General features: G+C 38.4%; 2 protein-coding genes across 4 annotated transcripts; one reads left to right on the top strand and one right to left on the bottom strand.

The window, feature by feature from the left end:
• Window positions 1–62,984: 62,984 nt before the first annotated feature.
• MCFD2 (multiple coagulation factor deficiency 2, ER cargo receptor complex subunit) lies at window positions 62,985–70,800 on the bottom strand. Of its 3 annotated transcripts, none has more exons than XM_087932184.1 (4): window positions 70,655–70,800; window positions 68,685–68,839; window positions 65,824–65,983; window positions 62,985–64,146 (listed from the first exon to the last, which is right to left on the bottom strand). In XM_087932184.1, exons 2-4 carry the CDS (start codon window positions 68,834–68,836, stop codon window positions 64,015–64,017), a joined length of 444 nt encoding a protein of 147 aa, XP_087788310.1. In that variant the 5' UTR covers window positions 68,837–68,839; window positions 70,655–70,800; the 3' UTR covers window positions 62,985–64,014. The 3 variants fall into 3 exon arrangements, with proteins under 3 accessions (XP_087788310.1, XP_026551656.1, XP_026551654.1); XM_026695871.2 differs by having other exon boundaries at window positions 70,552–70,707; XM_026695869.2 differs by lacking the exon at window positions 70,655–70,800 and adding an exon at window positions 70,208–70,530.
• A 5,179-nt stretch (window positions 70,801–75,979) lies between these two features.
• Window positions 75,980–235,706, top strand: TTC7A (tetratricopeptide repeat domain 7A). The gene is made up of 20 exons (XM_026695868.2): window positions 75,980–76,186; window positions 79,536–79,699; window positions 81,829–81,997; window positions 90,505–90,635; window positions 93,257–93,378; window positions 96,544–96,622; window positions 101,365–101,525; window positions 102,358–102,421; window positions 112,649–112,786; window positions 113,833–113,916; window positions 130,741–130,845; window positions 138,116–138,233; window positions 143,680–143,737; window positions 149,421–149,493; window positions 149,975–150,135; window positions 176,883–176,999; window positions 182,885–182,982; window positions 187,265–187,399; window positions 200,168–200,370; window positions 235,363–235,706. The coding sequence occupies exons 1-20, from the start codon at window positions 76,021–76,023 to the stop codon at window positions 235,582–235,584; spliced, it is 2,568 nt and encodes an 855-aa protein (XP_026551653.1). The 5' UTR covers window positions 75,980–76,020; the 3' UTR covers window positions 235,585–235,706.
• Window positions 235,707–274,912: the final 39,206 nt, after the last annotated feature.

Genomic DNA, 274,912 nt, shown 5'->3' with positions numbered 1-274,912 from the left:
TTGTAATTGGGTGTCACAGTTCAAAGTTACAACAGCACTGAAAAAAGTGACCTACGACCATTTTTCACACTTAACGACTATTGCTGCATCCTCGTGGTCGTGTGATCAAAATCCGTATGCTAGACAACTGACTCATATTTGCAATGCCTTGGGATCATGTGATCAGCTTCTGGGACCTTCTGACAAGCAAAATCAATGGATTCACTTAATAACTGTTACTAACAAACAGCTTCGGTTATTCACTTAAATGTGGCAAGAAAGGTTATAATATGGGGCAAAATTCATTTAACAAGTGTTTCACTTAGCAACAGAAATTGTGGACTCAATTGTACTAAAAAAATACACTGAAATTTGTTCTGGGATAATTATTACACTTGGGTAGTCTATGTTACTTATCTCAAGCTGTTTATTATTTTCAATATTTTGTTGATCATTGTGTTCAAATAAAATTATATAGTGTGGCATTCCTCCAGAATAGATTTTGAAACCTCTCAAGAGGTCTGGTAGGGGCGTGAGACATTTTTTCTCTCCAGTTCTTTCAAGCAAAATCTTGTAAAAATTCATCTGATTTCACTGTGCTCTGTTCCAGTTAAGAAGTCAATTTTTATTCTCTGCTTTGCCCTGTCAGTGATAATAATAGTCCTTCTTGATCCACCATCTTATTATTTTCCTAATATGCTTGTGTTTATCTGTTTTTTTTTTAATGATCATACTTTTGTCATTTTTGCCTTAAAGTCTCCTTTTGGCAATAGCTTGCTTTTTTTCCCTTGTAAGTTGCTGCCTGGGTAAAGAACATAGGTTTTTTTTTAGGTCAAGACTAGGTTGTAATCAGTGGGTGACTTGGCTTCAGTGATAGCAAACATATATTCCAGAATAATGTGTTTAGCTGCACTTTCTCTTTGGCCCATTTTCTCCCCCTCTCCCCTTTTGTTGTCTGGGTAAATTAAGAAAGTGAAGATATACAGAACTGACCCATATTGCAGAAGGTGTCTTTGAATCCTTTCAACTTTTATCATATATACACATTTAAAGAGATTGAGACTGCTGGGTCAAGCTGGGCGTTTCACTAAGGAGAACAAATAAAACAAGTGAATGGAATCTTTGGGACAGAAATAAACTTAATGCAGAAAGCCAAAGCAACACAATGCTTTAGAGAGGCATCTAATGTTTGAAGCATCAGGGTTGGGTTTAATGCATCACTGCCATAACAATGCCAATGGGCTTCAGTTCCAAAATGACAAATTTCTGTTCCAAACACAGACAATAAATCAACCCTTTAATGTCACATATGGTACTTGGCTTGTGGCAGTACTATTGGCATGGTTCTGCTGGAACCCTGAAAATTTTGCATTTACTTTAAAAAACACCTTTCGAATATAGCAAAATATTGGAACGTTCAATTGCAACAATCCTAACATATGAGATGCATCTGTATCAGGTGCCACATTCAATTACTTCAGCTACATTACATGCTTTCAATTCTAGATAAATTTATTGATTTAAAGAAGAATTTGGGCATAGTGCTTGGAAGTCCACTGAAACATTGTACCATTATGGTGCTACTAAATTATTTGTTCCTTCCAACTTCATTGAGAAAAGTCTTAACAGCACTGAGAACAGCAATATTTCCAAGATCGCAAAAAGTCTGAGGATTCACGTTAGCAGTAGTCAGTACAGTCTCTCTCCAGCACTATGAACTGGAAATTACAGCATTACAATAATGATGTGTTCATACTGTAGAAGGTTCTACTGTATCTAGCTTGATTTTTTCATCAATATATTCCATTTAAAAAATTCATTTACATTCTCCTCCCTTTTTGCCTTAGACAAAGATTTCAGTGTTCCTTTAAAGTCTGAATGTAAACTCACATATGGAAACACTTAACTTTTTTTTTTCATAAGGAGAGAGCTTCTACGGAGTTAACACTGAAATGTGTTTGGAGCTTAAAATTCAAATTATTAAACTGAATTTTTTAGTTATTCTTTCAACCACTATGAATTTAAACTGAAAGCCAAACCTCTCTAAACTATTTCCTTGGAAACTTAGTAACTATTGATTAAAACTGACCATTCTTTTAAGAAAAAAATTGTTCCTTTCTTTACAAGAAGGTTTTATTTTTAAGCAAGCTAAACTAATTTAATTTGATTTATGTAATTAATTTAATTTTTATTTATTTAAACAAAGCTGTATTATTTTAAGCTGAAAGATGTTTAGATTATCAGCAAAACGCCTCCGTTTTATATTAATGACTTTCCCTGCTCCCAGTCTACCTCTATCCATATCAAAGTGGCATTGTCTGCAATTCCATCTAGATTTAGAACTTTGAGCTAATTAAACTGTATAGGAATCCCTGCTACATGAGGCCAATTTTATTTATATAGTTGAATTATAGTTTCATATCCAAAAGGCCTGGACTGAAATTGTCATTAATTTCATCATCAAATACTCAAGAAACTTCCTGCCAACTGCTAAATCCAACATGTTTTCTACACCACCACATAGAAACCCTAATCTGTATGGATTTGTACCCCTGCACATCTGGAAGGTAGCAAGTTGGTTAGTGCAAAGCTCATTGTAAGCCTAGTGTGGTTATGTGGAAGGCCATCTTTCTAGTCTGTTGAAAACATCAGATATTGAAAAAACTCTTGAGTTTATATAACAAGTTACCACCAATCTAAATACAAGGATGCCTAGAAATGAAAGTTTCAAAAAGTTCCCTCTTGAACTATTGGTCTTGTCAGGTGAACCAATACAGTTTGTAATATCTGAGGCATGTCAATCAATCGGGGTGACATTTGAATAGCTGATTGCTTCCAAGAGTAATAAAAACTACAATGAAATCCAGGAGGACACAGATCAAATGGAGACAAGGTCACATTAGCAATGATAAAAGAATCAGAAAGGAACAGAGATTCTTTAGAGAACCTTTATTTTTCACATAATTACTTCAATATTATGTAGAGATGCCTTATAAAACTACTTCAAAGCTTCAAATGTAATAGCATGTGTTTTATGCAAAGAGAGGATGCTAAAGTAGGTGATAACCTACTCATATACATGATGAATCGCATTGATTTCCATTTTCCAGTGGAAAGTGTTAAATAGATGAGCCATTCTCTCATTGAAATAAATGATGCTTAAAATGTTATCTGCAGCTTGTTCTGTGAAATTTTAATGGTTCAGTGTTAATTTTACTTACCTAGGTCTATTTCTTAACTACAAAAATAAATGTGTAATCTGCTCTTTATGCATTTGAATGGAAGAAGGATTATCAGTCTGAACACAAACTAGGTATCTACCGTGGCCCAGAAAAAGTGGTACTGCCAAAAAGGGTTTAAGATAATGTCCACTCCCTTTTGCAACTTTAATAACCCATGAATAAATCTTTTTTCATCATGTCCAAAATTTAGTTTTTTCTCCATACTGCGGAATGTGATAGCAAGAAGTGTAGTGAACATCAAGTCAAGTGGGTAGAAATGAAGTCAAGGAAGAAAATAGTGCAAAAGTTTTTGATGGTATAACACAGCCTGCCAATTGGGCCTTTACTTGTTTTGCAAGTATAAAAACTCCTGCAATAGATCTTTGGATTAGGGTATAACAAGTGTAGATATATCCTTTGCTTAAACAGCATAACTGATTATCATGGCAGGTGATTTGGCTTCCTTTTTTCTTGTTCATTTTGTAAACAGGCTTCTATTTTGATATAAATATTTTGCAGACATAAGTCATTAAGTCTACCCTTCTGATCATGTATGTTCAAACAAGATAGTCTTTTAGAACTGGCTTGTTTATACTATAAGAGCAAATCTGATCACATATCCATTAAAATGTCCACTTCTTCTCATAGATTGAATGACTTTCTGCTCATGCTTCATGCATCAGGAAAGATTGCATAACAAGTTGACATGTAGTGTAGGGCACAAAATTCTTATTTATGAAGCTCATAAGAATGGATCTGTGGAAAGAGAAACACAGTTACCAAACTAGCATCATTAAGATATGCAGGACAAGAATTCCCAGTCAACATGGGCGCTGCCTCTCCTGGCTAGGAATTCTAAGAGCATCTCTCCTGGACAAAGTGAGGTTGTGAGGGTTGATCTCAGAAAGGTTTATCTATTTATTTGTAAAACTTGTGTGCCTGAATCTAGCTATTTGGTGTGAAGTTTACCAAGTTCATCAACATGGGCAAAATCTAAGAAAATTAAAATAACTAAAATATTAATTAAAAATTACAGCATTTTAAAAGTGGTGTCACAATATAACAAACCCAAAGTCTCCGTAAGAGCCCTCTTTTGTTTCTTGGGAGCCATGACGGTGGAGGTTATATATGGCTTCAGGCGGCAAGCTGGTCCTAAGGAGAAAGGCTGCTACTGAAGCCATTCTCCCTCAACAAAGATGCATGTGACACAGGAATGTCTGTGCATATGTTTATATTATTGCTCCCAACAAAAGGCAGAGCCAGGGCAAAGCAAGTCAGTTAATTAAATTAAAAACTATTAATTGAAATTAAATGCTTATAAAATAAGGCACCTTATTTATAAAATGATTTGATCTCTGCATAAGCCAACTGTTGTCTCATACAGAAAACACCCGCGGAAAGAATTATATACACACATGCCCACACACTCCCATTTCTTCTTCCAGGAGAAACAGCCAAAAAGAACAAAAGATCAGAGCAGGGCAAGGATGAGGAATAGCTGTATTTGGAAGGGAAGGGAAGAGAAAGGGAGGAGAAAGACTGGATGGACATAAGCTAAGAAGAACAGCAGAGAGAAGGCAACAAAAGGGAGCCAAAGCCCTGTTTGAGAATTCCAAAAAGGGGAATTCACCAAACAGCCGATCCCAGCCAGCAATTAAGCTCAGGCTAATCTGCAAGCACAGCCATTCTTTGCAATGGTGATGTTTCCAAGCCTTTGTTAATTCCTTTGTTTCTTTAAAGTTTCCAGCTTTACCTATGGATATAAGATGGCTTCTCGATTTACAGGTAATTATTTTTTTGGAGAGGGGGGAACACTCCTTCCTATCCAATGAATATGGAATTTTGTTTTTTTCAAAAAGCCATGCCACAAAGAGTTTGAGAACTGCCTGGAGGCTAAGGGGGTTTCTCAGGATTGATCTAGGGATTTATGATCTTGGTTTCCCGAGAAAGAGGTAAGGACAGAAAATCTATCATCTGGAGTACAGGAGGCAGTTTCTTTCTTCTTTTTTTTTGAGATATGTAACTTGCTTTTTCATTTTTGCTTCAACTCTCATAAAGGATATGATAATAAATTAGTTCAGGGATATCCTAAGTGCCTTATGCCACCAGACTTGAAATTCTAGACCTAGAAAACCTAGAACTATGCCACCTTCGGTCCAATCTAAGTATAGTACCTAAAATTATATATTGCAATGTCCTACCTGTCAATGAATACTTCAGCTTCAACCATAATAGTACAAGAGCACACAATAGATGCAAACTCATGGTTAACCGCACCAAACTTGATTGCAGGAAATACAACTTCAGCAACAGAGTGTTCAATGTCTGAAATACTCTACCTGACTCTGTGGTTTCTTCCCCAAACCCCAAAAATCAAATCACACTAGGAAAAAGTCAAGTGGGAGGGGATGGGTGATAAGGAGCGGTGAGAAGATTAACAGTAACAGTAATGTACACTTTGTAAATAGTTGAACAGTGTTGAGGGAATTATTTGTTTAGCAGAGTGATGGCTTTCGGGGGAAAACTGTTCTTGTGTCTAGTTGTTCTGGTGTGCAGTGCTCTATAGCATCGTTTTGAGGGAAGGAGCTGAAACAGTTTACGTCCGAGATGTGAGGCGTCTGTAAATATTTTCACAGCCCTCTTTTTGACTCGTGCAGTATACAGGTCCTCGATGGAAGGCAGGTGGATAGTAACTGTTTTTTCTGCAGTGCTAATTATCCTCTGAAGTCTGTGTCTGTCCTCTTGGGTTGCAGAACCAAACCAGACAGTTATAGAGGTGCAGATGATAGACTCAATAATTCCTCTGTAGAACTGTATCAGCAGCTCCTTGGGCAGTTTGAGCTTTCTGAGTTGGCGCAGAAAGAACATTCTTTGTTGTGCTTTTTTGATGATGTTTTTGATGTTAGGTGTCTATTTTAGGTCATGTGATATAGTAGAACCTAGAAATGTGAAGGTCTCTACTGCTGATACTGTGTTGTCTAGTGTTGTAAGGTGGTAGTATAGGAAGGTTTCTTCTAAAGTCTACCACCATTTCTAATTCTCACCACTCCTTATCACCCATCCCTTCCCACTTGACTGTTTCCAAGTATGATTTGATTGTTGATTGTACCCTATGACTATCATTAAATGTTGTACGTTATGATTCTTGATTCTTAATGAATGTACCTTTTCTTTATGTATACTGAGAGTATTTCCACCAAGACAAATTCCTTGCATGTCCAATCACACTTGGCCAATAAAGAATTCTATTCTATTCTATTCTATTCTATTCTATTCTATTCTATTCTATTCTATTCTATTCTATTCTATTCTATTCTATTCTTATATTGTATTAACCTTAGACTGTCTACTATTGACCTCACCCCTTTCCTAAGGGGTCTGTAGGGGGCGTGCATAAGTGCCCCAATGTGCCTGCTGTCCCTCTCCAATTGTTTCTTTTATTTTTCTTATATGTATCCATGTATTCATAACTATGTTTATACTTATACCTATGATCTTGTAAGCAATTTACAAATCAAATCAAATCAAATAAATAAATAAAGTATGATTTAAAAAGTCAAAGCAGTGGCAGAATAGTACAATCAGATTCCGACCAAAGGTGTGACACACATAATAAACAGGTAGAACTTCAGGTTTTTCAGAAGTGGCTTGCTATTGCCTGCTCCCTACGGATGAGAGTGAGTGACTGGTCCAGGATTACCTGGCTGGCTCCTGGTTCCTGGCCTGATGTCTTAACCACTCTACCAAACTGGCTCTCTTTTAGTTATTAATAGGTTTTTACTCACCAGATGCTTCAGATAATTCTTCTCAAATTGGGCTAAAAGCAGCAATGCTGCTCTCATCCAAAACTTCGCATGGCCAGTTCACCAATGGTAATCAGTATTCAAAAGCATTCTTAAGCTCAGCCTTGTTTCACAGGGTGTCCTATGAACAGATTGAACTGCAGCTTCCAGACTGGCCAGCTGACTGATCTGGAGAAGGTGACCAAAAGCACATGGTTGGAGAGGGTTGCTTTTCCCTGAAGGACTGCCTGATTTAAATCTCCCTTTAGATAATGAAGGCTGATAGGAAAGGAGGGTGGAGCTTTACAGTTGATGAGCAGATAGAAATGTCCCCGTCCCAGAAATGGCAAATTTGATGCATATTCAAAATGGATCAACTTTTTTGGCTGCCACTTGATTTCAACAAGAGTTCTAGTATTAAAAAAAAAAAACCCTATCCTGTTATCTGAACTAAGAGTGATTTTTATAAGCCTTTCACCAGATTATCCCTTAGTTGTCATTTTCTTTCTTCTAAATTAGAATACCCCAAAATACTTCAGCTCACAGAAGGCATTGAACCCCTTAACCGTCAACTCAGAAAGCTCAAACTGCCCAAGGAGCTGCTGATACAGTTCGACAGAGGAATCATTTATCATCTGCACCTCTATAACTGTCTAGTTTGGCTCTGCAACCTAACAAGACAGACACAGACTTCAACGGATAATTAGAACTGCAGAAAAAACAATTACTACCAACCTGCCTTCAATCGAGGACCTGTATACTACACGAGTCAAAAAGAGGGCTGTGAAAATATTTACAGACCCCTCACATCCTGGACATAAACTGTTTCAACTCCTTCCCTCAAAATGATGCTCTCCAGAACAACTAGACACAAGGACAGTTTTTTCCCAAACGCCATCACTCTGCTAAACAAATTGTTCCCTCAACAGTGTTCAACTATTTACTAAGACTGCATTACTATTACTATTAATCCTCCCATCCTTTTACCCATCTCCTCCCACTTATGACTGTATGACTGTAACTTGTAACTTGTTGCTTGTATCCTAACTATTTTTATTAACTGTTTCCTAATATGATTTGATTGCTTATTGTACTCTATGACAATTATTAAGTGTTGCACTTTAACATTCTTGACTCTTGATGAATGTATGTTTTCTTTTATGTACATTGAGAGCATATGCACCAAGACAAATTCCTTATGTGTCCAATCACACTTGGCCAATAAAGAATTCTATTCTATTCTATTCTATTCTATTCTATTCTATTCTATTCTATTCTATTCTATTCGATGCTATGCTATGCTATGCTATGCTATGCTACGCTACTCTATTCTATTCTATTCTATTCTATTCCATTCTATTCTATTCTATTCTATTATTATTATTCTATTCTATTAAAGGTGAAGATCTCTATATCTCTATAAATGCACCACCCACCCACCAAAAGGACATTGTTTTATATATATTATATATATCATGTTTCATATATATTTATTTATTTAATTCAGAAAATTATCCAACTTCATGAAAACTCTGGGTGGTGAATAACATTAAAACGGTAAAAACCAAAAAAAGAATGATATGTATCTAGAGAAATACCTTCAATTTAGCATACAAAATCCTTGTCTTTCCACCCTCACCCAGGGCCATAGGAAATTTTCAAGGACCTTCTAAACATTGTTGGCATGGGGGCAATAAACTTGCATTTCAAAAATTACATTTCTATTTGAACCTTGATCATATTCCTAACTTTATTAGAGTAGGCAATGGCCAGGGGGCATGTGTGACTGCTGAGAGAGGCAATACCATTCTTTCTCATATTCTAAATGTACCACCCCAGAAGACCCATTGCTTAATGCAGTGTCTCAGTTCAAGAGCTTACAGAATAATTTAGCATTTGGCTGCCCTCCTGATAAACCTGGGAGCCGAGCCATTTTCTATTTTCTGAAATGAAGAGCTATAGAGGGTTGTCATTTAACAAGAATGTATATAATCTGAGCGATCTTTAAACAAGGTCTGCTTTGGGGTGATTTTCAGCAGAAGTCTGGCTATAATTTGAAGGCTTTAAAAAAAAAGTATTTTGGAAGAATGAAAAAGACCAAGCAGGAGGGGTGAAACTGTTGAAGGCCTTGGCACAAAAACCCTGCTGCTTATTTATGAGAAAGAGTGAGTTATCTTCCTGAAACTGTTATTCTGGGAAATAAACCCACAAATCTTGGAGGGACACAGATTTAATGGAATACCCACATGACTGACTCCCCTCAGTAATGGCTAATTTCTTGTTGCTGTATAATGGACAGTATAAACTGCCCCTGAATGCCCCTTTTAGGTGTCTTTCTTTACTCTTGACCAACAAATGTCCATTGCTAACTTGTTTGCTAAAATTATATCCTTCCTTTCTACCTTTCAAGCTAGCAGTGCTCCCTCCTACCTTTTGTCTTCCTAGACCTGTGAGTTAGGTTGAGTGATTGGGCCAAAGTTACCAAGTGACCTGCCATGGGTGAGGATGGATTAAATCCTTGGCCAGTTTGATCATGGGTTTCAGTAAAAGACTGGTTGGATCCTTAATATTTTCACCTCATGCTAAGCTTATCAGGCAGTTCAAAGGTACCTTCACTTCTGGGTATAGCGTTAGGGAGGAGGACAGAAAAAAAGAGTGAAATAACTCTTTCCCAAACCTTTTGGGGAATTCCAGACTTGATCAAGTTTTTCTCATTGATTTCTGATCTGTCTTCTCCAAATGCAATCCTTTTCACCAGCCAGGCTGCTCTACACTGCTCCTTTTCTGATACTGCTGGCTGCTGAGATTTCACCTTCTTCCAAGGTCTGTCTCCTGATACACAGTATCTTTGATGTGCAACACAACCACAATACCAGCCTCTCCACTGTCTAGCAAACCTTCCTGATATATTTTCTCCAAAAAGCAGATGTGCCTGCTTACAAATGCCTTAATTATATAAGCTTCTGTGTCTAACATTTTGCATGGAATTGGCACCCAAACAAAACTTCCTTAACCTCAAGACCAATTTGTGAAACCTGTATGCATCACAGCATCTCACCCTGCCCATAGGAATAGAATAGAACAGAATAGGATAGAATAGAATAGAGTAGAATAGAATAGAATAGAATAGGATAGGATAGGATAGGATAGGATAGGATAGGATAGGATAGGATAGGATAGGATAGGATAGGATAGGAGTAGAGTGGAGTGGAGTGGAGTGGAGTGGAATGGAATGGAATGGAATGGAATAGAATAGAATAGAATAGAATAGAATAGAATAACAGAGTTGGAAGGGACCTTGGAGATCTTCTAGTCCAACCCCTGGTTAGGCAGGAAACCCTCTACCAAGGGTAGGGAAATATGGCTCTTTTATCACTTATGGACTTCAACTCCCAGAATTCCTGAGTGAGCCATAAATGGTTCCCCATCCCTGGCCTAGTGGTTTTTCAGTTGTGGAGAAAATCAATTTTTGACTTGAATGGGACTGTTTAATATTATCCTATATTTGTATATTAATCAGTCCCATTCAAGTCAAAAAATGATTTCCTCCACAACTGAAAACCACTAGGCCAGGGATGGGAAACCTTTTATGGCTCACTCAGGAATTCTGGGAGTTGAAGTCCATAAGTGATAAAAGAGCCAAGTGTCCCTACCCCTGCCCTATACCATTTCAGAAAAATGGTTATCCAATCTCTTCTTTAAAATCTCCAGTGTTGGAGCACTTCTGCTGCATACAGGTCTGCAAAAATAACATGATGGTGCTGAAGATATGACCCATCAAAATCAAAATGTTAAGCCATACATAAATGCGCAAGGTGGGTATGGGAAGCAGTTCAGGGAGAGAAATGGCTTGGTAGTGGGAGGCTCACAATACACCTTAGCCAAACCTGGTGAATCTTCTGACAACAGCAGGGCTTACCTGCCTGGGTCATCCAGCCAGCACTTGAAGAACCTTCCCACTCTCAAGGAAGCCCCACTCACTCTTGAATCCCAGGCTGGAGTCTGCTTCCAAGATGAAACCAAGCTCTCCAAGGAAACGCAGTGGGGAGAGGAGTCTTGGCCAGGGAAGACAGGCCAGGAGGGTGAGGCTGCCCAAGGAAAGATAGGAGACGTCTGTATGGAGGAGGGCTTGGTCTGGCTGCATTCTGGAAGGGTCTGTCAGCCAAGTGAGGAGTGGTAAAGACAGCGTTACAACCAGAGCAGGCGGGCAAGCAGGTAGACAAGCTCTCTTTGCTAAGCAAAACTAATGAAGAAGGAAGGCCTCTGCCAGACAAGGAGAACAAAAATGGGAAACTGGAACAAAATACCAAAGGAAAGAAAGTTCTCTCACAAGAAGAAACAACGCATTTGAATCGGAGATCCTTGCACTAAACGAACTAAATAAAACATGTGGAAAAATTCATGAGTATAACAGGAACAACGCCCCCCCTCAGCCCCCCATGTTTTTAAAGGTTGTGTTTGCGTGGATTTGTTGTGTGAGAAAAGAAGACAGAAGATGTCAGCATTTCATAAACAACTGACCAAGTAGAATTTAAATCCAAATGGCAATTTTGAACGTTGCACTGACAGTTGAACAGACTCTAAGTCCTGCAGTAAAACAAACTTTTCAGCCATCGGTAGCTTTAACCGTCAAAAGACCTCCAAATATTTGTCTTTTCTCCCTTTTCCCTCTGACTTAATTTCCTCTCTAGATTATTGGCAAACTCAGTAAAAAGGAAAATCATTTCCTTTCCTGTCACTTATGGCTATATTTTTTTTTCATTACTGAAAGCAGACTTGTAAGAGAAAGTGTCAAATTATCCCATAGTTGGTTTTTTCCATCTCTGATCCAAAATCCCTTTGAGTCGAGACAGGTGCTGTGTTAGTGACCTCCTTGTATCACAAACAACTGCAGGAATCAGGTGGAAACCACCACCCCCTTTTTTTTTGTGCAGGACAGCCTTCCACAACCTTGTCAGAGCATATTCATGAACTGGAATAGATCTTAAACTTAAAGAGAGAATCTGGTCGTGGTTTATCTCTGTTCTGTGCTCAGCTCTAAAGTGAAAGAGAAACTAACTTGCTTGCTTGTCTGCTGAAGTCGAGTTGCTGATCTGCTCTGAACTTGTAACACGTCTCCTTCGGTTTGAGTTTGCTCCATGTTGAAGAAATCTACAACTGGTATTGTAAAATTTACTTAACATGTTTATAAAGATGTTAAATGAAGCATCAGCCATCTGTGTTTACTTTTCTGGCCGTGAATTTATGCTGCAAAACTCTGAGCAAACCTGGTGCCTCAAATGTATTGAATTCCTGTATGTATCATCCCCAGTCAGTCAGTATAGTTCAGCATTTTTCAGTCTTGGTGCTTTTAAGATGTGTGGACTTCAACCAGCTGGGGACTTGGGAATTGAAGTCTACATATTTTAAAGTTGCCAGGTGAAAAAACACGGGCTCGGCTGATGACCCCATGATGGGTGAGGACAGGGGTGGGCTTCAAAAATTTTAGCAAAGGATTCTCTGCCTAGTTGCTGGGAAGGCATGGCCATGGTGGGTGTGGACTAGTTGGCCTCCTGCACCATGGTGGTGGGGTGTGTTTTTGCCCTCCCAGGCTCTGGAGGCTTTCTTCGAGCCTCTGGGAGGGCAAAAATGGCCTTCCTGGGTTCTGGAGGTTCTCTGGAAGCTGGAAATGGCCCCATTTCCAGCCTTTCCAAACTTCCAGGAACCCCATTTTTCACCCTCCCCAAGCCTCTGCACATGCCTTGCACTTACCTGCATCCAAAATGGGCTGGGTGGGACTCCTGGGAGGGGTGGGGCAGGGTGGTCAGGGCCAGCCAAGAGTGAGATTTGGGGGTTCTCCGAATTGCACACAATCAGCTTCAAAGAGAGCTTATCTTCCTTTGTTCTATGAAACACTGCACAGTGGATATCTTAAACACATTAGAGCAGGGGTCCCCAACCACCGGTTCCCAGACTGGTACCGGTCTGTGGAACAATTTCTACTGGGCCGCCAATTTGCTGGGCGCCACCATCTTGTTTTGATGAAAAAGTGCTTCCAGTGTGCTTTTCCGGGTAGAAAGTGGCGTTTGGGTGCTGAAAGAATCCTTGCGTCTTAGTTTCATTGGGGGGGGGGTGGCTTCGAAAAAAACTAAGGCGCGAGGATTCTTTCAGCACCCATGGCAAGGCGAGCCGAGCGACCATCCTGAAGCTGTTGCGAAGCCCATCGACACAGGTACAAAGGAGGAGTTGAAGGTGGTGGGTAGAAGCGGGGGACGGCTGGCTGGCCGGTCGCTTGGCTCGCCTTGCCATGCGTGCTGATGCTGGGACCGGGCTGCGGATGATTTTGTGATGCTGGTACCAGGCCGCGGATGATTTTGTGATGCCGGTACCGGGCCGCGGCACAAAAAAGGTTGGGGGCCACTGCATTAGAGGAACTAATTTCCTCTAGATTTATTGGACCTGTGATGAAAAATGAAAATTTTGCACTAAATTTCTTCTAATCCACACACATTTTACCTAGCCCTATAAATATATCTATACAAGAACACAGAATTCAAAATAGCCTTCCACACAGAGACCTACTGTACACTAGAAATATAACAATCCTTGACTTATGACTACAAATGAGTCCAAACTTTCTGTTGCTAAGCAAGACAGCTTTGAAGTAAGTTTTGCCCCATTTTATGATCTTTTTGCCAACATTGCTAAGTGAATCACTAGTTATTAAGTTAGTAACACGGTTAAGTGAATCCCATTGACTTACCTTGTCGGAAGGTTGCAAAAGATGATCACATGACCCCAGGACACTGCAACTGTCAGTTGCCGAGCATCTGATCACATGACCATGAGGATGTTGCAACAATCGTGTGAAAAACAGTCATGCCATTTTTTTTCAGTGCCATTGTAACTTCGAACAATCACTAAATGAATCATTTTAAGTCAAGCACTGCCTGTAATGTCATGATGTATGAAGAACAAAATCTGAATAACTTCACATTGAAATTCTACAGTAGATTCCATTTTTCAGCTACAGCTGAGCATCCTGCAGCAAAGACCTAAGTATATGTTGTATTACTAATGTGATGTCCATGAAGTCATATTTTTATTAAATAATAAATTGTTAACAGCTCTATAAATATTAACACCCAACAGATTAAGCCAATAATTTTATTGTCTTACAAAGCAAGGACATTACACCAATATATCGCATTCTCAAGATTTGTATTTTCCACAGTATCTTATATGATTTAGATGGTTGTGGTTTTTTTCAGTATGGTAATGACTTTATAAAAGAATTATGGGAACAACCATTTGTCTCTTTTCATTTTAGTGATTTCAAGTGATGCATTAATTTTTCCATTGAAGCGTTATCAAGTCCATTCCCAGATGCTTTTGCTACAGGTTTCCAATATGTTTTGGTTTCTAATCTGCCAATGATTAATAAATAAATGAATATATTAGTGGTGCCTTACTTTTCAGATTTCTATTCTTACCAGAAAATATTAACAAAACTTACCATAGATACGTTTCTTTTTTATTTTTGATACGTAATAGTACAATTTCCTAAAACACTATATTCAAATATTTAATAACATTTAAAGAAACCTAGAACATATAGAAAGTATTTTTTGCCTTGGCAATCCTTCCAACATGTATTTGTATTGGTTTTCATAGCTTTAAATGTTTAATTGGAGTGATGTGTCAACAGTGTAAAATCTAAATGCCATTTGGATTACATGTTGAAGAGAGCAAAGCTTGGGGGTTTTGTTTTCATATTTGTCTCAATCCTACTATTTCTGTCTCAAAATCTAGTATCTTTTTCAAAGATTTTGTATTTCTAATTTTTGAAAGTTAAAGATTGGCCCACAGGATGAATTATGATTGGTATGGTAGCACATGGGGGAACTGGATTAAACTGCTATTGCTACTCCATAATCTAAATGAAACAATTGCCATAATTTTTGATTCTACAATGAAACAATATTCCCTGAAGGATATTTAATTTCAAATCCCTTTGTGACTGTTAATCACATGGCTAACATACATTTATAAAAAAAAGAACAGATTTTTTTAGAACACAGACACTTTATCTGGACTATCTGAAAATAAAAGTTAAGCATTGTTCCTACAGTATTGTAAACTATTTTATTCTCTACTTTATTTAAGAATCAACCAACCAAGTAATGAGCAATAAAAACCCACTATAACACAACTGTGCTTTTTGAACCACTGAAATAAGAGGGTTTCTGTGTACCTAAGACCTCATCAACCACCGTGCTTGCCTGGATTAAGATTATGGTAAATCTGAAAAATGTATCTCAAAGTTGTAAATTCAGTCAGAAATTCCATACAGTTACAAGCAGAATGACAAACCTGGAAGCAGCTAAAGTAACCAAAATATAGAGAATTTAAGGACATCATTCAAACCCCAAGGAAGCCCTTTGAATCTAAGAATTCTAAAATAGGAATCCCTAGAAAGCTTCACAAGTAGGATGATTCTTAAATACCCTTGGTCTCTGACTCTAACTGTGCACAGCTGATGTTTCTGATCAGTCCTGCTTCATTTCAATAGATTACTCCCAAATAGTCCTGCCAGGATTAGCTGTCTTTTAACAGAATAACAGAGTTGGAAGGAACCCTGGAGGTCTTTTAGTCTAACTGCCTGCTCAAGCAAGAAACCCCATAACACTTCAGACAAATGGTTGTCCAATCTCTTCTGTAAAACCTCCAGGGTTCAAGCATGCACAACAAAGTTGTTCCACTGATGAATTGTTCTGTCGGAAATTTTCTTTAGCTTTAAGTTGGTTCTATCCTTGATTAGTTTCCATTCATTGCCTTCAGGTGCTTTGGAGAATGATACAGGTGAGCACTATTGTGTCTTTTGACTGTGCTTTTGACAACTGGGTTTAGCAGCCTTTTGAATGAGACAGGAGGCTCATCCTTTTAAATCCCTAATCATGGCATGAACCTGCCCCAGGATCTTTTTTTTTTTTACAATGTCTTCATGATGTTACCAAAAACAGAAGGCAATTGGTATCACTCCATCCTTGTTCTTCATCACAGCATTAATTTTTACACGAAGTTTAAACATTAGTTAAATTATATTTAGCTTTTTAAGCAAGGTGATCATTGTAATAGAGTGTCAACTCTATAGTGGAATGGTTGGGCTGTGGGGTTGAAGGCTGAAGATCTCAAATGTTCTTTGCAGAAGCCCTTCAGGGGTGTACATGTTGATCCTGTCTCACACTTTGGGTTAGGTAGGTTTGTCTTAGGGACATCCTCAACTAGGATAGGCCCACCTGTTATATACTATTTGAAGCTAATGGCCTTTTCACAGACCCCTCTCCTTGCTCTGCCACTTATATATGCCAATGAAAGGGATCCCACAAATTGTCTTCCTGCTAACCTGCTCCCTGCTTCTTGCTGACCTCATCATGTGATAGAGATAGGGCTCTCACCACTTATTCAACCTTGCTAATTAAAAGGTTAATAAGTAAAGAATGGAATAATATCAATAATGCTACCTCCTCGTCACATGGCACAGAGGTAATATGACAAAAGTTTCAGCCCTGCCTTCCTTAATTGGAGAAAAGACAAGTTACACCAGAGAAATTAAAGCTAAAGTCCCCAAGGTGCTTTTTTCCCCAAGAGGCAACTGTACTTTCTTTTTTTTTCTTTGAAGACATTTCACTTCTCATCCAAGAAGCTTCTTCAGCTCTTCATCCCTGACCTGGATGACTGAGAATCTCCATAGACATAAAGCTACAGTCATTTTAATCACACCAGAGATATTAAAACTCTTCTTTATTTAAAAAGAAGAGATAAGGTATAACCAACCTCCTTTAATCTTACTTTCTCAATATTTGAAGCAAGATTTCAAGCCCCTTGAAGCAGCTTACAAGCAAGAAAGCAAGATTCTTAGAGATCTGAATAAAAAGGTTTATTAGAAAGGAAAACAGTGTTAAGTTGCAGAATATTGGAAACCGGATATGTGTATTTTGGCCTTCATTTATCACTGAGTGTTGTGTATTTCCAGACACTGTTTTCCTTTACAGAGAAATCCAATTAGGAGAAGAGGAAGTAGTTGAATGCTATAAAGACTGTTTTTCATGCCCTGCTGAGCTTGTGCTAAGAGAGTAGAAAGTGAGTGATGATTCACCATTCTTCCCATCTCCATTTTTTCATTGTTTTACTTTTTCCTCCATTGGAGCCAACGGGAAGAAAAATAAATGTAGGATTCCCCAAGGATAACTACTGCTCTTTCCATTTCTGAAAGCATGTTGAAAATAGTTGTATCATAGACAAGTTCAAAGGTTCTGTTCATGGCATCTCCAGCTAGGGCTTTTAAACTCCTTCGTAAAGCTGCTGCTTATAGCTGCTGACAATAATGAATGGGTAGATCAGATTATCTGATGATATATAAGACAACTTCCTAGATTCCTATCTTTTTCTTAATGCAAAGTCTTCAATACTTCCTCTTCCTTTCCCCCTTTTGCTCTTTCTGCCATCAGGGCACCACCATCAGTCAGCAAAGGAGTGAAAGGCAGCAGATCTTCCTACCAATGTAAGGAGCAAGCAAGAAGGCAGAACTTTTTGGTGAAATGAACCCACCTCCTCAGATTCTCCCATTTCCGAGGGGCAATTGAGTTAATAACTCATTTCTGGCTGAGAGGAATTTGAGAGCAACAAGGACTCCCCATCCTCCTGTTCTCCAAGCTTTTTTGCGGGGAAGGGGCATTGTGTTGGTGTGTCCTCGTGTGATATTTCTCATAGCTAATGTGCTTTTTTTGAAAAATTCATATCACTTCCTTCCTTCCCACCATATTATCCAGGGAGTTCCTCTGACTAAACAGTGAATAAGAATTTGTTGGAGTCTCACACTAGCCAACAGTGCAATGGCTGTATTCTCAATTCGGAGTCAAATATCACCATGACTCATCTCTCTCTTTTTAATTGTCTGTGCTTGCCAAGGAATTAAGCACTTCTTCTGTCTCTCCCATATCCTCAATTAAGGATGTTGCAGAAATAAAAGTCATCGTGTATGTCCAAATCATTTACATATGCTGAGATCCCTGAGATTTATTTAGATGTTACTCTTGGCAAGATAAATTGCCCTAGTTCAAAGATTTTTAAAAATGCCTGCCTATCAAGTCTTAAGCAACTCTCGACAAAACTAGTTATGGATGCCTAATGGCATTAAGAAATGCAGCTCTTACATAGATATTCTTCTCTAAACTAGCTGTTATCATAGTTTCCTTGATGTCTTTTCAGAAGTTCCTGTATTCTTGTTGATTAACAAATAGCTGCTAGGGAAAAGGAATTATAGTGCTTTGAAATATGGTGTTATTTATATACAGCAGCCCACCCTATATCAAATGGGAGGCCTTGCAGAGTTCAAGATTTTGCTCATAAGCCTTACAGTTGGGAGGATGAATCTAGATAGATTGTAGTAAGTGCTATAGGGGCTGCAAAAATCTAGACTACACTAGTTGAAAGCAAGGATATTTTTTCAGACTTCTAATGGTTGTGTGGGCTTTTGCAACCCAGATATGGTAGCTCTTATTTTGGAAAAACTAATATTTCCAAGTCTCAGAATAATCATTGTGAAATTTGGCCAGGGCCAAAACATAGAAATTGCCTTGCTTTTTTCTTATTCCCCCCCCCCCCGCCGCCCCCCATCATGCTTGCAAGATCTTGTGCGTGGCAAATTAATGACTAAACTAATCACCTTAGAATATTTCATGTAAGAGCAGGAAAGGACTTATAGAGGATCTTAATAGATGAGGCAGGGAATAGTGCATTTAATTTTGGAGCAGTGTAATTTTAATGTTTTGTAATTTTGAAAAGATTGTTATCTTCTGACCAGAGGGAAATAACGTAGATTAGGGCTAGAGCACATCAATTTTCTAGTACATTTAAAAGACCATTTTAGAAAACAGTCATGGCACAGTTGTTTAAAACAGTACATTTATTCACTGTCTATAGATGTTTATGGATCTACTAAGTAGGAAGACATTGAGTTAATATACCATGGAAGCACATGATTGAAGTGCAAGACCATGGCAAGTAGGTACTCAAGCTTCTGCTATCATTGCTGTTGCAGTTAGCTAATGAAACATTGTAGGAAAAGTATCAAGTGGTCTTCAGAACAGCAGGATGAGGCAAGATATATGTGGTCACCCCCACCCAATCAGACATCTGAGCCCTATATTCTCTGGTAATTCATAGGAGCCCTTAGTGCTCTGATTAGAGCACATCAACAAGAGCTTTGGGTCTCAGGTTGAACGAAAGCTGTCTGTCTTGGTAAGAGGATCTGCACCAAAGTCTTCACTTCCTTAATTGGGAGAGTTAATACCTAGCACACAGCAAGACTCAGATTATTTTCATTAAGTCTCTGTCATGCTACATTCTTTCCCTGTAGTTGAGTCTGCATTCCTCTGCCCCAGTCACACAGCCTCCTTGACCCAGTGAACAATACCCTAAGTTTGTCAAGTACCTATTCTGAGCCATGGTGGTACAGTGGTTAGAATGCAGTACTGCAAACTCTTTCTGCTGACTGCTGGCTACCTCCAGTTGGCAATTCAATTCTCACCAGCTCAAGGTTGACTCAGCCTTTCATCCTTCCAAGGTTGGTAAAATGAGGACCCAGATTGTTGGGGGCATTATGCTGACTCTGTAAATTGCTTAGAGAAGGCTGTGAAGTGGTATATAAGTCTAAGTGCTATTACTATTGCTATTCTTGCAGTGTCACCTTTCTCTTATCAGCATGCTGCTAAGCTACCTCAAAGATGCCTTTAGCTATTACAGTATGGAAGTTGCATTTTCCATATGATACTGGTACAAGGCATTCCATGTGGACAATATACTAAGGTAGTGTTTCTCAATTTTGACAACTTTAAAACAGATGAACTTCAATTCCCAGAATTCCCCAACCAGGTGCCAAGACTGAGAAACAATGATCTATTGGGGTGGAGAACAAGCTCGAGATGATAAATTTGGAGTCAGAAGATCTGATCAACTTCTAACATATTTCTCCCTGATCACTGGACTTTGCTCCTGTTCTATAATGCTGTTTTTACTGTTCAAGAGACCTGGACTTCAACTTCCATAGTTACTTGATTTATTTTTACTGGGTAGATCAACTAAGTGAGTTAATAGTAGTTCCTGCCTTGATTGCAACACTGGGCAACCCAAATCACATTGGAATCCCACTTGCTGAAATCCTGCTGTCGAATATTTTGTGCTGCATGAAAAGGGAGTCATCCAGAAGCCTTTTTTTGTTCACAGTGGGGGAGGAGGAGGATGCATAGTGGACCCTCCTCTGTACTGTACCATTATTATGGCTATGAGGGACCAGAATTTTGGCTTCCAAAGCTGCTTTGTTTAGTCTATGGTAGATCAATCTATACATTGACAAACTATGTTTTCAAACCTCAACTCTTCAGCAACACGTACCCAGTAACTGCCTCTCATCTGCACAAATGCAAACAACTATAAAGTAGTTGATCAAATTGTCACTAACTTGGTGAAAAAAATGTGGATGAACCCAGAACATCCCACAAGTTACCAAATCCCAAGAATATTTATGCTGACTTCTGGTGACTGCCAGGACAATCTCTGCAATTTTCTTTGCAATTTTCAGAGCTGCTTTATTAATGTCTTCATCCTAGGACGTGAGAGTGGAGAGTCCTTGGAGAATAACTGGCCCAAGTCATCCAGCTGGCTTCTGTAACTAAGTCAACTCAAGTTTTCCACTCTTAGTCCAGCGTCTTAACTACTACAAGTTGTTCTGAACTTTGACCATAGGTGAGATGAGAATTTATGTTGCAAAGCAAGGTGGTTAAGTGAGTTGTGCCTGATTTTGGTTGTTAAGCAAAACATTGCAGTTGTTAGTAAATCACATGGCTGTTAAATGGAAGCAGATTCTCCCATAGACTTTTCTTGTCAGAAGCTGGTTGTGATGTTGCAAATAGCAATCACATGATGCAGGATGCACTAACTCAAGGGTCTTCAAACTTGGTAAGTTTAAGACTTGTGGACTTCAGCTCCCAGATTTCCTGAGCAAAAGTGACTGGAGGAGGAATTCTGGGAGTTGAAGTCCACAAGTCTTAAAGCTGTCAAGTTTGAAGACCCCTGCACTAACTTATATATGGGAGGACCAGTCATAAGTCACTTTTTTTTTAGTGTTCTTGTAACTTTGAAAGATCACTAAACAAAGATCAAAGATCACTAAACAAGGACTACCTGTAGATCAAATGGATTGTTTCACTATGCCTTTTTCATCTTTGAAAAAAATAATTAGAAACCACACCTGGGCTGTAAAAATCCTGACCTCGCACAAATTATGTTTAGTGAATGCTACAGGCTTTCCCCACAGTTAGTGCCAATCAAATGTCAGCCATGGGAAGCCACCAGTCTTTGCCTTCCACTGTTGACACGATGTTACTGTAATTTGTTCATTTTCTGAAAAATTCACATTACAGGAGAAGGTTAAGTGCTGGTTCTGGTGTTTTGAGACTGAGTGGCTTTGGCCTGCAGCATTATGTCAAAGGACACTGGCTCAGAACGCCCTTTGCATACCATGAAAGTCTTCATGGCTGGGCAGTTCTTTGGTGTGCTAGCCCAATATTATGACAAAGTTGTGCTACTTGCCTCCTCCTGTGGGAGAGCTGCAGAGAAGGCATTGCCATCCATTCCAGGGTGTTCACTAAAAGTTTGGAAGGTGAGGGCATGTCCTTTTCAGCCTTCTGCAAAGAGGAAAGCAGCAATCCAGAGACAACCAGCAGCGCGTCTTCTGCAGTGCTTGCCCAAACTCACCTCCTTGCCACTTGCCAAAAGCTTTGCAAACAGATGGGTTACTTGGTGTTCATTGCAGGCAAACCTGAAGCTGCTCAGCCTGGAAGCACTTCAACCAGCCCCGGGGGAGAAATCTGAAAGGAGCCCAGCTCTCTTCTCTCACAGCTCACTTGAAGTGGTTGAAGAGCAGCCCCTTGCTCTTTGACAAGGTGAATTATTTTGTCAAAGGTCACTTCTTTACTTTGGCCAAGTGTATTAGGTTGCCTTCAGAATCCCAAAAGTGCTTTTTCAAGAGGCACTTTTCGTTTCGCTTCTCATCCAAGAAGCTTCTTCAGAGCCGAAGAAGCTTCTTGGATGAGAAGCAAAATGTCTTCAAAGAAAAACCAGAAAGCTCAGTTACCTCTTGAAAAAGCACCTTTGGGACAACCATGACCTGGACAACTGAGAATCTCCAGAGACATGCCTTCACAATATGAAGGAAGTCTTACGTTAGCCGGGATTTTAGCCACAAAGGAAAGAGTTCAAGGACTGTCAGTAGGAAGCCATCAGTATGAGCTCATGGTTGAGAGAAAAATTTCCTGGCATTATACATTATGAAGGTATTGCTGGTAAACTCTAGGACACCTTTCAAATGTGTTTTGGGAAGAGCCATTTTGGCAGTTGTATTTACAATCAACAGAGTCAACTTCCCAGCGTTGTTTAGGAAAGGTTTAAGGCAGCCATTCTATCCACACTCAGAGACTATGACCTACTTGTTTACGAAGCTAACTGGAGCATACCAGATTGGAGAAATCTATATAAGATTAATTTTAGGATTTTTTGTTTCATGCATAAACTAGCACACCAATCAATTTTGTGGACATAATTGTCTTAAGAACGATTCTGCTGAGAATGTAATGCTATAAAGTCAAAACGGAATTTGGCACTCTGAGTGGGTGTGCATGCACATGCACACATGAGCCGAAGCAATGGTGGGATTAAAAGAAAAATTACTACCAGTTCGGTGGGCATGACTTGGTGGGCATGGCAGAGGAAGAATACTGTAAAAACCCCATTCCCTCCCCACTCCTGGGGGAAGGTTCCTACAAAATCCCCTTCCCTCCCCTCCCCACTAACCTGCTTTCCAGCTCTGTTCTCCCGTGCAGGGCAACAAAGGAAGATACAGCCAATCAGCTGGGACTCGGGAGGCAGAGAATAGATGGGGGCGGGACCAGTCAGAAGTGGTATTTGCCGGTTTCCGGTTCTCCAGAACTGGTCAGAACCTGCTGCATACAACCTCTGAGCTGAAGACTATGAAATATAGGGAGAGATGGGGAAACTTTTGCAAATCTGACAAAACCAGATGGCTCCTTCAGAATGCAACTGCATATGCTATTTTTGGGCACAGAAAAAGTGTGCATTTCTCTTGATCTGTTTCTTGATTTACTTTTTCCTATGGCCACATATGAATTTATTCAAATAATTTAAGTAATTATTTAATTAATTAATAACAATTTATTGTGAATTTTGCATACAGGTAGTCCTCGACTTATGACTAATGACACATTTGAGCCCCAAATTTTTGCCGCTACAATGAGAGTTTTGTCGCATTTTATGACCTCCCTTGCCACAGTTGTTTAGTGAATCTCTGCAGTTGTTACATTACTAACCCGATGGTTAAGTGAATCTGGTTTCCCCATTGACCTTGTGTGTGAGAAGGTTACAAAAGATGTTCACATAACCCTGGGACACGGCCATTGTCATAAATATGAGTCAATTACCAAGCCTCTGAATTTTAATCATGTGACCATGGGGATGCTGCCATGGTTGTAAGTGTAAAAAATGACCATAACTCACTTTTTTCTGTGCCGTTTGTAACTTTGAACGGTCACTAAACAAACTCTTGTACATCGAGGGCTCCCTGTACTGTTAAAACTGAACTAATTCACACTTTCTGTTAAACTCAGCTGAATAGAATTGAAGTGCGTGTGGACTCTTGTTCAATAGTCATGTTAATGTCCTTGAATCATCAGAAAAGTATGCTGGGATCAACTGCAGTGTCTTAGCAGCCTAGCCTCAATCTGGCTTAGGAAGGCTCATGAGTGGTTTTGTCTTTGCAGCTTTTAATTTAATTTATTTATTTTTGTCAAGCAAGTATTAGATAACAGGTATAAGTATAAACATGGTTCTGAATACATGAAATGGATAAGAATAAAAAAGAAACAATAGGACAGGGACAGTAGGCATGTTGGTGCGCTTATGCACACCCCCTACAGACTTCTTAGGAAAGGTGTGAGGTCAATAGTAGACAGTCTAAGGTTAAAGTTTTTGGGATTTGGGGAAGAAACCACAGAGTCAGGTAGAGTATTCCAGACATTGACCACTCTGTTGCTGAAGTCATATTTCCTGCAGTCAAGTTTGGTGTGGTTAACCATGAGTTTGTATCTATTATGTGCTCTTGTATTGTTGTGGTTGAAGCTGAAGTATTCATTGACAGGTAGGGCATTGCAATATATAATTTTATGTACTAAGATCGGACCAAAGGCCAAGTTAAGAAGATAATTTGTAGGTTCCTCAGCTGGTGGGGAAGTAGACACCAATTTTTAGAATAGAATGAATAGAATTATTTATTGGCCAAGTGTGATTGGGCACACAAAGAATTTGTCTAGGTGCAAATGTTCTCAGTGTACATAAAGGAAAAGATACATTCGTCAAGAGTCAAGAATCATAAGATACAATACTTAATAATAGTCAAAGGGTACAATAAGCAACCAAATCATACTAGGAAACAGTCAATATAAATCGTAAGGATACAAGCAACAAAGTTACAGTCATACAATCACAAGTGGGAGGGGATGGGTGATAAGGAGTGATGAGAAGATTAATAGTAATAGTTGTTAGTGCTTGGGGGTTCTGATTCTGGGTTACCTGATTCTTTGTGGGGGGAGGCCACAATGTGTGCTAATAATTTATTAAATAATGTTGTTAACTCAACCACTGGTGAAATACCATTCACCATGTGGCATGGCAGGAAGCCTGATTTGAGTTACCTGCACACATTTGGTGCACCAGCGTGGGTGCATATCCCTACACAACTCAGGCGTAAAGGGCAACACAGAGCTAAACAATTATTCTTCGTTGGTTACCAAGCTAACCATAGGGCATATAGATTTTGGGAGAAAGGCACATCTAAGGTGTTATGTAGTGCTAATGCCCAATTTCTAGAGCACGTAGGATGGGATAAGTTAGAACAGGATAACAATAACGAGGTGATTATTGAATCATACAGAAATCCCATTAAGTATCCCTGTAACTTTAAAAATAATGTAAAGGAAGAAGTACAGGAAGAAGTACAGCCCCTAGAGGAAGAAATAGCTGAGGATGAGGAACAGGTAGTAAATCAACCAAGCCCAGTAATACCCAGAAGGACTACACGTATTTCTAGACCGCCTGATAGATACCAGGCTAATACAGTGTGCCAGGAAAATAGAATCCCAAATACTGTGGATGAGATTAAAAGATATCCTTCTAAAGAGAAAGAAAAGTGGTATGCAGCAATAAATAAAGAATTGAAGTCTCTGAAGGATATGAAGGTGTATGAAAACGTGAGATTACCTAGTAATGAAAAACCCATTGGATGCAAATGGATTTTTAAAATAAAAACAGATAAGGATGGAAACACAATCCATAAGGCAAGGCTAGTAGCCCAAGGCTTTAGACAAAGTGCAAATGATTATGATGAAGTATTTGCACCTAGTCTGAAAGCAGCAACTTTAAGGGCAGCATTAGTGTGGGCAGCAAGCAAGCAATATATAGTTAACCATTTAGATGTGGAAACTGCTTACTTGCACGCTCCACTAAGACATACTGTTTATATGAAAAGGCCTAATGGATTTAAAGGAGACAATGATAATGATTGTTGGTTATTAAAGAAGAGCCTTTATGGTCTTAAACAATCGGGCTATGAATGGAACCAGTATATTGTGAAGGAACTGACCAATATAGGGTTTAAAGCTGGTTTAGCCGACCCATGTCTATTTAAGAGAGAAAAGAATGGGAAAATATCATTATTATTGTTGTTTACTGATGATATTGCTCTGATTACTAAAACTAATGATGAAGCAAATGAAATAATAACATCATTAGCCAAGAAGGTAAAAATCAAGCAATTAGGGGAGATAAAGAGATATCTAGGATTGAATATACTGAGAACACAGAAAGGTTTTAAGATATCTCAGGAAGATAAGATATCTAAATTGCTAATAGATTATAAGATGGAACTTTGTAAGCCTGCAAAGACTCCAATGAGTCAGGATATTTGCAAAATGGATACTCAAAGTCCCAAATGTGATAAGGAACTGTATCAATCTTTGATTGGTAGCTTATCATATATTAGCAATTGGTCAAGGCCAGATATTGCTTTTAGTATTAATCAGCTGGCACGACACAATAATGATCCGCTGCAATGTCACTGGATAGCATTGAAAAGAATCTTAAGATATCTTAAAGGTACATTACACCATGCACTGTATTTAGAACCAAAAGGTGATCTCATATTGAGTGCTTATGCAGATGCTAGTTTTGCAGCAGAAAGAGATACTAGAAAGTCGACTTCAGGAACAGCCATAATGCTGGGTAAGACATTAATAGGCTGGAAGTCAATAAGGCAACAGCATATAAGTTTGTCTACTATGGAAGCAGAATTCTCCTGTTTATCTTTATTGTGTACTGAGTTGATTATGTACAAACAAATGTTGAAGGATATGGGTATAACTGTAAATTACCCTATAGTTGTACATGAAGATAATCAGGCAGCAATTCAAATGGCCACTAATATTGCAGTTAAAACGAGAAGTAAACATACAGATTTGAGGTATCTTAATGTAAGACAATCTGTACAGAGTAAATTGATACAGCTGGAGTACTGCATGTCGGAGGACAATGTAGCTGATCATTTTACTAAAGCCCAAGGTGCCATTAAGCATCTAGAGAGTTGTGAAAAATATGGGTTTAGAATGTAAAGGCATTACATATTTATATCACCCAAAAGGGGAGAATGTTGGGTATATGGATACACCAACCAGGTTTGGGTTGAATAAATATGTAAACCTAGGATTAAGTGTCTTGTAGCTTTAAGCACAAGAAACTGCAATGTCATTGTGGGTGCGGTTGCAGGCAGTAATATAGGTAGGAAGGGAAACGTAATAGACGCCTGCTTCTGGATGCACCTGGTTCTGTTCCTGGTCTGCTGCCTGCTGGAACGTCTGTCTGCTTACTTCTGGAGGCTACTGTGCCAGATACCATTTCAACTGAACACAAAGACTGTTTGTTTGGTGAGCTGAGGATTCAGCGTTGTCTTTGAGAGAAAGGTATCAGGAGGAGAAGATTTACAATCAGATAAGGACATTGTATTTACTGTTAATGGACTTGATAACTGGATGGATATACTGGATAATGATATATGGACTGAATGACACTTCTTAATCTCTGTGTGAATTAAATAACTATTTTAAAACCACAAACAGTGTTTTTGTCTCCAGTGTGTGTATACTCTTGGGCCCACTCTCTCTCTCTTTTGCCAGCCTGGCTTGACTGCTGCTGCATACTCTGCTTGGGGGTTTATCCCCAAACACTAACAATAGTAGTGCAGACTTTGTAAATAGTTGGACAGTGTTGAGGGAATTATTTGTTTAGCAGAGTGATGGCGTTCAGGAAAAAACTGTCCTTGTGTCTAGTTGTTCTGGTGTGCAGTGCTCTATAGCGTCATTTTGAGGGAAGGAGTTGAAACAGTTTATGTCCAGGATGTGAAAGGTCTGTAAATATTTTAACAGCCTTCTTTTTGACTCATGCAGTATACAGGTCCTCAATTGAAGGCAGGTTGATAGCAATTGTTTTTTCTGCAGTCCTAATTATCCTCTGAAGTCTGTATCTGTCCTGTTGGGTTGCAGAACCAAACCAACAAGACAGACACAGGCTTCAGAGAGTTTTTCTCAGTAACACGGGACAGAGTTGGGGATACGGTGGTTGTGACTTGTGATATCTAAACAGGCAGATTTAGTCATCCCTCTCTCTCTGCTTTCTCATTGTGATTGTGGGTGAGTGGGTGGGTGTTCCTGGGAGGGGCAAATGAAGAACTCCAGATGTGGAATGCAAGAAATATGAACATAAGAAGCTGAATAGTGTAAAATATCAAATGAATAAATTATACATTGACATTTTAGGCATCAGCTAATTGAGTTGGACTACAATTGGATACTTTCAGCTACAGATCATAGATCACACAGTTTATTACTCAGGACAAAGAAACCGTGTGCCTTCACAGACAGAAAATATATGGGAAAGGGAATATTTGAGACCAACACAGATGAAAACAGATGTGGAAAAACAAGGAAAAACTTTCAAAAGATTTCTGACCTCCAAATGAGTTTTCAACCTTGAATTGGTATACCAAAGGAAGCCAATGGACAGACAGTGCTCCAGTTATTGCCAACTTGGAAGGCTGAATAGGGATGAATATTTTGTAGACTGAATATCTATAAAAACAAAGCAAGAAAATCTGGAGAATAACAAAGTAGATAACACTTTAAAAAATTACACTAGGTTTTTTTCTTTCCAACTAAATTTATTAACTGTTCTTTGCCAATCTTGCAAAAATATGGGATTGGAATTGATGCCATTTGAATTGTATTTTTAAAAAAATCTTAGGCAATGCTCGTGCATTCATTTTAACATTTGGAATCATCCTGATAAGCATTTTTAATTTTTCCACCTTTCATAATTGTTTTAATTTCTCTCAAAAATTTGCTGTAATTATTTTGAAATGTATCTTTGGTACGGCTTGTCAAATACATCTCAAATATTTCATTGTGTCTTCTGATGACTGGCAACTTTGTTATTATCTTTGTTCTTATTACAGATTTTTATTACAGATTTTTACATATTATATTTACATCCAAAGAACGAATTAAACAGAATAACGTACATCCAACACAAATAACAAAAATTTTGAGTACAAAAAAAGAAAACTGATATCTTATTTTTTTAAAAAAAATCAAATAATTGGTTTGTCTGTAGGCTTGACATAATTTTCACTTAAAATGAACGATTAACTTATGTCAAAAATCTGCATAATCATTTTCCTTCTCTCATTATATAGACTACCTCCTCCTGAAGGAACCTTAAATGAAAAAGCAAAATTCATTGGCAACCAGTCCATGCCTTACCAAGACTAATAAAACCTTTTAAGATTGAAATAAGGAAATGAAAACATGCTTTGCAAGTGAAGTGCAGCCAGAACAATGGATAAGCCAGATGACAAGAGCTTATGGTTGACTGCATTTTACATTTATAGCTCTCTTGAAAGCTAAATGTGATAGCTGCACGTCTGTTGATTTAAATCCAGATGTTCCTAATTATAAATAAGAGGAAGTGAAAAATAAAACTAGCCAGCTATAAAGGTATGAATGTTACTTCCAGTTACTTCCTCATAATTTTATCCTCTCCTTCTTTTTCCCAGTCCAATGCAGAAATAAGAGCTTCTTAAATATACAGGGTTGAGGTAAACATGTCCTCAGCAATTCTTATTGGCAACCATTTGCCAATCTTTGGCAATAAAATATAACTTTCTGAAAATTTTGTTTGATAAAGACTTTCCTTTAGACTACATATTTAAGGCCCTTGAAATAATATCCAAGGGTTAAAGGACAGTAGATCATTCTTCTTGCTGCATCACAGATTCCATCTTCCATCACCCTCTCTGGACTCAACATTGTCTACTTAGTATTCCCTCCAATTTTATCTGGACAACAGCAATCCTGTGAGATACACTGCCTGCCCAAAGCTCAATCTTGATAAATAGCAACTGCTCAAAACATTAGTAGCCTTTTGAAGCCCAAATCAATCAGCCCAGTTTAAATATCAGGATTGGTCATGATATATATGGATGTATGTCAGAAAATTAATATGCCAATCACAATTGTGTGACCAAAGCTGTGCGTTTTTAATTAGTTGTTTAAAACTAAAATGCCAGAACTTGCAGTTTAGCTGAACTTGCTTAATATTAAGTGACCTTCCCAATGGTTTAAGTATTTATTAGGGAAGGGCCTTTGTACCAGATGATGGTCTTATACCATTGCCTGATTGTTTACAGCTCTTGTAAATTCTGATTCCTGTTATCCTGAAGAAAAAACTACAATACTCTTGTTTCAGTGTCAGTTCAAACTGTGACATATGATGATATAAAAGATTTAATACAAATGAAACACTATAAATAAAGAGAGAACCAGGCTGAATAACTTCCAATGTGAGATCTAGGAGCCATTCTTCATCTAATACAGGGATGCCCAAACTCAAGGCCTGTGGGCCAGATCTGGCCTGTGGGGTGCTTAGATCTGGCCTGTGGGGCGGCCTGGAAATAACAAATGACCGGCCTGTGGTGCCTCTGCTAGTGAAAATGAGGTGCAGGGACCACAGGCAGTCTCTCCATACCCCGTTTTTGGCCTGGACGGCCTCCTACAACACCCCACCATCCAAAACAGGCCACAGGGCAGGGTGCTGCAGGAGGCCATCCATCCTGTTTCATCCCCCCACCCCCAGCCAGCCCACAAAGGACAACTATAATGCTGATCCAGCCCTCCAAGAAATCCAGTTTGACACCCCTGATCTAATAATTACTTTTGAGGAAGGGGAGAAGTCTTCCTTCTCCACTAGAACAACTTCCAAGAATGTGATGGACAGTTGGTAATCTTCTCCATGATGAACAAACCTGATGCTTACAACAAATGGTCATAATTACATTCTAGATTTTCCATTTGGCAATCTTTGCAATTCTGCTGAATGTTGAACAGTTTTATGTAGAGTCATAAATATAAACAAAGGGATTAACTTGTCTGGAGAGGTATGTGTGTTTGTGTGTGTGCTTTACTGAGCTTTATAACTGAACATTGTATTTGGCAGTAAAAAACTGTCATGAAAAACTGAAGATAAAATTTGTGCTTGGTGTAAAGTGGTTTCAGTGCTCCTCTAAAAACACAGTTTAATTAAATCTATAGGCAAGAAGAGGTGGAGTGTATTTTTATTTGAAGATTTATAAACTTTACATCAAAAAACTCAATACAATGTGTAGTATAACAAAAGAATAAAAGCAAAAGCCATCAGCACAATTAGAATAAATAAAGTAATCATAAATAGTCATACTAAGGGCAGTCGGGATCCATCAAAATTTTTATGCAAACCAGGTTGCATAGAATGGTTTTTTACTGTTATTTATTTGACAATATTTGGTGCCAAAATAGCAATAACGTATTACAACAATATTGAACAAATGTCAAAACTTAAAATGCTTCCCTTTGTCCAATCCCATAATATCTGTGCATACAATTGTATATGGGTTTTTCACATCACCAAGATTTCAATTCAAAGTTCTTTCGACTCTATCCACCAAATCTATTCCCTATTTTCAGCACATACAGCTCAAATCATATGAAATATTGCACAGGCCATAGCTTGTTTGTCTGATGGTTTAATTTGTTCCCTTAGTTTAAATTGCATTTTACAAGAGAAGTTAATGGTCTGAGCCATAGATTGCATTGAGTCTTGGAATTTTCCCATCTTTGCTTACGGAAAAATCAGTTTGAATTTGGGGTTGTGCATGAGTTCTATCTTACAAATGACTCTTATGAAAGTGTGTACTCCTGGTGATGCACAATGTTGGGATTTGCAAGCCCTTTCACTACTACAAGGTAATGAACCGCGAAGGGGACCTCCCTGCTTAGGATAAGGCAAAACACAAAAACCTTTATCTTCAATCAATAGCTGATCAGGGAGAAAATATTTTTCCTAGCAAGGTTTAAATTAATTTTAATTTGTGGAAAGGGAATTTCACGAAAGCAGTAGTGTCACAAAAAAACAGGAAAAGCCCAAGAGGAACATCAGGTCAGCCAGAAAACAAACTTACATTGGAAAAGGAATTAAAAAAAAGGATTAAAGAATCCCTATAGACAAAAGCCTAAGTAATTAAGAAAACTAGACAAATAGGAAAAGGAAACAAAAGATAATTTAGAAAACCCTTACAAACACAGGACATACCAAATAAGCAAAACAAACAGACAAAAGACACAAAATATAAATTACAAAAGGGAGAGACAGGAGATTGCCACAGAACAAATATGAAAAACTATCTTAAAGCTAAAAGAGATTACAGAAAACCAATAATACAACCTGGCCACCCCACGGAGTTTGCCTTCCACACCTTGCGGAGTTTGCCCTCCGATGGAAATAAAGACAAACTCAAACAGGATTTGAAACATTAGGCACAAATACAAACACTCACACAAAATCAACTTACAAAGGGAGAAAGGGTATAAAAAAACCAGGGGCTTACCATAAGAAGCTAACTAGCCCAGGAACGCAGACTTCTCGTTGTTCTCCACCTTCCTGAAAAATAAAAAGATCCAGCTTTCAAGCAGTTGTCCGTATCCTTGTGCCAGAGCTCTCCCAGCGGGAAAATCGAATTCTCGAAAGAAAGGCATTTTGACACCTTTCAACAAATGGGAGTGAGGTTTGTTTTTTTTAATAAAGTCACAATGTAGAGGCAAGTAGAAGGCATTTTTTAGAAATATAGTTCTTCTGGGAAAAGAAAAATTTAGCTTTTGATTCTCCATGTTGCAATTTTCTCTCTAAATATCAGCAGCCTTCCCCTATTGCAGTTAGGTTTCTGAAACTATTATGTCACCCAGTTCTTATAATGTATTTAAAAGATGGGTGACTATCAAGGAAAGTATGTTGTCTCTCAGATGCAAAGATCTCCATATTTTATTTGATGGAGAATTCCAGGGCTAACAGTGGAGCTGAACCTGATCTCTTTGGCGCCAGTCCAACACCTTAACTAAATCCCAACAATGTGCATCACCAGGAGTATCTCTCATGCCTATACTCTGGAGATTCAAGCAGCCACTTAGATTTAGTTAATATATATAGATATTTGCTATTTTAGATTGCATCAGAGAATATTTTGCCCTGAATTTCCCAGAGAATGTTTTCTATCAAATAGTAAACTTGTGAAGCCTTTTTCCTCTACTCCTTCCACAGCAGAATAAATTAAGGGAGGGAGAGAGGGGGAGAGAGGGGGGAGGGGGAGAGAGAGGGAGTGAGGGAGTTGTGCAGAGCCTATAGAAAGAAACATAAACAGGGGTGAAATTCTACCAGTTCGGACCAGTTCAGGTGAACCGGTAGTTCTGGTGATCATTTGGCCCTGCCCAACAACCCCTGCCCTTTTCTTGTGCTTTATTTCCTTGTTTTTTAGCACAGCTGATTCATGCGGCAGAGCGGTTTGCCATGTATCAGCTGTTTTACTCACAGGACTGCAGCAGAAGGTAAGTATTATAGCTAAAAGTGGTCTTTTCTAAATGCTGGGCGCACCACTGAACATAAACCATGTGAACTTCCAGGCCATGTGAAAAAGAGCTTGATCACATTCTACTTGTTTCCTTTTCTTGCTTTTCAAAAAGTTAAAAATAGAGCCGTTCAAGCTTAGATAATTAATTGAAGTGTGTAGGAATTCGATACGGCTAAATTAGTCACTGTCAACTCACAGTATTCTACAATTCAGAAGACAGAATAACACTCACAAAATCATAAAGACTTCAAATATGGTTTGCATTATTGAAAAATTTAATAAGGTAGAACATATCCTCTGCTCCCCAAACAATTACACTTCTCAGTGCCTTGCCATTATTGCAGCTGATACAGATTGACTCCAAAATCTCTGTAGGGTAATTGGTTATCTATCCCTGAGAGTCATATCCTCTTTGATATGATCAACAAATAAGACTATTATATCATCTGATTTGATGTTCCACAGTGAACACAAGTATGCTGAATTATTATTTATTTGTTCTTTAACTCTTAAAAAGTCCTATCAGATACCACAAAATAGTTTACCTACCATGGCTAAAGTACATAAGGAATGATCTGCATAACACATAATTAAGACAAATTAATTCCAGAATGTCAGATCAAATCATTACAGGCAACTCAGATTCAACATCTTTTGGGGGTGGGTGAGTGGTGGGAGATTAAAAGGTAGCAACTATTTCCTTGTCTTCTGTTGACTTAAAAGTATGGAGTTTATAACCCAAGAATCCCTGGATATGATTCAGTAAGATCATCTTTGCTGTTGTCTGTTCTTTCCACTTAACTTTTTTAAAAAGGTGCGGGTGGGGGAGAGAGGAGAAGAAACAAGCCCTTTGGTGAAGAAAAAGAGGGAGATGACTTGAGGTCCTTTCAGAAGTGGGCCAGCAACGAAGTCAAAATGTTCATTGTTATGTCCCTGGAACTTGCAAGAGTTCCCACCCAGGTCCGCTCACGCTGCGGGGGCGTTTGCTGTCCCTCATTGGCTGGTTTCCCCCAGCAGCCGGCTATAAAAGCAGGCTGCGGGGTTCAACCAGTCGCTGATCGCTGCGAGCCAGTTCCAGGCTTGGCAAGCACGTTCAGTCCTTTATTATTCTAATAAAGTATTGTTGCATCCATGCCCTGGTTCAGCCTCTCATTGCTCAACTACAACACTGGCGACGAAGGTGGGATGGCTACCAGAGGCAAACCGCAACAGCTGAATCACTAACCCGCTGATCCGCAGCCGCGCAGTCAGAGAGCTCGGTCGGCAGACAAGCGAAAGTGAGAAGCGTCTGTAGCCGCTTTTGGTAGAAAGCTACAGGGAAAGTGTAGCGCTGCGAGCCGCAGCCGCTCAAAACAAAGGGCGCGAAATTCAAACGGCTGTCGTTTGAATTTCTTTACAGAACACAGCGCGGTGCTGTGTTTCTTTTGAAATCACTGACGCCTACGCAGGCGCCAAATTCAAAGCGCTGCCAAACAGCCGTTGCCGCTTACCGCGTGTAAACCCAGAGAGAGAACGGGAGGCGCGGAGCCTCCCCAGAGCTGTAATCACTTGCCTGCCTAGGCACAAGAGTTTTTTTCTTTCCTCCATTGTTGTCCCAGAGAGATTCCATAGCAGTTAGCCACTAGATTCTCAACATGAACTCCAACCCAGCCTTCCCATCGTTCAAGCCGGATGAGGAGAAATGGGAGTCATACAAGAATCGCTTTAACCACTACATCGACGCCATTGGGCTGGCTGATGCAGGGGAGCACCGAAAAAAAATCATATTTCCTGATCTACTGCGGAGCCATCGTCTTTGATACTGCCACAGCACTCGTGGCTCCACGTGAGTTAAAAAACGTCCCCTGGACAGAACTGTTAGAAATCCTTACTAACCACTATTCTCCTAGACCCTCACAGATTGCCAGGCGGTTCACCTTCCGAATGAGGAAGCAAACAGACAAAGAGACTATCAACCAGTACATGGCTGCCCTCAGGACTGCAGCACTCCATTGTGGGTTTGGGAGCTACCTGGATGACATGCTCCTCGATCAGCTAGTCTGCGGGGTCAAGGATCTTCACCTCCAAAGGCGCCTACTCGCTAGGAAGGACCTCAACCTCGCTCAAGCCTTCGAGGAAGCCCTGGCAGCGGAGCTGGCAGCACACTCAGCCACCGAGATCCAAGGTCCTGTTTCCAAACAAATTGCAGTTTCCGTCCACTCTGAAGAGGTGGTCATCGAGGAGGACCCCAGTGATGCGGCCGACATCCACCGCCTCGCCCACACCAGACACCCGCAGATAGGAGCCAAGCAAGAAAGCATCAGTCCACCCAAGCACATCACCCTGTGCCTATCCTGTGGTGGATCTCACCTGAGGGCCACCTGCAAATTCAAGGGAGCCACCTGCAACAATTGCCACAAAAAGGGGCACATCGCCAGAGTCTGTCAAGCCGCTCACAACTCGGCACAAAGGGTCCCTTCCTTTTCACATTCTGGACCCCAAAGGCAAGTATTGAACTGTCGCACTCGCCACCATGCTAAGCACGCTTGCCATGCCATTAGTAAAATCTCACTCTCCGTTTTATTAGAAGGTAAACCTTGTCGCATGGAGGTTGACACGGGGTCAGCGCTCTCAATTATCTCTTGGAGCACCCTCAAGAAACTGCAGCCCAGTCTATCCAGAAACCGGCTCCAGAAGTGCCAGCTTAGCCTGAAGGACTACCAGGGGAAGGACATTCCTGTAATCGGCAGAGGCAAGTTTCTTGTTAATTTTAAAACTTTCAAAGGCCACCTACCTCTAGTGGTAGTTAACGGCAACCTCCCTACACTCTTGGGGCTTGATTGGTTCCCCCACCTCGGCCTAGGGTTAACAGAAGTCCATGCTGTCTCAACCTCTGACACTGACTCCTTATTCGCTGACTACTCAGACGTATTCAGCAATGAGCTGGGGTGTTATAACGGTACCCCTATCTCATTCTCAGTCGACCCCCAAGCAGTCCCAATCCGGTTGAAACCTCGTAGAGTTCCATTCGCTATTCGGCCTAAATTGGATGCGGAACTGGATAAATTATTAAAACAAGGGGTCATTGAGCCAACAGATTTCGCCAAATGGGAGACGCCCATTGTCACACCCCTCAAAAAAGACGGTAGCCTGAGAATTTGTTCAGACTACAAAACCACAATTAACCGTTTTTACAAGTTAGCGCTTACCCAGTACCCGTCATTCAACATTTATTGCACACTTTTGAACCTGGCAACATTTTTGCCAAATTGGACATGTCACAAGCATATCAACAGTTCCCTGTTGACAATCAAACAGCCGAACTTCAAACCATTGTCACCCACAGGGGTGCTTTCCGGTGCAAGCGTCTCCAATTTGGCGTAAGTGTTGCTCCAGGCATTTTCCAATCCCTCATGGAGCGGATATTGCAGGGCCTCCCTGGTGTAGTACCCTACTTCGACGACATTTTGGTCTCGGCCAGGGACAGACCCCAACTCTTCCAGAGAGTTCGAGCAGTGCTAGAGAGGTTCAGACAGCATGGCCTCAAGTTAAAAAGGGAAAAATGTGCCATTGCCACTAGACAGGTGGACTTTCTGGGTTATAAAATTGACGCCTCAGGCATTCACCCCCTGGAGTCCAAGGTTAAGGCAATTCACGAGGCACCCACACCAACCTCCAAAGCAGAACTGCAGGCCTTTTTGGGATTATTGAATTTTTACGCATCATTCCTGCCCCACAAAGCATCAGTGGCAGAACCCCTGCACAGACTTTTGGATAAAAAATCATCTTGGCACTGGGGACACAAGGAAGACACCGCTTTTCGCGCAGTCAAGTCACTACTCACTTCAGATGCAGTCCTTATTCAATTTGACCCTAACCTTCCATTAGTACTGGCAGCTGACGCATCCCCTTTTGGAATTGGAGCAGTGTTAAGCCACAGGCTCCCCAATGGCTCCGAGGCCCCCATCGCCTTCTTTTCCAGGACGCTCTCTGCAACAGAGCGCAATTACAGTCAAATCGATAAGGAAGCTTTAGCAGCTGTCGCAGCAGTGAAGAAATTTCATGAATTTCTTTTTGGCCACTTTTTCGAGCTAGTCACGGATCACAAGCCTCTCCTGGGTCTCCTAGCAGGAGACAAACAGACTCCCCAAGTGCTGTCTCCCAGGATGATGAGGTGGACCCTTTTCCTAGCAGCGTACTCGTATAAACTCATACACCGTCCAGGAAAAACATTATCCCACGCAGACGCCCTCAGCCGCTGCCCCCTGCCTGCTCCAGCTGAAGACCCTGCCCCGGTCCACGCTATCTTCGAGGTCACCCAGCTTGACCTTCCCATCACTGCCCTTGACATCGCCTCCAAATCCAAGGCAGACAAAACGATCGCCCAGGTACTGGACTGGGTGGGGAGGGGGTGGCCGGGAAATAACATCGAAACCAAATTCACGCCTTTTAAGACCCGTCAACAGGAGTTATCGAGCTTGCAGGGCTGTTTGCTGTGGGGCACCCGAGTGGTCATCCCAACCTCACTTCGCACCCGAGTCTTGGAGGCATTACACGAGGGTAACCCTGGCATCGTCAGGATGAAGGCGTTGGCATGCAGCTACGTCTGGTAGCCAGGCTTCGACGATGACATCATCAGATGGGTAAGCTCTTGCCATCCCTGCCAAGAATCCCGACCATCCCCTCCAATCGCCTCCCCCACAAAGTGGGAAAGCGCCAGCGCACCTTGGTCCAGGATTCACATTGACTTGGCGGGCCCGATTCACGGCAAAATGTTCTTGGTGGTCGTGGATTCTTACTCAAAGTGGATTGATGTGGCCCAACTATCCACGACCACCACACAAGCAGTTACTAAGGTGTTGACCCGCCTGTTCGTAACACACGGGTTACCAGACTCTATTGTTTCCGACAATGGCCCCCAGTTTGCCTCAGCCGAGTTCAGTCGTTTCGCCGCTAACCTGGGCATCCGCCACATCTTCACGGCTCCCTTTCATCCTGCCAGCAACGGTTTGGCAGAGAGAGCCGTTAAGACCACTAAAGAAGCATTAGCAAGGTTCAGCAAGGAAGACTGGCACCACAGACTCTCCCGTTTCTTGCTGAGCCAGCACTCAACCCCGTGCACAGTCACCAATAAATCACCGGCTGAACTCCTGATGGGTAGATGCCTGCGAACAGTGCTGGACAGGCTTCACCCTAATTACTGCCCTGACTCTCCCCTCGCTTCAACGTCGGGGGTTAGACATTTTGTCTTACAGGAACCTGTGTTCGCAAGGAACTACGCTGGAGACCCCTTGTGGATCCCAGGAGAGGTCGTGGCCATCACTGGCCCCAGGTCGTACTGAGTCAGACTGGAGGATGGCCGCATTTGGAAAAGGCACCTGGACCAGCTACGGAGGCGCCACGGTACCTACGCCAACGTTGACGCTTGGGCGCAGATCAGTCCAAGGCCAATGCATCAACCATACATCAACACCAGCACCGGTGACCCGTCACCACCTCCAGCCGAGCCGGGGAGTCTGGACATGGACCGTGACCGTCTGATGACCGACCATCCCGAATCAGCAGACGAAGACGCATCTCCATCGACCAGCTCTACGACTCCCGAACCAACGCAGACCGATGAGCAAGTTCGCGATTCCCCACCGGTCCAACCTTCCGCTACAGACTCTGAGTTACTTGACAACCCACCTGAATTGCGCCGTTCAGGGCGCCAGCACAGACCACCCGCTTATTTAAATGACTATGCGTGTTCGCATCTGGGGGGAAGGGGTGTTATGTCCCTGGAACTTGCAAGAGTTCCCACCCAGGTCTGCTCACGCTGCGGGGGCGTTTGCTGTCCCTCATTGGCTGGTTTCCCCCAGCAGCCAGCTATAAAAGCAGGCTGCGGGGTTCAACCAGTCGCTGATCGCTGCGAGCAGTTCCAGGCTTGGCAAGCACGTTCAGTCCTTTATTATTCTAATAAAGTATTGTTGCATCCATGCCCTGGTTCAGCCTCTCATTGCTCAACTACAACATTCATAAAGGGCAATAATAACCAGTGATCAGAAGGAAGGGGGCATTCTTCCCAGAGCACCCTGTAGTTAATTTATTTATTTAAAAGATTTGAATTAGGGTTGCTTCAGTAGCAGTCATATACACTGGAAGCAGATTCCCTCAGAAACACGGCTTCCCCTGTGATTGCTGCAGGCTGATCTCTTCTCCTTCTTCTTTGCCCTCCTGCTTACGAAAGAATGAGGACAGAGAGAATCTATACCCAGGCTGCAAAAATAAAGGCGACCTCTATGATAGTCAAAGAATATTTCAAAGTCATCTAGTGGTCCTCTGACCTGTTGCAGCCCAGGTATAGTACACAGAAATGAGGAGATGAGTGCAGACTTTCAGTGGCAGAGAAATTTTTACTCATTGGCTTCAGTCTGGGGTCTCTCACCTGGCCAAACCCATCTTAGGGACTTGCCTTGGAGTCACCTTATGTCCTGACCCACAGACACACGCAGAGGCAAACTATGCCTAAAAGAAAAATATTGCCTGATTTTTTTCTTGAAACTGAGGGCTACATAGTTGTCATTTCTTTCTGTCTGATTATTTTCCCCCCTCAAAAATACTTGGCTTCTGTAATTGGAACTATATAGAATCCAAATGAGCAGAAAGGGTTTTTTTTTTAAATGCTGTGTCATCATTTCCTGTGACCCACAGCATAGATTTTTTCTCCCACAATTTTCCATCTTAGTTGAAGCACAAATGATGGCATGAAATATACTGCATACAACATTGACTATAGTCCATGCTCATATTCTCCTTTAATTATTTATTTTTTGTGTACATTTCTTAAATAGTTTCTGCAATTTTTCACACAAATATCCCCACGCATATATTTCTCCCCCACATTAAATCAGAGATGATAAACTAACCAGTCTCAACATTTGTACATGTTAACTGTTTATCATTCACACATTCATAAAAGAATTTCCTCCTACACACACAGAGCATGTTCATATTTTCTCAGCATTGTCACTTGCGTGAGGCTTAAATTGCCTGTTTTAGATCATTCTAATGCAAATGGAAAAACAATTTTGGCAGCACTGCTAGTGAACTTTCCAAAAAATTATTCATATGGGAAACAAATAAAAAAAATCCTAAAATATGACTCATTTATCATTACAATTTTTTTCTTGTATAGTCACAAAAGAGGCTATCTTTCTCAGCAGGTAGAAAGACTCTGAGCAAGCTTAATATAGAAGTAGAACACCTGATCTATTTTTAAATGTCATCAACCTGAATGAAAATTGATAGGAAAAACTATTGATAGGGATTAAATAAATAAATACATATATAAGCAAAAGGGGAGTTCAAACTACCAAGCGTTTAGTCAAGGCTGAAAGGAAAAGTGGGCCAGTGGTTCATTTTTTCGATGATCCATTTCAATATGACAAAAAAGATCCCAAAGTAAATCATATGGTTTTCAATAGTAGATAGCAGCAGTCTTAGAATTGCTCTGATGATAATCAGGATTGCTGAAGCTGTGTCCTTATGTTGAGTTACTTCTAAGTCAAAGTGTAATAGAGTTCTATGTTTTCCTTTAGACCAAAATATCTATGGTAGTAGAATGCTGCCATTTACTTCAGCTACTGGGTTGGAGGTGGCTCTAAAGATTATTTTTTTTAAAAAAAAAAGTTGTTCTGGGAAGTTGATCACAGCCCTGAGTCCTCAGGGCACTCAGTTATGCATTAAGCTGTAATCAGATTCCTATTCCCAGTAAGAAAATATCAAATTTGCCTTTTAACAACAAAGCAAACACTTCGTTTTTGCAAAGCAAACACTTCCTTTTTGAGCAGCTTTCTTCCATGGAATAGTATCCAGGTATAATTCAACACGTTGGCTAATTCTGTAAGAGAGGGGTAAGCAACCTTAGGCCCCAGGCCTGCATGTGGCTCCCTAGAATATTTAGGTTGATCCCAGAAATGCTAAAAGCTGTTGTTAAAATGTAAGCTTTTTGCCCCTGAAATCTTTTTTATTTTTAAATCAGTGGTATGACTTGCCTCCAGAAGTTGTGGATGCTCCAGTGTTGGAGGTTTTAAGAAGGCATTGGACAACCATTTGTCTGAAGGGTTTCCTGCCTGAGGAGGGGATTGGACTAGAAGATCTCCACAGTCCCTTCCAATGCTGTTATTCTGTTGTAGATCTTAAAAGTATCTTAAAGGCCTACCTTATACCAAACAAAAGGCAAAATCATTTTGAGTTTCTTATATTTTAATCTTTCCATTTTCCCAGGGCTGAACTCTGTTTTTTATCTTAACAGTTTTTATCCTTAAGAATGCTGCTTTAGATAAATTTATATATTTTGGTGAAGAATATCTAGCTCACAAGTCATCATCTTAACACATGATGTCAGTCCCCTCTGCTGAAACAAATTGACACAAATATAACCACATCACCAGAACTATGAACTACAACACCTCTCCATGGTTAATTTAGATAAGTGTGTAACATTAAAATAAATACTTTTTCAAGACAATTGTGCTTAATCTTGACTTTGTAAGAAAACAAATCTTTTCATTAAAGATTTTCATAAGAAGCTTTACAAAATTTTAAAGCAATTAGATTTTATTTTTGATTTGATTTGATTTATGAATCGCTTACAAGATAATAGGTATAAGTATAAACATGAGTAAGAATACAGGAAACAGGTACAAATAAATGGGGACAATAGGACAGGGATAGTAGGCACGATTGTGCACTTAGGCACTCCCCTTACAGTGAAAAGGAAAATAAAAAACAATACAAACTAATATAAAGTAAAAAAAAAGACCTATGGAGAAAACTAAAAATGCAAAAAAGTAAAAGAAGTAAAAGAAGACAAGAAAAGAAAGAAAAAAGATACAGCTCCCAATCTTCTTTATAGCAGTTATGAGTATAATTAAATTACTTTATGGTTACAACGTAACTATCTTTCCTTTTCCTTGTTTATGCAAAATGTTCATAAGGGGTTTCCAATTTCAATAAACATGGCTAACTGTCTCTTCTCTGACAAGAGTCGATTTAGCCCTTTAAGGTAGTTCCACCATCATTATGAACCATTCTTCCTTTTGAGTGTAGTGCTGAATCTTTCCACCTTTGTACATTCAACAATCCTGCTACAATTATCTTGTAAAAAAAAATCCATGAATTACAATTATTTTTTAATATAGCAAAGGCAGGAAATTCAGAGAGTCATTAAAATTTTAGAATTGGATCACAGGATGTAGCCGAACTCCTACGATTCAGGGTGGCTGTTCAGACTCTTCTTGAAAATTTCTATAGAAGGAGAAGCCATACCCTCTATAATTTGCAAAATTATTATTATAAAATACCTTAACGGAATCTCATTGAACTCACATTTATTTATTAAAGTATTTTTAAATTTCACTTTTTCTTTTGAAGGATCTTAAGCTGTTTTTTTAAATAGCAACCTGTACTTGGAAACAATTTTAGTTCATTAAAAAACAGTGTTTTAAAAACAGATGGCAGTTCTGCAGAACAGCCTTTTATCTCATGCCCATGTATAATCAGACAGTGGATCCTAGAGTCTGGTAGGAATATAGAGAAAATTTTATCCTAAGAACTCTTCAATCATTTCTATCACAGGCTGCATGGTAAGACTGTTTTACTGTACTGTATAGGCATGGCTGACTAGCAGAAATCTGAGTGGTTTATTTCAGAAAAACTTATTGCAGGAAGACACCACACTTCCCTGGAGATTCCCTTTGTTCTAGAAACGTTATATTTTGCTTTATCTCAGAGCCTGATGCCTTCATGTTGAAAGAAGAGGGGTGGGAATCCTTTCATTCTGTGCACGCTGCTTATACCATGGCCTATGTAGCATATGCTTCTTAGATTTCATTATTATGTAATAGCCATAGGCCATTCTTTGCTATGGGCAATGCTGTAGAACAGGGGTGTCCAACCTTGGCAACTTTAAGACTTGTGGACTTCAACTCCCAGAGTTCCTCAGCCAGCTTTGCTGGCTGAGGAACTCTGGGAGTTGAAGTCCACAAGTCTTAAAATTGCCAAGGTTGGACTCCCCTGCTGTAGAAGAAGAGAGCATTTATGCAGTAGTTGGGCACACAAATCCTGTTATTCATTAACAGGATTAGCACAAGGAAAAGCCAGGCCACCACACTGACTATTATTCTGCAAACCATAATTCCAGACAAATACTGTATTGTTAATCATCAGCAACAAATCTTTTGTTTTTTCTTTCTGAAATATTTCCTTGGCTACATCTTGATTTACATCAAAATCTACTTCTTGTCTTTTTTTTCCCTACAAAAAGGGGGAAGGATCAAAATAGAGACCTTTAAAATGCAATCCTGTGTATTAATTCCAGAGCTTTGCATATATGTGTCTCACACAGAACCTTATACAGGTGAAACTCGAAAAATTAGAATATCGTGCAAAAGTTCGTTTATTTCAGTATAATGCAACTCAAAAGGTGAACCTAATATATGAGATAGACTCATTACATGCAAAGCAAGATAGTTCAAGCTGTGATGTGTCATAACTGAGATGATTATGGTTTACAGCTCATGAAAAGCCCAAATCCACAATCTCAGAAAATTAGAATATTGTGAAAAGGTTCAATATTCTAGGCTCAAAGTGTCCCACTCTAATCAGCTAATTAACCATACCACCTGCAAAGGGTTCCTGAGCCTTTAAATGGTCTCTCAATCTGGTTCAGTAGGAATCACAATCATGGGAAAGACTGCTGACCTGACAGTTGTGCAGAAAACCATCACTGACACCCTCCATAAGGAGGGAAAGCCTCAAAAGGTAATTTCAAAAGAAATTGGATGTTCCCAAAGTGTTGTATCAAAGCACATTAATAGAAAGTTATGAGGAAGGGAAAAGTGTGGAAGAAAATGGTGCACAAGCAGCAGGGATGACCGCAGCCTGGAGAGGATTGTCAGGAAAAGGCCATTCAAAAGTCTTGGGGACTTTCACAAGGAGTGGACTGAGGCTGGAGTCAGTGCATCAAGAGCCATCACACAAGATCCTGGACATGGGCTTCAAATGTCGTATTCCTCTTGTCAAGCCACTCCTGAACAACAAACAACATCAGAAGCATCTTATCTGGGCTAAAGAAAAACAGAACTGGTCTGTTGCTCAGTGGTCCAAAGTCCTCTTTTCTGATGAGAGCAACTTTTGCATCTCATTTGGAAACCAAGGACCCAGAGTCTGAAGGAAGAATGGAGAGGCACACACTGCAAGATGCTTGAAGTCCAATGTGAAAGTTGCCACAGTCTGTGTTGATTTGGGGAGCCATGTCATATGCTGCTGTTGGTCCACTGTGCTTCATTAAGTCCAGGGTCAATGCAGCCGTGTACCAGGAGATTTTCCAGCAGGACTTGGCACCTGCCCACACTGCCAAAAGCACCAAACCTGGTTCAATGACTGTGGGATTACTGTGCTTGATTGGCCAGCAAACTCGCCTGACCTGTACCCCATAGAGAATCTATGGGGCATTGGCAAGAGAAAGATGAGAGACATGAGACCGAACAATGCAGAAGAGCTGAAGGCTGCTATTGAAGCATCCTGGTCTTACATAACACCTCAGCAGTGTCACAGGCTGATAGCTTCCATGCCACGCCACATTGAGGCAGTAATTTCTGCAAAAGGGGCCCAACCTAAGTACTGAGTACATATGCATACTTATACTTTTCAGAAGTCCGACTTTGTTCTATGTACAATCCTTGTTTTATGGATTGCATGTAATATTCTAATTTTCCGAGATTGTGGATTTGGGGTTTTCATGAGCTGTAAGCCATAATCATCACAATTATGACAAATCACGGCTTGAACCATCTTGCTTTGCATGTAATGAGTCTATCTCATATATTAGTTTCACCTTTTAAGTTGCATTACTGAAATAAATGAACTTTTGCACGATATTCTAATTTTTCGAGTTCCACCTGTCTTGGATCAATTCCTCTTACTAAATATTTCTGAATTGAAGTTAGATTTCAACAGCAAGTCTTCCACCTGTTTAGGTCACCATAGTGCCAACTGGTAGAAAATTGACCTTACCATAGATAGTTCTTCAATATTAGGTTTGCTTATTCTACAAAAGCATTTTATGCAGAAATGAATAGATTATAGTGTCTTATTTCCATGTTGGCCAAAGATTTATTTGGATTTTTAATCAGGCTTGATTTTTGTTATTGTTGTTAGCTGGTAAATAAAATAAAATTAGTGGATCTGAGTTTATCACAATGCCACGTACATACAACATACTCAATTGCATTAAGCAGGAAGTGGGAATATTTAACAATATTGGGGGAATACCAAAAAACGGTTTGCTCACCCAGCCAACTAACCCTGGCAAGGGTTATACTTAATCTAAAACAAATTCATTCATGCACAGAGTTATAATAATTCCACCCAGTTATGTCCTTGGCAGCCCAAACTAAATCAATTAAACTATTTTGCAAACCTGGTCCTTCATAAAAGAGAGCTGAACAGAAAGAAGAACTAAAGAAGCCTCAATAAGCATTTTGCAAAGCAGTGGTGAAGTCCTGACAACTACAGAACGCTCCTCCTGAGTGCTTGCTGACTTCATGATTGCTTAAAAATGATTGCTTATCTTACACTTCTCCTGCAAGCACAATATCCAGCAATGAAATCAAATCAGTAAAGTTCCTCATGTCTAAGTGACTATACCAATTCCACATGCTCTTCACAACTTCACCTCATCCCACATGCTATCAAAGGTGAATAGAACTTTGCATGACTTTGCACAGCCCTACTGATAGAGACTGGGCTAGCTCAACTTTGACTTGATCAAGGGTAATCTAAATGGAGTGAGTCATGGGATGGCACAGTGATTCTTAGCAAGGATGTACTGCTTGAAATTCGTACTCTCAGCTTCCCAGAGTCCTGATTTTTACCTGCAACTGTCTCATTGCTTTGCAGTTTGGCACCCCAAAGCATTTGATGTTAGGAATCTTTGTAGAATTATCATGCAGTTTTTGGTCAAACAAACAAGGATTCCCAGTTCCTTTTTTAACAACAACAATAATTAAGAAATAATTATTCTTCACTTTGATTTTATTGCTACATGAAATGTGGGAGATAAGCTATTTGGAAAGATGCATTTACTATGGAAAGACAGAGGCCGAAGTGAATTTTCCTAAACTCTAAGACTTTTTGCAGTTGGGTCTTGTGAATAAGTTTTGGATCCTGATAAAATAAAAATAAAAAATAAAATAGGGAGCAGAATAAAACAAGTATGAAGTCCACCTACACTACTTTTCTTTAAAATATTGATTTCATCCTTTATTTTATAATGTAAAAATGAAAAATTATGAAAGGAGATGATGGCAAACTACTTTTGCATTGGATCAAGAAGACTATAGTCATGTTTGTGTAGTCACCCGTAGTTGACTTTTAATACAAGAGATCTTTCACTTTTTATACATGATTCCTCATAGGCATTCTTCATTTTTTTTTAAAAAGTACACTCCATCCTGCAATTTTCTGTAGTCCAATCTACTTCTTTAGTGCTAGCAAGTTCAGAGCAAATCAAAACCACAAAAGGCAAGAATCTGCCAAGAACATATCTCTTCTCTGTGTCATAGAAAGTCTTGACTGTACACAGACGAAGTCCAATGGGACGTGGGTGTGACAGATAATTGGATTGTCATTTCCTAACATCAGGCATTGCTTTTTCTGAAGCAGTTGAGCTGTTTACCAGCAGTCATTCCCCAACTACACATTTGGAGGACTGAAACTGATTTGCTTTCAATGTCCTGGGTTTGGATTTTGAAGAAAAATTTATTAGATTATAGGTGTCTTAACTTTATTACAAAAAAATTACAACATAATGATCAGAACAGCTATGCTAAATGAAACCAAAAAAATCAAGATGAACCTTATTAAATAAATAAATCATAAACAAATTATAAAAATAACTTCCTCACTGCATCAAGGAAAAGCAGCATCTATTTCTATAAGCAATTGCTGTGGCAACCTCACAGTGTGTTAGTTTTAGGATTAGAGCCATAAAGTAATATATACAGGAGACTTCGCTGGATGATCAACTGTACCACAAATAGTGGTGCTTTAGTAATCATAGAAGATGAACATGGTGTGAGGGTTCCAAGAAACATACCCACAGCAAACAAAAGGCTGGCAAATTCCTCAAATAATAGGTTTATTGGATATGTCATATTGGCACAACCTGGTGAAAATTAACTCTGAATATTCCTGCAGTTTTCACCTGATTCAAAGTGAAAGTTTGTCACTTTCTCAAAACAATCAGTCACATGGTCCAATCAGAATGCTGTCTGGTTGCTAGGTGATTCCAGTGCCCTCCTTCTGAGTACCTATAGGAATGCCCTTGGTTCCCACAAGAAAGTATTTTGTTTTGGCTACAACACCCCAACTATCTCTATTCCCCACCTCCCTATCCCTCTTCCCTGGTGTGTCAGCTCTGAAGACTCAAAACGGCCACAGACAGGCCAGCTTCAAGGTTGACACATGGGGAAAATGGTGATTTTGTTTTCCTCATAAATGCTGGTTTCTGCAGATTGTTTTTACAAAAATGACACCTGCCCAACATTCTATCAGCCTATCAGACTAGCTCACATAGAAAAAGAAATCTTTGAAGTGCACTTGATTCCTGACAACTTTAGTAATGATACTGACTATTACTAAGAACTACTAAATTCCATCATCAATGCCTTTGTCTAATCTCTATTTTAATTTTCAGTGGCTACATTGCATCATTGTACTGAATTCCAAGAGGTTTAATTAGGTGCTAGTAAAAGAAAATTAACTTATCCAAACTGTGTGATAAAAATTTGACTCTTCACTAAGCCTGAAAGTACTCAAAATTGAGTTGAGCAAAATGAGCAAAATACACAATTGTTTCTTTGAGAATATGTCATTGAAATAAAGAAAACAAGTGCGACTTTTACTGTGCTATAAACGCAGGAAATCTCAAGATTACACAGTTCAACTGGCAGAGTGAACGGATTTTTACAACAGAAGGTAAATGTCTGAAGATTAAATTTTATGATAGGTTGGTTTCATTTCAGGTTTTATAAATAGCATGTAGATTTTTTCAAATTAATCCTATTTCCTTACCAAGGTGGTCTTAGTTTCTGAATCATTTCTTTATAGGCAGCAGGTGAAATATTTTATAGTGTCAATTCCATAAATGAGGATAATCCAGAATGGTTATAATTTCTCTTTAAACAGTCTTTCCCAATGTAAGTGCCAGCTGTGTGGGCTTCAGCTTCCAGAGTTTCCTAACACATTAGTGAAGTGTAGACATTTGCAAAGTACCTACAATGGGAAATGCCCTTCTAAAATCCTGTAAATGCAAACAACCTTGAAATGTAAGTGCTTTATGTTCTAACCTTGTACTTTATTACTAGAAGAGCGTGTCCTGGACTAAACAGCTGTTTCCCATCAGGTTCTGAAGAACTATATTTAAGCTAGGCTTATTATACACACCTGGATCTGCCAAAATGACATAAGAAAATATTTGATCAAGCATAAGAATCAATATGTTCTTTCCACATGAATTTGCAGAGTGAGACAGGGACAGAAACAAAGAGATTTCTTACATTTTGAAATATTATTAATTACACTCAGTGTTTTAATAGTGCCGACATATTGAATAGCAAGTCACCAGCCTTCCTAGGCATGTCCTTAGACTCTACATAGGTTTTTCTGGAAAGTAAAATTGACTGCAGTCATGTACTTTTTCTGTAAATGTGCCCAGAAAAGGACAAAGATAAATTGGAATTCTATTTTTTATTATTATTATTTCTTAACCTCCCCTCTCCCTCAGAGAGAGAGCCTGGGTGGTGTAGGATATTATCTATATCTATATCTATACACTACATATAAAATTAACATTAAAATATTAAAACTAAAATGATTTTTTAAAATTCTAAAATATAATATAAAATTTCAAAAAGGTAAACAAAATTCCAAGATGGGCATTTAGCAATTGTTAATACATGTAGAGGGTTTCTCATGGGGTCAGTCAGCCCCAGGGTTGCATAGTCCTCTGTGTCCCTCATGCAAGGCTGCACAGCTGGAGTTTTGACCCCTTTGCAGAAGGCCAGAAAACCAGGGGTGGGGGTTGCCTCACCTCTCAGGGCACTTAAAATGGAGTGGCATAGATCAGGGGTCTCCAACCTTGGCAACTTGAAGACTTGTGGACCTCAACTCCCAGAGTTGAACTCTGGGAGTTGAGGTCCACAAGTCTTCAAGTTGCCAAGGTTGGAGACCCCTGGCATAGATCAAGCATGCCATTTTATCCTTTGGTGAATTGGGATTTTATAACCAGATAGGAGCACAATGGCAGACATTTTTAAAATGTCTATTGCAGAAATTGTATGAATGCAAACAAGGGTTCTACAACAATTCATCACAGCCAATTTGCCACAGCCAACTTGTTAATTAATTTCAAAATGCTGAAACAAACTGCCAAATTGTCAGAGGGAGTAAAATTAAAACCTTGTAGCAAGTACTTAAACTGTAATGCATGTAATCAGGAGAAAAGCAAGGTTACTCCAGCAAACAGACTGAATAAGTTTAAGACCAAAGAACCTTTAGAGGTTGTGTTTGCTGACATAATTGGTCCTATGAAACTCAGTATGGGAGGTGCCTGCTATGTTTTGAGTATAATGGATCATTACTCATGGTACGGTTTCTGCTATCTAATGAAAAATAAAACAGAAACGTTCCAACATTTCTTTAATTGGCTAAGATTTGCAGAAAGGAAAATGAAACGTAAGGTAATTACTTTAGATACAGATAACGGGACTGAGTTTAGTAATAATACATTCCAAACGATGTTGAAATTGGCTGGTATTGAGCATAAGTGTTCTGCACCTCACAGGCCACAACATAATTCATTTATAGAATGAAGAGGGCAAACGTTACAAGCCACGCCTCACACTATGTTATCTGATTCAGATTTGCCTGAAACACTGTGGGGTGAAGCCATAATGTGTGCCAACCATGTGTTAAACAATGTGGTGAACACAACAACCAGTGAACTGCCATTCACTCGTTGGCATGGCAGAAAACCAAATTTAAGTTATCTACACACATTTGGAACTCTAGCATGGGTGCATATTCCTTCACAAGTAAGACTGAAAGGGCAACATAGAGCTAGGAAATTATTTTTCATAGGTTATGAAGCCAACCATAGATCATTTAGATTCTGAGCCCCAGGCACAGCTAATGTTTACTGTAGCTCTAGTGCTAAATTTGTTGAGCATGTTGGGTGGAATAAACTAGAACAGGAATCCAACAATGATGTTGTTATCGACATCCAAGTAGTCCCTAACGATGAGATAGTTAAACCATCAATAGTCATTAAAGCAGAAGAACAGGCACAGGAGGAGGTAGAAGAACAGGAGCAGGTGGAACAGGAGAGTCCACCAGTAAGCCCTGAGTTACCTAGACATTCAGCCCATGTAACACGACCACCAGATGGATATCAGGCTAGTATAGTATGCCAAGTAAATATAGTTCCCACTAACTATAATGAACTGAAACTGTATCCTGCTAAGGATCAGGCTGTTTGGCAGGAAGCAATGGATAAGGAACTGAAATCCTTACAAAGGTTAGAGGTATATGAAAATGTTAGGTTACCACCAGGTGAGCATGCCATAGGGTATAAGTGGATTTATAAAATTAAGACAGGTGTGGATGGGACTGTTACCCATAAAGCCAGGTTAGTAGCACAAGGGTTTGATCAGTCAGCCAATGACTATGATAAGGTGTTTGCACCTAGTCTGAAGGCTACCACATTACGAGCAGCATTAATGTGGGCAGCTAAGACGAAAAACACAATAAACCATTTAGATGTTGAGATGGCATATCTGCATGCACCATTGCATCATACTATATATTTAAAGAAGCCTTTGGGGATAAAAACTGATAACAAAACTGATTGCTGGAGATTAAAAAAGAGTCTTTATGGCTTGAAGCAATCAGGTTATGAATGGAACTAATGCATAGTGAAGGAATTAACTAAGTTAAGTTTTGTAGCTGGCATGACTGATCCATGTTTATTCAAAAAGGAAAGTGATGGTGTAATTTCATTGTTGTTATTGTTCACTGTTGACATAGCATTAATCACTAAAACTGAGCAAGAAGCTACTGGGATTATTTCACTGTTAGAAAAGAAATTTAAAATCAAACGTTTAGGTGAGATTAAACAGTATCTTGGTTTGAAAATAGATAAAACTAAGGGAGGCTATAAAATCTCACAGGCAGATAAAATTAATCAGTTACTGAAGAACTTTAAAATGGAACTTTGTAAACGGCTAAGACACCAATGAGCCAGGAGTTTAGCCACAGTGATATACAAAGTCCTGTTTTTGATAAAGACATTTATCAATCATTAATTGGTAGCTTATCCTATCTTAGTAATTGGTCTAGGCCAGACATAGCATATAGTGTCAACCAATTAGCCAGATTTAACACTGAGTCTACTAAAAGGCACTGGCAAGCTGCTAAGTGTGTGTTGAGATATCTTAAACAAATGATGCATTATGCATTATATTGGGAGCCTAAGGATGAACTAAGTTTAACTGCATATGCCGATGCAAGTTTCACTACAGACGTACCTACACGTACATCAATGTCAGGTACTATAGTGTTATTAGGAAAGGTGTTAATTGGATGGTGGTCTATTCAACATCTAAGCTTTTCAACAATGGAAGCTGAATTCTCATGTTTGTCTCTATTATGTACAGACTTAGTATGTTATAAACTAAGGATAGACATGGGAATTAATGTAAAGGAACCTATTGTTGTATATGAAGACAACCAATCAGCAATTCAGATGGCTTCCAATCTCGCTGTAAAGGCAAGATCAAAACACACTGATCTACGATATCTGAATGTGAGAAAATGTGTTCAAAGTAAAATGATTAAACTGGAGTACTGCATGTCAGAGAATAACATTGCAGATCATTTTACGAAAGCCCAAGGCACTGTAAAACATAAGGCTTGCTGTGAGGAATATGAACTTAAACTGTAAGGTTTTATATATTGTCCTACCCAAAGGGGAGAATGTTAGGAATGATAGTCACCTAACAGTTGGGTTGGCAATATATAAACCAGGATAGTCATTTAATACTGTTGTACCTTTAAGAGAATGCTGTAATTGTGATTGCCTGAGGTTCCTCCAACAGCCATAAGATGGAGCCAGAAACCTGGCTTGTCTCTCTTCTTGCATTTTCCCTTTTGCCTTTGTCTGATCGTCGTTCTGGTTGGATTGCTGGGAGTCTTACAAACTGTTAGCAAACTCTGTTTACTGAACTTTGTTCTTGATACTAGACTTTGTTTTTGGATTATCCCTTGACTGATACTACCTGCTTTAACCGTGTATGATTTGGATTGTTTGTTGGATTTTGTTTACCTATTTACTGGAAGTAAAACCTACATTTTACTGTTCAGTGTATCTGTATGCTGGTTGTGTGTTATTCCTCACCATTCTCACTACGTTTCCCTGAGTGCACTCATTCTCCTATCAAGGAATACCTCAGCACAAGTCACTGCCAGACAATTTACCATGATGTTCTCACCAAGGCTTATTGAGACACTAACAACACATATTAGTCCCAGAATCCTTTTTTCTTTATTTCAGTGGCTGTGAATTTTATTTATTCACAGCCCATAATGAGTCTCAAACAGTTTGTAAATAGTCCCATGGAAGTCTGCCAAACTCCTTCAGGATAAATCTGATAAGCATGCACCTTTATCTTCCTTGAAATGCTGCAAACGACTAAATTTCTAATTAGTTATACAAGTCCAAATGGAGCACAAATTCAACGCAGAGCTTTAGGTTTCAAACCAACCAAACAAAGTTGCTTCCTGCAAAGGTTCACGGCCCTTTGCACCTCCTTTATGTCTTATGGGAGGGCCAATCACCTCCAAGCCTTACTCCCAAATCGCCCCTTTTGTCTTAACTGTTCTTGCCTCCTGGCAGCTCTGCGCACGTGCGCACTGGGAACAGGCTCCCCTTGTTTCTCTGCCTCATTGCTGTCAGATTCTGGAGGCTCCGAAGTCATCACATAACTCCCAGATGGTCCTGGCCCCATTTCTGTTTCAGAAGCAGGATCCTCATCCAAGTCCTCCCCACTGGCCCATGTTCCTCTTCACTGTCCGACTCTGCTGCTGTCTCCACAGGCTGTCAGCGGACCACAATACAAGAGACAAGAGTTACATTAATATCAAAGAAATGGTGGAACAGATTAATTAAAGAAAGGATGCAAAAGAAGGGATAAAAGGAAATGTGAATGGCAAACATTAAAATGTTTTTAAATTTTTTTAAATAATTAAATTGAACTATTGAATTGTCACATCTGAGTTGTTTCCTGGCAAGTTGGCCATAGCTAATTGGCCTCGATGAGTTAGCCCTGGAAAGCTGTCCCATTCCACCTACAACATGCTATGAAAATGGCTTTCACTGGCTCCAAAAAGTTGGGGTACTTCAGATGAACTAACATTCATCTACAGTACCAACTAGATATAAGATATAAAAATTATAAATCATTCTTCCTTGGAATATTAGGATCGAAGGTATGCCTAACTGCGCTCAGATGGAAAGACCACACTCTACTTTGTGATAAAGTTAAATTCTTTGACTCCTGGTGACTTCTCAACCTGGTATGTATTTTCTTGACAAAAATAACCAGAATATTTAAAAGGCATAGCAAAAATGTTCTGAAAGATATTCTTCTTCCCTGAATGGCCCAAATTAGCTAGCTCAAATATGTTTTTTCATAGTTAGCATCTCTCAAACGTTTTCTTGATGCAAACAATAAAGTATGGACAGAGTGAAAGATAGCTACTGACAAAAGGAAGGAGCAATTTCCATACTAACAAGCATGGTGGAGGATTCCTTTCCAATGCTACAGCCAAATATACAACTGCAGCTTGCAGGAGCAGAAATACTACTTTATCTTTTGAACAAACAATGTCAAAAGGAGTATCAATAGTCTCTAATAACCAAATCTGTACAGGGCAAGTTTACTTTAATTTTTCACAGGCTACCAGAACTGAGCTACAAAAATCTGGATGATCACAAGATGACAACAAAAAGTTAGACTTTTCTGCATCTCTTAACTCCCATCTAACAGTTGCTCAGGGTTTTGCAGCTCAGTTCTGGTAGATGTAGTTTTCCAGAATTTGTAATTTATGACAACCAGCTGCCTATGCAGAAATATAAAAGCTACTTTGAGATTTTGGAAAAGCTGGCAGCAGTTTTTAATTAACTAGAAAAATACTGCCCCCCCAAAGCCCTCAATATTTAGACTAATTATCAATGGAAAGCAGGTCTGGGCTTCAGCTGGTCTTGGGTGCCTGCCTACTGCCTGTTCCAACTGTGCATTTATACATCAATCACCTACAAGGACAGCTCCGGTCAACAAATGCCCTTGTTTAAAGAGGAAAGATTTTCTAGGAAGGTGAACTTAAATTTTCTTGCCCTGGATCTTGAAATGTCAGTTCAGGGTATTTGCTTTTGGTTGGTGGGATGAAGATAATATTATTCAAAATAGTTATTAGAATAGAAATCTAAGTTTGGATAGAGAGTGAGCAAACTTGAAATAAAAGAGGTTTTGGTTGACTGTCTAAGAGGTGGCAAAACTGACCTTACCGTTAACAAGAAAATTAACTGCTCTGCAATGGAATGGTTCATTCACAGGATGTTTTGCACATTCCTAATTTTTTTAAAAACGGAAAAGGATAAAGGGACTAGGCAAGAGTCACCAACAGGAAGGCAGCAAGAGTGAATGAAAAAAAACTGCAGAGAATCTAGTTTGTGGTTGGGGGCTGGAAAACTGTTCAGCAGAGTTCTAATTAGAAGGGTAAAGGAGATGACAATGAATAGCATTTGGAATGTGCAGTGTGATTTTATACTGGGCAAACCTAATTTTTCTTTTCAGCAGGATGTTGAAAAATATATCATCTATACTTACAGGTCAACTATAATTTTAGGTGCCAAAATAAATTGGATTGATTTATCCATGCATGAGCTTATCTATCATAATTATTTGAAGTACCAATATATTCCTTCCTTCCTTCCTTCCTTCCTTCCTTCCTTCCTTCCTTCCTTCCTTCCTTCCTTATTATAAACAATTCAAGATGGGGAACATGCCTAATACTCATTCTTCCTCCTACTTTCAGAGTTTATCAGAGTGACTGGCTCAAAATCACTCTGCTGGCTTTCTTGCCTAAGTCTCCTGGTTTCTGGCCTAATAAACTGACCCTCATTTTTAAAAATCAAAATACCATGAAAATTTGTGGATAAGTACATTGTGATAATTAAAATATAAGAAAATATATGATCTGGCTTACCTGAGGTTGATGCTTTTTACGTATATGATATATATGTGGGGAAAAGTTCATTGTACATACATTGATTTAGATACAATGCATGATAAAGTGAGTAGCAGAGGTGGTATTCAGCAGGTTCTGACCAGTTCTGGAGAACTGGTACCAGAAATTTTGAGTAGTTCGGAGAACCAGCAAATACCACCTCTGATTACCTCCTTTACATGCCCACCAAGCCATGCCCACAGAACCGGTAATAAAAAACTTTTGAATCCTACCACTGGTGAGTAGGATTGAATTTGGATTGTTTCCCCAAAAATTTGTTTGCTGAGTATACTGGGAGAAGTGCTGTGAATGAAAGGAATGCTTATGTGAAAAAAAGGATGACATATGGGAAAAATGCTTCAGCAATGATCAGGGAACAAGAAAGAATGTGTAAAGTTTCTTAAAGAAGAGATAGTATCCAGGATCGGTGAATGTTAAAAGGGTTGAATAGAATAAAAAATGCTTTTATGAAGCTTGATCCTCAAAAGAAATACATGAAAGATGAAGGGACGGGTGTCTAGAGAAAAGAAAGAGCAAAAAAAAAAAAAAGTGTCTGGACAGGGCTAACTCCTTCCTCGGAAATTGAGAAGTGAGAATTTAGAAAACAGAAGTTTATGTAAAAAGCAGCAAATGGATGTGATGAGAGCCAAGATGGTTTTCAAGGACAGAACGTTATGGGGAAGTATAATAGACTGTATTAGATTTTAGCTATATATTTTTTTCTTTTCTCATGTTATGTCTTTAATTTATTTGGCTTACTAGTTCTTTCTCCTTTTCTGTCATATGTAGGTAGGTAAGTAGGTTGGTATGCCTGTTTTAAGGGCAGGAATACAAGTTAACACGTTATGAAAATAGAACATGCCTTAGATGAGCTGCATAATTGGTTTATCCAATACCTCCGTATGCATTTATTTGTTTATGACAACCTTGTCACAGTATACAACAACGAGATATACAAAAGCAATTGCCTATTCTTACTAATTTTCATTGAGCAAGATACTGTCACTCCCATCCTTATCTGAAGACATTAGGCATTAAGCAACTTCTCTATTATTGATCTACAGAACATGAGCACCCACTAGCCAACTCCATCTATTGGACCATTTCAGATTGGGTCAGCCAGGTGCTGTTGCATGCTAAGCAAGCCTGTAAAGAAAAGATGAGATATAGATGCCTCCCCTTTTTGTTTTCACGTATTGCCTTCAAGTCCATCTTGACTTCTGGTAATTTCATGGACCATATGGTTTTCTTGGCAACATTGCAGAGGTGGTTTAGCATTTGCCACTGCTTTATTCTGGGATATTTTAGATTTCTCAGTCCTAGCTTGGAGAAAAAAAAATGACTAGCTGCAAGTCACTTGCCTGCTTCCATGCCAACCGTGTTGCTAGTCCAGCACCTTCACCAATGCACCAATTGACTCTCTAAATGTTCTGAATGCATGAACAAAGCTGAATTTTATTTAGCTTGAATACATTTACTTGTAGTAAATGTACTTAGGCAAACCTGAAGCAAATGAAAACAAAAAACTACAACTGAAACTGAGTAATAATTCGATTGGCTTGGGAGGAAATACCCACTATATAGATTCTGTACCTCTTATATTATTCAATGCAAAAATTCAGACTCCACATGGCTGCTAGGCAACATGTAAATGGAGCCTTAAATGAGGATAGGTCTGTGAAACAGAGATAGAGATGATAGAGATAAATAGATGAGAAAGAGAGAGAGAGAGAGAGAGAGGCAGACAGACAGACTTATGCTATGTTTGGGCAGTAAAGATAGCCTGTATACTAGAAATGCCCTGAATGCCATAACATTACTTTTCTTCTTAAATGTCAGAAGACATGTACAAGCCAGATCACTGGAGTAGTAAAAATCTCTGCTGTCACTGATAGCAGTAATATAGTATCCTTGTGAGCAGAGAGCACCAAGCCAATCTCCTTGCTGGGCTCTTTACAACATTCCTGCAGCTGGGAACAGCATGTCTTTTCTCTCATTACAAAGCAGACAGGGAAGAACAGCAACATCCAAGTTTCCAGATGTAGGGAAATTGAGCACAGCTACCAGTTTGTCTTGCCAACATGAAGAGTGGATTTTTCACACACACACACACACACACACACACACACACACACACACACACACACACACACACACCATGCTGTGTTGTCAAAACTTTTGGCAGAACAGCTTAGGACGGATGGAAGGCAAGGGCTGTCTGCACAAATGGGCTATTTCACATGTACTGTATCTCTGCCTCTGGTTTGGCAGAACAGAAATATGGAGAGTGCATAGGAGGCACTTGGGAGTCCTTTAATTGGACTTAGAATGCAACTAAGTCCAGCCCTGCAGAAATGGTTGTTTTTTATTCTCCAGTGGAGCATTTGGCTGCTTTATTTCTGGCAACAGATGACATTAAGAGCAGTACAACGATTCGGCCAGTCTATTTTACTTGCATGTCTGAACCATATAATTTTATTAATATATGTATATGTATATACTAAGATGGGCCTCAGTTCAGTAGAAAATAAGCATCCAAGCTAATAAATATGATTGCCAAATGTTAAGCCTCAGTCTTGGCTTTCTTGATGTTCTTCCAAAGTTGGTTAAAAGTCTTCCAGCAAGTGTCCAGCCTTAAATTTGGTCATGACAGGGGCAAAAACAGTTTTTTTAAAAAGTGAAATTGGGATTGAATCATACCAAACAGACAAACACACACAAGCACACGCACACGCACACACACACACACACACACCCACAGTTCAGCATTAAGCACAGTGCCAGCCTCTATGTTTATTCAAAAGAAAGTTTCATTCAGGACTATAGGATTAAGCTCTTTTGAATTTGATAAACTTCAATGAACTATGATATAGATCTGTGGTTTATTTTATTTTATTTGCAATATCTATCTGAAGTTTTCAGCTGTACTGTTCCTCAACCAAATTAATTCTGACAATTTTTTTGCACAACTATAGATATATAGTTGAACTAGATTTAGATGTATATAAATATATAGAACTAGATATATATTTAGATATATAGAACTAGGTTTTTTTGGGACGGGGGGATTACTATCTTTCATTTGTCCCTGTGAGATCACTTTTTGGTTGCCTTGGAGTGTTTCAGCGCAAGAAGGCAATTGAAGTGGTCCACTCCAGACACCTAGTGGACCTGGCTGGACTTTGTACAGACCTTGAAGATATTTCTGAAGATGGGTGCATGGTCCAGTTGAAGTTTTTATCAGTTGAAATAGGAGGGCAGCTATGGCTTTGCAGGGGTTTTATGCTTAAGAAGCGTCTCTTTGCTAGTTGAACATGGCTTTGCTTGGCTTACAGAGGAATTCTGGATGAGGAAACTAGGAGTTGAAAATGACTCACACACACCCTTCGTCTTTCTCTTAGTTTTAGGGTAAAATCTGTTTTCCTTTCTTTTCATTTTTTGCTTCACCTCTTTCCCATTTGCAGTCTTCTACCAGCTACAGTACTCACCAGATGAGTGCGTGCACACCAACTACCACATACCATGACTTCAGTCAAATGAGGCTTTCATAAACTAAATTTTTGGCCTCCATTATAAACCATGTCTTATGCATTTCTAGCTAGTAGAAAAGACAGCAGCAATCATTTTAAATATTCTTGTCAATATACCCAGTTTTATCTCAAGCATGTTCATGCTATTCTTTATATGCTATTATGTCTAATATAGAGAATACTATGCTACATGATACACTGTTGCCTGCAACATACACAGTGTGATGACACACACAGGATACACACCAGACTTAAATTCAATGAAGTTCAGAGACTTACTGATAGCGGAAACCTGTGTACATCATTTAGAGTGTGAAAAAGCTTCACTCCCAACAAAGTTGCTACTGTGTTTAGTGCAAGGGATCTGCTTCAAGCAATTAAGATTTCATGTGTTATGACATTATCATGCAAGTGATGTAAATCACATAATTCATGTAATTAATGCAATAAGGTCAAGATGTTCAGGATGTCATTTGTCCTTCTCCGCTCCAAGAAATACTCATGACACAGTGTTAAACCACAGTCTGAATTGTTGATTCTGGTTTAATCATTGCAAACACCCAGCCATGGTGGTTTGTGAAAACTTGTTTACAGAATAGTAAAGTAAGTGAACCCAACTAATAAAAGTTTGTTCATAACTGTAAGAAATTGTGGTTTAATACAATCTGCAATATATACCTTTCATGTAGCTCTAGCAGTTAGCAGAAGAAGACGGTCATTGTAACTTATTGCAAGATTGGGTAAAATTTGTATAATTGACATGCATTATTTTTTGAAGGGTGATTGCTTGTCAAATGTTACATGGAAAATTAATAATCTCTTCATACTAATAATCAAAAGGGTTTATCTAAAATAATAATTTCACAAAATGTCACCAAGGCATTTTTACCCACTTTGTCCAAGTTTCCACTCTGGCTCTTCACTCCAATCTTATTCAGCTGGGTCATGATCTCGTCTGGCTCATATATAGTATCAGGATCATTTTTCAAATAATTTAGGTTAGGAATGAAGAGCCAGTGTGGAAACTTGGACAAGGAGTTTGAAAGATTGAAGGGAAAGAGAGAAGAGGGGAATCTCATATTAAACGCAAATCTTTGGCTTGTCATAACTCAAGTGTCTTGAAGGAAGGACAAATGTTTGGCTTCATCTAGCGGTCTTGGCAAAGACAGGAGAATTTGGAGAGGCTTGGTCCTGTTAAATGACAGAATCAATAAATTAATGAAAATGGGATGTAATGTGATGATCTGCATGAGATGGTTGATTTTTTTTCCCTGACATCAATGCATTTATAGCAAAATAAAGGTTGAGAGTTTTCAGACTGTGGTAAACTTACCTTGTTATAATATTAAGGTGGAAGCTTTGAGCCTAGGATCTTGGAACTGGAATTAGAATAGAAAAGGCCTTTCCATCCCCAAAAGCTTACAAACCAAATATGGGTCTCTTGTGGCATCTAGTGGAGATGGAATGTATTTACCAATATAAGATGATATTTGTAGGTTGAACTCTGAGGGGACCTTGGTAATCTCTGAGGTTGGTTGTTTAGTTGCCTACATTTCCTTATCAAAGTAGGTAATATCATCAGTGCTACCCTAAAACTAATGCGAACTCTGGCACTGATGATATTGCCTAGTTTGGTAATGAAACTGCAAGAAAACAACCCACCTCAAAGCATCTCCCTAATTCTGTTTAGAATCTAGTCCAGCTATTCAATACTCTTGAGGAGTGAGGGCCAGTTGCACTTTGTAATATTGTTAAATTTATTAACTAACATAGTTATATTTTAATGTGATTTAATTTTCTCTCCTTTAAAATGGTGATAAGGGTTTATCAAACCATTAGACTGGAGTGTAGGAAACCTTTTATCTTTTTGCTGTAAGGTAGCAGCTGAATTTCAAAGCGGAAAGTATGGATACTTTCTGGATGCTTGACATAAGGATTGATTGATTGATAGCTTCTAACATTTATAAACTGAAAAGATAATCCATAGGAGGGAATGTCTCCTGATAAAAGAAACCTTGTTAGCATTAATTGATGTCTGTCTGCCCTTCATAAACTCCAAACCTTTACTAACATCTTAAAATTTTGTATCATCAGATTTCATTTTAATGAACTTGTTGTATTATGGGATGCAAATCATGTTTGACTATGTGTAAATGATTTCTTATGCAAAGGGGGAATTACTTTTGTCCTGTCCAATCATTGCATTTTATATCTTAACTATAAAAGGGAATGTTAGATGTAAGATGGGTGCTGAAGTTCCCTCTTTGAATGAGAGGAATCCCTATTAGTAGGATATTCTAATAAACTGTAATTAAATAGACTTCCTGTCCCGGTATGTTTCACTGGAAAATACATATGCTTAGGCTTGAACCTACAAAGCCCTATTTGGCCTTCAGGAGTGTGAAGCTGGGTTTATGCATCATGCTAACTTATTGTTTTATGAATCCACAATTAGTTGGGCTCTCACATCAAGCTAAAATATAATCTACTGATTACAAATCACAATATATACCTTCACATAACACACCAAGCCTTAACAACAAAAATAGTAAGTGACCTTCACTGTTTTTTATACTCCGTTTCTACTACTACTACATCAAAAATAGACTAATTTACAACCAGCCCCACAAATTGTTATGTCTAAAATAGAAAATAAGGGAGAATACAGACTATAAAAAGGATAAATTGGGCAAAGGCTATAATACTTAAATATGTATTAGCTTTGAAAATGAAGATAAAGAGGTTGTCAAAGTTGCTGCAACAAGTATACTTTTCTATCTTGTTTCTTCTAAGAATACACTGAAATCTTATCTCATTTTCTTAACCTACATCCTAGGTGTTTATACCTTTCCTAAGCACCTGTAACCTCACATGGTTGGCTCAAAGTAAAAAACAACATGTAATTGAGTGTTATCAGCAAACTAATGATCCATGCCTACAGGTGATTTCATCCAGTGGCTTCATGCAGATGCTAAATCAGCGTGGAGAGAGTAGAGCCCCAAGTAATTGCAAAAAAGCAAAGTTACTTCATTTCTTTTCTGCATTAGTTTTTTTTAAACAGCTACTTGCACATACAATAGTCCTACTGCCTTCCGAAGCTTCAGTGAATGCCTTAGCCTAATTTCGAAAGTCTTCCACAAATATTTCAGACCTCTGAAAAGAAAACTCTTGACCCTGATGTGAAAGTCCAACAGGCAAGAAGGGCTGCTAGTTTTAGTCTCTTCTACAAAGGATATCCGTCCTGGGACCTATATAGAAAAAGGATTCCCCACCCTTACCTGAAATCATGGCTGTGCATCTTTTTTTGTGGGACAGCACTATTCCAAACATTTTAGGGGAGCTGAGGGCTGCAATGGATGGTGCAATTGCACAAAATGGATGAGGCAATCGCACAAAAGTGGATTTCAGAGCGGGATTTGGGGAAAATGTCTTTATTTTAAACTACGTAAAGCCAATATTAAGATTCATAATATAGTTCTCCTGTATTTCCTGCCACAAATTAGTAGAAAAACACACGAGGAATGCATTGTGTCAACCAAATCATATATTGTGGGGGAAGTGATAAAAGGTCATCAGGTACATCCAGAAACAAGAAACAGAAGCCATATTTCTTTGTACATAGACACAACACTGAAACATGTGGCGCTTGGATTGCCCTGCTGTGAACACCATCTTGCCTGTCTTGATCTCCTTGCAAACACCTCTGCATTGGTCTATATTATTGCTTCATTTACCATAGTTCATTGAATGAGAAAAACCTGGAAGGGCTCAAACATACTAAGCAATAAATCAGAACTGCAGTACAAACCCAGCTTAGTTTCTTGGAATTGCAAAACTCATTAAACCAATATAAAATATATTGCACAAAGCCTCTATTTTTCTAACCCTGAAGCATCATGTGTAGATTTTTTTTAGTATAAATAAAAAAATAAGATTCTACCCCATCATGTAATTTAGATGTTGCAATCATATAGATTTTATTACATAATTAACAAAATGCGATTATTACAGAATATAAGAATATTTCTTTACAGAAAATAGATCTCTATACAATTTAGAGAATGCCCTATGAGTTTTCAGCTTGTGAAATACAACAGTTTGGAATGTACATATTATTTAACCAATTAAATTTATAAAATGAGGCAGACGTATAGACCGTTACATTATTTTAAATCTACAGGATATTACTGAATGGTATAGGGCCAAAGATTGCTGAAAGCTCCAGAATCTTTTTAAATAAGTAAACCATTCAAGTATTAACCACTCTCTTCAAAGAGTTAATTTTAAGACAAAATGATCATTCAGACTTAACACTAAAGACTGGTGTTAAGGTACACTGCTAGATATCTTAACAAGGCAGCTTTCCCCCCCACAGTTACAAAAATTTAGTTAGCTAATATTGGAACAGGTCTTGGTAAAGGATAGAGGTGAGCATTGACATTTAATCTACATTTTTAGAGATAACATTAACAAATATACCCAAGTGGGCATATTAAAATGCAGAGAAATACTGATACAAGGGAAGACCACTGAGACACACATTTATGTTCGCAATGATTTTAATGAATATTTCACTTTAGTGATTCACTTTTTTATTATCTTCTACAGATATTAAAAGAATGTTAACTTTTTCTGGTTTCATATCTATTTAATTCTGTAAAGAGAGTGAAAAAAAAACCCCACATGTATAAATATTTATTATAGGTTTTGCCTTATAAGGCAAATGGACGACGACTGCCAAATAATCTGCTGACAAGGGCAATGCATTATATTGCTCAACACTGGGTTTGTTATCGATATCACAGCAGACAAGAGTTTCCATTACATTCCATTATTTTTACTTCCCAATATGTAACACATACAAATACAGCCATTCCAATGGTGACATGTCTACTATTAATTTCTCAGCTCAGGTAGAACACACCTACTAATTTATAATAAGAATCACATTGAAGTGGGCACATGAAAAGTGACGACTGTTTTTATTCCATTGATTTAGCAAATTCAGCGTAGTCAATATATCCATCATTATTCTTATCACTATCGTGCAAAACACCATCTATCAAGTTAATTAGGTCCTCTTCTTTTATTGTCGGAACATGTTCGTTACCATCCTAGAAAAGAAAAACGACAGATAAGTCTCACCAAGGAGTTGGCTTGGAACCTCTCTTTACACTTCTTGATAATTATATTGCTAGAGAGTAAAAGATTTAAATGGGTCTGGCAAATCAAAACTCAGAAGGTACAGTTAGTTCTCTATGGGTAGTCCTTAACTTATAACTATTTGTTTAGTGACTATTTGAAGTTACAATGGCACTGTAACGACCAGTTTTCACATGATTGGTGCAGCATCCCCATGAACAGTGGTCGCCAACCAGTAGGCCGGGGACCACTGGTGGTCCATGAGAAAATGTTGGTGGTCCGCAGAGAAATGTCACCCCCAAAGTATCCGTCAAAGCAATTAATCCAGGCTGTGCGGGAACACAAGGCTGTACCGCCCACATGGCCCACGGGAACACAAGGCTTGCGTGGCTTGCATTGTGAACATAAGGTAGTAGTGAGGAGAGGGGGGAAAGAGCGGAGAGGGGGAACTTGCCTCACTCACCCCATGCGCCAGGCCTGGCCACTGGGCTGCTTCTTTCCACTTTTTTCTTTTGCTTTTGGCTGCACGCAAGGAAAGCAGCAAAAGTCCTTCTTTTTCTCCCCGAAACTCCACCAGAAATGAATCTTTGCCATCTTTGGGACCTTGCAAGGCATCCTGCTCCAAGAGGCTGCACCGGTGCGACAAGTCTCACAAGGATTCTTTTCTGGCGGAGTTTGAGGGAGAGAAAGAAAGATTTCTTCTGCTTCTGCTGCTTTCCTTGCATGAAGCTAAAAGTCTCTCTCTCTCTTTTTCTCTCTCCCCCAGAACAGAGCTAGAGACGATATCCTGTGATCCCAAATAAAGAATGATCATTGGTAGGAAAACGGGGTGGGAAATTTTCCTGCAGACTTTTGGGGGGATTTTCCCAGGTTCTCTGGTCCACGGGATTTAAAATTATGAGTTTGGTGGTCCCTAAGGTCCAAAAGATTGGCGACCCCGGCTCATGAACACATGATCAAAATTCAAACACTTGGCAAAATACATACACTTGGCAAATGGATCACAGTTGCACCGTCCCGGTGCCATGAGATCACCATTTGTAACTTTCCCAGCTGGTCCCTGAAATCAATGGGGAAGGACAGATTTGCTTAAGGACCACACGATTCACTTAAGAACTGCAGTGAGTCACTTAACAACTATGGGAAAAAGGTTCACAAAGAGGGGCAAAGCTCACTTAACAACTGCCTTGCTTAGCAACAGAAATTTTGGGCACAGTTGTGGCCGTAGTAAAGCGAGGACTACCTGCATTTAATTTTTATTTTCTCAGAATAATGCTGTATATTTTTCTTTTGCTCATTTGCTTCTTAAAGCTGTTTCAGAGTTTTGCCATTTATAAAGCTGACAGTTCTTCTAGAGAAAAGTCTTCCCTAAACACGATGCCAACATTATATTTTTAGTTTGAAGCAATGTTTAATAATGTGTGTGTGTGAAATGCACAAATATTACACATATCATTTTTCCAAGGAGTGCTGAGAAGCGCATCAAATTCCCCATTCAGACAAACTAATACAAGGGTCCCCAAACTTGCCAACTTTAAGACTTGTGGACTTCAACTCCCAGAATTCCTCAGCTGGCTGAGGAATTCTGGGAGTTGAAGTCCACAAGTCTTAAAGTTGGCAAGTTTGGGGACCTCTGAACTAATACATACCCCTCTGTGCCCATGTGATACTGCAGTGGCAAGCTCAAGACCATCGAGCAAGTTGTTACCATCATAATCATGCATTTTGAAATAATGAAGCTGCAGTTCTTGTGATGACATCTCAGCTTCTGGTTTTTCAACAACACCATCTAAATGTTCCATAATGTGGCTGTAAGACAAATATGCAGCAGCTATCAAAACTTCCATACAGATACACGCAACAGGATAATTTAACATATTGTGCTCGTTCAGTTTCAACGTTTTTTAAATAAGACACCATTGCCTCAATTATGCAACTCATTGAGTCATACGTCATTGTTTATAGAGTGCAGTATTTATTCGAAGAACATAAGAATTGCCCTACTAGATTAGGTCAATGCCCATCTTAATCCATTCTCAGGGGTTGTCATGCCCCTGAGGAAGAATGACTCTGAGGAAGAGGAGGAACAGCCAACAGGGAGTGGGAGTGGGGCTCCAGAGGTGGTAGAGGAGGCTGGGGAAGGGCAGAGGCCGGCTGAGCAGTCAGAGGAGGATCCAGGCCCATCCCCTATCCATCCTAGGTCACGCAGGGAGGAGAGGATTAAGGAAAAACAAGGTCTACTCAAGAGGAAATTATCATGATCCTCCTCGTGGCTTGCAGGTGGGAGCTATGTATATGTTTGCAACTGCGCAGTTAGAATTTGCAGGAGTCAATTTAGTGTTCACCTTGAAAGAGGTTTATCTTTGCTGGCGTTCTTCCCATGGACTTTTCTCGGTTATTTTCCTGGAGTTTATTATTAGTTATCTTGGCTTGCTTCGGAACTCTCATCAATGCGGTTTGTTTTGGTTTTCTGTTTGCCTCATTACTTACTTTTGTGACTTTAAACTGTGCCTAATAAAACAGTGAAGTTAAGTTGAAGGCCTTACCAGACTTTAATATATGTTTTGGGTTTGGGGTTATTTTGAGAGACTACAGGTCATCACAGGGGTGTTCACAAGCAGAAAATAGAATGAGATTTCCCACCCTCCCATTATTCCTTTGCATCTAGTGTCTCAAGATATGCTTAGGGATAATGTTGGTCTTGAAGAATTAATAGATTTCAACAGAAATATCTTCTATGAATATACCCAATCCCTTTTTCAAGGTAGTTAAGTTAGTGGCTATCAATGTGTCTTGTAATGAATTCAATTGGGGTTAATTATGTTGTACGTGTTGGAAGAAAAATCCTTCTGGGTTCAGTTCCAAGTGGGGAAAAAGACACTGGAAACATGGAGGCTGTTTGGAAGGTTTAAAGGTGGACAGGACCACATGGCCTGGAGTTCCAGAGTGAAAAGGATGATCACATGCTTCAAGATGAGGGAAAAGATCAAGAAAAGGCTGAGGTGCTGAGAGTGCCTGGGTTTTATAACCTCTTTTGGGATTTGAATTGGAGCTTGTATTCTGATTGGTTGTCAGACTTCCATGGGGCCATGCAGGGGCAACTCTGTAGGCTGTCCTAAGTTCCAGGCTTGGTTGAGCCTTATTGGATGATGATGCACTGAAAGGGTTTTTGAGCAATTGCTATAGCTTTACCTGGAGATCTTTGTTATGTAACGTATTCTGGCCTAGGCCTTAATGGCCCACCCATTAACAAAGGGGGAGTTGAGCTTCTGCTTCTGAGGTGAGTTTCTGCTTCTGAGTTTCTACTTTTTTTAGAGGAAATATTCTGCCTTTTTAATATTTCCCAGGATATTTCATTTTTCTAGGAGAGGGGTGGGTGCTAACTTCCTACATATGTGAAAGATTTCCCTTTCTTTGTTTTAAATATCTTTTCTATCAGCTTCACTGGGTAACCCCTTCACTAGAAAATGCTCCCCCTCCACTTTTTCTGCCATTTATTATTTTATACACCTTAATCCTTCAATAGTCTTTTTTTTCCCCTAAGGAGTCTTCAAAAATCTAGGAAAAAACCCTCAGGGTTTTCTGATCATTTTGCTTCCCTTTCTCTAGTTATTGTGCCCTTTCTCAAATGAAAAGACTGAAATTGTACACAGCATTCCGTATCTAGACATACTATAGATTTTGATAATTAAAATGCCGACACTTTTATTTTCAGTCTTTTTTTCTAGCCTGGTGTTTCCCTTTTTCATACCTGTTGCACTCTGAAGTGACAACTTCATTAAGATCAGGATCTTGCTAATGTCTTAGCATTCTAAGCAAGTATGCCTCAAGTCCCAAAATTCCCAGCATTAACCATACTAAAACTCTGGGGATTGGCCTGTACATCTGGTAAGCATTCAGGCTGAGGAGGATAGGCTGACACAAGATGAAGACTGTATTGAGTTTTATTCCAGCTCTTAAAATCAAAGTGAAGCAATAATTGGACCAGATGGAACTCCAAAAGTGATAAAAGAATAGACTAAGTTAAATGTACATACATCTGCTGACTCTTTAAGAATGGTTTTCATGATTCTAAACTGTAAGAACAGATACTGCACTTCCTCTTAGCCAAAAGGTCTTTAGTTTTCTCCCTTAAATTAAAGAACAATTTAATCAGGTTTCAAAATGAATGGAAAAAATTAAAGTCCCCTTTCCCATTCATTTTGAAATCTGGTTAAATTGCTCTTTAATTTAAGGAGAAAACTAAAGGCCAAAACTAAATTGTTCTGTTAATGACCAGGCCTTGAGTTCTGTAATTCTATCATTAAAGAAGCTGTCATTAAAAAAGCTGTCCACCTCAATTCCAGTTGTTAACTTTTCAAGTATATTAGTTGTAACCCTAAAGATTCCCACATTAATTCATAGATTATATATTGCCTATACTTGCTCTGCAGTTCACAACTCTATCTATAATGGAAGAATAAAGAGATAAAATGGAATTATATAAAATGCCAATTTATGGAACACATACTCTTTATCTTGTACCGTGTTCTTATCAAGACGCATGCTGGGATGATGGCTTCCATCCAGGTGATCCTCTGCTAAAGAGATAATGGAAGTAGCAAGGATAATACAGCAGAGAAAATCTATGCTATAAATCCTTAGATGTACCATAACAGCCATATTCTAGAAAAAAAATTAAAATACAATTTATAATGTAATACTGTAAGAATAAAATTAAGACTCTGCTGCATATTTGCAAATACTGCTTCTACAACAAGTTACACCCTTACCATAAGCACCAACAATGCACCTCAAAACTTTATCTTTCATTTTTCCTTTTCTATACGTGAATAACAATAGTTTGAAATACTAGATATTTCAAGTTATTGTCAATCTTATTCACATATATTACAATTTATTGTGACCAGAGATTTTTAAAATAGGTACAATAATGCCTTTAAATCAGGGGTGTCAAACTCATGGCTCGTGGGTTGGATGAGTCACATGCTGGCTCTGCCTCCGCCTGGTTTAGTGAAGGGGAAAAAAGTCCCAATATGTCACATGACGATGCCATGACAATGTAAGTTTGACACCCATTTTAAATAAATCAACTATAGATGAATAGTTACAACAAACTACTCTGCCACATATGGCTTTTTAACATTATGTGTACATTTGGCTGATGTAATTATTTCACAACTCTTAAGATGAAGCAAGTACAACTATTTTTTCTACTTAACCCCTCCTATTCAATATGCACCAACCATTGCTACCTATCAAACAACATTACTATGTACTTTGAATTGTTATTTTGGAAGTCGTGTCAACAAACTTTTAAGTTTAGAATCACAACAATTTTCTGAAACAGCTAATTCATTGACTTTATGACACCAATTTTGCAATCAATTTCCTTATGCATAAGAGTTTTACTAGACATAACACCATATTGTAGTTGTAAAACTTATTCCTTTCAAATGACTGATAACATATGTTATCAATCTTGCAAACAATCAGGTCCTTACCATAATATGAAAAAGTATCCAGTTTTACCAGACATAACACAATGTTGCATTTGTAAAAAAATTTCCTAGAGCCTTTGAAACAACTGAACTGCAAATATATCAATCTTGCAAGCAAACAGAAATATATATTGTGAAAAAGTGTCCATATTGACTTCAAAAAAAGTTTGAGCTTAAATTCCTCCAAATAAATGTCAGTTAGAATTCAGATACTAATTGTTACAACAGTAACAAAATGCTAAATAAAAGATAGTGCCAATATTAACAGGTACTAAAAGGAAAGCATTTATGTCCCAGGCAAATCGCCTTCTCAATGCAAATTGCAATTTCCCGAGATAATGTAAGGTCACATAAAATCAAGCAACTCAGGATATTAGAAAGCAGTGACATATTCCAGGAATGCTTGAAAAATGTTGTTTGTAATTTTTTGTCCACCGTTAAAAAGAATATTCTACCCCTTTTCCGTTTGAAATAAATAAACCAAATGCCATTTAACTGCGGCTGCAATTTGCAGCCACGAAGCTGTGTATACCTGTTCCAAAATTAACCTCAGGCAACTATAAGGAGGATTGCAGGATTAGCACTTCGAAGGATCTCCCCACTACCAGAATAGCGGCTCCAGTTGCTTGACTTGCAAGCAACGGTGAGATCAGGACCGGACGGGAAAGCAGGCGACACAGACTCCCGCCGGCGCAAGGCAAGCACTGTCTTCTGGCCACCGCGAGATCCCGGCTACTACGATCGTCCCGGAAAACCTGCACCTCTTCCCAGCAATACTGCCCTTAAGATGACACTGTCCGGGCCGGGAAGAGCAGCAACACCCACAGAACTGAACCCTCTCGGCCACCATCCCCCACAACTCATGTCACCTCTGACCTTCAATACGTCAAGAGTTCCACGCCTTCTCCTCGGCGATTGGCTACTCTCTTTGATATTTTACGTGTTGTGAGAAAAACACAAACACACGCACACGTCTTACCGAAGGGGTGTGTGCGTAAGGAATCAGGTATGTCCGCAGAGACCACGCCCCCTCCCGTTTTATGACGTGGCTTTATTCCTCTCAGAGCGAGTTTTCGGAGGAAGAGCCCCCTGTGCCCGCCCGCGTGCGCTGATACGCCGGACTATATTTTTTTTTTGGGGGGGGGGTAGGAGTCATCATAGGGAGGAATTTCCTAGCCAATTGCTAGGGCTGCGCTAATGACACCTCCTTCAGCGAACAGCGGTTGGGTTTCCGCGCGGCTGCTGTTCTTGTGAATTAAGATGGTTCCGATTTCTCGCCATGGGGCTTTTTTGCTCAGCCTGGATCTTTCCTGGAGCTCCAAGTGGGAAACGCTGAATTAATAGTATGAGCTGGATGCAATATATGGTTTGTGGTGAAATTTACCCCCAGGTAGACCAAGAGCGATGATGCGAAGACCTCAGCAACAGTGCAGCAAAAAAAACCCAGAAAGCAAATGATTCATATTCCCGGCTTTTTTCTTTTGCTGAGCGTTCTGATTTTTGCAGCCCGCATATGCCTGCTCATTTTCAAAATATTACTGCTGCATTCATTTTAGGGCGGTAACATTCAAAGATGGAAAACAAGTAGGAAAAAAAAGGAAAAAAATGCTAACAGATGAAAAGAATAAAGAAGCATATGCTTATACCAATTCAGTTTTTATATAAAAACTTGACCCTATGGAATATTAATATTTCCATTTTATCAATACAATGATGGTCTGAAATAAGACAAGCAAACACATTGTCAATCCAGGATTACAAATATGGAATGGTAGTCTTTCCATTGTAGCAAATAGTTTTTGCTATGCCCGTGCTTGATTAATTCATAGTTCTTTAAATCAATACATTACAATCTTTAGAGTTCCAAACCATCTTCATATTTTAGTGAACTCATATTTGAGCCTATTCTGTGACAATAAGAATGGCAAAGTTTTTTTTTTCCTGCACCTGTGGATTCTTGTTCTATACTTTTGTTCAAAATATATCCTCTATATATGCAAGGACAAATGGGACAAGAGACCATTGATTATCCAGATTATTTTATGGCTTTCCTCAAGGATAAAGTTCCTTCTGTCTGCTTTGGTTTGGAAAACAGTTGGCCAAAATCAAGTGAGGTGAGCCAGGAGATACTTTTCATGTCCCCTTGTGGAATCTAAGGAAATGCAGAGTCCATTTGGGGATTGGACCCATGCTCCTCCTAGCTTCTGAAGCATACCAATAGGGCATGAATGAAACTTTGATGAGAAAGAGCCTATATCAACCATCTTGAAAGAGGCAAACTGATGCAACCTCTGTGAAGAAGCCATTTCTCAACTGGTTGCGTTTGTCAAATTTGCCTTCCTCTTTTGAGCTGCAAAAGTGCCAGTATTTCAACAACAGAGGATCCTAGAGAAGATGAATTATTTAGTATTCCTATGTGATTATGACACAGTAGATGGAGGAAATGGACCCCCTGAGTCTTGTTTGACTTCTTGATTACCATTAATCATGGTATCCTTTTGAATTGCCTGCATGGTTTGGAAGTAAGAGATATCATTTCATGATGATTCTGCTCTTCTGAGCCCATAGTTCCAGGGATAGGGGATAAGACATTAAGGCCTCAGCTGCTGCAATGTGGGATGCCATAGGGCCGTGATGGTGAACCTAGGGACCGCGTGCCAGAAGTGGCATGCAGAGCCAGCTCTTCAGGGATGCGAGCTGTTGCCCCAGCTAAGTTCCACTGTGCATGTGTACGTGCCTCCTGCCAGTCAGCTGATTTTTGCATACGCGGGGGGGCGCATGTGGGAGATGCATGCACATGTGCAGGGGGAGTCCCCCGTGCATGTGCAGGGGGGTGGGGGCAGTGTGGGGGAATTGCATGTGCATTGCATTATGGGTGCAGGCACACATGCACTTTTGGCACGCAACGTCAAAAAAAGGTTAGCCATCACTGCCATGGGGTAGACCTCTCCCACATTATTTAATATCTATATGAAGCTCCAGTATATGAAGTTATATATTGGTCTGGGATGACATATCAGCTAGAGATTTATAGTTGTATTGAATTTGCAGCTGGAAATTGTGAGGATCTGGTTGGGGAGGAACAAGCACAAACTAGCAAGACAGAGCTGCTGGATGTCCATAAACATCAACGGGAGGGACTGATTCAATGGGAAGATGTTTTGCTGCCAGAACACTGTAGATTAGACATTGATTGTCTAAACTCTGCAATTAAGATAGCAAGAAAACTATTATTATACTTAAGTTTTGCTGATAAAATCCTATGCAGACAATTTCAACTGTTATGTGTTCAGAACAAAAAAAAAGGCCTATTCAAATTGTATCTTTCCCCTAGGGACATCCAGACAATGTGCTTTCCTACAGTTTGTCAGGCAGTACAAAAGTATACACCAGGATAATATTCTTTTATCTGCACAATCTTGTGGTAATGTAGCTAATGAGCAGTAGTATCCGAAATATTTATTGTGGGTCAACTTAAGATGCTGTAATTGATATATATTTTCTTGCTGACAGAATCAGTTGATCCCCCACTGTAGGCTGGAGCAAGGGTGGGAGAAGGCAGGTGGGTAGGGCAGGGACTTCAATCATTTGTCAGAAACTTAGTTTCTGGTTACAACCTCTGGAGATCATGGAAATACTTTAGCAATAATAGTTACACCACTATTTTTTAAGCAGTAAATTGGCACCTCTTTCAAGTGACCTGTTAAACCTGTACGCACATCAATAAACAAGTGAACAAACAGGTTGCAGAGAATCATTAGAAAGTGGGTGCTTGTGCAAGATCTCAGTTCTATTTGAGCTGATTTTCAACCCATGCCATGTACTGCCAGCATGCACAGGGCTTGGGGAGCAAGCAGTTCTTGCCAGTGGATTGCTATGCATGTGAGGCCCATGAATAGGGAATTCTATTGACTGCTAATGTTTTGTAGCTCACACTTTTAGAAATACTGCTCTAGGTAATGAACAGATTTATTTAAAATGGCAGGACATTATAGGATGGTTGTATCGTAATAATAAAAAAGCAGCTGATTTATGAGTAACAGTGCTTAACTGACCTTAGTTGAATTTTCAAATAAAAGGTTAAGTGGAGTAAGATCTGGTTAGTATTTATATATTTATCTTGTGCCTTTGAGTCAATGTTGACTCCTGGCAAAAGCCTACACAAGTCTATTTAGTTTTATTGGCAATATTTCACAAATGGCCTATTGCCTCCTTCCTACACTGAGAGAGAGAGCGATTGGCCCAAAGTCACCCAGTTAACTTTGTTCTTAAGGTGGGACTAGAATTCATAATATCCTAGTTCTGGCCTGATTCTTCAGCCACTGCAATACACCAAATTGGTTCTTTGTTAGTACTTGGTCACAATGAAATCCAGATCTATAGACTAGATTGGGAAATTAAAAAGATATCACCTAAGAAAACAATTTGCACATTGTTTCAAGGCAAATTTCATTCATGTAGTCAACAGGAGTCAAAAGAGCAGCCTCTTCCAAATTTATTTACTTTAGGAAATTTATTTAGCGCTGCTTATTTGCACATGGCAACTCAAGACAGCTTACAAGAATATAAAAACCTCATATAAAAAACAATAAAACTAATACGAGAACCATATAATAAATTAATAAAATAACCCCCCACCCCAGTGACGAGCCATTTAATGGGCTCCATCCAACTCTGCGTTTCCCCAGGCCCGCTGGCAGAACCAGGTCTTCAGCACCTTCCGAAAGAGTGTTAGAGTGGGGGCCATTCTAATCTCGGGGGGGGGGGAATGATGTTCCATACAGAGAGGGAGCCACCATGGAGAAGGCCCTTCTGGGTCCTACTGGGTGCATCTCCCTAGGGGATGGGACCCGCAACATTCCTTGCCTCCCCACTCTGATGGGTCAGGTAGATGTGACCGGCAAAACGTGATCCCTCAGATAACCTGATTCCAAGCCATGAGCTTTAAAGATGAGAACCAGCACCTTGAAATCTAATCAAGTTATTATTTGGCCATGCCTTAACAGTTTCAAACAATTATTTTCTTTAATGCTTGTGGGGGGGGGGGGAGTTAAATTTCATTTTGATTCATGCTAGCTAGGATCTACGATAATCTAGGATCTGATTATCAACAGCACAAACTGATAATTTGTACTATTTAAAAACCCCATGTGTTAAATTAAAGCCAATTTTACATGTCAAAAGTATTCTTAAAATGGATTATATAGGATGAATGTAGAAGATAGCCATTAAATCAAATGGAATATGCCTTCCAGATGGAATGTTTCATATTTCACAACTCCTTTAAGCAAATGAGGCCCCATTTCTCCTTCAAAAGAAACATCTGTAAACTTATATTTGTGAATTTTAAACTCCCATAACTGTAAATCCTGACACACATACCTATTGGCTAAAGTATATAACATGCTAAACCTAAGTTAACAAACACTAGAGCCTGTATCCTTTAGTGGTTAAAGCACCAGGCTGGAAACCAAGGAAGTGTGAATTCTACTTCCACTTTAGGCATGAAAGGCGGCTGGATCAGTCATACTCTCTCAGGCCAATCCACCTCACAGGATTGTGGTTGTGTGGAAAATGAGAGGAGGAAAATGAATTAGGTATGTTTCTTGCCATGAATTATTCATAAAAAATAATAGTGGAATTAAAAAAAATCTTTAAAAAACATTATTGTGTCATTTTGAAGCATAGAGTCTTAGGACAAAGTCCCTAAGGTTGATCTCTGACATATCAAGCAGAGGCAAAAGAAAAAGAAGTTGAAGGTGTAGAAAATATTTTTGGGAAGAATAAGACCCAAGGACACAGAGCAACTAGCAAAGGAAGCCCTTCTGAAATCCTTCCCTGGCAACTGTACTTCTCTCTAACCCTTCCAGACCATGCCTAGTACTCAAAGTGCCTAGTACTTATCTGGAAAGTGAATAGAGGAAAAATAACGATTTCCTTTAACTACTGGTCCGGACTTGTGTAGTGGGGGGCTGCCAATTAGGGACTAGCAGTAAACAAGCGGTGTGCTTCCGAAGTAGGTCGTTGAAGTCGCTTCTACTGCAGCTCCACTTTCCCGTTTTTGTTCCTTCAGTCCAGCGTGTTTTCCAAACGTTGCCAATTATTTTCCGTCGGAATGCCGGAGCCAATTGGTGACTGGTCCCCTCCTAATACCAAAGGGTTTGGGCTTTTGAAGAAACCCGGGCTTCCCTTCCCAGCGTGTACAAGAGAAATTGAAAGCTTGCTCATGCTAGGGGAGGGGAAGGGAGGGGAGGGGAACGCGGCGCTTCCCGAGGCGCGCTGCTGCTTGCCTGCCTGCCTGCCCAGGACTTCCCTGTTGTACATGAGACACCCACCCACGCAAAGATGGCTGCGAAAGGCTCGCATTTTCACCTGAAAATGGAAGAGGCGATCGAGAGGTGCAGGACGGATTGCCAGTGGGAGATGCAGCTCGCCATGGTGGCGCAGATGAGGGCGCGGACATCCAGCCCTCGGCACAAGGGGTCAAAAGGAGCCGCGCCTCAAAAATCTGGTAAGGCAGTCAAGCCGGCCGCTTGAACTGTTGGGATTCCCCAATGACCGGCTGCTCTTCCGTAAAAAAATGGAAGCGGCCGCCCGCCCGTCCTTGTAAGGGTCTGCCGCTCGCCCCTTCCTGCCCTGCCCTGTTGCCGGCTCGCCCGTCCCCAATTCCCTTAAGCCAAGGTCTCCTTGCTCAGCTGAAAGGGCTGGGTTCGCACAATGCCACGAACCATAAACTCTTCACACGAGCTGGCTCGGCGCGCCTTCCGACAGATTCACACGCGGCCAACAACTGGTTGGGCTGCTTGATCCGGCGGGTCCGTCGAACCCAGCCGCTCTTTTCGTAAACCCCTGGGGCTGGGGTTCCCTCAGCCTCATCCGTAACAGGCGGGCTCCGGTGGAGCGACGAATCTGCGCGCCCGTGCGCGCGCGTGTGTGTTGGTTTGTCTCTTAGCGTCCCGTCGCCTTTTGGGGGTGGGGGGTGGGGGGAGGGGTAGATAGAATTATGTAGATTCAGTTTATTTGACGAGAGGGAGGAGAAGCTGATTGGCATGTTAGTCCCTCACCCCAGCCTCTCTCTACCGGGCAACTTTTGAAATCATGCCTGTGGCTTAGCGATGGCTTGTTTGTAGAAACTCTGAATAGTATGGACCAAGGCTTGGCAATGCACCTTCCACCGCACCCAGTACCGGTTTTACTCTAATTTGCCTCCCTCGGCTGCCTCTTCCTCTTTCTCGGCTTTGCCCAGTGCTCTTGAAGGAGGCTGCTCTACCACACTCAAATGCTCCTTATTGAGAATCAGGTGACCTTGTCTTCAAGGGAAATATAATCAGTGTGCTCCCCAGAGATGTTTAGTTTAACCCAGTGAATTTTACTCTCCTTGGGAATAAATCTCATTGAATTCACAAGCGCTTTCTTCCGAATTAATATGTAGAAGATGACTGTGCGTAGTTTTAGGACGGAAGTAGCAGTCTTATTCTGACACACCGAAAGATACACCAAGGAGCCCACTGGTGGAGCAGTAATGCTCCCTCCTCCTTTCTCCTGACCCGCTGCCCGCAGAGGTCACCTTATTGAGCAGCTGGCCCGATTCTGTGAGGCCTGACCATCCGCTCTCCTTTGGAAGGATAAAGCAGCCTCTCAGAATGAGCATCAGGAAAAGGCAAAAAGAAAGACCTCTGAGAACAGGCTGCTCTTTATGTCTGTGCCAGCCATCATGACTGGCTTTGGAAGCACTGAATCCCTTAGAGTTGGGTGGCTGTGAAAAATGTGAATAAATAAATCAAATAATTAAGGCAACTAAGACCTCTTTGGCTACAATAAGTGTGGAAGGGGCAAAATGCAAGAAGGGTTTCTCTACTTCTAAAAAAGGTTGCCCCGTTACTCGATGAGACCAGGATTAAAGATGCCCAAATGATCAAGGCTGACTGGCATGCCTTGCCATCTCTTAGGGGCCTATCCTGTAGATTAGGAGAAGCCTCTTCACATCTGATGGTATATATATTGTTCAATTACAACTAAGGCTGGCTGAAGATCATGCGACTTGTGGCTCACTTTTTCAAACGTGTGTTGGCTTGGAGAACTTCAGCAGCATTTTGGGGGGGAAATGGAGCAAGATGTTGATAGAGGCTAAGTAAAATATAGTTTCAATTTAATTAGAAGCCTTTCAGTAGAACATAAAACTGTCTGTGAAACATAGAAGGAAGACTGTACTCACCAGCAGTTTAGATTTCCCTCCCCCCCTTGAAACCTTTGCCTCAAACCACAGCCATTTTGTGTCTTGTAGAGGGGCTGTGTCACTAATTTCAAGTTAACTTGTGGACTCCACCCAAAGGCATAAATGCATGCTTGTTGCACTATCAGCATGTATGTTTTCCTCAAACAGTTTTGCATATGCAATTGTTCCAGGGAAAAGAAAGTGTGACAGTAGTGGGTAGGGGTGATGAGAGACAAAATAACTAGAAAGAAAAGAAAAGCAACATCAAATAGTTTTTTTTTAAATATGAGAAAGCTTTGTTGTTTCTTTGGGAATATATTCTACTTTAGAGAGTCAAAATAATACAGTAAAACACTTCTGTGATATTTAATGGAGTTTAAGCGCATATAATCACATGGTTAAAGCTTTGTTGTCCTTTTCAGTAATAGATCAAATTTTCTGCATGCTTACATTATATTCAACTCAGTTGCTCTTATAAAATCTGAGGCAAAGCAGCACTCCAGATAAGAGCCTAAGAGTAAAATTTTCCCTATTTTTGTTGAGAAATAATTTGCACTTTTTTTCAGTGCGATTCTGCTCAGATAACTGGTTGCAACAAGACATACTCAACATTGAATTGCTGTACAATGTTAACCATATAGTTTTTTTAAAAACATGTGTTTAAAAAGAAGAGCATCAATTATACAGTGCCAGTCATCCTCTTGATCTTTTGATATTCCCCCTGCACACCCCTGGTCGTTGCTGTTTTTGAACTTAAATCATATGTATGATTAGCTGCTATTTATGGCTTGAATGTTTTGTTCACATTTTATCTTTTAGTTTTATCATCTGCCATTACAGTATATCATTATTTTATCTGTCAGAAGACCCCATGGGCAAACAGGATATGACAAACATATGAAATTAAAGTCCACAGGAATTAATAGTTGCAGTCTATTGAGATAAATTAATAGTTTAATCTTGATTTGACTGGCACATGGCAATTATGCGTCTCAAAATTTATTTGCTTAATACTTTCTGGAATAGATTGTTAGTTTGGAAGATGAGAGTTTGGGGGAGGAGACGGATAGAAAGTCACATTGTTTCCATGGATTTTTGATCCAATCCCTGATTAAGTTAGAGTACAGTTTTATGTACCATATATATTGACAAGTAAATCCCCTTGTGTTCAGTTATTATTTACTGTGTAAGTATACAGAGGCCTGCAGCAAAATTTGGAATTATTTATAACATGTCATTGATTAGATTTCTAGAACACAGTAACAAGACATTTATATAAATAATTATGATTTTATTTCCCATAAAGTTTTCATGACTGAATCAAATTCTTTAAATAAGCCAGCAGAACAAATTGGTGTTTATTTCTCTAAAGAGTTTGTATTTACAAATCGGAAGTAGAATACATGACACAGGACATTCATTAATATATCTAAATAAGAAAGTTTCTAAGAAATGTCTATATATGTATAGATAACACGTAAGTTAGATTCCTATTACATAAACAATTTTTGCACTCTGGGCAAACTTCCTTATGCAAGGAAATGTTTATATAATGGTTAAAATTCTATGTTTAGATTTCTGTCCTACTATATATGGGAACATAGCACAGTGTGTAATTTTTTATTCCATTGACTATGTCTTGCAGAAGACTATGAGAATCTACTAGCTGCGGAGGCACTGCTGGAGCTGTGCTTAAAAGAGAACCTTGCCAAAATCAAAGAAACCATGCCATTAATGGAAAAAACTGAGCCCAAACTGAGTGATGCCAAAAAGTTTTTGACTGACATTCTAAATCGAGGGAAATTACTGGTAGGTATTCTAAACAGAAATAAAAAAGAACATTACAAACACTGCTAATGTTGTACAATCAAATGGTCTAGATAACAAAATGTTGGAACCTTTAATCTCACCTGCCCTCTCCATACTATTCCTGATGCATTTATAAAAATCTGAAATAATTGCTTTCTTTCTGCAGCAGTTTTTATTCAAAACAATGTTGGGATTTGTTACGATTTACTAAATTAAACTTCCAGCACTGTATAAATTAATAGGCAATCCTGTTCTCCAAGAACCAGCCCTTCTAGAATGGCATCATCCACATGAAGAAATGAAGGCATTAGCAGATTTTGAGGGTCTGCAAAAGTATAGACAAAATTTATGGACACCGTTGTCAAGGGTGGCCATTGAGGACCAAACATAAACAAAGGCCATGAAAAATTGCTGACTTGGTGGAAGAGAAATAATGGGGGATGGGGTGGTGGGGAATAGAATACAGTGTCCTGGTGAAAGGCATGAGTGACATGAGTCCTAGGTTCCCAATTAAAGCTACTAAGACTCCTGAACATAGCTTTGAGAGGGTGCTCTGGAATGTGTGATAATGTGAGCACAGGACCTCTTGTATCTTTTCTCAGGATTCTGTGTGAGCCTAGAAAAAAGATGTAGCTATTTTAGTAAATCAAAGCAATTGACTCATTAAAACAACTACATCCTTTTTCTGGCTCTAACAGTGACACCAATGTTTTATTGCAGATCCACTTATGTGTCTATAGATCTCTTTTAGCAGTTCTTAATGATACACAAGGCTTTCTTTTAAAAAAAAAAAACAATGAGACACCATGATGACTGAAGCAATCTAACTGTATGCTTTATTGTTACGAAAGCTACCAAGAGACCCTTTCTTTGGCCTGCTACTTCAACATTTCCACATGGGTTAGTTATTTGGAAGTCATAGATTTAATTCAGCATGGTGGGATTTTGTATCTGTGGCACAGTCCTGACTGTATTAAAATCTGCATTAATTCATTAATGTGAGTCTTCGTAGCAAATTGGGAAAGTTACTAATTTGTACCAGTATTATATACAAAAATGAGGAAAGCTTGATAAAATATTTCACATTTCTCATGCAGATAATCCTTGACTTACGACCATAAATGAGCCCAAAATTTCTTTTGCTAAGTGAGACAGTTGTTAAGTGACTTTTACTCCATTTTACGAAGTTTCTTGCCACAGTTGTTTAATGAATCACTGCAGTTGTTAAGTTAGTAATGCAGTTAAGTGAATCTGGCTTCCCCATTTACTTTGCTTGTCAGAAGTTTGCAAAAGGTGATCATATGACCTTGGGATACTACAACCATCATAAATGTGAGTCAGTTGCCATGTACCTGCATTTTGATCACGTGACTGGGCATGTTGCAACAGTCGTAAGTGTGAAAAGTCACTTTTTTCAGTGTGTTGTAACTTTGAACAGTCACTAAATGAACTGTTGTAAGTTGAGGATACCAGTATGGAAATAAGTTAGTAATTCATTTGATCCAGCATAACTATGAAAATAAAATCTGCCAACTTTTCCATTTTATTTCCACCTGGAATTAATTTATACTTAAATTAAATGACTAGCAAAATAGTTATTATTGCTAGGTTACCCATGCACTGACTTTCATGCTCTGAGGCAAACTTCCAAATCTCTTACATACATACATACATACATATATATATATATAAATACATATATATATACACACACACATATATATATAAAATTTTCAGTAATTTTGAAACTGCAGTCAAAGTACACTAGTAAACTTCCACTTCATATAGGATAAGTGTTCTTGGAAGTTTATGGAAGAAAATCAGATGGCTCCATTCATTGATATATAACAGCAAAGCATGTGGGTCCTTTGTTGTAACAACAGAATGTTCCTGTTCTTAAGAGCTGCCTTATTAATTTCAGTAGACAATGAAGGTCCAACCTCCATATTTTTTTCAAATTAACTAAGGGATGTGCACTCATTATATTTCACCCTATACCTCAAAACTCACAAAGGTTTTGTTAACAAAATGCTTGATTCCATGTGATGTTGAACAAGGAAATATTTCCAAAACAAATATTGTTTAACTATAGCTTTATTATATTACTAATGAACATTTTAATTTTCTAGCCAAAAGATATGACAGAAGCAATGTTGCTTCTTGCAAAGCTTCATTATATTGAAGGATGTTACCGAGAGACTTTAAGCATGTATGCAAGAGCCGGTCTCGAAGACCTTGTAATAGAGAAGAAACCTTTATACAAGCTGCGTCTGCTAACCGAAGCTTTTGTTATTAAAGGTAATTGGAATTGTCTATGGCCACTGATTTCTGATTTCACTGTGATGATGCTATAGAAAATCAACTCATATAAACCTTATTTATTTTATCCTTCAAACATTTTATTTTATTTAATTGAAGTTGCAAATTTAGAAAAGCTGATAAGCTATGGAATATCATAAACAAGATTCTAATTCATACATAAGACCTATGCCTGGCTAAAATATTGATTTTTTAATTAATCCCATAGATATCAATTGTTTTTATTTGTAAAACAAGCAAACAACATTCTGCATATTTCTTCAGTTTCTTTGATCTTCAGTAATAGGTTGAAATTAACTCAACAAGGAAAATCAGTAGCACTAGAATATTTTGCTTTTTTAAAAAAGTAGAAAAATAGTCAGGAGAGCATGCCAGCATTAAAATACAGTACTGCAGATTTGTTTCTTAAAATGTCATCGTTTTTCTGCTCTGAACATGGAATATCATACTGGCTAAGGAATTCTGTCAGTTGAAGTCCATGTACCTTAAATTTGTCAAGCGGGAGAAATGATGCTCTACCCAACTCTTTGGTCTTTGGAAGAGTGAATGACTATTAAACAAGGTTGTATTAATTGCAGATGAGCTATGAAAAAGACAGAAAAAATGAGTAAAGGTGGACGAGGAAGGACAATATTTGAAAAAAAATCAGCTCAGTTATATATAACAGATTCAGGTGAATGTAACAGATTTAGGTGAAGGATCTGAAAAAGTCAAAGAGCATTGTCTTTGATGACATGAACCAGGAATAAATATCTTAAACAAGATGTCTGCTTCCACCCAAACTTAAGTAACACTGTGCTTGTAAGGAAGCAGTGGTTCTTAAACTAGGGATGCCCAAGGGGATAATTTGGGCACAACCTGGGGATACTGAAGTGATTTCTTGTTTCAGGTCGTGGATCCAGTTTGAGACTGATGTGCAAAACAACGAAGTCTGGTTTCTTTTGTGGGGATAATGACAATTTTTAAGACAGGGAAAAAAGGGTTACTGGGTCAGTTTTAAGACCCACTCTATTGGCAGATCTATTGGCTCTTTTCTACAGCTTTTTAGTGCTTATCAAACTGACAATATTGGGTTCTTCTTTCCTTTGTAGTATACTTATTTTTCTCCTTGCTGCATTTTCAACCATTGTACAATAATAATAATCTCTTCTGTATGTGTCTTTTTATTCTATGTTTGGAAGAGAGGGAAGTTATCAAAGGGTTTATGATTCAGCTGTTTTTCTGGGAAACCTGGAAAAATGTCTCTGCTTGCATTCTTCATCTTCTGTTTCCTTTCAGTGCTGTTTATGACTGCTGCTGAAGTAGTTGCTCTCTGCCTATCCTCTTCTAACCTTTTCAGCATACCAATCCACTTATTAGGTGAATAGAGGGCTGGAATGATCAGATACCTTCAACTGGTATGTAAAAATCAAAGTTAAAACACCATATTAGTATTGCAATGAACCTTTTGAACATCAGGCATCACGCTGACCTGTACTTCCTGTTCCCCCAAGGGGCCACAGCTTAGAATGTCTCTGCTATTCTATTGGCTTTGGGGAATGCGTTATTGATACTTATTTGTGAATGGTTATAGCTATTGGATTAGAAAGGCTTAAATATTTAGAAATGATATTCTCCAGTTAATAACAAGAAACCATTAAAACTTTCATATACCTTACTTACAGAGTGTATATTTTATTATGATTTTATTTGCTACCATGAAAAGTTCCTAATTCACAAGAATTTTTTTTGCTAGCCTACCAGCCCACTTTTTGCTTTTGTGGATATCAGGTAGCCTGTGAAGGATCCTAGTTCACTTAATTATTTAATTTAAATAGGCCTTTCCTGCTTATAAAAAGCATTTTGTTATATTTAGCTTAAAATCATAACATGCTGTCTAATCATTTAAAACGTCATTGATCAGGTTCAGTTAACACATTATCTGTGATTTTGAAAAAGAATTATCATTGCTTAGGTGTATTTGGGTATGTATTGACTGCTATGCCTCCTCTATGGTTCCCTACTAAAATTCCCAGAAATTACTGATGTAACATGCATCTGACCTATATGATCCTAAAAAAAGTATCTGTTGGTAAAATATGAGCAAACCACTTTCATGTGAGAATGAAGAGACTATCAGCCAATGGGTGAGCAACTCATTTAAGTGACTCTAATATTTACTTGTTCTGTGCAAATCCACTAAATATTTGCCAGTGTGTATATACCAATTTTGACATTTTTCCTGAAAGCTTTGTTGATTTTGATATATACCACAAAAACAGATAGAGGTTAAATCATAAGTGCTTGGTTTTGGTCTGAGAGTGTTGCATGAATCCAACCATAATGGTTTAGTCAGCTGTGTTTTATGAGCTCATGGCTTTGAACCCAATCAATTGCACCAAAGTACTTTTCAAAAGGCAACTGGATTTTTTCCCCCTTTGGAAACATTTCATTTCTTATCCAGGAAGCTTTTTCAATTCTGGCTGAAAGGTGGGGAATGGAAGGATTTATATTTCTTTTTTTAAAAAAAAAAAAATTATTCAAGAAAAAAATATTTTAAAAAGAGAATCTCGTTCTCACATTTTACAGTGTTTTCATAACAGTGTACATCTCTATTCGTGTTAATTGAAATCATTTACTACAAAGATATCTTAAATCTAATTCCTAAATTTCTTATTTATCTATGTTATTAATACATCATCATACATTGTTTTTCTATGTTACTACACTACTACACCTATATACATAGCTATACCACACACACACATATATATATAGCTATACATTTGTCCTTATTTCTGTTCCATAATATTTCTTTAATCATTTTCACTATACATCTTTATTTCTTTCTCATTTAACCATTTATACCATGTATTCCATGTTGTAAAAAATTCTCCCTCTTCCTTGTTTTTTTAATATCATAGTTAATCTAATCATTTCTGCGCATTGGTAAAGGTGGGGAATGGAAGGATTTATATTTCTAAGCAGGCATCTGGTTGTTAGTGCTCTGAAAGTTAGTCATTAACTCTCTGAGAGTTGTTGAGGCTGTTGAGACCACTTAGGGATTTATCTGTACTCTTAGGTCAGAGTGGTCCCCTGCCAGTCCAAAATGTAGACTTTGCTATTTTCCACAAAGAGTGACTTTTGTCTTTCAGATGCAAAGGTCACTCTTTTGAAGACACCAAAGAGCGATTGAAGCCCTAGCCTTGACTATGAATGTGCAAAGTCAAAACCCTGCTTTAATATTTGTTTGCCACTGCAGAAGGCATAGCTGGGGTGGTTATGATGTCACTGGACTGGAGGTGACTGAATGTTTCAATCTCTTTTTATATGGTTTTGAAGTAAAACAGATACCTTAAGATTTGTGAAGTGTGAACCACACATGTTGCCTCTTAGAACTCAAGTGGGAGGAAGTTGTGATTTTGGAGGAAAAGATTTTTTTTTCCTTTTTAATGAATGAAAGAAGTACTTAACCCTCTGCAAATCTTAGGGCATCTGTTATTCTTTGAAATCCCTTATCCAAAAATAACCAAAACAATAAAATAAAACAAAAATAATATAATCAAATCAAGGGAACTCTGGATGCTTGGGAGCCACATGTGGCCCTGGAGCTGCCCATCCCTGTCTTAAGACTTAAAACTGTCAACTAGGACTTGGTTTTTACTCAAAATAGCAGTTTTTAGACTGAGTTTGTTTGGCTGTCCTGATTAGACCCTGTAATACTTCTGAAGGAGTGCTATCTTTTGACCACAATAGCAAGTAAGCAGTGGAAAAATATACTTGATCTCTTGGGGGAGGCACAGGTGCTACAAGTTGTTATTAAAGATTTGGTTCCTTAAGCCAGCCTGTAGCACTTTATAGAATGGGAATGCAGGCTTTTGTCTAATTTCATGCAGTCTCTCCAAGCCAATCTCTTCTTACATGACACTAGAACATAGACCCTAGATCAATTTCTCTCAATAGAATACAATCCTTAAGAATACTAAGCATAATTCCACCAGGACCAAAAACATTTCCGCATAGCTGAGTAATATGCTTTTGTCCCATCCTTGAGTTGACAGAAAAATATATTGGTGTACATTGCACTGACCAAGTTTTATTGCGCGTCAGCAATGAGAAACTGACCTTATAAATTTAACGTGGGGCAATGTCAAGGGCAGTGATTGGTAGATATCTCAGGTTCCTTTCCCCTTAAACCTATTGTTACTTCTTGGTGGGAAAAGTAGGCACCGGTCTCTCCCCTGGGATGAGGAACTGCAGACATTCCTTACGCCTTCATCCTATATCCCTCCTAAACTCCAATGGTCAAACTATCACAGTTTTCTTCATAGGAGTATTGATTTCCTGAACAAAAACCCCTCTGTATGACATTTGGGAGAAATCCACTATGCAGATTAACTCAATTGCCTTCTTCTCATTAGCCTTGTAACCCCACTAATTGATCAGCCAGAATCCCCTGCAAGTTTATTAAATCATTATAAAAAGGTTGACACCATAGTCTGGTGATAAGAACAGCAATAGTTGTTGGGATGGTACTCATAGCACTTTGCTTAATATTTCATTCCAGATTATATGCTCAGTTCTGTTAGTGCTGTTGAGAATTTGGGATCTTTCAGTAAGCTGTTTCTCTGTACTTATACTCCTGAGTATTATTATTGGATAAATTTATGTGTGGATGGAAGAAACAAAAGTTATAATGAATCTGCATAATGAAAAGATTCCAAGTGATTTTGTAGTGCATGGTATATGGGCCAGAACATCGTACATGGGCCAGAATAAAACTTTTCATCTGTACTTTTTTCCATTGGAGTATAAAGTGCTGTATACTTCTTTGTATACGTCTTTACCTTTTCCCACTACAGCTGTGATGGCGAACCTATGGCACGCATGCTGGAAGTGGCACGCAGAGCCACCTCTCCAGGCATGTCAGCCGTCCTCGTTGCTCTTCCAGGTTCGGCGCACACATGCGCAAAGACCAGCTAGTGTTTACATGTGCAGGAGCACCAGAAACCAGAAGAGCAGCTTCCTGGCGCACATGTGTGTGCCGGCCAGCTGCACTTTGCACACACAGGAACGCTGGAAACCGGAAGAGCAGCTCCCAGCGTGCCTGTGTGTGCCAACCAGTTGCTCTTTGCACACATGTGTGTTAGAAACTGGAAGACCAGGTGGCCAGGGAGCAGCTCTTCCGCCCCCACGCTACCGTTTCGGCACTCAGTGCTGAAAAGGTTCACCACCACGGCACTATAGTATAAAGTGTTGGAGTTTGCTTAAAATGTGTTGAATTTCCAAAAGAAATGCTGACGAGAATTTATGGGTAACAGCTTGATCTGGACGGCAGCAGATTGTCCATTCTTTTGTTTGGTACAGCTTTTAATGGGCTGCTTTTGCCAGGATTTTCACCTCCAATATTGGGGGTAGGGAGATACAGGGAGAGACAAACAGAGAGAGAAATATTTTAATAGTTGAATTTATGACTGCATCAACAGGCAAAGTTCAGATCTTGTAAGATTAGCAGTAATAAATGGAAGGGCTTTTCCATTCTCCTCTGTACATTCAGTTCCCATTTCCAGGCTGACTCTGTAGGCATGTTGAAAAAAAAACCTGTGGCATGGAGTACAGTATAAGGTAGCTAAGCACAAAAAAATTAGGAAGAGAGAGAAGGAACTCAGAAAATTGCTATATCTGAATAAGACTGTTTAAACTCTGAAGCTCAGTTTTATCTATAAGTAGCTAATAACCCGGCATTGCCCAGGTATTTATTTATCCCAATCCTGTATTAGACAGGAAAATCCTGTAGTCTGGACTCACACTGTTGTACTGTCTGTGAAGTTCTAGATGCAGTAGCTCTATCGCTCTTATTCTGTAGTTGGGCCTCACACTGTTGTACTGTCTCTAAAGTTCTAGATGTAGTAGCTCCCTCGCGCAGTGTCGCAAGTCAGAAGGAGCCCCCTTGTGGAGTACTATGAAGCCATTACCATGGCAACTCCACTGTACTGTACTGTAGAAGCCATTTTAAGGCATTCCCACCCCCATGGGGTGTTAGGGGTGTCTTACCCCCACAGTATTTTTTCCAGAGGGTAAGTCATCTGTCTACCACATTTGGTTGAAATTGCTTGAGGCATTCCAGAGTTATGCTGGAACACACACACACACACACACACACACACACACACACACACATTTTTATATATATAGATAGATGAGTGGTTGTATTTGTACAGAGGATCAGAGAAGGATTTTTTTCAGGTTTACTTGGAGGTGTCAGGAATTCAACTTGGGATTTTCTGTCTGCAAAGATACCTTTATATGATTTCTATTTAAAGAGAGGAAAAGGAAAATAAAAACATGAAATGGAGAAATACAGAGTCCTAATTAGAAAGGCAGAAAAAGATGGTATTAGAATTGGCCTTATTTGTGGAACTGAGTCTGTTCCCGTTCTTAAGTATTTGAATCTATATTTATCTACAATACTTTATGGACAGTAACCAGACCCTACACATACTTACACAAGAAGCTGCTTTGAATTATTAGGATGAATGAATGCTATAATGAATATATTTACTATATTCAATGCAATATAATTCAACATGCAATTTAATGAATATATAATGCCATCAATATCTAGTGGGCTTTCAACTACACATCTGAAAGGGAAGAAGGGATGTCCAGGACCACATGCAAGCATAAAGCCAAAGGCATTAAATCTTGCAAGGAAGCAGGTGATAAGAAGGAAGGAGTGCTCAGAAATACTATACAATGGGAGGTGCAACAGGCAAACATAAGAAGGGCGATACTAAATGGCTTAGTGGCTTATTCACAGAATATGTAGAACAAACCAGAACTTGAAATCCTAATATGCATGGAGGGGGATGGTGGAATATGACATTATTGGTGTGACTGAAACCTAGGGAGATGGAATTCGTAATTGAAATACAATATTGGAAGGATATAATTTATTTTTTAAAACAGCAACAACCCTAAAACTCATTTGTCTGGGATAGCCTGAGGATTCTTATCCTCAAGAAAGGGTTGGATTAAAAGACCTCCAAAGTCTTTATAACTAAATGATTCTTTCTGTGTGTGTTTATGTATATGTGTAGCATTCTGGAAACAAAGGGACTGTAAAGAGCTTTTTAAAATATTTGTTTCTGCAAAACTAGGAGAAATAGAGAGTTTTACGGTATACATGCTTAGCTTCTTGCTGCAATTCTATTAGTAAACTGAAAACCTTGCTCACCATCCCCTTTCGATTTCAAAAATATCCTTGCATATCCCTATCACTGGCTCAAGGTTGACTCAGCCTTCCATCCTTCCGAGGTTGGTAAAATGAGGACCCAGATTGTTGGGGGCAATAGGCTGATTCTGTAAACCGCTTAGAGAGGGCTGTAAAACACTATGAAGCAACATATGTGTGTTATTGCTATTTCTCATATAGATGCAAATGTCTATTTAGCTACATGGTAGCTAGAAGCTCCCACCATTTTTTTGTTTTAATATATATCTGAAGCTGAAGTAATCTATGCTCTGGGAATGTCAAGACCAATCCCAAAGTTCGCAAAACAAAATCCATTGAGTCCAGTACTTTATTTGCTTACATCTAATGGACGGAACCTTGCCAAACTACAGCTACAACCTTGGAACCTCTACAGGAAATACAACCTAAGAGATTCTGGGGTGTGGCTGTCCTGAATCTCTTTCCCCTCCCTCCTCCAGTGTGGGATTGCAGAGTCTCTTAATTTCGGCTTCTCTCCAATGGTATGTGCTGTACACCACCCAGACTCAGTCCCGGTATTTCGTGGTCACGCGACCTAGATTTATGATGGTTTTTTGTAAGTTTCTGGCCTTTTCAACTGGTTTCTGGTTTAAAAAAATGCCCATAGGAATACATTGATTTACTTAACAACAACCATATTCACTCAATGGCTACACATTTGCTTAACAACAGCTCCAAAAACATCATAAAATCAGGTCAGGTCACATGATTACCTAGACTTACACCATCATGGAAATTCTGGACTCTGTTACAGCATAAGTCAAGGGCTACCTGTATTTATTTGTGTATCATATATAGACAACTGCATAACTTGATGAAAACTCTAGGAGGTGTACAACATTAAAAAACAACAACAAAGAACCACAGTAAAAACAGAAAGAATTGTGTACCTTTGGCGGGGGGGGAGAAACCATTCAAACTAATAGGTACCACCAGAACAGAAGGATTGCCACTTATCCTAACTCAAGATCTGGAGGGATTTTTTTTTTCTTTCAATTTTTTCCCCAGCGTGGTCAGGGCAGAGGCCATACAGGCCTTTGAGGAGATAACTATTTCTGAGGCACTATGACAGATCAGGATAACAGATTTAAATTCATTCAACTAAACAACCTCCAGCTATGTTAGGCTTCTCTAGGTAGAAAAGACTATGGGGATGGTTTCACAAAGTAAGAACTAATTGATGGTTGGTGCATTTCAGCATGGCATTGAAGAGACACTGTTGCTGTCTTCACAGGCCTGGCACTGGAACGCTCACCCAATTCCATTGCTTCCCAAGTCCGGCTGTCTGAAAGAGAAGAGGAAGTCATGACTTGCTTTGAAAGGGCATGTGTAATCGCTCAGATTTTCCTGCAAGAACTGGAGAAGGTAAATAAGAGTCAGCTCCCGCCCGTTAGCATTTCCCAAGGATTTATATATCACTGTTTAACTTGTTCTCCATTAAACAAAAGCCAGGAAATGTGCTAAATTATATACCCTGAGACCCTGCCTGATGTTTAGTTTTATTCCACTCTCCCTCCAACGTACTCAAGATGCTGCTTTCTTTTGCTCATGTAATACTACTCTGAGGTGGTTAAATCCAAATAGCCCGAGACTTCATGCACCTGTCTGTGGGAATTTGAATCAGATCCCTGTATATAATTTTGTATTTTAGCACCCCATTTTGCCAGCTTTTTTAATATTGAATTTCAGAACACAGGTTTGAAAATCATTAAGGTGCAACAGCTTAAAATGTAAGATTCTGAGGGAAAATGCCAGATTTTGAACAATGCATGTTATATCAGATGTACTTTATGCAAAACCATATTATGTGCCTTTACTGTACAGTACTTATCGAAAATGAAGATTTATTTTTTTCCTACAATCAATTTACCTTTACAATGGGAAGGTCATCTTAGCTCAATTACAAATCTGATAATGGGTACATACCAAGTTCCCCTTTTGTTTTGTATGTTGGGGCCAGCAACTATCTTAAATTCAAGGTTATTTTACATTTGGGTAAAGAAAAGTCTTCAAGTCATGCTCAATTCCTGGTCTATCCATGATATCTTCTTGGCAACAATATAGAAGTGGGATTGCCATAATCTTCTAGGATGATTCAACTCTTTCATTTAGCAGCATCTCATTGAGTTTGATCCTTTTAGCTTTTTTGTGATCAACCAAGTTGATGTGCATCCACAAAAGGGACATTGATATGGGGAGCTGTTGACTAAGTGTGCATCTTTACGTTCTCATGTAAATACAGTAGCTTCATGTAGAAGATGGGAAGATTTAATTGTAACTGACACAGTTTGACACCTTCACAGATTGCAAATTGCTGCAGATGTTATTGGGCTGCCTAGCTGGTAAAAATGGTAATCTGATTACAGACTGTTGAATAATCTATCAGGTCTGTTCAGTTGTTTGGATTTGAAGGTGCTTTGGACTATGCATGGGGCTAATGCAATATCCACTGTCAGTGCCTTAAATCAAATGTCTATAGAGGTTCTCAGTCATTCAGGTCACGGTTGTCCCAAAGGTGCTTTTTCAGGAGGCAAATGGACTTTCTTGTTTTTTTCTTTGAAGACGTTTCACTTCTCATCTAAGAAACTTCTTCAGCTCTGACAGAATAGAATAGAATACTTTATTGGCCAAGTGTGATTGGACGCACAAGGAATTTGTCTTGGTGTAAATACTCTCAGTATACATAAAAGATACATTCATCAGGAGTCGAGAATCATCAGGTACGACACTTAATGATAGTCATAGGGTACAATAAGCAATCAATCATACTAGGAAACAGTCAATATAAATCGTAAATATACAAGCGACAAAGTTACAGTCATACAATCACAAGTGGGAGGGGATGGGTGATAAGGAATGATGACAAGATTTAACAATGGAATGGAATGGAAGGATTTTTATTCCTTGCAGAGAGCTGGTCATTTGCATTCTTTAAATAGTCATTGAGGCCAATTGGAGGTTTGTTTGTGTTCTCAGGGTCACCTGAGTAGTGCTAATGGTTGCAGACCATAGGAAGCATTTACACTACACAGGTGACCCTGAGGATACAGATAAACCTCCAAGTGCTTCAAAGACCCTCTAAAACAGGAGTGTCAAACTGGTGGCCTACGGGCCGGATGCATCACGCGCAGGCCACACCCACCCCAGCTCCGCAAAGGGAAAAAACGTCACGATACATCACATGATGGCAATGTGACGCTGCGAGTTTGACACCTGTGCTCCAAGAGGAAGCAGATGACCAGCTGTCTGCAAGGAATATAAATCCTTCCATTCCCCACCATCCAGTCAGAGCTGAAGAAGCTTCTTGGATGAGAAGCCAAACATCTTCAAAGAAAAAAATAAAGTCCAATTGCCTCCTGAAAAACAACCTTTTGGACTTAAACCAATTCCATCTTTTCCTGAGTTCATATTACAGCTATGCTTGGAAAAAAAGCAGCAACTTTTAGGAGTTTCCAAGAGGTGCTGTACAAATAAGTGTCTCCATGTACTCCAAACCACTTTTTTCCCTTCAAAACATTTTTCCCTTCAAGTCACTGTGCAGCCCTAATTTTGGGCTCATAAAAGGACAGGCATCGATTTGTAATCCATCCAGTTTATGGGACCCAGGAATTGGAGGCTTGACCACTTTTCTGTGTTTTTTTTTTCTTGGTTTCAATTAAACAATAGAACGAGGGAGCTATTGATCCTATAGTAGGCTACCATTTATGGTTTTAGCTATTTTTTTAATTATAATTTGTGACTCTTAAATTATGTATATCTGCTTAGTATATTTCCAGAAATACAGAGGGAAATATAAGGCCATCCTTGTGAAGCCAGCACACAAAAAAAGCCAAACTATAAAGAAATAACAAGTGTAATTCAAAGCAAATTTCCTTTATATTAGTCATTTTCTCTGACCTTTTGGAAGAAGAATAGAATAAGCATTAAGCAACATTATTATTTGTGTTTATATGTCATCTCTCTCTGTCTCTCCCTTTTATTACCAGAGCTTTAATAATACACATACAAGAAGCATAAAAGGCAGTCATATGTCTTCCTTGGATTTTGAACTTCCTTACTTTCTGGAAGCAGCTCTGCAGAGTGCATATGTGGCTCATTTAAAGAGAGGGTATGTACATAATGAACATTATTCCACATAAAAAATATATCGTGGATATCGTTCTGTTCAAAGCTACCAGTAGGTAATACAGGTAGCCCTCGACTTACTAACACAAATGAGTCCAAAATTTCTGTGGTTAAGTGTGAAAATATGTTAAGTGAATTTTGTCCCATTTTATGACCTTTCTTGCCACAGTTGTTCAGTGAATCAGTGCAGTTGATAAGTTAGTAACCCAGTTGTTAACCTAGCTTCCACATTGACTTCGCTTATTAGAAGGTCACAAAAGTTGATTGATCACCTGACCTCAGGCCACTGCATAAATATGAGTCAGTTGCCAAGCATATGGATTTTGATCACATGATCATGGGGATGCTGCAAAGTTTGTAAGTGTGAGAAATGGTCATAAGTCCCTTTTATCAATGCCGTTTAACTTTGAATGATCCCTAAATTAACTGTTGTAAGTTAAGGACCACCTGTAGAAGCGACAACTGCTGGAAATTGTATGATGCTGTACATTCATATGAAATACGGAATAGAATAGAATGAATAGAATTCTTTATTGGCCAAGGCTTGGACTCTCACCTCGTGGTCACAGGTGAGATGGAACAGGGTACAATAAGCAATCAAATCATACCAGGAAACAATCAATATAAATCATAAGGATACAAGCGACAAAGTTACAGTCATACAGTCACAAGTGGGAGGGGATGGGTGATAAGGAGTGATGAGAAGATTAATAGTAATAGTAGTGCAGACTTTGTTAATAGTTGGACAGTGTTGAGGGAATTATTTGTTTAGCAAAGTGATGGCATTCGGGAAAAATCTGTCCTTGTGTCTAGTTGTTCTGGTGTGCAGTGCTCTATAGCGTCGTTTTGAGGGAAGGAGTTGAAACAGTTTATGTCCAGGATGTGAGGGGTCTGTAAATATTTTCACAGCCCTCTTTTTGACTCGTGTAGTATACAGGCCCTCGATTGAAGGCAGGTTAATAGTAATTGTTTTTTCTGCAGTCCTAATTATCCTCTGAAGTCTGTATCTGTCCTGTTGGGTTGCAGAACCAAACCAGACAGTTATAGAGGTGCAGATGATAGACTCACTGATTCCTCTGTAGAACTGTATAAGCAACTCCTTGGGCAGTTTGAGCTTTCTGAGTTGGCGCAGAAAGAACATTCTTTGTTGTGCTTTCTTGACGATATTTTTGATGTTAGGTGTCCATTTTAGGTCTTGTGATATGATAGAACCTAGAAATGTGAAGGTCTCTACTGTTGATACTGTGTTGTCTAGTATTGCAAGAGGTGGTAGTATGGGAGGGTTTCTCCTAAAGTCTACCACCATTTCTATGGAGATGTTGAAGTAAGGTCCTTCACTTGTCCAATTTATGATTGAGTAGCAGGAATGGATTTACTAGACTTGCCGAGATACAGGTAATTACAAAAGTTCATTTAGTGACCATTCAAAATCACAACAGCACTGAAAAAAGTGACTTATGACTATTTTTCACACTTACAACCTTTGCAGCATCTCCATGATCATGTGATCAAAATTCAGAGGCTTGGGAACTTGTTTATATTTATGACCATTGCTCTTATGTGATCACCTTCTGCGGCCTTCTGACAAGTGAAGTCAATGGGAAAGCCAGATTCACTTAATAACCCGCTTACTAACTAATCAACTGCAGTGATTCATTTAACTGTGGCAAGAAAGGTCGCAAAATGGGACAAAACTCACTGAACAAATGTCTCACTTAATCACAGAAATGTTGGGCTCAATTGTTGTCGTAAGTCGAGGACTACCTGTGTTTGTTTTCAGCATTAATGAAAAAGGCACCTTGGAGGCAAACAGGTTGTACACACATAAAGCACCTTCATCTAATTGCTAATTTTGGTTGAGTGGGTTTGTTTGAATACCCCTAAAGTCCCCCCTGTGTTCAACTGGCAGAAAGATGTACCACCCATGTGAATGCAATACAAATCTTTATTTAACCACCAATAAGGAAATATTAACTGTTAGCCGAGTTATCGTTCTAGGAGTCTAAATTACAAGAAAATTTAATTGTAATTCTCTCCCCACTGTTTTTATAGAGAGGATCAGTGTAGGAAGAAAAAAGTACATTGGATTGGATCTCTTTTTTTTCTCTGCCACAAGAGGGTGCAGACAGATCTCTTCACAAGCCAAGTAAACAAAATGTGGAAAGTGAAGTGGGTCACTTGATGTTCTTGTTAGATGAGTGATTTCTAAATGCAGTGTGATTAGAGAAATGGTTTTGTTTCTTAAGTTAAGAGTGGAAGTATGTAGAGTTCTCCTAAGTACAACAAATCCTTACAGGCTGCAATGTGATTTCAGGGAATAACATTTGTGGTATGTGAATTATGTGCCTGTGTGCATCTGTTTTCTTTCAGATAGGCACTTCAAATTTGTTGACATCTCAAGTGCACATTTCTTGGTGTAAAATAAAATAATAACTGGTTTTCAGATTGAAGCAGGAGGAACTTCCATAGAAAGCTCATGGATTCTAGAAGTTTGCTATGAAGTTTACAAGAAAAGTGGGCTTACTGTCAACAAAACTAATTTGCAACATTTCCTAAATTCAGGGAAAGAGATGTACACATTCTCTGAACCAGGAATGGATAGCTAATCTGAAGATAGTAGTTGAAAATTGTGGCACAATTTTTTCATTATTCTGCAGTAGTAAATAGAGATACATGTTAGGCTAAGAATTAAACTACATTTAATATAAATTTTAAAATGTCTCCAGATTAAGCTGGTTCCCGTAGTATATTCTACCATCGTTCAAGAGCTGAACATGAAGTAACATGCCTTGTCTGCCATATTTTATCCTCAGCATTATCCTATTAGGGTGACATATGATTCCATAGTACTAGGCCTCTGTCTGACCACTCTTCTAGCTAGGCACAATGGGAGAAGACACTGCCTTCTGACAAACCTTAAGTATGAAGTGTACGTTCTTCTTATCAGTCGCCATCTGGGAAAGTATTCTTTGAAGATTTGCTGACTTGCCTTATTACTATAACCCAACCTGAGCATGTGTACATACGTATGTATGTATGCATATATTCATGAATGTACATATATTTAATGCAAGAGAGATTCTTCTTATGTTCATAATTCATGGACAATTCAGCCTTGCTTTTCACACTTGATTTTTTTTTCCTTTAGCAATATTATTCAAGGAATAAGAAATCTAAGAGAATTGTTAAGAACCATGGAAACAAAGGCTACTCTGAGCTTCAGAATGGTAAATTCAATCCCTGGATTCCACATTAGCTCTCTTGGCAGAAGCCTGTAAACCAACCTCCCTCCCTCCCTCTTTCCTTTCTTCCTTTCTTCTTAGCATGTAAGTTTGATGTTGCAATTCTGAGTTAACTAACTGATTAATATGGTCAAATGGAACATACCTAACTTTGGTAGTTTTTCTACTACACAGGATTATTATAAAATCTAGATGGGGGAAAATTATATAATTAGGCTTCGCTGCCTAATGTAAACTTTTTAAAAAAATTATCTTGTCACAATATGAGCCTTACTTAACATTTCTGTAGAAACAGCATACTCATAGAGGTGAAAGGAAGAACTGGAAAGGGAGAGGTTCAAAAGTTGCATTTGAACAGATTAGATCAGAGGTTTGGAATTTTGAGTTTGACCTGGGATGGACCAGCTTTTATTTTAGAGAGTTTCAGTATCCTTCTTTCCTCCAAGAGCTATTTTAGTCAGTTTTTGTATGTTACTGGGAACTTTTTTTTAGCAGCAGCAACAGCAGCTACAAATGACAGGAATTGCAAGAAATATAATTCCATGGTTCTAGCAACTGATGAATGCCATTTTTAGCATTCAAAGATATTGCACCCACATCCAGATTGCTGCATAGTACGACCATTTATTACCATTTGCATGTCAAAATACTAATGTAGATTTTTGCAGTATCAAAAGAATGAAGCATGGATCCTACATTCAGTCTGTTTCAAAACAAGATGGCATAGTAGAAAAGACTTACTTACTCTGAAACTAAAAATTATTCTATTTTAGATTAACAATAATATAAGCTTGACTTTCATAGACCAGGGAAAAGCATTTTGCCTTTCCTCCTCTGTTGATTAATGCAGTTATTGAAGATTGTATATAGATGTAAATTTGAAAAATGCCCAACACCAAACAACTGGGGTGCTTTATACTATAAAAAAAATTAGAACAATGAAATGAAAGAAGAAAGAGATGTGCGCCTATAAAAAAGAACTATACATAACAAACCCAAATCTTATAGAGGTTCATCACCCAAGATGAGCAAAAATGGAACCTCATCAGGGTGGGAGCCATGTATCTGTCTGAGGTGGCGGGAGGAGATATTATTTTAGAAGGTGGATACTGTAGCAGGAAAAGTGTTCTTCATCCACCTAGATCACAGTATTTAATTCAATGGGCAGAAATCGTTGGAGATAGCTAGTTCTTTAAGTAATCAGGCTCTATGTCATGTAGAGTTCTATATGCTAGCCAGTATCTTGAATTGCACCCAGAAACCAGAAGGTTCATGGGGCAGTGTTATCATGTGGACAAACTACTGTACTTATGATTGATTTTCAAGGGCAGTTCCATGTATGCCTCATTGCTGCATTCTTTTTTGGGGGGTGGTAGGTGGGGGGGGAGGAGAAGTGCAGATTGATAGAAAAACATAAGGACAAATATGCTGTAAAAAACAGATGAAAAGTTCATTATTTTACCATCTCTTCATAGGGAGATTCTGTATGGAATGAACTTGTGGGTAGTTCTTGTTTTCCCTTTGATCCACAGAGTTCTGAGGAGTTGATGGCTCCTTTTGTTGCTGCGGTTGTTGGCTTTGCTAAAGTTAAGCCATCTTCAGCCCTCCATTGCTTCCCTGGAAGTCTACAACAGTCCATTGTTGGGGTATTTAGGGAATGACCCACCTGATGAAGGAACAGGTACAAATATCACACTAGATTTATCTGTACAAAATCCTTCTTGGCCATAGCTGCTACCTGCTCTTCAAACAAACGATCAGAGTCCAAGATGACTCCAGATTGTACAACAATCTTGATTGGAATAATCAGCCAATCTCATTGTACACATGTTGTACTCTGACAATAAAGATAATAATAATAATAATAATAATAATAATAATAATAATAATAATAATAATAATAATAATAATAATAATAATGCAGCTTCCATCCAAGATGGAGACCTTGAGACCAGAGGGCTGAAATATTCATAGTTACTTGGTCTTTTCAGGCAGAGAGAAAGTGTCAAACTCTGTGGCACCCCACCAGCAATGGGCCATATATTTGATTTCTTCTCCTCCATCAATGCCGATTGGCCTCAGTGAAAGAAGAACCAGAATAACACCACAATGTGGTGTCTCCCCCTCTCAGTTCCTTCATTCTGTACAGAAGGATATTGTGGGTAGTGACATGAAACTCTATTTCTTAGAGAGTTCTCTGGAGCTCTTATCGGATCACCTTCTCAACAACCTTTCCTAAAAAGAGGAAAATTGTCCAGGATGATTAGGTCCAGTGATGGCTTCTTGAGGGAACAGAATACCACCCCCCTTTCAGAGCTAAAGGGTCACCCCGTTTCTTAAAAAAATAAAGCTTTAACACAAGCATGGGTTCTTTTTGTGACACGACTGTCACTGCCCCTCCCTTCATAATGTAGACTCTAATATCATGCTTGCAATAATGGGCTTAACCAGGATTAAAAAAATAAAATCCCAAATCTTGTCCATTTCTCAGACCTCAACTATTGTTCTTGCCCCAATGTTTGTAAATAGTGATTATTGCAAACATTTTCCCTACCTGTTCTTCAAAAGGGTTTTAGCTCCCTTAAGAGATGTTCCTTACAATTCCCAGAATTTTGAGCAATTTCCACACTAGGGAATTCTGGGATGGAAGGCTGAATACGTGGAGGCATGCAAATTGGAGCTGTGCTATCGTGTCCAAGAATGCTGTGTGGTGCCATACTTGTCCCCCACAACTTTGTGGCCTGTGTAGCCCCCAGTCACAACCAGGTTGCTCATTCTTGGATTTTTTTTTAGTTATGCTATAGTACCAAAACTATAGTACTGAAACTAAGACAGTGATCCCTCACACTAATGGAATAGTGAAGGGCAAAGGGTTCTATTACAGCCCAAATGTCTCTTAAATGCACATGGACCAAGTACACCACATTCACACACAAGAAATGTGGGTCACATCTATTCAAAGAGCATCAACTGATGGCATTTGAGGACCAGCTTGTGATTGAAGTCCACTGACTACCACTTGGTAGATTGGTAAGCATAAAATATGCTGTAGCTGAAGGATCATCGGGATGGTCAGTATTATAGCTGGAGGCAGAGGAACCAAAATGATTGTCCAGTTTTATGGATGAGATAATCAAGGAATCAATGGAACTTGTAGATGCAGTGAGAAAAATAGCCGAGGCAATCAGAGGATTAAGTCCTAATTATTGTTAAAAATCACAACTTAACATTCAGAGGTACCCTTTATTGTGCTTAATACAAAATGAAAGCCAAAAAATCTAATATTTTCTCCTGGACTAAGCTGGAAGGGAAAAGTGCAGTACAATGCTGAGTTGCATTGTGACATTTGAGTATAATCACCTTTACCATAATGTATTAACAGTATCATTATTTCTGATTTTTAATATGCCCTGGAAGGATAAAATCTTGTATTCTTGCATTGTGCTACCAATACTTTTAATAATTTGTTTTTAATGTAATAGATATAAAAGTTTTGAAGTAGAATTAACCTGCCAAAATTTCTAAGTTAATTAATTTGGAATGTTGAATGGCAGTGTGTAAATTTCACTTGTGACCAGAAAATGTATTCTAAGCAGAAAAATGCTTTTTCTTCTTTGCTTTGCCAGAAGCTGATATAAATAAAATATGGAGTTACTTTTTGCCTGGTGTTATTCATAACAAAAGTGAAACAAACTATTTAATATGTTTAGTATTTATTTGATTTGTCAATCTCTTACAAGATACAGGAATAAGAATAAATATAGTTTTGAATACATGAGATAGATACTTATAAAAAAAATAAAAAACAATAGGACAGGGACGGTAGGCACGATTGGTGTGCTTGTGTGCGCCCCTTACAGGCCTTTTAGGAAGGGGGTGAGGTTAAAGTTTTGGGGGGTTGGGGAAGAAACCACAGAGTCAGGTAGAGTATTCCAAACATTGACCACTCTGTTGCTGAAGTCATATTTTCTGCAGTCAAGTTTGGTGCGGTTAACCTTGAGTTTGTATCTATTGTGTGATCTTGTATTGTTATGATTGAAGCTGAAGTATTCATTTGCAGGTAGGACATTGCAATGTATGATTTTATATACTATATTTAGATTGGACCAGAGGCGGCATAGTTCTAGGTTTTCTAGGTCTAGAGTAGAGTAGAGGAGCGGAGAACTCTTCTTGTGAAATATTTCTGGACTTTTTCAATTGTGTTAATATCAGATACATGATATGGGTTCCAGACTGATGAGCTGTATTCAAGTATAGGTCTAGCAAATGTTTTGTATGCTCTAGTTAGTAGAAGAAGCTACGTAGGATTAAATTAACAACTCTTAATGCCTTTTTGGCTATGTAGTTACAGTGGGCTCTAGCACTTAGGTCAATATGAGTGTTGAACTGTGCAATAAAGAAAACATCCACTGAGAAGACAGAAAGTAGATGTTTTTAGAGGAAAGTTCCATTTTCAAACATTTCCCATTGTTGTCTGTACTGAAGGGCCATAAAAAGCCTAAATACAAACATATAAGGTACACATACTAACACCTACAAGCACAGAGCAGAAATTATTGTGTTGGCCTCTTTAGAGCTCCCTTCCGCAATATAGTACTTACAATTGTTTATTCCTTCTTATGCAACTCAATGCATCCTGTGTTTTGCACTGGCTCATAGCATAAGATGAAATCTGTCTTTTGAGTTTTTAAAAATGTATTTTTCAATTTCTTTCAATTCTTCACCAGACAGCTACCAAACAACTGGCAGAGCTGCTCCTCCACTCCCTAAGTGAAGATTGTTACTGGAGTCCCTTATCTGACCCACTTCCCGAGTTCATGAAGAAAGAGGACAATGCTTATATTTGTACCACCTTACGTCGAAAACTACAGCAACACGCTGGAGATAAGTACGGACCTAGGAGCTTACAGAATTTTAAAAACATCTTAACTACTGAAGGGGAAGAGAGCTATTAATTAGAAATAATAGCCAGGTCTTCTGTTAGAGGTCTCTGGTAATAATAGTTTTAGAAAAAAAAATAAGCTACATTCTGTATCTGGAATTTTAAATCAATTTAATACCTGCTCTTTGGGGTAGGTTTCAGTTCATAGTACAAATACTAAGTAAATCATCCTATGTAAAATATATAACTATACAGAGTAACACCAGAAAGTAAAATAATTATGAAAATTAATTTTTAAAGGCTTTTAAAATTCCCTTACATTAATAGGTCAATTGAACAGAGAAGGGCAAATGGAAGTTTGCCAGTGTTATTGAGTAGTAGATATCCTAAAATGAAAGACTCAGTCATATTAATAGAGATAATGCCACACATATCTTGCTGGAAATACGAGGGGGCCAAATCAGAGAAGGTCCTGGAATTCATCAATCAACCAGCTCTTTCTGAAGGATCATCCCTCAGTTGCAAGGTTCTCATAAGCTGATCCATGTGCAGGCAATCTGGGCCCAAATGCTTTAGATTCAATGCTGTCAGAACGCCCAGGAGCTAAACTGTTTCCTGAATAAAGAGTTTTTGACCAATCATTTGCTCTCCCTCGTCACAGATGAGTTATCTCCTCTATAGCTTTTAGTCATTCCAGTCTGAAGAAACGATTATATAACAAATTAATCATGCATGAGATGTTTCACATTACTAATCCTGTGGTGCTATTAACAAGAGTCTCCCATGAGCATAATTCTTATTGTTGCTTATATTTTGAAAAAGCCTGTTTGTCTTTCAGCATCTATAGCCCCCATGACAACGTTGAAGAAGCTCTCCTCCTCCTCCTGATCAGCGAATCCATGGTAAGCAAAATAAAAATAGCTGTAAAGAAGGATAGCAATTAAGCATTTCATAATAATCACCATTATGCTTTTATGAAGGGAATTCCAGGTGTCTTTTCTAAGCTACAAATTCAATTAATGTCCACAAAAGCATACCTATGGATTGAACATGAAACAATCACCTCCAATACAGAGGAATCGGCTGTTATTTTTTTCTAAAGCATCAATGAATGGTGCCCAATTTTAAATAAGGATTGAATGAATTGCCTGAAAAAATGTAATAGAAAATGTGACTCAATCTGGTGAATTTTTCTTAGTGTCACAGGGGGACAATTTTTTCCATCTTGTTCCCAAAATAGGCTTAACGAGAAAGCAGTCTTTTGTTTGTTTGTTTGTTTGTTTTAAAAAATTCTGAATCCATTTTCTTGGACTTGATGGATTTATGGTGATACATCTCTGGAGAAGTGGGACAGACTTTGTAATGCTTTTCTAAGAATTAAATAAGTAAAATAAACAGCAGGAGATCATATCACAGAACTGGCTTTATATGACTGTACAGGGAAGAATTCATTCCCAAGACTAAAATCCTAAACAGTTACATGAGAATTTGTTTCATTTTAATTGGAGGCTGAACAAACTGAAATGATCCTTTAGGTAGCTGACTGCGGGTGTTGTGAAAAGCTAGCTATTTGTTAGTCATTTATAGTGCAATCCTAAGATTTATTCAAAACACTTCCAACAATTCAGCACTCTAATATTTCTAGTGCCCTGTTTGTTATAGTCTGGCAGCTTAGAATTGAGAACTGAGAGATACTTATATCTTTTTGCCTTTCCTATTCAAATAAATAAAAAATTCCACTGTATGCAGTATAAGTGGTTGTGGGTAGGCCCATTCTGAACTGCAGCCTTTGGGTCTTGCTTTAGCTTGATGTGTTTGGAAGCCATTTATAGTAGCAGAGAGAAGGACAATGGCTTGTGTATATCAGGATCAAAATGACTGACCTTGAATGAAAGTGGGGACTGCAGTTTGCTGTCCTGCTTTGGATACTTTTAGGCAAGCATCATATTTATTTTGTATTGTATAATGTTATATTATCAGTTAATACAGTTGTATATATGCATATCGTGTATGATATATTACAGTGTGCTATATAATGCTTGTATTAGAGCAGTTTTTATGTGTTTCTGAAATATACGCAAATGTAAATTATTCAGACTTATTTGGGAGCAATTGTTTTGGGCAGGTTCATCTTCAGGCGACTGAGAATCAAAATAGATGGAATTGACATATTTTTCTTTGATTACAAGCTCTTTTGTGATGGTCGAATGGGATAATGGAAGTTGGAACCAAAGGTACATCATGACTGGGAAGGTGGCTTTCCTGTGAGGTCATGTATTAAACTTAAATCACACCATTTTTACATTTCCTACCAACTATAGAGGGAAAATGGGAACAGGGGTATCCTCAGGGTATGTATCAGTACATTCATTGATACATATCTGTATACATTGATTGATGTAAAATCAGTCAGAGATTTGATTGCACCCATCATGGTTGCCACCTTGATATTTTTAGTACACCCTGCAGACACGCCTGGTTTGGGCCAAAAGTTTCTTAACCTTTAGTTGATTTTAAAACTCTGTACCTCCATGAAAGTTAAAGATTGGAACATAAATCTGGCCAGCCTTCTGATCAAAGGTTATAGAAGAATTGGTTTCTTTAAAGACTGAGGAATTGTTTCATTGCTCATGAAAACTTTGGACTTTTTGCTGCAAGACATTGTGTTTCCAGTTATGCCAAGACAAATACAAGATTTATGTTTGTAGAGCTATTGAAGAGTCAAAAGAATGAATGTATTGTGCCTATTACTTTTGATTTCAGCTTATCTTTTGTATTGTTTTCCAATCTAAATTTTATTTTGCTCATACTGAAATTTTTAAAAAGAATCAGTGCTTTTAGTAAAACAGCAGGATTCTTGAAATGCTAATAGTATAGATCAACTGGGTACCATTACTTACAACAGCTGTGTTAATGAACATGGCCTTTGCAAAATGTGGTTTAAGGGAATTTCTGAAGCTTCCAGGCTAAGTTGCTCATGAGAGTTACAATCCAATTACTTTGAAGAAGAAGAATTGTTTACATGTACATATAGTGTGAATAGATATACCATGATATAGTCATATTTCATATTTCTTTTGCAGTCTATGATAGCTGTATATTTACATGTACTGTTAAAAGGCCACATTAACACACTTTCCTCACATTCTTGAGTCAGGAGTTATTTCTATGTAAACTGTGCTGCCCCCATAACCCATCATTATCACATCTCAGCAAAGAAATCAGGCAATGATGCTACCCACACACACAGTCTAATATGAAATACTTTCAGAGTGGTGTCTGATGGGTTCTAGACTCAATGTCACGTCATGGAAAACTAACCACCACCAATTGCTTTCCTGAACATTTGTGTCAAGCATCTTGCAATCAAAAAGACAAGTTTCTCACAGAACTAGAGTAGACAATTTTATTACAGTGAGAAAGGAATTTTAGCTTAGGAATCTTGGAGTCTTGATATGTATACCGTGGGCATTTGTTGAATCAGGTTTCACCTAATTTGTACTTGCACCTTTGGTTTCTTTCTGCCTAAGTGTAAAACCTTGTTTTTTTTCCACATTAAATTTCATGTTATTGGATAGGGTCCATTGTGCAAGTCTGTCAGGAATTTTTTGGATCCTGAGCTTGTCTTCTGGATTGTTTCATTTCAAATCAGATTTCTCCCAGCAGCTATGAATCTTTCCTCTTTTTTATTATTTTAAAACTTACATTTATTATTGTTTTATTTTTATGGCCTTTTCTGGTTTTACACTTGTCTAATTTCTTTCTTCTCCCATTTGTGCCTTCTCCTGAAAATGAGTCCTTGCCTTTCCTGATCAGCTGTTCATTACTAAAAACAACTCACCTTCCTGAATCTGTTTCAAAGTGTGATAGGTAGAATTTGGTCTTTTGTATTTTATGTTTTGAAGAATGTGTTTTTGGTTTTATCTTTTTACTTGAAAGACAACTTTTGGCTGCTTTCAGGTCTCCTCCATCACAAGAATACATCTTCCCTAAATACTTTCTCTTTCCTGCTACCTCAGAAATGAAGACCAACTCATCACATCATCACAAACACTGGCCCTGCCAATCTCTGGACCTGAAATAATTTTGTTATTTTGATCAGCCTTGATGCCTTCCAACCATGGTGGACATCAGTTCTTGTATGGACTGTGCTGCTGAGATCATTAAAACTGTGATTCATCACATATTCAGAAAAAAACCCAGACTAGAAATGGTAGACTTTTTAAGCATCATTGATCTTAATCTCTTGAAGATCTGCATTCAGTCTACCATGACTTTGATAGTCATATCAAAAAGAGAAATATGATGCAAAGACAAGGTCTTTCTCAAAGCCAAAGCCAAAATGGCCATAGAAGTTGTGCCTAGTGACTGGTCATGGAAGGGATATTCTCACAGTGAACTTAACGGAGTAATTGGAGATAAGCAATGACATCCCCAACTCATCCTTAAGATAGCCTATATTTTCCACATGAGAGATCGGGGTCAGGACACCACTCCAAACCAGAACAGCTAAAGATGACTTGAAGCTGTTTCAGTGGAGGGGCGATAATGAGTAGAAGATAATGTCATGAAGACATGTCCCTCAAAAATAGCCTGCACAGTATTTGTGCCATAGGAACTAGGTTGTGAGAATAAGCCTTAAATATAGTTTAACAGAATTAGTCAACAACATTGGCTAGTTAGTCTTGCAATGAAAATTATATGAGATTATAAAGATAGTTTACTAAGGGAAATCTTATTTTTAATATTTAATATTTCTTTTAAGGACACAAGTCATAACTTTTTCATTTCCAAACTCCCAATTGTGTAAAATCATTCTTTTGTTTTCACACTGCAGATTTTAAGGCCTGGCTCAAATGTATTAGCTGCATGCTTAAATATGCAGTGCCTCATGCTTATAGAATGCATGGTGAAACCAAGTCCTTAGTGCAAATAAAAAAGCTCAAAAGATACTCCAAGCCTGTTTTAACTGTATGTACCCTCCAGCGACTTTTTCAGTTAGTTCCGGATGTTGTTTAATATTACAAGAATTAGAAATGGAGTTTAAAAAGGAACATTTTCCCCATCAACACTTTCTTCTCTTTCTCCCACCCTTACCACCTCCACAAAATCCGCAATCAGTTTGCAATGTTTCAATTTACATATAGAAAATCTTTTTCTTCTTCAGTACAATTCATATAACTGCTATGGGCCATCTTCACGGCATTGATTTTCACGTTACTAGTTAGCTAATGTGTTCCTTTCAATTTGATATTTCCCTTCATGCTGCACACTAGCACAAGAGATCACAAGGTTAGTAAAATAAGAATGGCTGCCCTCTCTCTTCTTATTTGAAACAAGCAGTCTCTGGCTAATTCTAATGGATATTGTATCGAACATAAGAAGAGCTTGGAATAATTCATGTAAAGTATCATGGACACCTGGCATTTGATCTTAGAAAAACTGTTCTTGTTTATTATTTACTTATTCAGTTTAACCCCTTCGGTTCAAAAGGCATATTTTCTAGCTCAGTTAAATAGGATTCTTATAATTAATGGGTGATTTATGTCAGAGAAAAAGAGAGACAAATTGAGATCTCTGGTACATAGGAATTTACAGCTAAGACTCAACCTAGTATTGTTTATTCCAGCAGTAAGTAAATACTAGATTCCAGAAGCTGTTGGACCCCAATTCCCATCAGCCCCACCTGACAGAGGTTACATTTAAATTTGCTAATTCCCTGGTCCCTGTTTATTCTAATTTGGAGCTGATCTCTAAAATCCAGGGGTTTTTATACCACCTGAACAGTTATTTTTAAATTGGTGAGAAGCCCAGCTGAATCTACAGATTCTTAATGTATATGACAACTTAGCTGACAACTTAGTTGTCCAAAAAGTAGAGGGTAAAACTAGAGGGACAGCCATACTGGACCTAATCCTTACAAACAGAGAAGAAGTGATAGAGGGAATTGAAACTGTAGGAACCTTGGGTGAGAGTGACCATGTCATACTAGAATTCGATGTAACACAAACACAAGCAATAGAATATAATGACACCAGAGTATTGGATTTTAAAAGAGCTGATTTTAATAAACTCAGAGAGAACTTGGGAAATATTCCATGGATGAAAATCCTAAAGGGGAAAACAACTCAAGAATCTTGGGAAACTCTGAAAAGTATGATCATAGAAGCCCAGACCAGCATAATACCACTGAGAAAGAAAAACAAGAAATCCAAGAAGAAACCAGCATGGCTGCACATAGATTTCTCTGGCAAATTGAAAGAAAAAAAGGACAAGTACAAAAAATGGAAAGAAGGACATACAACTAAGGCAGAATATCAGCAGATAGCCAGAATCTGCAAAGACAAAGTCGGGATAGCAAAAACTCAGAACGAACAAAGACTTGCAACAAGAGTCAAAGATAGTAAAAAAAAGTTTCTTCCAACATATAAATAACAAGAAAAAAATCAAGGAAACAGAGAGAACTAAGAGAAAAGGCAGCAAGGAAGTAACAGGCAACAGAGAGAAAGCAGAACTGCTTAACTCATTCTTTGCATTGGTTTTCATGCAAAAAGAAACTATAGCTCAACCCACCAAAAACATAACTGTAAAAGACAGAACAGAAATAAAAGTTAAAATAAGCAAAAAAATATTAACAGAACACCTGTCTGATCTTGAACACAAATCACCAGGGCCTGATGGATTACATCCCAGAGTTTTAAAGGAGCTGGCAGAGGTCATCTCAGAACCACTGCACCATATCTTTCAAAAATCCTGGAGCACCGGGGAACTACCAGAGGACTGGAAAAGAGCTGATGTGGTTCCCATCTTCAGAAAAGGAAAAAAAAACAGACCCAGGAAACTATAGACCAATCAGCCTAACATCAATACCTGGGAAGATACTGGAAAAGATAATAAAAAAACAGATCTGCCAATATCTAGAAACAAGTAAAGTAATAACTAGCAGTCAGCATGGGTTTGTTAAGAACAGATCATGCCAAACCAATCTTATTTCATTCTTCAACATAGTGACTAAATTAGTAGACCAGCAAAATACTGTGGACATAATATATTTAGATTTCAGCAAGGCATTTGACAAAGTAGACCACAACCTACTTCTTAGTAAGCTAGAGAAAAGTGGAATAGATAGCACCACCACTAAATGGACTCACAACTGGCTGACAAACCATACTCAATGAGTAGTCCTTAATGGGTCTAAGTCTACATGGAGGGAAGTAAGCAGTGGGGTGCCACAAGGTTCCGTCTTAGGCCCAGTACTCTTCAATATCTTCATTAATGACTTAGATGAAGGAATAGAAGGGGAACTTAACAAATTTGCAGATAATACTGAGCTGGCAGGAATAGCTAACACCCAAGAAGATAGGCTCAAGATCCAGATGGATCTTGACAGACTAAAACACTGGGCCGTATCTAACAAAATGAAATTCAATGTAGAGAAAAGTAAAGTCCTACATTTAGGCAAGAAAAACCAAAAGTACTCATACAGACTGGGTGAAACCAAGCTCAATAGCGGGAACTGGGAGAGGGATCTTGGAGTCCTAGTGGACAACCAGCTAAATATGAGCCAGCAGTGTGCAGCAGCAGCCAAACAAGCTAATGCAATCCTAAGTTGTATTAACAGAGGGATACAATCAAGATCAAGGGAAGTACTAATGCCACTCTATAAAGCCTTAGTAAGACCACACCTAGAGTACTGCATCCAGGTTTGTTCACCACATTACAAAAAAGATGTTGAGACTCTAGAAAAAATACAGAGAAGAGCAACCAGGATGATTAGGGGACTGGAGACTAAAACATATGAAGACCGGTTACAGGAACTGGGCTTGGCTCGTCTAGTAAAGAGAAGGACATGGGGAGACATGATAGTGGTCTTCCAATATTTGAGGGGCTGCCACAGAGAGGAAGGGGTCAAGCTATTTTCTAAAGTGCCTGTAGGCCAGACAAGGAATAATTATGGAAATGAACAAGGAGAGATTTAACCTGGAAATAAGAATAAACTTTCTGACAGTGAGAACAATCAACCAATGGAACAGCTTGCCCTCAGAAGTGGCGGGAGCACCATCACTTGAGACTTTCAAGAAGAGACTGGACTGCTATTTGTCAGAAATGGTGTAGGGTCTCCCACTTGGGTGGGGGGTTGGAGTAGATGACCTACAAGATCCCTTCCAACTCTGATTATCTGTTACCATGTCCTGTATCTGCTACATGCTGCCAATGCATATAATTGAGCTATATGGTTGGTATCTCCCGCTTACTTAATCTGTAGTGTTATGAGTGTAATTTTTAGCAAATTATGCTCTTCTTATCTTCCCATTAATGAATTCTGAAATGAAGAGAAATTAAATACGTTTATGTGTAGAAAGACTATGAACTTTGTTTCACTCTGATAAATGCCAATATAGAGTCTCAATCATCCAGGTTGTGGTTGTCCCAAAGGTGCTTTTCCCAAAAAGGCAACTGGACTTGAAAATGTTTCACTTCTCAATCAAGAGGCTTCTTCAGTTCTAACTGACTGGTGGGGAATGGAAGGATTTATATTCTTTGTAGTTATTTGGTCATTAGCACTCTGAGAGTTGTTAAGGCCACTTGAAGGTTTATCTCACTGAACGAAAGCTGTTCAGTTTTGACTTAGATGGCGTCTTTCGTCCCTCGCTGTCCAGAATGTGGACTTGGCTTTCTTCAAAAGAGTGATCTTTGTCTTTCAAATTCAGATGGACTGCTAAATCTTGTCCTGATGATTTTGTTCTCCTGTGTTCTGCTTTGAATTTGTGAAGTGGCTGTTTTGTTTCCCCAATTACAGGTCTACAAATGTCTTGCTGCATTGCACTGCGTACACCACATTGCTAAATTTGTGTCTGGTGTTTTGTACTTGGGGTGGACAAGCTTCTGCCTTAAAGTATAATTAAGTTTAAAATGTGCCTGTATATTGAAAATGCTCCTGAGATTTTCAGATATTCCTGCAACATATGGAATTACAATCTGCTCCATTTGTTGTTTTCTTTTTTTGTTTGCTGGATCTTTTTGTGGATTTCTGAATTTCACTTTGGTATTTTGGACAGATTCCTGGGATTTGAACTCTAGTTGTGTTCCCTTTGCACAATATCCAGTCTGTCCCATATTTCACCAAGTCTTTAGATGGCGTTACATGTATCTTTTATTTTTTGGTAATCCCCCAAATTATGGTAATTTGCTCATTCAAGTGAATATTTTATCTGCTAAGGCACTCTGTGCTAAGGCATTGCTTTAATGTTCCTAGTTTGGATCACTGACAAATGCTCAAAATAGCTGACTCTGATGTGAGGCTGATTACCAGTTTTCAGAACATGTGGGGGTTTGTTCAGTGCAGCTATTTTTCACAAATCAATAGTGCAGCACTGTTACTGATGGAGAAACTTTTAAATAGTACAGTATACAAAATGGAAAGATGTTAATTAACACTGTTGATTATTATGTACATCTATACATCTCGACATATCTCAGTGTGTGTCTTTTAAATTTTCCTTTACTCTGAGATAAAAAAGTACTGTTGATTATGATGCACAAAAGAATAATTTCCAAAGCAACTTTCTTTTCTTACCCGTCATCAAATAAGTTATATATGTCTTTCTCACACAGTTTTGTTTGTAGTTCTACAAGCTGAACACTAATGTTCGGTTTCCTGCCATATTGGGATGGGAAGAGGTAAAAATTATAGCGTAAGAACTAAAATATGTAGATCATAGTTAAAATCACAAAAAAGCAAAACAAAACAAAAACCCACCAAAATTCCTCCCGCTCATTTCCCCCCTAAAATTTCAGATCTGGTTTTGGATGGTGAATGGTTTGCTTACTCTTTACTGTATAAAAACCAACCAACCAACCAGATGGTTAGCTTCGTCTGCCAGAATTACATTAGAAATTAGTAATATATTATCTCTCAATCAATTTTATTTCTTTACTTGGGGTTTTTCTTTTGCTGAAATGTTAAATAATGAAATTCAGGAAGAGAATATAAGATGAAATGCTGTGCAGATTGTGTAGTACTAACAATTATGCAAACATAAAACTCTGTAAGATAGTGGATGAAAATAAACCAAGACTTTGGATGCAAAATTAGCAAACAGCCAGACACAAGCTTTCCACTTTCAATTTTCTTGACTCTTGCTGAGCTAAGTGACCTCCAAAATATCTCAGAGCTGGCAGAAATGACCTTCCCATCCACATAAATTTTACTGCCACAGTGGTTACAGCCATCTTTCAGTAATAATAAAACCATGAACAGAAATTAAACAGAGCCATCAGCCCCCATATTGAAAACAAATCCCAAGTAATTATTCATATGGGGGACAGATATGTCCATCCAGGGACAATATAGATTTAGACACAGGTACAGTTGTTTTCTATTTGAACAAAGCAATATCTGAAGGAAGTGGGCCTGATATCTGTCTTTGGCTCAGGAGTCTTAAGTTCTGCACCTCATGTTAAAATTATATTCAGTGGCTGATGCCTCTGTTGTATCAGTTGTTGAGGAATAGCAGTGGGAGAAGGTTGCTACACTCCATCCTGTATGTGGGCTTCCCAGAGGCTGCTGTTGGAAAAAACAGGTTGGATTCATCTAGGCCTTGGATTTAATCCAGCAAGGTTTTTCTTTCACATGTGTTGCTCAAACACAGTTGCTATTTTTGGACCTCTTTGTTATTGAGGATTTTTAGAGTGGCATATAACCAGTTAGATATATTATGTTTCTATTTATTTCCGAAATAAAACCAAGTGTGAATTTGAAAAGGATTGTTGTAGTGTAAAACAACCCTAAGACTCATAGACTGGGAGCATTAAGTGTTGTATAGACTAAAATGATGTGCAAAGGTAAGTAAGAAATAATAGGATTAATTGCAGGATAATTATGCTTGAGTGTCAGTTCAGAGAAGAACAGACATTGCAAAAAGATTTATGACTATTATTATGAGTTCACATTTTTTTCAATATATGATAATACTGTACTGTTTCTTGGCTTTTTCTTTGTAATCTGCCTTTTTGAAATAGTCTTGAAAACATCACTTGCTGCAATGTATTCTTGGGCCCATAAAAAAAGCTGAAACCTTTCTAAGATACTTTTGGTCCTCTTTTAAAACATTTCAATTCATTCCCAGGCAAATCAGGATGCAGTGATCAGCCGGGCTCCTGATCAGAAAGATGATCGAGCCATCAGTCTCCAGAGTACATCAGCAGTTTATGATCTTCTGAGTATCACTCTGGGCAGAAGAGGACAATATGTCATGCTTTCTGAGGTATTTATTTATTTATTTATTTGGTGCCATCCAACCTCAAAGTGGCTCACACTAGAATAAGCAAAATATGAAACAAAATAATAAAACAGATGAACCAGACTAAAAAAGTAGGAAAGGAATGAGATAGTGAATCCAGCAAACCACACAGAACACATACCACTATCAGGAGGTTCCAGCCACTTCACTCCAAGGCCTGACTGAACAGCCAGGTCTTTAAGACTCTCCAGAACATGATCAGGGTGAGAGCCATCCGGTTCTCAGAGGCAGCAGCACTCCAGAAGGCAGATGCCATGACAGAGAAGAGATATGCTTCCTGGCTCCTGATAGATGACTTTATTTGATTGAAGGAACCTGGAACATGCCAACCCTGTCAGCTCATATTGGCTGGATAGAAGCAAGCTAGCAACCAATACAACTTGCAGAGAATAATTATCACATTCAGGAAAACTTGGAGTTTCTAAATTGTCTTTCAGGGTAAAATCAATGTAGATCTCATTGAAATAGTCAACCTGTGAGATGATTAAGACGTGAGTGACTAAGGGTTTCCTGGTCCAAGAGAGGATGCAATTGGTATACCAGGTGAAATACATTTTGTATTTCTGGGTCCCCCTTTTTGTAAATTTGCTAAATTTGCAAACTTTTAATTTGCAAATTTTGTAAACATTAAGGCCCCCCTCAAAATATAAGTGTTTGCTTATATTATATTATATAATATATTTTATGCTTATAATATATTATATATTATATGCTTCATTATATGTTTTATCTATTGGAACTATTTTTGCATGTTATATTTTTTGAAGAGATATCTAGAGTCCAGCATTAAAGAAAACTATAGAACCTTGCATCTTAATAATTGAAGGCATTGAAAACACTTTATTGGACCCCATTTGTGCACTTTATCCAGCTCAGATAGCCCTTTCTTCATGCATGCTTTGTTTTTAAGCCTTAGAACACTGCACTATCTGAATGTGTCTCCTCCTTCCATCTCTCTCTCCCTCCTCCCCTGCATATTTATACATATAATCTATACTTTTTGTCCTCAGTGTTTAGAACGAGCAATGAAGCTTGCATTTGGTGAATTTCATTTGTGGTACCAGTTGGCTCTGGCCATGACAGCTTGTGGCAAGGTAAGATTTAAATAAGCAATGTAGATCAGGGCTGTCAAACTAGCGGTTCATGGATGGATATGTCATGCGCTAGCCACACCCACATCTGGCTGAGCGAAAGAGAAAAAAGTTGCGATATGTCACATGACAACACCATGCCGACGCAAGTTTGACACTCCTGATATAGGTAGAATTATTGCTGTTATCTGAACTTGAAAATAAAAGGCAATCTGAAATATTAGTGTTATAATCATGCAAGTATATTAGGTCCCTTTTTTCCTATGTAATATAGTAGTAATTTGTAACAATGATAGTTTTTAATATAGATGCATTGAATGCCTAATAGAGATAACTAAAAGTAAAGCAGTAGGTTCTGCATATTCAGAGAATACTTACAGTATATATTTATACTATAGATAATATGAAAATTTGTGAAGTAGAGAAAATGGCAAATAATTATTTTTTAAAATATGATGAACATAAGCCTATCTGCTTCAGTCCAAAACACAAGGCATCCAAGTTTTTTCTTATTAAAAAGTCTACCAAAAGTTACATAATCCACCTTCAGTTTTCTTATGTCCTTGAAATTTCAGCAGCCAAACTTAAATGGAGAAAAATGTTCTACTTTTGTTGCTGAAGAAATGGGTCTCAAAAACCCTTGCCAATTTATGAAAATCACCTAATGATCAGCCAGAAAATTTAGAATAGATGTTCTTCTGTCTAGATCTCTTTCGGGTTGATTCCTAAACTGAGGAAATATCCTAGAATTAAGCGACTCTATTAGGACTATATAAAGAAAACTTCCTGATAGTAAGATCTATACGGCAATGGAAAAGTCTAAATCTGGAGGCTGTGAGGTATTGATATCTAAAGATTTTTAAGAACAACTAGATGGCCACCTCTCATGAATAGTTTAATTGGTTTTTCTGCACATTGAGGAGGATTGTAGTAGCTCATTGTTCCTAAACCAAGGCAATACATTTCACACATCTTAAAGTTGCCAAGATTGAAAAACATTAAATTAGATGATCCTTGTGATGCCTTTCCTCTAGAATTCTACCAGTCTATGAAAGACTCTGGCAGAAAAAAAAGTCCTCCTTTATCTGATAGTCTTTAATCCTACTTCCAAAATGTTTCTAAGAGAGTCATACTATATTCAAGAGGGAAAGATATAATTGGGAGAACTGTGGAAATTACAACTTTTACTACGCACCATGATGCTAGAGATTCAGGGTTAGGGGAAGAATGATCAGCAAAGATAATCTTATCTAGTGAAGACACTAAAAACAAAATATCTTTTTAAAATTACCCTGGACCCACAGCCAAGTCCAAACTTTATTAAAAACAATATCTTACATTTGATGTTTACTTTCATGTATGTAGTGCTGAAAATGGGACTCATAACAGAAAAAGTTTGATGAATCCTTCTATTTCCCCAGACACCTTCACATTTTGAAAATAAATTTATTCTTTTAAATATAAGCAGATAATCTCTTAGCCTATATAGATTATGCTCGTTGCTTAACAATGGTTGAGAATTACAACATCCTTGGAAAAGATCCTTGGAATAAGTGACTTATGACCCATCCTTGAAGTTATGATTGCTGCACCACTCCCATGGTCACATGATTGAATTTAGGCACATGGCAGCTGGCTCACCTTTATGATGATTGCAGTCTTGCCATTATGGGATCATGATTTGTGACCTTCCCAGCCAGCGTCCAACAAGCTAAGTCAGTTCAGGGAACCTGATTCTGTTAAAGTCCATGGTAAAAAAAGGTTATACAATTTTATACGATCACATGATGACTCACTTTAAGACTGCACTGACTTGCAATGAAAATTCCAATCCCAATTGTGGCTATAAGTTGAGGACTACCTTGACTATAAGTAGTCCTTGACTTACAATCATTTATTTAATGACTGTTCAAAGTTATGACGGTGCTGAAAAAAATGGCCTATAACTGCTCCCTACACTTACGAATGTTGCAATGTCCCCATGATCATATAATCAAAATTTGGATGCTTGGCAAAAGCCATACATTTCCAATAATGGCTGCATGCTGGGGTCACGTGGTCCCCATTTCTATGACCTTTCCAGGGGCCTTCTGACAAAAAAATGTTTGGGTGAAGCACTAGCCAGATTTTATTCTTCACTAAGGCATTGAAATATGTATAAACCTGATGTTATGCATTTGTTGATTTAGATAAAATAGAAGGTAAGTGAACAGAATTAAATTAAGGAATCTTTTGCATGGATCTGGTGGTGAAAGTTGGTCATTGAATGCAAAAATAGAAATATAAGTTGGAAGTAAATAGTGCTTCTAATATAATAAGCTAATTGTTCAATACTGAGCATGGAATGATATCCCCTAGATAGCAAAACCAGAAGTGATAAGATCAAGAATGCTGTACTTGGTCACAATGAGAGCTAGATAGAATGGATAAGGATCAAATACCAAAACAAATATATGAAAGAAGAATGAATACTACAAGAGGAAGGGAGAAATAGAAAATTATTGGATGGTATTTATGATTGGATTTATGATCCAATTATGATGGGAGGGAAGCAATATAAAGAACAAAAGGTATCATGGAGAGAAGGATGGTTGATAAGGATAGAAAGATACATACTGAGAGTTACAGTGATTAATATTGCTACAAACTAGATTTATCTATTTTTTCTTATCTCATGTTTTAATTTATTTGGTTTATTTTTTCTATAATTTCTTGTCTCCTTTTGCAATTTGAATAACATTGCTTACTGCAAAAGATAATAGTTTGAGGCATGTATATAAGTCAGATGCAAATGTGTGGTTAAATCATATCTTTCTCTTAAAAGATACCACTAAATATGCTTTTCTGATCTCTAGCATACTTAGAAAAACTGTCACTGTATTCCATATTAGGGCCTACAGGGCAGGTGTATAACTATTATATTTTGTGTTCTACTGGAATCTCTAGACAGAAATACAAGCCAGAAAGCTAGAAAGAGAAGAATTTAAAAACTAAACTAATAAAAAACTTAAGAACTTCAATGTGATTTTTATTTTTATTAAAAAAGAAAAGGCACAACGAAGGGAACAAAATGAGAAAAGAAAATGGCCTTGTTACAAGTGGATTTTACCAAGTGTAGAGAAATATGACATTGCTTACCTTGCTTTCTACCATTCTGTTCAACAAGCACAGCTTAGAGGCAGAGCTAAGCACTTGTTCTTTACACTCAAATTAACCATGACTTTCAGTTTTTTACTTGATACAGGCTAGCTTGGAAAATGATGAGCAATCCATTACTGGAAATATTTAAAAAGAAGTGGACATCATCTATCAAAGATGATATCCAACATTGCTGAATTGACCACTGAAGTTGATTACATGATCACCGAGATTTATCCTACCTATATATCTAAATAAATGTATTGTTCTAAGATATAATATCCCTGTATTTTTCAATAGATACTGTATTAAAAGTCAAAGAGATAGAGACTGTTATATCCTTCTTCTAGGACCAGCTTCAGCTAGCCAGTTGGTTAGAGCAGGGGTCGCCAACCTTTTGGACCTCAGGGACCAACAAACTCATAATTTTAAATCCCAGGGACTTCTAACCGGTTCTGTGAGCATGGCCTAATTTGTGGGTGTGGCTTGGTGGTCATGTGATTGGCTGGGCATGGCTTTTATGTAAATATTATAAATATTTATATAAATATTGAATTTTTTATTAAAAAAGAGCAAGTTTTACCCAAAATCAGGCAATGCAGGCAGGCAGATTGAGTTGTTCACAGAATCACAGATTCATTCAGAAATCTATCTATCTGCCATTGGCTAGCTAAGTCTGTCACATAAAATTTGCTTGCAAGCAAACTCATAAATTTTGCTGGCAAGCAAACAAAATTAACTCACAACTCACCATGTATGTAAATATTGAATATTTTATTTTTTTAAAAAGAGCAACTTTTACCCAAAATCAGGCAAAGCAGGCAGGCAGATTGAGTTGCTCACAGAATCATTCAGTGTTCTATCTATCTGCCATTGGCTAGCTCAGTCTCTCAAATTTGCTTGCTGTGAGTCTGCACTGAATAATAGAACCTTCAGTCCTAAGGGAGGTTTGGCTGTGCTTAAAAGCAGAGCCAAAGATCTAAAGACTAGCTAGAAAGCAAGAAATCCAACCATTTCCTGTTTCCTAGCTAATTACAGCAGAACATCTGAGGTCGGAAAAAGGAAAAATAGCAATTTAGTAGGCAAGTTTGCTGAGTAAGGAGTGAGTGGGTGGGGAGGGTTCCCGTGGGCCATGTGGGCAGCACAGCTTGTGTTTCTGCGCAGCCTGGATTAATTGCTTTGGGAGGGTGCTCTGGGGGTGAGATTTCTCTGCGGCCCCCCAAAATTTTCTCATGGCCCACCACTGGCCCACTCGTTGGCGATGGCTGGGCTAGAGTACAGATACACTTCTTTTCTTAACTGCCTCATTTAGTAACCATTCACAGTTAGGACAGTGATGAAAAAATAACTTTACAACTAATCCTCACACCTACAACTTCGACAGGTTTTTTAAGCAAAGGAAAACTGAAGTAAAATCATAAGCGCAGTCATGACTTCACATAGTGACCACTTGCTTAACGACTGAGTTGCTGGTTCCAATTGTAGTGTTTCTTACTAGCATCTTTCAAATGCACTAAGCTACAACCCTGATCATCCCAGCCATCATGATCATTGATGTATGAGGTATATGTCTACAAGGAACCCTAAAGCTATTTTTTAAATCTCTTTATATTTTAGCGTATTAGTCATACTAGTATTAGCCAGAAAGTCAGTATCAGCAAGATCCAGATATTCATTTTATTTGAATGAGAAATCAGTCAGATGTTTTGAGTCACATTATGCAAACATATTTGAGAAATATAAATGAAATAATGAGGCAAATCAATAACAAGGTTCAAATTTGTTTTCTTTATGAATTCATCGGTGAGCCTTTGAAAAGTAAAGTCACTTTTGGTGAGAACAATAATAGTGACACAGGAAAACTTTAAAATAACCCTTTTAAGATTATCTACTCATAGATGCTATTCCTGTTCTTATTAGAATAATAAAAATAGCAATAATAAGAATAGTGATAAGCTGTATTTTTAATAGTAGTTGTTGGTCATGTCCATAATACCTTAAGCAGAAAGAATGTGGCGATCCATACTTCATCAGCATAATACATTGTTCTCAGCTGTTCTCAGTGTCAACGATCCAGGTATTTTTTATTTTTTTTTAATTTATTTTTTTATTTTTTATTTAATTTGATTTGTCAACTGCTTACAAGATAATAGGTATAAGAATAAACTTAGTTATGCATACATGAAATGGATATATATAAGAAAAATAAAGAAAACAATAGGACAGGGACGGTAGACACGTTGGTGCGCTTATGCACGTTCCCTGCAGACCTCTTAGGAAAGGGGTAAGGTCAATAGTAGACAGTCTTAGGTTAAAGTTTTTGGGGTTTGGGGAAGAAACCACAGAGTCAGGTAGAGTATTCCAGACATTGATTACTCTGTTGTTGTTGTTGTTGTTGTCTGGAAGTTGAGTCACGGCAACTGGACTTCTCTTTCTTTTTGCTTTGAAACTTTTCACTGCTTATCCAAGTAGCTCCATTCTCTGAAGCAGTGAAACAAAAAAGAAAAAGAAGTCCAGTTGCTGTGACTCAACTTCTAGTGTTCTCGGTTGTATAAAGTGTCAAGGGTATTCTCTTCTTCTTTGCTAGCAAAGGAGATCGGCTTGAAAAGGAAGGAAATACCATGCCCAGTTAGATTGAGTAGGGCACTGGTCTTCTGTCAGGGACTCATATCCTGTCTGTCTTCCTCTGCCTAATTCAGGAAGAAACTGGCTAGATTATTACCTAACCTGGAGATAGCCAAAGTGGAGAAGTAGATAACATTTTATTTCCAACAAAACCGGAACCAGTAGTTATAGGGTTTGTTTTTTTCTTGATTTCTCCTTTTTTAACAACAACAACAAAAATCCCGTGGTTCTGTGTGAGAAGATAGGGTGCTAGCAAGAAGGAAAAAGGGGAGGAAAGAAGAAAGAAAGGCAGGTCAGCAGAACTAACTGGCATCTTTCAGGGGAGGAAGGGCCCAAATAGCTTGCAATTTTGGGGAAGATTGACAAGCAGCAAAATCTCAGGAAGGGTAAAGCTTGTTGAGAGGTGTGAAATTGAGGAGGCAGAGCAGACGTGAATACTTCTAACTTGGTCCACTGTTCTCTAAAAACATCCACCCCACCAATTTGGTAATATTTTAATTCTGCCTCATTCTAATTCCCTTCATGATTTCTGGATGTTAATTTTGGACATTGCAGCACATATCTGGTGCTGTTCCATTTGAGATAAAAGTGAGTAAAAGTTGATATGATAGATGCTTATAAAATGATGCACGGTATGAGCAAACAGCTTTCCTTCTTTCTAATCGCATTACAATCCAGGGTCATCAGAACAACTGAATGGTTGGAGATTCACAAACAAAAGGTGAAAAAAATCTCATATAGCATAAACTACATAGATGTAGTGATAACGCCAGTTTGTCTTTAAAATGGGACGGGATAAATTCATAGAGGATTGTAAGTCAGATCCAAAACACGTGGTGAATCCTTTATTGTTTCACATCTGCAGACAAAATCTTGCCAAACTGAGGACTCTACTATCTACAAAATACGCTGTGAACTATTAGGGAAGGGCTGTGTTCACTCTCTTTCTCTCACACATAATATCTGGGCTAAGTTGCCTTTTACTCCTCTGGAGTGCACCCACTTCCTCACTGCATTCCATCACAGGGCTAATGCTATTGGTAGCAACATGATGGCATAATTATTACCTTCAGGGGACTGGTTCTATATTCTAATATCAATATGGGAGTTATAGTGGGTTTACTCACCTGTTCTACTTGAGACCTTTCAAGGAGCATCTAGCTGGTCACTGTGGGGAAGGTGCTAAATAAGATGGATTTGTCTTGTGTTATATTGATGTTTAGCATTATCCACTCTAATTGATAACATAGGATCTGATGATCTGCAGTACGTTCTGCTGCTTCTCTGTAAATGTCTCTTAATAAGACAGCAAAAGAGACAGCCTCATTTAACTGACTCCTGAAATATTTTTTGGGCAACATGAAGAGGAGGATTTGCAAATAGATGCTTTGCTCTTGCTGATATCTTGTTTACTTGGAGGCTTTGCGTGGGTGAGAGAATCAAACAGTTTCTCGCTGATGTTTGCCATGCTATTACAATTTTGGCAAAGACTATTCCACAGAAAAAGTACCATGAGGTTTCTCTGCAATCCATTGCCTCTGTTTATTTCACTTTCAACTCCTGGCCTTGTTAAAAAAATATAGTGTCATACAAAATTGAGGAGCTCCACTGAAATTTAATATAGCTTGACAGAGCATGTTGGTATTCAAAGACTACAATAGAATTTTTGCAAAAACAGGTTTAAAAACTAACAAATGTATTATGACATATGCTTTCATGGATAGAGTACACTGTAGCAGATTCATGATGTCTATTCCTCAGCTGCTGTAGAAGTGTGCATGTACGCACACCCACATTCACTGGAAATGAAAGGTATATATAACAAGGAAGTTTGGTATAATGGTTAAAGCACTAGGTTGGAAACTAGGAGACTCTGAATTCTGGTCCCGTCTTAGGCAAAAAGCTTAAGCCCTAGGAAGGAGGCAAGGGCAAATCACTTCTGAAAATGCCCTGCCAAGAAAATGCAGGGATTTCTCCAGGCAATCACCAGAAGCCAAGACTGACTGGAAATCAGAAAGGTTAAAAAAAAAGTAAAGATAAAGGTTTCCTCTGCTAGTTGTACCTGACTCTAGGGGTGGTGCTTCATAACCAAAGAGTCAGCGTTGTTTGAAGAGGCTCTCATGGTCATGTGATCAGCTGAGTAAACAAGGAAGGCACATGGAACACTGTTATCTTCCCACCAAAAAGCCACCTTTGTATCTATTTGCATTTACATGCCTTGGAAATGTCAGGTTGGCAGGAGCTGGGATAAGTAATGGAAGCTCACTCCATCAGGCAGTACTTGATCTCAAATTGCCATCCTTCTGGTCAACAAGCTCAGGAAATATAATATGTGATTCTGCATATATTGTTGACTTCAACCTCCTATTCTAGAAAGTGAGGTGAGTGGGATGCTGAGTGTTGTAATTTCCACACCTGTTATGTTAGATTTGGTAATTAAATAAATTTGACCTGAATTTTGTTACCCATACTTAGACCTAGACCAGTATTCCCCAACCTTTTGGGCACCAGGGTCTGGTTCTGTGAAGAGAGGTTTTTCCAAGGACTAGAGAGAACATGGTTTCACATGCTGCTTGCATCCCATGGATGGGGCTTCCCTTGTTTGCGCGGCCCAGTTGCTGGCATGCTAAGACTGATGCCGGTCCATGGACCTGGGGATGGGCACCCCGACCTAGACTATTTACAGCTTTAGGGCTGGAACAGGGAAAGTTGGATTGACACACCTCTACTCAAATCCAGGTCTGACCATATAGGCAGTTCTCAACTTACGACCAGAATCAAGCCCAAAATTTATGTTGCTGAGCAAGACAGTTGTGAAGTGAATTTTGCTCCATTTTACAACTTTTCTTGCCACAGTTGTCCGGCGAATCACTGCCGTTGTTAAGTTGGTAATATGGTTGTTAAATGTATCTGGTTTCCATCTGCTTGTAAGAAGATCACAAAAGGTGAATACCACCTCTGGTGATGACATGACCTAAGAATCTTGCAGCCACCAGGAATATGAATCAGTTGCCAAGCACCTGAATTCTAATCATGTGACTGTGGGGATGCTGCAACAGTTGTAAGTGTGAAAAACACTCATAAGCCACTTTTATCAGTGCTGTTGTGATTTCTAACGGTGACTAAATGGGCTGTTGTAAGTCAAGTACTACCTGTGTTGTACACCCAAGTTCATTTCTTGCCATAGTTAACATAGACAGGAAGCATCAGCTACTTATACAGTATTATCATCATCATCAAGAACAACAATGATACCGATGTCTATGGCAGAAATGAAATTGCTCAGAAAGGTGAGCATAGTGCATAACAAACTATTTATCTTGATGTTTACAGTCTTGCGAGAGTCTTCTACGCCATTAAAGAGGTGTGTGTGTGTAATAATTCCAATGCAGCGGCAGCAAGAGTTGGTTTTGATTTGGGATGCTCCTTCTGTTACTCCCCTTACAAAAGCTTACTGTGGTTGCTAAGTAACCCAGTTTTTAAAAAAGGAGATATATTTGTCTTTGCATTGCAGTCAGGAGCCCTGAAGGATGCAAAGATTTTAGAAAGCTCCTGAAATAGTCCAATCAGGGAAAGAAGTTAAAATTGTAACCAAACCTTAAATCAACAGACGTACAAAGGTCAGTTAACCAGAAGATGTGGCCCAATATTTTTGCAAGAAGAGCAGGGACATCTATAATAGGGAGGGAGATTATTCTTTAAAGCTGCACAGCACATGGACATTTCCAAAGTTGCCTGAAAAAAATCAGCAAAATCATTGTGATCCAGCTGAAGCCATTGCTGCAGTGCCTAGATTGTAGCCTGTGAGTTGTACAGTGAATATGGAATATCAGGGCTGCTTTACATTGGAATGTGCAAATTTTGCAGGGGGATGTGTGGTTGTTTAACAAAGAGCATTAAAATTAATTAACTAGTCATTTTGTTTGTTCCCATCAGCTGGCAAATCTGTACCAAAACCATGTTGACATTAAGGTGTACAAAGCGAAGAAACCAAAATATGAGATTGTAATGAGGTGTGTTTAATCAATGTACATATATTCCTGTCTTTCTTAACCTAAATCTTCTGAATTTCTTAGATTATAACTCCCAGATTTCCTAGTTAAGAACATTCTGAGTATGCCTCTAGAGGCAGAATGTTACAATAGTAGTTCCTATTAACAATGACCTCCTGATGTCCTTAGAATGAAAAGCTATATGTCTCTGAATACTAGTTTTTGAAGCTGAAATGGCTCTTGCCCACACGACCTACTTATTTCTTAATAGAACCATCATATTAGCTACTATGGAATACTGGCTGAGATAGATTTTTTTATCAGATCCTGCAGACTTCTTCTTTTAAAAAAAGACAACAACCATCAACACCCTTGTTACAAGTAAGGTCACTTTTCTCTTTTCAACTGCTGTGGAGGAAGGAATTTCAGATGTGATGTGACAAATTTAAAGCAAGCATTACAGTCCAAAATTGAGAGGAATGTTTGATTTTACAAAGGAATTGATAAAATCTCTCCCTGCATTATTCAAAGGGATCCTAATATGGAAGCCGTATCTAGATTTTTTTAAAAAAACTTGTAGTGTATTGAGACTCTGGTGGTTTAAAGTTTAATCACTAATAAGTCTAATTATTACTATCTTGCAGTGAACTTTGCAAACAATGTACTTTCCACCCACAGTCTGACGGAGGAATACAAACATTTTAATTATCTGATTATGTAGACCCCACACAAGAGTGTACTCTTTTGTTATTCTAATATACAGCTCATACTGTATATGTCTTTCACTCATTCAAGTATCAGACAAGATCATATGCACCTACAGTATATTACGCACATGTACGTATACTGATAAGCTCAGTTGGAATTCAGTATCAGAAGCCAATTAAAAATGGCTTCATCAAGTTGATTTAAACATAGAGAAAAAAAAAATGTGTTTAAAAAACGTTTCCTTTATTCCCGAAGTTCAGGCAGTGGACATCATGGCTTATATAGATAGAAATAGGTTTTCTCTCACATAATAGAGGAAGAAGAAGGACTTCCTCCCATCACTAAAAGAAAAAAAGATCTTAAGAATGAAGCGAGCTTTCAAAACTCCAATGAAGGTTGAACAAATGGAATATTTAGAAAACTTGGAAGGGAAGGGAGTTAGGATATAATGTGAATTAAATAACTGAGGAAGTGGAAAAGGAAAGAAACAATTAGATTTCAGAATAGTATCATTCACCCTACCTTTTTTCTGGCACATCCTCTATTAGGATAGGCACATTTTGCCAATTTCCTCACTTCACAGAATCTTTTCCTATTTATAAAGCAGAGTATGAGCATTTCCTGGCAATCTCCTTATTCTGCAGTGTGTTTTTGATGATGTCTTCATTTTATTCTCAGCCCATGATTGTAACAGGTTTAACTTGATCTTAGTTTTAAAGCAATGTTTTTCCCATGACCAGTTGCAATTTAAGGGAAAGAGCAATCTGCTGAGCTTCCCTGCCCATGTTGCTGGGTGGCAGCATTATCGGGTATATCAGAGGGAGCAAGATGAATTATGTGTCAGTTGGTTATCTGGGAGGACCTTGAACCCTACACTTTCTTCCTTTCTGGAGGGAGAGCAAACGGGGCATGCACTGGGTGCTTGGTACCTGCAGGGTGAAAGAGATGCACAGCAAAGGGTTTCAAAACAAGCTGGTAGATGATGGGCTGGAGAGTTGCCCAGTAAAGACTGATTTACCAGGCATCTCCCATCCACTGTATGTATCAGCTGACAAGTGCTTCCTCTGAATATGAGACAGCTAATCCATGTGGCGGAAAAGAATGATACTGTGAAGCAGCTTCATCTGTTTCACAGGGCAGTTCCCACCCATTCTTCAGCTGCAAACCCAGTTTCCGAGATGCGGTGTGGCTTTACCATCTTTAGCATCTCCACATGGGGAATCAGCATTCTAGGATAGTAGAGGTTTTGAAAATGGCTATACTGTGGGCTCAACCACTTGTTAAAACCATTCACGATGATGTTATCTATTATTCAGTTGAATCTGACTGTTGCTGATTCTTTGGGCCAGGACTCTCCACATCTTCTGATCTTGCAGTACTACTTTGACTTTTTCTGTACTCTGGCTGGTGTCCGCTTCGATGGTGTACAGCCACCGTCACGGCCTGGTTCCCTTTTACTGCTAACTCTTCCAAACATAATTGCTTTCTCCAGTGAATTCCCCTGCATGACATGGCCAAGGTAAATGAGAGTCAGTTTTGTGATTTTGTCTTCTAGTGACACGTCTGATGTTATGTGCTCCAGTACTTGTTTGTTAGTCATCTTTGCTATCCAAGGAATATACAGCACCAGCCTTCTCCAGCACCAGAGCTCAAATGAGTCAATTTTATTTCTATCTTGCTTTTTATGATCCTTAAAAAAGCGAGGTGGGAAAACTATTAATAATGCATGGTAATATCAGGATTGATAGATGGTTTCCTATTGCTGGGACTGTTAAGAAAGTGGGAAGATAGCAACGCTTACAGGTTTAACTAGTAGCTTTACTTATCATATTCTAAGAAGGCATATTCTAAATTAGGACATCACCATCTGTCAGCAAATCAGAACAGGATTTATAGACACTCAAAGCAGAACGTTGAGAGCACATTAATCCAACCAAGGGGATGGACACACAAGACTAACTCAAGTGTACAAAGGGAAACCCATGCATTCCTGTAGTTTGTCCTGGATATGTTTGTATCTGTAAATGTACCATTTATAGATATATTCTTTAATATTCTTGGGACCCAATTTAAAAAGCTAAAATCTTTTAACTTTTAGCAATCTTTTGATATAATATAGATATAATAACATTTTGGTTTATGCTTACAGTAGATACACTATAGGGATTTAGTCAAAATTCCAGGTAAACCTCAGGACCCATTTGAGAATCATTAAGTATGTTAAGTAAATTAAATGGCTGGATATTTAAATGCAGTTATTGGTCTGTTTATCTGCTGATGCCAACTTTCCAGATTCTTACTAGCTCTAGGACACAAATAAGGGGCTGCTCTCCTTCTTGGGGATATGAATTGTGAATGTCTGAACTTGAAACTTGGAAAGCAGCCTAGGCAGGCAGATGGCATTCATAACTGGATAATATGAAACCATGATCTGATTTCAACCCATTCAGGACTAAGAAGTACCACATGGCACATAATTTATTCATCCCTCTTCTGTATAGAGACAACACAATATTGCCTAGACCCTTTTAGAGGAGGAAAAATATCTTAAGGACCACTGTGAAGAATATTCTACAGATCTGATGAACAAAATCACCAAGAGCTACTCTGAGCTGGACTTCAACTGGATAGGTCCTACTGACTTGGCCACAGTAGTCTTGCTTGATTACTTGTAAAAAGTTTGTGAGTTTTGAGAAACTCCTCAGAATTAGGGTCATCATCTGGAGGTAGCACTTGGGTTTGCATGGTGGTAAACTCTTCCCTCATGTGAAAGTGGAGGTGGTTTACCTTGCCTTGTTAGAAGCAGCACAATACCTTAAGAAGGAATTGCTTTACCCAGCAGCACTAGATATGTTTTGAGCAGTTTCCAACCTCTCTTTTTCAGTGAGGATTCAGCCCTGAATACAATGTCAAAGCAGCAGTATTTGTACTTGACCTTTGCTAGGACCAGGGTAGATATGGTGTGATTCCTCTGGTTGTACTTGATAATTTAGCAGCTTTTAATGTCATTGGTCATGCTATCCTTTTGACCAAACTCTGGGAGTTAGGGGATGCTGGTTCTCTTCCATCAGGATTAGTTTTAGGTGATGTTGGGGGGGAGACTTTAAGCCCAAGGGCCCTTGCTTTGTGGATTTCTCATTGCTTAACATTCTCCCCAATCCTATTTAATATCTACGATATGTAAGGTTGGTAGATAGCACTTATTCAAGTATCATCAATATGCAGATGATACACAACTGTATATCAAGACCAGGTTGAAGAGGTGAAATTGTCAGGGCCCTGTCCCTGTACCTGGAGGCTCTTTGGGTCTGGATGGGAGAAACAGACTTGGGCTCAACTCTAGCAAGACTAACTAGAAAGAATCCTGCTGTCAGTGAGGGTTCTCCTGGATTTTCAGTAATGGCTTGAAGAGCAACTGGAAGTGTTGCCGGGATGACATTTGCACAAATACATTCAGTCTGCCAGTTATGCTCTTCTTTGGATTCGGACACCTTTCTCATGGTTTAGCCATTTTTTAAATTATTGCAATATACTGTACTGTTCTTGACGACCAGTTAGAAGCTATATGTCATCCAAAACGCAGTAATATGAATAGTTTTGGACATACCTTAGTTTACACATGCAATACTTCTACTTCATGAGTTACAATGGTTACCATTTCATTCCAGGTGTAGTTCAAGGTACTAGTATTCATCTATAAAGCAGTGTATGGCTGGGGTTTTGATTAGCTATGGGACTGCCTTTCTCCAGTGGTGTATGGCCAGTCAGTAAGATCCAGCAGGATTACTGTGGATCAGATCCTAATTACTTTGTAGAATCCTATATGTATATGTATATGTATATATGTGTGTGTGTCTGTGTGTATGTGCCCCTGTTCTTTGGAATAGCAGCCCTCCTTTAATCCATACAGCCCTTACCCTAATGACTTTTAGCTTCTCTGGTAGGAGCTGGGAAAGAGTGATTTATAAACTCCATGGAGATTGCTTTTTAAATGCTAATTTTGTTCCTTGACATGGTCCCGTATATCTATTTCATTCATTGTTGTATTTCTGTTTTTAATCTTTATTTTCTTGTTTAGTCTTACAATTGCTTTGGTGATTGAGTGGTTAACAAAAAATAAACATCATTATAATAGCAGTAATTTTGCTTGTTTGGAATCAATAGTTTTTGTTAAGACATGCTGATAAATGTTTATGACATTTACTGGTACATAGTGCAAAATTTTTGATATTCTCTGGTATACAGTATAAATCTCCAAGAGTCTGGTTTTTTTTTTTGAACTGGGAAAGATAGGACACCATTTTGTATGTGGTCCTTTGTGCCAAGTAATTTTTTGCCATAAAGTTCACAGTGACATCTTTCTTGAGCTTCACTGTCAAGAGTTTTAAAGGTTGTCCGGTCCCTTTACTTGCTGCTTTTCACTTATGACTTCATCCTCTCATCTCTAGTATTGAGAAATCAATACTATGAATTCATGACTACAAATGAAAGAGGACTTCTTACTTTAGAAAAAAAAAATATTTGGCAGACTGTTGTTGCATCCAATAAGAGAGGAACTGGTCTGAATGTTAAGGTCTTGGGATTTAAGAGCCGACCAGCAGTGAAGCTGGTGGTATATAAGCTGATGAAATAAGGATGAATCAGCATAGTATGGGTATTTCCCTGTAAGACTAGGGATGGGTTCTACCCTTTTAAGAGGTTTTTATATAAAGCAGCCATTAGAGGGCATGTTCTCTCTCCTTGTGTCCGGTACTCATTGCAGAAGTCTCAGTGTAAAAGTTAAGAAGAAGAAAGATTGCTTGTAAAGTGTTTTGCCTGCTACGTATATGTCTATATATAACTGCTGTATATAAACCACTGTTCACTGCTAAATGTCTAAGTCTCTGTGTGCTGTGTTTTGCTCCTGGGTTGTCTCATAATAGCAGTCATGCTGCAAAGGCTTTGACACTGAATATTTTACCTAGCTTGAAAAGCGAACTGTGTGGGTGTGTTAATATTGTACATTGTGTGGATATTGTACATTACTTGGAGAATGTGTAAGTAGACCACTGGGATATCCTCAGGATATGATCAAACAAGCATATATGGCAGTGCTGCGGTGGTGCAATTAAACCTGAACTGTTTCTTATCTTCTCATCACAATTCACATAAAAAGAAACCCCAGGTGGAGCTTGGATTCCATCATCACAGCCACCATCTTGACTTATTAACCATATGTTGTGGGTACCGCTATAGGTCACATTTCTCTTTCTTGAGTGTTTAGCAGTGTCTGGAGGGTCCAGGACAGTGTTTCTCAACCATGGCAACTTCAAAATGTGTGGACTTTAACTCCCAGAATTCCCCAGGCAGCATGTTAGATGAGGAATTCTGGGAATTGAAATCCACACATCTTACATTGAGAGCATATGCACCAAGACAAATTCCTTGTGTGTCTAATCACACTTGGTCAATAAAGAATTCATTCATTCATCAAAGTTACCAAGGCTGAGAAACACTAGTGTAGGACCCAAATACCACTTTATTTTTTAGCTCTAGGTTGTAAGGATACCTATCTGTTGTTTCATTCTCAATATAGTAAGTCCTCAACTTACGATCACAATTGAGCCTGAAATGTATGTTGTTAAGTGAGAAGTTTGCGAAGTGAATTTTGCCCCATTCGATGATTTTTCTTGTCACGTTTGTTAAGTGAATCACTGCAGTTGTTAAATTAGTAAAACGGTTGTTAAGCGGTTTCATTATTGACTTTGCTTGTCAGAAAGTTGCAAAAGGTGATCACATGATCCCAGGACACTGCAACCGTCATAAATGTGAGACAGTTGTCAAGCATCCAAATCTAAATCACGTGACCATGGGGATGCTGCAGTGTCATAAATGTGAAAATGTTTCATAAGTCACTATTTCCAGTGTATCTTCATTGTAACTTTGAACGGTCACTAAGTGAACTATTGTAAGTCGAGGACTACCTGTATTTACATTTGCACAAATACTGTTGTACATATTACTGATATTGCAGAAATCCTACCTATTGCCACTGCTTTTCCATACAATTGAAGCTCTTCCTTTGTTAGGGGCCTGCTGTAAAACAGACCTAATAATATAATACAGAGTTAACACTGAATAGATGCAGAACATGCTTTTCAAAAACCATACCTGATCTGAACACCCACTGATCTGTGGGAGTCAAGACTTCAAAAACAAAAGATGTACTTTGAGAGCCAATCTAAGTCTCAATATTCAGGTAACAAGAAACGCGCCCTCTGGAAGAAGAAGCATCTGGCATAAATAACCTCTTGTGCATCTTATTGAGCATTGTCCAACCATCTTATCCTTCTCCTCTCTTGTTTCTCCTTCCTCCCTTGTTCAGTCTGCTCATGCTGTCTCGGTGCTTAGAGAATGTGCAAAGCTACGTCCTGCGGATCCCACCGTCCCTCTCCTGGCCGCCAAGGTCTGCATTGGACCTCTGCACTGGGTAAGCAAGCTGGCGCAGTGCTTCTTACATAATGCATTAAGTGCCACATTAACAGCCACACTCAAATGTTGTTTAAAGAGAGGAAGAGACAGAAGGAAGATGAGGGAGTAAAGCAAGAAGAGCTGCACAATTATATGGAACTGACCTGACTTGTTGAAAGAAGTCTCTGACATGGGCTTCTCTGTTATTTTGTAGGGGGGGAGGTAAGAGAAAAAAAGAGAGAGAGACTTGCCTTAAACCAGAGTCTTAATTGCTTCTTCAGATTGATTTCCCCAATGCAATAATGAATTATCTCTTAATTACTACACCAATATTATGTGGTGCATGCATGTTGACTTAGCAAGAAATTGCATAGAATACAATGGGATTTTTTTTTCTCAAATAAATACAGTACAGATATGACAGCTGTCTGGAGAAAACTGGTTTTATTCCTACCAGCAGATGGCTCTTTTTGAAAATTTCAATAAGTGATATTTATATAATATAGTTTAAATTATTGACCTTCTAATATTTAGTTAACTTAAGAGTATTGAAAAGGGAAAACAGAAATAAGGTATTCTATCAATATTAATTACAGATGGCTCATTTTTTGATGGAACTTCTTGTTGTGAAGAAAAGTTCATGTTACTGGTGATGTTATTATTACTGCGCATTTCAATCTCATTAATATGTAGCATTAGTCATAATAAGAGGCCAAGTGGGAGAAATTGTTGCCTTGCAGATCAAATACCAGGCCTATAGAGCTTGCTGTTACCAAAAGGCTGCAACCTCACCCATCTGCTCCAACAGGAGGAACAATAAAATATTGTTGGAAATATTAAATGAAATCAGAAGAATAACCTGCTGAGAAGGAAAATAGATGATTACTAAATACTTGAGGTTGATTAATTCATCCTTTTAATTCATTGAGTATATAATTAACAGATTGTAATAAAATAGTTCAGTATAAGTTATGTAGGTGGCAAACCTTGAGGGCACTTAATAAGACCTCACATTCTGTTGACTGATCAGCACAGAGAAATGGTTTATTCCAAGAATAATAGCTATTTAGTATAGTTTATAATGCTGGATTTGAATTGTATGTCTGGCAAGGTGGGAGAATTCATTCTTAATGCAAACATATCTAGTCTCCAACTTTAAACTTTTAGAACAGTGAGATAGTAGCTCTAATTTTTGAATTGGAGATTACTTCCAGTCCAACATATTCTATTCCATGTAATGCTTCCGTTCTTTTCTCCTTTCTTCACAAAATTAGCCCTTTCAAGCAATCAGAACACCACAGAAAGTTCTCGAGATATGGTTTGGTCCAGAGGTGGTATTCAGCAGGTTCTGACCAGTTCTGGAGAACCTGTAAGGGAAATTTTGAGTAGTTTGGAGAACTGGCAAATACCACCTCTGACTGGAGATTTTACAGTATCTTTCCCCCGACCTGCCCAGCAAGACATGCCCACAGAACTGGTAGTAAAAAAAAAAATTGAATCCCATCACTGGTTTGGTCAATCCCCATCAGTTTGATCTGTGCATATTTTTTTTGAGAAACTAAACATAAAGCTCTCAGGTTCTTTAAAAATCTACATTTAATAATGTGGTGAATGAATTATTTATTCAATTGCACTGGTACCTTGATTTATGCAACTGTCACTAAGTAAACATCTGTGCACAATAGGATAAATTTATAGAAGGGGCTTTTAATGTTTAGTTTATGATTCTGGCTCTATTGGATTTAGCTCTAAACTTGTAGAACTTATACTATTAGTGATGTCCAGGTTTAGTTATATCTATGCTACTTGTAGATATTAAATGAGATCTACACTCTAATTACATGTCTTGTTTGGATAAGTGTCTTTTTGTAATCATTAGTCTAATGGAATCCTCAAGGCATTTATTTCTTTTCTGGAAAATTATTTATATTGTGCTTTCCACCTGAAATTAGGCCCTGACCATGGCTTACCACAGATTTAATATTAAATCAACCCACAACAAATGACAGGAACAGAAAAGCAAATTCAGAAAGTATCCAGTGAAAATCCCAAAGGTGATTTTTCCAAAAGGCATCTGGTCTTTCTTGGATTTTTGTTTGATAATGTTTCACTTTTCATATAAGAAGTTTCTTCAGTGTTGAGCTGAAGAAGTTTCTTGAATGAGAAGTGAAATGTTTCAAGGAAAAAACCCAACAAGGTCCAATTGCCTTTTGAAAAAAGCACCTTTGGGACAACCATGAGCTGGATGGTTGAAATCTCCTTGGACATATCCAGTGAAAAGGCTAACCAATTATTGACCATTTTTATTAAAATTATGCTCAAAGAAAACAGGTTTGAGTTGCCTTTCTAAGGCACTCAATAAGCTACATCATGGAATCTCTTCTTGGTTGTCTTTGCAATGTATATACGTCCACAGATATTTGGCTTCTCTTTATTCCAAGCTCAGGATCCAAAAAGATCTTGACAAACTTGAACAATAGGCCCTATCCAACAAAATGAATTTTAATGTGGCGAAAAGAAAAGTTTTACGTTTAGGCAGGAAAAATCAAAGGTATAAGTACAGATTAGGCGAAACCTGGCTCAAAGACAGTAACTGTGAGAGGCACCTTGAAGTCCTAGTGGATGATCATTTGAATATGAGCCAGCAGTGTGCAGTAGCAGCCAAAAAAGCTGATACAATCCTGGATTGTATAAACAGGCATAGAATCAAGATCACATGAAATATTAGTGCTACTTTATAAAACCCTAGTAAGTCCACACCTGGAATACTGCAACCGAATTTGGTCACCATACTACAAAAAAGATGTTGAGACTTTGAAAAAAAAGTCCAGAGAAGAGCAACTAAGATGATCAAAGGCCTGGAGACTAAACCATATGAAGAACAGCTGCAGGTTTAGGGTTCAGCTAGTCTAAAGAAAAGAAGAATTATTAGGGGTGACATGATATCAGTATTCCAGTATTTCAGGGGCTGCCACAAAGAAGAGAGGGTCAAATTATTCTACAGAGCACCAGGGGGCAGGACAAAGAAACAATGGTTGGAAACTAATCAAAGAGCAATCTGGAATTAAGGAGAAACTTCCTGGCAGTGAAGACAATTAACCAGCTTGCCTTCAGAAATCGGGGCACTCCATCACTGGAGCTTTTTAAAGGAGAGACTAAATAGTCACTGATCTGAAATGGTAAAATGCTTGAGCAGGGGGCCTGGACTAGGAGACCTCCAAGGTCCCTCCCAGCTTCTATTCTATTCTATTCTATTCTATTCTATTCTATTCTATTCTATTCTATTCTTCTTTTTGCAATAAAACTTTCTGGATTTTAAATATCCAGATATGCTGTGACTACAAGAGCTTTAGAAGTTTGAAAGGATGTTAAAAATAATGCAGGGCAGATCTTATTCATACTTGGAAATACATTCCAATGCTCATTTGGGTAAGGGGACCATTTTTATATCAGAGTCTCGTAATCAAGCAAGTGATACATATGTGAAAGCCAATATCTGTTTTACAAATCTTGCAACCTGCATTAATGTATGACAGCATGGAAATCATTACTTGATATCGCTCTGCAATGAAAACCGCACTGCAGTCCTAGTGGTGCCCATAGGAGCATTGTAGTGTGCAGGAGTTCACAGAAGGACCTAATTTGAATTAAGCATGAATATTAAAAAACAAAACTAATTCTCAATCATAAAGTTTTAAAATATTTAGAACTTTATATTCATGTTATATTGGAAATTATAAAGCTTGTTTTTATGGTGGGACTTCCATGGAAAAACTTCCAATATTTTTTTGGAATTAAAATTAAAATTACATAAAGCTTTACATTTTTAGGTATCTACTGCAGAGATTTTTTAAAGTGTACATCCAAAAATATCAAAGAATAGGCAAGCAGATGCTTTAAAAAAAACCTGTGATGGATTTGGGATTTGCTGCTACATAATATATAAACTGTTCTTCATGAATCTCTTGGCATGGCAGAGACTGTGGGAGTGGATGAGATTAAAATGTCTTTGGTTTTCTATTGCTAAACCTCTAGAATTGTGCAGTTAACAGAACTATTTTCACTTTTTACCTCCTTTTTAAAATCTCCCACCTGATTGATCTAATTTTAAGAAATATTTATGTCCTTAAAAAAGAAGATATCATGCTAATGCTCCTAACTGCCACCTACTTTTTCCTTGCAGTATTAAATTACTCTTGGGTGAAAATGCACACTGTTTGCTTGTTACTTTTTAGATATAAGGAGTATAATTTAAAATGCATGACCTTGTTCTCCTAAAGGAAAGGTGTGGGTGGGGAAAACACAACAGAAAGAAACAACATGCCAAGATGTGCCAGCTGGACACCAGCTGGGCAGCCTCTTGCCAGGGGATAACACCTGCTGTTCCTATTCCTTATCAGTGTGCCTGTAGGCTTAGTTCAATCATACATTCAAAAACCTGCAATAAAATAATATGGTTAGCTGGAAAAAGCCTCCCTCTGCCTCAAGCAGTAGGCTACTAACAAAATGAGGTTTTCACCAAAGATGATGGCAGTGGGAAACACAGATTATTATATTTTACAATGGCTGAACATAGTTTGTTGGCATATCTTGCTGAGTGTGTTTCTCTCTTCAATGCAGGAGAGAGTTGGAAGCCATATTTTTCCTTGTTATTTCTGATAGCTGAGGAATCTTTGGAGGTAGCTGATCTTTTTAGGTCCTTTGTTCTTGTCCCAGAATGTTCTAGTTTAGTGTTCTGAAAAATCATGCTGTCTGTCTCTCTTCTATTAATGCCACTGTTGATGGTGATGGAAGCAATTCTGCTCTGCCTCCAATTCTTCTGGGAAAACAAGCAATAACCAATTCTGTTTCACAAATGTTTGGTCACAAGTACCACGGTATCTTCCTATCGCTAATAATTTCCCTTACAAACATCATTGCTCTCCCTTTCTGTCTCATAGAGAATGTCAAGGAAATATTTGGTTAGGAGCCTATGATAGTTTTCATTAGTAAGCATTATTATTTGGGCACATACCCTATTATTACTTAGAAAATCTAAAAGTACTTATAGATGTTTCTTTGAAAAAGAGATGCTTAGTAATCCTCCATTATTCTAATTATTCCTCATACTGCAATTGGCAGGACACTAACTGAGAGAGAGAAAAATGGCTTCTTTCAATTGAAGTCATGTCTGCAGAGAGATTTATGTCCCTAATATACTGTAGCTTTTAAAATATTTGTGTCTGACCTGATTTAGTTTCAGGTTAACCCATTTTTAAAAACTCTGAGTCACTAATCAAAATCTCTAAAAAGTAGAACCTAACAGGTTGCACTACCTATTTGGGCTCCTACAGCTAAAATTTATTGTACTGAATCTGAGCTGCAAAAGACTGAATGACAGCAAGATAATGTTTTCCATATCTTGTCATTGTCATCTAAAGGTGGTCCATATTTTCATAAGGCTATCACACCTGACACAGTTAATAATTGATACCAAAGACCTGATATCTGATCTATAGGAGGTAAATTGTACCTCCTATCTGCATAATTTCATCTCATATTGAAACTACAGTATATTAGGGGCATGAGCTACAGTGGCACATTGGTCAGAGTGCAGTACTGCAGGCCACTTCTGCTGGCTGCTAGCTGCCTGCAATTTGGCAGTTCATATCTCAAGGTTGACTCAGCCTTCCCTCCTTCTGAAGTGGGTAAAATGAGGACCCAAAATTGTTGGGGGCAATATGCTGACTCTGTAAACTGCTTACAGAGGGCTAGAAACACTGTAAAGCAGTATATAAGTCTAAGTGCTATTGCTTCGGGGCCAGCAAACTAGTGATGAGAAAGGTGAAACTTTTGAGTGAACAACACTTTTCTCTGTCTCTACCATCCACCTTCCCGTTTCTCTGTCACTTCTTTTGTTTCAGACACCACCTTTCCCTTTTTCGCTGTCTCTTCCCCTTTCCTTCCAGTAGGCTACTGGTAAGATATTAGATTTAACCAGTGGTTTCTATATAATGCTTTCTATAGGGTTTGAAACAAGGTTAGCATATTGCCCAGATCAATAGTAACTTTGGAAGATCCATAAATGTGCTCTTTTAAGACTCTGCCCTTTCTGCTTGTAAGTTAATCATCAATTTAATCATTATTAAGGCTCGGTTGTTTGAGGGACCACCTAACTTCTTTTTTGCAGCACCTGCCCATTGAAATGTTACCCCATCCCAAAGATTCATTTGGCCAGACAGTGTTCCAGAAATCTTTAAAAACTTGGCTGTTCTCCCAGGCCTTGTGGTAGCCCTTTTCACTTGCAAGAATTTGAGTAGATGGTGCAATTGTCTGGATGTGTAAGATTTTATTTTTATTGTTTTCTCTATTTCAACTGCCACCCAGATTAATTCTGGAGTTGGGCAACCTATAAATCTCCTCTACCTCTTCTTCCTCATCATCCTGCTGACTGGTTTAATGTGGCCCATCAGCCTAAAACCATCAGCCTGCTGTACTGCTTGGTTTTTATAGTTGCCTCTCTGGAAGTTATGAGGAGGTTGAATGTCATACTATGTGGCCCATGGACTAAATTCAGTAAATCCTAAATAACAATCTGCCCCATTTCCCCACCCCGCCTTTCTTCTTGTCTCTATTAATTCATTTCTGGGTCTCTCTACCTCCGCACTGGTTTTATCTGTCTCCAATTCCGTAAATGTCTATGTTTCTATGATTTGCATGGCTTGCATGGGCCAAGATCTGTGCCCCAGTAATGAATCTATAGTCAAAAGTTTCTGTCTCTTCACCATTGCTTTTCTCTTACCCTCCACCCCACATCTTTTGGTCCAAAAGTGGACAGAATAAGAAAACTAAGAATTGGGAAGCAACAGCACCTGTCTTTTGCCCATTGATTCTCCACCTGCCAAAGCAACAGGCTGCCATATGCATGAAACACAAGCAATACCAATAGTTTTAACAGTGGTAGAAGTGACATACTTGACATATTCTTATTCCCAAAGTCCAGAGCCAGCATTAGTGCTAAACCTTTCACTAATAATCGTACTACGTACAATGTTTTATAGTTGACACGTACACTTTTCCTGGTTCCAAATGTGTTGCAGCTAGGCACCATGTTGGGAAAATTAGCTTTTTGTCATGCACTGAGATTTAGAAGTCTGGTCTTCCAAATTCACTGGAAGCATAGCACCATCTCATAGCCGTGAGTTCTGATGATTGTTAATCTTGAATTCATTCTAAAGAAGTAAATATTCTATAAAGATGTCGCAAAGGATATTTCTTGTAATGTTTCTCCCTTTTTCTAATCAATTTAGCTGGAGGAAGGAGAACGTTTCGCCAAGATGGTTGTTGGCATGGGAGAAGACGCTGGAGAATTCCTAGCAAAGGGTTTTTTAGCATTAGGCCTGACATACAGCCTGCAAGCAACTGATGGTAATCTTTTGATTTGTCAAATATGATCTGAACAGCTATTGTTTAAAGAAGTCAGTTTAAGCATTTAAATATTAAAAGTTTAAGAATATTTAAATGGAAGAACTACCTTGTAGGTGCATAGTTGTCTGGTCCAGCAATAAGTTGCCAACATCTATTCACAAAATCTATTCGTTTTATTGATGCCAATCTTTCATTATGCCTTTCTGTTTCTAAAGCAGCTAAAAGTGGATGTGACATAATCTAACTAAACCGATATAAAAAACAAAAGAAAATGTCTCTTGCTGATTATAAATAAGTGATGAAGCTAATTCCTTTCACCTGAACATGGGTGAGCTTCTGTCCAACATCCGGATATTCCAACACACTTTCACTCTGTTTCTATTGTTGTAAACAATCACTGGTGATTAGTTCTAACTTCCATTGTTTATGAAATTAAAAAACTGATGTGGACATTGAGGTTATTTGATTTTATGCATCAATTTCATTAAATGTATTATAACTGCTCAATCGAGACTTTAGATGGATCATCTCTTTGAAGCAGAGCAGGACTGAAATGCCATACTCTACTGCCAAAATGTGACTCATTTAGCCTATTAAATTTAACAAATAAGTCCTGCCCTCTTTCTGGTAAATTGGTTCTATCACTTAGATAATAAGTTTCATCAATCTTTAACTGAAATTTCTCCTCTTGTGCCAATATGTATTTGATATAATCCTGGCCTCAGATCAGCAGAGATAAAAGTCATTACCTTTTTTTCATATTCTTCTAGCATTTTTTTCTGCTTTTCTACTATTAAAAAACTTCCTTTATCTTCCCCCTCAGTCACTTTTTTTCCAGGCTAAACATAGTCCAATTTTTATCATACCTCCAGCTATCTTGTTGCTGTCTCCTGCGCTTCAATTTCAATTTACAGGTCAAATACTGTGATAATGAAAGCTGGAAAAATGAAATGGAAGAATTGTTTAAAATTCAACCAGTCGTGGAAAATAGTTGCATTTAACTCTTTATTGAAGTAAAAATTCTGCTTCTGGCTTATGTTACCAAAAAATGATCTTGCAACCCAAGTAACCCATTTTTTATTATAATTTGTATTTTTAAAAGTATCTTATCTCACTGGTAATCAAGCACCAAAACTCATCTCTGATCACATGAACAAAGGGTATATCATTACTTGCCAGTCCCAAAGGTGCTTTCCAAAAGGCAACTAGACTTTCTTCGTTTTTTTCCTGAAGACGTTTCCCTTCTCATCCAAGATACTTCTTCAGAACTGAAGAAGCTTCTTGGGTGAGAAATGAAATGTCTTCAAGAAAAAGCAAAATACAGTTGCCTTTTGGAAAGTACCTTTATGATAACCATGACCTGGATGATTGAGAGTCTGCATAGACATTACCACGGTTGCACAGATAACTATGGGAACCTTGTTGTTATACAGTATAAATGATCCCACAATAATCTTACATTGAAGAATACAGAATTGGAAAGATTAGCAATTATATAATCCATCACTTTTCAAATGCAACAGATTCTATTGAATCCATGATGGCTACCCAGATGCTTCAAAATAAGCAGTGAAGGAGATTCCACTATTATCTAAATAGAATGTTCCGTTATTGGTACCATCAGGAAGCTCTTAGTATTTAATTAAAACGTCTTTGCTTACTCTTTGAAATTATTGGTTTGAGTCTCTGGAGTTATTATTTCCTTGATTTGGTGTCTTTACTGGGCCTACAATTCTTGAATTACCAGTTTATCTCATAGAACATCCTGAGGATACCAAATTGGTCAACAAAATACAGAGTGGTAACTCCTTTAATATTAAAGTCTGTCAGATTCTGTAGTGCTTACTTGCAAAAGCCAAAAGATTATTTTGGTGGGAAAAAACACGAATATTGTACACAATTTTAAATTTTACACACTAGAGCTATGAAGCCATGTGCAACATAAACTTAAGCTGAAAATCCCAGCTTGCATTGATAGAATACTTTCCATTATTTTATAGACCATGTTTTAAATATGTTTTTTTATCACATGTGTGTTATGATTACAACTGCCAGAGAAGTAAAATAGGCTTTAGTTTTTATATATATACATGTGTCGAAATAAACATGTATGAAGTGAAATTGCAACAAAAAAATCTGCATGTTGAAAAACATGTCATTTGGTTTGATTATTGTTATTTTATTATTAACATCTCTAAAACTAAGATAATTTACTGATGGAATGCAGATTTATCTTGTGATGTGCACACTAAATGAATGACAAGATGTGAGGAACCATTTGACCTACTTCTGCCCAGGAGTTCTTATTTCAATAACAGCCATAAGGTCGTTTCCAAGGGCTTATCTATAGGGGCCATTACGTAATTGAGCAGTGAGTAATTGAGCAGTGAGTGAGGATAGGGCCACGATCAAAAGAGAAAACCTGTATTTTGAAACAGAATTAAGAAATATCTCTGAATCTTCTGTAATTAATATGAACAATAGCCACATTATTATCTACCAGCGATAGGAAAAGAGGAACGGGGGGGAAAACAGCATTGTGATCCTATACAGGTAGTCCTCAACTTACAACAATTCATTTAGCGATCAATCAAAGTTACAACAGCATTGAAAAATGTGACTTATGGCCAGGAACAAGATTCAAAATTTTGAACAACCGGTTCTGTGGGCGTGGTTTGTTGGTGGGCGTGGCTTGGTGGTCATGTTATTGGCTGGGCACAACCAACTCAATATCACTCACATTGAGGCACGCATCTCCTCGCCTGGCCTCTCATGACTGTGGGGATGCTGTAACAGTTGTAAGTATGAAAAATGATCATAAGTTACTTTTTTCAGTGCCATTGTAACTTTGAATGGTCACTCCACACAAGCAAAGTACCAGCAAAGGAGGGGGAAAAAACTCTAGAGAAGTTCCTGAGACAGGAATGTTTCCTTCCTGCCTTCCATACAGGATTAGGCCAGTAATTTCTTCTAACAACCGGTTCTCCGAACTGCTTAGAATGTTAACAACCGGTTCTAGAGAATAGGTGCGAATTGGTAGAATCCCACCTCTGCTTATGGCCATTTTTCACAGATACGACATTTGCAACATCCCCATGATCATGTGATCAAAATTCAGGTGCCTGGCAACTTATTTATAACATATTTATGACTGTTGCTGTGCCCCAAGGTCAGGTGATCGATCCCCTTTTGTGACCTTCTGACAAGCAAAGTCAATGAGAAAGCCAGATTCACTTAACAACTGGGTTACTAACTTACCAACTGCAGTGATTCATTTATCAACTGTGACAACTAGGGCACTTAACAAATGTCTCACTTAACAACAGAAATTTTGGACTCAATTGTGACTACCTGTATTTAATCACACTTTTGTAATGTTAATGTTGCATTCATTCTGGGCCTGGTTGATAGACAAATATAGAGATATTTGTGTTTATTGACACAGTTCCTGTTCTTTAGTACCTCAAGGGATGAAATCTTTTAGATAATAGATGAAATTTATCTTAGCATGAAGACAGAAGTAAGCGAAGAGCCTTTGCCTAACTCCTGTAAATTAAGTTACAGATAAAGCCAGAGGAAAAGAAGACACTTAACAAAATAATGGATAATCTCTAGTATCTAAAAAAATGACCCACTGAAATTCAATTTGACACAAGGTACCAATAAACATTTGCAATACACCTTTATTCTTTTCTTCCTTCTTAATTGCTTCTTCATCTCCCAAATTGCCCAACTGTCTACAGAAAGACATCTGCATTTTCCTCTTGCCCTACTTGATATCACTGACATAATTGCACTTGCGGCTTTAGTTCTAACTTCCTTAATTTATTTTTTGCTTCCTATGTGGTAGAGGTTGGGATGATACCATGTGAAACTTGAGCTGATTTAGCTGGAGCTTCAGGAGAGCAGAAGAACGAGCAAAGATGCCATTCAACCAACCTCTGTCATTGCTCATTTATGCCCTGGCCACGAGCCACAGTCTATCCCAAAAGAGTTTATGTCATCCCCAGAGGACATTTGTACTCTTTGACCCTTTGGCAAAGTTTTGTCCCTTCTTTCTCAAGAGGAGACTCTTGACACGTCTTCTACATCAAGGAGACAGCAGGTGCAGTCCCTTGGCTTTCATTTTCAGGCAGCCTTCCAAGAGCTTTGAACAGATGATTATGCAGAAATGCTAGAGTCTTTTTGAAATCTGTCTCTGGAAAATGGTTGATACATTAGAAAAAGTGAAGTTAATGTTTTAGGGCAGGGGTGTCAAACTCACGATGACATGTCGTCATGTGACATATCACAACTTTTTCCCCCTTCGCTAAAATGGGCCAGCGTGGCCAGCGTGTGACAAATGGCCCACGGCCGCGAGTTTGACACCCCTGTTTTAGGGAGACAAGTTCTGCGTCCAGCTAAGTTACGTTAGCCGTAGTTCAAGCAATAATAATTAAGCACACTAAGTGCACCCCAATATATTTAGGAAATACAGAGCCACTGAATATTTTATTAAGCCCTAAAAACTTGGAATAATAAAGTAATATTCTAATAGAACTACCAAAGAATTCTCAGAACAACTTAATAGAAGAATCATTTATCCACATTCTTTGATGAAAATATCACCCAGAAGATCCTGCAGTCAGTTTGTTACAATAAAATCACTAATAATTAAGCTTTAAAATCATTAAACCACCAATACCAATAACTACCTGCCCCTGGCACTAGGAAAGAAAGAATATGATGCCCCCTCCCCAATCTACTGATTTGTTAAAATAAAAAGACAAAAGCTTTTGATTTGCTTTCTGTTTATTATCACACGGCTACCATTGTGACATTCATCAGAAGGTGATTTCACAGAGAAGGTGTTGTAGAAGAGAAGGTTCTGCATTTGGCTTGTGTGCAGTACCTTTGAGAAAGGCCATTTGAAAAAGACCTGGCTGAGATGATGGGATAAGACTGAGAAGAAGTGCTGTTATTCCTATTTAATGGATCGATTCTTTTACCATGATTGGGGAGATCTAGATTACAGACCTCTCTTGGGGCATGAAGTTGGCTTGATTTTGGAGCCACCTACATTTTTGAAATTAACCATCATCAAAAATGGTAGAGAGGACTTTTTAAGATCCTAAATGCAGAAGAGTCACATTGAAAGGTGATATTCCCTAGCTCAGTCCTGACATTTTATTTTTCTTCTGATACTCCCTGGAAGGTCTTTAGAATTTAAAATAAAGTGTATAATGATATCTGGTACTACTAGAGAGATCAGTTTCTAAATAACTAGAAATAAGACAAGAAATATTTTCAGCAAGATTCTTGTCTTAACATAAGACATAACATTCTTAAGGAAATGCTGTTGGAAGACTGTTTGTATAACTTTTTAATAATAAAGAGCTCTCAGCTATTCAGATGTACTGTTTGGAATAATGCTTATGCTGATGTGTTAATGTTTATTGTTTTGCAGCTACTCTGAAAAGCACCCAAGATGACTTGCACCAGAGAGCACTTCAGAATTTAGAAAGGTGAGAAGAACCTGGGGGTGTGGAGGAAACCAGATCCCAGTTGACAGAAATGGGCTTGTTTTTACATTTTAATCTGAAAGTCGCACTGCAGTTCTAAATGCGTTCAAACTTTTAAGGGTTTCTTTTCCCAAATCTTGATTTTTAGGATTTATAAAGAATACCTTTTTGGCAGCCAGAGGGCATATTTCTGCCTATAGAACTGACCAGCATAGTTTTATATGTCTCTGAGCGTCTTGGAATACGGGAGGGGGGAAGTGAGTGAGGTGGCTTTAAGCGGCACACATTCTTAGACTCAGATGTAACTTCTCTATTACTGTACTATTTAGATATAATTACTGTCCCATATTACTCTTAAACTGCATTTATTTTTAGCCTTTTGACCTTTTCCCATAAACCGTGGCTTGTTTCCTTAATAGCTTAAATTGAGTTTAGAAGTGGATGAATCTTGGATGGTATCGATGTCCACTTTTAGCCAACAGGGGGCGTTTGGAGAATTCAATTAGCTCCTTGCATTCTGAATTTCACTGAGGCACATATATCCTTATTAGATGCATAATTGTGTGTTAGTTTTAAAAACATTACTTTGGCTGGAGATGAATAGTTGCTCTGAAAAGAGTCAAGGCCATGCAAAATAGGCATAATTTCACAGAGGTGAGTATAGAACAGTGATCGCCAACCAGTGGTCTGGGGACTTCTGGTGGTCCGTGAGAAAAATTTGGTGGTCCACAGGGAAATGTCACCCCCAAAGCAATTAATCCAGGCTGCGTGGAAACATGAGGCTGCGCCACCCACATAGCCTGCAGGAACACAAAGCTTGCGTTGCTTCCATTGCGAACACAAGGTAGTGAGGGGATAGGGCAGGGGGGGGGACTTGCCCCACTCGCCTCACACGCCTTGCCTGGCCACCGGTGGCTGCTTCTTTCTGCTTCTTTCTTCTGCTTTTGGCTGCCCACAAAGAAAACAGCAAAAGTCTTTCTTTCTCTCCCCCAAACTCTGCCAGAAATGAGTCTTTGGGACCCAGCAAGGCATCCTGCTCCTAGTGGCTTTGCGGCAAAGACTCATTTCTGGTGGAGTTTGGGGGAGGGAAAGAAAGACTTCTGCTGCTTCTGCTGCTTTCCTTGCATGAAGCCAAAAGTCTCCCCCGAAAAAGGAGTTGGAGATGGTATTCTGCGATCCCAAATAAAGAATGATCGATCGGTAGGAAAATGGGGTGGGGAATTTTCCTGCAGACTTTTTGGGGGATTTTCTCAGGGTCTCTGGTCTGCGGGATTTAAAATTGGTGGTCCCTGAGGTCCAAAAAGTTGGTGACCCCTGGTATAGAAGACCTACTTAAATTTGTTTTTAAAAAGAGAATTTCAGAATGTTCTGTGTAGAGAGTGGTGTTTCTGCATTTATTTAGTTATGGTCAAAGATTATGTAAGTATCCTGATTTTGTACAATAAATTTTTCAGAAGTCTATAGCCTCCCTAGGGTCTTACCCTTCAACTAAATCACCTAGAAGACATCCCTTCGTTGGGTTTTTCAGTGATCTAACACTAAAGCAGGTTAGAAAGAAAGAAATTGTGTGACCGAAGATTGACCCTGGGATCTTCTTTGTAGAAGTCTATATTCTACCATTGTACAATGGCCCCCTCCCCACTATTATAAATGTTTCCATTGTGCATATAATGGATATTTCACTAAGATGTCATAATATATTCATTTAGGAAAATAATTTTCTTGAGCACTTCTTGAGCACCATAAGCTTAAGATCTTATAATATAGTAGTCCATTCTTCAGCTTCCATAATCCCCAAAAGGTAGGATCAACCAAACCACAAGAGGTTTTTGGATATATGAAGAAGCTTCCTGGTTTTGTTAAGTGCTTAAGAATGTATAAAAAAGAAGCTGTCAATCTCCTAACGGATTACAGATGCATAGCTTGTTGGCTCTCCTGTAGTTTAATAGGACGCTTAATAGGCAGGCATGTTTGTGGTTTTCTTTATGTCATTAATTAAACTGGATACCATATTTTTAAAAGAATGTGAACAAACTGGAATATACCCAGACTGGAAACAAACTGGAAAAACCCAATAACAATGAGAGAAGGCTGAAGCATATTTAGCCTGGGAAAAAAAGCTATTAAGATGGAAGAGATAACTATGTTCAAATATTTGAAAGTCGGTCACATAATTAAAGGGGCAGGTTTCTATTGTTTCAGAAAACAGGATCTGAGCAAATGAATTCAAATGACAAAGGGGGGGATTTTGACTAATTGAACAGAATGGCTGAGGTAATGGTGCAGTGGCGTAGAGGTGGAGCTGTCACCTCACAATCAGAAGGCTGTGAGTTCAATCCTAGGTAGCAGCAGATATTTATCTCTCTGGGCACAATGAGTAAATATCAGCTGTGAACTCTGCATTGGTGACAGGAAGGGCATCCAGCCAGTAAACACTCAGCTCCATTCAGTTGCCCCAACTCCACCCCAGTGAAAGGGATTACAGGGTCATTAAAAGACAAAAAAAATTGACAGAATGGCTGAGCTATATAGGCAAGACTGGCAAAGTAATAAACTGTCTCAAAAGATGGACTTCCCTACATGAAAAACCTTTAGGTAGAGTCAGGATGGCTGTCTGCCAGAGCAGTTGATTCCTGGATTGTCAAAAGGTTGAATAAGGTGGCCTTTGAGTTTTCTGCCCTGGTTCTATGGCTTTCATTTTAAGGGGCCAGAGTTATACAGTGCTGTATGTCAAGTGAGGCTATTTTGAGAGCTGGGTACATCTAATTTCTTAGAGCTAAATCCTGCGAGGAACAAACAAATTAATAAAAATAAGACAAATTTAGGAAGATAGAGCCAAGAACAATTCTTTACAGAGGCTAGGGTTAGGATTAGGGTATTACAGTTTATTACATTGCCAGTCTGCCTATATAACTCAGCCATTGTCTTTTTTTTTTTTTTTGGTCTTTTGGCAGAGTGCATTGCTTGTATGTAGTAGAGCACTGTTTTCCTACATGCACGTTAGCATGTAGGATAGCATTGTTCCAATATTCGAGGGGGTCCTACAAAGAGGAGGCAAGGGGAAAAAAAGGCAAAACAAGACAAGACACAAAGGTTGGAAACGAAACAAGAAGAGAAGCTTATCAGTTGGTAGGGGTTTATGATCCTGATTCAGATAGATGGGGGGAGAATGGTAGGTAAGTAAGGATACAGAAGGGATAGATAGCACGGTAGAACTAAGAAGAAACTTCCTAATGGGGAGAGTAATCAACCAATGGAGTGCCTTGCCTTCAGAAGTTGTGGGTGGTCCTCCCAGCTAACAACCTGACATCCGGCTGCTGCATTATCTACTCCCACACCTCCTCCCCATGCCTCTTTGTCATTGCCTAATCTTTATTTTCATTCCTTTCTCTCCCTGTGCTATCTATCCCTTCTGTATCCTTACCTCCCTCCCATTCTCCCCCCATCTACCTGAATCAGGATCATAAACCCCCACCAACTGATAAGCCTGATGACTGATTAGTGTCCATGGGCCTCTCAGCTGTCTAGCTGTCTCAACAATTCAGCAACCCCAGCGACGTGTCGGCCTCCGAGTGAGTGCCAAATGTGAGTAAATTCCCAGAGCCCAACACTGTCACTGGAGGATTTCAAAAAGAGACTGGACAACCATTTCTCTGAAATGTTATTGGATCTCCTGTTCGAGCAGGGGGTTGGAGTAAAAGCTCTCCGAGGTCTCTTTCCAGCTCTACTATTCTATGTTCTATATTCTATGTTCTAGGACAGGGGTCTCCAACCTTGGCAACTTTAAGACTTGTGGACTTCAACTCCCAGAATTTCTCAGTCAGCTTTGCTGACTGAGGAATTCTGGGAGTTCTGGGAGTTCAAGTCCACAAGTCTTAAAGTTGCCAAGGTTGGAGACCCCTGTTCTAGGACATCCTGGGTCCAGACCTGTATCCTTAGCTAGCAAACTTCTGCTTGAAATAGGGATGAGCCAGTGCCAACCTAATTGAACTACATAGCTATGTAGCTGAACAATTAATTTGGCTTGACATTTCTTGAACCCAGTTTTGAACAGGAGAAAGCCTCAGTGGGCAACTTTATATCTGACTGGGGAAATAGTCTTCTGTGAAATCTTGGCTAACTGCTATCAATTGGTTTAAACTATGCCCAGCTACACCAATTGTTTGACATCATTTAAGGAATTAAATGTGTTCCTAACAGCAACTGTGTTCTGCTGTTGTAGTCAAGGGCACACCAGAATAGCAAAGACATTCTCTTGACCCGCTACATTATTCCAGGGACAATAGAAGTGCTAGGTCATCTCTAATCTGCTTAATGACTGAGGGTCAGCATGCCTCAGATTATCTTCCTGTCCGTCTTCAAACTCAAAGAGAGCATTGTCAATTGTGCCATATTGCTAGTAAATCCATTTGGGTGGATGAATTAAAGGAGGAGTTCTTGCCAATAGCTCAACAGTTGCCGAATCTTCCCTCTTCTTAGTTCCACAGAGGGATTTAAGATATGACAAGAATTCTTTTTATTTGTGGTTTCTCCCTAATGGCCAGACTTACAAGGTTAGAGAAATGGGAATGCTCAGTATGCTGGATATGTACATACATGTTTTGAATATCTGCCTTTTTAAAAGGAAGCTGTATTTTTTTCTAAGAACTTTGATGGGATAAGATTTAATTTACTATAATCTGTAGACAGTGTCCATCTGTTGGAGATTCTAAAATCTGAACTAGTAGTCTTGTTTTTTAAGGGGACTATCTGTATTCTCAATATTTTAAGAAAAGAAAAACACAGGGATAAAACACACACACACAAACAAAGGAAAACATAACTTTTCATAATAACTGCAAACTATTAAGCTCAATAAACTAAGCCAAAAAAGAAATTTGTTTATATGGTCTTGACAGAACAGAGAGGTGTGAGGTTAAACCTGCCTTGTGGACAGAATATTCCCTAGGCTTAACCAGAAGGACAATATGCTTTTTGTACCATCAATAGTTGTTTAAGAAAAGAATAATTTTTGCAGATGCCATTTGTTTGGGAAATGCTGCTCTAGAGTAGGAAAAACTGCACCTGTTGACATTTGTTGCTTTACACAGTTATTGAAAACAGTAAAAACTTTACTCTGTCATGAACCTGGTAGTAATCAGTTCTTATTCAGTGAAATTAGAATGACTCTTTTTCAGATTTTTTTAAAATCAAGACATTATCTTTAATATCAGGAAAAGAGTACCATAGTAAGAATACACCCATTCTACAGTGAATTGCTCAGAGCAATATCATTAAAGGCATTTGAAATTTTGAATTGCATTGCCTCCTTTCTAAGTCTATGTCAAAGATTTAATTTTGACTATAATTGCCTGTCAATTGCCATTCAACTTAATATATGGTGGTGGGGGGCGCTTGAGCTAAGCATCTCTGTTTAAAACAAGAACAATATTTTAGAACTAGAATCATAGCAAGGAAAATATGTGGGTAAACAAAAATTATTTTCTATCCAATGATCTTTTCATTGTAGTTCTACTACTGTGCTGGAATGAGGGCGATGGGGAACTCTGTATTGTAGGCTATTAATTGAAATTCAGTTTAAAATTACAAGAAAGGAAGATGGGGCAAGACCCTTAAATTGCCTCTCTGGTAAATTTATGGTAAATCATTTTTGGAGTGTTGCATAAGCTATATTTGTGTTTTACAGAGCTCATCACTTGGCACCTGAAGACCACCAAATTATCCTTTATATCTCATTGCAGCTGGCTCTTATCAGGCAGGTAGGTAAAAGCTTTTACTACTGATATTTTCATTGCTATGAGTTGTATATCTTGTAAGTCAATATTTAGTTGAATGCTGAGGAGTTTAAGTTCAATAAATGAATAAATAAATGCATAGCAGATCACCCTTTGTTTATAGTGATGCATAAAGACATAGTTAAATTAGAAAGATAACAAGATTAAGAGATCAGTTGAGTAATTCCTTCCTTCCTGTGTTTAACAGCTTTGAAAATACTTATCACCTGCTTCTATTTAAATACAAGCAAGCTTACCTGAAGTGTTACTTTATAGAATTTTAGAATTGTATAAAGATGTTTTAATGTTCCTGTTGGGGAGTTCAATTGGTTTACTCCTTGCAGATAGGTTTTAATAATTCTGCCTTTGGGACTCCTTTTATTTTGTTGTAGTCAAAAGGTCAGAACAAGTGAAACTGATCTGAAAGGATGAGTAACTGAGCAATCATTTAATATTTATTTTGCAGATTTGTGATGCAATAGAACATCTCCAAGAAGCACTAAAACTGTATAAGGATGATATGAATTCTCTTCATCTGTTGGCCCTCCTTTTTTCATCACAAAAACACTACCAACATGCTTTGGATGTAATGGATGTGGCCCTTGCAGAATATCCTGACTGCTTCCAGTAAGTGTTGTTCAGAATATATTCCATATCTCACCCATTTGTGCACATCATGGAGGATTGGTGAACAAGCTGTGCAATCCAGATGTTGCCCCAAACCAACAATCCCAGCTGCTAGTTAGTACAGATGGGGGATCAATTCCTCCATTTCTGGTCTAAGGGAAGGCTGTTTTTCTGTTCTGAAACTGTTATGCAGATAAAGATACCTGGGAGAACATACAACTGTTAGAAGAGTGCAAATATTGTACATATGGGGCAAAAGGACAATCAAACATCTATAGTAAAAAGGGTTGTCATAAAGGAGCAAAAATAGACTTCTTTGGGGAGCCATTGGTCATTTTGTGTCTGTTATGATTTCACTTACTATTAGGTAGCATCCTACACTTCATAAGACAACCAGTATTTCTTCTCAAATCTACTCTTCTTTCTGTTAAGATCAGCTTTTAAAAAAAACTCTGCTTCTTCCCAGGATAATGATATTAAGCACAAGGCAGCTTCTTGTTTGTGCTGAACCCAATGTTGTGGAACATTTCCTAGATCCCCAGGCTTAAAAGAAACAGAAGCAAGCTTCTTCTTGGAGGCTTTTACTAATATTTTGTTAAAGAACTTCCGGAATGCATTTGAGTGAAAGCAAGCAGATATAAAACGGTGATTGTTTTCAGTACAGTGAATACATACAAATCCTTTTTGTAGATAAATCCTTTTGTTAAAAAAAATGGTAACAGCAATAATAATAGCACAGGTTTTCAGTACAGTTATACTTTTATCCAGTGCCTGGTCTTGAAAAATATGCCCCAGATTTTCTGATTCTACAACAGTTGGCTGTCCTATTAGCTAATATCTGCAAAAATGCCAGCTACAGCTTCTCTTTCCAGATAACTAAAGGCACACTATTCTATTTTTTTTTTAAAGACAGACAGCCTACCTGAAGTACAATATGGAAATGAAACAAAACTGACACAGGATCCAGCATAGAATTCACTGATTATCTACGAATAATTACAGTTGCAAAACTGAAATGAAACAGGCAAAAAAACCACCCCTGTAGTAATCATTGTTAAAACATTATGCCTCTTTATCTTTGCTGGTTTGAGCCAAGTCATTGGAGCAATCATATGTGCTTACTTTAGGCTTCTTTAATCCAGTGTCCTTATCTAAACCTTTTAAGTCTGGGTTCAGGCTAGAGTATAATTCTGAGGTGGCACTGATGGCATTTATGGATGATCTTTAGTGATTCTGGACAGAAATGGTGCAACCGTCTTCGCTCACCTAGGTTTCTTGGCAGCTTTTGATACTATCTACCATGGGATCCTTCTGGACTGGAGGTTTTATTTTGTGGGTTCTCCTCTTTCACTTGGCTGGTTCCAATTATGGCTGCAGGAGAGATGGGTCCAGCTCCCTGTGATATGTGGTGCTCATGACTTGGGTCTCTCATTGCTCCTCTTTGCATGAAACATCTTCAGGATTTGTAGTGTAGCACCTCTGGAGATACCAGCTTAAAAAAGGTTTGTTAAAAAAGGCGGTGGGGGGTCTTCGTTAAAGTCACTGCCACCTTCTTCACTTTTTGACCCCAACATAGATGGCCCTGCAATACATCAATGGCATATGGTTCACTGCATTTGATCCATTGTTCCACTCTCCATATGGAATGCAACTTAATAGTTTCTAAACAGATTGGGATATATCAAGAAGGTCACATAGGAAAAATATCTTGAAGTGGAGCTGAGATATGAGCACATTGAAACCTTTAATTGTATTGGTACTCAAGGAAGGGCTGAATGAATGCAAAAGTGATTTGTACTACTACTTTCTTCAGATAAAAAGACTGTGTATGTGTGCAAGGAGTGAGAGCCTGGCAATTGGAGTGTCAGGAGCAAAATGCCAGTGGCCTCCAAGGGAGACAATAGGGGTCGCAGTGATGTTAGCAGCGTTGCAACATTCACTGCACGACCACTTTTTCTCCCATGTGCACTGCAATATCATATGCACCCTCCAAAGGGGTGAGGGTGCATATGATATTATGAGGCTGCTTTTATCTGACAAAAAATACAGCAAGATGAACTAATTCTACTTTATTGTAAGGCTACATTAACAGAATATTGCAAGTTTGAAGGCACAAACTTCCTGCCTCCACTTTTAACTGTTCGATCCATTATAGCATATCCTTCAAAAGTTTCTTTTTCTGACTATTAAGTGACTGCAGCCCCGGGCCCCCCTTCCCCCCTTATCTGATTGTTTTCTAGGCAGTGTCTCTTTTCCTTTTTCCCCAAGATCACTCATAAATTCCATTACATCAACAAACTGATATAAAACAGTGGGAGCCTGCAGATGCCAATGAAAAGGAAAGCTTGTTTTTTATACATATAAACAAAGTAAAATAAGAAAATAAAGCAAATCTCTTATAGATTTCCTGGCTTTTAAATGATACAAGAGTAAAACATAAAGGTTTATGCATATAGAGACAGGTTTTGGTTAATTATGTGAAAGAGTTAAGTTGGTGTAGAATCTGAGCAACCACATAAATAGATTTTCTCTTAATGATGATCTGTCAATGATCTGGTCTTTCAGAACTTCCAACAGTGCACCCATCACAGCTGTAATTGAACCCATCTAGTTTGCTACATGATCTTTTCAACTTTACCAGCAGTAGAGCCTTTTCCAAAGTTTAAAGTCTTTGCATACTATGTCCAAAGCAGGATAATTTGAGCTAGGTCATTTGTATCTGGAATGAGAATTCTGGATTGATTTACTTGATGATTTCTTGGTCTAATGTGAACAACGTATTTAATTGGGGGGAAAGAGTCAATTAAAATGTAGAAGGAGCAGAGGAAGATAAAACGGAATGAACAAATGAACTGTGTTTAGAAATCAATAGGAAAAATGCAGGAATTATGGCTCTTTCTATGCTGCAAAAAATAATTTATAATAACTGAAATTAAGCTCAAACCATCAATCAAACTAAATTGCATATTTACAAGGCTGTCCCAAGGAAAAATGACTCTCCTATATTATGATTCACCACAATAAAATTGTCAGGTTTGATGTGATGATGATGGATTAGTAGTAAAACAATTGAAGAAAAAAAACCCTTAGTATTTCCTTGGCTTGAACTGGTACCTGAATAGTTTCTATGAGTAATTAAAATTAAGCTTAATGAGAATTCCAGCACAAAGCCTTCTTGTTTTAATTTGCTCTAAAAACTTCTGCTGTGGGTGGAATAGAAATAAAAAGGGTTAGGAATGCTCACACAGTCAGCCAGATGTTTAGACTGGATTTGGTGTTTTTGTCCACCTAACAAATCATTTCCAAGGACCTGTGATAGGCAGATGTTGCTTGATGGTGTAAAAGGTATCCTTGAAAGATTTATGAGGATTTACGATTTAAGCTGTCCCAAGTAAAGTTACCTTTTGCAATTGACTGATGATAATTTTATAATGCTAATGAGGTGCAAATAGTGTACCAGATGTTTGGGGTCTTCACCCAAGGAAACTATTACTACTGATATCTTTGGTTTACTGATCTCTTTGCAAAGACTTGCAAATAGAAGTGGAATGACTAGGATGAAAGAAAGTCTTTGTATTTTGTGATTTTTTTCCAATTCTTTCTTTTCCATATTGCTGTCTCCAGCTACTGCCACATCCTTAATCCACACTTCTTTGTCATTCTTATCAATAGTTTTTAAATATGTGGTGTTTTGTGGCAGGTGCCTGCCTGTTTGAATTTTAAGGTTCCAGACCATTTAGCTTCTTCGTTTGTTAGTACTTTATTTTGTGGTCGTACCAGTTCTTACTTATAGGCAAATGGTATTTCTTGCATATATTCCAGTGCACCATTGTTGCTACTTTGTCATGTTGTTGTTTGTAGTCAGTTTTGCAGAAGCCAGCTAGGTGGTCCCCTCTTCTTCAGCTTCTTTGCAGAGGGAATATTTGCTTTATGTTGCTGTTTTCTCAATTCTGATTTTGTGTATATGTGTTTTCCAGGCTAGGTCTTTCTTGTGCAGCCAAAATTAGCCCCTTTGTCTCTTTCTTCAATTTTCCTGCTTTTTGACATTTCCAGATCTTCTTGTTATCTGGTTTGTATGCTGGCTATTTTTCTTAATATACTGGCCATGTAGTACTTTGCCTTACCATGACTCTTTTATATTCTTCATTTGGTCTTTCTTATAAGCCAGTTTGGTCTCCAGATTCAGTAAGCCTTCATGATATACTAACTTCAGTGCATCTTTTCCACTGTCCTTCAGATACCTTTCCAGTGTCTTTTTTTCTTCTTGAATTGTCCGGTAACTTGCAACATTCCACACCCAACTATATTTCTTGGTTAGTAGAGGCTATCAACATCACTGCATGGATTAAGGGCATGATTCATCATCATTATTTTTTTGGTCTCCCTGTCCAGGACTTTTAGTTCTGCTTGAGTCTAGTCCTCTATTCCAGCTGTGTATCTAATACTAGAAATGCCCAGTTGTTAACTGCCTTGAGTTGTTTTCTTCATTGAGTTTGGACTTTAAGATTTTCTTCACCTTGATGATGTATTCTCTTCTAACGTTCTTGATTTTGGTGTGCTTGTTGCTGTCAGCTTGAAGGATGCCTGGGTATCTGTGGTAATTGAATTCATCCAGACTTTTGATGTCATTTCCTTAGGGCATCTTGATTTCTTCAGTTTTTCACTATTTTCTCCTGTTGTTGGTAAGGCTAACACATTTGTCCAGTCCATATCTTGACTATATATATAGGGACAACGTTAAGCAGTGATTTTATTTCAGGTAGTTTTTCCATACAGTTTCAGATCATCCATGTAAAGGAGGTGGGATAGCCTGGCAGATGTTTTTGATGTTTACAGCCATGGTCTGGCTTATTTAGTATGGTTGACAGAGGAATCAATGCAATGACCAATAACAGTAGTGAGAGTGAGTTTCCTTGGAAGATTCCTCTTTTGATTTAACACCTCCCTGTCTATCACCATTGACCAACAACTGTGTCTTTCATTGTGCCACTGATTTTTGTACAAAGCTTCTGCTGTTTCTACAGAGTTCTATTATTTCTAGGCCCTTGATTATCCAATTATGTGGCAGGCAGTCAAATGCCTTCTTGTAATCAATCCATGCTATATTCACGTTGGCTTTCCTTCTCTTGCAATTTTCCAGTATCATCTTGTCAATTAGGAACTGAGCTTTTGTTCTTCTGCTGTTTGTGCAGTTTCCTTTCTGCTCGAGTGGAAACAGCTTATTTTCAACTAAATGCTGTTGGACTGCATCAGCTACCACACTGATTAGCAATTGGAAAGTTGTTGGTAAGCAGTAATTGTAGTTGCCAGATGCTGGCCTTTTTGCTGGATCTTTCATTATCAGGTTGATCTTAACCAATCTTCAATTTCACCTCATTGCAATATGTTGTTAAACTGCTTGGCTACAAGTGGGTGTATTTCAGTCAGATGTTTCAACCTGAAGCCATGTAGTTCATCTTCATCCAGAAAAAAAGGTGATCAATTTTGATCTTCTTTGACCTTTTCTTCACCATTTCTGCTCTTCCATGTCAGCTTTTTTTCTTATCCTCCTCCTTTACCTACACTGTATTCTTGTTGTATTTCTTTTGGTTGTCCTACTGCTGTGCCCAGAACTGCATTCTTTCTTCTTTGTTAAGTGTTGACTGGTTCGCTGCATTCTTTCCATTGATGGGCTGGTAGAAATATTTTGATTTGACTGAAATTGACTAAAATTGGAGATTCAGCTAAAGTGTGCAGTTTGAGCTTTGTATCTGCTGGTTTTCTTGGCTATAACTGTTATTTGTTACTTTATTATTTCCAGTGCTTCCTTGTTTCCGGATGATATTTCTCAATCGGGTATTATTTGGTCTTCCTTTTTCTTCAGCTTTTCTTTCATCTGTTCTAACTTGCTTGGATCTTAACTTAGCATACTTATATTATTTTCTTGCACTATTTGGTTTTTGTTTTGTTTGTTTGTTGATTTTGCATTCCGGGTATTCAGTTATAATTGCAACTGTACTGTACATTAGTTATTTGTTTCTTGTATTAACCTAGTACTTATAATTGATAGTACAATATTAGCTTCTTCTAATACTTTTTTTAGTTGTTTCTTTCAAACAGGCTTCAATGCAAGCAATCTTATTTTGTGAATTTTGTGCTGGTCTAGATTGTCAATTATTCTTTTTAAGGAGAAGGCAGAGGAATGAATGTGTGATTTGGGGATTCTATAGTTATGCTGGCTCCTTCAATGGCTGATTCCAGGGGTGGAATTCAAATTTTTTAACAACAGGTTCTGTGCAAAATGTAGTCACTAAACCATAGTAACGCCGGTTGAATCCCACCCCTGTACAAAAGGCTTCTTTGCTTGCAAAAAGCTGCCCTAAATACCAATAATTAGATTAAAAATACATGCTGGAGTTACAAATCAGGCAGGGTGCCAGAGCACCTTGAGGAATTAAAATAGTTAAAATGCAATGATAACTATCAGCAGCCAATTCTTGCTCATATAGTGAAACCCTTTAGCAGAGAGGTCATTGAACTTCTCCAGAAAGAGCACACCCAGGAAAAGCAATCTTAGATCCATTTGCACCACTTAAAGATACCAGCTGGTCTTACTCACCTCACAAGATATCCTAAGGAAATAACTCAGATTTAAGGAAAGGTCACATGCCCCCCAGAAAGGCAGTAAAAAAAATCAGTGCCAAGCTTGCATCCTGCCTCTTGAAAGTACACCCCAAAAGGACAGTGCCAGATACCACTAAAGCAGTGAAGGAAGACTCCTCCCCAAGTAGAAAAAGAAACCCTGAGGCAGGAAAAAATTCAAACACAATACAAAAAATTAAATCACAACAGTAGCTGTTATTTGTTAAACCAATTACCAGAACAAATAGGAATTAGCCAAATTTCTCAACCCAGTTTCTTTTCAGGAACAGAGATTAATCTTTTTCCTTCCAAACAAAGCTGAATAGGGAAAATTATCCCATCAATAGACACAGGATTAAACATCACCAAGCACAGAATTAAACTTCACCAAAAACCAGTTTTAGACCAAAACTCAGAAAGGGTATGTAAACTCATGTTTGAATGTCAATCTTTCTAGCTAGCCAAGAAGCCTTACTGAATGTCACTCATCTTGGTTCCTTGTCATTAAAAAGCTTCTTTTTGCAGCTCTACTTTATTATTCAATTATTTCTTCAAAGTGCTGATCATTGAATGCTGGCTGGAAGTATTTCCAGGGGAGTATTTCCTCCCAACAGCAGTGTAAAAAGCTTAAAACAACCCTTCCCCATTAAGAAAGTATCAAGAAAGAAAGAAAAAAACCTCCTTCGGAGACAGTAAATTTAGGCATACTGCCAAGAATATAATAAGGGTGGCAAAAAAAAACAAAAGGAGATTTCTTCTAACTATCCGTTCTCTGAACTGCTTAGAAAATTAACAACAGGTTCTATAGAACCGGTCAGAACCGGTAGAATCACACCCCTTGCTGATTCCCTCTAGTTTGCCTCTACAGTCTGAGCTTCTTCTGGCAATGCTTTGATTTCTTTGCTCTGGGTAGATCTTTGCACTTTTTCCAATTCTGCTTCTGTTAATATTTTGCTTTGTATTATAAATCAGTGTTGATCTGCTAGACTGTTGTTTGTAATTCTGGATGTTCTTTCCAGAGCTAGTACATTCTTCTCAGATATCCTTTTCTTATTGGAACTTATTTGTAATAATTGATCATTACAGGTAATCCTTGAGTTATGAATGTAATAGAGCCTGCCAACTCTATTCGTAACATGAGGATTTGTAAGAGTGAATCACATAATTGGAATGTGATCACTCCCTGCTTTTGCCCACACATTCACTAATCATATGTGCAAGTCATTAAGTGAACAAGGTATCTCAGGGTGGGGAAGGCCATGGCAGGGGGGTTAATGCTTCTGATCATCCAAGGCCTCCCCCAACCCACTGAGATATTTTATGCTGTCCCCTATCCTGTCTGACTGGGTCACTTACCTTACATAGATCTTGATGATCAAGGGAGTTGTCTCCTCTCCAGCCTCTCTGCCATGGTTTTGCCTTGAGCAAAGGCTTGCCGAGATCTGCAGGGCCGAGAGATTGTGTCCCTATAGACTCTGGTCATCTTTGCAAAAAGCCTTTGCTGCTGAGAACAGAGCCCGGGAGGGTTGTGTGCATCCCTTCTAGGCTCCATTCTCAACAGCAAAGGCCTTGAAGAAAGTCCTTTGCTGCCCTAAAAACAGAGATCCCAAGGGACACACTTACCCCTCCTGGTCTCCATTCTCAGTCTCAAAGATGGCAAAAAGCTTTGCAAATGTAGGGAAGACATCAGTGCTTCAGGCCTTCTCTCTGTTTGTAAAGCCTTTTGCCACAGATCTTGTCCCCACCTCCATTTGCAGAGAACAGAGGCCTAAAGTACCATGAGAGCTTGTGATCTTGCTGTACTTTAGGCCTTCATTCTTTGTGAACACATCGAAGGCCTGAAGCATGAAACCATGCCAAGAAACTGAAGGCTCATTAGATCATTGCAAGGTGACCCGACGTGGTGGTGGTGGTATAGGCATGGCAAATACTGCAGTGCCTTTGCGGTTGTTTGTAAGTGTGAATGACTGCCGTGGTGCTCCAATATTCGTAACTTTGGAACTTTGTTGTAAGTACTTGGGAGGGTTATGCCTTAATTTCAAAGTTGCTAAGTGAACTATTGTAAATTGAGGATTACCTGTATTTCTTTGTTTTCAATCCTTGTATATTTATGACAGATAAACAACTTTTCTTCCAGTAGTCCTGCAACTGTTGGCTGTTGTTGCTCAGTCCTGAGTCCTGTAGCCCATTTGTCACCAGATGTCCAGGAACTCCAACACCCAGTGCATCCTTGTTGACTTTGACCAGTTTAGGTTTCTATAAATTGCAACTGACCATATTGTTTATGGGAGAAAGAGTTTTCATCTGGTTTCTTTGATGAGACTTGTCCCATGTAGTTGAACTTCTGACATAGCTCAGATCTTCTTTAGAGCACACAAATCTCACAACCATGTTAAGGTAGAGCCTCACTGAGGGATTATTGTTGTTGTTATTTTGTCATATAGCCAGATGTTTAGACTGGATTTGGCATTTTTATCTATCTTTTGAGACCTTTCCAAGTACTTAGGATATGTAAATGTTATTTGATGGTGTTAATTATGATGATGATGTGGGTTACAATCATTATTGACATGTTGGTTTTGATAGGGCTTTAAAAATAATATGCATTCTAATATGAAACAATGGGAAGTACAATCATATCCCTTATTACGCATAAAAAAGAACTGAGCTTTTTCAAACTACAGAAAATGTAATTGTTATTTTAGGGGTATCTATGAATAGTATGAAGCATAATTCTACTGGGTGCCAGTTTATTTCTCAAAGTAATTCTATGAACAGGGAAGCACCCTTGAGCTGGACAGGTTGGTCTGGACAGAAATACCAAGTTAGGTGCTGCTCACAGCTCACAGATGAATGCAGGACCAGAATATGATTTCTACAGAAAAAATATGTTGGCAATGGACTCCTCTGGGCCCTTTTATAGAGTGTGATGTGAGTGAGTTGGACTCAACACCACCCATTCCTGGGCAACCCAAGGCCTCCTCCCAAGTGGATTTGTATTACTACTCTGTGTTTAATTACATGAACACCTGCTGCTTCTCAAATACTACAGAACTGCACATTTTCTCCTACATAACTATACTGCCAGCTTTCTGTTTATAGTATTTTAAAAGTTAATGATCTTAATATCATGACTGATGAAAGATTGATTTAAAAACAATAAAATTAGGAATATGTTTTTTTCTTTTCTTTTTTGTTGTAATTAAACTTTTAGTGACATTATTTCATAAAAAACATGATGTAAGGCAATGCATGAAGTCTAGTGATTGAAGGCATGGCTACTCGGATTACTGAGAAAGGTTCGTTAATACAGCCAAGAAAGAAATTTGTAACAAGTGTAATATCTGTGCCCTTCTATGCTGACATTTTATCTGTAAGATCTCATCTCCTTTGAGCATGTAATTATTTCGTTTCTGTTAAGTTCCATACGTGGGCAAGATTAAGGAGCATGAATTAGACAGGTTTCAGTAAGGTATCTTGAATGGTACAGTAATCATGGGATAAGTACAAAATCTTGGAGACTGCTGAACAAATGTCCAACTCACATTTATAATGTGTTCATTATAGGCAGAATTTCTCTAAATCAGTGTTTTTCAAACATGGCAACTTTAAGCGTGCTGGCTAGGGAATTCTGGGAGTTGAGGTCCACTCATCTTAAAGTTTCCAAGTTTGAAAAACACTGCCCTAAATATTTTGAAATGCTTCTTTCCAGGTTATTGACTACTAGGGCTGAGTTGCCAGTTATAAACTAAATAATGGGGGGAAATCTTCTCCTATGTCTAATCTCCCTTTCATTCCTTTTCCAGCCTCTTCAAAGTCTCTTACATCTCTTGTCCTGTCCACACTTTATAGCAGAGGCCTCCAAACTTGGCAACTTTAAGACTTGTGGACTTCAACTTCCAGAATTCTCCAGGTAGCTGGCTGGAGAATTCTGGGAGTTGAAATCCACAAGTCTTTATAGTAAATCCACCTGCTTTATAGTAAATGTCTTATTTCTTCTCAGCATGCAATAGTTTGACAGAGGTAGGAAGTTTTTAGTGCATAACTAGTACATGATGAAATATGTTCTCAGACATTATGCAGTTACTGTTTTTCCTTAGTCCCACTCCAAATTCAACATGTTTCTTTATTATTCTTTATAATAAGTAGCAATAGCAATGAGCACTTATATACCAGTTCATAGTGCTTCACAGTCCTCTCTAAGCGCTTTACAAAGTCAGCATATTGCCCCCAACAATCTGGGTCCTCATTTTACTGACCTGGGAAGGCTGAGTCAACCTTGAACCTGGTAAGATTTAAACTGCCAAATTGCAGTCAGCCGGCAGTCAGCAGAAGTAGCCTGCAGTACTGCACTCTAACCACTGCACCACCATGGCTCACTAAGTAAGTAGAAAGGTATGTGTGAGTATGGACTACAAACACTTATTATAAAGGATAATAAAAAAATGTTGATTTTTTTTCATAGAGTAGATTAGACAGAATGCTAGAGTTTAATCCAAGAAACACACGCACACCATAAGCCTCATGGCTAAGCAATTATATGAATCACATTTTACTACACATATTATTTCAATTAGCTGAAGGGCACTTATACAGGAGCAATAAATTCCAATAATCACTCTAAAGAACTCTTGGAAAGACTAATGGTCAAGTGAACATTAAAAATAGTCTTTCAATCTTCTATAGGCTTTTACTATTGTAAAGCCTATATATTGCAAGTGAATACCAAAACTTCAGATAGAAAAATAGACCTGAAAAATGTAACCTACAATTTTGTTACATAAGTTCTAAGCGCAATAAGAGAATCCTGTAAAAGGTATTGTTGATGTAAAACTGAAGGTTAGAATTGGTTGGAAATGGAACTTGTATGTTTTTATGCCACATGAAAGCAGTAAACAAAGAAGACATTCTAGTTATGTTGATGGTGATTGTCTTTTTTTATTCTTAACCATTGACTTTATTTTGATTCTATAAGTAAGAGCAGGATTGCTCTGTAATTTTGCAGTGTTCTTGTCAAATTGCTAAAGACCAAACTAGACATATTTAGCCACTATACATGTGATTTTTTTTAAAAAAATAAGTCATTACTTGAATGCAGGACAGCCCCCAAACTAATTCCTATCAACATAACAAAAACGGGACAGAAAGATATTTCTCTTTCCTTCTCCTACTGTCATCCTAGGCAAAAATAACTGTTTCTCTCACTCAGAAAGAAAACTTCTCCTCACTACTGAGGACAGCTCCACTTCCAATCAGCCCCTTGTAATGGTGTCTCTGATGTTCATTGGGACCTCAGCAGGACAGAATGGAGTTGAACATTTATTTGGAGTTGCTATTTACCACATAGACCAGGGATCCCCAAACTTGGCAACTTTAAGACTTGTGGACTTCAATTCCCAGAATTCTCCAGCCAGCAATTCTGGGAGTTGAAGTCCACAAATCTTAAAGTTGCCAAGTTTGGAGACCTCTGACATAGACACACATGAACAAACACAGAGACAAATTCAGCTTCTAATGATTCTGGGTTTTAGACTGAAGGAGGCTTAAAAAATACCTGCAAACACCATCTTGATACCTGAAAACATTGGCTGTGGTTCTCAGAAATCACTTTTAGTATAGTTGAACTGACTTCCAAGTAAACACGAGTTTTATTTATATATTGATTCGTGTTGACAAAGATTCGTATAGCACTTTCCAAACTGAATTTTTTTATGACATGAGTTTCTATGGCCTATAAATCTTAAATGTTAAAGTATTAAACTCATGTTAGTCTTTAAAGAACCAGAAGACACTTAGTTATTTTTACTGTGACAAGTAATGCAACTATCCCTTTGGGAATTATTTTCCCTGAGTCAGACCTTGATGTTTGGTGTATCAGCAGTGGGCATTTACTGTTCTGTCAATGGCTTTGTGCAATATCTTAAGAGACATAATCCAAAGTGGGTGATGCAAGGATGAAAAGCAGACTAATTTGGGGGGATTGTTTTTAGAGCAAAAGCTAAAACACACATTTCCCCCCCCCCCCCGCACCCATGAAAATCAGAGGTGGTATTCAGCAGGTTCTGACCAGTTCTGGAGAACCGATAGCAGAAATTTTGAGTAGTTTGGAATACCACCTCTGACTGGCCCTGCCCCCATCTATTCTCTGTCTCCTGAGTTCCAGCTGATCGGCTGGGTCTTCTTTTGTTGCCCTGCAGAGGGGAATGGAGCTGGAAAGCAGGTTAGTGGAGTGGGGAGGGAATGGAGATTTTACAGTATCCTTCCCCTGCCACGCCCACCAAGCCACGCCCACACAACCAGTAGTAAAAAAATTTGAACCCCACCACTGCCGAAAATCCTCGTAGTCTCCCCCTTCCAGAAATTCCAAAATGGGTGATGCATGGATGAAAAGCAGACTTTTGGGAGGTTGTTTTTAGAGCAAAAGCTAAAGCACACATCCCTGCCCCCTGAAAATCCTCATAGTCTCTCCCTTCCAGAAATTCAGGGGGAGAAAAACCTGCCCAATTTAACTGTGGATGTCCATATATATATATGTATGTATGTATGAGAAGCAGAAATATCCCACTGGAAGTAATAAAGAGCCATTTCCAGAACACTCTTTACAATATTGAACTTTAGAGACTAATGGATAGATTTCATTAAAAATAAAAACTACTTAGTATACTGTAGGAAATGTAAGATGCATCTATATCATTTTCAAGGTGTGGCACACTTTAAAAGATTAACAGGAAAAGCTTGAAGTGATAGGTTTTTGTAGTAATAGTTGCTAATTTGCACAGCTTTAAAAGAGGATTAGACCAAATAATTAAATGAAAGTCTATCTATAGCTACTTCTCATACTGTCTTTCATTTCTAACAGTAATCTCAGGGAAAGCCTGTGATCTATTAGGTCTTGCTTGTAAATTTTGTATCAGGCCCTGGTTGGCTTCTGCGGGATAAAAAGATGTTTGACTTTGGTCTGATCCAACAGGGCTGTTCTCATGCCTTTGAATTTAACTCCCTACAGCTGAAACTAAATACCTTTTTTATTTTATGTATAACAAATACCTCTTGCTTTAGTCAAGGCTACTTGTAATGAAAGTAGCTATAGCAACAAAACAAAGTTTTCAATTAATGAAGGGACATTTCCAAGGATAACAGCTTGAGAGTCTGAAGTATGCATCCCTATTAATTATCTTCAAGTTACAGATGTGATATATTCCAGTGCCACTGAACTTTACAAAATGTTTTTTTTAACAATCTTCTGGCTTCTGTGGGGTGTTTTGTTGTATAAATGTATATTGCACATCTTGATCAGAGGTTTTTAATACATGAATATTCATATACTTTCACACAGAATAATAAAAGGTGGAATATAACAAACAAATATACACATACCTCAAATTTAAATTTCAGTGAATAAGTGAGGTCACAGGAGCTATACTGGGTGTCCTTGATCTGCGAATTGCACTGGGTATCAGGTTGCTTCTGGGTCCAATTCAAGGTATTGGTCATCACTTATAAAGCCCTACATGGCATGGGGGCAGCCACCTACAGAACCAGTTTTGCATGTCCCGTTCAATCAGGCAGGAGGGTATGCTGCAGACCCCGTCAGTCAAAAGAATTTCGACTGGTGGGGTGTAGGAAGTCAGTCTTCTCTGACGCTGCCCCCATATTATGGAACGTTCTTCCCCCAAGGGTGAGGCAGGTCCCCAATCCCCTGGCCTACTGTAAAGGGATCAAAACCTGGCTCTCTGGCCTTTCAGGAGGGGCTGGCTGGTGCCATGAAAGCCTTCCCTCTTCTTATTATTAATGTCCATCCTGGCATTCTGATGTTAATTTCTGTAAAATTGTATAATGTTATAATCTTATATTTTTTAAAATTAATCCTAAATTAATCTTAATATTTTATTGTTAATTTTATAAGCTGTTTTATATGCCAATTGTGATGTATACCACCCAGAGCCATTTCTTTAGGGAAAGGGGTGGTCTAGAAACATGAAATATAAATCAATAAATGAATGAATGAATAACAGGGACATAACAGTAATATTTTATTCTTATTGTGGGAGAAGGTGGAGCTACAGCTATTTCAGATATTATATTATCAAGCTTTTTTTTTTTTGCTAATCTTACTTACTGATTTATGTAACCATATCTGTTTCTGTCCTTTCTTTTAAAATGTTACCTAGCCATTACTAGGAATTGTGTGGAATGAAATCTACAGTTCTGAAGAATCCCTTAAGGCTAGAGAAATCCGGCAATAGTATACCGGTAGTAATAGATAACATAACCTATATCTTAATATATCAATCTGTACAGATCTATATATATGCTGATTTTCTATTTGCAATAGGCTTGGTGTTGGTAATCAAGGAAGTACCAAGGACAAAACAACACTCCCACCAACACAGATATGGCAAGCCACTGTGTATAAACAGAGCAAACTCCATCCCCATCTAGCATTGGAGATGCTGTCTAGTTTAATAATGAAACAGGTGCAAGAAAATTATTCAGCTCAGAGAGCATCAAGATTCCACAGGATATTTTTAGTGTTAATATGAACTACTAACATAGAAAATAAGGGGGGAAATATTCAGATTCTTAAAAATCAGAAAATCATGTGTTTCATCTGTTTACAGACCATTTCATATTTCTTGTATTTCTAAATAAAAAACTTGCTTCAATTATAGTTGAACACATTTGATGCTGTTTAAAAGTTTAATTTTGTTAAACTGCCATTTTAAATACTATTTTTTAAAAAATCACAAAATCAGCTTTAGGGTAATGGGACTTCACATATAGGATTTATATAATTAGGAACAATTATAAAGGTTTGCACTTATTAAGACCTGGCAACAGTTTTTCATTATCTCTGTTTGGCCAAATAGGCATGGCATATAATTATTCTTTAAAAGAAATCTGTTTTTTTTTTTCAGTCACTTTCAATTGTATTATTTTCTATTTGGTTTTGTATATGGAAAAAAATTATGTCTCATTTACATGTAATTTTTTTTAAAAAAAAACTGAAGATTTGATAAACTTTACAATAGAAGCAAAAGAATAATTAAGGTTTAGACATATCAAATCTAAAACATTGTTTAGATGCTTTTCAATTGAGACAATTCATATTAATAGAACTCAGAAATGTTCATGAGTACAAACTGAGTTAGGATCAGACTGTATGAAAATACTTTCCAAGTATAAGAAATTAATAGCTGTGATTTCAACTATGTTTGACTCCTTACTTGACTCCTTTCTTTCATAATTCATTTTTTAAGCATAGGAATACATTAGTTTAATACAAACAATTTTCTGTGTTATAGAATTACTTTGAAATCTATTTCCTGAAGTTATGAGAAACCAACCATAAAAATAAACCATATACAATATTACAATGACAAGTTGGTTCAGGCTGATCTCAAATAAGATAAATAGGGATTAGTTCCAGTTACTATTTAGATGGGACACTCTCAGTGATGGGATATGCACCTAGATAAGGGAGAGAGGAATTTTGGCACCACAGAGCTTTCCCACACAAAGATCCACATTAGGAGACTGAGCAATCCCAAACTGGACGGTGGAGGGAAGAAGAGGTTTGGGGTAGCCACATCCTAAAATCATCCCAGGATATATCTAATAGGTTAGGAAATTATGGCTTTAGTTTAGCAAGATCCTGTATATTAGCTGTAAGCAAAGAAAGGAATTGAATTGACTGGATTCTGTGTCATCATTGAGCTTGGGCTAGACACTATCAAAAAGTGGCCAGACTCTAGATTAGTTAGGAAAATTGAAAAACATGGAGGATGGCAATAGTGGCAAACCACTTCTGCCCTTATGCCAGGAGCCCTACATGAAGATCATCCTGAAATCACCAAGAGTTGAGTTTAGCTTGAAGGATTGCTTTATTAATTACATGATCTAAATTGCAGTCCTTTCATATTGCATTAATACGTATAGGTATAAACAATGGAGTAATAAGTTTTGAGTAATGCCCAATTAGTGATCTTGACTGATTTTTTTCCAGAAATCATTTAATAAACATTCATAATGAATTTCTTAATAACATTCATAATGAATAGTGAGAATTTTATCTAAATTACCCAGTGCATATAAATTATTGAAACATAAGAAACTGATTTAATTATTATTAAATATTAAAAAAGGAAAACCACAGTAGATCTTTTGTTGAAATAACGGTGTTTAGAAGTGTGAGAAATTATTCTGGCTGCCAACAAAGAATAATTGAAAAACCTACAATGAAGAATATATTAGCTCTCTTTTTATTAACTGAATCAGTAATATTTTTTTCTAATAAATTAGCTTCAGCTGTCTAAATGTTTCTTTAAATAGATATATTGAAAACACAAGCTTAAAATGATTTTAAACATTTAAATTATGAAAACATTTCTCTATTCCTAAGCACTTTCTTGCTTTGGTACTTAAACATAGTATGTATATTTATCCATCATTTTCGAAATAGGGAGATATATCTTTCTCATATTAAATACTTAAATGAACTCCAGAAATATTTTAAATATTTTGGTTGACCTGGCTACAATGCACTGTATTCTTTGTCTATATAAATTCAATTGCTAAGTAAATTGATATTCGCAATATTTGCCAAAGGTGGATCTTGTGTGCATGTGTATTTATAGTTCCTAATTATTTGAATTATTTGGAAAAAAAAATTAAATAGCTGGAACAAAACATATTTAGCATAAAATATGTAATGCAAATATTTAAGGGGAGCAACCAAACATGCAAAAAACCATGTTTACAGGTTCTCCTGTACTCTTCTATGGGCAAAGATAATTGGGAGGAGGAACATGAAGAAAATAAAAGTTTGATGAATGTTGAAGTTATATAAGTCTACATGAGTCTACTCTTGTCCTCCAGTACCTACTTAAATCAACTCATCTCCTAAGTGGCAGGGAAGTTTTAGATTATATTTTGTATGGTTGAAATACTTTTTCAGATTTGCCTGCAATTTTAGCAGACTAACTTTTTTTTTTATAAGCAGAGCTTTTTGTAGAAAGCTTGGGATTAAATCAGAATAATATTGATAAAATTATAAGTACCATAAGCCAAGTTGGGTAACAGGATGCAGGGATCTGGAAGAAAGGCTTCCTAGCCATCTGGTTAATTAGCAACTGAACAACTCCCTACTACCATTTATATTACTGCCTTGGTTTCAAAAACCTTAAGTCTGCTTTCTATTCTGGGGGCTTTCTGCATTTCTTATCTCCAGCAGTCATATTCATGAATTTAACAAAAGAATAATAAACAAAGCTGCCTTGTGGCAATGACCTGCCTGCTTAGATTACATGAATTTTTAAAGGAGGGGTTTTTTAAGATGTGGGGGGGAGAGAGAAAGAGAAAGGACTACCTGAACGTAAAACTATCCCAATTGGAAAAAAATAATGTTAATGTTTGTAAGCTGCTCAGAGTTGCCTCAGGCAAGATGGGTGGCAAAGAAGTCTAATAAATAAATGAAAAGAATAAAGAAATACAGAGAAAATAATTTATTACCCAGAATATGTTGAATTTTTAAACATTTTTAAACATATAAATTATCTACTAAGCATCACTATCTGACTTAGCACTATAACACTAAAATAAACAAATCAGAATTAGCAGCAATGAAACATACTTACCAAGAAAAAGCCATTTTTAAACAAAAAGATGTTTAATGTTTAATATTTTAATATTTAATGAAGGCATATCATCAATAAAAAAACTTCTGGAGCTCTATTTCAAAAAGTAGAAACATTACCAAAAAGGCATGTCCCCTTAGAAAATACAGTGTATGAATTGGCTGTGTAGATTGTTTATAATAGATAACTACATGGGATAATGCTTAAGTTTCTGTACTCTTTTCCAGATTCTATTTTTCAGTGTTTCCAACACTGAACTTACGCACCTACTAGAAAGAGAAAGTAGAGTCCTATTTGGAGTAAGTGGAACTGGGAGCAAGAGGGTTTTTGAGAATAGAGAATAGAGCATTTTGTTATAAATCCCACTTGAACAGAAAACCAAAATGTTAAAGTATGATTGATTCATAATATAAATCCACTGGGTTTCCCTTCCCTTCCCTTCAGAAGGTGTTGTGCTCCCTCACTGATCTTTGAAGACTAGATCCCGATTTCCATTCAGGCATCTGGCAAGTTGCCTTTATAATCCAGGAGGAATGGAAAACCAGCCCCAGCTCTTCAATTTCCCTCAGAGTGATATTGCTGGGTGCCCACAAGGTTCTCCTTGTTCGCTTTGTCAGAATACGTATGAAGTACAGGAGTGTTTTGTGGGGCATTAAAAATTAGGGTTGCTTTCAAAAACAAGGTGAAAAAAATCAGGCTTATTAATGTTACTTCATGTCTAATATATAAATTTAAAGAAAACTGAAAGGCTGTGTAGAACTTCCAAAAAGTCCCAATTAAGCAGAAAGTCAGTTTCAGCTCCACTGTTTGAAGCCAGCTTGCCCTCAAAGAAACCTCTGACAAAGCTGACAGTCAATATTATTGTGAATAGATTGAAAGACAGGAGTGGGATTCAAATTTTTTAACAACCGGTTCTATGGGCATGGCTTAGTTGGTGGACATGACTTGGTGGTCATGATATTGGCTGGGCATGGCCAACTCAATATCACTCACATCAAGGCACGCATCTCCTCGCCTGGCCTCTCATGACTGTGGGGATGCTGCAACAGTCGTAAGTGTGAAAAATGGTCATAAGTCACTTTTTTCAGTGCCATTGTAACTTTGAATGGTCACTCCACACAAGCAAAGTACCAGCAAAGGAAGGAAAAAAACTCCAGAGAAGTTCCTGAGACAGGAAGTCTAGTCCTGCCAAGAATGTAATAAGGGTTAACGGTGAGGCCGTTTCTATAAGCAACACCAGAATGTTTCCTTCCTGCCTTCCTTACAGGATTAGGCCAGTAATTTCTTCTAACAACCGGTTCTCCGAACTGCTTAGAATGTTAACATCCAGTTCTAGCGAATAGGTGTGAACTAGTAGAATCCCACCTCTGTTGAAAGAACGATGCAGTGCCTTTTAATTTTGCTTGCTGAAAATGTATTTAGAAGGGGATTTCAGCAGGATGATTCTATGCTGTATAAATCAGGTCTCTTGTATCTTTAATAATTAAACAGAAAGGAGAATGTCCACATATACAGCTGTTTCTGTCTGAGCTTGGCTGTTTTCTTAAAGATGTTTCATTACTCACACTAGGTAACATCATCAGTGATAGCACGGACTAGCATTGATGATATTGCCTAGTATGCATAGAGAAACGTCTGCAGAAAACATCAAAGCTCAAAGAACACCAAGAACTCCTCATTTCAACTCTGAGCTACAAATATCCTCCTTTATTGGAGGCTTTTCTCTTTCTCTGGCTGCAATCCCTGAATGTGCCAAAACAGGTGAAAAGGTACTAAGGAAGTAAATATTAAAAGATGGGAGGTTGTATGATGCAAATAATATATATATATATATAACCACAGGCTTCCTATTTGAAATGAAGCATATGCATAGCACCGTCACTTCAATTATGATATAAAAGTATTTTGATGTAAAAGAATAGGCCTTCACCTTACTGTTAATCCATTTTTACAAATTTGGAATATTTTGGAGAAAAGCCAGAATACACTGCAGTGCTATGGTGGCTTCCTTATTCATCACAGAAACAAAACAAACCTTACATGACAGGATTGGCATCATATTTGCATTTAATAGAAAGGACACTATGTCAACTAGCTGGTCAACAACCAACCAGGAAGCTGTTTTCTTTCATTGTCCTAACTTAGCCCAATTAAAGAGGGGAAAAAAGTGACTCCAAGGTGGGCATTTTAGAAGCCCAGCACAGTAAGTGCTAAAGGACCTGAATTCCAGTGGGGATGTGGGAAACTAAAGAGCTTGGAGGCAGGATAAGGCAAGAATTCACACCAGTAGGAAACTGGCTGCTTCCAAGCTCCAGTATTTCTGCTGCAGAACTGTGCTGGTGTGAATTCCTCCTGTATCATGGAGAACATAGCTCCATGGCTTTGCTGTCCAAAGGCAATGCAGTATGTGACTGTGTAAATGCAGAGCTTATCTGGAAGTGGCATAAATGTTGCATGTCAAGTGACCTGAATAAGAGTCGAATCCAGATCCTCTTAACCCTGCTGTAGCTTATTGTTCACTTAAGTGGCTTCTCTGAGTCTGGTTCCCTTAACTAAAATAATAGGAATCATTTCCCCCCAAATTACTCAACAATCTATCCATTGAAACTGCAGAGAAGGTACAACATTCATGTCTGCTTACACTGCTCCAAATCCCAGCCTCCACCTCAAGATTGTAGGCAGAAGCTCATGTAAGAGGTCATGAGGAAATTGATCTGACCATGATGACTCATGTCAGTGGACTAAAAAACTTTGCTCAGAAGTTCCCATCCGTGGCATAATGTCAAATAAGAAGGAAGTATTTTATTATTTACACAAGACAAATACACTGAAGCATTTTGGGAGGCTATGACAAATCTATTCTTTGTATAAGACTTTTTAAAACATTAATTCTCTTACACTGCCTGCCTGCTTGTACTTAAGAAAATAATATTGAAGTCTCCTGCAGTGCACCCTGAATTATTCAACCAGCATCCTGGAGGACAGTGGGGAAATGGGATGATCATATCTTTTTGTGCTATCTTATTTTATCTCTATCTTCATAAGAACTTTGCAAGATAAACTATATAGAAAAAGAGAATAACTGGCACACGAATCAGCTTTAGAATTGTTCAAGTAATTGCACCTTTTATTGTACGGTACAGCAGGTGGCAGCATAGAGCTAAACTTGACTGATATTTAAAAAGTTAAACTGGGTTGGACTTGGTTGATACTTGAATGGGAAACTGTAAGGAATCCCAGGGCTATTTGCTAGATTAGGAAGTGTATCCTGAAAGAAGCCAATGCTGACCCTTTTGTATTCTTACCAAGAAAAGAAAACTACATGGAGTTAAGGAGTCAAGTTTATCTTAAGAGAGACTTTACTTTTATCTTTTCTTCTTCACATTGAGCAAGAGATGGGTAACTTATTATCCCAAGAACTTCAAGGATTGTGGGGCTTGGAGGCGGGTGGGCAAACATGTGCAAGTGCTTCCATTTGACATACCTGCATCACATTTAAATGTATATATATTCCAGAGATTCTTTTCCCTTTCTCACATCCCTACCTTTCCCGTAATCCTCTCAACAGACCTAATAAAAATGGCTGGCCAATAGGAAAAAGAATAGTCCTTTATTTTCTAGCAGCCAACTGAATACTGGGGAATGTGGATAGGAATCCTTGAACCTTTGAGCACTGAAATTCTGTGAAGGATGCTGCTTTTCAGGTGTTCATGGCACAGTTTAATAAGAAATGGGAGAATTCCACGCAGGAGCAAGAACTCTTATGTTCGTGTTTAATGGATGTGCACAATTTGTGCTGGACATTAATGCATTTGTGAAATCTGAAAAGGTTTGCAAAGGTGAAGGTGATGATTACTAAGGGGGGAACGTGATGGCTCAGCAGTTAAGATGCTGAGTTTGTCATCTGGAAAGCCTACAGCACGGGTTCAACATTTGAGCGCTGCATAACCGGGTGAGCGCCCGTTATTTGCCTCAGCTCATGCCAACCTAGCAGTTCAAAAATATGCAAATGTAAGTAGATAAAAAGGTACTGCTTTAGCAGGACGGTTACATCGTTCCACATTTTCATGCTGCTCACATGATGATGGAAACATCTCAGACAATGCAGGCTCCCTTAGCTAAGCATCGGAGTTGAACACCGCTCCCTAGAGTCAGGGGAAACCTTTAAATGGCAAAATATATTTCCTCAACCACGTTGGAACACTTGAGCACTTCCCATCTGATCAGGAAGGCATTTGAATGAAAAAATGTTAGGGAGTAAAGATTTATAGGGATTCCTATAAAAACATTGAGATCACAAACATGATTTAATTGTTTTCAAGAAAACCTTTGGTACAAATGAATATTAAAAAGAATATTTTAAAACAAAGATGCATTTTCTTGACTTGGGCTTTCTTTCTATTCTGACATTAAACCTAAGACCCTTCTCAGTGGGAAGGATTGGTTTCCAATGAAAGTTTCATCTCATATATTCAATTCATATTTTATTGAATGACAATTTTATTTCTGTCAACGGATGTTGCTATTCAAGGATATGGGTATAAAGAGGTAATCCTTCATGTAACCAAAATGGAATTTGATAGAAGGCTTTGTATTTTGAACATAGCTCTGCTAGATTTTTTCTTAATGGCCCTGAGGATTAACTTCTACTTCTTGCCATATATCTTGCAGAAAGCTATGTATTTCAGCAGATAGAATAAAGTTCAGTTCAAGACCTTATTTGACATTCACACAACCATAACTCTCCTTTCTGTAAAATTCTTGGTAAGTTTTCTGCTGATGCTGCATTGTGCTAGGCCAAGAAGGGGTTGGTGGGTAAGGGGAACCACTAAGCTTAACTCATGAGCATGTTCTCTCGGGTTTCATTCACCAACTGGACAAATAATTATACATTGCCAACAAAAGGATGAAGTTTTGCATAAAATATATGTGTGCTAATTTATAAGTGATACATCTTTTGAAAGAACAATTATAAGTGAAGCAAAAAACTACCCAGAGTTGCTATATTAGTGAGAGGGGGCATAGAAATTTAATATACATCTGACATTGTTGTAGGGGAACATTGTGACTAGGCTTTTTATGTGTTTGTTCAATCTGATCCCCATTGGATGATGAGCAATATTAAGGTTAGCTGATTTGCATCAGATCCTAAAACTGCAAAAAAAAAGTCATGCTGACACCTTGGAAAGATATTGTAGAGCTAAGAAAACCAATGAAAAGATCAACTGAAATAATCAAGGAACTGAGGTAATTCCCCTGTAAGTTTCTCCCCTTAAAACATATGGTATTAATATAATATGGTGGAAATAATCTCTTTAGGATTATTCTGACAGTTATCAATATTATATTTCCTTCACTGTAATGCTCACTTAATGAAGTTTTCTTTGAATAAAGATTTTGGCAGGATCAGTTTAAAGGCTATGAATGTAGTGTATCTTTTTCCATTTTTCACAAGAATGTTAAATGTGTACAAAAGTATGGCTTTAGAAATCCAAGTTAAAGTTGGGGACTTCTGGTTTGAGCTTCTTTGGCGACAGACTGAAACCTCGTCTCTCCGAGGCTTCGATCCATGCTCACAGTTAGAGCGCCCTGAACCAGCTGGTTTCAGGGCTAAGCCACCTCATAGAGGTGGTGAAGAGGGGGGAGACTGCCTGCAGGGTTGAGGAGAGCCACATCTCTCCTCCTCAGCTGGCCATTACTCCCTTTCCCGAAGGCGGTTGTAGCGGTGGTCAGAAATGGCCACCACAAAGAACTCGACCGGAAAAGAATGTGCAGGAGGAAGATAAGAGAAAGTTTTGGTTGACTGGGTAAAACAGCAAAAGCAACAAATAAGGTATCCTGGAATTTAAACTTAACATTGTTCCCAAAGAAGATTTTGAAGCTGAAAAGGAGAGAGAGAAGGGAAAGGATTAGGGTTTTTTTTTCTTCCCTTCCTTATACTGACAGCAAAGAGTCTTAAGCAAGAAACTGAAAAAAAAATCCACTTTGACATTAATAGGCATCTAAGCTGAAAATAAAAGTCAAAGGGATAAATAAAGATTTCTGGACATTTAAAAGTTTTTAAAAGCTGGAAAGGAGAAAAAAAAGAATAGAAGGGCAGGATCTGGAAAAATGGAGGAGACTGCCTGGAATTAAGGAATGGAACTGTAATTAAAAGGAATTTACAGTGAAATTTTAACAAGATTCCTCAAAGATACATTTTAATGGAAATTTGGTAACAAAATAATAGAACACCAGGAAGAGAAAGTGGAAAAAAGAAGCAAGTAAAAACAGCCTTGGATTATTTGGATTACTTGGTGATTTATGGTTTTTGCATCTAGATGACTAAAATTAACTGGGTGGTTGTTTAAAAGTTTTTAAAATGGTATCACTCTTAGAAGAACTGAAAATGGAACTTAAAAAATGGAAAGAAGATGCACAAGGAGGGAGAAGTTCTTTTGGCTTCATGTTTCAATTCTTAGAAATGGAGATCTGGAACTATGAGAAGCAACAAGAAATGCTTGCAGAACAAGAAGATTGGGACAAAGAAGAAGCCATCTTTAATGATCAAATAATTTTAAGTGGGAGGAAAAAAGAAAAGGGGGGAAAGAGAGTGAAAGGTTTAAGATTAGAAAAAACAACCAAAAAGAAGAACAACAATTTGAAAGATAAGTATAATATTAGAAAGCAACAGAAGAGGGGATTACAGATGAGAGTTAGAAGTAGAGAGACGAGGAGGTAAAAAGGGGAGGGAGAAGAAGAGGGGGAAGAAGGCAAGGAATAGAAGTTGTAAAAGACAGAAACAAGAAATGGAGAAACAGGGAAAAGATATAAGGATTGTAACCATAAGTTTGTTTAGAGATAATGGGTGAAAATTTAATTGTAAAAGGGATTCTGCAAAGGTACATAAGATAGCTTTGTTATATTACAAATAGAAATAACTTTAGAAAATATGATGATGGATGAAATATTTATTGTAATGCAGTGGGATATTTGTTAATAAATAAATGAATTAAAATGATTGAGAGAATTAAAAGGGAACTTTTTAAATTATTAGTAATGATTTATAAAAATATAAGTGAGAAATATGAAAAAAAAAATTAACTATGGAAAGTTTATAAGTGTTCCGAAGGAAGTATGATATTCAATTGAAAAGAAATGTTAAAGATGTTAAGATTTTAATGCATATTAATGATAGAATTCAATTGGAATGGAATGTGTTTTATTTACATATATATATATATATTTCTTTTTAAGAATATAGTGTCTATTTTAAGAATGTACCAAGCAGAATTTGATTGGAAGTTATGTGTTATATTGAATGCTATAATCGTAAAGCTATACATTGAAGCTTAAATAAGAGCTTGAATGGATAAAATTAAAGGATATAAAGGACGTACTCTAATTGGTAACTACAGGGAAAAAATTGTTTAATAAGAAAAGATAATGTGAAATTGTAACAGGACAGACAAAAGTATGAATATAATGATTTGAACTGAGATAATCAAAACAAAGTTGAGAAAATTAGAAGAGGGGGAAAAACTATATAGAAAATATAAAATGGTAATAAGATATGGAATAGAATATAAAAATGAGCATGAAATTGAGTTTTGTGTCTGTATGAAGAAGTGATAACCTGGGACCATGCTATTTTCAAAAGAGATGTTTTATTTGTATTTTGTTTTTGTGAAAACCCAATTTTTTTTAAAAAAAAAAGAAATCCAAGTTAAAGTTGTTGCTTTAGATATCTCTTTTCTTGCTTTTTTGTAACTCTTCACTTGTTCTACCCTTTTAGAATTGTTTCTATACTATTGATGTTTCTGTAGTTTTTTAAAAAATCTTTGTAAACTCTTTTAACTAAAATTATTATTTTAAAAAAATTAGCTTATCAACATTTATAGATTTGGGAATTAAGAATGTTTTCCAACCTGATTGTTTTTTTAACTTCATTTCTGTTTTAAAATTTGTTTTTCAGTTTTTCCTGTTATTACATGAACATACTATAATATACGATAACAGTATTTTAATGTTAATATAATGTTAACAATTAAGCACAAGGAATCCATTTGCAAATTGCTAATCAGTTTAATAAAATTGATTCCATACATTTAGCCCATCTATGCATGGGGGAAAATATTTTTCCACTTTTTTCTCAGTTGTTTCTGCCAATCTGTCTGGTTTTCTCCTCCAATTTCTATTTTTTAAAATTATTTGAATAAAATTTATATTTATTTTTAGTGAACTATTAGGATTTTTCCCTTTTTTAAAATTTCTGCAATAATTAGGGTTCTCCCATCCTCCCTGATGTCTTTTTAAAGGCTCTGTTTTGACTGCAATGCTAGCAGCAGTTATCAGCTAAGCATAGTGTGTTTTTATTATATGGAAATAGCTTAATTTTGTCAAACTGTAGACATCATCTCTCTACAAATGGAAATCATGTTTATCATGTTGTATTTATCTGTACAGCTAAATATTATTTGCTTTTTATATGTGTGTATATTTTTATTACAGTTTACTCTTCACAAAAATAAAACTGGAATTAGTACATAAAGGACCGGAAGAGGCTTTAGTGACCTGTAGACATATGTTGCATCAGTGGCAGATGTTGTATAATGTTTCACAGCAAAGGTAGGCTTTTCTTTAAATTGCAACTGGATTTTCTTTAAATGGAGATGCAGAAAGAGTTGTCTGGGTATGGGAGTTCATATGCCTGATGCAGTTTCATACCCAACATTTCATGAACAGCTGCAAAATGTGAGCCATATTGAATCAAGCCACTGCTTGCTAATCTAGCATTCTGTATAACACAGTGGTCAGCCAGAACATGCAAGGAGTTTACAAGCATGGACAGAGGGCAATGGTGTTTTACTATCACTCCTCAGTGTCTGATATGTAAGGAATGCTTTGATTCAGGAGACAATATTCATTAGGAACAGTAACCACTGATGAGTCTGTCATCCATGGAATTCTTTACTTAAAGTTGTATGATACAGATTGGCCTCCAGTCTAAACGTTGCAGAGGATTTCCTTTCACTGATCCTGAATCATTCCCCCTTTAGTTTCAATGGCTGAGTTTTAACAGTATGACAGGAGGAGACAAATTTCTCTCTATATACTGTATATATTTTCATAAGTTATTACATTTCTCCAAACCATCATTATTGTATTGACTTTTAAAGCACATTCAACCAATTTTGGGGATATATTGAAGGAGCTCTTCACATCCATCATCAATGTTTCTATTCTGAATGGTTGTGTGTCATCAACAGGCTTATGTATATTATCATTCATGTCTTGAGCAACTTAAAAAGTAGAAATCCCGGTACTTCAAGCAGTCTAGGCCAGTCTTTCTAGTAAGCTAGCATTTGTTTGTAATTGTGTGTGTGAAGTCCATCATATGAGACCAACACACCTTTAATCTGTAATATAGTTCCTGTAGGATACTGCTTCCATCAACAGCAATGCCATCATTGTGGAAATGGGTCAATATTGACTGTAACAAGGAATAGATTCCAGAAACCAGATCATCTTAGCAGCCTGAAATGCCTTCAAGAAACCAAACTGATTGTCTTCAGAGTAACTTTGCCACTAGCTTGCAACCCAATCACAGCTTCCTGAAGGGATGGAAATTATCTTGGTGACCACAACCTAATCAAGAAGAGGGACAGTTCCCTGTACCACCCATTCCTGGTTCATTTGTCAATCAGCATAATATCTGCTCAAAACCCAGGCCAGCTTGATTTAACATACCAAGGAACGGGAGCGGAATAAGTCCCACAGTTACTCAATAAAGAGCTGGACCTGCAGAAGAATAGCAGCTGGAAAGGAAGGGAGGGAGCACTCCATACCATTATCTAGCTGTCCTGATGACAAAAAGATTAGCATAGTCCATAAGTAATCCATACATGAAGCAGTCACAAGTGTGTCTGGTACAAGATTCTCAAAGACCTGAAGCTATCTCTACCACCAGATGATCAAAAAAGAATTTTTCCCAAAAGATTAAAAAAAAACATTCTTTTTAGTCAAACATATATGTGGGCCAACTGTCTAGGAGACATTATTATGGTTTATTAGCTTGTCTAAACATTTTCAAAGTTACCTTATAAGGCATTGATAATCACCTATAAAGCCCAAGATGGCATAGGCCAGGCTACTTGTGGCTACCATCTTTCTTTCATTGTTTCTGGTCACCCCACCAGTTTTAGTAGAGAGAACATGATCTGGGTCCCTTCTTTCAAACAATGCCACCTTGCTAGAGCTTAGAGTTGCACTTTCTCGGGAGCAGCACCTGCCCTACAGAACAGCATTCTCCTGGAGATTTGGATGGTCCCAGCCCCATTTCCTTTTTGTAAGGAAGAATTTATTATTGAAGATCTACCTGTTTCCTTAAGCATTTTGGTCAGGTGGATTGATGGCTCTGCTATTGTTCATGCACTCCACCCCGCCCCCTTGTAAGTGAGGTTATTGTTTATACTTGGGTACCTGGGATTATATATTGTAGGTATTTCTGCATTTTTAATTCTTGTAAGCCATGAAGGTTCACAAATGAAATGGGTAGCTATATAAATCATTTAAATAAGTAAATTCCTGAGTGAGAACAGCAATTCAGTATAAACATATTGTTCTTAAAGAATGTATGTTGTTATTGAATAGAGGTGGAAGAGGCTATTTGGACCATCAAGTGCAATACCATATTGCAGGAGTCCCCAAACTTGGCAACTTTAAGACTTGTGGACCAACTCCCAGAATTCCTCAGTCAGCATAGCTGGCTGAGGAATTCTGGGAGTTGAAGACCACAAGTCTTAAAGTTACCAGGTTTGGAGACCTCTGCCCTATTGCATGAAGGAATCCAAATTAAAGCCTCCTTATTGTCTAGCTTCCATTGCAATGCATCCAAGAAAGGACATCTGCCCCCTATCTGGATAGTTTATTCTACTGTTCAGCTGCTTTTTAAATAATGATTAATCAGAATCTACTTTCCTGCAATTTAAATCTATTATTCCATACTTAGAATGAGAAGAAAAATTAAAATTAAATTAAATTGTATGTCTGCACTTCACCCACTTACATACTTGTAAATCCTGGAGTGGATTTACAAGCATTTTAGTAGGTCTAGGATTCCTGCCTAAATCTAAATATAGGTACCTGAGTAAGAGACCTGAAATTTGTAGAAACCATTAAGCATCTATAAGCAAGCATTGAAAGACATGTCACTTTATATCAGTTGGAAATGAGAAGGAAGGCAATATCATATAACCAGCCAAGTCTCTAAGAACCAGACCTTGGGAAATAACCATCATGGTTACCGAGCCTTGCTTGTAGAATAGCAGGATCCCAGGGAGCATCCCCCCCCTCCCTCTTTCCCCCTCCCGTCCCACCCCTCCAGAGCAAAGACAGGACTGACTTCCCAATGCTGCTCCATTCCAGAGATAAATCTGAAAATTTAATGCAGGTTGCCCTTTAGAATTCATTATAGTTTTGCAGGATTGCAGATCAAGGCATATTCCGTGGAGAGCATAGATCCTTGCACAGTCGGCAGAGAGAGGGAGGGACGGAGGGAGGGAGGGAGAGAAAGAGAAGAAATCCCTTCTCTTTTACCCCTGGCTGTGCTATAGCTAGACAGAGATATCAGGACACTTACACAAGCCCATAGAACATCTTCAACATTTTTTTTCCTGACAAAATGCCACCAACTGGTATACTAGCAGAGCTTGCTTGTTCTCTTTCATTCATGTTGCTTGTTCATGTCAAAGAGTGATAAAATACAATACATCCACTTGAGACAAGGGTTTAATACCATACAATAATGACATTCTTAATTGATTATTTACTGATCTTGAGTAGCAGTGAATAAAAATGGAATACAGTATATATCAGCATTCACTCATGCCCTTGTGATGACAGTAGCTTTCCTTATGTGGGAGCTCTTCAGGGTTGATTATAGGGCTTGAAATTCAATACATTATTCATTGGTAGTATTAGTTGATTGATTTTATTTCTATACCTGGAGTGGTTCACAACAAGTGATAACAATAATTGTAAGTCAAACCATCCCAATAAATCACCCATGCTTAAAAATGATGAATACTAATACTAATTAAATTCAGTTTAATTCTAAAAGAACAGAAAACCAAAATACAGGCAATCTAATAGACCATCTGGTCCTAGAATCATGGTTATCTTACATATGCCTGGGTTAATAGGGATTTTTTTTTTTTTGAAAGAAGACAGATGGGGCAGGTTAACAAACTGGATTACAGTAATGTACTCAAACTTTATTTGTGTTGAATGTTACTGACGCACAGGCTTGAGATACTATTTTCATATATATCATAATTACAGTATTAATATAATTAAAAACTATTTAATTTGGAGGCTCAATTCAAGGAGCAAGTTTTGATATTAAAACCCTAAATGACCTTGTTTCATTTAGGCAGTATCTCTTCCTGCCAATATACACACAAACACATATATTTAAGGACGACTCATATACGCTCAGATATGTCTAGCTACACTGCAATGAAAAGTACATTGTAAATGGCCTTTCTCACTTTTTTTTTCTAGAAAGCAATATTAAGATTCTTATTTAGGTATATTTAAGTCTGGACCTATTGAAAACAATGTCACTCATATTAAATTAAGGCCAACTGTTTTCAGTGGAAATACACAAAGCATTATAGAGTTTGTGAGTCCAACCTGCTAGATCTATTGATGTGATGCTTTTAAAATCTTGCTTGTTGTTGTTTTTTAATTTAAAAAGAACATTCTAAATTATGATATTGCATTATAGTATGTTTGTATGTATGTATCTAAAAATCTTACTAAAATGACTATGATTAGTATTAGAGTTACTTTTTCTCTCATCTTCACTGAATTGTTATTGGAAAAAATGGGTAAGAATGGGAAGAAAAGAAGTGAATGCTGTCCCAAGCCCTTTGATTTAAGAAAAAGGGTACAGATTCAATAAATAAACATTGTATATCAGTGCAAACATACCAACTTAATACTTAAAATATCTCCTAGAATTATATTTATTAATAGCAGAAGCAGTATCCCAGTTTTTTTCCCCTTTAGTTATATAAACAAACCTTAACTTCTGCACAGAAAATGCATTTCCATTCCAGGAATGTCTGCTCTTTTTGTTGCTCTCAAAGGCCGTATGCAGCTTTACTTAGCTGGTGGAAAAATACTGTGGGTAATTTCCAGTTTAGTTGCCACCCAGCCCACTTGCAATCCCTTATATCCAGATTAGAGCAAGAAGACACACTGCTTAGTTCAGCTATCAAAAATATAACTTGGTGTTTATTTATGAAACATCAGCAAATATAAACATGATTAGATGGCAACAGGGGACAAAAGGCAGCCAAAAAGCAGAGGGAAGAGAGAGAGGGGGAGGGAGGGAGAGAGAGAAAGAAGGAGGGAGAAAAAGATGAATGAAAGGCAAGAGATAAAAAGCACAGGAAACTTAATAAACACAAACTACATTGTCTATATCCTTATAGCAAAAGGACAGAATTTTTCAGAGAGATGGGAAACAATACTGTGGGTAATTAGCATGAACTGTACTGGGAAAATAGTCTTTGGTTATTCCAGCCTTAATTCTTTTGTGTACATAAGAGCTGCACAATAGAGATGGAAAGTAGGACACGAGGTGATTCCTTCTATATTCTCCACCATGAACGGATCAATTTGGTGCATGAGAATGATCAGGGTGCCCACCCTCCAGGCAACTCTGGGCAGCCGACAGGGGTTAGAATATCATGTACAAAGAAAAATAATAAAATATAATAAAAACATTCTGTGCCAGAAACCACACACAACCCATAAATCTCCTTCTGTTGATATAAGTAACAAAATAATAGGACTGAGCTAGTGATGACTAGTATAATTTTGACTTCAGTCAGCTTTCCTCATTGTGACGGAAAAGAATAAAACTCTCTACACTAGGAAGAGATCCCACTTTCCCTACTTCATAGCTAGGAAAGAAACGAACCGTCAGATTTTCAGGAGCAGAAGCCACACTTTGCTAAAACATGTCAAATTAATCCAAGTGCATTGATCACCACTTGACATCCTCCTCCTGCCTTGGCAGTTTGCTTTATCAAACTTTTTGCACAGTATGGCTTGTGACACACAAACTTTTGATAAATATCTCTGCTGCCTGAGTAATTTTGACCACAGCTCTGTCATATGCACCCACATTTCAGCTTTCAAGGTTGATAGATGCTCATTTTCTAGGACTGATTATTACTGCTGTTTAAATTTCTCTCTTCTGCAGAAGCATTTCCTCTTCCTTTGTTTCAATACAACAACTCTGTATGGTAGGTAGGACTGAGAGAAAATAATTGGCCCAAAATCACTGAATGTGTTCGTATTTGAAGGTTGGCTAGAACCTGTGTCTCCTAGGTTTTAGTCAAAGCCCTCATCTACTACAGAGTTCTGGCTCTAGCATATACCCTGCCTTTTAGGTAAGTGATGATTAACATGTTTATCCTGTGGTTGTTCTTTTACAGTGATTCAGAGAAAGCAAACAGTTTGACTGAGACAGTACCAGCCAAGAAGAATAACAATGTGTATCTTACTCTACCGGATGCCCATGATAATGATTCTGGTAGGAGAAACAAAGCGATTAATGGATAACCTAAATCCAGGGTGAACAATCACATATAAATAAACTTCATTTTTTTAAATTAATGCATTCTTCCATACAAATGTCCTAATATATCTCCTAATATATTATGAGGAATACATTTATTTCAAGATTTTATTGTGTTACCCTACTCGTGATGGCAACACTTGTGGATAGAATCATCTGAAAATTGATCAATGTTAAGTCAATATCCTCCAATTTAACACAGTATGTTGAATTATATATCTCATAACATCAGCCAATATATGTGCTGTGTGTTGTATCAGTTGCATATGATGGCTTTATACTGCTTCCACTGCCATAGGCAATTTGCCTTGGAGTCACTTAATAAATACTCATTTCCTGAGTGTGAGATTTCTATACCTGTTTGACTGCTACTAGACTTAATTCTGGATATGGAAAATCTAATCTATCAGAATTATTTCTGTGTTCTAACAATGTTCCCAGGAATATTGTTGAAATAAAAGTATAGCCATGTCACCCAGGAATAAAGAAATTGCAATTCAGTATTATTAAAGGCCACATCTGTCTATTTTATAATGTCTCATAAATGCTGAACTAGTTAAAATGGTTGGCTGACTTGCAGACATAGCAGGAATGTGCAATTAAATTACAGAAGTGTATCCAACGGATTCTCTCTACATAATCAACCTTGAAGCTTACCTTCAAGATGTGATAATCACATCCATAAATTCAAACCCATATTCATGTAGACCAAACAACAGTTACTAAATAAACTGTTGAATAAAATCTTTTTTTTTTGATGGACCTCTGATCAAGAAATTATAAGTGTGCACATGCTCAGATATATCTGTTCGCAAAGAGGGCTGACAACAGTCTAGTGAAGATCTGAGAGGTCAACATCAACCCAAAAGTAGTACTTTAATTTCAACTGATTGTTGTTGTTTGTGAATTTGACACATCTTCAGTAAAGAGGTTAGTGGGAATAAAGAGTGTAGAGTGAAGTCCAGGGAAGCAAGGAAACTGTGCATATTATGGCTTCTACGAATAATCTCAGGGTTTCCAAGTTCCAATGCAATGATAGAAAACTTTGAGGTCCAGATTGACTCTGTATGATCTTTCATTATTCTTTAGAATGATTAAAAATGGATAAAATTATTGCAAGGCATCCTTTTCTAGGCTCTTGTGTCCAGATATTCAGTGCCATAAAGAACTCTTTAATTTTAACCCCCCTCAAGGCCATTTTCAGGAGACTGGAGCCTACAGGAGAAAGTCTGCTCTTTCCTGGAAGGCAGAGGCAAGACTGGTAGGATTTATTCTTAAGAAACAGGATGCAGTTTTATTTTACTTTTGCAGTCTTAATTTTTCCTGGTGGCTCCATCTCTCCAGTAACTGAAATTATTATTGCACAATTAAGGTAATGTTACACAGTAAGAGTATAAGAATTGCAAAGTCAGGATAGAAATCTATAAATTCTAGTAAATGCCATCTGAGCAAATGAGTCTTGGCATAGTTACAGTACTGAATGTTATATTTGAAGTATATTTGATTTCAAATCGACAACTTGCCTTTTGATCAAATGGTTTTTCAAGTCTATTTACAACAAAATAAGATGCAGAAGGAAGCCAGTTTGAAGATAGAAAAAAAGCCAGGCCTTGATGTGTTTCTTAGAAATGAGCTAGCTACTGAAAGCTGAGGGTCATAAATTCTGCAACAAGCCTGAGGGGAATTTATGTGCATTCATGAAGTGTGCTTTCATGTTGCCCTGAGTATAGCTGTACTGAGATATGATTAGGCTCTTCTTATCTAGGCCATGCGGAATGTGCTTTGCAGCAATCAGGAAGTTTAGGGAGAGACCAGATCCTTGGGGCTCCTTTTTTGTTTTCTGGGATTTCTCCATGATTGTAGGGATAAGCCACAATTTGTCCAATATTAAAGCAATATTCCTCATGTAATGGACGACTTACCACTATCTGATGATGATGGTTTATGTTTCACCTTATTTCATATTTGATAGAAGAATTTTCTCTTTTTTGCTTAGTAGGAAGGCTGTGTAAACAAGAATTTGAGCTTCAAGGGATAATTAGTAGGCTTAGATTTCAGTAGCTACTTGTTTTATGACAAAAATATATCTGTGTTTCAACAGTAGTTCAAATGAGTAGTCTAAGACTACCTAACTACAGTAAAAGAAATGGTAGTTCACAAGTATACAAAAACTAAATTCCTCTCCGAATGTGGTACAGAGCAATGCAATCTATATTCTTAAAATCATGCTATGTATGTATGTATGTATGTATGTATGTATGTATGTATGTATGTATGAATGTATGTATGTATGTATGTATGTATGTATGTATATATGTATGTATAAAATTTATTGGCCACCTATCTTACCACAGGGTAACTCTGAGTGCTTACAATCATAAAAGTTTAAAGGATGAATAGCTAGATAGCAATGGATGGATGGATGAGGGAGAGAGGAAAGCAGGCACAGGGTCAGGGGAGAGGTGGGATCTGTTATTAATCAATTAACCACCTCCATGCTGATGCTCCTCCATTGGTCTTTAGGCTCTTATTATTTAGGTCAGGAGGTTTGGGATCAACCTCACAAGACAGGCAAGATGTTCCAGAGGACAGATGCAGTGGCAGAGAAGGCCCTATTTCAGGGCCCACTAACTGGAATAAATTGGGCCAATGGGACTCACAGCATGCCTCCTTTTCTGGCATGGGTATGACAGGCCAATCCCAGTGGGATGAGACAGTCCCTTGTCAATTGGATCTATGCCATGAAGAGCTTTAAAAGAGATTATCAACACTTTGAAATGCATCTGCAAGCAGACTGGCAGCCAATGCAGCTCACGGAACATCTGTTACAAGGACCTTTTTTCAGACCCCAAGAACTATCCATGCTGCTTCACTCTGCACCAGCTTTAATTTTTGAATGCTCTTCAAGGGTAGCCCCAAGTAGAGTGCATTACAATAGTCCAACCATGAGATGATCAGGGCCTGAATGACTAAGGGCAGAGACTTCTGATCCAGAAAAGGCAGCAACTGGCACACAACACAAAATTATGCAAAGGCTCTCCTAGCAGTGATTCAAGCAGCAGGTGTGAATCCAGGAGAACCCCCAAGTTGCAGACCAGATCTGTCAAGAGTAATCCCACACTATCCAGAGTCAAAGATGAAGAAGACCTGAATCTTGGGGCCCCGTGCATCCAAAGTCATTCGGTCTTGCCAGGGTTCAATTGAACCCTGTTGTCCCCACTTCCAGGTCCCCAAGTACCAAAAGAGGGCAGCAAGAACATCACTTGGGTCATTAGGAGTAAAAAAAAATTTGGGCATCATCAGAATACTGCAGATACCTAACCCAAAGTGATAGATTATCTCACCCCATGGCTTCATGTCGATGTTAAAAAGGAGTGGAGAGAGTACCGAGCCCTGTAGCATGTCCCAAGATCTCTCACCTCCTACTAACATCAGTTGGGACCAATGTTGAGGAAAGAAGCCAAACCAGCACAAAATTGTGCTACCACCCAGTCCAGCCCATGTAGACTACCCACATATTCCAGTCCAGGCCTCGTTGGCAATGGCCTTCTAAGCTTCTGGGCATAGTTCCTTTTCTTATGTTTGGAGTCCTGAAATTCTAAAAATTGCATCTGAGACTGTTCATGCCTACAGAATATGCAATTGCTTCCTGATATATGAACTATAGTTTAAATTCTAAAGTCACAAACTCCTAGCCTTTACAATTGCAAAATTAGGATTTAATGTATGAGGAAAATATCTGCTGTATAATATACTGCAACCTCAGAATTCAATTTAATAGGTGGCAATGTTGGAATGCTTGTGAAGATTTACAAAAAAAGAAAAGAAAAGACAATTCAGAGTACACCTAGCAGCATTTTTATTTTTATTTTGGTAATGCTGCTTCATTGTTGATTTGGAAGTACACAAGGGCATAACTAATGCCCTGCAGGAGAACCGCACTCTGTTCTTGCAATGGCCAATCATCTGCACAAGGAAGTCCACTAGTTTCCCAGGAGATGGCCTTCAGACACAGTCGCACTACCATTAAGGCTAATAATGATTTCCAGGAATAAGAAACTGCTTTAGACCTTTTCATTAGCCAAATACCATCATTTGAATTACATTGTTAACCTCAAAAGCTTACTGTATAAACTGCATTTAGTTGGTCACAATAAGAAAATTGCCTCACTTTGGATTTATTTAAATGGTTCATTACATCATATTTATTTAATTAGTATTATTTTCTACATTGTAGGCTCCCAACGAGCATCTTCCATTGCAGCATCACGACTGGAACAGGCCATGTCAGAAATAACTATGCAGAGTTCTGCCTCAAAGCAAGGGCCTATTCAGCTGTGGACAACTCTTGAACAGATCTGGTTGCAGGCTGGTAAGTTGTTTTCATGTGATATTCATTCTGAGATTCTGACAATCATCTTGGCATAAATACTGCAGTCACAAAGAATCTTCCATAGATTTGCATTAGCAGGTAGGTAATGTTGGAAGAGCTGAAATCTTGCTTTACAATCTTCTGGAAGGCCACAGGAAACCATCTGATAGCTGGATAACTTCATCGTATTTTCTGGGGGGTTGACGCAGGGGGGGGCTATGAATAGAAATAGAATTATAGTGGGAAACTTCTTAGAAGAAATTCACCCGTATCTGGGGGCTTGGGAATATTTGAAGGAAGAAATGAGAGTAGTTTTTAAACTTTATAATTTGGGGGAGGAAATCACAGAAAAATCATAATTATGGAAATTCAGTCATTCTGTCGTCAAAATTTGGAAGAATCCTAGGAAGATAGAATATTGGAGATTACATACAAACTTTAGGTCATCCATCTATATTATCTTATCTGAGGTCCACATTGCCACCATCAGAAGACAAGATTGGCCTTTAATTCCACGTGTCCCTATATGTTTGGTGAAAAGTCAAACACAAAATAAGTGAATTAAACTTACAAGAGGCTTAATTCCTTTATTTATATTTATTTCATTTTTAAAAAGTAGGTGAGCCTGAAAATTGCATAGCAGAAATTTGCTGTTTTTTGAGAGCTTTGGAAATGTTGAGAATATTAAATATGCCTGTGAGTTGCCTATCTCCTGACAAAATTTATTATTATTATTGATTAAATATTTAAGCTGTCCATTTCCCCTATAAGGTGACTGTGGAGTTGCAGTTTAAGTAATAAATCCTATGAAGAAAAGCTGAATGAATTAAGTGTATCCATATATTTAATTTTTAAAATATATTTCTACATTGAATTCATATTAAAATATCGCAAAGTAATGTACACAATATGCAACTCAAAGGGAAAAATCTGTCATAACATGAACAAAAATACAATAAATCATAGAGCATATAAAAGTTGTAGCTGCACTACAATCATTTGGAGAAGAGATTATTGAATGGGAGATTAAACTTTCATCAAATACTTATAGTACTGTCATACATATAATGACAAATATTGTTCTGCGCCTATGCAGACAACGGAATTAGACCAACAGAACTAAATTTGCAGAAGAGGAGACTTCAATTGACATTAAAAGAAACTGTCCAATGTAACAATTTCTTAGAGGGTAATGAGCTATCCCTCTTCAGTCCTCTGTTTCAAATGTTCTAGTACTGAATTTCTTATACTGAGCAAAAAATTATGTTTTAGTTCTTTTCAATATATGATGTTGTGACTTTCCATTCCAGGTAGCTTTATTTATATATGCACATGTATTAGTTTACATATACTTAACGTACATACACAGATAGTACCCATAGTTTCCAAGACATTATTAGCCATCTGCAACATAAACTGTCATAATATAAAAGGTTAAATGGGAACAAATATTTACTAAATATCAGAAAACAGAAATTGTTGTATAAACATTAACAATTAGAGAGTGTAAAATATTTTGCACTTTATTTAGATTTTTTAAAATTATTGGCTGCTGTAGTAGTACCCTGTAGTGCCCTGTAGTAGCTGTTGTAAACTGCATTTTGTATGATAAGGTGGCACTTATTCTTTTGTAGGTTCTTTTTCTCCTGACTGTGATGCCTCTCTCTGCTTGCCATTGGCAGTCATCTTAACTAAACTCAAGCTTTATCAAATATGGCCATTCCACAGAAAACTTGCTGAAGTAATTGGCTAAATGTCCCAGTTCCAGACTTTACCAGGTGGATGATAATACTATGCTCCATGGCACATATGCAAAGAGATGTTAAAATAGCTAATCCTTCTCTCTCTTCATTGGCAAAACAGAGCAAATCATTTCCATCCCCCCAGCAGAAAATTAAATGTCACCTTTTAAAGAAATATTGAAATGAATGCACCACCAATGTGCAGTGCTGCTAGAAGCCAGAATAGCACAAGACAGTGAGCTAATAGAGAACATGTTTTGCTGTGTTATATATACAGTAATCTGGTAATATATTCATTTCCTTCCTGTAATACATTTTCACTGTTTTGATTGTGATAGACAGTTTCCATAGAAATCTGATTTCAAATCTGAGGAAAAATGGTTGAGGTAGAATTTCTCAACATATTTAATACTGTAAGATCAAGGACTTAAATACTTGCTTGCCTCTACAACAACATTGGTGCCATTTTTCTGGGGAAAAATCAAAGTATATTGGCCAACATTGCTTTTCTGAATTTTATGCGGATCTTCCACCTACCAAATAGTTATGTTTGTCCTTATTAGATTTTTCTGTGACTAAAGAACAAGTAAACAATTCCAGCATATCGTTTCTGTTCTACTCCAGAAGCAAGTGAAGTTCCTCACAAATGGATAAAGTAGTAGGGAGGGAGGTTTCAATTCACAAGGATCAGAGGCTACACAGATTAGAGAGTTATTTGGGAGATAAAATGTTGCTTCCAGGATTAGAGGCAATGTAATGCTGAAGGCTGCTTGCTGGACAAAAACAGTCCAAGAGAGTTATCATCCGAGCCTGTTCATCTCTAATAATTCAAAACTGAAACATCCGCTGGCTTTTATATCTTATCTTTATAAGTTGGAAACAGAAACTTCTTGATAAAACAAATCCTTTTTGCAAAAAGTTCAATCCACAGCTCTACTTTTTTCAGGTTAAAAAAGGCCTGAACTAGCAATAAGGGGAACTTTGATCCCAGATGGTTCATCTGCACTTTAAAAAGCCATTTGGTTTCTCAGGACAGAAATCCAATTGTTTCCGCCTGAGTAGTAACAAGGAGAATGATTCTTGACACTGCTTTTGAATGCATTCAGAGCTCCAGATCAGTGTTTATATAAACCAGCTCTAAGCTTCTTTCCATTGTATATCAGCGGCAAATTGATATGGTTCATCAACAATAAACTGCCAGAAGTAATACTGTTCAAAAAATAACTGCAGATCTGTTCTGCAGAGGACAGGCCATCCATGAAGCACTTGCTGTCCTTCTCAGACCCAGTGGTAAAATATCACTGAAATATTTTTTCTTTCTTTACAAAAAAACCTAGCTATCTTGAGTCCAAGACCAGTCAACATTTGGCAGACAAGGCAAAAGGGAGTCACTATGCAACGTGAAGATCTTAGGTTGTTTTCACACAACATGCTAACACATGTTTAACTGACTAATGGTTTAGTAAACCAACCTAATCTCCTGGGTTCAAAACACCATAAATCAGGCATACACAAACAATATTTACAGACCCCTCACATCCTGGACATAAACTGTTTCAACTCCTTCGATCGCGAGCCTAGAGCCAGAAAACGCGAGCCGCTGCCACCACCTCCTCCTCCCCCTCCTCCCCCCGAACGGACTGAAAGCAGCTAGGGCTGAGGAAACAGAGCCACTGCCACCACCTCCTCCTCCCCCTCCTCCTCCCGAGCGGACTGAAAGCAGCTAGGGCTGAGGAAACGAAGCCACCTCGGCTCGTGTTGTTTTCTGAGCCTAGAGCCAGGGCGCTTTCATTGCACGGCGGAGCTTCTTGTTTCAGGAAACACCGGGCATCGTTGCTGCCCCCTGAGGGAAGGGCAATTCTGGGCTGTGCGATTGGGGGACTTCGTGGCTTTGGGTGGGTGGGTGGGAGCGAGGACGGACAGAGTCCGCGAAGCGGGGCTTGCCTGCCCTTGCTGGCTGCTTCTGCTTCCTTAGGGGCGGGGAAGGGGGCTCATCTGGACCAAGGGTGAGTCTCCGCCTCAGTTTCCCCTGAAGGATCTTCCGTCGCTTTTGCCTTCTCCCTATGTCTTCACTCTGTTAAAATCCCCCCCCACACACACACACTTATTTTCAGGCGGATAGATTTCGTGTCTGAGCATTCTCACATGACGGTGGGTCTTCCCCCCCCCCCAAAAAAAACAGTTAAATAAAGAAAAAACAATATATCCTCATGCAAGAACTTTTCTGCTTCCGATTACCCCCATGCTTACAAGTTGCAAAGGAAACACGGAAGCAGGGAAGCGGCTGCTCAGCTCCGGAGCTCCACCATTTTTTTTTTTTTTCAGAGGGAATCTCACTTGAGTATAAGCCGAGGGGGGTTTTTTCAGCACAAAAAATGTGCTGAAAAACTCGGCTTATACTTGAGTCAATAAGTTTTCCCAGTTTTTTGAGGCAAAATTAGGTGCCTCGTCTTATATTTGGGTCGACTTATACTCGAGTATATACGGTATCTCTTTTTGAGATTACCTATTCCAATAGTTAACTGTTCTTGCCATCTGAAATTCTTCCTAATGTTTAACTTCCTTATAGTTTCAATACACTGTTTCTGTGTCTGGCCTCCAGGGCAACAGTCCACTCCTCCCTCCTTTTGCTCTCGTGAGGACAACCATCACATTTCCCTGTGATCTTGTCTTCCACAAGAAAAGCATACCAATTCCTGTAAGATTTGATTTCCAGTTCTCTCATCATCTCTGAACACTTTTTCATTGTTCTTCTTAGGTGCAGATAAATCCTATCCTGCTTGGTTTGGGATGTTGTACAGGTAGTCCTGGACTTATAACAATTTTTTAAGTGACTATTCAAAGTTACAGTGGCACTGAAAAAATTGACTTATGACTGTTTTTCACAGTTACGACCTTTCCAGCTTCCCCATTAGCAACTGGTTCAAATTTATAACCATTGCTGGGTCCCAAGATCATGTGTTCACTTTTTGTGACCTTCTGACAAGCAAAGTCAATGGGGAAGCCAGATTCATTTAACAACCAGGTTAACTTATCAACTGCAGTGATTGACTTAACAGCTGAGGCAAGAAAGGTCGTAAAATGGAACAAAATTCACTTAACAAATGTCTCACTTAACAACAGGAATTTTGGGCTCAATTGAGGTCATAAGTTGAGGAGTACCTGTACCTATTCTGTCTCATGTTGAGATCTTCATTAAGCCATGGAAAACCTATAACCCTTCAAAAGCCATTAGGCTATAATTCTCATCAAACTTACCATCATAATCAATACTGAAGCATAAGGGAAGTTGCACTCTCTCAATCTTAGCAACTTTAAGATGTGGGGTCTTCAACTCCCGGAATTCCCCAGCCGATATACTCAAAATTGTTGAGGTTGAGAACCATTGGTCTAATCTACCAGGATTTCCTCCTATGGCTGCAGGATTATAAGATTAAAGTATTCTGGGGATCACAATCCTTCATAGATAATTCTAGTTTAAGATCATTATATGGGGAATTTGCAAAAATGAGCACAAAGATTTTATGACCAAAATTGTTTTCTTCCTTCTCCTCCTCTTTTATAGGTTTATTTACAAAGCTATTATATCAGTAGCCTGGCTTCCCATTCATTTCCTATTGTCAACAAAATTTCTTCTCAATCAGCCACCATTTTTTTTTTGTTGTGCTGCTAGAAAAATTCTGCTTCTATCATTTTATTTATTTTCCATAGAATAAGCAATAGGATGGAAATTGGCTTTTTAACTTTTTTTTTTAACCTAAATTAAACCACCCACATACATCACCCTCTATTGATTTTCAGTCCATCCTTTGAATAAATAATCCTCACTGTTAAAATCTTCCTCACTGCCATGAATATATTTTATTGTTCTTATTTACATACATTTCATCTTGTTACATTTGTGCTTATGTTTTTTTGTTTTTTAATTGTAGCAATGCAAATGGTACATTTATGAGCCCACACAGATTCAGAACAGCTGAAAAAAATCCAGAGAAGTGCTATTCAGTGCTCACATTTTCAAATTGCTTATGTCTCCAGCCTATTTCATTTCTCCTCCTCCTCCTCCCCCCCTCCCTTTGGTAGATAAAATTATATTGTTGGTTACTAACAGATAGTTGAATATGACAAAATCCTTATGCAATATTCCTCCTATTATCCTCATTTAGTTCCAAATTCAGCAGGTTTTTTTAATGCATCTGACTACTTTTTTATGCCTTTGAATTAAGTCCACTGATTGTATGTTCAGCACTTCTTCCCCAGATATTTCAATACCTCTCTGAAGAAGTCTGCTTTTCCCCAATTTTACCTAAGCCTTTAAAAGATGGAAGTTTCAGATAAAGCCTTCAGCATTAAGTATGGGCAACTTTATTTATAGCCTATGGCATACTCCCCCACAAGTCTGTTCTGCCTTATTCCAATCATCATAATCCCTTGTGGGGTAGAGTGTGGGCAACTGAATATAGCTTGCAGAGTGTTTTAATGGCCTGATGCCCTTCCTGTCACCAATATGGAGTTTTGTTAAGCAGATATATTCTCATTGTGCCCAGAGAGAGAGAGAGATCTGCCTCTACCTAGGATCAAACTCACAGCCTCCTGATTGTGAGGCAAGAGCTCTACCTCTAGACCACTGCACCTAGAGCGTATCAGTGTTTTATTTATTACAGTATTAAATTTTTATTTATTAAATGTATTTTCGGCAAAGGGCACATTTTAATAAAAGCCCAGGTCCTGAAAATGCCTCTATCTTTGTATATACCATATTTTTCAGAGAATAAGACTCTCTGAAGTATAAGACACACCTAGTTTTGGGGGAAGAAAACAAGAAAAAAAAAATCTGCCTGTGCCTCCAAGCAATTTGTCTCCTTGCAGCAAATACAATCTGCTTCAGCTTCAGCACAGCCTGATTAGGCCTAAAATGGGGCACGCAGAAGCAGCAATAGGCTATGGCAATCCCTGCAGCCTGAAACAGCTGATTGTTGGGAGGCTGATCCAACTGACAATCAGCTGCTTGTGCTAATCAGGCTGTGCTGAAGCTGAAACAGGCTGTTTGCTGCGAGGAGCCAAATTGCTGGGAGGCAGAGGCCGAACGGTGGGGGCTGGTGGGTGGGCAGGTCTTCGGCAACATTCACTGTATAAGACACACAGACATTTCCACCCACTTTTGGAGGTGGGAAAAGTGTTTTTTATACTCTGAAGAATATTCAGATGGTGCTGAAAAAGAGAAATGATGGAAAATCTTAGGATTTTAATAATTTCTTCCATTGGTGATATTTATAATGTGCCTTCCTTTTAAATATTGCCGGTATTTTTAACCAGATTTAATAATACTCAAGAGGCTGGTTTGTGTAGACATCACACTGCTGAAAAAAAGTCAAGGAATTAAAACGGAAAATGAAGTCCTGCTGGCATTATTTGCAAATACAGTACAATTTTTAAGAATACAAAGGCTTTTGAAATTAACAGATCTTCCTGAAGGCAGCCAGTGTTTGAGGGTTATTTCATAGTGTTCTTTTTACCCACTAGGCAGTAGGATTCGTCCTCATTAGCCACAGACACTCTGGGTGTTAAAGGAACATGTTGTTATACAGTGGCAGCACACAGCCAACTGTTTTACAGTAGGTCAGATTGTTCATCTAGTTCTAGTTCTGTCCAGGTTGACCAAGGAAGGTTGTCCTGGAAGAAAAGATATTCCTTATTTTATATTATCTGATGCTTTTATATGAGGGTTTGAACCAGAAGCTTTCTCCAAGCAAAGCATGTCTTCTCCCATTGTCTTTTTCCTCTATAAAATGAGAGCTCGCTTTTCAATCCCCCCCACCCCAAATTCTCAGGAGTGTGAGAAATAGGATCCTCAGATTATTTTTCTGAGGCCACCTGAGAAAACGTCATGACAGGTCCTCATTAGCAGGAAGAAATTCTGCTCACCCACAGATACTGTTGTCTTGAGAGGTCAAATAATACAAATATAGGGGCAAAGCCTGAAAGGAAATGTTGTTTGTCTTTATCAGATCCATTGATTCAATTGAAATAAATATGTTCATTAGAAAAAGCTCAGGATCTTTACTTTTGAAGATCTTTGAGATTAAATTGAATTGCCTTGCACTGCAATAATAAAAAAAGCATTATGTCAAAAGATAATGTAACTGCATTCCAGAACTCATGCATCTGGAAACAATATTAAGAGATACATCTTCAGGCCTTGACTCCTCATACCTGTTGTATGATCTCCCTTAGCTGCACACTGCTCAGCATTAACGTATTTTTAAAATGCATGGACATCATTTTACTAATTTTTAATTTGTATTTTTCAGTCTCTAATACTGAAAATATAAAGTATAGCTCTAAAAACTAGGCAGTTTTTGGAAGAAATGATATACAAAAATGCACCTTTCCTGAGATATCTAAATTACTTCATTACTGTTTCCTGATTGAGGATTCTAAGTCTAAGTCAAGGATTACCTGTATATCATTTAACAGATAATCAGAGTTGGAAGGGACCTTGTAGGTCATCTAGTCCAACCTCCCGCCCAAGCGGGAGACCCTACCATTTCCAACAAATGACAGTCCAATCTCTTCTTAAAAGTCTCAAGTGATGGTGCTTCCACAACTTCCGAGGGCAAGCTGTTCCATTGGTTGATTGTTCTCACTGTCAGAAAGTTTCTCCTTATTTCCAGGTTAAATCTCTCCTTGTTCAGTTTCCATCCATTATTCCTCGTCTGGCCTATAGGTGCTTTAGAAAATAGCTTGACCCCTTCCTCCCTGTGGCTGCCCCTCAAATATTGGAAGACCGCTATCATGTCTCCCCTGGACCTCCTCTTTACTAGACTAGCCAAGCCCAGGAGGAGGGGGCTGGAGACAAGCTAAATGGTGGGACTGACACACTCAGGTCAACTCTCCTGCCACTCATCTTTCTAAGACAGGGGTGTCAAGTTCACATTGTCATGGTGACATCATGTGACGTATTGGGACTTTTTTTTCCATCTTTGCTAAACTGGGCGTGGGTGTGGCCAGCACATGACATATCCGGCCCACAAGCTGGAAGTATGGCCAGGGTCCTCAGCTCCGCTACCATCAGCTACTTAGTCTCAGCTATCATTCCATAGCTAAATAACACCCCTCATCCTTCTTACAAATGAAGGTGTTACTTTACAGCTACCTTTCACAAGTAGTTTTTTTTTTTCAAGACACTAGGGGTTCCATGCAAGATTATGACTGACATTTTTTTTTAACTATGCATGCTACATAATACTAGCATTCACAGTGGTAGGAATTATTGCATGCTGTGACTCAGCTGCAGCCTGCTGCTTTGTTATTATTATAACCATTGTAAAACATGGGTTGTGAGTAGGTTAGAAGTGAATTGTACTGACAAGTTTTTGTATTTTTTGCAATTTTTAATACAGGAGTTCCCTGAGGCCTGAACATTATTTCAAGGATTTCTCCAGGGGGAGAAGTTTGAGAAACTCTGCTTTAAGGATTGGGTTTCCCCCCCCCCCTGTTCTTTCTTTTGTTATGTGACAATATTAAATGTTGTCAGCTCTTCCCTTGATATTCTAATGGTGTCTGATACCAGAGAACTGAATAATTGTAATTATTTATTTTAAAAATATTTTTTCCAATAGCATTAGGAAGAATTACTAATTTGCCTGTTGAAATATTTCATGAACTAGTTCAGTAAAAACAAAATATAGTCATCTAAAGATTTTAATGAGGGCTTAGTAACTGTTTTACATAGATCATAATAATGTTTACATTAACAAAACTGGATCCATGTCATCAGATTGCATTAGTATTCTTGCCCAGTATTTCCAGTTGAGAAACGCAGGCACATATTACAACTTGTTGCAAAACATAAACATTAGAGCAATCTTGTTGCTCATACTTTTCCTTTGTAAAAATAGACTCCCATCTATCTCTTATATATTGTAAATACATCTAGGGACTGAGGGTGGAGTGCTAATACTTTTAAGTAAAAAATAACCTGTTCTTTCTAATGTTCTCTTTATGAAACATTAAGATGCAAAATGTTTTTAAATTTAAGCTATAAAAAAGATAGTTTTAAATAATTTCTTATTATTCAGTCGGAAAGGTTCTCAAAATGGTTTCCATCAGATCGATAGTTTCCAGAGAGGTATTTATGTTATTTTTTTGCAGCAAAAAGAGTAGAGGCAATTTAAAAACTGAAAAATGCACAATTTAAAAGGCACAACATAAAAGAAAGAAGAATTTTTCATCAATATATAAAATACTTATAATGTGGCTAAATGAAGCTGGTCCCCAAATTGAACTGAATAGTGAAGTCCTACATAATTCCCCTCTGTTCAGGCAATTGGATTGACTGCAAACAGATGATAGGAGTCAGATGGGACAGTTTTCAGCCATTGCATTTATTCTCATCAAACAAGATAGAATGTCTCTGATTTTCTGAAACCATTAGCATCAAACATGAAGGAATCAAGACTCCAATGTATTGATGTACAACTGTAATGAGCTATTTAAATCAGAGAAGAAAAAAATGATGCTTGTGATGTTGCCAGAGTTCATTATTTTGACTATCTGTGTCTAAGGATATGCATATCAGTGTCAATTAGATCCGCCCAAAAATACAAAAGGAGAATTCAGAGCTGGACTTTTGCAACAGTTTAAAAAAGTATAAACATGAGGACCCAGAGCTGTAAGTGACCATCAGTTTTGTGGTTTCCGAGAATAGGTGGAACCAAAATGCATTGAATTGGGAAGAATTTTAGAGTGGGGTTGTGAGTCAAACTGGATGCTTTAAGTTTGGCAGATGGTCAGGACACCCATTTCTGCTGTAAAGCTCCTGAAATTCCCACACACGCACACCTTTCCCTGATAGTTGCAGTGAACTTTTTTAAGCTTTTGGATCTGAGGTCAAAGAGATATCCAGAATCAAGGTCAGCCTCAGTTGTCAAAAGTTGCTGATAATTTTGTGTTAAATGCTTTTTCCCAGCCTTCCTGTCAGATGGTGATCCATTCAAAATCCAAGAAAGAAATACTTAGATTCCATTAATTAGAGAAAAGATATATTTTACTGGAAATCAAGTGGTAGCAACAAAAGAATTCTGAATCTGAGAAAATGGGCGCGTAAAATATACAAAGTGATGGCAACATTCCCACCTCCAATAGTTCAAATGGCTCATCCAATTAAAAGTTGTATATAGCATCATGTGGGCATCTCCAGGTGGTGATGAGGCCTCTGTCCATTTACCTTGTCATGTTTTGATAAAGAGTTGCGGTTGGGCATAGCATAGGATAGAAGCCTAAGCAAGAAACTCCCCCCCCCCAACTTATACAGTTCTGTTTTGTGAAACCTCCAGCTCGCTTCCCATAATCATGTCCCCCCCCCCCGTTACTTATGACAGCCGAAATCAAAGCAAAGGAAGAAAATCTTGAAGGCTGACAAGGTTGTTTTAGAGTTAAAATTAAGTAGACCCCTATAGTTGTTACAGGGTTCATTCGTAACCAAAGTCATGAAATGTGTATTGTTATATCTAAACACAAACTGTACCTTTCCACACTTGCATCATGACATCATATACAAGTATTAAGGGGTGGTGTATATCACTTGCCTTCTCCTCCCCCTCCCCCCTCCAAAAATCTTTGTGAAGTACCCTGGGCTCAAATAAAAACAATATCAATATAAAATAATAATTTCACAGATTCTCTATGGATCAGCAATGGTCAGTTTTTATTTGTATGCAAATATTGCTGTCATTTCTCTGATGGCAGCAATAACAAAGGAGGATTTCCAAAAAATTGCCAGGCAGAGCACAAGAAACTTTGGACTGGTGAGTATAGCAATTCCTTGGATGGGCCTCACAGATACTGTAAAATGTCTGGATCTTGTATATATTTTCTTTTATTAGAAATATTGATAGGGTGAGGTGCTTTTTGTTAAACTGATGAAAAGAACCCTCCTCCCATTAGAAACCTAGTTTCAGAGCAGGCAACGCTCTTGGTATTACATAGCTTTATATATTCACCAAGAGAATTACAGTCTTCTTCCCCACAGAGCAATAACAAAAGTGAAAGCTCTAAATGAACCCATATATTTGTTGAAAGGGCAGAGAAAGACCAAAGAAAGGGCTGTATTCCACACAAAAAAGGAGAAATGAAAAATATTTTTTTAAAAGCTACTTTTCTTTAAAACCCATCACCTACGTTTTTGTTGATTCAATTCAAGCATGCACAAATACAGGAAAAAGGGTCAAATCAATACCTTAAAGATAATCGTGGGTCACAAAGCTGGTGTGATCCAACTGTTTAGTGACTGTTGGTGCAGCAGCAATGATATCAATGAGCCTTGGAAGTGCTTGAGAGCATGTATTTGATGTCAGAGTTGGCTGTGAAAACCTAGGCTGAGATTGGATCTTCCTAAGCAGTGGCAACATTTGGTGGCAGCAAATTCAAGAAGTTTTCAAAAAAATCACTAGGCCAGCACAAATCTGGTGGCAGGCCACATATTCTGCAGGCCCAATTTAAGTAGACCAAATGAAAAATTCATTGTATGGCCTGAAAAAATTGTCATAATCATAATAATCATTATACCTTTAATATTATCGAACAACAGCATCTGCCTATCCTTGGGAAAGACTCAAGAAGTGGACAAAAATGTCAAATCCATTCTTAATATCTGGCTGTGCAACCAACAATCCAACCTAGAAATAAGGAGACATTTTCTGATAATGAGAACAATTAATAGACTAGCTTGGCTTCAGGAGGTTGTGGGTGCTCCATCACTGGAGATTTCAAAAAATAGATTGGATAACCATTTTACCAGGCGGTTTAAGGTCTGGTAGGGGGCTGGACTAGAGCACCTCTGAGGTCCCTTCAAACCCTATGATTCTCATGTTTTATAGATTTCTAGCACCTTTTGAAAATCCATGCGCCATAAGCAAGTTATCTTTCCTGTGACCATTATTTTTAAGTTACTAATATTCTCAATGTTTTGTGATCTCCAGAATAAAGCTTAGAATATATCTGTGCTTTGTTTTGGGTTCTGTAGCTGAAGTCTTCATGGAACAACAGCATCTCAAAGAAGCAGGCTTTTGTATCCAGGAGGCAGCCAGTCTCTTTCCCACATCTCATGCTGTGCTGTACATGCGGGGGAGGCTTGCAGAGATGAATGGCAGCTTGGAAGAGGCTAAGCAGTTGTATGATGAAGCATTAACTGTGAATCCAAGTGGAGTGGAAATCATGAACTGTTTGGTAAGTATGCACAATCTGTGTTTATGTCCTTGCTATGGCCCTTGGAATCCCAAGAATTATTTTAAAATTCAGATCAGCCATAGGATTGGAAATATTTCTAGAAATCCTTACTTGTACTTCAGTGGATCTGCCAGGGTTTCTTTATGCTTTTAATGTTGCAATTCTAGTGAGTTCCTTACAATAGCAGGGATCCATAATTTTTGGGACTGATGTGCAACATTTGAAATGTTGAGAACATGTTGTAGGGGCTATTTAGGCATTGTAGCAAATAAACAGACACATTCACCATGAAATAAGAACTGAAGAATTCTTGGGCCCAGTACTCTTTAACATGTTCATCAATGATTTGGACAAGGGGATAGATGGGGAACTCATCAAATTTTCAGGCCACACCAAGCTGGCAGAAATACTTCAGAAGATAGACTTAAGATACATAAAGATCTTGACAGCAATAGCACTTATATCCTGCTTCATAGTGCTTTACAGCCCCCTCAAAGAAGTTTACAGAACAAACATATTGCCCCCAACAATCCAGGTCCTCATTTTAGTGACCTTGGAAGGATGGAAGGCTGAATCAGTCTTGAGCCGCTCAGAATTGAACTCCTGGAGTAATCAATGAGTTAACCTGCAGTACTGCATTCTAACCACTGCACCACCACGGCTCTTGGACAGACATGAACATTGGGCCCTATCTAACATAATGAAATTCATTGATGAAAAAAGTAAGGTTCTACATTTAGGCAATAAATACTGAATGCACATGTATAGTATAGGTAATACCTGTCTCAATAGCAGTAATTTTAAGAAGGATCTTGGAGTTTAAGGGACAATTGCTTAAATATAAGCCAGCCGTGTGCTACAGCTGCCAAAGAAGCCCAACACAGTCTTAGGCTGTATTAACAGAGGGATCAAATCAAGATCACATGAGGTGTTAATACCAAAAAATTACTGCACCTCTGTATGGTTTGCCAATTGCACAGTGGCAGATAGGAAAGCACTCCAAAGGGTTAACGTCATTGGCCAGAAGATCATTGGTTGCCCTCTCTCCTCTTTGGAAGAGCTTTATAGCTCCTGCTGCCTTAAGAAAGTTCAAAACATTCTCAAAGATCCATCTCATCCTGGGAACCCTTTTTTTGAACTATTACCATCTGGTAGACGGTACAGAATAATAAAAACAAGGACAAACAGGCTGAAAAACAATTTCTATCCCAGGGCAGTAGCTCTTTTGAATTCTGCTGAATAATGCAGTGTTGGGGTTTTTTGGTTCAATGTGTGGAGGGTGAAGGATGTGCGTTTGTGTTTATTTTCATGGTCATGATGTGCACTGAAGATGGTGTTTGATTTCGTTGTGCAATGATGTGAGGTGCAATGATGTTTCGTTGTGCAAATATGTGAGGTGCAATGACAATAAAGTAAACTAACTAACCACTTTATAATGCCTTGGTAAGAACACACTTGGTCACCACAATCTAAAAAAGTTGCTGAGACTCGAGAAAGAGTGCAGAGAAGAGCAACGAAGATGATTAGGGGACTAGAGGCTTAAATCATAAAGAACGGTTGCTGAAATTGGGTATGCCTAGTTTAATGAAAAGGAAGACTAGTGATGACATGATAGCAGTGTTCTAATATCTAAAGTGTTGCTAAAGGGAGTCAACTAGTGATGGGATTCAAAAAATTTTTACTACTGATTCTGTGGGCATGGCATGGTGGGTGTGGCTTGGTGGGCGTGGCAGGGGAAGGATACTGCAAAATCTCTATTCCCACCTACTCCAGGGAAAAAGTTACCACCGGTTCTCCGAACTACTCAAAATTTCCGCTACCGGTTCTCCAGAACTGGTCAGAACCTGCTGAATACACCTCTGGAGTCAACCTATTCTCCAAAGCACCTAAGAGGCAATGGGTGGAAACTAATTAAGGAGAGAAGCAACTTAGAACTAAGGAGAAATTTCCTGACAGTTAGAACAATTAATCAGTGGAACAACTTGCCTCCAGAAGTTATGAATGCTCCAATCCTGGAAGTTTTTAAAAAGAGATTGGACAACCATTTATCTGAAGTGGAGTGGGGTTTCCTGCCTAAGCAGGGGTTGGACTAGAAGACCTCCAAGGTCCCTTCCAATTCTGTTATTCTTTGGCATGAGGTGATTGGTCCATCTAACCCAGTATTATTTGCACTAATTTAATAGCTGCTTTCCTGACATTCAGGCAGGACTTTTTCTCTCTTTCTTTGAAGGTGAATGAATTAAGTATAGGGTTTTCTGCCTATACCTCAGCTGCTCTGCTGCAGATCTCATATGTGACCCTTCAAAATCTAAACTACTTAGTTATTACCACTTCCTGTAGAAGCAAATGTCCTGTGATGTATGATGTCAAATTTTGCTTAACAAACAAATATGCATTTCATATATGTTGCCTTGAGCCTTCTGTTCCAAAATTAGCCAGTAGAATTATTTCAGCTCCATTTATTCTGTACCAAGGACTGTTTTTTTGTTTTGGGGTTTGTTGTTTCCACTCAAGTTTTTTTCTTGTTAAATGATTTGTCTTTCCCTCATTTCTTTGTTTCTTAGCAGCAGTCGTTTGTTTGTGTATTGGGTATGTGTGATATTTTTCTTTTATTGAAAGATAGTAACAATTATCTTTATAGGACAATTAAATCTCTGCTATTGGATTTGAAGTGCTTGGTGCCACTTAAAAAACAGTCCAGTTTACTCCCAACCCGAATTCCTCTTGTAAGCAGGATTTTTTTGTCCCTGGTATACGAACATTAATTAATGTAGAATTCCTCTGTTTACCCTTAGGCTGTTAGAAAATATGATTTTAAAACACCAGAGCTGATTTTAAGCAAAGGGCATAAATCCAGTTGCCAGCAAAGCAGTCAATATATTGATTCTTGCAAGCAAAAATAAAGTTATAAGCACATTTGGAATTTTCTCTAAAGGCATGTATAACTTTGTTTCAGGGGATGGATGTTCAAAGAGGATAATTATTAAATTGTTAAAATCTAATGCTATTCCATGATAAATTGGTAGCCAAATATTGAAGCATGATTTCCTAAAATGCAATTCCTCTAATGTTTGGCATCTGCATTTTCCCCTGCAGTTTTTGCAGCTGTAGGACTTGGTCCATCATATTGGCAATATCTTCCATTGTATAACAACCCATTTACACAGCAAATTAACCACAACCACAGGATATATTTGATAACGTTTATCTAGATTTGGAAGGAAAGAAGTACAGAGGGACAACTGAGGACACGACAGTTTCTCTTTTGATTCTTTATCAACATTCCCTAGTTTAATGAATTATAAATATGATGAACAGATATCCATCATTTCCATCCAGCAAGGTCATATGGTGTGCTTCAGGTTAGAAAAGGCTGTTGTATATGGACAAATGCTAAAATTAATCTAGATATGAAGGATAACATCTGATATATTGTAAAATACCTTCAGTTTCCATGTCTTCCCAATGCACTTTCTAAATATATTTTCACCCTATTGTTTTAAATCATTGTGGTGAATTGTGGTTTCCTATAAAGATCAATGGAAAGGAAAGTTAACATGTGGAAGACAAATTCTAAGAATGTAACTCTGAAATTGCATTCTAAGGCATTTGGAAATAAAAAAGGACTGTAGACCTTTAATGGTAATGCTATTGGCTGCCAAATCTTAACCAGATGTAAATTTAAAATGCCATTAGCACTTATGAATAATCAGCATGGTTCTAGTTCCCTGCACATTTTGAAGATGTCATTCCCAAAGTAAACTAGCAAAGAAAAGTTGAGTAGCTAATATAGGAACATTTGGATTGCAATGTTTGAAGGAACAACTTTATTGCAAAGCCTTGGTAAATCTTGGGGAGAAGGAACCAAAGTTATTTCTTTATTGTTGCAATGCCTATTTAAAAGAATCTTGCCACAATAACTGCATTCTCTTGGGAATGATCAGATAGGGCTTCAGGGACTTTAGGGGAAGTAAGGCCCTGCCCCGCTTTCTGTTGTGCAAGGACTCTAAGCTCAGTCCCCTTCTTCACATCTCACCCCACTTTAGCTGGAGATTCTATCACAATAAATATCTGTTTCATCTGCAATTTCTTTCCTTAATTTATGATAAAATATAAATCATGTTCAATAGATACAACTTTCCAAAGTCATTGAAAAATATTGCTCATATCAAACACTTATTAAGGAAATCAGCCAATTGTATGTTGCCTTAAATAGTGGTGGGATCAGGAATGTTTTACTGAAAATGTCCAATTTCTAAGCAAGGGTAGAATGGTTACTGTACTTAGGCCATAAAATTATTCACAAATTCAACGACCAATAGTAATTTCACTACAGTAATGGCACATACTTAATATCAACTAATCCATTTAAGGAGCACATAAGTAGATAGTAAAATGAAATTTCCTGAGTTGCCATCTTGCTTGGATACATGTATTCTGATAAAGTGCTAGCACTTCAACTTATCAACAAACCTCTGCACTCTTGGCAGTGATCAACAGAGAAGTCCTGTTCAACCTATTTATGAGGCTTTAAGGGTGAGAAAGAATAAATGCAGTAACTGTTTTTAATGCTTTTAGAGGCTGTGGTACCACCTGTGGTTTTGTTGATAAAATCAAGCTTTCATGTTGTAATATTTTCAAGCAATTAAATGAAAGCATTTTAGAAGCTTTTGCTGACTTTGACCTGGATGTAACACCATCAGATGCTTAGAACTACTGCATTGGAACATTCTTTTTTAAGCTGCTTATGGCAGCTTTACAAAAACTAATGCTGGAGAAATCAGATGAGCTTCAATCAGAAGAGATGTGTCGGTTCATCCTGCTTTTTGGGTTCCCACTCTATGAACACATCACCAGTTTATGGGATGATAGCATAACTTCAATATTAATATGAATCTTCCAGATTGAATAGATTGTCACCAGTTTCATGGATCGCACTTACCATATTGTTCATATAAATAAACCAGATTTTGGAACTGCCTTGCCATGGACCTGCATGTACTGCCTTATATAGCCATTTGAAAGTGATTGAGAATCAAATTCAGAAGTGCAGAAATCAGATGTTGAAGGACATGCAGGTACTGAGTGAACAGAACAAAAATTCATCATTCCACATGATACTTCTGTGTGGATTTTTTAAATGGTCTGTGTTACATCAAGCCTATGAGCAACCTAACATGTGGATCATATTGCTAACATGTGACTATTATTGCCTTTAGGAGCAATATCTCAGAACAGAAGACTGCTCATAATATCTATAGAATAATAATTACTCTATATGCATTGTTGAAAAAAACATAAATTGGCTGGTGTACCTCAATCTTCACATTGGGTCCCAACTTCATTGTGAAAGCTTTTTGATAAACTGCACATTTCACATTGACATAAGCTTCAAAGTTATTGATACATGATTTGTCAGAATTATACCCAGTTTTCAATTTTACAAACATTTCAGAAGAACTCAGAACTGAAAGAAATGTCTCTGAAATAGAACTGCTGTACAGACTAGCAGCATCTCTTCCTGCTTATAAATCTTATTCCATCCTTACCACCCTTTTATGTCCCCTGATGGCAAATCAGTTGGACATCAGGCAAGTGTCATACTATATATCTAAAATTCAACCCCAAAGTGACGTGTGTTCCCTGATTATTACTAGGTAGGCTTATCATATGTCTATATTAAGAGGATATGTTTTGTCATGTAGCAGATCATTCCTGTGATTTAAAGCATTATATAGTATCAATCCTGTCTGCCATTTGAAGCACATCTCAGCTTATTTGTGTCATGATGACTACCTTTAATTATCCATTAATTAATTGAATTATTTATAATAAAGCACAAGGAAACTATCTATTTTTCCTCCACTTCCTGAAGGAGAAGAACAATCCCTGGCAGAGTTTGCCTCTCAACAGATGTGAATCTGTGATTTTAATTAAAATCAGGACAGTTAATTCCATTTGCTGACCATCTATCTAGGCAGTGAAAAATTAAGCAGATTAGAAACTACTCTGGTGTACCTTATGTAGTCTCCACTTCTTTTTTCCACTGTGGGGATAGGCTTGGACATTCGCAATGCTTTGGTAAGAGGAAAATCCAATGTAGTTAGGCTTCTGAGTCAGTTAAGCAAGGCCAATCGTGTATCTGTAATTCAAATGCATGACAATAGGTCTAAAATAATAAATTGAATAATTTGTGTGATTAAGCAGATGATATCTTGATTGCAATCAAAACTCTATAGAAGAGATAAACTTTTAAGGGAGGTGCAGAGACTAAATGTGAATCTGTTAGCTAAGAGCTAGACAGTCTCAGCTTCCAATCTCACTTCAGTTATGAGAATCCACTGTGTAAAAAGAATATAATTCTTTACAGGAGTCTTAAATTCTAAGATCATAAAAGAGTACAAGTTTGGTGTAGGCAACAGGGAGGCTCTTAAGCAGGACATACATGGAATATCATCCTGCCATATGTATTCCTTGATATTAACATAATGCCTTTGATATTGCATGAAATATATACCATCCAGTACTCTACCATTAGAGAAAAGCTAATAACAATGGTTAAACAGGCATATGAGATGCTTTCAAATGCTTCTTCAAATGGTTCATTTCTTTCTTGCTAATATCAACTCCATTGTAGGAAAGTATAGGAATACCTTATTAGGTATGAGACTACTAAAATGTCATTTTCTTATTTAGTTTTAATGACAGTTCCATGTGATGTCTTCAATGGATTAATATCTGTAATTGTTGCAGCAGTTCATATATAAAGTGATTTCTTTAACCAAAAAAAAAATATCCAGCTATGAGAAATTAATACTGTTTTCTTCATTCTCTACCTAGAAGAATAAGAATAAACTGCACTGAAATGAATCTGGGCACTAGCCTTATTTCTTTCTGAAACTAAAGGCAATGAACATACCTAATATTCGTCCTTCTTTTTCCCTCAACAACAATCCTGTGAGGTGAGCTGAGCTGAGGGAGACTGATTGGCCCAAAGTCACTTAGCTGACTTTCATGCCTAAAATGGGAATACAACTCAGTCTCTTGGTCTCTGGCCTGGAGCTGCAATTACTACACCAAACTGCTTAATATTTAAAGCTCCCAATATCACTTTCCTTTGGATTAGCCTAAAAAAAGATCGACATGTCATTGAATCTCATATTGACACTAATCAAATACCATTAACCAGGAAATAATGTGAAAGACTGTATTTTAAATTCTCTTTTCAGACACCAATAAAATAAAAGGTCGAAGGGGTCATGTTCATTTCCATAAGATCCACCTCAACTTTCATTTTTTGTGACACTTTGCTTCATGACAATCTTATCTTTAAGACCTTAGATATTACTGACTGCTGTGTGTGTTACAATCAGCAAGAGAAAAGCAAATACCCAAGGATTTTTATATGCCATCTGAGAACCATTATGGCGGATACAAATTTAAAATGTTGAATTAAGAATGAGAATCACTATTAAATCCTAAATTACTTCCTTGCAAAATATAGAGAAAAAAAAATTCAGAGTTCCATTTGACTTATGGTACAAAATTGTAGACATCTGTATTTTTAATCTACCAATATCTATTAAAATACATTAGCTTTTCTCTGATAGCATCATCTGATCTAGAACTATACAGATAAGGCAGATCACAATTTACAGGTTCTTCATTTGGCATGCTAGTGCTGGCTAGGTCTAGTTAGATTACAGTCAATTTCATTTTGAGAACACAGACCAAAGGAAGCTGAAATGACATAATGGAAAGAACAACCAGGCAAGTCCATAGCTGGCATAAATATCTTTCTTCAGCAGAGATTCTCCACCCCCACCCCCCAAAGCAATCTGCACAAGCTCAGTTGCAATGCTCTGTCTGCCTTCCTGGCAGCTATCATAGTAATAAATTGTCTCTGCAATATCAGAGGTCAGAGAGAATAGCAGAAGCGGATGTAAATTCTAAAGTGGTTACAGCAGTGCCATCTTATTTCAGATAATAAGTACAACAAAATATGGGGAATTGTTTCTTTTTTCCCTTCCTATTTGGAGAAAATAAGAGGGAAAATTATATCCATTTGATGTTGTCAATAAATATTTTGAAAACCTGGTATAAGTGGACACTAATTCTCCTCAATGCTCTGACAAAATTGTTCTCAGAACACATATATATATATATATATATATATATATTACTAAAATTATCGTTTTGGTAAGCTATAACTGGGCAAAACGGTGCATTGTAGGCCAACAATTTTTGAAACAACACGATTCCGAAGGGAATGAAATTTTGGGAAGTTGTGACTGCTTCAGTTCTGCCAGGCTGCTGCCACCACCACTGCTGCAGCAGCCATAATCCTCATTTTCAATATTTTATGACAGTTTTTGAGCCACTCTTTAACTCCTCATTCTCTCTTCCACCCAGCAGCAGCCATTTACTTGCCTGCTGGAAAGGGAAAGGGAACGGATAGAAGGAGGAAAAAGGAGAGAAGATTTCCAATGCTCACTGCCAACTTCCAACAAGGAAATTCAGTGGGGGAAGCCAATAGGAAGTTGGAAGTCATTCCCGCTTCTGTTAATTTTTTGCCAGCTCATGGTCATCTCGTCATTCAATTTCCAGAGATAAGGAAATATCCCTGAAATGATGAGAGGAAATCCAAAGATTAGAATGAACCTGAAAAAAGAAGCGAATTAGTCAAATGTTGGTGAGCTGTTTTCTCATAATATAACAGATAACAGATAATCAGAGTTGGAAGGGACCTTGTAGGTCATCTAGTCCAACCCCCCGCCCAAGTGGGAGACCCTACACCATTTCTGGCAAATGACAGTCCAATCTCTTCTTGAAAGTCTCAAGTGATGGCGCTTCCACAACTTCCGAGGGCAAGCTGTTCCATTGGTTAATATAAGTTCTCTACTGGAAAATTTGGACCAAATAGTGGAAGCATAGAATGATGAGATTGTATTTTTTATTTATTTATCTAATTTATATAGATTGCATTATATGTTTGTTTTCTCCAATGAGTACCAAAACTGATCCTGGATCAAAGTCAAACTTAGCATACCTTATGAAGCTAGTAGTATTCAGATCACTGGGTTCTCTTATTTATTATACAAGCTGTATTACTTGCATGTCTTTTACCTAAACTCCATCTTGGCTTGAAATATCTTAATCTGGATGTTGATGATCTAGGAGCCTCTCAGGGGGAGAGGCAAATTTCCTGTTGAAATCACATACTGGAACACTTTGGAGAAATTTAGATTTTATTTTATTTAATGCCTTAAATTGTAAAGATGAAAAAAATGTCAAAAAGAAAGAACTTGGTTTGAGGATTGTGTGGTTGTTGTTTTGGGTTATTGTTAGAACACTGACTAAGCTTGGGCATTCTTGTGCAATTGCAGATTCTTCAGTCAGTCATTGACATTAGATGTGAGAGTTTAAATAAACCTTCGAGTATCCTGAATAATTTGCACTGTAGGTAGATACAGTATGATGCCTGATCTGATGTTGGTATGTGCATGGATTTTTAAAGACATGCATTTTATTGTGACATTTTTTAAAGATATGAAATATAGAATAACTGGTCCTTTTATTAAGATCTTCTCATTTATTACCCAAAGGGAGTCCATTTTTAGTTTCCTATTATTTATTCAATGTATAGCATACAATGCCAGGGAAATCAACAAATGGTAATAATGCAGCCCTGACAGCCTAAATTGCTAGTTCATTCTATTGGGCGCTTGCCTGCCTATCCTTGTTGTACCACAGTGGGCAGACTAGTTTACACCACCTGAATAGCCGTGCTTGGGTTGCTGGCTCTTCCAGGCTCCTCTAGTAGTCTTGCCTCACCTTGTGTTGCATAGCCTTACAGCTAGCCAGTTCCAGTGCCAGCTTCTGCTCTCCACACACACAAACACAGCTAGGTTTTTCCCACTGAAGTGGTACCCATTTATCTACTCGCAATATTGCATGCTTTCAAACTGCTGGGAGGGCATGAGCTAGGGAGCGAGCAATGGAAGCTCATTCCATCTCACGGAGCTGGGCTCAAATTGCTGGAGTGCAAACCATTTCTGACCAGCAGTTCCAGCATCATTAAGCCACTGCGCCAACACAATATTTCCTTTTGCCATGATATATAGTAGAAATTTTGTGATGGATGACCCTACAACAGGCTTCTCGCATTATCAAAATATTGCATGAAAGCTGCAATTTTTAGTAACCCTTTGAGAACTGTTGGAGTAATTTCACTGCTATCTTCTTGGCAGATACTTAAAAATTGTATGCCCTGAGGGAAGGCAGAGCACTGATTCATGATAAAGCCATCAGTCATACTAAAAAAATATTCTTACATTTGTTTTAATATTTTAAATGTGTGAAATGGCATAGAATCCCAGAGGTGGAAGGGAATATTTAGGTCATGAAGTCCATCTTCTGATCCTTCCAGGAAACCAAATTCCAACATGTATCACAGATGGATATTTAGCCTCTACATGAACATACCCAACAATGGAAACCATTGTGTTTCTAAATCATTGGGTCCACTCCAGAATTGTTCTTACTGTTAAGATTTTTGGTTATTTTTATTCAACTGGAAGCCATCTTCCAGTAATTTAAATCCATGATTGCCTGTCTAGGATGACAGAGAAGATGTCCCTTGGTTTCCTTGGTAGAAAGGTGCCTCCTCAAGTCCCTTACCACACTACAAAACTTGTAGCTACCACATCCACCCTGATTTGGAAGATTTGTGAGGCCTTCCAAAAATTCACAAGAAGGCTGCGTAAGATTTACAGAAGTGTATGCATGAATTTGAGATGGGTAGGGGCAGCCTTCTCATGAGCATTCAGAAGGCCTTGTGCTTCGCCTTCTTCCTCCTGCTGTTGACAAGGCACACCCAGCCTGGCTCTATGCAAGGCAGCTGCAACATGTGTGCCATTCTCCAAATTGTGCAAGTCCTTTTTCTGAGGGCTTCTGAGGGCTTCTGAAAGCTCATGAGAAGGCTGCCCCTGCCCCTCTCAAATGCATGCATATACTTCGGTAAATCTTACGCAGCCTTCTTGTGAATTTTTGGAAGGCCCCACAAATCTTCCAAATCATCCTGAGAATGTAGCACACAATTTGGAGAAGGTTGCGAACAGCCTTAGGAAGAAGGCCAGAAGGATGGGGATAGCTTCAACATTACGCTCCAGGTAGTCCCCGATTTACAACAGTTCATTTAGTGACCGTTCAAAGTTACAACAGGACTGAAAAAAGTAACTTATAACCGTTTTTCACACTTACAACCATTGTAGCATCCCCATGGTCACATGAACAAAATTCAGATGCTTGGCAACTAGTGGCAACTTATGAGATGGTTGCAGGGTCCTGGGGTTGTGCGATCATCTTTTGCGACCTTCTGACAAGCGAAGTCAATGGAGAAGCCTGATTCACTTAACAACTGTGTTACTAACTTAACAACTACAGTGATTCACTTAACAACTGTGGCAAGAAAGATCATAAAATGGGGCAAAATTCACTTAACAGTTTATGTTTCATTTAGCAACATAGATTTTGGGTTCAATTATGGTTGTAACGTGACTACCTGTATACCAAACAGGGCTTGAGGTGGTACACCACAATAGCAGTGGCGCTGGGGTTAAAGTAAAGGCCCAGGGGCTGCTGTCGCTGGCTGAGACTGCCAAAGGCCCCAGCCCTCAACTTCAGCCTGGCCCTGCTGGCAGGTACACTGTCACCAAGGAGTGCTGCTGTGTAGGGCAACTGAAAGGGCAAAAATGGTTGGGGAGGCAGTTAGAGGGATTTCAAGAGGAGGCAGAGAAGACAGTCCCTTACCTTACTAAGGCTCAGGTCTAGGTAAAACCAGGTTGGGTTCTCATCTAACAATCAGTGGGATTCAGTTAACAAAGGCAATGGGGACTGCTAGGATTGCTATTGCTGAGCAATGTGGTCATGTATCAACAGACTTTACAACTGCAATGGAAATTCTGATCCCAATTATTATTGTTAAGCAAGGCCTACGTCTACTTCTGAGCCGCCATCTTCTTTCGCCTTTCGAAGTCCAAATCTGGCAGTCTTACAGGGAAATATTTAAACTGGCATGGAAAAAAATGTAGCTGATAACTTTTGTGGTTTTGTTTACAAAGCAGTCTCATTTTATCCCAGAAGTATATGTATCTCCCATTTCTGCGTCAGATCTAAAGAAGAAAATTTTAAATCTTTCATATTTAGGTTAGGAAGGATTTCTCATGAGATCTATAATCTCTTTCTCCATTTTAATTAAATATTCTTCCTTTTAGAAAAAAAGCAAATGGCCATAATAATTTTGCTCTCTCTTAAATCAAACTCTGCCACCGTTTAACTAGAAATATAGGGAAGTGGAGGATTCCTATGAGGACTATGGACTCTGCTAACCCTTATGGAAGATAAATGTATCAGTATGGAACAATAAAGCCAAACAAAATAAAGCAATCTGATGTTTCAGCAGCAAATGCAATCTGAAACTTTTCTGCTGGCAGCTAGGCAAAGGTTCCTCCAGCATGTGCCTGTTTAACTGAGGACACTGGGAAATTCCCTTCAGATCTATATCCACACTCCATAGCTATATCTGCATGAGTCCCTTGATACCTCAGCATCCATGTTACTGAAGTAAATCTACCAATCTCATCTGGACATGTAGAAAGAGTGCAGAGAGCCTTCCCTCCTTGGGAGAGATAAGAAGTATGGCCCGATGGCATTGGTTATTAATGCATTCCCCCTACGCTCTGGAATTTACTTCCAGCAGAGGTACATTTGGCCTCATTTCCCCTTCCATTTTGAAAGATTATTAAGATATTTTTTATTATGCCCTGGCTTGACTTTGAGAGGTGGTGGCCAACCATGATACTATATAATGCTATTGTCTGTTGCTGGGAGTTTTGTGAGGGAAGTTATATTACTTTCTTGCTTTTTTGTTTCATTGTTCTACATTTCCTAGAGGATCAGTTGCTTGGTCCAGTCAACATATAGTCTACAAATATAATTAGTTAATTAAGTGATTAATTAATTTTGGTATACACAAGGCTACCTTAATGCATTCTTTGTTGAAATGCAGTTTATTGAATTCTTAGTTTCTAATAACCTCGGTAGGCCTTTCCAAATCTCTGCCTTTCAGAGACATTAGAACATAGAATAACAGCCTCAACCTCCGTGACACATTTGTATGGAAAGTTATTTTAGTTCAGCATATTTTCATGTTGCATCACAAGGCACCATGGTGGTTCTCCACAGCACAGCAGGATGAGAAACTAGAAAACTGTTTCATAAGAATGAATAACTTATCAATTTTATTTATTTATGCCATGGAGTTTGTTTCTTCAGTCAACAGAATGTAACCTTCTCAGTGATGTTTCAGGGTCCAGGCCAACATCACACTTCGGCAGATGTTCTGCACTAAAATTAAGTTTTTGCAGCTTTGCACCCATTAATTGCAAAACTGATTGAGATGTTCTGATGAATAGATCAATATAACACTCAGCAGCACATGTCCTACAGGTTTCCTGACTCTGTAGTAGTGAAAATAGATAAATAAATTAATCAAAGTCCTCATTAAATAGCAAAGGTTTACAGTCTTCCCTAGGGATTATCAAATTTAAACCAAGAGATGAGAGAAAAGTGTAATACAGGGATTTTTTAAAATAGATTTTCTGGATAAGAAATTAGTACCGAACCGAATGCAATTTCTGAGTACTTCTGGAAATCTGAACATGCCACATAATCCATGGAATCCATTGTTTTACCTTTTCAAATAAATTATTGTCCCCAAAATAGCACAATACAGACCTGCAGTTTAACAAGCTGTATGCCTGCAAAAGTCATAAATTATGTCCAACGACCAGGTATGCTGCACTGTGTACCAAAACAGGAACTCATTATACAATGATCAGTCTGTCTGAGTCCAACTCACTTCATAGGATTATTGTTGTAGGGAAAATAGAAAGCAGGAGTATTAGGCATATTCACTGATTTGAGTTCATCTATCTAGAGAGGGAGGGAGAGATTACAATTCCCAAGGCCCCTGGAAGAAATCCATGAAACCCAGTTTAAAACCTTATAGACAGATTTTCATATAAAAGCTCTGAACTAGACGATCTATTGTTTAGGCTTAATTACTTGCACAGATATTGGCACATTGGCTCTGTACTTACTCCTTGACTTACCACCAGAATTGGGACCAGAATTCCCATTGTTAAGTAAGATGGTTGAGTCACACCCAATTTTATGACCATTTTTATTATGGTTTTTAAGCAAATCACTATGGTTCATTAAATGAATCACTATGGTTATTAAATGAGTTGTTAAATAAATCTGGATTCCTCCCCACCCCCCTTGACTTGGCTTGTTGAAAGACTGCTGGGAAGATCATAAATGGTGATTACATGACCTTGGGACATAAATACATCCTGGCTGCCAAGTGTCCGGATTTTGATCACATGACCATGCTACGATCATAAATGCGAAGACCAATTGTAAGTCACTTTTTTTCTGTGTTGTTGGAACTTCAAACTGCCACTGAGAGGTTGTAAGTCAAGGACTACCTGTAAGAAATAGCAGAAAAAGCCTTCTCTGTAGATTTTTTCAGGAGATTGGAGTAGGCCATACTGTATGTTTTCGGCCTACCTGCACTGAGATCCCTGCAATAGCTTTGTGAAATGGGTGGTCTAATGTAAATCGCTAGTATTACAAAACTAGTAACTAGGCAATATCAAAGTGGCAAATAGTAATAGAAAGCTATGGACAGCAGCATAGTTCTTTTGCAAATGGATTTCCAGAAATATGTACTATTCCCCAAAATGATCACAATGACTGGCTATCCCTAAATGCATACAGGAGAAAAAAATATATTGTATGTATTTTCAGGGGTATCCATTATGGAAGAAATTCCTCTTTTATGATATTTTCTATAAGACTTACCGTTTCTTAAGTGCTTTCCTTTGCCAGTGACAGATATATACAACTGTTTGCATTTGTCTACAAAAGTAAATTATGTAGATGGAATTAAAATATTAAGTGTAACACATTATAATGTGTATGAAGTGTAGTAGGAGGATGATAATAAAGCAGCTCCTTTGTTTCTCTGTCATCCTTTAATATCCTCAGAGTCCAGAGAGCAATTTAGAGCTATGTCTAACTTACTCAACAGCCCAGCTTTTTCATACCACTAACAGCTTTTCAGAGTGTCAGTGTGTGCCTACCTTAATATGGTCTATTATTCTTGAACACATACATAATAATATTATAAACTGCTACTATAAATCACTTCCCCACTCACTCATGCATTCAGAGGCTTGCCTCCTTGTTGTTTTTCCCCTCATCCAGGAAAATGCTTGAAAAAGGTGTGAGAGTGGGAAATATTGACAACTGTTCTTTCCCATTTAATGATTCAAGAACCAATCATTTCAATCCTCTGTCTTCCTATGGAGGGCAGATGGAATGCCAGCTAAATAGACAGTTCTTCTGTGGTTTGATTGCCAACTAGAATGGAATTTATAACCAGAAAAGTAAAAAAGGGAAAAATTGGCATAGCAAAATGTCCTTTTGAAGATACAATTCCAGCAAAAGCATGAAATAGACTCAGTCCTGGTTTTTGTCTTGATCAATTCAAGATAATAGTAACTTTGTTCTTAGGTTATCACCACTGGGTTTGTTTACATACTTCTATCTGATGCTAAAGGGTTCTGAATGCTTCTGCCTTTTCTTTGCATGATCTACTCATTCATGTAAGTAAATTCACTTGAATAGCAGTTATGTAGTTATGTTTCTATGATTAAATACATCAAGCTCATTCAGGGGGCCCATTATGATAGTTTCTTGATAATCATTTCATATAAAATTCTGTACTATTGAAACTACGTGCTACAATAAATGCAAAAATTCAACAGGATCACTTGCCCTGAAGTCATGCTCATAATTGGTTAGGTAGCATCAGACACCTGCTGAGACCCAATTTCTTAAGAACTTCTATCAAATCCTTGAACCATATGTTTTCTTCTTTCTGATCATTGAAAGATAAGTAGATTGTTTACTGCCTTTGAGCAGATGTAGATAATATTCAGAGGAAGCAATAAATAAATGCTTAAGAAGTAAGCCTTGGGATTCTTGAAAATCTGAACGTGGCAATGACTGATATTTTGTTCTGCATTTTCTGAAGCTTTGCCACAAGCTATAAGTTGCCAATCCTTAGCAAGGTAATATATCAGGAATAATCAGCATCATTGTCAATATTAGTAATGTCAGCATTGTTCTCAATACTGAGATATTTTGTCTTCTCCAGCATTTTTTTGTCATACCCCTGGGAAAGGGGGGGAAATGGTTGATTTTTTTTTTCAGGTTTGCATGGATGCTTTCCTTAATACTTTGCACATGATCCCATATGACACAGCCTATTCCCAGAACACATTCATCAGGCTTTCCTGAACACTAGTTTCTCCCCTGAGCCTCTGCACCATCTAATAATGCTTCCAGGCCGAGACTTCTATGCCTCACCTGCTCCAGGGATTTCTGCTGCAGCCATATGGCATATGCAGCAGCAAACATCATCAAGCACTGGCTATGGTCAGGAAGGAAAACAGTCAGCATGAAATCAGATCATCTGTTTTCCTGTCCCACGGGAGAAGGAACAAAGGCTTGTTGGGAAGATTTCCTTGTGTTCACATTGGTCTGAGATGTGGCACTGGTTTAGGGTGAAAGAATCTTAGCTCCCCAAAACATAGGAGGGTCTTGGGTACCTCTATTCCACATCACCATATATCATAATGTAAAAGAAGCATATGTGAAACCCTCCAAAACATGTCCATTTTAAAATTGACAAGGGTTGTGGCAGGCTGAAGGAAAGCTGTCAGCTTCTGTCAATCTAGACAGTATCTTCTGTATTCCTTCTGAGGTTATAACCCAGAGAAATTCCTTTCATATAACCAGAGAAGAAGGACATAAAGTTTCTCCTCCCCCACTTTTTTCCCCAAGACTCTTATTCACTCCCATTGCCTGAAGGTTATAGGGTAGAGTTCCAGATGGGATATAGGAAAAGTGGGCAAAGGCGAGAATAGAATAAAATAGAATAGAATAAATAAGCGGCCTAGCCAATAACTGCATCTCAGAATGTGAATGTATACGTGGTTGCTATTCTAGATTGCAAGTAGTACCCTCTATGTGGTTGACATCCTATATGGCAGTTGAGCTGCAGTGTTTCTGCTTAGTAACTCACAAAGAGCAGAACCAGAATTCCAAGAATGTTTGTTTCCAATTTCCCCAAATAGCATTATATATATATATATATATATATATATATATATATATATATATATATATATATATTTTAAAACTCCTTGAGAAACTACAGTCTTCCAATCAGAATTTGAATACAATCCAAGTGTAAAGGAATGAAGTAGGTCAAGGAAAGGGAAGACCTCCTTCTCCAGGGCTAGTAGATCATTTGCCTGCTGCTTTCAGATTGCACTCTTTGGGTGTATGAAGAAAAAGGAAAAACTCCAGTGTCGCCCAATGTTATTTAAACAGATTTCATTTAAAATCTGTGCTAGAAGTAGCTTTTTCTCAGATACCACTTAAGGGATAAAGCCATTCTACCATAGGTAAAGGATCTGGGTAAATCTGTGCATTGTATATTCATACACTGTGAAAATTATAGGGCCTATTTTAATATTGAGCAGAAGTTATTGGAAAGGCTTTTTTTTAATAAATAAATTTTATTGATTTTACAATTAAAACAAACCAACAACCCATACACAAATGGAAAAAAGGGAGAAAGAAATAGAAAGAAAAAATAGAAAACAATTAAAAACATTCTCATCTTCAACAGTTTGTAAGACCTCTTTTTTTTATCCTTAATTTATGCCATATACACACACCTAATCCTTACATATATCTGTGTATCACTACTATGGATTTATCCTATCCTCTTTTGCCTTATAGTGTAAAGTCTATCTTTGGTCTATCCATTTGTACCAGCAGTTCCAGCTGTTGTAGTATATTGAGGTGTCTTTATTGTTTAATGCCAAAGTTAATTTGTCCATTTGTGCACAACTTGAAATTTTTTGAATGATCATCTCCTCTGATGGAACATGAGGCTGCTTCCAACATTGGGCAAAAGCTAATCTGGCCGCTGTCAAAATGTGTATTATTGTGTATTTCGCTTTTTTTGATATTTGTTTATCAAAGATCCCTAACAAAAAGCACTCTGGTTTGTATTCGATCTGTTCTCTTGTCATTTCTTCCAGCCAGTTTCTAATTTTCTGTCAATATTTTTGAGCTTCTGTACAGGACCACCACATATGGAAAAAAGTTCCCTCTTTTTTTTTTTTTTTGCATTTCCAGCAATTCGGACTCATATTGGGGTGCATCTTCACTAATCTCGAAGGAGGAAGGTGCCATCTATAAAACACTGGCACTTCCAAATTGGGAGATGTATTATATTGCTGCCTCTTTAGTATGATTGAAGGAATGGGTGGATTTAACTAACAAGAGAATATTATTTTTAGAAGGCCATGATTTGCAGAGAGGGTGGCATGCTTTTTTATGGGAAGTAGGGAAAACCAGCCAGAAATATTTCCACAGACACCTAATCAGAGACTCATTATTAACTAATTGGAAGAAAATACAGAAAAAACATTATTTAAAAGTACCAATTTGGATTTCAACAATGGAGGCAATGATTCACCCAAATAATCTGGATATTACTAAAATGATTAAATATAAGGACCTATTGGATACACAAGGAAATTTGAAATGGCGGCAAGAACTTAAAGAGCGAGGACTAAAAATTGATCAGTGGGCATACCTTCAAATTCAAAGTAGACATAAACAGGACAAGAAAGAATTTGGAATCAACAATAAACTCCAGCAAAATTTTATTAGGATCAGGCAAAAAAAGTATAACAAAATTTTATAATTATTTATTAGAAGTAGAATTAGAAGAAGAAATTGTAAAAGGGAACATGATAGCCTGGAGTAGGAATGTAGGACGTAGCATCACCCTAACAGAATGGGAAAAGGTCTGGGGTAGAAATAATAAGATTACAAAATCGGTAGCATATAAAGAAAATGCCTATAAAATGGAAAGGCTTAGACTTTATCACTTTTGGTTGCAGGTACACAGTTCTTGTTCGTGTAAACTTTCCTCATGGTAATGGAGACGGGGGCAGTGAGTATTTATACAAAGTCATTGGAAAGCATGTGGTATAGTGGTTTAAGGCTTGAACATTATTGTAGAATCTCAGGTCGCCTAGTATTTTGGGCCAGTCTCTCCTATCTTATTCTAATCTATCTTGCAGAATTATGCTGGGAATACCAGAAATTTAGTTATACCCTGCATAATTAAACTTTGGCATTTGCTACCATGAGATGTGGTGCTGGTTAACAGCTTGTCTGTGTTCACAAAAAAGGATTGGAACAGTTCATGGAAGTCATGGAGATTAATGGCTATTAGCCGTGGTAACAGTGTGACTGCGTCTGAAGACTTTATGTTAGCAGACTAGTGGGATTCTTCCTACAGTTTGCAGACCACTGTGCGAACGAGCCATAGATTAGATGGGCCTTATTCAGCAAGGCCCTACATGTTCTTAGAAAGAAAGCCTTATATATGCCACTTGAGCTCCCAAATGAAATAGAGGTAACAACAACAACAACAACAATAATAATAATAATAACTGGAGAAGATAACAAAATACAAAGACCTACAAATAGAAATAGAATGACTATGGCAAAGGCAAGCAAGGGTAGTACCAATTGTAATAGGCACCAAAATAACTGGAGCACCACTTGAACACCATAGGTATTGACAAATTTGCCATCAGTCAATTGCAGAAGGGAGGTTTACTTGGAACAGCTTCCATCCTGTGGCAATATTTGTAACACCATCAAACATCCAGGTTTGCCTATCCCAGGTACTTGGTAAGGACTTGATAGGTAGACAAAAATGCCAAACCCAGTCTGAACATTTGGCAGACCGTGTGATTAATAATAATAATAATAATAATAATAATAATAATAATAATAATAATAATAATAATATAGTTGTGACACAAATTCCAGTGGGCCATCTGAATACAAACAAGGTCACAACACAGTCACTCAGATGGTCCACTGGAATTTGTGTCACAACTACCATCTGCCTGTAGCAAAGAACTGGTGGGATCATAAACCTGAGAAAGTGGTCGAAAATGAGCATGCAAAACTACTGTGGGACTTCCGAATACAGACTGATAAAGTTTTGGAATACAACACCCTGGATATCACGATTGTGGAGAAGAAAAAAGTGTGGATCGTTGACATTGCCATATCTGGTGAAAGCAGAATCAACGAGAAACAACTTGAAAAAATCACCAGATATCAGGACTTGAGAATCGAACACTGAAGAGACTCTGGCATAAACCAGTACAGGTGGTTCCAGTGGTACTCGGCACACTGGGTGCTGTGCCTAAAGACCAGGACAAGCACTTAAAAAAAACAATTGGCACTGACAAGATCACCATTGATCAGCTGCAGAAGGCCACCTTACTGGGATCTGCTCGCATAATCCATCAATACATCACACAATCCTAAACGCTTGGAAAGTGTTCTACTAGTGATTTGTGATACGAAACCCAGCATAGTTATTTCATTTGCTGTGTACACTGTTGTTTTTTGTGTATTATAGTAGTAGTAGTAATAGTAGTAGTAGTAGTAATTGAGGGCTGAAGCGTACATTTTATTGATATTGCTATACCAGGAGATGCCAGAGTCGAAGAAAAAGAACTGGAAAAAAAATCACAAAATATCACGACCTCGCCATCAAAACTACACAGTTATGCATGAAACATGTAACAGTGACACCTATTGTCACAGGGCACTTGGTACCATGTCCAAGAATTTTACAAAACACATCAAGAAATTGCAGCTTTCTGCAATAACCCCAGTGGAACTGCAAAAAACTGCGCTATTCGGAACATCATATATTTTAAGAAGATGCTTGGTTGATATCTAGGACGCTGGTAGCAACCCGTATCAGCTATTAAAACCAGTCATCGGTATTTCTGATGCATTTTAAAATGTTCAGTTGACTGAGTTTCATGATTAATGAATAAAAGAGCTAATAATGATAAACAAACAGGTACTGGGGCCAGAATGTTGATAGAGATGTAATGGGGCAGGGTAGCTGGTGGATGAATATGAGTTTTATCAAAGTCTTGGTGTTTATTGCATCTTGGCTGGAGAATCCTGGGAAATGAATTCCATACATCTTAAACTTGCCAAAATTTGAAATTTTACCACCTACTAAGATTACTGCCAGCTGGTGCTCCATTCAAAATCCAAGAAAGAAATACTTAGACTCCTTTAATCAGAGAAAAGATATCTTTTACTGGAAGTCAAGTGGTAGCAACAAAAGAATTCTGAATCTGAGAAAATTGGCGCGTAAATCACATATACAAAGTAATGGCAACTTTCCCACCCTCAATAGTTCAATTGGTTCATCCAATTAAAAGTTGTGTATATCATCATGTGGGCATCTCCAGGTGGTGATGAGGCTTCTGTCCATTGACCCTGACATAGTTTGATAAAGAGTTGCAGCTGCACATAGCATAGAATAGAAACCTAAGCAAGAATGTATCCCTCCCCAGTTTATACAGTTCTGGTTTGTAACACCTCCAGCTCGCTTCCCACAACCATTCCCCCCTCCTCCCCCTGTTACTTATGACAGCCAAAAGATGCAAAGCAAAGGGAGGAAATCTTGAAGGCTGACAGATTACTATTTTAGACATCTAAAGAATGACTATAGATGAATGATAGAGAATAGTCTTTGCAGACAGATCTCTCAGATTCGGTTTTTGAAACTTCAGGTAGAAGAATTAAATAAAGTGATACGATGGGGAGGTGGATGATGGAAAATATTTCTGGGATTTTGTAGAACCACCCATGTTTAGCGCAGTGAGTACTAAACTAAATGAATGAATATTCTTTCCTGGAATTAAGGCAAATTGCTTTAATCTGTACATGGCCTTAAATTGCCTGCCCTTAATTGAACTGCTTGTCTTTTGAAAATATAACCCCATATTTTGTACATCCTGTATTATGCCAAAAGGATTGAATAAAATTGCTCCATTATGTTAGACATTAATGCTATTTACATAAAACAATCACATATTCTGTGAATGTTTAACTGAATTATAGTAGCCTTTGCCTTCACAGCATGAGCTGTTCATTTTAGCTGTACCCAGAGGACTATGAGTATATACATGCTCTGTTCTATTTTTGAACACTTCTTAATTTTCTACACACAACAAATGACACTTAAGGATGTAATTCTGTTTTACTATACAGTGACTGAGATGCTGCAAATTGTAATTCTGTATGTGACATTTGATCAGTGATGGTATTTGGCCATTAGTGGTCACTGATCCAGATCTTTGCTTGTTATTGCAGTTTTGGAAAGATTGATATGTATGTGCTATGACATTCATCGTTTGCAATTTTGTAGATAACTGTACACAGGTATTGTCTTAATTCCTTGTTGTAAACCACCAACAAATTCAGCGCATCACAGACAGGGAAAATACACACCTATATGCTCTATTGTAAATAGATAAATAAATTTATGCTATAGCTCTCTAACATCACGATGCTTTAGACTGTTTTGTATTCACCTAAACAAGGTATCTGCAATATTTATAAGGAAATTTAAATTCTCTGTCTTAGTTATGAAATTACATTTCCCCACTCTCATTCTTTTTCTTTTAACTGTGTAATAGAAAATACCATAAAGCCATTTATAATACAGTAATACCTCATGATTCATTCAAGGTTATAATTTATGAAACATTTCAGGTTAGAGAAGGTTAAGTCTGCTCCTGGAGTTTGGAGAAATAGACCTGGAGGCTAATACATTCTTGCTTGTATCTTTCTGCATTTTCTAATACTAGCTACAGTAGAAAGGGTGGTCCTAAGGATCTGTCAGACTGTAAATTATTTGGCAGTTGTTATTAATTATATATGAAAGAAAGTTGCAAGAAAATAAGTTCCTTCACCTCATGTGGTTAGCTTTATTTTGCCCAGGTGACATAATGAATAACTACAGAATCTAAATCATCAGGAGTAGCCATTTCTGTACAGTGTAACATTAGGAGGCTATGAGTGTTCTGTGTGTGTGTGAGAGAGAGAGAGAGAGAGAGAGAGACAGACAGACAGACAGACAGACAGACAAAGACACTCATCTAACATCCTAGTGTTTGATGGTGCAGAGATAAACAGTGTGGTAATAAGTCTCCCTCTAGTTTGTCACAACTTTGTCATCGATGATGGTTTCAGCACTGGTGATGCTGAAAAGATTGGCACACTGAAATTCAAAGTAGCTCCAGCATCCTATACATTTAAGCCCCACAACAGACAGAGAATACTCTGGACTGGAGAACTAGTAGCTACACCAATAAGCAGGAGGCAGTACCATTTTCTATTAAATCTGTCTTTAGTAGTTGGCCACACCTCATTTTGTGAGAATAACCACATATTGTCAAAAATCCAAATACTGTATATCTCCAGCATAAAATAGTAACATGATCTTGGACTTCTCTAATCAATGGTAACTCTATAAGTTCACAGGCAAACACCTTTCATTTGCTATCTGATCTTTGGAAATGCCAGAAATTAAGCATGAGATCTTGCTTTATCTACAACAGCAGTCCCCAACCTTTCTGGTTCCATAGACCGACGGCGGCGGGGGGAGATGATTTCATGTGTGCATCTGCTGCTTGTGCAAATAGAGCTTTGCTCACTCACCTGCCACTTGTGTGGCCCAGTTTCCAAAGGACCACAGACTGGTACAATCCACAGACTGCGGGTTGGGGACCCCTGATCTAGAAGCAATCTAATGGATTTTTCTCATATATCACACAAATTGATTGATATGATTTGTACCATTTTAGCCTTGATTGGGCATGAAGCCGGCTGGGTGACTAGGACCAGTCGCTTTCACTCAGTCCTAGGAAGGAGACAATGTCAAACCACTTCTGAAAAACCTTCCCAAGAAACCAGTAGTGCTGATTATATTTCTATGGTTGTCTACCAGCCAGCTTTCTTGGGAAGAAATTCATTTCCCAAAACTAAGGTATCTTGTAGAAACCTGCTGGCCAAACTGAATGAGTACAGCTTATCCATGATTTAAAACAACAACAACACATAACTTATAAAATGTGATCTGCAGAGAAGACCATTATTTGGGCCTTTGTTAAAGTATGTAATATGGGTGCATTATGGTAAATCATGCTCTTATCTTGCAAATAATGTCTGCTGGAAGTGCAGCCTTGACCTGGGAGAAAATCAAGAAAACACTGTGCTTGGTGTATTTTAAATACTGGGACAAAGCATCTGCTGCTTGCTTTTTCATTTCCATTTAGGTCTCAGTGAAAGCAGTACCGCCTGCAAAGTGTTCCATGCAGCCTGCTGTTATGCTTTGAGGAAATTTGAAAGAAAGAATAAAAGAAAGAAAATATATCCAATTTATTTTTCTCTTCTACCTCTTGCCCAACTTGCCCTTAAGTTTCTACTCTTGAGTTTATCTGAGGGCCCCCTACACAGACATCAGGGCCTCCCGTTTTCTGAAAAGATGTTTAAGGGCCTGCCTTTTATACCAGTAAATGTTTGATCATATTTTAAGGTGAAAGATATTAACAGCCAGTCTGTTAACTTGGTGAAAGACAGCGGGAATGTCAGGTTTTCGTTCATAGTATTTGTGCTATAGATAGAAAGTTTTCTTAGATTTTCAGAATAAGCAGTGGGGGAAAATCAGGGTCTCACTAGGTCTAAACCTGTTAGTAAAACATTTAACTTCCTTCTTTCCTCTTGCTTTTTTTTACATTTTTTTTGTTCAGCCTTTAGATCTTCTGATACTCTGATCCATAGCTTTCCGAAGAAAAGATCAAAAATAAACGTTTCTGCTGGAAACATTGCTCTGCTTTTAGGCCACACAAGTATAATTAAAAGTTATAGTGAGGGAGATGGATTTCTTCAAGTCTTGGAAAAATATTGTAAGTGATTCACATATACATGTATCCCCACATCCCAGGTTATAAGAACCTGAACCAGTGTTAAGAGTCAATATGGAGATATCCCAAGACCCAGATTAAATACTGTAGCTGTTGCCAAACCCTGAAGCCTCTGATGCTCTGACCTCTGTGAGAAAATAAAGATAATCAGGACAATGAAAAAGAGTACTTTAGTAGCCTGTATCATTCTTGCCCTCTTTTTCTGGCCATATGATTGGGTCCAAAAGAAGACAGCAAAACAATGAAAACAAGTTTGATATAGCCCTCTTATCCAGTGGTGGAATTCAAAATTTTTACTACCGGTTCTGTGGGCATGGCTTGGTGGGACTGGCAGGGGAAGGAGACTGTAAAATCTCCAGTCAGAGGTGGTATTTGCCAGATCTCTGAACTACTCAAAATTTCCGCTAGTGGTTCTCCAGAACTGGTCAGGACCTGCTGAGTACCACCTCTGGATCTTATCCAAAGGCTTTCCAGAATTTGAGTTGATACTGATAGGAAAATCAGTGGATTATAACACTCTTCACAATTTAAAGAGATGGTAATCACCATCTTTTTTATTTGTAGGAACACATCTATGGCATATTATATAAGGATTAAACAAAAAGTAATGTCTCTAATGTTATAATTTGCCAACTGTTGGCAGTATTGATATGCTAGAAGGTCTTATATCTTCTTTAGCCTTTGTCCTACTTTTTCGGTGAGAAGCTCTTATCAGAAAAAGTCGTGATGCTATTGTCATTGCAATGGAAGCTTGCTGTGAATACTCATCAATGCCCTTTAAGCAATGTTTCATGATTGAATTTTTGACTGAAAAAGTTCCTGGAAGTGAAATTTACCATTAAATTGATATTTTTATGGCGATGATGGTGAATATGTGTTTTTATAGTCAGTGAAGAAGTTGATGTAAACACTATGTTCTTTGCTTAATCAAAAAATGTAAACATGTTGAACTGTATGATTAAAAACAAAGTGTCCTATCCGTGATGGCAATTGACAAGTTTTACATATGAAAGATAGATGCACTCATTAAGGACAATCAGCAGATCCCTCAAAAGGACATTACTGTCAAGCTTGGAATTTCACAGGAACATGCATATCACATTGTTGACATTCTTCAATATTAGAAAGTTTGTGCATGACAGGTTCCATACAAGCTGAAAGCAGAGATGGAATTCAAGAATTGAAATTTACCAACAATAGTTATCCTGCAATGTAAGAGGAATTTTGCATGGCATTGTGACAGCTAGGCATAGCTTTATCTATGGAGTAAAAAAACTTCAAAAGCCCGGTTTCACAAAAGTCTTAATTTGACTTTTCCTGGTAAATTCGGGGGAGGATGCAAATGATGTTATTGACATGGATTTCCTTGAACCTGGCTCCACTATGAAGTCATAGCATTACACTGGAGCATTCAAGCGTTGAAACAATGATTCACCAGAGTTCAGAAGGACAAAAAGGAACATTTGCCACAAGCTATATCTCACATCTCACAAGCTACCCAGAGGCAGTTGTGGAGTTGGATCTCACCATCTTACCCAATGCAATAAACAGTCCAGACTTGTTGCCATATGACTTTCACTTTTTTTCAAAATTTAAGGAATAATTTCATGGGCATTGATTTGATTCAGTGGAAGACTTGGTTGAAAAGACAAGGCTTTTTTAAATGAAAGTTTTACATAGCTTGTCCATCATTAGTAGAAATATGTAAGAAATGGTATTTATTATATGGAGAAGTAAATACAGACAAGGAAAGAGTTCCTTTCAAGGATTATTTTCAGTTTTCATTTATTAAAAGATCCCTCTTTAAACTAACATTAAGGACCTGGAGTCTTACTTTTCATTCAAACCTCGTATAGCCTTTGGCATTTAATTTTTCATTACATTAATAACATTTTGTTATGCCAGCTTCTCTTTAGTCCAAACTCCTCACCAATATGACATTAAATGTAATCCCCAACCTTCCAAGGTAAAGATAATGTTTCATTTTTCCCAAGGTAACTAGATCAGGTGCTTGAGAAAGTGTTATAGGATGTTCCAATATATTTACATGTTTATAATATAAAAGACAAATATAATTATATTCATGGTATAGGATGTCATCTCATATTTCACTCTTGACGGACTGTTCCCAGAAAGGTTCAAATAGCCTTTCAGGTATATTTAGGATTAATATTTCTTGCTTTAAAAGATCTTCCTCAAAGACTCTGCATTAATTACTGTTTGAGGAACAGTAGGAGGAAAGATGTTGAGCCTTTCTTTTGGAGTCAGTGGTGCCAAAAATCTAAAAAGCCTTTCCTTAGATAAAGACATTCCACTACTTCACTGCCGCTTCTCCCCAAGCATCCGAAAGCTGTTTCAGAAAGCTCTCTGTAAATGGATGACATTCTCTCATACGGCTTTGTTGACTTTTTATTTCCATTGGTTGCCATGCAGTTAATACTGATTAATGAATAGTTTTAAGCTCTTTGATTTGAAATGCTGTATTCAGTTTCAGTAGCTTACCACGCCTTTGAAATAGCACTGAAATGCTCAATTAAATAAGAAGCGATAAATATTATCAAAGTGGTGCAAATGATCATTTTTAGAGAGGAACAAGATAAAACAGCTTTGGCCTGGGGCTCAAATGGAACAGTGGTGGGATTCAAAAAAATTTACTACCAGTTTTCTGGGCGTGGCTTGGTGGGTGTGGCAGGAGAAGGATACTGCAAAATCCCCATTCCCTCCCCACCCCACTAACCTGCTTTCCAGCTCCGTTTTCCTGTGCAGGGCAACAAAAGAAGACCCAGCCAATCAGCTAGGACTCAGGAGGTGGAGAATAGATGGGGGCAGGGCCAGTCAGAGGTGGTATTTGCCGGTTATCTGAACTATTCAAAATTTCCGCCACTGGTTCTCCAGAACTGATCAGAACCTGCTGAATACCACCTCTGAAATGGAAGAGAGGGAGCTGCTGGATTGATGGCAGATTCCACTTCCCCACTTCTTGCTCTCTGCTCTCCACCATTCCATCTTTTAGGTTATCATATTGATGCATTATTCTCATTGTGTTCCTTTGTCATTGTTTGTTTATTATTCTGTTATTTTACTTCTGTGCTGTTTACACTCCTCTCATTTTCTTCCTTTTAATTATTATAAGCCGTCTAGGGTAGCCCCATGGTGAGATAGGCAGCAAATGACAAATAAATATAAATAAATAAATAAAACATCCAGGCATTCATTAGCATGTAGATCCATTGTATCATTTGGTAGAATAGTAGCTCAATAAGGCGTGCAGGAAAATAGATTGCAAATTAAATATACAAAACTCTGAGTTTTCCAGAGCATTTGATAAGATCAAACAAAATGAGAAGGAAACTTTTCTGATGTTGAAGCCTTCAAGCCTTCATTTAATTAAAACTAGGGCAGCCATTTGTTATATCACTGAAAAGTAGACAATATGGAACTTGGGGTCAACTGTGGCAACGTTGCCAGGACAACTCCATGTGTTCAGGGCCGGTTCTTGACTTTTTTGGTATCTTCAGCTTAGTCATATTCTGGCACTCCGTAAACTTTGGCTCATCTTCCAATTTTGTTTGGAATTTCAAAAAGACAGTCTTGTTTCTTTTATTTTCTTTGCGTCTTTGAAGTGTATGCTTATGATTTTCAGCTCTGGACAATGTTTTTTTCCCTCAGATATTTTCAACTCATTTACAATGAATCACAGAAATTTTAATTACATCAGCACCCATTGCTGTCATATGGCAGCAATGCTGCAAAATTATATTTAACCGTCAAGCGGGTATTTTGGCATACAGAGTGTGCTGTTTTCACTTTTCCAAGTATAACTTTGAAAAATAAATAGTCCCACAATCCGGTCACTTAGGATCTTCCTGTCAGACCTTTATCTTGCTTCAGTAATATTATCAGCTTCTTGAAGTCCATAGATGTAAACACAATTTCTTTTTCATGGCTTGTAATGTCTGGTTAGTGATTGTTGACTACCACTCAAGTGACTTTGTGGTTGTTTTTGAAAAGCAAAATTCTAAAGCAACAAGCAAAGATTATCAGATTTTATATGTATATTGAGTATCTTGAAAGTCATTTCAATTTTAGTGCCCCCTAAAATTTGGCACACTGCCTAGGTTGCTGAGGCCTTGAACCAGCCCTGCATGTGATTAAGAAGTAGAACAAAAACATTATCTGGATTTTATAAAAAAAAAATTCATACAGAGACCTAATTTGTTTATGACATTTCTGGTCACTTGATTTAGGAAGTTTTAAAGGGAAATAAACAGAGGATGGTGTTATCTTCATATTTAAACAGACACTTCAAGTTTAGAGGCCATACATCTCTCCACTGCTGTGGGCAGCAGTGGAAAAGGGTTGTCCTTATCATGGGATGTTTCTGAGGTCAGAATGCTGAGTTAGATGGGCCTTTTTGTCTCATCCGCCCAGCAGGGTTCTTATGCTTTTACCAACAACGGGAAATTCTTTCCTACCCTGAGATATAATTGAGTGAAAAGAGGTGGAAAGGGGAACAAATCTTAAAAGCCCCAGGGTATTCAAAAACCCCATGACTGATTTTTATTTCTATATTGATTTGAGGAAAATACTTCATTTATCAAAACAAAGGGGAATAACAGTTTTACTTTAACTTGAAATGGCAATAAGGTGGTGCGGTTATTTGTGACACACACTTACACACACATTCACACATTTCTAATGTTCCCTCAGTCTCTGCTGATTTTATGAAATTATTCATGCACCTTAACAAGAAGTGTTTCTATGGCAACTGAGAAACTGAACTTTCATTAGGAAACCTACTAAAGAGAAAGAGAGAGAGAGAGAGAGAGAGAGAAAGCCCAGCTAAAAATATAAATTGCCTTCTGCAGGAGGATGCATGAATTTTCTTGTCGCTCCCTCCTCTCCCTCTCCTCCCCCCCCACCTTTCTATTCTGCATGTGGGCAGATCCCAGCTGGACTATACACGGCAATAACATGGAGGCATTGTTTACCACTTGCCAGACTCCGTAGGGAGATATAAAATTCTGCCAGAGCTTCGCAGTTCTCAAGGGGAGGTTTCTTCAGGGAAACAGAGCGTTCAGTGCTGAGTGTCATACTAGCTTTCCAGAGTCAAAAATACATAGCTTTTTTTTTTTTTTTTGAAGTGGGGAGTTGTCCTGAGACTGTGATTCTTCATCTAATCCAGACAGATCTGAGGCTGTTGCTTTTTGGTATAAATGTCCCCTCCCATGTCAGCCCTCCCCCTGAAGAAGCATTGGGTGAGATGAAGGAAGTACCAATGTAATGCTGCCTGGCTCCTTATCCGTAGCACAGCGGCTGGCACCCGTCTCCCACCCCATTTCCAAATCTCAGAGCAGCTGGATCTATGGGCTTGGGCATGCTCACTCCCACTTCAGGGGAATGTGACTGGCTTGGGACCAACATTCATAAAGACATGCCTCCCGAACTTTCTGTGTTTTGAAATCGACTATTGAGCCCTTCTTCCTCATTTTTCTTTAACAAAAGTAAAATATGGAATTTAAAAAAAGTGTTTGGATGGGGGTAGAACAATAGAATTCTTTATTGGCCTTCATCCCTCCATAAAAAAGTGCAGGTAGTCCTCAACTTACAACTTACGACCACAATGCACACCAAAGTGCCTACCGTCCCTGTCCTATTGTTTCTTTGATTTGTCTTATATATACTCATTTCTTGTATTCATAACTATGTTTATCCTCATAGCTATTCTCTTGTAAGCGATTGACAAATCAAATAAATAAATAAATAAAACAATTGAGCCCAACATTTCTGTTGCTAAGTGAGAGAGTGAAGTGAGTTTTGCCACATTTTGTGACTTTTCTTTCTACCGTTAAGTGAATACCGCAGTTGTTAAGTTAGTTACCCAGCTGTTAAGTGAATCTGGCTTCCCCATTGATTTTGCTTGTCAGAAGGTCGCAAAAGATGATCACATGATCTAGGGACACCGCAACTGTCATGAGTCAGTTGTCAAACATCTGATCACGTGAGCTTAGGGATGCTGTAGTGGCCGTAATTGCAAAAATGATCATAAGTTACTTTTTAAAATGTCGTTGTAACTTTAAACGGCCACAAAACAAACTGTTGTAAATCGAATATTACCTGTAGACGATCAGTTTTAATCCATTTTTTGTTTTCCTAGGGACCTTGGGGAAGACCCAAATCTTTTGTTTTTTATCTGGTCCTTCATTTTATTTTATGAGCCTCGGTGGCGCAGTGGTTGGACTGCAGTACTGCAGGCTACTTCTGCTGACTGCTGGCTGCCTGCCTGCTATTTGGCAGTTCTCACCAGGCTCAAGGTTGACTCAGCCTTCCATCCTTCTGAGGTGGGTAAAATGAGGACTCAGATTGTTGGGGCAATATACTGATTCTGTAAACCATCTAGAGAGGGCTATAAAGCGGTATATAACTCTAAGTGCTATTGCTATTGTTAACAAGACCATCCCTGACTCACTGAGTAATTGTTTCACATATGTTTCCTGCCCATTAAACTGCAGAACAGAATGAGCAGAGACTGACAAAAAAACAATGGGTGCAGGAGCAACTTCCAACTTCTTGTGAGTTTCCCCCATTGAGTTTCCTTGTAGATAACTGGCAGGGAATATTGAAATGATTATCATGTAACCACAACTATCTACGGTAGCTTGGTAGCTGCAACTTTATCAATTTCAATTCCAGAGGAGTATAAAGTCCAGGCTTTTGACACCTTCTTTAAGTGATGCATTGTTTTGCCCAATTGAAGATGACAGACAAACATACAAGTAGTGTACAAGTGGTTCTCAGCCAGTCCTTGAGGACTGAAGATTTGTCCTGAAATGAATACAAACTTCAGCTCCTTTGTAGTTGCAATGATGGTTTATTCATTAGATCATCAAACAACAAATACTCTTATCTGACAAGAAAGGCTAAAAAGTTAGTGTTGAGTTGAATTTGCTCGCTTTCCTTTTATTACCATTATCATGAGATACACCCCACCACATCCAGCCCTATACTTAGTTCTAGTTCTGGCCACACCTAACCCATTATCCCTAAATGCTATTAACCCTATAACATGTCTACATCCCTATCCTATTTCAACCCTCACTAACTGATCCCCACCCGGTGCCACCTTCACTATGTTTTAACCTAAGGCATAAATTACCACCTATATGTGCCCTTTTAACATTATGCACCACATCAATACACGAAAAGAGCTATTTCCAGCCCCGCAGTAACTTCAGACTCCATCCTGCAGCCCCGCAGTTGCTTCAGGATCCAGCCAGCAGCCGACAGCTCTGCTGAGTCATTCCAAAGCAACACCATCGGCCAGCACACAAGCAGAAATACAGATCTGGCAGCAGCAGAGATAAGGTGACATTCTCCTTGGCCAGCTGACTTTCTGCGAGGCGTGTTCAGAGCTGACGGGCTCCGTAGCGAACTTGGAGCCCAACAGTAGTATGTAGTAGCATACAACACGCTTGTTATTTCCTATACAGATAGTCCTCAACTTACAACCACAATTGAACCCAAAATTTATGTTGCTAAGTGAGACATTTTGTCATGCCCCTGGTGGAGACTGATTCTGAGGGAGAGGAGGAACAGCTGACAGGGAGTGGAGGTGTGGCCGGAGACTGTGGAGGAGGCTGGGGAAGGGCAGAGGCTGGTGGAGCAGTCAGAGGAGGACCCAGGCCCATCCTCTCTCCATCCTAGGGCACACAGGGAGGAGAGGATAAGGGAGAGACGTGGTCTACTCAGGAGGAGAGGGCCTTGATCCTCTTCATAGGCTGCAGCTGTGACAACTGAATAAGAGGACGGACATGCGTACGGGCGAGCACTGGAAACAAAGTGTGGAAATATCTCTAGTTTATGGTTCCTCTCTGAGTTTGGCGTCCTTCCCAGTGTGTGTTCTGTTATCTGTGGACGTCCTCCAGCCCTTATCTTGCCCGGTTTGTGTTGCCTTTTCCCTCCTTCTTGTAAGTGCTTGTGTGGCAGTTTTTTGTCTCCAGTCAAGGATATTTGAAGCTTGGAAGCAAAGTGAAGGAATAAAAGTGGCTTCAACAGGTTTTTGTAACTGTGTTTATTTTGTATCCCCACCCTGGGTCATCACACATTTGTTAAGTGAGTTTTGCCTCATTTTACGATCTTTCTTGCCACAAGTTGTTAAGCAAATCACTGCAGCTGATAAGTTAGTAACGGGGTTTGTTAAGTGAATCTGGCTTCCCCGTTGACTTTACTTGTCAAAAGTTTGCAAAAGGGGGTCATGTGACCCTGGGACATAGCAACGGTCATAAGTATGAAGCAGTTGCTAAGCATCTGAATTTTGATCACATGATCATGGGGCAGCTACAACGGTTGTAAGTGTGAAAAATGGTCATAAGTCACTTTTTTCAGTGCGTTGTAACTTTGAATGGCCACTAAATGAACCACTGCAAGTCAAGGATGACCTATATAAATACAGTGCAATAAAATTGTTGCTCATGATTATTCTTCCAAATCTATTGGGTGAAGGGCACTGGGCAGTTACTTCAAACATCTCGATAGGCAAGCTATCCAACCACAGCAACTGGGCAGGAATCAGCATCTGGGATCTTTGGCAGTGGGCAGAACCATCACTACTGCCAGCTTGGCCTAGGGCCAGTGATGGTGAACCTTTTTGGCACTGAATGCCCAAAGCGCGCGCACGCGTACCCCAAATGCAAAGCACCCCATTGTGCATGTGCGCAGCCCCGCATGCACCCCATCCCACACACATGCGCCATATCCCCCCTGCACATGCGCAGCAGAGACCCAAAGACCAGCCGGCCGGCGGGAGGCATGGGCGCATGCGTGGTGGAGCTGAGCTGGGATGTCGGCGCGCATGCCCACAGAGAGGGTTCTGCATGCCACCTCTGGCACGCATGTCATAGGTTCACCACCACGGAGCCTAGGCTAACAGCAGCTGTAGTCCAAAATATTGGGTTACTAAAGGGAACTCTTTAGGATTCAGAATGTTTTCTTTAGTTAAAAAATAAAGATAACAAAAAAGAAGTTGTCTTTCCCTTTGTCAGCCTAAAAGAAACTTCGGTATTTTGGTATCTTTCTGTCAGTCGGTGTTGAAAAAAAACCTGGCCATGGGCTTGTGTATCAACTTTCACAAGTTTATGCCTCAGTTTCCTCATATACATTATGTGGATGTTTGTTAAAATGCATCTGGAAGAAACTGGGTTGGGGAATACTGGTTTTATTCTTCAGAGGTAGAATATATCTCCATCTCAGAGTATAACAATGCAATGCTTTTCACTGCTGTGAATGTTCCAAAAGCAAAATGTTCCATAAGCTTGGGGGATGTTCCTATAAGACACTTTTTGTCCAATGCACCATCTGTGTTCTTATGGCCCAAATCAACATCAAGTACCAGGACATGGTGAAATTACTGGAGAATTTTTCAGTATTTCTAGACATTCCATTGCTGAACTGAGGGTTCTTAAAAGTATCAAGGGAGAGTTGGGATGAAAATTTGAGGAATTGAAGCTCACTAACCAAGCAAACAATATCAGGCTACAAGCTAAAGGATACACTGCTCATGTTTAAGGAAATCATTCAGAATACACTTGGACTCAGTATTTGAGAACAAGGGCTATATATAGCTTGGTAGTACAGCTCATAGTGTCCAGGTTTAGTTGCTGGAATCGCCAAATTAGTCTGAAAAAGATTCTGGGTGAAATCCAAGAAATGAGCTACTATAATTTGCCAGCAAAACTCTGGGCAACCACAGTAATTATAGTTTCTTATTTCCCTTCACGCCCATCTAGTGGTTGTCAAGATTTTTGCAGTCTACATAAATAATGCTCTTCTGGCAGAGCCTTTGATAATATGGAATATTGGCCTGATTCAGTATCTTCTTATTCTCCTGTTTTTGTCCATCAAACGATGAAGTTTGGTTGTGGTTAACACTGAGTTACTTTTCCTTTGGCAGGGACTGGTTCTCAACAAGCTTGGGCGAAGAAATTTGGCTCAGAAGGTTCTTCAAGATGCAGTCCAGATACAGAGTACCAGCCACAAAGCCTGGAACAGCCTTGGAGAAGTCCTTCATGCTCAGGGCAAAAATGAAGCTGCTGTTGAATGCTTTCTGACTGCTTTGGACCTTGAATCCAGCAGCCCTATAATTCCATTTACAGTTATACCAAGAGAATTGTGAATGTTTAGTATTAACTCATCAAATGTGTTCTGTGGAGAAAGTTTAGGTGATCAGCAGTCAGTTTATGTGTGTGTGTGTAGGTGTGTCTGTGTGTGAATAAAGAAAAGCTTTATTCATGGTAATGCTTCTGTTTCAAGAATATCACATTTTCCTTGTACTCAAAGCTCAAGATAGCTAGCTAGTTGATGGAAAATGTTACTCTATAGCAAGGGTGTCAAACTGGCAGCCCACAGGCAGGATGCATCACGCGGAGGCCACGCCTACCCCAGCTCTGTGAAGGGGGGCAAATGTCGCAAAACGTGATGTGGCAAGTTTGACACCCTTGCTCTATAGCAACTAGACCTGTTGCAGTTTGAAATGCTGCCTAGGTACAGTGCAGACTCAGCTGCAGCTATGTTTGGGAGCCACCAGAGGCTCATATTCTTTTAATCTGCTTCTTACCTTTTACTGCAAGGAATCAATGATGGAAAAGTGAAATGTCTCTCAAGCATGGGCCTACTGGTTTTCAAGGCTACTTTACAATGTGATTATGCTAGTACTTAATGGATAATATTTGTGGTATAAGCTGCATACATCTCTATTCTTTGTGATGTTTCCATCCATTGAAAATTCAGTTCAAGAAAACAAAAACTTTTAAAATTCACTCTTGGCACAATACTTGAGCTGTGACCACTTAAGCTGATTCGCTACCAGATTCTATCTTAGTTCATACGTAGCATTAAGCTATAACATATCTGTTTGGTTGGGTTATTTTGTTTTGCTCTGGAGACTATTTTTGATCTCCCATTTGTGATGTCAGTTAGTCAGACTTCCAAGAGGCATTCTCATGGCACTCTTTTAAGACTTATAGACTTTAGGAAATATATGATTTTAAAAGGGTGAGGATGTCAGGTGAACACATTCATTCTTTGCCTTAAATTATTGTGGCATAGGATATAAAAATAAAATAAAATTGGAGAAAATAATAGGCATTTCCAGAATACCGATAGAGGAGAATATTTGTAGATCAGGATTGAACTGCGAGGTCCCAGGTGCTCTGGTAGCTTGGTTGTTTCCTTGCCCTGTGAGGGGAAGCCCCTTGAATATAAAATGAGAGCAAACTCCACTCCCTACTAATACTGATTATGTAACCTAGTTTAGTAAGGAAACATCTGCAAGAAAACAACCAAGTTCAGAGAGCACTAGGTACCCGGTATTTCCAGAATATTTTATTAATAAAATTAGGGCAGGTCAGTTTTAAAATTTCAGCAAGGATTTTGTTCTAGACCACAATAAGTTTTGGGACATTAAGACACAAGGCTACCGCTTGAGATACTGACAGAGACACATCTCTTACAATATCTTCTTTTAAGAGGGTTCCACAAATGCTCCATAGCTGGGGATCATTAGAGCTAAAGATAAATCATTGAAAAGTCAGCAAAATTGCTTGTTGCAAAGAGTGTACCATGGTGGACGCATTGGGATGCGTAAGGGACAAAATTATTACATAATTTGGGACCTAGGGGTTTGGGACCTATTGTAGAATATTATAATGGCCTGTGAGTCTAATTTGTTAAATTTTAGGCTAAATCAGTTTTTTTGTGCTCAGGGATGTGTAGAATAAAAGTATAGGCACCTGTGCAAGCACAGTAACTAGATATAACTGTAACTTCTTGGTTCTTTGTATCATTTTATCCTTTTGTTCCATTAGTAGTACATGCCACAAATAACAACATGTTATTCCATTTAAATGACTTCTTGCCTCTTAAAATTTTCTTTTCAGTTTAGAAAGACAGTCTAGAATAGTCCTTTTATTAATATTTCAGTTACATTGGTATTTACTTTTAATTACGCTGCTATGATCATTCTGACTGATCTCATGTACTTACCTGAGCTAGTTCATTTTCCCATAAAATATACTATCAATAACTGGATTAGATAAGATAGGTGTAAGCACCTATGATATGGCTATCCAAATTTACCTGCTGCTGCTTTCTTTCTAAATCTCAATTTAAAATAGGATTGGGTGTTTTTTTTAGTCTTTAGGATAGAAATCATCTCAAAGTTCCAATTTTTAGAAGATGAAGGCCCTTTATCTCATGCATAATCAAGGTGCTGATTAAGTAATACAAGACTTGAATTTGGATAGCACAAACACTTGGTAGAGTACCGCATAATCAACAATTTTTCCAGGCTATATTCCTCACATACAGGACCTTCTTCAAATGTCCTTTCTGCATTATTGCCCCAGTGGCAAAACTAGGGTATTACAATTAATTTGTAGGAAATAACTAAGGCTTACTATGGCAGTGATGACTCACACCTGACAACCACCATTTCCCTCCTTGGTAACCCGGTAAATGATGCCGCATCTTCATAAAGCAGTGCTCCAGTGAAAAACAGGTTGAGGTTAAAGAAGCAAACACAAATCAGGATCTAGACATTCTTGGATATTTGTTTATTAGCCAGTAAACTTCACATTTGTGCATAACACCCTCAATAGTGTTTAATTGTTATGAAACTTTTCATATACTGTGTAGTAGTATACATAAAATATTGAATCCATTAAACTCTGAAGATTGGATGAGTTTAAATAATTGCAATTTGTTGTATCAGCATAGATGCTATCTTATTTTATTTACAGCCAACTATTCTGGAAACTATTACTATTTATTTATTAGGAATATTATTTGGGCACTCTTCATCCAGATATGGTTTCGATGACAAAAATAGTACTATAACTAGTTATTACAAATCCATTCCATTACTTTATATAAGACTTAGTCAAAACTCCTTTTTGTTGCAGTGTGTTTTTACGAAGGAGAAATTGTTTTATGGGGTTTTATTATATAAATATGTTAATGGGTGGATGGATAAGTAGGTGGATGATAGATAGATAAACATAACTGAACTACATCTTACTAGGTGAGGCCACTTTGAGTTACAGTTCAGCAGTATCTGGAGAGTCATAGATACCCACTCCATCTTAGAGAAAGTAGAAAAACATGAAAATTAATTAACTATGTAAACTTGATTAATTAGGAATTCACTGATGAATATGTGGGGCTTGAAGGTCATTAGTGCTTGGAATATGTTGGTACATTATAAACAATTTCCCCCTTTTGCTCTTACGTCCATAATTCTCCAAGAAATACTACATCATACCATATTTCATTTGGAAGCCAGTCTGCAATGCCTTTGAAATTTGATATGCCTTTTCACAATGAGACATGACAACACTGAGTTTGAAACAGCTTTCACCAGATGAATAAACAAATCCAGGGAGAAAGATGTGTTGTGCATATAAGGTCATTTCCTGCTGCTTCTCATTCTTTACAAATTATTCATCAATGTTCACAAATCAAATCCTGAATGATGCCTACTTGTTGCAAAAGACAATTTAGGATATTTCTGTGGGGTTCATTCGGAAGGTATCCTATCGTATCCTATCCAGGAAGAATCAAGGTTGGTACCATATTATGGAATTGAACCATGGAATCAGAAGAGACCATTTAAAGTCCAGTATCGGAATTCAAAGGATCCCTGATAGGAGACTGTCTGGATTCTCTTTAAACACTCATGGAGTCCTCCATCTTTTTGAGTAATTATTTACACAATCCAATTTACAATTGCAAACTTTTCCAGCATTAATTTGGCATATGCAGTTCTTTTATCATAAATACGTTGTTTTGTGCTCTACCTACTAAGCTAATAAAGAATTTAGCCTTCTTTAAAGTGCTTCTTTCAATTATTTGAAGAATGCTATCATATACCACTTCAATTTCTTAAGGTTAAATATTTCCAGTTTATGTAATTGCCAGTCATAGCTTTTAGTTTCTACTGCACACTCTGATCATTCTTACTACATTCTCTGAACTTGTTCCGGTTTATCTTGAGTCCTGTAAGTATGAAACTGAAAATTGGATTTAATACTGGAGGTAAATTCTGATCAATGCAGCATAACCTGATACCAAGTTTCATACGATTTGTACTATACTTATGTATACTGAATTTGCCTTTTTGACAGCCAAATGGAACTGCTACTCAGTTTGTAATAATCCAGTATTCAAAAATCCTTTTCACAATTAAAATTACCAAGCCAAATGATTCCTATCTTATGCATGGTATATTTAATTTCTGTTATTTTAATCCCACTTCTCTAATCTTTCCAGATTATTTTGAATTTTATTTCTGCCTATGCAATTCATTTTGTGTTCTCTGCAAGTATATAAGCATTTCCTTTCTTCAGTCAACTCAAGACATTAATAAAAATACTGAAAAGTAGAGGAACCAGGACTGAATCACATGGCACCATCACTATTTCTCTACAATTTGATGAGGAACCATTAATATGCTTTTCAGACTACCTATGTGTCACTTATCAGTAATGCTACTAAATTCACGTTTAACTACTTTGCTAATTACAAAATCATGGAATACTTTTTAAATTGCTTTTCTGAAATCGGAGTATATTACGTTTACAGCATTCTTATAAACTACCGGTATTACAAAAAATGCACTGCAAAAAATTAAATAGTTCTTTTGACAAGTCTTGTTCTTGACATATTTTTTGCTTACCTCTGCATTGCTTATAAAACATGTTATGTTCTGATCCAGAATATTTTCATATACCAGTGTTAACTTGACTGAATGACAGCTCCCTAGATCCACCTTTCCTTTCTTTTTGAAGACGAGTCATTTACTCTTTTCCTGTTGTTTGACACTTTACAGCATATTTATATTATTACATTATTACATTACATCTTCAAACTTGGCAAGTTTAAGACTTGTGGACTTCAACTCCCAGAATTCCTGAGCTAACATGACTGGAGGAGGAATTCTGGGAATTGAAGTCCACAAGTCTTAAAACTATCAAGTTTGAAGACCTCATATAAGGTGTCAGCTGAATCCCATCAGTAAGTTCCTTCGTTATCCTAGGATGATAGTCTTCTGGCTCCTGAGATTTAAATTTACTCAGAATAAATGTGATATTTCTATCAATCTTGTTCTTCATTCTGCTCTTCAGAATTATTAGATGAATGTATGTTCACTCCAGGGGTGGGATTCAACCGGTGTAACTACCAGTTCGGTAATTATGTTTTGCCAGACATGCACTGCGCACGCATGTACTACACCGTAAGCTGTGCCACCCAGACAGCTGATAAGCGCTGCACGCAGGTGCACAGCATTTGAAAAAGCACGTTTTTACTGCTTTTTCAACCTCACCTGTGCCGCACAAAGCAGCTGAGGTTGAAAAAGCAGGAAATAAAGTTCAGGTAACAGCCCGGGCGGGCGGGTGAGCCAAAGAGCAGCAGACACAGAACCAGTTCTGTGTCTGCTGCTCTTCAGAGCTACTGGTTCTACAGAGCCGGGCAGAACTGGTAGTGTTATGTCTTTGGGACTGGTTGGAGTCCCCAACCAGGTCCGCTGTTTGAGCGGGAGCACCAGCCGCTCCCATTGGCTGGCACCGTTTGACAGCCGGCTATAAAAGGCGGCTGTCGAGCAGTGCCAGCTCCGTTGCCACCAGCTAGCCTGCCTAGCGAGAAGGCAGACGCGGCAACCCTTTATTCATTGCAATAAAGCCTTTTACGTTTCACTCTGGTTCAGCCTCGTTCCTCCGCCGCTCTACAACAGGTAGCATCCCACCCCTGGTTCTCTCCTAAAAGAAGACATTGCTCTTATATGTATCTTTTTCTTTTCAGGCCTTTATTAAATCTGAATGGACAACTACATTGCCTTCTTCAGAATTCACATTTTCCTTATTAGGATTACTTTTGCTTTTAAATTCTCTATTTTAAGATGTCCCATCTTTCTTTGCAGGGTCCCTTTCTTTGTGAAATCACACTGACTGTTTTTGCAGTCTTTCAGAAGAACTGTGCCTTACATCAGGGTTTTTATAACTGTTCTGCCGAAATATAGTATCCCTGAGAATTTGAGGGATTCAATGAGACACTACAGGGGAAAAAAACCTCATCATCGTTTGGGAATGAGAGTGCACACAAACAAAACCAATGTTTTATAGATGGCACCTTTCTCCCTCGAGACTAGTGAAGATGCACCCCAACCTGAGTCCAAATTGCTGGAAGTGCAAAAAAAAGGACGGAACATTCTTCTATATGTGGTGGTCTTGTACAGAGGCTCAAAAATTTTGGCAGAAAATTAGAAAATGGTTGGAAGAAATGACAATAGATCAAATTCAAACCAGAATTCTTTCTATTAGGGATCTTTAATAAACAATTCCCCCAAAAAGTGAAGTATACAATAGATTGGCTTTTGCACAATGTTGGAAACAACCTCATGTTCCATCAGAGGAAATGACTATTCAAAAAATATCAAGTTGTGCAGAAATGGACAAATTAACTTTGGCATTAAAAGATAAAGAATCATCGATGTATTACGACAGTTGGAACTGCTGGTACGAAGGGATAGACCAAAGATTACACAATAAAGGGCAAAAGAAGATATGTTATAATTGTAGTAATGTATGTATGTATGTATGTATGTATGTATGTATGTATGGCATTCAGCTTTGTTCGGGTATTTTCCCACGTCATGGTAGTTGTGCTTTTAAAGTTGTAAACATTTCGGCAGAATCTCATCTGCCAGATGAGATTCTGCCGAAATATTGCTACAACTTTAAAAGCACAACTATCATGACGTGGGAAAATACCCGAACAAAGCTGAATGCCATACATTTGTAATTACCCGCAAAAACTTAAGAAAACATATATATATATATAGGTCTAGGTGTGTTCGGGTCTTTTCCCGTGTAAGATTAAGAGTATCTTGGCGACATTTTGGTGAGGTCCCACTCGCCATCCTCAGCCTGGTGCTTTCGGCTTCATGCCAGTGCAAGCAGTGTGTGATCAGAGCTACCGTCTCTCTGTAAATACTGGTGGTGGGGGCTGGTGTGCTGGGCTGGTTGGCTGCACTGCTGCCTCTTGATTGGTTGATGGAGTTGATGTTGGTATAATGGGCTGTGTGATGGCCTTGTGAGTTTTGTTGTGGAGATATCCTGGATCTTGTGCTGTAATCTTCTGGGTCGTTTGTTTTGTAGTGATCTTTTTTCCATTAGCCTCTCCTGTTTTAACGGCTTGGGTAATGGGTTGTGTGATGGCCTTGCGAGTTCTTTTGTTGTGGTATCATGGGTCCTGCATTGTAATCTCCTGGGTCGTTTGTGTTTTGATCTCTTTTCCATTAGCCTCCTGTGTAGTAACGGCTTGGGTAATGGGTTGTGTGATGACCTTGTGAGATTTATTGCTGTGGTATCCTTGGTCTTGTGCTGTGATATCCTGGGTCATTTGCTGTGTTGCAACTTCTTGAGTTCTTGTTGTGTAATTTCCTGAGTTTTCTGATGTGATGTCCGGAGCAGGTGGCTATGATGTAGCATTGTGGGTTTTAGTCTGGCTTCAAGTTTGGGGTCTGGGTCTGTGTTCTTGGCGTGTGTCAGCTTGTTTGGTTTTGGGGTCAGGGGTGCAACAGCTGGTGAAGCAGCCATGGTCTATTTTCTGGATGGTAGTTGTCCTTTATTTATAGGATGGGCTTGGGCCTGGGTCTGAATAGGGGGATTGGCAGTGGTGTCCTGTGTTGTTTTGGATCTGGTGTTGGTTTTTGTGGCTGGGACTCGTTTGTTGGTGAGGGCTAGCTTCCAGATGTCTGGTAGGCAGGAGGTATCATCCCTTCTATTCATGTTATGAGGGTGTTTCGCTATCTTGATGGCTTCCCTGATTATTCTCTTGCTGGAGTGTTAAGTGTTGGATATTAATTTGGTTCCTTCGAAATTAATTTCATGTCCTGTGGCTTTAAGGTGCTGGAAGAGGGAGGAAGTATTTTCTTCTCTTCTGACTGCATTTTTGTGTTCTGCAATGCATGCATTTATTCTCCTGTTGGTTTGTCCAATGTAGTATCACAGGCATCACACCAAGACTGCCTTCAAAACAGACAGAAAAATAGCAGCCATCCTAAGAAACCCCAAAGATAAAACTGACCTGGAAAACCAAGGCATATACGAAGTCCCCTGTGCATCATGCCCTGCCACATACATTGGACAGACCAATAGAAGAACAAGTACCCACCTGGATGAACACAAAAATGCAGTAAAAAAGCTGGAGCACACTTCCTCACTAGACCAAGACATGAAAGCAACAGGTCATAGCATCAACTTCAATGGCACCAAAACCCTAGCCACTATAGAAAACCCCAGCCACAGAATTATCAGAGAAGCCATAGAGATTGAAAAAAGTCCTGAAAGCATGAATAGAAGAGATGATTCCACCAGACTGTCAATTATTTGGAAGCCTGCACTCACAAAAAAAAATATCTCCATACCACTAGCCAGGCAAACACCTGGGCACAAACAGATCCCCCCTGATACCTCCAGCTCAAACACAACCCAACCAGGCACCCAGATGAAGCCTAGCTTCCTAATAAATGATAGCCGTCCATTTACTCGGAGCCAAGCTGCACCAAAAGCCTCCAATACAGGAATACAATGTTGCCAGCCAATCAAGACAAAAAAAGCCACAAAACAGACAGAAGATATTAGAAACACCAATCAAGCAGAACACAGCAAACTCCAAGACCAATAAACACAGACCAAGACTCCCAACCAATCAGGATGAAGAAAAAACCATTCTGGCACAGCAGTAGGCTGCCCCAAATTTAAAACTGAAACGGCTGTGAAAGTCTGACTCACGAACGAACACAATACAGAAGCCTGATGATGGCAGATGAGATTCTGCCGAAACGTTGCGACAACTTTAAAAGCACAAATATATATATATTCTTAAGTTTTCGCGGGTACTTACATGTATGGCATTCAGCTTTGTTCGGGTATTTTCCCACATCATTGTAGTGTGCTTTTAAAGTTGTAGCGACGTTTCAGCAGAATCTCATCTGCCATCATCAGGCTTCTGCACGAACGAACACAATACAGAAGCCTGATGATGGCGGATGAGATTCTGCTGAAACATCGCTACAACTTTAAAAGCACAACTATAATGACATGGGAAAATACACGAACAAAGCTGAATGCCATATATATATATTCGCATCAAGGATTAATTGTACATATGACATAAAATAAGGATAGAAATATGGTCCCACAAACTGTTGAGGAAGAAATTGTTTTTAATTGTTTTCTGATTTTTCTTTCTACTCTTTTTTCTTTGTTTCCTTTTCCTTTTTCACATTTATGTACGTGTTATTTGTCTATTTTAATTGTAAAATTAATAAAGTTTATTTTAAAGAAGACCAATTTTCTAGCATGAAAGTTTTGCCTTTTGATCAGAGGTCCTGGACTTAAAAAAAAAAAACCTAACAGGTTCTGAAGTCAGTAAAAGTTAGAAAGCCCCGGCTTTAAATAGCACCTTTTAAAGGAGCCCCTACCTTTCTTCCCTTTGTTGCCTCCAGTCTGAATGTTGCTTATTTTTGCTGTCACAGTGGTTATGATTCAAAATAGTTACTGGATTGTTCAAATGTGTTAATTTGGCTGCATCTTCTGCTTCCTCTGACCTAATTCTGGTGAGAAAGAGATAGACAGAGATGGGATAAGTATAAATATGGTACGTGACCTAATCATGACTAAAGCAGTTCATGGGGAGTCATTATACAAATTCTCCTTCAGGTTCCAACGGGAATATCCATGAGGATGAGAATCAGATGTAAATAGAAAATGCTTTCCCTTTTCCATAACCTCATTCACAGGCCATGAAAGGAATGATAGATTTTCACCAGCTTTTTAAAGCACATATCTTCTGTTTCTCCCAAACTACATAATTACCTTCTTGTTCTCAGGGTTCCAAGTAATAAATCCATTGCAAGCAAGAACTCAGAGGCAGGTGGATTCCTCAAAGAATAGCTTTATTGGAAATATCACATTGGCAGGGGTGGGCTGCTACAGGTTCGGCCAGGTTTGGGAGAACCTGTAGTTAATGTTATGGCCTGTTCAGAGAACCACCAAATTCCACCCCTGGCTGGCTCCACCCACCCTGCCCTGCCCCTCCCACCCTACCCTGCCCCTCCCAGGAGTCTCCATGTGACCTGTTTTGGGATGTGAGGTAAGTGCAGAGCCTGCGAGGAGGCTCAGAGGCCCTCTGGAGGGGGCTCTGGAGGCCCTCTGGAGGCCAGAAATGGGCCTGTTTCCATCCTCTGGTGGGCCACCGGAGCTCGGGGGAGCCCGTTTTCACCTTCCCAGAGGCTCAAGGAAAGCCTCCAGAGCCCGGGGAGGGCGAAAATGCCCCCCCCCCACACTGTGGTACAGGAAGCCAACTAGGCCATGCTCACCATGGCCACACTGACCCAGCAACTGGGCAGAGAACATGTTGCTGAAATTTTTGAAGCCCACCCCTCCATATTGGGTGAAAACCAACTCTGAGGTCCCCTTGGTTTTCATCTAATTAAAAGTCAAAGGTTTTCCTTCAACCCCAAACCATAAGTCACATGACCCAATCATTGCCATGTCTGGTGGTCTGGTGGCATCACTCCTCCTTCCTCCGGCCAGATGTGAGAACATCCTAGGTTCCCAAGAGAAACCTATTTTGACTACCCAAGCCCAGCTATCTCTAATCCCCCCCCCCACTTTATCCCTTGCTCCAGTGTGGTAGCACTGAAGCTCCAAGATGGCTTCACCCAGGTCAGTTTCAGGGTTGACACTTGTCTTAAAATAGAAGGACTAGAGAAAATAAGATGGCCCACAAAATCAACATTTGTAAGAATAGCATGGTGGCCATATCCCCAAATTTACAATAGACAAAAGAGCTGTTAGACAACTAACCTTCTATTTGAGTGACTGTGAAATTTAAATTTGTAAAGGCAATAGTTCGTGCCTGATTAAAAGTGAAAGAATTATAAGAAAAGGAAACATATAGATCGCTTGGTCATGAAATAGTTTTACCTGCATAGGTTTTGTATCTCATGAATGTTTTGATTGCTACAAAAAGTACTGCATTTTTCAAAGTGACCCCCTGCGTTTGTTTTCCATCAAAACTCTGTTGTAGTTTTTCCCTGACTGCTTTTATAAGAGGCAATCACTATTTCAATGTGCTACTGGCTATAATGTTTTCAGAGTTACAATAGTGTTGGGGCTTTCTTTGTGAGTCAATGCTAGGAGAATGGTTTACATAATACATGAAGGGGGAAAATCAAGCTGGGGAACTTTCTCCTGGCATAATGAAACTACTCAACTGTAGTAAGTGTGAGAGGGATTTAGATATCCTAGTGGACTACCATTTAAGTATGAGCCAGCAGTGTGCTGCAGCTCACAAAAAAAAAAAAAAATAGGCCAAGGCTGCATCAACAAAGATCATGAGAAGTGATAGTACCACTCCAAAGAGATCCAGCTTGCAACTAAGGAGACATTTCCTGAAGTAAAAGCAATTAATCAATGGAACAGCATGCCTTCCGGAGTTGGGATGCTCCATTTTTAGAGATTTTCAAGAAAAGATTGAACAGTCTTTTGTCTGAGATTGAATAAGGTCTCCTGCCAGGGAATTGAACCAGAAGACCTCCATGACCTATGATTCTAATTACAAGAAATTATGATGATAACAGAGAAAACTTCTTGATCCTTTCCAAACAGATCGGTGAAGAAGAGTACACCTACTTCAAATGAAGAAGAAGAAGAAGAAGAAGAAGAAGAAGAAGAAGAAGAAGAAGAAGAAGAAGAAGAAGAAGAAGAAGAAGAAGAAGAAGAAGAAGAAGAAGAAGAAGAAGAAGAAGAAGAAGAAGAAGAAGAAGAAGAGATTCCAATAAAAACAACAAGAAGAAATTATTGATGGTTTGAATCTTAAAGCAAAAAATGCTTTCATTTCAATGTAGAACAGATTGGAAAAACAAAGACATGCAGGCTAATACTACTGTTATTATAAGGGTATGGTAACAAAATTTTGAAAGTCTGAATATGCTTTCTCCCTCCCTTCCATTATCTTTATAAGAATTAGGGAGAGTCTTGTCTGAGATGTATTGTAAGGTTAGTTCTGCCTTCGACTAAGGTTTTCTTTTAAAAGAAACTTACCATAGCAGCTCCTTCTCCTGATTCTCAATGTTATTCCTTCTGCCCATTTCATAGACTGAAACAGCAAATAGGAGCAAGGCAGATATCATGATATGCAGAAATGACCTTGGGAGACAGAAGGAAGAACATAGACCAGAAAAATATCATGCAAAAAGGATTTCATCCCATAAGAGGAAAAGGAGCACGGGGAAAATCTCAGAATGAATTCTTCCTAGTTTTCTAGAAAATAAAAGTAAATGAGAGGACAAATGTTTTCAGACTTGCTAGATTCTGTTACTGTAATCTTACAGTAACAGTGATTTTAGTGCATGGTTTGTGCTTCTTGTCTGGAGTACTTCAAAGGACTGACACTGTCCACAACCACCTCATCCCTGTAGTTTGTCACAGAATTGTTGTAGATTGCTTGTACAGCATGACTTGTGTTAGGATAAGAAAAGTTATCACTTCAACAGTGGAACATTTAAAAGCTATGTCAGGCAATCTGGAGAGTAGATGGAAGTGACACCATGAGGGAGTTGATGAGTTCTTAAGCACTGTGAAGTGTACACCATGTGACTGTAATAAGAGAGAAACTAAATAAAGATACATCAAGATACTTAAGTCAACTACATTCACATGACAATCCAAAGCTACTGACAGATTTTCCCTGCCATCGTGCCCTTTTGATTAACTGCTGTCACAATTAGAAGTGCCCTGAAAATGGCTGTGTTTATAAATGAGTAATAAGAAGGTTTCCTCATCCACTTGTCATATGAGAAGTATACTCCATTGATAGTGACACGCACTATTTCAGGAAAATCTGAGTTCAGGGGGTTAAGGATAGTCTGGTCCATGCAGGTCAAAGGTGTTAATCAACCTACTCGTCTTTGTCTGGCAGAGATAATTAGCAAATGAATGTTGCCTTGGAAAAGGATCCAGGGTTGTAAGTCCTCTTGTCCTAGGCTGATTACAAAAATATGGCTTCTAGTTACAGGATCAGTTTCCAGAGCATAAACCTGTTCAACGTAGGAACACAGTATTCAGCTTAGAGGACAGTAACCTCCATTCTAATGCTTCCGTGGTTAGTCCAATAGGAAAAATTGTGGAATACACAATATATATATATCAGTGGCAAAGTTGGAACTGATTAAATCTATTGGTTCTGATCCAGAAATATTTGGGCCTATCAGATGATTGTCAGGGCCATCCATAGGATGCTTGGGTGAGGTCAGAAAATCTCTTCATACTTTGACTGACAGATCATCCCATGCCTTTAAAGAATATTCTGACATGAAATTGATTTATCCAAAAAGTAAAAGTATCTGGTTGCAGAAGACTGACATTTTAACCATAAATATTGAAGTCCTACTCTAGATTTAGAAACATTGGGCCTTTTAAGTGGCATTTTTACTTTGGAGGAGCATTTTTCCAATGGCCACACTTCTATTAGAAAGATATTGGGGATATTGGAAAGGTCACAAAGTTATGCCACCTATTTGAAATTGACAGTGACAATGACCCTATGAATAGGATGCTGAAGGTCAGGCCATACTGTACATTTCTTTTCGTTTGAACTTAACTAAAATGGTTAAATGGTTAATATTTAACAATATCTCTTTTGTCCCATTAAAACCACAATAGAGCAGCAACATTTGGAGAGGCTCTGTGTTAGTTAATTTGCAATCCACATTATGGAATATCTTGCGCCCAGAGATGAGGTGACCTCCCATTCTCCGGGCCTTCTGCAAGGGGGTCAACACTTGACTGTGCAGCATTGCATGGGGGTGGGGGCATAAAGGTCCATGCAGTTATGGTGCTGATTGGCCCCATGAGAACCCCTTCAGCTTGTATTACCTATTGCTAAAAGCCTATCTTGAAACTGTTGACTTTTTTGAAATGCTATGTTCCATTTTATAACTTAAACATTTTAAATCTTAAATTAATATTAATAGTTTAATGTTAATTTCATATGTTGCTTATATATTGATTACACTGTACACTACCCAGAGGCCCTCTCTGAGGGAGGTGAGTGGTTAAGAAATAGGAAACATAAATATAAATAAAATAAAATGTATTTAAATTTAAATAAAAATAAATAAACAAGCAAGGACCTCCTAGAGGTCAAAGTGAGGCACATGAAATGGAATGAGAATCTCTATCTCTTTGTATTACAAGCACCTCCCAGTCAGCTTGTCACAGGCAGAAGCAGCCAGAAACCAAGAGAGGAAGAACAGTCTCCTTCCATTGCTATGTACCATGTACTATGTAGCATGTACTTGCCATGTTTCCAATGGCAAGCAGCTCTGAGCATTATGGTGCAAAGTCATGACTGTAGTTTTCTTAACCAACAATCAAACCAAGTGCACTTTATGAAGATCAAGTTTAACTAGGCTTCCATTTGTCTTTACAAATTACTTCTGGTGACATGGGAATTCTGATGAACAATATTTCAGCAGTTAAATCTGCTTTATGTTGCTTCGAAGAAGCTCTAACCATCCAACTTGCTCTGGAGAATTAACCTGCTGTAACCTTCAGCAATGAACAAAATGTTTACATTGCCTGGAGGGGATGAAACTCTGTTGAACCAGAACTATTCTAAATTAGCAGCTTCTAAATGGCTATTTGCCGTCTTTTATCAGGAAACAGCAGAGCAGAGAAACCAGGAGATGATTTACCCCCTCTTGTATTGTTGCTGACCTTTGTAGATGCTACTATTACCCTTCAGTAGACAGAATATGAAATGTGACTATGTGTGTGTGTGTGTGTGTGTGTGTGTGTGTGTTTTCTTAAGTTTTCACGGGTGCTTACATGTATGCTTTGTTCAGGTATTTTCCCACGTCATTATAGTTGTACATATACATATACATACATACATACATACACATACACATACACACACACACAGAATCTCATCTGCCATCATCAGGCTTCTATAAAGTGTTCAGATGAACACAATACAGAAGCCTGATGATGGCAGATGAGATTCTGCCGAAACGTTGCTACAACTTTAAAAGCCAACTACAATGACGTCGAAAAATACCCGAACAAAGCTGAATGCCATACATGTAAGTACCCGCGAAAACTTCAGAACTATCAGTAAGTCTGGGGACATTCACAAAACCTTTTCAAACACGAAATAAAAAGACACAATTGGGTACTGAGGATGCTGTCAAACATTATTTTCGAGGGGAAAACATTAGCCTCCCCTCCAAAACCACCATCATATCAAGCCCAACATAGAAAGCATAACTGAATAGCTATAAAATAGCCAAAGGAAAGTTCTGGATGTGGTTCATCTTCTCATCTTCTCTTGCCCATTAGTTATTACAGCTATTAACACTAAGGTGGGTGGATGGGAGATCCAGACAGGGCAGTTCCAAAGTATCACCTCTTCCACTCGCCGTTCCTCAATAGCAATTTAGAAGCAAGCAATGGTTGGTTTCACTTTTGCTGACTCAGAAATGCCAAAAATGGAAGCACAAATCACTGATCTCTCACACCTCCTACAGCAATAAAAGGCCTCTTACTCCTACTGAGTACAAGAAAGAAAGATAAAAACTCAAATGACCTTCACATGAGTTGTTCGCTGCAGAAAGGGCACGAGTCATCACTGCTCACTTTGGTTGTGAAGATGATAAAGTCAAGCCAGTATTTCTCTTTTAGGACCTGCTAGTGATCTTGAAGCTCAGGAGCCAAGAGAAAGAATAAGTAAAATGAAGAAACAACTTGTTCTTCCTCCAACTTCTATGGACCTCCAGAATCTGCAGCTCTTCTAGTACAGCTGAGAGAAATAAATTGGCTGAACTGATGAAGAACATCTCAGAAAGGAATAGGAGTTGATTCAGAAACAAAACAAACACCTTGTGTAGAAAGAAAGAAAGGGGAAAATAAGGCTAGGAAAATCATATAATAATTTCATGATAGAGGATTAGTTTTTCAGAGGAATCTGTCCCCACTCAATCAATGTATGTATCAACTCCAAATAATAATCACTGTGACACAATAAGCTTTAAAAAAATGGAGGGGCAATTATTTGAAGGACTGTCTTTTCTAAGTTTCATCTAGCTGACCATCAGAGGGGGAGGCAGGTTATGTTACTGGTCCTCTCCAGTGGTGGAATTCAATTTTTTTTACTACCAGTTCTGTGGGTGTGGCTTATTTGGTGGGTGTGGCTTGGTGGTCATGTGACTGGGTGGGCATGGCCAACCCGACATCATTCATGTCAAGGGGCATTTCACCCAGTCCCTCCTCAGGTGTGCACGCCATCCTCCCGGCCCTGCCATGGCTGTCAGTTGTGAGAGGAGGGGGAGGAGGAGCGGGAGATGGGTCTCCCGAAGAGATGCTTCCAGCAGCATTTGACGATGCTTGTTCAGCCAGTCTGGATTCCAAAAAGAAGAAATGACAATAGCAAAGAGCACCAAGGAAAGCCAAGCCATGGCTTTGAGGGAGACACACACACACACACACACACACACACACACACAGTGGGGGAGAGAAGGGGGAAGATAGGGACCTGGCCACTTCGCTATCACCTGCTGTCACCTTTACCTTCTCAGACTAGGTGAGGGAGTGGAGGGTGAGGGGCAGGAGGACCAGCCGCTTCAGGCAAGGTGAAGAGGCATCGACCAAGCATGGGAGAGTAGAAGCTGGGAACGGCGGCTCCCGGCTCAGCCGGCCTGAGGGGCTGCTCCAGGCATATCGGGACAAAGGTGGCAAGAAGCCCTGGGACATCTGTCCACCCACCTGCTGGCTGGCTGAGCCAGGCTGGGCTGGAAGAGGCACGTCAGCTGGAAAAAGGCAGAAAATGTGCTCCGGGAGGGCAGGCAGGCAGGCGGATGTCCCGGGGCTGTTGCACATGCGTACTGCATGTGTAGCAGCTGCAGCCCTGGGACATCCACCTAAGTTGCACCATGGCCACCATGTGGTAGGGAAAGCTAGGAGAGCGACCGGGACAAGCGGGCGACCAGGCAACCGGGTGACCCGGTTCAGGGGCCAGCCAGAGGTCACTATCAGTTCTGCGACCCACGCCAAATACCGCTACCAGTTCTCCCAAATAGGTACGAACCAGTTGAATAGCATCTCTGGTCCTCTCTATTAAGGAGGTCCATCTAAAGAACAAGGGCCTTCTCCATGGTGGCTCCCTCACTTTGGAACATCATCTCTGCAGAAATAAGATTGGCCCAACATTGATACTCTTTTGAAAGGCCCTGAAAACATAGCTTTGCCAGCTGTTTTGGAAACCACAGAGTGATATGGAGCCCATCAAATGGTTTGTTTGATTGTTGTTTCCAAGGGGATGGAGGTTTATTAGATATTATGTTGGAGGTTTTACTTCTGTAGGCTGCCTGGAGTCACCATGAATGAGTTGGATGGCCATATATAACGTTTCCCCCACTCCAGATATTAACCCAAGCTCTTGGTTCAGTTATATGTATTCTAACCATCTGCTTCTAGTGCCATCACCTGTATTTTATTACGTTTCCTATAAGACCAAACTGAGTAGATGACACTGTTTTCAGTATTTGAAGGGACCTACTTTGTTCTTACAAGACATGAAAAAAACTATATGCAAAACTATATGAAAAAATATAGTTAGAAGATAGGTGTTATTTCAAATTATTAGGCTCAGTGCCATGAAGGACTTCATAAGTAGCAACCAAAACCATGAATTGATCAATCAGAAGCCAACTGTCAACCAGTGCAACTCACCTAGTAGCAATGACACAAGGACATATATCACTGCTTGCCCAAGAACTGCTGCATTTTGTACCAGCTGTTCCTTCTGAAGTGATCTTCAAGGGCAGCCCATTGGAACAAATCCATCTCTATGGTGACTATATAAATGACCATATCCAATCATACCTCATCTAGGAATGTTCATGAGTGGTGTACCAGTTAAATCTGTAGAAAGGTTGTCCTGGCTGCAGCTGCTACCTGCTCTGTGAACAGGAGCTGTGACTTCAAGATGACTCGTCAAATTGTACACCAATCTCAAACAGGGAAGCACTGTTCAGTCTTGGATAAATATCCAGACTGAACAGAGAGTGGGACGTCTTATCAGGATTGAGTTTAAGTATGTCCTTCTTCATCATCCACATCCAATTAGTCTCCAGACATTGGGTAAAGACACAAATAGCATGTACATATTTGCACATAGATTTAACTAGTTATTTTGGGTTGAATGTATTTGGCATTAGCAGTTATCCCTAAAAGTAACTAGGGTGCAAAATAAGATTGACCAATATCTATGTTAAATTATTCAGAAATATAGTAATGTGCCATGAAATCCTATGAACTTTGACTTAGAAGTAATTATCACTATGTTTAATGTAGCCTTGGTGTTAAGGATTCATAGACCAACTATTAATAATGATAAAAGATGGGGAATTTGCTCTGCATCTTATCAATATTGTAGTCTTGATGATCACCCTGAATGAGAAAAACTGACAGGTAACCACGACATATAACCACAGAAAACTCTTGCACCACTTTAAAAGAAAATGCTTTCCAGCCTCTGTCTACCATGTAATTGAACAAGTCCCCTTGCTTCTCGTGTATTTCATTGAGACTAAAATAGATGTAAGTGTGTAAACAGCCATTCTATCTGCCTCATTCAAAATTGATGGCTATGTCTATGGAGTGGGTATTTAGATCAGCTTGGTAAATGGGAAGAAACCAGATACAACAGTGTCACAGGTCCGTCTTCGTTACATTGCAGGGATAGCAGCTGTTATTCTAGGCAACTTTCAGTGCAATGGATGATGGAGAAGTAGGGGAAATTAATTGGAGGTGTATATTGCAGAAATAATCTTTTCCATGTCCTGCCCTGGGCCACCTTTGATAGAAAACACAGGAAAGGTCTACTCAGGTTTGTGAGTTCATGTCAAGTTTCTCTGCTCCTTAGGTTATCAAATGCTCCATAGTTGCAATAATGCGATCTTTAAGCAAATCATGAAAGATGCACATTTTCCCTTTTATTCCCTTTCAAGAAGTTAAAAATATTATTTCTCAAATCATCCCTAATACCACCGCTAAACCCATGTGATTTGATGTCAGCAGAGGTTCATGAACAAGCTAAAGTTGAAGTAGGAAAACATGATCAACGGAATACTATGGTGCAAGAGAAAGTCCATGAGCTTTCTGTGTCTGGACCAATGCTGTCTAGACTCCAGAGGATTCCTTACTGGATAGTTTTTACCACTTAAAAAAAAAAAAAAAAACTTAAAAGCTGGACATATTACAAGGGGAAAAATGAAATATTGCCTACCATTCCAACACATCTGCGGAGAAGCAGTGTGCCTTTATCTCATCTAGGCTGTGTATGGACCCAGTATGCCTAAAGACTGACATACTGAACTGTACAATATTAGAACCCAAGTCTTTAAGAAAATGGACTCCAATGGATGGGGTTTAATGGCAAGTGACAAAAGAGTAATCCATCTTTATGCCCAAATAGCCCTAACAGATGCTAAAGGCATTGCAGTTTGCATCCCTCTCAAGAGATAATGGTTCAGAACCGGTCCCGAAGAGACCAGGAATTTGCAAGAATTCTTCCATATGAATGCCTGCTATTTTCATTCCCCAATTCATATATTGGAAGCTACAGTGTGTTGAACGGCCTAAAGAGAAAAGAAATGCTATTGCAAACCTGAAGAAAATCTTTGTTCCGTACGTATTTTTGTTAACGCATTTCACATTTTTTTAGCATTATTGTCTGCTGTTTTGACAGCCTGAAAACACAGCTGTTTGCTACAACAATCCTTGTTATACTGTCTTTAGGAAACTAGGAGGAAAAATAGCTGAAACTATATATTGGGAGAAAAAGAAGCCCATATGTAAAGATTAAGGGAAAAATGAAGCAGAGATACAGGAAAATGGTCAGAGTCTTCTCAATGCTTTCAATTAAACTACTCTGAGCTACTGCAGTAGAAGGAAAGGAAAGTGTATTCATATTTTGGGCACAAATACATTCAAAGGTGCCCCATGAATCCACAGAACAAGTCTATAGGAAAGAGGAAAGTGGTTTCCCATTCATGTGAGAGTTCTTGGGAAACAGTAGAGGGACTTTAGATTAAATCAAGCATCACCATTCTCTAGACCAGCCAGATTGTCAGTAGAAAGCAATACATTTCCATAATCTGCCACAAATAGTAAATAAATTAGAGACAATTGTCTTGAATTCCAAATAAATTATGTTGGAAGTAGAATTGAAATTCCAGAGGCAACTTTCAAACTGTGGACTTCAAATAAATATAACTTTGATGTTCCTGTCTCGGGGTAGGCAATCTTTTGGTGACCAAGCTCCCAGTTACCATTGGGAAGGGTGTGTATAGTAGATTAGAAGATAATTTAAAATGTAAATATGGGTAATATCAGTGGTGGGATTCAAAAATTTTAACTTCCAGTTCTGTGGGTGTGGCTTGGTGGGCGTGGCAGGGGAAGAATACTATAAAATCTCCATTCCCTTCCCACTCCTGGTGGAATATTACTGCAAAATCTCATACCGTTCCCACCCCACTAACCTGCTTTCCAGCTCCTTTCTCCTGTGCAGGGCAACAAAAGAAAACCCAGCCAATCAGCTGGGACTCAGGAGGAAGAGAATAGATGAGGTGGGGCAAGTCAGAGTTGGCATTTGCTGGTTCTCCAAACTACTCAAAATTTCCGCTACCGGTTCTCCAGAACTAGTCAGAACCTGCTGAATACCACCTCTGGGTAATATGTGGGGTGGGATAGGAGTTTCGGGGGTGGGGTTCCACTTTGGGAAAGGAATAATGGAAAGTAGGTGTTCTTTTTTAAAAAGAAACTACACTAAGGTAAAATTAGATTTCCCACTTAAACACCACAAGAATTCATATTCTGCAATTGTGGCTGGAGAATCATTCAGATACTGCATGTAACTATAATGCCTCAAATTACACATCTTGTGCTGTATGGATGTAATGTCATGATGAGTTTAGGTCTTTCTCTTTTAATTATAAATTATAAACAGGGCCAAGAGTGTCATTACATTCTGAGGAGAAGGGCCTCAGGTAGTATATGCTGGAGAATAGCAAGGTTAAAAAGCCACAGCCCTTGTCTGTACAAGGGCTGTCTGTGGTTGTGAGGATGGCACAAGATAGCTTATCAACAGTGTTAAAATATATTTAGAGACCTCCCCACATTTGGAGTATCTTTTTACCAGCATATTCACACTGGGTAACATGAGTTTTTCACATTGTGATCAAAGGTTTAAATGTGAGTGTGCCATTTTATATAAATTTTAAATAATTCCAGCTCCCACCATCAAACTTAGGGAGATGCCTCACCTTATATCCTCTCTCTAACTAGTATGTGAAAGAGATAGGAGTCCCACAACCTGTGTGAGTTTCTGGCAAATTAAAAGACAATAAAAATGAAATAAACTCTAACGTGCCAGTTCTGGGCTTCATAATGTTAAGGTATGTGGCTAGAGAACTACACCAATTTCTAAAACGATACATGAAATAAATGTATAAAGTTCTAGTAAAGCACAGTATGATGCTGGTCTTCTCTTTCTTAAAACCTGCTGTAAAGCAGTTCCAGGATGAGAAACCATAAATTTCTGTATAAAGCCTGTATAAAGACAATAAATAGAACTAATAGGCCTTAAACAGACCTAGTGGTCCTTTGAGTTTATTTGTTTTTTGTTTTTTTGTTTTGTTTATTATTTGTTTATTTGTTTATTATTCTAATTGTAATATTTATTTCTTTATTTTTTTATTTTATTTTTTAAATTTTTGTTGGATAATGGATATGTGTTTATCTCAAGCATATTTAAACTCAGTTATTGATGATTGATCCACTGTCTCCTCTGGCAATTGGTTCCAAGCTTCCACTCCTTCCACTCCTCTTTCTGTTAAATAATATTTTCTAATGTTACTTTTGAACTTCCCACCTGTCAGTTTCAGGTCATGTCCCCAGGTTCTTGATTTTTGCTTAATATTGAAAACACTGCCTTCTAGAACTTTATTCACACCCTTGTTATATTTGAGGTTTCAATCAAGTCACCCTTTTCCTTATGTCCTACAGGGAATACATATTTCAGTTCTTCCAATCTTTCCTGATATGTTTTGTCCCTTAGACTTTTGCTTCTGTCCAAAGTCCATGTCCGCGATAAAGCCATCTAGTGCATATGTTTTATCACATTTGACATGAGGGATTATTTTCACACCAATATGAAGCCAGTGAGCTTTCAGTTGAACAGGAAATTGAACATCTTATCTTTAACCACATCAACTAAGTGCCGTGAGCCACCTCCTATCTAGAATTTAGATTTTCTTCTCAGTGCTAGCTTGGGATTCTACTGGATTCTTTTAACTATATTTGGTATATTTTATATCCTTTTAAACTTGTTTTCATTTTTTTATTGCCCATTACCTTAAAAATGGTGCTCTGAGGTGATAATAAATAAATCCAATCTATTTTAGTTTTTCATTTTAGTCTAAAGAGGATAGCTTGTCTGTTTCTATCACAATAGCTTCAACTTTATGATCCTTGAATGATTGACAAGAGTTAGGCTCCAAAGGTGCATCTATAGAAAGATACCAGTAGATCTTAAAAGAAATTAAAGTTGATGAAATGAATGGATTTTTCACTGTCCTTATGTAACCCACTGGATGTCTGTGCAAGACTTTCTGTCAGTATTGATAGAGAGAAAATGATTTGAGAGCCAAGCTAGATATTGATGCATTAAGTTGATGCATTATAATAGGCAAAATCATACTGTAATTTGTAGCATTGCTGGATAAGGCAACCTCAGTGTAATTTTCTCAAAGTTAAAAAAATAATGAACAGAAAATTGTGGGTTTTGGCTAAGGAAAGAATCCAAAAAGTGAGAAGGCTAGGTAGAATAATAACCAGGAGAACAATCCATCTAGTAGATACACACACACACACAATGAGTAGGGGCTTATTTTTTAGAATATGGCAGAGAATATTTGGTCTGAATAATATAGATATAATGTTTGTCTATTTAAGGCAAATACTGTATCTAATTAATTGCAAAACTATCACCAATTATTTCTGCCCATCCAGCAAATTGTCTTCCCCATCTATTACATGGGGTTATCTTATGGGACCCAGGAAGCATGGCCTCTCTATCACAGCCTCCTCCCTGTGGAAGAGCATCTCCCATGAAATTCATATGACCCTGGCCCTGCCAGTTTTAGTTATGCCCTGAAGACCTGCCTTCTTCCTTCCTGGGCAATGACCCCAGCTGTTCCACAAGCCCATCCTAGTGTGAGGTGTATGGGTTATTATTCCTGGTCCTGTAAATGTATATGTTTTGTGTGTTTTAATTATCCTTATACACTTTTTGATACTTTTCATCGTAGGTTAAGTATTCAGAGTTACTTGGGGAGTGGGCAGTCATATAAATTAAAGAAACTTGCAATATATAAGACTATGAATAGCAGATGACAGGATTTAAAAAAAAAACACAGAAGAGTTAACTTTAACATAAGTCTAGATAATACCATTCTTTGTGCTATTTCATTTTTTAAAAAAAATAGATCTGAAATGACTTCTATTCATACAACTGTTTATAAAGTTGGCATTTTAGGTAGTTTTTTAACTTCATTCTTTCTAAAATAATATGACCATACTCAAGGTGAAATGATTAGATAAAGCCCTTCAGATTCTTTGGGACTGCAATTTACAGAATTTGCTAGCCTGGAAATGAGAGTTCTCATCCTTGGTTTTATCAGTCATGACACTGTGACAACATTTCTGGCTACAGATGGAAACCAACAGAGTCTCGTTTCCCCAGATAGTCTAGCCAGCATTTACCAACCTGTATAATAACTTTCTGTGGACTTCAACTCAATTTTGAGAGGGATCTGTTTCAAGTAAGCGACCAATTTTACATTATCTGACTAGGGAAAAGTTTGCTATTGGAAAATCCCAATGGATCCTAAATTTCTATGCTTTAAAATTCAGAAAAGAATACTCATTAATTCACTTAGATTAGAACAGCAGTCCCCAACCAAGGACTTAATAGGTAAACAAAATGCCAAAATCCAGTCTGAACATCTGGCTGACTGTGTGATGAGCCATAATAATACCAATAAAAGGGAGAAGTAATAATAAGAAGGATAAATAATACTACTACAAATACATGGGTTAATATGCAGTACAAAGATATTAGACAGCACTCTAAGGGTTAGGTTTCAATAGAGTGATGGCAGTGGGGAACTATGCATAAAAGCATAGTTTGACAGCATATATAAATATATATTTTTTAAATCTTAAGGGAGGTATACCATTTTAATATTTAATATTTCTGAACAAGAAGACATTTGTACAGGCAGAAAGCCTAACAGGAGTTCTGTTGATATTTTTTTAAACAAATGTGAGTAAAACAATATTTTATTGAAGCATTCTTCAAGAATGCCATTATGTTAATTTTTCAAACAATACATTTTTCTCCGCATTTAAATACCACTGCACTTTAATTTATCAAGTTTTTGTTATAATACATTTTGAAGTTAACAATGAAAATAAAATTAATCTCATAGGCTACATCTCTTTAAGAATGCGGGGGAAAACATCAATAAACCACATTGCTAAATATCATTAAATCCATTGCCTGAAATTAGTGTTGATTCTAGCTGAGCATGGCCAATAGTTGTGTAAATAGTACTTAAGCAGCTTCTTTAATTTTAAGTGTTGTAAGTACATAACTTTCCCCCCCAACATACTTTTATTATGCTCCTATTATATTTTTCATTGCTACCAGGATCCTGTTACCCTGTTCAGTTTTCCAGATCAGTGAAATAAAGCATGCACTAAAATTATGCTGACCCTAAGACACGATATACCAGGACTCCATTTCATTCTGAAAGGGGTTTGAAATGGAAACTTGCTGGAATATTAGCAGAGAGATAGACGCTCTTATTACCTCAGGAGGATAGTTTAGAGAAGCTGCGTAGCATCTTCCATTTTGACTTCCAAGAAAGAGGACTGGCTAAGAGCAATCAATGCACTTCACCTTGCCCAATGGTTAAGCTAGTCCAGATGCAAAGAAAAAAATATTTGGGAAGCCAATATAACTAGGTTTCTGCAATGATTTCTTATTTCCTTAAGGCCTTTTTTTACAACATTTCCAGTTAGAGACCTAGAAATCAAAGGTTCTTCCCAGACTATTAAGAGCTGTGCTCTTGCTGAATAAAGAAGAGGACTTTGAGAGGTCAGAAATAAGGTGAATGCATTCACAGATTGCTATTTAATGGCCAATTTTCTTGGCTTGATAATAAGCATCTGATAAGATACTTATCAAAGCAGCCCTGAAACTCATTTTTTTCTCTCAGAAAATTTTATTTTCCCCAATATTCTCTGAGGAATGTGGAGGAACTCCCCCCTTCCCCCCTTCTCTCTTTTTCTCTCTCAACTCCCCTTTTTAAGGCAGCTGGTCTTTTGCCCAAGGGAGCTCAGTCATTCCTTAATTATGTTTGCAAAAGAAAGGCTTATACACAAAACAACATTCCTGAATCTTGCAAGAACAATAAACAATTTTAATAGTTGAATTATCATAACTGACAATTCCTTATTCATCAGTTATTATTACTATGGAGAACCAAATTCTTGGGTGGAAATTAAGGTTTAAAAATCTACATTATATTTAAATTATATTCCAACAATTTGGAATTTGTCTGTTTATGAAGAGCTTTGAATCTACAAGTAGTCCTCAAGTTACAGCATACTCTCCCAAAAGGTACTTAATGACAAAGTTCTGATAGCCATTACACCCACTGGCGTAATATGGCTGCATTTTGGGCGCTAAACCTGCATTTACAGCCATTTGCATGTGCTGATCTAAATGAGCCATTCTATATTTTAATGATTCTGATGCTGTCCCTGAACTTCCAGCTATCAAATATCATTCACTGTATTCTTGCTAAGTTACCATGGACATACAAGTATTCAGTTTACTATGCGTAATGTAATAAACACAGTGGTAGGAATACAGAAAGGTTATTCAGCAGCCCCATAAAACAACCTTCTAATATTCTTAATAACTCCAGTTATTCTTCAAAGTTAAATCAACTCCAGACCCCACTATATTCAGCATCAAAATTATAAGACTGTCTTCAACTTGTCTCCAACTATATTTTGAGACTGTGACTGGGTGGAAGAGATAGAAGTGAACTATCTATGAGAGCATTTTGAACATGTGAATCAGAATTTCACCTAGCCAAGCAAGTATTGAGCCAAGAAGAAAAATCAAAATATTGTGTTTCCATGTACAAATACTGAGAGATATATTGGATCAACTGACTTGTTTAGCTGGATATCTTCCTCTCTCATTCTATGAACCAATGCCTGTATATATACATGAATTTATTTTATTTAACTAGCTCTTTGTCTGCTAGCTTAAGTCCAGGCATTTACTACCCAGTTTATTGAAAACACTTCTTGCATCTTGGAGAAGACATTGGAGCATTTGTTTATACCAAGGGTCTTCAAACTTGGCAAGTTTAAGACTTATGGACTTCAACTCCCAGAATTCCTGAGCTAACATGACTGAAAGAAGAATTCGAGGAGGCTGAAGTCCACAAGTCTTAAAGCTATCAAGTTTGAAGACCCCTGGTTTATATCTATAAGAGGTTTGAACATTCATTTATATCTGTGCCACTGCTCTTGAGAGGAATAATTTACCTGGATAAAGCAAAAGGTCAGCAATGAGCACAACACATTTTTGAGATGGGTGCCAATCAAGCTGAGAACAGAAATGCAAGTTAACACTCATCATACATCTTGATTCGTCAGGATTTCATAATGTCACAGGCAGTCAAGCTCTTCTACTATTTACAGGATATGATAGGTATTCAAATCTTTTACTGGAATGAGGAATTGGACAGGCTGGTTGATAATTCATTGTGTATGCTTGATGCAAAAAAAGACAGAAATGTTTTAATTTATAAGAAACATTAAAAGGTTTGTTTATATTTTTTATTAACAGTTGGTGAAGCATATAGTCTATAACAGGTAGCGTTTGTATAGTATTGTTTTAAAGAAAGTGATTATTCTAATTTTGAACTTTTGGGGACTAAATCTTGCCCCCAAATAGAATAGAATAGAATTCTTTATTGGCCAAGCATGAGTGGACATACAAGGAATGTATCTTGGTGCAAATGCTCTCAGTGTACATAAATGAAAAGATACATTCAAGAGACAAGAATCATAAGGTACAACACTTAATGACAGTCATAGTGTACAATAAGCAATCAAATCATACTAGGAACCAATCAATATAAATCATAAGGATACAAGCGACAAAGTTTCAGTCACAAGTGGGATGGGGTGGGTGATAAGGAGTGATGAGAAGATTAATAGTAATAGTAGTGCAGATTTTGTAAATAGTTGGGCAGTGTTGAGGTGATTATTTGTTTAGCAGAGTGATAGCATTCTGGAAAAAACTGTCCTTGTGTCTAGTTGTTCTGGTGTGCAGTGCTCTATAGCAGGGGTCTCCAACCCCAGCTGGCTGAGGAACTCTGGGAGTTGAAGTCCACAAGTCTTAAAGTTGCCAAGGTTGGAGACCCCTGCTCTATAGCGTCATTTTGAGGGAAGGAGTTGAAACAGTTTATGTCCGGGGTGTGAGGAGTCTGTAAATATTTTCACAGCCCTCTTTTTGACTCATGCAGTATACAGGTCCACGATGGAAGGCAAGTTGGTAGTAACTGTTTTTCTGCAGTCCTAATTATCCTCTGAAGTCTTTGTCTGTCCTGTTGGGTTGCAGAATCAAACCAGACAATTATAGAGGTGCAGATGACAGATTCAATAATTCCTCTGTAGAACTGTATCAGCAGCTCCTTGGGAGCTTAAAAAAATTCTCTCTTTTTTCCTTGTGCTTTTTATTGGATACTATTTTGTTAATTTAAACATAATACATAAACATGTGTGCATTCAAATAGCCAAAACTAAATTTTACACCTAGATTGGAAGACTGAACGGATTAAACGGGGTTTAATCATCTGCGCCCTGCAGAGGTGATATTCAGCAGGTTCTGACCAGTTCTGGAGAACCAGTAGCGGAAATTTTTAATATTTCGGAGAACCGGCAAATACGACCTCTGACTTGAGATTTTACAGTATCCTTCCCCTGTCACGCCCACCAGGCCACGCCCACAGAACTGGTAGTAAAAAAATAATAATGCCACCACTGACGTCCTGCACAATGGTCAAGAGTTGTCAGGAGACCTCATCACACTTAGAGCAGTAGTTTAATGCCAGCTCTGAGTCCTTGTTCAGGCAAAAGATGGGACACTATTTGTGACAAGAGGGCAGATGGGACTGTTCACAGGTGCTTTTTTTAATGGGTAAAGGAATAGTAATCAACTGGAAGTTGGGTTAGGCAAATGTTTGTGAATGTTACTGAGTGTTCGAAGGGAATCAGTCACAGAAGCAATTGACAAGGAGTTGATCTCCCTGTTTGAATTGTCTGAGTTGGCTTATGTGACAGGATGCACGACTTGAAAGAAGGATACTCAAATGAGGATATATATGAGATCATATTTATACATTATTTAGTAGAGAAAGAACAGATAGTTTGGGTTGCTCTTGAATTTGTTTCTTCTTCTTCTTCTTTTTCTTCAGCGTTTGTCTCGCGCTCGGGCGAGGTCCGCTAATGTCCTTGAGTACTGCTTCCACACCTCTCTGTCTGCCACGTATGTCGGGTCTGCCTTCGCGATCTCTAGATCGGCCTTGATCGTGTCCATCCAGCGTTGCTTAGGTCTACCACGTGGTCTCACTCCTCCGACAGTCACCTTCATTGCAGATTTGATGATGGATTCTTCCTTGGCGCGGCTCACGTGGCCGAACCATCGTAGCCGGGACTGCCTCATGACCGTGGGGATGGGCACGACGTTGAACCGTCTACGCACTTCTTCGTTCTTAACGCGATCGAGTAGGGTGAGGCCTACCGACCATCGGAGCATTCGCATCTCCATTATCTGGAGTCTGCTTTCGACTTCTTTGGTCGTCGGCCAGCACTCTGCACCGTATATGGCCACGGGGCGCACCACAGAGTTATAGATTTTCGCCTTCAGGCGCATCGGCATCTTCTTGTCACAGAGGATGCCCGTGACGGACTTCCATTTGCCCCACGCTGCGTTGATCCTGGCTGCCACCTCAGTTTGTAGTAGGCCTTCTTCCCCAAGAGTAGTTCCCAGGTACTTGAAGGTGGAGGCGCGCGGTAGCTCCTGCCCGTTCACGTGGATGGAGCCTGTCATTTCATTGTCAGTGGTCAGGTATTCGGACTTCTTTAGGTTCAGCCGGAGCCCGAACTGCTCGAGGCGGTCGTGCCACTGTTGGACTAGGTGCTCGAGTTCAGCCTTGCACAGGTTGGCCAGGAACACATCATCGGCGCAGAGCAGCGTCCATGGGGCGGGCGTGTACAGGTCGTGTGTAATTGTGTCCATCACCAGAATGAACAGCAGTGTTTATTTATTTCATTTTATTTACATTTATGACCACTCATCTCACAGACAAGTGATTCTTAAAATTTGCTTTGAAAAGCAAAGTTATAACCATAAACAATTAAAATATTTAACCATAAGAACTTCTTTCAGATTTTCCCACTTTTCAGGTTTCTCCTTTATTTTTTTTCTAAGAAAATATGGTTACCATATTTAATATAAAATGTTTAGCTGCTAATTTCTTCCAAACTCCTCACATGCTCCTTTTTCCTGCCTGTCTGTTGCACAATATTCAAGTTTACTATTCTCACCCCTTCAGAAATCCTTCTTGCCTAGTTCTCCAGCTCCTGAACCACCTTCTCCATGGTCTATGGTCCAGAACTGTATTTTCCTTTCTGAAGATCCTTTGCTATTTTCTATTATTTGTCTTCTTTGAAGACATTCAATAATGCAAGTATCATTTATCCCAGTAGTTAATACTCTAGAAAATTAGCTGATTTCCCAATGATCTTATCATCTCATAGGGTTTGGTTTAGAAATAATATACAATTATAATTACATCGTAGCTGTAAACCTTGACTTGTTCTTATCTGTCTTTTATTGCATGTTGCAAGACTTTGAACATGCAACAATTTTGTCCCTTGAGTTATTACCAATATAATTTCCAAACACATGGCCTTTTTTGAAATCCCACACCTAATAAAATCAAAGCACTATAACTCTGCATCTCTGTGTGTAAATCCCTCCATAACAGATGTGCTCAACTTGAAGCCATTAGTATGGTCACCTTCCAAAATTATTATTCTGCTGTGTACTTTAATTCTACTAACAAATCAAAACCAGTTATGGATACTGGAGTTTTTGGCAGTAGTTTGCTCTCCAAGCTTGTTTTTACTGGAATAATAATCTTCTTCTTCTTCTTCTTCTTCTTCTTCTTCTTCTTCTTCTTCTTCTTCTTCTTCTTCTTCTTCTTCTTCTTCTTCTTCTTCTTCTTCTTCTTCTTCTTCTTCTTCTTCTTCTTCTTCTTCTTCTTCTTCTTCTTCTTCTTTTCTCTCTCTCTCTCTCTCTCTCACACACACAGTATTTATTTTTATTTTTTGATATTTTTAACAACAAACATAGACAAACATAAACATAAAACCATATTTCAATTATACAGTGTGTTAGTTGGTACATATTTCTTGTGCACAATATCCATGGTCTCATGTCATATTATGTTATTATTACATCATCATTAGACTTTGATTACAAATCTGCATTATACTTTAGAGCAAATCTCAGTTCTTACTAATTTTAGTTCGTATTAGAATTCATTCCAGAATAATAAATTATAACATATCATTACCAGTGGTGGGATTCAATTTTTTTTACTACCGGTTCTGTGGGTGTGGCTTGGTGGGTGTGGCAGGGGAAGGATACTGTAAAATCTCCAGTCAGAGGTGGGATTTGCCGGTTCTCTGAACTACTTGAACTTTCCGCTACCAGTTCTCCAGAAATGGTCAGAACCTGCTGAATACCACCTCTGATCATTACTGTTGTATTATACTTCAGTTTCCTACTTTTCTATCTAACCGTTGGTAAAATAAATCCCATATCTTAAAGTACTCTTTTTCTTCTTGCTCTCTAATTGCTAGTGTTAAATCTACTCATTTCTGCACATCACATTATTTTCTTAATCACCTCCTCCTCTATCAGAATTTTCTTATTTTTCCAATTTTCAGCAAATATTATTCTAGTTGCAGTTAAAACATTAATAATCAAATATGTCAATTCTCTGTTGTAGTCTTCAGGTAAAATTCCCAATAAAAATATATCTTTTTTCAAATCAATATGCTGTTTTGTCAGTTTTTCCAGCCATTTGTGTACTTTAGTCCAGTATATTTTAGCTTCCACGCATGTCTACCAACATATGGCAATATGATCCAGGTGTCTGATGACATTTCCAACACCTTGCCAATGTATCCTTGCTATTCTTGCTGGGGGTAAATGTCACCTGTAAAACATCTTATACAAATTTTCTTTATATGCTGTCAACATTATTAGTTTCTAGTTTCTAGTCCATAGTTTCTGCCATTTTTCTAGATCTATATCCATATCCAAAATTTTCCCCCAAGCAATCATTGTTTCTTTAACTTGTTCTTCTTCTATTAATAGAAGATAACCATAAATAACCATATAATTTTTTAATCATCCTCTCTTCAGTACCTGTTAAAATTTTACCTAATTCAGTAAATACTTCATAAAACCCTTCTGTCTTACTGTCTTTCTCATATCTAGAATGTATTTGCACATATGAATACCAATTCATCTTTTTCTCTTGATCATCTAATTCTTGCTTTGTTTTGAGTTTACCCTTTTTGCTTAAAATTTCTAACTATGTGTTCCATTTTAAAAACAATCGCATACACAAATGCCTCTATAGTTGATAACCAAACTGGTATTTTCATACAATATTGTTTCCTTATTTTCTCCCATGTTAACAATAAAGCATCTCAAATATAATGTCTCCTAAAATACCCATGTGCTTTCCTTTCCTTATACAATAAGAATGCATGCCAACCCAATTGTATATCATGGCCTTTCAGTGTTAATTTATCAAAACATATCAAAAAACAACATGAGTAGATATTGAAACAAAAAAAATAGGGAAATTATTTACATCGCTGGCACAATCTTAAAAAGGGGTGTGGTATTGTACACTGCTCATAAAAATAAAGGGAACACAAAAATAAGACATCCTAGATCTGAATGAATGAAATATTCTTATTAAATACTTTGTTCATTACATAGTTGAATGTGCTGACAACAAAATCACACAAAAATTATCAATGGAAATCAAATTTAGCAACCCATGGAGGTCTGGATTTGGAGTTATGCTCAACATTCAAGTGGAAAAAACACTACAGGCTGATCCAACTTTGATGTAATGTCCTTAAAACAAGTCAAAATGAGGCTCAGTAGTGTGTGTGGCCTCCACGTACTGTATGACCTCCCTACAATGCCTGGGCATGCTCCTGATGAGGTGGTGGATGGTCTCCTGAGGGATCTCCTCCCACACCTGGACTAAAGCATCCCCCAACTCCTGGACAGGCTGTGGTGTAATGTGGCTTTGGTGGATGGAGCGAGACATGATGTCCCAGATGTGCTCAATTGGATTCAGGTCTGGGGAATGGGCGGGCCAGTCCATAGCATCAATGCCTTCATCTTGCAGGAACTGCTGACACACTCCAGCCACATGAGGTCTAGCTTTGTCTTGCATTAGGAGGAACCCAGGGCCAACCACACCAGCATATGGTCTCACAAGGGGTCTGAGAATCTCATCTCGGTACCTAATGGCAGTCAGGCTACCTCTGGTGAGCACATGGAGGGCTGTGCGCCCCCCTAAAGAAATGCCACTCCACACCATTACTGACCCACTGCCAAACCGGTCATGCTGGAGGATGTTGCAGGCAGCAGAACCTGACCCTGCCACATCTGTTACATGTGCTCAGTGTGAACCTGCTTTCATCTGTGAAGAGCACAGGGCGCCAGTGGCGAATTTGCCAATCTTGATGTTCTCTGGCAAATGCCAAATGTCTGCACGGTGTTGGGCTGTAAGCATAACCCCCACCTGTGGACGTCGGGCCCTCATACCACCCTCATGGAGTCTGTTTCTGACCATTTGAGCAGCCACATACACATTTGTGGCCCGTTGGAGGTCATTTTGCAGGGCTCTGGCAGTGCTCCTCCTGTCCCTCCTTGCACAAAGGCAGAGGTAACAGTCCTGATGCTGGGTTGTTGCCCTCCTATGGCCTCCTCCACATCTCCTGATGTACTGGCCTGTCTGCTAGTAGCGCCTCCATGCTTTGGAAACTACGCTGACAGACACAGCAAACCTTCTTGCCACAGCTCGGATTGATGTGCCATCCTGGATGAGCTGCAATACCTGAGCCACTTGTGTGGGTTGTAGACTCCGTCTCATGCTACCACTAGAGTGAAAGCACTGTCAGCATTCAAAAGTGACCAAACCATCAGCCAGAAAGCATAGGAACTGAGAAGTGATCTGTGGTCACCACCTGCAGAACCACTCCTTTATTGGGGATGTCTTGCTAACTGCCTCTGCTTTCCATCCGTTGTCTATTCCATTTGCACAACAGCATGTGAAATTGATTGTCAATTAGTGTTGCTACCTAAGTAGACAGTTTGATTTCACAGAAGTGTGACTGACTTGGAGTTACATTGTGTTGTTTAAGTGTTCCCTTTATTTTTTTGAGCAGTGTATATTAAAGATACAGTTTTGGCAGAACTAATTTACACAGATGACGATGGAAGGATTTTGATGGTGGAAATAATAGACAATAATGTTAAAACACTTTTAATTGCAATTTATGCTCTGAATGATAATCAAGAAGAATTTTACAGGAAATTACACACGAAAATAATTGAACTGGACTATGTTAATATTTGTATAATGGGAGATCTTAATAGAATAATTAATGATCAGTTGGACTATAAAACTCAGAAATCAGAAAAGAAAGCTAGAAAGATGAAAGTGATCCTGTTGTTTGGCTTCGCGTTCGTGGTCATGCCACTTCTTCACGGTGGGCGTCAGTTTGCTTCATTTGTGGGTTGGAGCGGTTTGAAGTGGGTAGTGATGTAGCTGTGGTACAGCTTCTGGTCTGTGGTCATGTCTCATCTTCTGTGTAGGTGTGAATCTGCTTTCTACCTGGAAGTGTGGTGGTAGCATCTTGTGTGGCCCTCGTGTGTGTGGGTCTGGTGTCATTTTTCATGTTAGGTACTCATTTGTTAATGAGGGCAGGTTTCCAAATGGCTGGTAGGCGGGAGGTATCTCGTTTATTCATGCTGTGTGGGCGTTTTTCTATCTCTATGGCTTCTCTGATTATTCTGTTTTTGAAGTGTTTGGTTTTGGTGATATTGGTATTTTTAAAGTCAATCTCATGTCCTGTAGCTTTGAAGTGTTGGATCAGGGAAGAGGTCGGTTCTTCTTTTTTGACTGAGTTCTTGTGTTCTTCAATGCGTGCACTTATTCTTCTGTTAGTTTGTCCGATGTTTGTGGTGGGGCAGGCGGTGAAAGGGATTTTGTATACTCCTTGGTTTTCTAACTCGATTTTGTCTTTAGGGTTTCTTAGGATGGTGGATATTTTTCTGTTTGTGCAGAATGCTGTTTTAATGTTGTGTTTTTGGAGGATCTTGCTGATTTTGTCTGTAGTGCCTTTTATATATGGGAGGAGGGCTTTGCCGTTCTCTTGTTCTCTGTCTTGGATTTTGGTTGGGGTTTCTTTTTGGATTAGGTGGGTAATCTTTCTTTGGAATCCATTGGCTGTTAGTACGTTAGTGAGAGTGTGTAGTTTGGTTTTTAGGTGTTGTTCGTCGGCTAAGCATTTTGTTCTGGAGATGAGTGTATACAAGGCTGTTCTGCTGTTGTTATAGGATTCTTTAAGGATAAAGTCACCCTCATTCTCTTAGGTCCAAAGCCCAACATGACAGAGTTATGTGAGGTGAGAAGCAATGATGCTTCACAATATTCTTTTGAGTTTGTGGAGCCTGAGGACATGGATAGGGTGCTTGGTAATATTAGCTTTGCCTCTCGTCAGTTGGATTCATGCCACTTCTGGTTCTTCCAGGTTGCCAGATGCGATATGTGTAGCTAGAACTGGAAAGTGATTGATATGCCTCTAGGGAAATGAGGTACTACTTGCCTTGAAGAAGGCTGTGGTGCATTCTCTCTTGAGACCATATCTCTTCTAAGCAAAACTTTGCTACATATACTCAAATTCCAATTTTCTTTTTTTCAGTGATTTTTTTTTTGAGAAGTCAGTGATGAATCAGCCAGATATAAGAATTTCAGTCAGGATTCAAGCCCAGAACAGAACATTGTAGCAATGTGGACTTAGCAGCATTTTGCTATTGTTCTTTTCTTTTTAGATAAGGATTGAGGGTTGAAAAACTGAAGGAACCATTTTACAGTGTTTCAACTCCTTCTTCAATAAGCAGATCCACTTGGTAGTAATAGAGGCATAGCAATGAAATCAGTGATTGCTCCAATATGAAGTGACTTCTCCATATGCTATTGAATTTATGTAAAAATGCTTTAAGAAGTCATTTGTTTATCTAAGTGAAGTATCATCAATAAGCAGGTGATTAGCATAAGCCAGGAAATAAAGATTTGGAAGTATATAGATCAGTGGTGGGATTCAAAACTTTTTACTACCAGTTCCATGAGTGTGGCATGGCTTGGTGGGCGTGGCTTGTGGGTGTGGCAGGGGAAGGTTACTGCAAAATCCCCATTCCCTCCCTCCCCACCCCACTAACCAGCTTTCCAGCTCCATTCTCCTGTGCAGGGTAACAAAAGAAGACCCAACCAATCAGCTGGGACTCAAGAGGCAGAGAATAGATGGGGGCAGGGCCAGTCAGAGGTGGTATTTGCCGGTTCTCCAAACTACTCAAAATTTCCACTACCGGTTCTCCAAAACTGATCAGAGCCTGCTGAATACCACCTCTGATGTAGACTATAAGATTCAGACTGAACCCTAGTAGTAAGATAGAGGTGGTGTTTTTCTGTAAACATCTAGTTTTTCCAGAAATATTCATTATGGTCACTAGTCTGATCTCTCTCCTTCTGAATGAGCAAGTCTGTGATTTGAGGGGGTCTCTTGGATTCATGTTTCCTATTTGAAGAGCAGATGGAGTCTGTAGATAGGGAGACTTTTGTCCTCTTTAGCTAGTACGCCCTGCCTAAATCAGGAAGTGCTGGCAAGAGTAACTCAGACTCTTATCACATGTTCAGGCTCTTAAAATGTGCTTAGGTAGAGCTGCCTTTGAAGGTGACTCAGAAACTATGAGTGATAAAAATGCCGAGGTCAGAATCTTAGCAAGAGAAATCCACTATTGCAAAATAATACCTTATAGAAATTAGGAGGCTATGATTCTGCATGGATTGCAAGGACACTTAGAGAAAGTCCATTCAAGGTCCAGGACTCTGAGACATGTGCAAGCGCTTCAAATCACTGGGATGGACTATCTCAATGGTTGCTCACATATTATGGAATATGCTGACTGCAAACATACAACTGGACACACTTCTCTCTTGGCATTTGGAATAACCTTTCTTTTTAAACCATTCTGTATTGAACAGGCATTCAACATTTAGTTGATTATTATTGGGGAACCATATTATTGATTATGGTATAATAATGGCTGTATGCATTGTGTTTACCATTGTGGGGTTTTATTTTGTCTCTTGTGTTTTAATGAATTGATAAAGTGAAGTAAGATAAAACAAAATACTATGAAGTAAACTATAAAGTTAGGAATTAGTGTATAATTAGTAAATACAATTAAAAATCAATCAAGAAAGAGCTGTGTTCCCATGAAAGAACCTTTCCTGCTTCATCCATTTTTTGATGTTGAAGGTACCAGATAATTTGGATAGCAGAAAAACAAAGAATTGCCCACTGCAATAGTAGTGCCTGTGAAGGAGAACTACACATGATTGATGGTTTGTATCTCACTTTCTTGTATTACATTTTCTTAAAAATTCTACATGATGCTATCCAGGAGAAAAGATGCTAGGCTGCCCAGAAATTGATGAATTTCTCTCCATTTCTGCTTCAAATAATTTTATTGCTTTCAGGTTTCCACTTTCATTTGCCTCATTTCCATATCAGCTAGAGATTGGTTTGATTGTACAACAATATTTCTTTTTATGTGCCCCTCTCTTTACTCATGTACACTAGAGGATTTTTACAATGCAGCCTTGGGTTTTATATACATTTTTGAAATTTTGTTATTGTAATATATTTTTATGTTGCTTCAGTAATATATTCACGGAGGGTTACTTTTCCCTAGGATCTGCAACTTGCTAAATATTTTTTTGATTGAAGTAACGGCAAAGTTCAGAAAAGGGTGCATTGAAGGGAAGAATTGTGTCTCAGTACATGTAATTAAATGTGCAGAATTAGGTCTGATTCTCTAAAAATTTGAACTCAACATACTTATCATCAAGCCAGAATTGGCATTATCACAGTTTGGAGATTCTGGGAAATACAAGGAATCTGTTTTGATTAAGTAATGTTTCCAGAGATTCTCTTTCTGTCTCAAATACCTGTAACAAGAATAATCTCTTCTCCCAAAAGGCTCCATGTAAATAATATTGAGGCAAAATGAGAAGAAATGCCAACTTAGTAAAATGTCATACAGCATGTCCTTTCACAAAATGGCTGCCACTATAGGCATGGTCAATCACAAGTGTTTGCCCAAAGGATTAGGGCTAGGACTGAATATTGGTTAGGATGCAAAGGTAAAGACTGAACTGAAAGAACTATCAAAGAACTACCAAACCAGAAGGACTCTGAGGGAGAGTGGAAAGAGTAGTTATACCAGCCCCAATCTATAGTAGGCAATAGGACCAGGACAAACCCCAACCACTAGGAGTTAAGTGACTGCATACCCAGCAAAACAGCCAAGGAAGCATACCGGATTTATTGGGTTAAGACAGAAAAGAATATTGTTAAGCCAGGAAAGCTAATTTAAGGCTTCCTTTGGCGTACACAGAGAATCAGATGAAAATGAGAAGGTGCAAAGAAAGAAGTTGGTGGAGCATGTTGATGCTATGGAAAGATGCAAGCAAAATTCTAAAGTGTGGATCTCCTCTGTTACATACAGTTGGCCTTCATTCTCAAGAGTGTGCTATTGATTTATCACTGCCACAGCTCTCAAATCTTCTTCAAGTCAAACCCAACCCAACCCAACTGCAGTGTTGTAAAAATCCTGCAACATTGCTACCATGCTACCACAGCCTTTTCAGCAAGCGGACAAGCAGCCTTTCTGCCACATTCATATTATCACTTGACATTCTTATTTGATTGGAGAAGTGCTGAAGGGTTCTGCCAGCTGAAGTTTCTGAACTTTGAGGCTTGCTTTCAAGTTAATGAATTTTAATAGCATATGGGGGAGAGGGGGGCTAGAAGTGCAATTAAGATTAGGGAGATAGGTAGTAAATTAACGTTAAGGAATAATAAAGGACTACACTTTATTCTGAGAAGTCGATTTGCAAAATCTGCTTTGATAACGATTAGTAAACCGGAGAGACTTTGCTCCATTTATCAATGATTTGCTTCCACTGAAATTCTTTGCTGACTCAGGTTCTCTATGTTATATTGTACAAAGTGAGGCAGAAATGTCCTTTGGGAGCAATACACTATTGGAAACTTAGAAGTAAATGCAATGAATGGACTGTATATGAGGAGAATTTTTCCTAGATTAAAGGTCTCGGCTTCAGCTGGATGCCTTGAGCCAGCTAAGTAGTCTGTGGCGGAGGTGGTTTTCAGCAGGTTCTGACCAGTTCTGGAGAACCGGTAGTGGAAATTTTGAGTAGTTCGGAAAACCAGCAAATACCACATTTGACTGGCCCCGCCCCCATCTATTCTCTGCCTCCCAAGTCTCAGCTGATCGGCTGGGTCTTCTTGTGTTCCCCTGCACAGGAGAATGGAGCTGGAAAGCAGATTAGCGGGGGGGGGGAATGGGATTTTTGCAGTAACCTTCCCCCAGGAGTCGGGTGGGAATGGAGATTTTACAGTATCCTTCCCCTGCTACACCCACTAAGCCACGCCATACCCACCAAGCCACACCACACCACACCCACCAAGCCACGCCCACAGAGCCGGTAGTAAAAAAATTTGAATCCCACCACTGGTCTGTGGCTCCAAAACTGCCCATCAGAGATGGTTGCAACGTCATAGTTAAAGCAACACATATTTTTAAAAGGGGAGGAGAGAAGTTAATCCAATGTGTTCTTTGAATGCCGTGCTCTCATAGTCTGCTGAGCCCATTTTCATGGCTTCCAGAGCCCATTTAAGTTCTGCCAAAACTTAATTGCAAGCCCTGCCCACTCCAAAGCTTTTGTGTGCAGTCTCTAGACCCCTTCT

This window comes from Pseudonaja textilis, chromosome 1 (genome assembly GCF_049901715.1).
Source record: "Pseudonaja textilis isolate UNSWEBS1 chromosome 1, rPseTex1.2, whole genome shotgun sequence".
Classification (NCBI taxonomy): Eukaryota; Metazoa; Chordata; class Lepidosauria; order Squamata; family Elapidae; genus Pseudonaja; species Pseudonaja textilis.
Note: the sequence above shows the minus strand (reverse complement) of the source record. Positions and strands in the feature narration are given on the sequence as shown.

Bases quoted from the DNA above. Each gene is read 5' to 3' on its own strand.
- MCFD2 (XM_087932184.1), bottom strand. From the start codon at position 68,836: ATGGCTGTTATGGTACATCTAAGGATTTATAGCATAGATTTTCTCTGC. The intron at 65,984-68,684 runs GTATGTGTTCCA...TTTGTCTTACAG, and splicing joins AACACGGTACAAGATAAAGA to CCACATTATGGAACATTTAG. The intron at 64,147-65,823 runs GTATGTATTAGT...TTTCTTTTCTAG, and splicing joins TATCACATGGGCACAGAGGG to GATGGTAACGAACATGTTCC.
- TTC7A (XM_026695868.2), top strand. From the start codon at position 76,021: ATGGCTGCGAAAGGCTCGCATTTTCACCTGAAAATGGAAGAGGCGATC. The intron at 76,187-79,535 runs GTAAGGCAGTCA...TATGTCTTGCAG, and splicing joins AGCCGCGCCTCAAAAATCTG to AAGACTATGAGAATCTACTA. The intron at 149,494-149,974 runs GTAGGTAAAAGC...TTTATTTTGCAG, and splicing joins AGCTGGCTCTTATCAGGCAG to ATTTGTGATGCAATAGAACA.